Consider the following 272,677-nt stretch of genomic DNA (forward strand, 5'->3'; position numbering starts at 1 on the left):
TCCAGAGGAGTGCCCCAACCTGGTGTCCCCCAGGCTGGGCAGGCCCTGTGTGCCCCATCAGGCTGCACTGCCTCGCCAGCTGCATCTGCAGGTTGGCTCTTCAGATGGCTAGAGACTCCTGTTACTCATCATCTCACTGTGGAAGCTAAAAACAATAACACTGATGCCAAAGTAGGGGAAAATATTTTCATTCTGAATCATTTGCCACAGCAGAAATGCATCTTATAAACCAGCACCTAGATAGCTCTGTGCTGCGTGGTTTTGATGGTTGATCCCATTTTATTCCAAAGAGATGAGCAGACTGAGATGCAAGCATTTTCAGTCAAAAAAAAAAAAAAAGTGACATGTATTAAATGATGTCCAGAAGGCCATATTTTATGTTTGCCTCATCAAAGTTTTGGATGCATTGGGACACGAGTGTGGAAAAAAGGAGAAAATGTATGGTTTTGGTGCTGTTTGAAGCCTTGGCAAATACCAGGCCTGCACGTCCAAAATAAGGTTTAGACAAGGGATATTTCTCTTCTACATCCATGTGCTTTGAAGTAGGAAAAGGAACCACAGAGGGACCATGTGTCTCTGTTCACTGCATCAACGCCCAAGCAGTGCTCCTGCTTTCTTCACTCAGGACAAAGCACACAACTAGGTCACACTACTTGGGGCGTAGTTCCAGTCAGGTAAGAGAGGTATGAGATTCAGTGGGATGTGTTTTAGTTTTCTCTTTGTCTTGATAGAGAGGCAATGGATTGCATTGCACATTGATCTCATACCAACACACACACAAAAGGTATTTTTTTCACATTAACTGAATGAACATTTTTCCATCCGATTTTTTTCAAGATCATTTCTGCTCATTCTGTTTTAACTCAAAGAAGTTGTTTTCCTAGTAGTGGCTGTTGCATAAATTCAGCTGCATTTCTCTGTTAATGCCTGCCCAGCAAGGTCTTACATTTAACAATCTCTCTGCTGCCATTTTACTACTGTGCATAGCCCTGTTACATATGACAGCATCTGCTACAGTAATTTTCACATTTGTTGAATGTTTGCAATTAAAAGACCATTTCAAAGTAATAGCAAAAAATCCTTTTGAGGTTGGAAATATTGCAGAATCAGAGACCTGACTGATGGACTGTATCAAAATAGCAGGCAGAAAAAAGGCTTGTTCATCTAAATAAGTGTGGATTCTCAGGTTAGAAGAATGCCCTCCTTATCTGGAGTGAATTCTTAGTAGTTAAGAGACATATCTTGTGTATATAAAAATAATTTTAAAATTAAATATAGAAAATAAAACCAAAAGCTTTGATTAGCTTCATTTCCCTGCTGGAAATTCATGGGGAGTATTTGACCTTGGCAAATGTGAATCTTTTTAAGGCAAATACTAATTGCACAGCCATGAGAGCTGTGTATGCCAAGTCTTTGTGGAGTACCAGAAGCTGTAAGCACACCTGCTGGCTATTTTTGATGCAGCCTTTATGCTGCTGGAGTGTGACCATGTTACCTGAAAGCCTGCCATCTGAAATCACCAAATGAAGTGTTTCCAGGTTATTTGGGTGGGGAGATAAGGGGGTTTTCATTAGATCTTAATTTGCAAAGGAACATTATATCCGGAGCTGAAGCTAGGGATAAGTATCTTTTATTTATTTTCCAGGTTTCATTATTTACCCTTTGCAACAAAGCTTGTTTCTGTTCATGCAGTAATTTTGTGCACTTCCATATTGGAACACATCATGGTTCTGTCAGACAGCAAAGAGAGGTTTTGTCAGCGGAGATCTGAGTTTGGGAGGGGTTAAGGGGTTGTCTAAATTGTGAGTGAAACCTGTACAAGTCAGGGAAATGCCTGTGCAGTATATTTAGCATCTTCATTTTGTATGAACAATTATATTAATCTGAAGTGGTTTAGTTGTGCGTATGGGTGAATTAAACCAGCTGATTGATGATGCTCTTTTCTATACCTGCAATATTCCTGCGATTTCTTTTCAATAATTGCAGTCAGATTCATTTCACTTTTATTGACAATATACTACTAAACGTGTGGAACTTTAAAAAAAAAAAAAAAATACTGAACATTGAACAGGCAGAGAAACCACTTCCAGGCATTCTTGTTCTTCAGTACTACTTATGATGCATGCAAAGCACCAAAATATACACTTGAAACATCTCCAATTACTATTGTTCAAGATAACACTGTGTATGGGGAAGAACAGTGTGCACATTTGTCATTTAATCAGCAGTGTTGGTGAAAAAAAAATCAGTTTAACTGCAAGGGTTTTATACCTGTGTCTAATGCATACCATTCTTAAATTACTGGGGAAAAACAAACAAACATTGAGTGACCCTTTCAGGAGTTATAAATACTGTGGGCAGTTTGAACTGAATTTCTGTGATCACAGGTTGCATAAATTAGGTTAGGCAACCATCTATATTGCTTCTTTCAGTGTTCACTTACAGCCATTGACGCTTTTGTTATGCCATCACACCCTCTGCAGGGGAGCTGTTAGGTCGGGGCTTGAATACCTGGTGAAGGGCTGTGAATTGCTTAGGGAGCACAGGCAGATTATTTGCAGCTGTGCTCCCCAGGTGGCCAAAAGGGAATCAGTGTACAGCCCCCCTGAGTTCATATAAGGGCCAGCCACTGAAAGGGAGAGCATCTTTTGGACCTAGGCTGCTTCCTGGGAGGTAGAGCTACAGTTCCAGAAGTCCCCTTCATCAGTTGAGTGAGTTAGTTCTTCTTTTTGTATGTGACTGTTGGTTTATCTGTGAATACTTTGTTTGATATCACCGAGAACATATCAGAAAAAGTTTTACTTCCTCATTGATAGGACAGCCTCCCTTTGTGATTTTCACTTCCTATGCTATTTCAGCTGTTGAACTGGAATGTAACAGCAAGAGGACCAGTACAGATAGGATGGTTCTTCAAAGGAAAAATAAAGGTGCTCATCCATCTCTAAAGATCTAGGCTATCTATGATCTATGCAGGAAAGACGTCACAAGGGAGGGATATCCAAGAAGAAATTGTTCCATATTAGCAATCAGTCCTTAAATGGTGGAGCCAGGCTCCACTACTTTCAGTTGCAAGGGTGAATTATCTTCACCTGTGCTCCAAGGGCTGACTGGGTCTTTTCTGCAGGTGCTCAATCAGTGACTCACCCCATGACTTAACGTTTACCATACAGTACTCCTCTGTTCTTTAAACACAGTTGCTAATCACGGTGTTAATCACAGCAGATTGTTTGCACCTGTGCATCCCAGATGACCAGGAGTGGACCTAAGGGTGGAACTCCCCTTATCAAACTGAACTAGCATCCATTACCTCACATGAGTGTTTGCTATAACCTCTGCTGCTAGGGGGATAGTAATTCATTTCACTTTTAAATAGAAGCTCCCAACTACTTTCCAGGATAAATTTTCTTATGGCTACTTTTTCATTTTTTTTTCTCCCATTACTTCTCTGCTTTTGCTTAGGAATCCCTTCCATACTGAAGCTTTCCATTGTTAAAACAGTAAACCAGGATATGCACTTTCTTATTTGTATTTCGGTATTGTATGCTTTAATATTGAGGAAGAAAGATCAATGATAAATCTTTACAGGGTAAAGCTTAATTAAATTTTGTGTTTTAAATATCTTGTGTCCTTTGGCTGTAAGGGAAACTTGTTTCTTCCCAGCATTTTGAAATAAGAATAAAATACTATTTCAATGGCAAGGGGGAATGGTTTTAAGTCGAGGGATGGAAGATTTAGGTTCAATACCAGAGGAAGTTCTTTACCAAAGTTGAAAATATCCAAATAATTTGTCAGGTTGGTATCTCTGATAAAAGCAGGTTTTATTTGCGATTGCAGCAATGAACATCCAGCAAGCAGGAGGACACACAGAATACAGTGTCACATCTTTTATGTCCCCACACTTATCTTTTCCTCCCCTGGTTCCTCACTGGCTGAGTACTTCAGGTTCACAAATCTTCCCGACACTTAATGAAACATATCTAAACATAAATTGTTGCTATTTAAACATATATATTGCTAATAGTTTAACTTCTCCTCCTTAAGTTTTCACTCAGGTCTTTTCTGCCCAGCACCAACAATTAGTAGTCTTTCAACATAATGAGCCTATTGATATCCTTGTCACGCTGTTTATGAGTGGGATGTCTAACGTGTCTTTAACTCAGTGCTCAGAGGTATTCCAGATGGCTGGACAGACCAGAGCTGCAGTCTTTGTACCTATAAACTATTCCATCTACCTAATCTCCATGACTATAACAGCTTTCTACTGAGCTCGCAAAGACTATCAGAGACCCTGATGAATTAAAAAGACCCTCCTGAAAAGAACTATTAGTAAAATATTTATCTTATCAGTTCTAATGCAGAAACATCTCATTCCTATTACCAAGAGAGTGTTGAGGTGCAGGAACAGGCTGCCCAAAGAGACTCAGCATGCCCTGCCCCTGGAGGTGTTCAAGGCTGGGTTGGATAGAGCCCTGGGCAGCCTGGTCTGGTATTATATGAGGAGGTTGGCAGCCCTGCATGAGGCAGGGGGGTTGGAGCTTATGATCCTTGAGGTCCCTTCCAAGCCATTCTATGAATGACTTTTTTTTATGTACTATGAGATAAAGGTGTGAATAAGAAGTTAGCTATGACTCTGGATCCTGGCTTTGTTGAACCAGCAGCTAATTAGAGAGGAGTGACAGAGGAACAGAACAAAACAAGAAGTGATGAAACTATTTTAAAAAAAGTGTGAACATGTCCAGTCTAACTCAGAGGTGCAGAATCATATGCTCCTTGTTAGCCCAGTGAAGTTGTCAAGCTAAGGCCTTGTGATAACCATGGTAACTCCAAGGTGAATGGTTGCTGCTGTTGAATTTAAAAACATTTCTCCTAAGTCCTTGGAAGATTCTACAGCCTTAACCCGTTAAAATAAGTGAATCACAAACCTTCTACCTTATTTTTATGCCTATCTGTAATGCTTACTACAAGAATTCCATGGAATTTCTGTGGGTTTGCAGGGTGTTGATGTGCAATTGCTCTGATTTTAGGTTTGAATTATCAAACTTGAAAGCTTATGTATTTTTTTTCCTTTAGGTTGCATTACATGATCTAGGTAGCATTTTGGTTCTCTTGAAACATTTCAGATTGTCTCCTGCAAGGCTGAATCCTCTGGTAAAAGGTGAAGGGTTCATCTGGAGTATAAGCCTCAGAAGTTGAGTGTGTTTGCTGTGTAAAGGTTTAAGATGACTTGCCAACTGCTGGAAGGAAAGGAGTTAAGTGGAAGGGCTTATTGATATATTTCACTGTGTTTTAAAGCTGAAGCAAGCTTTATCAACCACCTAGACAGTGGGAGTGAGTGCACCCTCAGCAAGTTTGCAATGACAGTGAGCCTAGTGGCATGGATGACACCGTAGAAGAAGGAGACAACACTCAAAGAGACCTGGGTAGGCTTGGGAAGAACACTCATATGGGCATAATGAGGTTCAACAAAACTAAATGCAAGGCTTTCTCTGCTCTTGTGAGGCCCCATCTGGAGTGCTGCATCCAGGTTTGGAGCCCTCTGTATAGGAAGTTCTGGAGCAGCTGGAGTAGGTCCAGAGGATGCTCAGAGCACTAAAACACCTCTCCTATGAAGAAAGACTGAAAGAACTAAGCTGCTGCAGCTGGAGATAGGTCTACAGAGACCTTGTTCCAGCTTTTCAGTATTAGATGAGGCCTTATAGTCAGGAGGATGACGGACTTTTTATGTGGCCTGATATGACAAGGGGGAATGGCTTTAAACTGAAAGAGGAGAGAGATGGCTTAGATGTTAGGGGGGAATTCTTCAGAGATCGGTGTGGCACTGGCCACAGATTCAGGTTGTCCAGAGAAGCTGAAGATGTCCCATCCCTGGAGGCATTCAGTGATAAGTTGGATGGGGCCCTGGACAGCCTGATTGGCTGTGTATCAACCTTGCCCATGGTAGGCGGTTGGAACTGGGTGATTTTTAAGGTCTCTTCCAGTATAAGCCATTCTGTGACATCTATATTACTTTATAGTCAAATGAATGTTACAGTAGCTCTTTGAGGGATATATTATGTGCACTGGTGAAGTGGACTGGGGACAAAGCTGTGCAATCTCTCACTTCTGTCTGAGATCCAGAGCAGCACTTATGGAGAGGCTGCTTCACAACATAAAGTTTGTTACTAACAAACATAACACACTGTTGCTGCTTGGGACCCATGCAGGCTTTTTGCTCTAGTTTGTCCTCAGAAAGAAAATGTTTTCTCCAAGGAATCTGGGGTAAAGTGAATCTTTTTTAGATGTAAGAATTTCTGTACTTGCTGGAGCTGATAACCTGGGGTTATTGGCTGACAGCCTGGTGTTTCTGAAGCTTTTTAATTTTTTTTTTTCTTTCAGCTCTTCTTAAGTGAGCTGTTTTGTATTGAAGAGTGAGAGTTTACAAAGTTTAGAACGCACTAACATTGGATGATAGTGGGGTGTGTTCTGCTCACTGAATAGGTTAATGTTTTGCTTTTTATGCATAGTTTGGGGACGTTGTTTCTGTGTATACTAACAAGTGCAAAATGTTTGTGCAGGCAGAAGAATGCTATGATGACTCTTTTATGAAGGCTTCCACTTTCTCAGCACTTAAGAGTCTTGATTCATCACAGTAATACTTTCTCTTCCCTTTGTAATCAACCTACATACAAATAGTTTCCCAGGAAACCATTTGTTTTTGTCAAAGTTCAAAGTAACCTTTGCAGAGCTTAGCCAACTTCCACTTTTGCAGTTTAAAAAAAAAAAAAAAAAAATCCTCCCAAGAACCACAATTCTTTAATTTATCCTCTGAGTTCTAGAGGATATCTGTTATATCCTTATCCAGTCACCAGGGAAGTGCTGTCTGTGACAGACATTACCCATGGACAACCTTATGTCTTTGTGCCTGCTTTCTCAATTTCATTTGGGCCATAAAGCAAAAAGTTGCTGGGTGCAGCTGCTGAAAATTCTTATTGGTGTTCGACTTAAGATGTACATAACTGTTGTTGATTGCTACCTACGTCATAGAAGAAATGTCAGCCTGGTGCTACATGCACAAGAAAACTGATTTCAGACTTCTTCGTATCTCCAGTTACGATATTAGTTGACATGTTGAGACAGCATTACTTTGTCCTGGTGTTTCACAATCTCTGTGCTTGTTGTCCTGTTGTGTAATGATGTGAAAATAACTAGTTTTTGCTCCAGATTTTGGTGTATTAGTATAAGTACGGAAAAGACTGCAGTTCTTTCATTCACTGATGTTATGGGTTATACGTCACATTGCTATTAGCAGAGGAGTCTTCCTATCTGAATTCTCAATACTGTCACAGATAAAGTGATGCTCTTCTTAGTTTCTCTCCAACTGGCTTTAATTAATGCTTCACAATGGACTGCACATGTTTTACTTTGCCTTTTTACTTGTCCTTTTAACAGGACAGAAGCTACAGCAATACATAATGACCCAACAAATCAAAGCAACTGTGAAGTGCTGTACTGCTTCCAAATGTAAAGATGGTTTAAGGTGGTCAAGGCTTTAATCTCTAGAACTTGGATTGTTTGGAGCTAAATATTATAACTGAGAATTGCATGGGGTTCTTCCTGTCTGTTTACTTAGTATACTAGTTCCAGTTCTGTGTAAGACGTTTTCTTCTACCTTCTGTGTTCAGTTAGGGTAAGAACAACTGCAGTCAACTAATCCACTTTAGGGAATGGAGCTCCTTAAAATACTATGAGATGTACTGATTTTTTTTTTTTAATTTTTTTTTTCATCCTCCATATCAAAGCAATCTAGTTACTATTTTCCAGAAATGTGAGACCTGGTCTCTCCTTATGCAATACAGAAAGAAGCCTGGTAAAGTCTTCAATTTCTTGGTGCCTAGGCTTCATATTGCTTCTAGGGGAAAACAATGCCACTGGGGTTTAGTTCAAGTTCCTGAATACCACCGATGTCCCCGTGGCGTCATCACCACCGACTTCATTTTTTCAATGCCTTCATTTTTACAATGCCATTAGCACATTCTCTTACAGAAATCCTGCTGTCCAGAGAACTGGATAGGCAGTCTGGCAGGAGAATTAGACAGCTGACTTGACTGTCAGGCTCTAAAGAATTACGATCAGTGCTAGATGGTCCAAACAGCAGCTGATTTATAGCAATTGGACCGGTCAGTACAGTGGAAAACACATTACAAAAAAGATGTGATGACAAAAGAACTGGTGCAATAGAAAGGTGCTATAAAGAAGGGAAGAAGACTGCTCGCCCATATCAGAAGATTCTAGGTTCTGAGGGGAAAGCTTCACCAAGAAGAAATCACCAGGGAGATCCTTTCCCAGTGGCAGTCAGCCTTTGAATGAGGTCTAAGAGAGATGGTGGATCCAGGCTCCCCTCCTTTTGGAAAGTGAATTGCTTTTCTCCCCAGAGCTGACTGAATCCTTTCCCCAGGTGCTCAATCAGTGGTTCACGCCATGATTCAGTAATTACCATACATTGGTTATTAATACCATACATTGGTTATTAATGCCATTCTTGTGCCTATCCTCAATACAGCTCAGTGATCATTGCATATAGTGAGCTGAGGGAGACAGATCAGAATGCAACAGACAGGGTTTGCTAGTGAGAGGAATGTTGGCAGGTTGAAGAAATGGCCTGAAATAAGAATGATCAAATTCAATAAAGATACAAATTTGAAATCTTGCATGTGGAGTGATAGAATCCAATGTAACTAAAAGCACTGTACTGTCCAGGTAGAGTTTTCATGTAGAAAAGGAATTAGAAGTCACAGTGAACATGTCACCCACTGGTTAGCAATGGGCCCTTGGATGGAGGAAGGCTGGTCACATACAAAATTACTGCCCAGCTCTTTATCCTAATTTTTCCCCTTCCTTCAGCATTTCTGTAACAGGATCTAGAGTGCTGTATTCAGTTCTGGGCTGCCCACGCTGAAATGCAGGAGTGTAGGGGCACTTACAGGTCATGGCTTGAACTGGTGATTGAGCACCTGGTGAAGGGCTGTGGCTGGCCAGGGAGCACAGGCAGATTGTTTGCACCTGTGAACAGAAGGGGTGAACCAAGGGTGGTGCCCTCCTGGGCTGGTATGAGGACTAGCCACTTAAAGTAGAGCATGTCTTGGGTCTGGTCTGCTTACTGAGAGGAGCGCTGCACAGCCAGAGAGAGAGCTGCTTCATCAGCTGGGTGAGTTTGACTCTTCTTTCTGTTTATGGTTATTGTCCTATCTGTGAGTCCTTTACCTGGTATTGTTAAGAATCTGTCAGAAGCAATTCTGCTTTTCTCTGAGCAGAACACAGGAGCAGGTCCTGTGGAAGGCCATCAAGGCTTTGAGGTGGCTGGGATAAGCTAAATGTCAGGAGGCTCTGAGAAACCTGAGCTTCTGCAGGAAGAGAAGGGTGAAGGAGTGACCTTTAGTGTAACAAAATGAGGAATGAGGAATTCAAATTAGAAAAACAGGCAGTTACTGTCAGATAGAAGATTTACTTTGGTTTTTAGGGTGACAAGGCAATGGAATATGCTGCTGAGAGGTTGAATAGACTCCATCTTAAGATGCAAGGCAACTTTAAGCACTGGAGACAATAACAGTTGCTTTTTTTTTTTTTTTCTCTACTTGAATTACACTATAGTCTACAGCAAGTTGGGGCTGGGTGGAGGAATATCCAAGATCATAAGATCATCTCCAACACCTCTGAAAGTAGGCTTTTTCTTTAAGGAATAAGTTGATTGGAAATCGCTTGTTGCCTCCAGGGATGTGGATATTATTGATACAGTTGTTGCACTGTATGTTAATGGTGAGTTTAAAATGTTAAAAGTAGACATCAGAGGGGGATGATGTTTCTTGAGGGTTGGTTTTCTTTCTTAATTCAATATTCTGCAGTAAAGGAGAAAATCAGTTTTTTTTTTTTTTTTATTGCATTTCAAACTTGATATTTTACTGAGGAGTTCCAGCTACAAAGCAAAGTAAATACCCTTGGATTTTGAAAAGGCTTCTGTGCTGATTCTTTCTTGCATTTTCAAAATTTGGACTCTCACTGGAAGTGGAAGCAATTCATATTTTGTAGTTTTGTTCTGGTTCTGACATGTAGAACATGTTCTCCTTCTTTATCAGTGAGTTGTTGGACTACACATCTGCCTGGCAATTACTGTATTAGGAAGTATGTGTGTTCTAAGTTGTCTTGGGGAAATCCTACTTGTTCTTGTCCAAGTGTGTTGTAGAGCTTTAACTGATAGCTGTCAGCTGATGAGTAGTGGCTGCTGGAAATTGGATTTGGTATTTTAGTGGAAAATTATGATGTTGACTAATGTAGTGCATTGAAGTGGAAAATTAGCCTTCACAATGTGGATATTCTGAGAAGAAAACTTCTGGGGGATGATTTAGTGGATAAGCAGTTGAAAAGACCAAAAGACTATGATTAATTGCACAACTTGCTTTTTGGGTTATTTCTGTTTTTATTGAATAAACTGTAGGTGAATGTTTAACTTGGCTTTTAAATCTAGTCAAACAGCTATTTCTAATCTCAAATTTGTTATGCTTGCTGGCCTGACAAGGTACAATGAGTAGCCACTGGAATTATCAAGTGACCTGGAGACTAAGTATTCTAATGACTCGTCTCAAAGCTTTTAATTTGCTTATTTTGTGATGAAATATTTTTGTTGCTGTTTCCAGGAAACTACTGCTCCTGCTTTTATTGTCCAGACTATAAAAGCTTAAAATGCTCTTAGGTACTTTGTCAAAATGGTCCGCAGCATAAGTAACCCTCACTGCAGACTGCTTTTTACCAGTTTTCCAGTCTCTAGACTTCAGTTAACATAAAACTACTGAAAACTTATATAATACCATTGTATAGGTAATTCATCTGATTATCCCCATGTATTTATACAGACTGGGCAAAGAACCCCTTGAGAGCAGCCCTGCAGCGTGAACTTCTTCAGTTGGTTTTGGTGTTTCATCACTTTAATGTACAAGCCCACACGATTGAACAAAAATATCTTGGTATTACACAGTGTAGTAATTCATTGCTTTGTGCTGCTTACTGGAACTTGTGCTTAAGGAAACAATTTTGCAAGGCACAGCTGAGCAATTGCTTACCTGGTAGGTCCCTTTCACTTTTCTACTTGGCTTCATAAGTCCACAGCAACTGAGAAACTTGTTTCTTTTTATCTGAAAGTATGTTGGTGATTTGACAGGTCTTTAGTAGCATCGTGGCTCTTAATGATCAGTCTGAGGGGAGAATCTATACTGAACTAATCACTTCTTTGAGTAAATGATCTCAGAAAGTAGAAGAATAACAGTGCTTTTACACAGTGTTTATAACAATTCCTAGTACTCTGAATAGCTTTGCAGCTGTATTCCCTTTGTATGTGGGAAGTTCTTGAAGTCACAAATAGTCCAGGAATTAAATTTGAGTGGTAGAAGAAATGGGTGGTGAATGATCAATCTTTAAGAAAGCTGACAAAGAAGGAGAACTCTATTCTTGTTCTGCTTCTGGAAAAAGGTCATACTGAATCAGTACTTCCAGGTGTTCTTCTCTGGCTGTAGGTAGGAAGGACTTCTGCATCCATCTCCCATACTTCCTAGGAATGTCTGTTCCAGTAATAGTTTTGATTGCTAAGCAGTCCTAACCAGTAAAGGTGCAGGAGACGAGATGAATCTGAGTAAAGAAATTTTTCAGAGGAGAATGAATTCTCCCCAGTTTAGGGGCTATGAGCACAGTGAACCAGTTTGCCATCCTCATTCTCTCTAGAACAGGGGAGACAAACTACTCATGTGCTGTTGACCAAGTTGATTTACTAAAGCTTCTGCTTGCCTCAGTACTGACCTTGCTTTTCATAGGCATTGGCATTGTGAATAAAATCCCTTTCTTTATCCTAAGTGTATCATAAATACTGCATGTGCTCAGGACTAGGGATATAAGTCTGAGTAATCTGCCTAATGCTTGACTCACTCTGATAGTGTAGTACTCTTAGAAATTGGGATGGGGGGAGAAGGGGAGAAAAGAATGTTGAAGAAATTAGGAGTGTGAATTACTTTAACCCTCTTAGTTTTAAATGAAGTTCTCAGTTGGCCCTGTTCCTCTAAGTTAATAGGAGTTGTGTCAAGGTGGCTGGGTGTTAATGGCATCTGCTAAATACTGTTCTGCATTTCCTCAGTAGGTGAAGTTCTCCAGAAATTAGACTTAGATCTTATCTAATAGTTTTTTTAAATCTGGGACATGTTCACAAAGCTATGTAAGATGATTGCTGCTGCATTCAAGGCTGGATGATAAAGCCCCATTCAAGGTTCCCCAAAATGGTGGTTTTGGCAAATCAGTCCAAAGTGGCTTTGTCTTTTTTCCAGCAGTGATTTGTAGTGCATTAGTAGGTAATAATCTGACACAAGTGCTTCAAGTGTGTTCTGTGGTTGAAACTGGTACAAAAGGGATGACTGCATGTAAAAAAACAAAGAACAAACAAAAAAAAACTGTGTGCAAGCTCTGAGTACTTAAAACATTTGGAATTCATTTAAGAAATGTTGTGTGACTTCTTGTGAAAGCAACCCTATTTTGAATGAGTAATTGGGAGAGTCTGTGGCTGTTGAAATATTTAAGTTGTCTGTTTTCTCCTGATTCTTGATGGATTGTTGCCCTTCTTCACCAGAGAAGTCCTTCTTGCTAGACAGCAAGTTTCAAGCTTACTCTTTAGACTAACTATATCGGTATGATGATTCTTGTAAGCTAAGCCTCAAGAAGAGGGAGGTGAGTAGTACTGGTGACATGGCTGCAATACCAAATGAAGATGGGTAGAACTTCAGATATCCTGAAAACGGAAGACATGTTCTTACAGGTGAATAAATGACTCTACAGCTTTTTGAAGTGGAAATGTCTACTGCTTATTTTGTGCTGAGAGTAGGTAAAAATGGTATTTAGAAAACAATCTGAAAGCAACTTCAGATTGGAAGTGATGAATACTTTCTTTAAGCTGTAGAACTTTTAATAGCAAAGCTGAAAAGTCCCTTTTTCATAGAGAAATTGCTACAACAGTATATTTCTGCAGACTCAATTTTTTGCAGGAAAACAGTATCTGCTGTTGAGACATAGAAATCAATTATTTTCACTATATGTGAACCTTAATAGCATTGAAAAATAATGCAGGCTATCAAGTTAGCACAGTTTTTGCTGATTAGCATTAGAGTAGCACTAAATGAGGTAAGGTCAAAGTCCTGTTCCCAGTGAGAGAGGAGGAATATAATGAATCTGTATTCGGGATGTGGGTTAAAAGTGTATCCTGCATATTTTCAGTATGGGGGGAGACAACTGTGTGTAGTCTGTGAACTTCATTTGAAGATTTTTTCCAAAATATGTCAAAAATTATCTTCATTTTTGTAGATTTTTTTTTTCAGGCTGTGGCTAAGATGTAGACTTTTGGCTTCATGAATTAAATTTACCCTAGTTACTTTTGTGTTGTCTTATGGCATCAGTATTTGTTGTTAGTCATATTGCTCTTCTGTAGTGTCCTTTCCTTCATAAGATGAAGGAAAAACACAAAACAAGCAATAATGCAATTTTCATCTGTGTTTAAAAATCCCAATCAGATATCCTGTGCTTAGATTAACCCCATCTGACATGAACTGGTTTTTGCTTTTTTTTTTTTTTTTTTTTTTAGTGCCTAGACACCTTAAGGTATCAAGGATAAGTCTGTATATTGCCTAGATGCTTTTCACTTACAGCTCCAAACAGGGATTTTTGAGAAGCTGCTTAAGTGTTATGTTTTGATCCTTTCGATGACTGAAGTTTATGACACTTATGGCAGAACTTGATGTCACTTGACATGTTTGGACTCCACAAGAGTTGGCTTGTTTATATGTATGAACATATACTTAGCTTAAGGTTTAGTAAATACTAGGTTTTCAATGGACTAAGGCTGTTAATACAATATTCCTACCGTTACAAAGACAGTGGACTGTATGTGAGCACTTTGTTTTATTGATGCTCTAGTTTAACATATGCTAAGTCAGAAGCTACGAGCAATTCTTATGTGGTGAGTTTAAAATAGCTATTTTTTTTGATGTAGATCAAATAAGAAAATTGATACCATGTTCTGTGTCAGCTGCGAAAGAAAATTGTCTTTCTAGTACATGGATTGATTTCTGTTTAGTGCTGTCTCCTTAATGCAACTAAAGGCACTCTAAATGGATGCATGACCAGTTTATTAGTAAACAGACTGGTTCAATAGTATTTTATGGTACTTAATGACAAAGATGAGGTAAAATTGAACTACTTCCTAACCAATGAAAAGGTTATTTGCTACCTTCATTTGTAGGAAACCAAGTCACTTCACACTTTGCAGCTATGCCAATTTTAAGTGCTCTAATTCAGATGAAGACACCCTTTAGAAAGGTTTCAAGGAATAGTGAACCACAGTGAAACAGTGCTGTAGAGCAGTATGTTGAATGTGAAATATTTTGCTTATCATTATGTAGGCCTCCATGTTCTGTTGGATTATACTTAATGTTAAGTTAAAAGATCTGGAAAGATTGCAGTTATCTCTTATTTCTCATTGCTTCAGTAGATTTCATCTGGCATACTTTTCCACTGTTGTCATCTTTCCATGACAAAGTTTACCAATTTATCTTTATTTCTGCATTAAGACCCAGAAGTTCTCTAGCTGCATCCTTTAATGTTTAGAGATAAATTCTGGAATAAGTTCAGGGATAAATTTACCATGCAGTACATACCATGTGGTAGAGCATGTATGTGTTAAGGCAAAACAAAATAAACATGCACAGAACCAATCTATATAGAAAGTAAGCATAAGCTTCAAGATGCAAGTTGATCAGACAAACATGCATCTAGGATACACTGAACTTATTTAATGAACTACAGTTTTCTCTCTCATTAGAAATGATTGCTGGAAGGCTGTGTGTCAAGCCAGCATGAGGCAAGTGTAATTATGGGGGATAATACTGTGAGCAAATAAGGTAAATTCTTCTGGAGAAAACAAGGAGGGAATTCAGTGAGCTGTAACTAATGTGCCATAAACAGATACTGGATTTGCTCCTTCCATCAAGTAGTACAAATGGCCAGAGATGTTGCTCTGGGTATGCTTGCTATTATTACCTACTGTTATTGATACAGCTTTGTAGATTATAGGGAGTTGTTTTTTTTTGAATACTAGAGGGGAGATGGGTTTAACTGGTGAGTTAGAACTACAATAGCCACTGATATAAATGAGAAGGGGATTTATTTTCTGTAATGCGTGTTTTTGTGTACTCTTCCAATCTGAACAAAACTAGTAGATGTGTTGATGACAATTTGTCTTAGCTTTTTATTTTGAGGAGTCATAACTGAAGGTATTCCAGCTTGCATGTGCAGCTCGAATCTGTACTTGAAAATCTGCTCATGAATGTAGCCTTATTCAGCTGTTCTTGGAACTCTTTCTTTGATCTGTTTTCCTCTTAAAAATGAAATTAGTCTATTAATCTTTTATGTTGCAGTAAGTAGGGCTCTGAAGAGTTCTGCCTGATAATGACAATAACTGACTTAGCTGATAAACTCATAAAAAAAAAAAAAACTCTGAGTCCTTGCATTTTACAGGTAAAATGTAGTGAATAATTTCGGGTTAGCTCTCACTGATTGGTGCATGCTGTAGTAGCCCATCTGATATTATATTTTGATGCTGTGATGTGAAGCTTTCTCTATGGATTCATCTGGTGACTGTTCAGTCAACGCTATGAATGTCATCTCATCATCTGGTTTTGTTTATTCCTATATCTGGAACAGTATTCTGCGGTTTCTGCCTAGTGAGATGCTGTCTTGCATTTCTCTACTTTGCATGTCTCAGTGTTGATTAACTTAACATGGTATTCATATGTGCTGTAGATTGTGCAGTGAGATGACATACCAGTGACACACAAGAGCAGGTAACAAAGTGGTCTTTGGTGTAAATGCGTCCTTGCATGGGGAAATACATGCTGGGAAGTATAGGTAATGTTTATAGCCAAAATAACAGTCAAACTAAAACACCGTTGGTAAAAACTTCTGTGAATTCTAAAGCTATTTAAGCTTTTATTTTGAAAATATCTCAATTCTTCAGCACTTAAATCTCTCTCCACTGAGACTTGATAGGCGTACACTCTTCTTATGCCTCCACACCATCTTTGATGCAAAAAAAAAAAAAAAAAAAAAAAAAGCAAGAATATTTTCTTTCGGAAAACCAAAATAATAATTTCTGAGCAAACTCAAACTCACTTGTATGGTGTTGTTTGGCTGATGTTACATTCCGGGTGCTCCCATACTGTCTGGTTCTTACTGACAGCTGGTTATCCACCCAGTCCTGAAAAGCCATTTTACTGGTGTGCATGCCAGTAGGATACAGCAAGGCAGAAAGTAGCTTGTGTGATGGTTTAGCCTCAGACTGAGATGATTTTGACTCATGTTAAGAGGCTTAGGAGTTTCAGAACTTTTTTCCTTTAGCAAGAGCACTGAACCTAGGAATTGACAGCCCTCTCAAACCTGAATCTGTGATAATAGGGTTTTATCAGTCCCTTCTTCATTAGGCTTCTACTATACAACTTCCTTCTTGTAATACATAAGGAAATTGGTTTCTGTCTCTGCAGACCTCCACTGTGCTCATTCTGGTTTTATCTTTGCTTTTTATCTAGCTACAAGCATGGATTAATTGCAAAAATAACCCCAGTAACTAAAAATTCATGAGTTGCTACAGAAAGAGTAGCCACTATCTGTTTTTTGTCTTCCAGTGCCAACTAAGCAAGTTGAGGGGGTGAGGAGTGGGACAGCTTATGAGGTATAGTTTAGGTTAAGTGTAAGTGGGTCTTATGAAATCTCTTCTGGTTTACTTTGAGCCCACATACCTACAGGTCAGAAATTTGAAGGACATGGCATCAGTGTCAGCCCCTTTCATGGGCTTCAGGTTAAATTATGAATGAATGCTGATGAAGAGCAGAGTGAGAGTAGGACAAGAAGTAATTCATATAAAATCTAGTAGGAAAATGGTGGAACGAGCAAGAGAACAAGTGCCTGTAAAATAAGGTTTATTGGACATTACAAGTAGGATTATGCAAGCCATACAACATCTCTTCTTGATTGCATCTCTTCTTGCATAATGTATAGGTTCTGAAAATAATGCCTCCTGTTTATTACCATGGGAACCATAATGGCTGCAAGGAGGATAGTAATGCTACCTGATAGAGCATATGTTCAGGTGCAACATAGTCACCACCATTGGCTATGCGTTTCAACCAGCAGATGTGATCCCTCTTTGCCACAGTTGAAACATGCCACCCACCACCTCCCTGTGCTTGCATCCACTGTTTGATCTCTCTATATGTTCAGCAAGTGTTAGTAAATGTCAAGGATTACCTTTTTTTTTTTTTTTTTTTTTTCCAAATAGAGTTCAGTGGCACACTTTTTCATCCACACTTCCGTTTTGGAGTCTGTTTTATCCAATTGCTCTCTCCACTGCTATCTGTTGCACAGCAACAAAATGCAATAGAATATTGGTAGGAAGGTTTTACCCCTACTGCCATCCCACCAACACTCACCTCTGACATAATGGGCCTACGGAATTAAATAGGATGGCTTGCGTTCAGAGCATCCCTTGTACGTTGGGAAGTAAATAATGGAAGCATAGTTCAGAGCTCACCTCAACTACAAGTAGGGTATTTAGTGAAAGCATAGCTCCCTCTCTTGACTTTCATGATACACTGCAGAATGTCTTGTGCTAAAAAAAAAATCCTATAAAAATGCTTCCACACGATTATTTTTGGATGTTGGCAGTGATGCTGAGGGAAGATGCAGACATCTGACTGTAATCCTGGTTTGTCACTGGAGCTTGAAACAAAAGCAGATGGGCTCAATTACATTCCTTTGTGCATAAGAACTGCGAAGAGCAATTGGGTATGCTTCAGGAAAGAGAATTACACTGAGACAATTTCAGGCTATTTCTTATTCTCTCTGTTGTGTTTTTAGACAAATTTCATGCTGCTCTATTTAAAATGTCCTGAGTTGCAGGTTTGAATACAGTAGATCAAATGACATGTATAGCTTCTGAGTGTGCTAGGCAGAGCTACCTTACCTGGTTTTCCCATCTCAAGTAGCATACCTTCTAAGGCAGTTAAACACAAGTGAGAAAGCTATTAAGAAACTCAAAGCACTTATCAGCTACTGATCACTGGGATGGAGGCGTATTTGGAAGGAGGAAAAGCTCAAAACTCATTTATTTGAAATGCTGGTAGAAGTGTGATATTTTTCTATTATTGTATATTTAGATCAATAGGAAAAAACATTTCCTCATCCATTAATGGGCCGTAAGATGTTATTCCTAAATACCTGCCCAGCCCTTAATAAAACAAGACTATGGTTTGTGTTTTGCTACAGAAATTGGAATTCTAAAGGGAGGACTTCTGCTGGCTTCCAATAATACTACTTAAGTGTTTTAGTACCTGAAGTGATTTAGGGCATGGACTGTATTACTGATTCCTAGCTTCTTCAGTGCTTCAAATCAAGGCACAAAGGAAGTGCAGGTTGTTGCAACCAACAAATAACCACATTCAGTTCAAGTCTGTATGCTATCATTAGAGCTGTGTTTGTTGTATGATATTCTATAGAACTCGGCATCCAATAGAAATGCCACTATTGTGATGGAAGCGATTTCATCTCTTAGTGACTTGACTTTCCTTTCCGTACTTTGTGCTTTCTTATTTTAAACAAAATTCCAATCTCTGTCTAATGTTCCTGTATGGAAACACGACAAGGTCATTGTATCTCAAGGTGGTTGTGTGAATTCAGCACTAAAGAAGGGAAGCAATGAAATGGATGTACAGTAAGACTATTTGTGTGTTTGCTTGCCTGTTTTCCTTTAAATATTCCTGGTTTAATCAAACTGAAAAGAACTTGCTACAAAAGCAAAGCCATTATTTCATGTTTGTTTTACTGCTTCTTGACTATTGTGGGGAAGAAAATTTCACAGATTAAAAAACCATCTTCCTTTTATAAAGATACTAAAAAAAGAGATTATTGTCTTAGGAAGAACTATAAGAATGTAGCAAATAAACACACTCATGAGAGTTATGAGTAGTTTCATTAGTTCCATTGTATTTTGTATAAAGCATACTTGAGCACTCCTAAAGCAAATCTGAAAGAAGCCATCTCCTTAAGCCAGGAATCCTTTTTTGCTGCAGTGCAATTCCTTTTTAAGATGAGAGGGAGTGTGGGCAGGATGCTTGCAGTGAATTGTGTGAAATGCCACAGGGTTGAAGTAACATGCAAAGAAAAAATGAATTTCTGTAAGTTCTGTATTCAGTGGCAACATATACAACGCATTTTGCTCTCAGGTCTGTGGCTGCTGTGGTTCATTTTAGCTATTTATGAGGTAATTATGTTCAGCTTCAAGTGCGTAAAGCAACAAATTACTCCCATGGCTCAGATAACTTTGTTTTGCTGCAGTTTAGCTGTCCTGTGCATAGAGTGCTTGCTATCCAGAGTCGTATGTTTTCTTTGTCAGATGGTTTTATGACCACATAGTAAACAGGTTGTACAGATGCTCACAAAACCCCAGCTGAAGAACTCAATTCATGCATAACCGATTCTGCTCTGTGTTTGTGGCCTTGATTGCTGTGGCATGGCTGAAGTGGGAGCACCCAAGGAAAGGAAAACACTTAAGTACAGAGCTTGTGGAATCTATCTCCAGCTGTCTGCATGTGGCTTTGGGCATTCTGCTTGAGGTGATCCTGACTGAACAGGGCACTGGATAAGATGATCCCCAGAGTGCCCTTCAGGTTAAACGTTTCTGATTTACTGAAAGCTCCCCAAGTGCAGGGACACTGTTGAGCTGTTTCACTCCAAGTGCTTCAAGCACTCACATGCTCACTTATTTGAGGTGCTGGTGAAGTCCAAAAAAGGGCAGCAAGGCTTGTGAAAGGCTTGGAGAATATGCCCTATGACTGAAGAAACTGGGGCTGTTCAGTCTGGAGAAAAGGAGGCTGAGGGGAGACCTTATTGCTCGCTTCCAATATCTGAAAGGTGCTTACAGTGAGAGTGGTGTTGGTCTCTTGTTTGCAAAGCACTCTCTAAGCAGAATATGTTTATGTTCTTGTTGAAACTACTAATATTGTCTTGTAAGGACCAAGTGCTTAGTTTGTCTTGAAGTGTACTACTACTTTGTCATGGAACTCTCAAGTCCCACTTCACTAACACAAATATTTTACCATAGGCAATTTGTGTCTAAGAGGATAAGAACAGCAGTAAACTGAAATAAGACTGATTAGCAGTACTTAAATGGGGGGGAAAAAAAAACCCTCGTATATACCCTCGAGGAGTAGCATTTGTGTTATAATGTAGATGACTATGGTAGAAAAAAAACAAGTTGTTTCACTATTCATTCTATGTCAAAATAGTGTGAATGATACCTCTTCCTCTTGGTCCAGTTGTGATGTCTATAGTTGAGGTGTCAAAGTCTAATGTAAAATGCTAATAGGCTCTGTGAAGCAACACTTGTTTGTGTTGTGTGATCTAACAGAACCTCCAGAAATACTTTAAATGTATCAGATGTATTTTCATTGCATGTTTAATAAAGACAGAAAATTATTAGCAGGTATTTTCTACTTGCAATGCAAAGAGAATTCACGAGAAGAGTGATTATGAGGAAAGGGTAAGGGGTGCTTTAAGGTCATAGTGAATGAGAGGTGAAGAGGAGAACTTGGTTAAACCAAACTCTTAAATGCTGTCAGATATGCTGAGTAAATGAGTGCAATGGAGTACATCTGTCACAAGTATAGCAGCATGCCTATTCAAATGAAAATGGAATCATGCTGGGTTGCTTATTGTCACTTTTATGAAAGCAATGGAGGGAGATATCTTGAATATTACTAGAATGGTGCCTGGATCTGCTGATGCAGGGAACGTACTGTGTAAGAAATCATACAGAGTGTGATGTCATGCTGATATCGGTATCATGGAAAAAAGCAGAGCGTGAGTATTGTAAAGTAGTTTATATAGTGAGTGAGGCGTGAAAACCAGGCATGTAAGTGTGATGAATAAGTCTTTTTAGTAAACCTAAAACAGGCACAAATGAAAATAGTATGTGATGTAAATAAGACCTTTCTGCATTTTTCTGTGCTTATATTGCAGCAGGAAATGATGAAGGCAAAATGAAACTGTTGAGATGGGAAAAAAAAAAAATCTACAGAGCAAAAGAAATTAGTAGGAATGGCTTTTAGTTGTGCTTTTTTTTTTTTTTTGAGAAATCTGAGTACAATTTGAGCATCAAACCTTCAACATTCAGTGCTTTTACTTAACTTTCTACAATTTTATAACAATGGCTTTTTCAAGAGAGTGGTTTGAGTGTTTTGAAATGAGTCACCAGTGTAGATTGATGTGGCTGTTATGAGGAGCCAGAAATCAGGCATTCCTCAGCTGTCAATCAATTTCTTAATTTCTTACCTGGCAGCATATTGTTAAGTGTCTTAATTCACTGATTAAAAAATGTACCAGTATTTTTCTACATAAAGGACTTGATAATCAAATATTTGAGAAAATGTAATGTTAAGGGCCTCCTGTAATAGATTTAGTCAACAAAGTTCTGTCTCTCATAGATGTCAATGCAGTAATCGGTAGCATTAAATGTTAATGGCCACATAGCCAGTAACATAGCCTCTCTGTGATACAAGTTGATCACTTTCCTGTAGGGTGAGCCAGGATAATTTGTTGGCACTGATATTAGAAATGCTATTGACAGTTTCAGTGTGAAATTATGACTGTTTTATAGATTCAAAGGAATTGTAAGTGATAAGCTATTCAAATAATTAGTTGATAATCCCAAAACCTTAAGTTCAAGTTTAGAAGGTGGAGTTCTGCCTTTTAATGTTTTCTTTTTGAGAGATCTCAGGCTTGCTGCTAAAAACTGTGTAGTGTTTAAAGGGTTTATTCTGACAGAAAAAAAATATCTGTAAACATAATGATGAAATATGAAGAATTGAAACTTTTAAGAAAGGAGATAAAATAATAAGGATAAATTAAAAAACAAATCTCAAATTTCACATGTACAGGGAAAGGTTGGAGGAGGAAGGGAAGCTGCGCAATAACCTTGGTTTTGATTGCTTAGATATGTAGAAGAAACAACCATTCCAGCCTTGCATTATGACTGACATTTGCAATATTCTATGTGGTTTGTATGCCTCAGCAATGAAGGTCCGTTCTGATTATGGAAAATCTGGTAGATTGATCTCATCTTCTTTTATTTTCAGGAATAAACAGTAAGAAGTTCTTAAGAATTCTGGTTTTTGTATACTTTCAGTGTATCATTGCAATGAAAGTTGATATTCAACATAATGCAGTCTCTAATATGCTGCAAAATCTCTGTTGTTTTTTTTTTTTTTTTTAAAAAAAAAGGGAGGTGTTCAGTAACTTCCAGGAGAGCTGTGGGCTCAGGATGCTCTATGATTTCTTGGGCAGACAACAAATGCCCCTCTTCCTCCTTTTCCTCTGTTTTATTGGTGAGCATGACACTGCACAGTATGGAATGTCCCTTTCAGACAGACTGGGTGAGCTTTTTCCATCACAGCTCCCTGTGCACTGCGCTCTGCTAACTGGCAGGATAGCAGTAGGAAAGCTCTTGGCTCTGTAGGACTGCTGCTCTGCAACAACTGAAACATCAGCATGTTATCACAACTGCTTTGTGATGGCTTTGTGCAAGCTTGTAAGAAGAAAATCAACTTTATCCCAGCCAAAATCAGTGACAGAACACATGCTTTTTCTTGGTTAGAATCACAGAGTACATGAAGTTGCAGGAACTATGCTGATTGCTTCTGAGTACATGAAGTATAACACAAAAAACCACACAATTTATGATGATAACTGAGGATTACTTCACTAATTTTCATTCTTAAGTAATCCAGGAAAAAAAAAAGGTTTATCCCAACTTCTTTGGACACTGAGGAGAAGAGGTGCAAACAGTAGTAGTTAGATTTTGCCCTATTAGGGTCCCTGTTATTGAACAGGAAGCTACCACAGGCTACACCAAAACTTTGAGAGAAATCATCAATTACATGCTCAAAAACTGGATTTTTGGTGCTTGGAATATTTACTAGTGATCTGAAATCCAAGGACAAAACATGCTGGAAACACCTTAGTGATAAGGAGGAAAAAATCATTTCCCATTGTGTGACTAGTCAACGGATAAATGGGAATCGGAATGAAGGTAATCGAAGGATAACTTCCAGCTGCTAATGTGAAAAGTACTGGTGAGACTTCAGAGGGTATCAGGCGAGGCCTTTCTGTCGGTGTCAGCGAAGTGTCAATGCCGTGTGAAGCGGAGTGTTAACAGCTTAAGGCCATTCACTGCCTGGTTTACATACTGTGTTACATCCTGCCTACAGATACCTGAAATAAATGAATGCAAAAAGGTGCTGAATTAAGGGAGTAAAATAAATATGGAATCCAAGAAGCTGACTAATTTAGGTTGATAAAATATATTATTTTGCAAGCCGACTTGCTTGCATACATAGAACATAGCTAGCTTTTCTCTCTCCTTCTATGAAGAAAGACTAGTGCCACAAGATGAAATCTAAAACTCTTCATCATACCATTTAGAAGCCTCTTCTGTACTCTTTTGTATTTTCAAGTAGCTGAACAACCTTCCTTATGGGACTAAAAGCAGAATAGAAATTACATAAAAGAGGAGTAGGTAACTTTATGGCAACGATGGTCCAGGTGAACATCTGGAGAATACTTTATTTGAAAATGCATCTCTAAAATTTTTAGTGAAAGGATCAGGTAGGATCTTGGGAATTATTAAAGTACTGGAGTCACTTCTGAAACAGAAACTCTCATTTCTTAGACGCTGGATATGATTTTGAAGTCTTTCTGTTTCAGGTCTCTGATTGCCTTGGAGACTGAAGTCACTGACTGGGAGTCAGCTAGGTCAGCTAATGCAAAATGCCTTGGGCAGTTTTCAGTAAATAGGAGAAAATTCAAGGAGTTAGACTTGTAATTCTCTCCTGAACTCTTCAGTCCTGCTTTGAAAGCTTTTTCCTTTCTCATGCAAATTAACTTAGGCCATACCATTTTCCCCCCTTCCCAGCTTTATAACTTTTTTTTCTTCCCTTTGGCTGACTTCTCTCAGTCGAGAAGAATGCTCAGTTCCCTGTAGTATCACTGAAGGTAGTTCACTCAGTCTGTTTGTAGGTCTTTCCATTTCCTGAAGTGTTTACCTTTTCATCCTCATTTTCTGAAGACATGATTGTCTTAAGAACGTATCTTGTATTTCCTTTATTAAACAAAAGTCTCAGATCATCAAGTTCCAACTCTATTTCACTGTTGGTTTGTATCCAAGGCATTTCTCCTCTGGTAAATTAGCTAGTTTATCTTGTGACAACAACAACAAAAAAATGATTATAGGGAAAAATAGGAGGGTTGTTTCTTGATTAAAGCCTACCTCCAAACTCTGGCTCAATTTTTTTTCAGTAATCCATTTTTTAGTACTCTCTTCTACAAAATCTGCTGTATGTTAATATTCTGTTCAGTGAATGTGAATGGAGGAATCTGATCTGATCTTGCAGCATGGGAATCTGTGGCTGCAGTCAAAGGGAAGCTTGTCCAAACCAGAGGACATAATGAGAAAATGAAGAGATGTGGTTCAATCTTTACCTTCCACTTCCAGAGAGCTGCCTTATTGTAATTCTCAAAGTTGATATTAAAAAAAAAAACACCTGTGTTTGGGCAGAAGAGAACTGAAAGTAATTGGGTCTCACTATTGCTTTGAAGATTTTGGGTACAAATATCTGTGTCTGTAACTATCCAGCTCTTGCTGCCTATCCTTGCTGCTGGGGTATTTCTTCATGCTGAGAGGGAGAAGGACACCAAACTTAGGGAAACCTGGAGACATTCAGGTCCCTCAATCCTTTTCAGGATAAAATTCTCTGCTGAAGCTGCAGCTCCGCTGTAGGCTCTGGAAGTGCCCAGACCTACTCTCCAAGTTTGTGCATGGTCCAGCAGTGTTCCACAGCTCTGCTTGCATCCTGCTTCTCAGGGGGAATATCTGTCACAAGAGGAGGCTGCAGACAGGGAATGGAATGGCAGTTAGATAAGTGCTGCAACAAAATGAATTCTGGTAATATTTAAAACACTTGCTATAAAATTTCCTACTGTAAGCTTTGGAGTAGGAAGTTCTGCAAAGCAGCTTTTGACTCTTTTATTTTTCTTAAGGTTGATTTAATTGAGAAACAGCATCAGTCCTACATTGTTGAAAACAAATCCACTGCAATTTGCAGTCTCGCCTGTCTTCCAAACTAGGTATGTCTAGCCTTGATAAGCCTTTGACCAAACAGTTTTGATAACTTGCCATTTTTCCTTTTTATGTAGTCTGTGCATGTGCCTCACTGGTCTGCTGCAAGTGAATGTGCAGGAGTTACCTTATCCAAAAGTCTTTACCTTAACTAAAACATTTCACCCCTTGTGACTAAGTCTCATAGAACCATAGCCGAAAGCTATTTGAGCTGTAAGAATTGGCCTTTTATCCTGATAACAAACAGCTAATTTTGTGGTTTTTACAAGAGTAGATGCTTGCCCTTTTCTTTACACAAGGCATGGTATTTGTTAGTAGAATTACAGAATAATGCTATGTTCAGTTAAATAAGCAGTTGTTCAGTCCTTTCTCTGAACAAGACTCTGCTGTTGGGGAAACTGTTCTATTATTTATTTTGTACTTGGATTTCCAGTAAGATTTTGACAGTGAAGGCAGCCAGGAAAATGAACTGAAAGAAAAAAAAGCAAAAATGAAATTGCTGGCATTGCAATAGCTTTTTCAACACAATGTCTACAATGGGTGGGAGGGGAAATATGGAAAGCTGCTCTTCTTCCACCTTGGGACTTGTGAGGAAGTCGTTGAAATGCCAGGCTTGACTCTGGCATTTACTTTTGGCTAGTGGAGAAACTGCAGGCAGTGATAGAAAGAGCTGCATCACGAAATTGCATGGCCTACATGTTCCCCCCAGAATTCAGGTGGGCATATTCTCAGCCTTTCTGTTACTAAAGATCATGCCAACTCTGTGTTCTATATATGCAGTAAAAAAACAAACACAAAAATGAAAGATGTTCTCACTCAGGGTGGATTGCTCTCAGGTGGTTGCAATTTTCTTTCTGTTCAGCAACAAACACGTCCTATTGTGAAGCATGTCAGACACCTAGTGTCTGGTTCATTTATTTATTGGGTAAATGTGTAATTTGCAGGCTAAGCATGCTCAAAGTATCTGTTTGACTCTGAGGAAAAAAAAAAAACTATTTAAGGATGTTACATAATTCTAAAGAAATAAAAGCTAATTCTGGTAATGTTATAGCAAATGCAAATCAGAGCCTTGTAAAAATATACTGATGTACAGTAAAGCATTGCACAGCTGTTAGTGCTTAGAGCAACAGTGTAATTGTAAGGAGACAGTATTGCATTTGACAAAGCGTTATATCTTTTTAAGTAAGCAGTAACTGAAAGTTTGAGGATGTGACTTAATTTCTGATTGCTTAATGAGTATTTAATATCATGATCTTGCATGTCCAGTTTTTTAACAGGTTATTTTTCTAGATTTTTTTTATATCTAGGAAGCTCTATGTTTTCTGATATGAATAAATGCAATTTAAGCATATATTCAACTGCTTTCAAAAATTGGCTGTATGGATCTTCAAAAGTAACAAACAAAACAAATAAGAATTAAAAAGTCCCCTATAATACACTACACTATAGAAAGAGCATTCCTGATTTCTTGCTTTGATTCTAAGGAAATATTACTAGATCTGAAGAAACTTGCTAAATGTAATCTTTTTAGAATACTCAGGTGAAGTTGTTATATATGTGGCTCTGTTACACTTTTAATGGAAGAAAAGAGCCAAGTTTAAAAATCCATTTTATTCTGTTTCATTTGTGTGTGTTTTTTCTTACATTAGCCAAGCTTTTTACTTTTGGAGGTCACAGATCTGCTGACCTTACTTTAAAAGCCCTGATTGACATTTTCACACAGCATATATTCTTTGTTTCATGTGTCAATATTGTGGATCATGTAATTTCAAAATTGTTGGAAACTTGGTGATGACTATATACAGCTGTTAAGAAGAGTGCACACAATGTCTTTGGGGTTGAATCCTTCGCCCAATTCATGACTGAGCTTTGTAAAGAGGTGAATGTTAACTGTATTAATTACAGAAGACGATTTCTTCCGTAGAAATAGAATTTCCATTTTACCATTTCATCTTTTGAATAAGGAAAGATAGACAAAAGATGTGTTGAGACATGCTGGGTAGCTTCACTGAGAAACTGAAAGAAACAGGGAGAGCTAAAAAGGAATTTGGCATACACGTCACTGTGGTGCACTAGATCTGGTCACCATGAACTGGGCAGACATTTGGGTCCTCTGCTTTTTGTTCTTCTGTGCAAAGGGAAGGATATAGAAATTGAGTTTGGCCCTTGGTCTGACAGGGCATTATCTAATGCCTCACTTAGAGTGATAGATATCTGCAACAGAAACGAGGTCTTGCTTTGGGTATGTTTTACTTGTTCAATTTTTTTGTAGGAATTTAGAAACACTTGCCTTTCTCTCCCCTTCTCACACTTTCATGCTGTGTCAACAAACATCTATGAATGAGAGAATTTTCTGCAATTTGTCAGTAAATGCATGCTGTGTTATTTCTCTTACACCTTGTCTCTTCTTTCCTGAAAAAATGGGGCCAGATCCATTCCTTTCCTTGCAGTGTACTGAAGCCTCTGCCATTGCATCCACTGACTTTAAGAAGGTCTCCATCATTACTAGAAAGGCCTTGTGAGTTGGAGTTGGAGTAGATTTGCAAAATATAGTCAGTTATGCTAAGAACAATGAGGAGGTGAGACACTTGTATGTACTTCCTCCCTGGTTAATATGTTTTCTGAGCAGATGCCACACAACAACTTTGTAATATAAGCAAATACGAATGGAATGACAGTAGAAGAGAATGCATTAAACTGCATTACTTGAACGCTGTTCTAGGAAGGTGCTATATCTTGCTTCTCTGTTTGAAACTTCTTGGTTTTTCTGTAGTTCAGATGAGCATGATCAGGTTCAAATCGGCACCTCCATTCCTGGGAGTGGGTGCAGTTCTGTCCAAGCCGTGGAGGTCATTACGTGGATCTGCCATCACATGGATGCCTAAGCACTTAGCATTTGGACAAAGGGAGAATTATCACTGTTTCTGAATCACTGTGTACACACTCGCTTCTCTTGTATTAAAAATAAAAATTCTGAGGAGAGCTTTTACTTACAAATGAAGAAACTCATTTTGACAAGCAGCCTCTTCTATTTTTACTTTCTGAGGAAAGATTATTGGTCATCTGGCTCTGAATGACGTCAGTTTCAGTGTCAGAAAAGCTGAATTATGTTATTAGGAATTTAAATATCCCTAAAATAGGGTTAGTAATAGATATTGTAAAATATATGTGAAAATATAAGTTTTGACACTTCAGTGAGATGAGAAGCTTGAGACATCTTAAATGTCTAATGACTAGATTAATTAGGAAAAAATAATTATGGAGCAATAATTATGGACCAACTTAAGTCAAATTGTTTAGGTAGATGGGAGGAACAAGATCTGGTGCTTTTGAACCTTCATAAGCTTGGTGCTTATGTGAATGTCTTTAAGTACCTTTAGGCTCTGAAAGTGACTTATGTTCCTATGATACTTGCAAAGATGGTTCAGATATCTTGACAAAAGTGATGTTTTGATAGAAGTAGGAAGAAACAGCAAAATCTCCTGACAAGTAAAAGGTATTAAAACAAAATAGTTGAGGTTTCCAGATTTGCTGTCTGTGGTTGGTGTTGAGAGACTATCAAGGATAGAAGAAAATGTAGAGGTTCCAAACCATACAGTGCCTCAGCTGCTTGTGGCTGGCTCAACTCTGCAGGGTCAAAGTGGGTGAGGGGTTGGGCCCTACCCCTTGGTTTTGCTTGAAGCATCATATCTATAGGCATTTAATACTACCTTCCAGGTCTTCCACTGGCAATGGGAAAGAGAGAATATGATTTATCATATTTCACTAGTAGGAAATTTCAATATGTACAAGAGTTAAATAACTTGACTGTGATATATTGTCGTACTTTGTTTTAAAAGATTATCCTTAGCAGTGGAGTTAATTGGTGTTTCAGGTTTTGTACAAGTACTTTATGATGCTTTAATGGAGTAGATCAGGTTGGGGTTTTTTAAATTGCCAAAGAACAGGACTCACTCATATATATGTTAAATACATAAATTAAAAAAAAAAAGCTTGTACGCATTAAAAATAAATAAGTAAAAGGACTGCTCAAATCCAAATAGGCTCTAGGCTGATTAATGTATTCAGCTGCATGGTAGTTCTGTAGGAAACTATGCAGCAATAATAAAAAGATGCTAAGATGCTTCACGTTGATTTTAAGGTCAGTAGAGAAACTTAAAAGCTTCAGGCAAGGATCTGTGCAGGAGGTGAAATTGCTCACACATCCAGGAAAAATCACAAGTACCCTGCCAAGCACAGTATGAAGTTCTAAAGATAAGCAGTTTCAGAAAAGCAGATCTCCCTTTGTGCATTCATGATGTATAGTCATCAGAAGAATAAGGTTTTGTTTCCTTTAAAGTCTTAATGTGCTAGATTGAAGAGTGACAACCACGTGAAGTATCAACTCTTGCGTATTTAGCAATTGGGAAGAGCTATTTAAGACACGGAATTTGGTTGGGTTGTATCAAAAAGTTTCTTAGCTCCTGTAAATATTCAGCTGTGTAACACCCAGCATTTTTGTTTAAGAGAATTTTCTTCTAAAGGCAAAATTATGCAACTTCAGACATCAGTAATGGCAGAAGTATTTTTTTAATGTGAAAGAGGAACTGAAATAGAATACTATTAAAATGATGCAGTGCAACTCTATGTCTTGCTAACTTTGCTTTTGACTTTCTTGGCATGACTTGTGCTGTATTTGCTTTCCAAAGCAACATTTGCTTGCTTGTTCTGCCTGTTACATAACTATTTCATAAGTCTGGGTAACTGTGATTCTCTTACCAAGCTCTCCTCTTCTCACTTCGGATGTGCAATAATTGGAGTAAAAGGAAAAAGCCAACTGCCCCAAATGGCTTTTGTCCTCCCTGTAAGCCTCTGCTGCGACTGATGCATTTTTCAGTCCCACTTCCATGTTAGACTCATGAAATCATTAAGCTTGGGAAAGACCACTAAGGTCATCTCATCCAACCATCAAAGTGCTGCTGTGCTTACTAGTCCTAGCATTTCCCTTGCTTTGATCAACCCACATGTTCAAAACCCTATTTCATATTCCCTAAAAGTGAGGCAATGTCCCATAGGCACTTTGCTTCCCAGCAGGTTGCAGTGAAGGAGGAATGCATTCTAACTGCTCCCAAGCTGTGCAGGGATCAGAGGGCACCTATGAGGGCTCGTCTTAAATGGCACTGTGGTGAGCCAGGGTGGCCCTGGCAATTCTTCTGTACTGAGCTGAGTCTGGAGATATGGGATTTGTTCTCTTGGTATAGGACGATGGACTGCTTATTAATGAGAGCCGGCTTAGAGCTCATCAGGGATGCATAAGTTTTCATGTGTGTACTTCTCTTTCCGACTGTAGGCAGCTAACAGGTGACAAGTCATTGATAGCTGCCCTTTCCTGAGTCAGACTTGGCCATTTTCCCAGCAAGTCTCCCCTGTGGCACGCTTGGACAGATGCTCTGGGCAGGCAGAGGAGGGAGGGAGGGGAGTGGTACATGCTGCTCTCAACTCTGTAGTTACTGCTTTAAAGGGGGGGAGGGAGGGGGGGGAGATGGGAAGGATTTCAAAAGGGGGGGAAAAAAATAAAATAAAATAAAACCAGCAAAAATCAAATGTTTCAAGGATGGGGACCAGTAGTTTCCTTAATATTACTAAAAGTGGTTTCTTTAGGGGAAGAAAAAATAATCAAGGCTCTAAAGTATAGAACAGAGAAACCAAGAGCTATTCCTTCCTGTTTTTGAGGAGCAGTGTAACTGTGTATGTAGCTTACCACACATCCCAGATCGAGACCTGAGCAAGCACCAGGGAAACCCAAGTGTGGCCAGAGGAACTTCCCCAGGCAGCTGCACTTGTTTTCATTGGTATGGCTTAGCCCCTCCCAGCTGGACCAGTGGGGAGCGAGATGGGTGTCAGGCTCCTAAAGTTAGTCCAGAAATTCGTGGAGTTACAGATGTCTCCACTTACCCTTCCTATTTTTGTACGAGTTCTGCAGAAATTCTGTAATATTGCTGTTACTCCAAGAGCAGAAGAACTTTTGAAACTAGTTACCCACCTTAGAGAAGAGCTGCAATGCTTAGCAAATGCTGCAGAGCTGGAAGAGCAGCTTCATGAAAATACGGTTCCTCAGATAATAGTGCAAAATGCTTTTAACTCTCTTATTTTTACTATAGGAAGTTATTTTTTTCCCCAGACTGCAAGCTTGGGAAAACTGAACTTAAGGTGGCTTCTTTAATTGAGCTTTATTTTAATTTTGGGTTAAGCTGAGACTCTTGCAATGTCAGCTGTGATAATTGAACTGGATAAACTTTCTTCGGATGAGAGTGAGAGCAAAAAGGATTCCAAGTCAGATTTAAAGGAAGGCAAATTGAGTGAGTTCTGTGCCGAGTATTGTGGGTTTCAACTTCACTGCTCCTATTCAGCACCAGCTGGTAAGCCTGCATTTATATCAACTGTTTCCTTAGCTCTGTGTCTATTTACTCATATAACATGCTGTGGGTCAAGTGTAAGACTGATGAGAAATGCAGGAGAGGCTTTGCTGTCCTGTGTAGGCAAGCCAAAGTCATTTTCCCTGCCAGTGAAGGGAATAACTTACAATCGATTCTTTAATAATATTTTCAGAGTCTTCTGAGTACTCTAGTGAGAGCTCAAGAGACTGCTACTTTTTCATCATCTGGATGGTGAGCTGTCTGTGTGAGGTACTGTGGCTCTTAAGTCAGGGCAGTCCCAGCAGCTGCATTGGCATGACACATACAAGGTGTAGATAGAAGCTGTGCCTGCTGGTGCTTAACACCATGCCCTCTTCTTTCCTCTGAGATTTTTCATCACATCAGGGTTTGTAAAGAGGGAACTGCATGTGTTGCAACACTTTTATAACCAGTGCAATTCGTTTATAGCTTTTGTTTTGTGGTAGGTGTTAATAGAGGCTGGAGTAATGATAGATTAGAGATAGATTAGATTAGATAGCAAGAGGAGACACTCCAAAATGTCAGCTGAACGAGCACCTTGAACTTCCCTGAGGTATCAGTCATGGAAACATACAGTATGTGGTTGCCTTGAATTTGCTAATGTTACTGTAGCTGACCAGTGCAATCTCACTTATCTCTGTAAAACTTCCTTAAAGTAGCGGATGGTTGCAAATTTAGCTAATGACTTTTAAGAATGGCTACTCTGATTGCTCACGGGACTACATCATATATTGTGTCTTGAATAGTTCCCAAGGGATATTCTTAGTTTTATTGTGTTTTCATTTGTTTATGACCACTGGAGCAAAGGGCAAGCAAGAAAAATGAACAGTATTTTGCACATAAGCAATGCTTTATCCTCTGACAGAACAACTTGCTACTTATGCTAAGCTGAAGAAAATGACTATTTAAATAACTGATGCCTTCAACAAACATTTTGAAATCTGTGACAAGCTTTTGGAACAGCTCTTATTATTCAGTTCTTAAATAAGAAAATGGGTAGATGGTTGGGATGTCATGATATCTATTCTCTTGCTGGAGTCTTATGCTTTTCCTAATAGATTTTTTAATTAATTCTTGTACTGCCTTCAATAAGTGTTATGTTCTTGGTAGAACAACTTCTGGAAGTTTGGCATATCTTTGCAAGCACAGGAATCATGCATCTGTCTGTACCCTGGGGTGCTGTAATATAATTTGAAGGTTACCACTCCTATCCCAAAGAAGCTGTCTAGAGACTTATGCTTGTGCTAAGTGATGTGCTTAGCTACTTCAACTAAATGTCCAAGTAACCCGCTGTAGCCTATCCCGTCAATGAATTGTAAAATGAAATTCCAACCTGAGCAGCATACTGTTTGTGAGCCTACAACATTAGATTCTGCAGGAGAGAGACTGGAAAAAAAAATAAAATCAGATCTCCTTGTGGGAATCTTCCTTTTGGAAATGTTTTCTTTTTTTTGGAAAAAAAAAAAAGAGAAAAACACACACAAAAAAAAAACATTTCTTGCAAATGCTTATGTTGCAACCAGGAACAGGGCTATTGATCATCTTTGAGTTATGGGTAATTTTTTTTTTTTTTGTTTTTGCATAGGAAGAATCAGATAAATGTGGATACTTTTATTTTTATAAATGGTGGTTTTAAGCAAATGCAACCTGACTTCTGTTTTTCTTCCTTTGCCAGTGTTTGAAGTAGGCAAATTGTTTGTAGCTTCCATTCTTGCATTGGCTTAGCTGAAATCTGAATGTAACAGGGTAAACAAGTCCTGTTTGGCTCCCACAGGTCACCTCCTAGAAGGAAATTCTACTTGCTCGATCATAGCCACTGATTAAAAAAAAGAAAAAAAAAAGTTTTTGATTAATCCTCTTTCTTCAAGAATGGGCTGTTTTTCAAGCAGAAAGAGCTATGAAAACATCTGAACTCAGTGTAAATCTAGAAAAAGGATTGGAATGATGCCCTATTCTGCTGCTCATATTTGCTATGAGAAGTTCTTAATTTAATGTGCTTATTTGTACTAAGATTTTTTTGTTTACAAAACAGAATTCAGTATACAGGCATTGTCACTCGAGAAAGCATTTTCCTGTAGTACTGAGGGCTTAATTCTGAACATAATACTCAACAGTGCAAATGCAGAAAAGTGAACACTCTGGCAATATTAAGTGGTATCCTGAAATAGTATGATGTTCTACGAATGGGAAATGGAAATGTCTTCAGAAGACCTGATGTCTATTCAGAGTTACTGGGGCATGAAAACATTAACATCATCTTGTTCCTTTTTTAACTGAAGTTGTAGCAATGGGGTATAAATGCTAAATTACTTTCCTATTTCTTTCTTCTTAGGTAGGAAATGTTCTAAGGAAACTTACTGCATGTAGATCAGTCTTTTGTACTGACATCAGTACTAATCCTAATACCTTTTTATTTGGGGTCTGCAAGTGTGTCAGAATACACTGCAGCAAGTAATACACTAGAATATGAACTACAGCACTGTTAAACTAATTTTGTGTGCCCTGCTTTTTCTGTGCAGGGCACTGTAAAAATATTTGGGGGTTGATCACTTGCAGTGTAATATTAGACAGTTTCAAAAGAGGAAATCTTGAAACATGTGACTGACCTTGTTTTATTCATGGGGCATTTTGTAAATGAATGACCAGTGTTGGTTCCCATGGTACTCAGGACAGCTGGACTCTGGGTGAGCATTGGAGTGGAGCAGTGATATTTGGTGGCACAGAAGATGATGATGTGGGTTGATGGTTTTTAAAAATGCCAAACAGTCTTGGGAAAGAAATGAAGTTTTTTTGTTTTTTTGTTGTTTTTTTTTTTTTTCTCATTTAAACACTGTCTATCACTATTCTAGTGAAGAATTCTACTTCAATACAGGGTAATGTGAGTGTTAGTGTCACAGCTACAGCAGTTCGTCTTCTTCAGTGGCAAATGAGCATTATTGAAGATACAGGAACATGGGGCATGAGCTTTTGCATTTGCCATGACACAACATCTTTCAGGACCTGGTGTATTCACTGTTCAGACTCTTTCACAAGAAGCAAAGCTATTCTGAATATTCTATCTGTAAATATTTGCATAGACTCAGAACTTATCACTGACAGATGATGTCCTGTCTCATCTCTCATTATCCTGGAAATGCCCAAGAACATCCAACCTACCATAACGGTCTTTATCTCCTTTTCTGATCCTAAGGAAAAAACGCATTCAAATGCTTCTCCACAGATGTTCTAGAACATTCCTGAAGGTAGCTTTGTTAGTACCAAAATGGCAGTGGCTGAATCTGAGTATGGCACTTGAACTGTTCTGAAAGGAGATGGGTATTCATCAGGTGACTTTAATACTTCAGGTACAGAGAAATCTTCAAGTGAGATCTGACAGATCTTCAGGAAGAAAGAAAAAAAAGATTAAAGGCTAGGGGAAGACATTTTTCTGCCCTTCTTGTGATCTCTTCTACCAAACCAGCTTTTTTAGGAAGAGATGTGAAAGTCATTTTCCAGAGGAAAATATCTTATTTTTCAAAAGCTATTTTTTACTATTAGTCTGCTTTTTTTGTTACAAATATCCCAGATGCTTTATGCAGATATAAAAGGATCAAAAAGAGTTATTGAACTCAGAGAGTCTTAAAAGGGTTACAGTGAAAAATGAAGAACACATTCGTGCATAATTCTCTGGATAATTCAGATGGCACGAGAAAACCACAGCTGGGCTAACAAGGAGCTTAGGGAAAGGGAAGTGGGAGTTACAGGATAGAGATGCTACAACTGAGTAAATGCTTTCAGGTCTTTAATTCATATTTTTGTGCCCAAGACCACTCATGTACTAGGTGCTTATATGTTGTAACAACAATTTTAGCAAAGTTTAAGGGCCAAATAGCCATTGAGAGCTGGAAAAGCAGTGGGGAATTATTCAACTTCCCTATAGTTATCTGTCTCACTTTTCCAAGATGCTTCTAAGAGGCAGCAACAGGCTGAACTGAATGCTTGCTGCCATCTCTCTTGGTAACCCACCTAGGCAGCCTCTCACTTCTTTCTGATATCAGCTGAAGCTACAATGCAAATTGGTGGATGATTGTCTCTGAATGGAGCATTTCCTTTCATGCAATGGAAATCACTAACAAGAGCTTTACAGGGTGAAAAATCCTAAATCTCTAGATTCTTCTTCATTGCAAAGCCCTGTATGAACTTCCTCTCTATGCCTCTGCACCCCTTGCTTTAACAGATGGCTGTCTTTGCTGAAATTTCAGAGAGATCCTTGGTGAAATTCTGCTAAACCACTGTCTCCTATTCCTGAAGTTTAAAAGGTGGTTTCTGAATGAGGGTTTTTTTCATTCCCTTTATTTATATTTTGGAAAGTGTTTGTTTGCATTGCAGTGTCTGGAGAACTGATAAATAGCGCAGATAAATCAGTGTCTTCTGCATAAATCGCCTCCACCACACCACCTACTTGCCTCGATGACTCACTGTAGGATTACATGGCAAAACCAAGAGAGCAGACACCATAACACAGTGTCTAATAGCTACAGTGCAATCGAAGGTCACTATCTTGAAATGCACTCTGGATGTAGCTGCAATGCAATGCAGAATCAGAGCTCAAAACACTTAACCAACCCAATTTTTGAAACTACTTAAGTGTCCATGCGAAATGAACAAACCTAACGAACTAATGATTGCACAAAGCTTAGGTACTGTTTCTCTATATCTTCTTGTCCTGCTGTCCACCAAAAGATCAGGGAATATGGTTTTCCTTCATTTCAAGAAACAACTGAGATCTTGTCAGACCAACGCTGGAGGGCCAATATTGAGAAATGACCCTTGAACTTGTTCCACAGCCAGCCAGCACTTAGCTGAAAGCCACCAAGAAACAAGGAATTCAGCAGTACAGAGGCTCTATGAGTTATTAGTCTGCTAGTTGTAGTGTAGCAACATGCATTCCATTATTTCTGATGGGCAACAGAATAATTATCCATCCTTCCCACCATGAACTTGATTTCTCACTGTACCTTGGAGGCAGAACTTTTTATGTCCTTGTCGCTAAATAATGTGGTGTTATTTCCCAAGAGAAATGGCTCTCAGTGACTGCAACTGGAGGAAAAATGGGGAAAAAAACTGCCCATGTATTCGCTTGAAGTGAGGTTATAAAGTATATCCTCAGTAGAACTTATAAGTATCAGTCTTTTCTGCCACTCATCCTGAAGATGTACTAGATGTACACCTGGAAGACATTTCTCTTTACCACTGTCCTTTGTGCCAAAAAGTTTGCTTATAACATGCAAAATAAGGCTGTAGCTAATGAGTAATTGGGAGATCACACAGAGGTTGAGTGCACTAAGGCATTCACCTCTGCCCCTGTGAGTCATGATTTTGATCTTCACATAGCTAAAATAAATGTAAACTAAGCTGGATAAACTTAATTTCTCTCAGGGGCATCATTTCTCTTCTGTGCTCTTCCTTCCCCTAATGAGATATTTACTTTCAGTTTGAAGTTGGAGCTCTTGAGTAAAAATACTTATTTTCCAAATTCTCTCAGTAGTAATAGTAGCACATCTACATAAAGAAAGCTGCCCTCATAGCTACTTACTAAAACTTCTCATCATTTGAAAGATGAAGTCAATATTTACAAGACATTATTCCAAAATCAATAACAAAGGTTAAAAAAAAATAATTGGGAACAACAGTCAAGCCTGAGCAATCTTCCTGTAGCAGTCTGTATCTCACAGCTACAAAAGTTGATTATAGCAATGGAGTACTTGTTGGCAGAGGTAAGCTATATGCTTAGTTTTTCCCTTTAAATAACGACCTTGTTGAGAAACAGGTGTCCAGTAGGCTAAAGCATGCAAGATGAAAACACAGATGGGAAGTCACTGAGGTATTTAAGGTCTCTTAAAAACTGAGGTCTGAAAATATGTTTCTATGTGCTATTAGAATGACAAATGCCTTCTTGTGGCCCCAGTTTTTCAAGACTAAGCCTGGAGTTCTTGAGTGTTATATGTAAAGAGAATGTGTCAATAACTTTGGCATGTAAAGAAGGGCACTCCTCTGGCAGTGCAGGATACGCTTGTCCTCAGCATTTGAACACTGTATACTATGAAACGTGACAGCAGTGTCTAGACAGCGTGAAGTGAGATGACAGATGATGTCTGTACGTAGCCAAAATGCTTTTGTTTAGAATTTGTTTCAGTTTCTTCCTTTGTCTCAAAGCAACTTACAGTTGGCTTTCTGTTACACCATCCTGAATGTACAGAAATTCCACTAGATCTTCTTTCTATTACTTCATGTCTTTTACTATACTCACAGCTAATCTGATTAAAAAATATAAGCTTTCCAAAAACACTTGTTTCGTAATATTTAGAAAGGACATCATGGGAGAGAGAGTTGTATGCAGTCATCTGTGTAGGCAACAGAATGTTATAAATAGAGTTTTGAGTGGTGCTGGAAGAGACAAGTGTACTTTTCTGAGAGTACATAGTGGAAAAGAATTTGACTGCCTAAAATCCACTCTTTTGTTGGTAAAATACTAAACAGAGTTGGTAACGCTGAGTTGCATTTGTATGTGGAGAAGTACTAGTAATTATTTAGATTTCTATCATATTTATGCTTCCAATTTTGGGATAGAAATGGAGGAGTGTTGTTTAAGTCTAAGTACATGAATCTCTTGAGCCAGTGCAATTGTGCCAAATCTCTTAAGTTACGTATATGTTATAAAAATAATTAGCTCCAGGTTTGTGTTTTAATGTTTTAAATGAACTTTTAAGGTGACTGTTTTTAAAATAAATGCCTTCTGTTCAACATCAAAATCAAAAGAGAGTGCACTCCAATACAACATCTTAAATTAGATTATGTATCAGAAATTCTTAAAGTTAGGGCCTTCCTTATTTTCCTTCTGTACTTTTATTCTGCTCTATAATGTGGTATAATTTGTGAAAACACATAATTGTAGTCAGCTACTAGCATATATTTCAGGAAGTTATTAACAAGAAAGGCAGCAAAATAGTGTTTTGCTGATGTGATTCTGAAGAACATAAGGATGTGCATTGTCAATGAGCTTGGTAAGTCCTACCTGAGCTCTAGGGTGCAAACTAGTTTCCTCAGTACCTTCTTGCATAACTAGAAATGAATAATTTTCTCATACTTTTTTTAGGAAGAAAATTCTCATCTTTATCAGCAAGCTTTTTGGAGTTTGTTGTCTGTATGCTTTCTAGTAGTTGCTTAAAATCCTCTTTTCCTTGTCTTTTTTTCTCCCAATCTTTTCCTTCAGGGATAAGGAATAACAGCTGAAATCATTATTCAGTCATTCTGGATACAAAGCTTTCTCACAGGTGTCACACTGGGCATGGCACTGGGACTGTGAATAAGAGGTTAAAACACATTTCTGCTTTCCCTGTCTAGGCATGGATAAGTGTCTAAATACCAGAATACGCTTAAAACAACCTGGAGACTATTCTGCAAAGTTTTTCTCAGTTCATCTTTGAAGACCTTTGCTGTTTATGTTCCAGCCATTTTGATGTTGACATTCCAAAGCTGCTCCCGTCTCCCTACATTCAAAAGTTTTAAATTCTGAAAGACTAGATAGTACCCCAGGAATCTGCAGAGGTCATTTGTTTACTGAATCTCTTCTTCACTTCAGCACTGTGCTGCTGAACCTGGGTTCTGATGAGCCATTTAAGTGAACAGCCGTCAGAATCCTGTGTTGCTGTTTCAGATTTATGCTCAAGATTCCAGTTGTCAAATTCTATTTTGCTCAGGAGGGAGATGTATGAGGTCTGCATGGCTTCTCTCCCAGTATTCCCACAAAGGCAAATTCCATTAATGCAGCTTTAGAGACAAACTGAATGAATAGACTCCCTTGGACTGTGAGCCTTGACGAGCAAAAAGGGTCCTTTCTTTTCCCTGGCATTTTGACACAGGATTCATTTTTGGAAATGCAATACCTGATGAACGTTAATCAAGAATATAATTACATACAATCTGTGTTTTGTTTTTTTTTTTAATCCAATTTGAAAAAAATGCACAGAGTCTAGAAGCTGTGTCTGAGAAAATAAACTAAGCATAGAAGCAGAGAGCCTACTTTTGCTGTAACATTTGTGTTTGCTATTGTGGCTTTGTGGTATGAGATGCTGATGGTCCCTGCTCCTTCCTGTTGACTAAACTTAATGTTACATTTCAGGAACAAACAGTAGTAAAAATAGCAAGCGTATTCTGGGTAGAACTGATATTTTCTTTCTTTCTGTCAAAAAGAAAGACAAAAGATAGAGTCATTCAGGATTAGGGAACTTTCTGTGTGTCTGTGTATTTTTTGTGCCTTTTTCATTTGTTTATGAAAGCCTGAGGAGGATGTAAATCTTGAAATGTCAAGGATCCTCAAAACTTAGACAGGGGAAGCTTATTTCAAATGTTGCTATCTTGTTCTTGAGAGGGACTTGGCCTTGTTCTCTGATTTTAACTGAATCGTGTAACAAATGTTCTTTGATATTATTTTCCTTTCTTTCTGGAAGAACACAGTTTTGTCATTAGAACATTCTTTTCACACAGGATGTGTTACTGGAATGTTCAGTCACACTGGGAAAGAAATAGATTGGTGTACAGATAGGTATCCCATTTATAGACCCAGTGTCAGCCTCAAATCGTTAATACAACTTGTTTGCCCTGCTTTCCCTTTGTTGTGTTACAGTGGACCTAAATTGAAAAGCACTACTTCCACTTTAAGGAAACCCTGTTTCTTAATCTTTATTTCCTTTTGGTTTTCTTCCCTTGACAGGGATCTCTGTGGGGAATTGTTAGCTTTTCTGTCCTTGATAGAGTTTATAGGAGTTCCCCTGCTTACGTCAACAGTCCGCACATTTGGTATCCTGTTTCTGTGTTTCCAGTCCCTCCTTGAGGATATCCTACCACTTGATCAGAATTAGCAGTGCTGAAGCCCTGCGGGAGGGATGGCACCAAGCTTAAGAAAATGAGTTGTCAGATTCACAAATAGAGTTTAGTCACTCGAAACAGAATTTCCCAAACCACTGCTTTTAGCCAGATCAACAGTGGGGTAAAATGAGATGAAAGAAGTCTTCAGGCTGGTTTCAGCCTTCAAAAAATCATCTTACGATTGGCACTGGAAAGCCTCACAACTGATTTTGACTCTCTTCTGTGTAGTTCGTGTTGTTTCATTTCCATAGGTCTGTTTCTCTCTTTCTCTCTCATTCTTCTTCATGGTCTGACTATGTTCTCTTCTCCGTTTTGATCTATTCAACATGTAGCACCTGGAACTTCCCCTCTATTCAGATTCCCAACTTTTTCTTGACCTTTGCAAAAGGCTTCCTCATTCGTCTTACTGTCAACGTGTTGCTTGCATCTTGTTTGTGAATTTGCACATTTCACGTTGGGTTTTTTTAGCATTTGTTCTGTCACTTGTTACTTTATACCTCTGTTTTGGAGTCACAACTTTTCCAAATATATCACGTGCTTCAAGCATCCATGTTTAGTTCCTTTCTTGAAATCAGATGTTTAACTGTACCTTATTTTTTTTTTTTCCATGTTTTTATGGTCTCTTCTTCACACTTATTGCCTCATTTTTAAAGCTCTATGAAATTATATTCTTAATATATCTATTCAGCCATAAAGGATGTGCTACCTATGTAACTTTAAATGTCTTTAGTACCAAGGAGTGTTTTCTTAGGCAATTTTTTGAAAACTGAGGATACTCAGTTTACTGGATACTGCCGTTTACCTGTTCCTGATTTTGCATGGAAATGGGACCACTTAGCATTTCTGAAAAAAAGAGGTCCCAACTCATTTGCCCAATACCATGAAGTAGCTGATGAGACTTAAATTCTGTACAGCTGTTCGTGGGTTTTAATTTTAAAGATGTGCACACACATGAATATATTTTCTACTGTTCTAAAACTTTATTATCCATTGGGTACTTTTTATACAGTTTAATGGATGTTCTTCAGCAAGAATAAGGTGTGCAATACTTTCTAATGCTAGACAGCAGAGATATTTCTTATGTGTTGGTGTCTCCTTTGCATAATGGCAAAAAATATACAAGGAATTGGGATATAGTCTGCCAAGTACAAAGAGAAGGCCAGAATTGGAGTTAAAATGCCATTTTGACTTTATTACTAATAAGCATTTCCTCTCTTTATCTTTCATATTCAAATTGGCATGCTAAGGATGGGGAAGTTGTTCTGCCTCATGTAAGGCTCATGGTTCACAGAATTGCACCTGTTTGCTTAAAATGAGGGGATTTATCTTGAAGTTATAATACAAAAGTGCAGAATTTTAATTCCTGTAGAATAATCACAATGAAATTCAACTGTGAGAGTAAAAACTGTCTGAACTGTAAATGGGAATCACTTGTGAGAAGCAATTTAGGGAAATAAGTACAGAGAATTCAGAAGTTCCCCCTTCATAAGGGAAAATCTTTGTGTAATAGTCATTTACTGATATTCCTATCCTTTAAGCACTAATCTTTCTGTTACAAAATAGCAACTTAAGCCATTTGTAAAGTAAGTGATATAGTGAGTTTCAAAGGAAGGTTTTGACTCTTTTTATGGAAATGAAAATTGATTTTCAATCAATTTTAAAATTTTAATTGGGGGGGAAGGAAGAATACTTGCAGATAGGTTTGCAGAAATTAATTTCTAACTAAGAGCCTAGAATGTAAAAATGACTGAGCCTTTCCTCCTAAAAAGATAAGGGGAGAGAAGCAAGAAATCTTTTGGATGTTGCTAGCTTGTGACAGTGTGCTTCTGAGGCATTTTATGTGGTGATTTGAGATGTTGTTGAAACCTGGAACAACTTGTGGTGCATACATCTACGTATTGCCTTCGAGAACAGATTGGGAAGGCAAGCACTTGGCCCTGTCAGCAATCCTTTGTTCCTTGCAATGCACACAGTGAGTGTGTGAAGCACGGGCGAGGGTGCAATTGTGGCTTTGGATTTATAGCAGCAAGCACTATAGCCATATGTACAAAGGATCCCTCTCACCGTTTGAAAAGGTGTTTCAAAGTAAGGCATGTAACAAAAACTGACAAATGTTACGAACATGAAGCTGCCACACACTGCAAGTTGGCTTGTGAGCTTTCTTCAAGCTGCCCTCCACAGAGTATTTCTGATGACAAAGCAACAAGTTTAAAGATGTTGTGAGGCCTCCTCCTTTCTGCCATTTCAGAGCAGAAGTTTTCTTACTCTGCTTTGTTGCTGAAAGCAGGAAGAAGAAGCCTTAAAATGTTGCTTGAACACCTGGGAGAGCACACCAGATTACTAGTTAAATAACAGTTTCTGCTTCTTTTTTATCTCAAAAGAAGACTTTTTTTTATTATTATTCTCCTGAATTGGCAGTTATATACACACCTTCTGGTTAGTACTTTGCTTGTAACACAGTGTTTGGCACTGTCTAAAGCTGCTGTGCTTCTTTTTTGCCCAGCACTGTGTACTGAAATATGAAAAGGTTTATTGAGCAGCCTGGCTGCACCAGCTCTTTGTTTCCGCCTCTGCACTGGCACACACCAGCACTGGCTCTGAGGCTGCTTGTTTGAGAAAGCCTGCTTTCTGCAGTGTTGGCCTTGGGTTGTTGCAGCACAACGTAAGGATATGATGTAAGTTGAAATTGCACCTGTTTTAATTAGAATGTCGGTTAATGCTTGAAAGCTTCCAGCAGCTAATAGTTTTACTTCAGTATTGCACTACAGATGCATTGCATCTTCAAATTTAAATTCCTTTGTTGGCTATTCTGACCTGAAACTTTGAGTCCAACAGCAACAAAAAAGACAAATTTAACAGAGTTGGTCAAGAACTAATTATCAAAACTCAGTCTTTAAGTGAGAAACTAAATAAGCAAGAACATCTGATGGTGAGACTTGACTTGATCGTGCTCTTGTAGCATGTGCTTGTACTGACATCCTATGTCAGCATTCTGATGCGTGTAATAAAAATTAGGTATCACAAAGTGTAGCAGTAAGAGTTGTTAACGTAGTTATCAAAGTTTGACTGCTTCTCATGAAAATTTTTGTTCTATGAAAGCAGGCAGTGAAAATAACATTCTTTAGAGGCAGAGTATTGGTGTTTCCTGCCTAGAACGTTTTCTTCAAAAATGTTTAAAAGCTCTAAGAAAAATAGTTTGTAGGTTTTTAAGGAAGATAACAGGTTAGAAATTGCAGCTATCAAGGAGGACACCAGCAGTGAATGTTAATTGAATCTGTGGTTCGTTACAACCTCTGTTGATTAAAATGTCTTTGCAATTCTAGCCTACGCAAGAAACAAAGATTTGCAAAAATACCTTCTAGGCAATACCAAGTTTTAATGATTTTTTTTTTTTTTTTTTACCAGCCTTTTGCAACACGTCTGGTTTGACAAGCAAAGTAGTCATTTATGTAATTCTTTTTAAAAATGAATCATTTTTAAAAAAGGGTCTTCATTTTGGTGAGGGGGTGGCTCAGCTGGAAAATAGTTGTAAGCTTGCTGACTTAATACTTAGGCAGCCATACTCTGAAATGCCTAAGGCTTTGCATGATGCAACTTTCCTTCTATACTATGCACTGAATTAATGCTGTTCTGACAGTGCTGCTACTCCTTAGTCTTGATTTACTTTTGTGTAAATGTAGAAGTGACTAATATTGAGCTTACAGGGTTTCCAGTGTTTTTTTGACATGACAATAGTGCTTTTATGGTTGCACTGTACATGAAAACTTATAGAGGATATTGCTGTATATTTTTAAACATATCACTCAGATCAGAAGTATCAAACTCTTTCAAATCTACTGAGTAAAAATGCAGAGTTTTCTTCCCGATGAACTTGGTAAGTCAGTGTAAACTGCTTAGAACAAAAGCCAGAAAGTAGTGAGGAAGCTACTGGTGATGGCAGCAAGTATTCAGTACTGAAAACATGAGTGTCAGTAAGAAAATTGGCCTGTTGTTTTCATCTCAGTTGTACAAAATCATGGAATCGTAGGGGTTGAAAGGGAGCTCTGGAGATGGAGACCAACCCCTTGGGTTGTTGATGCTGAAATCGGTCATTAAAAAGAGATGGCATTGTGTCACTTAGTTATTGAAATATATTTATTCTTTTTACTTTTACTAATGCTGGAAGCTCCCTTTGATTCGCTTTACTAGAAATGGCTGTGTAAATATGCTTCTTCTGAGATGTTCATCCTCTGTTCTCATCGTGTGATCCGTACACTTAAAAGTGATCAATGCAGACATAACTTCATGGCTAATTTCTTCTCATCTTGTGTACTCCTACATCAGTAACTTTTGACCTCCATTTTTTCCTTCGTTAACACGATGGAAGATTTGTACCTTGAAATATGGCAATACAGATCAATAAGCTCTGGGTAAAATGTGCACTACTTGTTTTTCTTTGTGTTTGCAGTATCGTTGGTTCAACTTTTATGCAAAATTGTTGTTATGAGGACCAAAAGCTCAGACTTTGCTTCCTTGGAGTTTCTGAATAGGGAGTTGCACGCTCAGCTTATCTGTAGCACAAACACAGCGTTTTTCTGCAGGCTGTGTTTGGATATGCTAGGTACTCAGTGTTGAAAGCCAAGCAGAAATTGGCATTCTCAGTCAGAGAGACTACAGGTTTTTATGATAGGTACTGCTGTAGTGGTGTCTGTACCTTCAGCTTGCTGCAGCCCTTTTGCAGATTACCAGGAAAAAAGTCTGAGATAATTTGTCTATTAGACATGGAATTTCAGTAGGGCGAGATTAGATGCATGGGACTTCCATTGTTCACAGCAACTTCAGAGAGGAAAAAGCTTCCTTTGAGCAGATGCAGCTTGTTATTGCCCTGCTACTGCTATTGGTGCAGCTGCTGGCACTCACTCAAACTGCTGAAAGTCTGGTTAAAATGATGGTGATCTTATGGCAGCATCTTGGTGATTCACCTTTTGGCTGGTCATTCAGTGCAAGTGTCAGTGATCTATGCATTACTTCTGAGGATAAGTCCTGTACCTCCAGCATCCCCTGCCATAAGGGTGTGCCAGGACAGCAGCCCAGGCAGGTTCTGGTCACAGAGTTTGAGAGTTCAAGCTTTTATCTTTTAAACGTAATACACTTCTTGTTGCAGTAAGTGGGCGTTTGCACTGGCAAGTCATTTGCCTTGCTAGCCATAAGCAACAAGGTAGATTTTCCTGTGCCGATGTGCCTGCTCTGTCCCACATTTCCTTTATGTACTCGTCTTCCACAATCTCATTGCTGTCCTGAAACCAAAGGATCTTCTCCACAGCTTACAGAGTTGGAGTTCAGCATGATGCCAAGCATGACACAAAGTGGTGCCAAGAATTAAGATGGGGAATGGGCAGTGGTTCAAGAAGTGCAGATTCAAATTTGATCGTACTTGAAAAACTGACATTAAGGATATGTTCACTGAATTTTAATTGGCCTCTAGTTTTGTAGGTCTCAGAACTGGCTGTGTTGTTTCTTCTTGGCTCCCTCCCGAAACCAGGGAGTAATACCTACCAGTGTAGGATGCGCTGTATTAATCAGTGTATACTATTAGGTCATGGGCATTGATGAAAGCTTGATTTTTCTACAATGTGGTACTGATTTTTTTTTTTTTTAAGTTATTTTTCCCCTCATTTCTGCATTAGAAGTTTCTATGTTCCAGTTGCAGTTTGTTGCCTCCTTGTCTCTTCCTTGGTCAGCGCTGGAAACATTGTAGCCCTATGCACTTTGTACCTGCCCTTTAATTATTTGTAAGCATTGGTAAGAACTCTTCTCAATCATCTCTTCTTCAGGCTGAGCAGTCCAACTTTTCTCAGGCTGTCCTCATAAGGGAGATGCTTCAAGTCCTTAATTATCTTTGTGGTACTGTCTTTCTTGAACTGGACATAGCACTCCAAATGTGGCCTCACCAGGACAGTTCAGAGAGAGGATCATCTGCCTCAGCCACGCTCCTTTTAATGAAGCTCAGGATACTGTTGGCTTTTTTGGTCACAAGGGCACCTTGCTGGCTCATGACCTGTCTGTTATCTACCGGGACAGCCAGGTCCTTCTCTGCAGAGCTCCTTTCCAGCAGGTCAGCCTCTAACCTGCACTGATGTGTGTGGTTATTGTGTCCCCTTTTAGACAGAGAACGGACTTAAAGTTGAAGACTGTTATTTTTGCTGACTATCTCAAGACTGTTCCTGTGATTTTTGCTTTTTCCATTGCTTCAGGAACACCAAAGTGGTCAAAAGAAAAGTAGGCAGGGTTGAGTAGCCCCCGTGGGCATCTTTTCAACCATTGCAGGGTTCACCTAATGATTCCATGTGGACCTGCCCTTATTCCTCACTCCAGGAGAGACCTTGACCAGAGCCTGCAGACCTACAGTGGTTTTCAGGTCCCTAGAGTCAAAGTGAGGGTATGCTGAAGGAACAAAAAGAGGAATTGGCTCCTTCTGAAATTCTTCCTGATCTCAGTGCCAGAAAGGAATAACTGAGGCTTTCTTCCTTGGGCGTAACTGAACTTCACTTGATAGATGTAATATTTTAAATGCTCAAGTCTGTCAACGGTTGATAAAATACCATCTCTGCCCTTAAAATAAACAGTAACTCTTCTGTGTTTAGTTCTTGAAGGACAGAACTGAGTACCATTAACAGTTTATGCATTGTGTAAACCTCGTGTTAACCTTTTAAACTTAAGATTTTCAAACTTTAAACAGTTTAGAAAATTTCTCAATAAAATTATCTGCTTTTCTTCAAGATATACAGAACACAGAGATAATTTTCTGAAGGGATCTCTTCCTTACCCACATGCTTGAAGTCTGAGCTCACTAAACTAGGCTCTGCTGTGGCTGCAAATGCAGGGTGCCTCAACCTCTCGTCCCAGCATCCATCGCCATGCTACTCGTGCTCTCACAGAGGGTTCAGTCATCTGCTGCACTGGAGCATACCTACACACTAACAGCAGTGCTGGGAGGCTGAGGTTGCAAGTACAGACTTCTACAAACTGTGCCCAAGTCAATTCAAGCCATTCAGTGGATTTTTGGATCAGGCCCAATGTACATACATAAAGCAGCCAGAGATGATTGATAATGAGATGGAAAACATTCAAGAAACCCCTGCCAGATGGTCTTGCTGATGGCTTGCTGGCAAAATGTCTTGCAGCATCCAGTTCACGTTGCCTTTGAGAATAGGTGTAAAAATTGATCTTTCGCATTACCACATACGTTTGAGAGGAAAAGTGTAGAAGTGATATGACTAAGGTCTATGTGCAAGAAGGCTCTACTTCAAAGTAACCTGTAGCTATTACCTATCAACAACTATAGATTCAACAGCTAACTGGTGCAGTTATTGGTTCTGTAGTACTTTTTAGTGCTGTTTTTCAGATGAGATTGCATTACTTCACACTGTATTACAGCATTTCCATTAAAGGCTGTCCTGAGTTAAAAATAAAAATCTCTAGTCTTTCTGGCTAATTCAGGCACAGCTGTTTATAGACTTGAGAAATTGAAGGATAAGAGATGGCACTTTGAAGTGCATGTCTTTATTTTGGTTTGGGAAGGTCTTCTTTATGACTTCATTAATAAGTCACAAAAATAAAACAATCTCTCTCTAAATCAGATGGAAAATGTATTTCCAAGCTCTGATTTTGTGAAGATTGATGGCTGCTTCATGCCTAGCTTTCTTTCTCTGTCGATGGATAAATAGCAGAACTTCAAATACAGAATACCATGAGGACTACTGATAAAGTCAGAATTACTTGATAAATTGAGCAGTTTAATTACTTACATCAGGCTTTAAATGCTATAGTACAAAAGTGTGGCTTGAAACAATTAATGTGACCGGTACTGTTTGTACTAAGTGCCCAGATAAATGCCAGTATTCAGTAGAAAACAGCTTTTAAACATTTTGCCACATTGCACGCTTTGAAAATACGGATGGTTTATGCTGCAGAAAGTTTTTTTCTGAATGAAAAACTTTCTAGGAGAGGTCAAACATGCAGTGCAGGTGGACAACACCAGAGCTTCAAATTATGCTTCCACAAATAAATAAATAAACCCCCCAACCTTCAAATAATGTCTTTCTGTAATTCAGAACAAAATTGATTGATCACTCTGGATGCATAGATGGCAGCGGAATGTTTTTAAGAGCATCAGTTCTTTCCTATTACTTAGCCTAACTTTTGTGAAGACTGAGCTACAGGAGTACTAAAGCAGACTGGATATGCTGGTACCCACTGATGTTCCTCAATGCTTGCTGCATGTTTACGGAGACCAAACAGTGGATGTGAGCACAGTGAGATGGTGGGTGGTACATTTCAGCAGTGGTGACGGTAGGTTACCTCTGCTGGAGGAGATTTTGACAAGCTTGTCATGTGCTAGGGGTGATGACTATGTTGAAAAACAGTGTTTTGTTGCTGAGATTTTTTTTTAATCAAATAGCATTACTGTGTTCTATCTACACGTTGTAGTTTCTATGGAATTGAATCAAACTCGTTACTTTCGGAGTGACTTTTGTATTTATTTCTGATTCTGCAAATCTTGATGTTTTTCATTTATCACCAGGGACTTACATTATTTGATTCAAAAAACAGAGTTGCCCAATGAATATTTTAGCTCAATAACAATAGCGTGATTATTTTTCTATTTGCAGAAATATCCAGCTAACATTTTTGTGACTCTCTTAGATTATTTTCTTTAAAGTAGATGTACACAATTTTTCTACCGACTTGATTTATTCATTCTGTGTGGTATTTCTTTTAGTAACTGATGAACTGTAGCACGCTATAAAGATGTGCTCTCAGATTGTATGTTCAGTAGTACTGAAGGAGGTTTGTGCTCTTTGAGAGATTTCATGAAGCCTTGCTGTTAAACTCTGTTTAATTATAAGTATATTGTGTAAGATGACTGGAATGCAGCTGTCAAAATTTCTATTCTCTTAACTGAACTGAATTCAGTTATGGAACAGAGAGATGCATTCACTCATAAAAGAGTGCTTCGTTGCTTTTGTCCTTTAAGGAAAGTAGTTCATGATACGCTCAACTTCTTTATGACCGCTGTGTTCACCCAGGGGTACCATCCATCTCCTTTTACGTGAACTCTGGTGGTCTTGGATGAGAAGTCAAGTGCCTTGAAACTTGAACTCAGAAGATCCAGAGATATGTAGGGAAAATGGAACAACATGTCCTCCCATAGTAATGCACTGCTATTTTGTGATTCAACAGATTTACTGGAAACAAAACAAAGTTTGTGGGAGCTTAAAGACCACTGTTGCAAAGAGCCCTGTAAAAGATCTTTAGTGATTTTAATTGGTCTTGGAAGCAATGAAGTTACTAAACTTGGTATTTCCTCTAAGATTATCATGATCTCAGGATAATGTCACTAGAACTATTTCCATTTCTTTTCAATCCCGTATAAGGAAAACAAAGGAAAACTAAGACCAGTAGTATTATGTAAGATATACAGACTAAAATACATTCCAAATGCTTTGCTGTATTGAAATGCATTCCTTTCATCCACTCAATGACAATTAGAAGTGAAAATGGCATAGTTTATTTGAAAACTGTCCAAGCTGCATTAGAAACCTTGTAAGCAATGATAAAAAGAGATTTTTTTCCTTTCACCAGCCATCCTAGTTCAGCTTCCTTTATGCTACTCTATAATTCAGCAACTCACTTACTTCAAGGAAAGTGAACAGAATTAGAAGCACGGTAAAATCTTGCATGGTAGGATTTTATTTTTGCTTTTTTAGCCTAATTATGAGGTGAAAATTACGTTTTAAGTATTTGTGTTGAAATGAAGACATTGATTAAACAGGAAAAAAATTCTTCAGATAAGTAGTAACTATCTGCCTCCTTCGTTCAAGCATAAAATGCCTGAAGCACAGCAGAAAACATTAGGATCACAGAATTATTTGAGTCGGAAGACACATTGAAGGGCCATCTAGTTTAATTCCCCTGCAGTGGATGGGGGCACCCACAGCTTGATCAGGTGCCCAAATTGAGCTTTTAGCTGTGCCTGGATAATGCTAGTTGACAACAGAGAACCTAGGATTTTGCCTAAAATCACAGACTAAGATGATATGGACAACTCTGCTCTTTTGATTGCTTAATTCATTTGGGTTTAATAGCAGCCATGTTAGCAAAATGTGAAATTAACATAACATAAACTTGGTACTGATCAATAAGGCCAGATGCCAATGCTTTTATATACAAAAAAAAAAAAAAAGTGCTATAATGTGTTAAATATTCTAGGCCTGATTTTCCAGCATGAAGGATTTAGATTGACTGAATAGCCTTTCTGGAAATAAAATATGTAACTCAATTATATTTCCTTCTCTTGGAACTTCATTTAATGCAGTTTCTAGTCCTTCGGGGCTTTTTAGATGGCTGAGTCAAACTGCAGTGCTGCTGCATTTCAAGTGCTTAAATGAAGATACAGGAGAGCTATGCTGTCTGATTCAAAGAATATCTCCAAAACCCTTGAGAACACTTACTGAACACAAACGTGGTAGAAAGCCTTTTCGTTTGTGCTTATTCTGGCTTTAAACATATTTTACCTTGGTTTTTTTACTTGTAATATTTTGGATTTCCTAATCATGGTGTGCTCTGTTGCCATATACTATTGTTTCAGATCACCTAATTTTCTTTTTGCTTAACAAATTTCAATTATTTGGTGTAAGGTGCAATGTGAGTCCAACCTCCATACAGGAACTGCCTCGCATCTCTTGTTCTCTCTTGTATAGACTGTAGGGCTTACCTTTCAGCTGTAGGCTCTACATGGCAATATTTTGTTTTCCCTATTGATCAGTTCCTGGCTCACACTCTTTTGGCACTTGATAGATACAGGTAAGCCATGAAACACAGGCTCACTTTCACGAGGTCAGCACTGCTCCCAGAACGTGGCTATTTGCAAGTTGAATGGAAACAGTAAAATGAGAGATGGCTGCGGGGCCCCTTTCCATGATAAATGTTCGTATTTTCCTTCACTACTTTTTGGTTTATGTTAAGTTCTCCACTATGTTTTAAAGGAAATTTTTTTTTCCCCCTGGGTTATGCCTTGATGTTTAAATGAAGTTTAAAGTCCTCTCTTTGTTCTGCTTTGCTACATCAGTTTTACGTACCACATTAATTTTAATTGCTAAGGAAGTTAGAGGATTTGAAATTAGATTTTATTAATCTGTTTTTTAATAGATGCTTAGTCTTCCCCCTTAGCAATGTTTTTGCCTATTTCAGTATTTTTCTTTTCATGCAGCTGAGATTTCAGATGCAAATATAGCATTGGTCTGTGGCAACAGAGTTATTTTATGAAAATTGGTGCACACTGATGCAAGAAGTAATGTTATGCACGTTTGCTGAGCTATGACGCTTTTTATGGCTTGGAGTTACAAAAGGAAGTTTCGTGGTCTAGTGATTAGACCAGGGCACTGGGGCTTCTTGATTCTCCCTTTAGCATCTCTGTAGATTTGTTTGGATGCCTTTAAGCAAATCAGCTAAGCTCTTTAAAGGTCTGTTTACTCATTCATAATCCTGCAGGACTACCTACTGTGTAAGGTTGCAGTCTATCTCCTGCTATTGAATTTGAATGAGCAGAATTATTGTGTTTTTTTATATTACTATTACTGTTATTTATCAGTGCATTAATTAAAGAAGATAGGAAGCCAAATGATAAAAAAAAAAAAAACTGATTATCAGAAAACAACACAAACTGTCATGGTCACACAGGCATTTAGATCATTAAGTATTGTACTAACTGCCAGTGGTACAAAACTGAAGGTTAAAAGCAACAGAAACTACATGGCTACCAAGAAAAACTGTTGTAGTTACTTATTATACTTTTATTTTCTTTGATTACATCAGTAAAACCAGTGCTGATCTTATAAGCTTTGAAATTTCATGACCATTCTGTGCAAGTGGTGTCAGCCCAAATGAAGGGATATGGCAGAATTCTCTGTGTTAAAAAGTTTAGCTTATGCTATTCATATGAGCCACTGACATTGTTTGGAGCACTCCAGCAAAAGTTTAACTGCACCCAAAAAGCCTAGCAAGCAATTTCTATTGAAATAGCAAATACTTCTGCTTTGCAAATGAACTTCCTTTTCCTGGCATTGATTTGGTGTATTCGTGTTTTCTGATTAAATGCCTGGGTGATGTGGACTTTACAGTGATGTCAAGGTTATAAGATGGCATGTCTGTAGGAGCTGCTGTGCTTGTGGGTGTCACCTAACCAAGCAGTACCTTCTGGCTGCACAGTGGCTCCCTTGCTCTCTTCTTCCTCCTGCTCCCTGTGTTCATTGCCAGCCACAGTACACACCATTCACCTCTTTGCTGAACTGATTCAGCTTGCAAACTGCAGGCAAGCCTTTTCTTTTGGCTAACGTTGTTCTCTATTAAGCTATAATGCTACAGCAGCCCAGAGTGGGGCCTGATGAATGTCAGAGCAGGGACGGGTGCAGGGGGAGTGAGTGTGGTGGGGTGCAGGAGCACGACACTTCTCAGGCCAGCTGGAATGACATACGGCTGCCAGAACTGCAGCATGGCTGGTTCTCTTCCAGTCACCAATTTCTCACGTTCTGACTGCGTTGGCGGATTCTGAAGCCTCTCCCAATGTTCAAAAACGATGTTTCTGTATTAAATTTCATCTTCTTCCTTTACTTATTTATTCTTTTAAAATCAAATTGAAACGTCTTTCTGCTGTCCTCATTAAGAGAAAGGATGATGCAGGTAACGGCTTATTAAGTAACTGCTACTCTATAGACGAAGGCACTCTCCTCCACTTTTCTCATACCATCCATAATCTCCAGAAGGAATCCTGTGGAGCAGCATTACGTGTGGGTGGTCAGTGCATGCATGTTTGAGAGCTCCCAGATTCGCCTTTGGAGATTGCAGTATATGCAGTGTGGACTCTATTGTTCTCTGCACTTCTTAGATACTTGTGGACTGCAGCATTACACAGCATTAAAAATATTCTTGACTATTTAACATTTCTTTTGTTGTTGTTGTTCTTGCACCACAAAATTGAATTTACAGCTTTTGTGTTTTCAGCTCTTAAGAATTTTCTACATAAATGGCAGGGTAGACAGTCATTTGTAACTGGACTGTGCTTTTTCCTTATTGCTGTCCTTTTCTATAAACATGTGGGTTAATCAGCTGTGACTCATATGGAGATGCAGAATCTGAAAGACAAAACAATAGGAATGGGAAGATCTCATAGAAATATGTGAGCTAATATGAAAACATAATTGTTTGTCACAAGAGCTCAGTGTTGCCCCTCTGCTTCTTTCGTGAGGAGCTGTAGGCTGCCATCAGGCCTCTCTAAAGTGAGATTCCATTACATTTTTCTCTCTTTTAGATTTCAGTGGCACTTGAACACAGATTTTATTGCTATCTTTGTATAAAACAAGGGTGAGTCCAGCACTGTGTAAATCCACCTTGTTGTAAACTAAATTCAGTACAAAGTGAAGGTTTCTTGCTCAGTGTTTCTTCATATTTCAGGTCAAAACGATGCTGTCCTAGTCAGTCTGAAGAAGTGGATTGAGACATTGTCTTATAGGTGTTGTATATATTGACCGTTAATGGAATAGTTGCCATCATTGAGAACTTTCATCATTAATATAGCCAAGCACAAACATTGTTATTCTGGTTTATTATGACTTTTTACTGCTTATGGCTCAAGCTAGTGTGTAAGAAAAATCTTGCTGACATCTTTTTGCTCTGCATTTCTCTTCCTTAGGCTTTACTGCACTCGTGCTGTGTAGATGGGAGGGCTGAGAATTTATTCTTTTCCTGTTGATTTAGGAAATGTTGAGTCTTTAAACTAGGATATCATCCACTGTCCTCGCAGAGCTTTGAAGCAGGCAGTGCATCAAGGTACTCACCTCTTCCACCTTCGTTCTGAAAACTTCTCAAATCTTTTGTAATGTAAGAAACCCAATAAAATTCCAGGCTCACTAAGAAGATATTGCCCCCTCGGTCTTAAATGATTTGCCTTTTCTCCATTGTGTATATCTGAAAAGTAATAGCAGTATTCTTGTATTTTGTTTTGCAAGCTGACTGCATTAAATAGAATACCTAGGATTTAACTGAGCACATTAAAGAAAACAGCAGTCAGCATGACTGCTGTTCAGTCTAAAATAACAGTTGATTTAACTAAAAAGTTATTGTGTATAAACCAGATTATTTCATTATGTACATTTAGCCCTTAAATTGCTATACAGGTACTGCTTGACCAGCCCTATGTTTGGATAATGATCAAATAAGAGAGCCTTGGCTTTCAGGACTGGAGGAAGTGCTGCCATTCATGCAATTGGACACGTTTTGGTATAGATCCACTCGTACTGACTGATGTATTGCATTCAGTCATTTACTTGGGTCTTACTGCCAAGAAAACAAAAAAAGAAACCTATGTAACAATCATATACATAAGCAAGTGTTATGCAAGTGAGGAAAAACTGTAAAACAGCTAAATGTGAACAGTGTTTCAAATTGATTCTTTCTGATTAGAAATTGGTGGTCAGCATAAATATAATATCTAACACGTGGTGATAAAATGTCTTTAAATCCCTCAAAAATCACCAATTTGAAATGACATGAGGTTTTATTTCACATGTCTAAATCCTTCAAGAATGGTAATCTTATATACCTTCGATGCTGGGATCTAAAATATGATTGTTCCACAGCTAACATACGCTTCAACTGAATAGAAAATGGAGCAAGAATTTTGGTTGCTGAAACACTTTTTCCCTTCACTTGCATAACTTTCTGGAGCTCTTCTTGTACTTACAAAGCTGATGAATTTTCTGTGGCACAATACTGCTTGCTTTGAACTGTACAAATGGAATGTACAAGTTCAGATGAAATAAGTCTTCCAGAAAACAAATCAATAGAATCCCAAAAGTTACTGGTGCAGCGCATGCGTGGGTTTAAGTGGGGGTTGGGAATAAAAGAATGTGAGATAGATTAGTTTATTTCCATAAATATCACATTTTTGAGCAGCAGCTGTTTATTACCAGCAAATATAGGTTGAATCACTAAAATCTTCTTTACAGGAAGGGTTTTTAAGCACTGCAATGGGCTGCCCAGGGAGGTGATGGAGTCACCATCGCTGAATGTGTTTAAAAACCATTTGGATGTGGTGCTCAGGGACAGCATTTAGTGCAGGGTTGTTAGAGTAATAGGGCACATCTTCAGAAGAGACAGCGATTCCCTGAGCATCAGTTGGAGGGCAACAAAGATTATAAGGGGCCTGGAGTATCTCATGTATGAGGAAAGGCTGAGACCTGGGACTGTTCAGCCCAAGGAAGAGAAGTCTGAGAGGTGATCTGGTCGATGTTTATAAATATCAGAAGTGCAGGAGGCAGTAAGATATGGTCTGACTGTTTCCAGTGGTGTGTAGCGATAGGACAAGGAGCAGTGGTTAAAAACTGAAACAGGAAGTTCCACACATATGCAGAACTTATTTACTTATTTCTTTCTGGTGTAGATTAGAATTCACAGGCTATGAATAACAAAAAGCTGAATTTCTAAACACATGATTCAATATGAAAATAAGCAGTTGTGTACTTAAGATTAGTCACATACATCTCTGATGCTTTAACTCTGGCTCCATATCATGAAATGTCATTTTTAATTCTCTATCCAGGTTTGTCAAAGTGCAATGAAATTTTGAGTGTTATTTAAGTTGCAGACATCTATTACTGCCACCAGAAAGGCTGATAGAAAAAATGAGGACTGAAAGGAAAATAGAGTAGGAAGGAGATATGAGACAAATGATCCTCTGTAAAAGTTTGCGTGGATAGGGACATAGAATCATGTCAGAGACATGATTTAGCAGTGCGTTGTTAGAATAATATGGTTAGACTGAGGCTGGACTTTGATGATCTTGAACGTCTTTTCCAACCTGAGCAAGTCTATGATTCTTATTCTATGTATAGAATGTGAAAATGTCTGAAGCCAATACACTTCTGAAGATGTAGAAAGACAAAACCCAAAAGAAGTGGGTTTTTTAGCTATTTTCTTCTGCAGTTGATGTTGTCAGTAAGAGTTAAGATTATATATATTGAGCCGACATGATTATTACTAGTACAAAAATTAATAGTGAGAACTTTCTGGAGCAGCACCCAGATCAATTTGCTAAGTGTGATTCTACTGGTCTGACTACCTAACGTTTGCCTGTTAACCCCTCACTTAACAGAAAGCAAATTAATGCCGGAGGGGAAAAAAAATACAAGCTAAATACAGTGAGGAAATCTCTTTTCTGAGACTGCCAGAATCTTTGTTTTCTCAAACCAATGTCATGTCCAGAAAATAAAACTAGACTTACTGAGACAAGAATTAGTCCCAAGCAGAATGCAAAACTAAGCCACAGCATGAGGCACTATGTACTCACATCATGAGTGTGTTGGGTACCTCACCTAAATCAGAGTAGGGAAGAACCAGAAGTACAAACAAATGCCCGACCACTGTCCTGGGAAAGAGACAATCCGCAACAAGCAATTGAACTGGGAAAGAGCCTGACAAACTTAGAGTAGATAGAAGACAGAAGGGTGAAGGATTCATTCCAGCTGCATGTGTCCCTGCTCACTGAAGGGAAATTGGACTAGATGAAGTTTTAAAGTGCATTCCAACTCAGACTTACATTTTTTTTTTTTTTAATCCAGACATTGGAAGGTACGCTACAGCAGGACTAGACTGTAGGAGGCAATGCAACACTAGACAAACAGATAAGACAAAACAGGAAAGGACACACTTTGCCTTCCTGTGATGCATTGTAGAATCTGAGAGGTTTAAACAGGATTAGATAAATACAAAGGATATGTCAAGGCCATGTGGAGATCCTGGTCCTGTTATTAGAGCTCCACAAGCTTTGCACCATGGGAAACTAGCAGGACTTGCTAGGAGAAAAATCACCTCAATCTGATCTCCCTGGGTCTATTTCCAATAACCCTCTCAGAAACTAGTCTGGAGAGCGTTTCCTTCAGCTGGTATGCCCCAGATAGCCAGGTGAGGGTCTATACTGTGTTAGAATTGATGCTGTGTTGGGTCAGTATGTTGGCTGTTTCTATAAGTCTCATGTACCCCAATATCTTGCACCCTTCCAGAAAGATTTCAGTGTCACCAGTAGCTATTGGAAGACACTTGACTGTCTCACTGCTTCTGTGACCAATTCCTTATACGTTGATTTATATGCAATGGAGAGCCCGTGCCATTACCTTCCATGAACAACACAGGAAGACTAATGACAGCATTTATTAAGGAAACTCAACCGCTTGATTTGGTGATGCAACTTGCTTGCGTGAGGAATACCTTTTATCTCAAATGGCATGTAAAGTGTTAGCACAGATGTTCATTCAAAATGAAATCTGCTGTGTTTATGGGAGTTTTCCAGTTTGGCTGTGATGTAACCAGAGTGCCGCTCTTCTCTTCTGCAGAGCAGAATATAACATCATTTAATATAATCTGAGATTACAGCTCTAATAAGCCCCTCTGTCCTGTGTTTGACTGAGACATCCCTTGAGCAGTTAAGTTGAAACCACTGACACTTGTGATTGGAAGGACTGAGAATCTGTTATTTTCCTTGGGAATATATTTGGAGAAGCTCAGTGGCCTGGCCTAAGTGAGGATTTCTGACTTGTCTTGTTACTTAAGCAATCTTCTGGTGTTTACGTTTATCTCACAGAACCCGGGGAAGTCCTCCTACATCATTTCTCTTTGTTTTCTGTCCATTAAACACGATGCACAGTAAAAACAGACTATGCACTTACATAGTAGTGTACATTTCTCATCTGGCTAGACTACTTCATAAGGTATTTGTATTAAAGTAACCTAAACGTTAAGCACGGATCTTCAAATAGATAAGAAAAATCTTGATAGATAGTCAACATAACCAATCAGCGATCAAAAGATTTAAATTGCCCATGTCAATTCTCAAGGCATTTTGCACAAAGGTTTACACTGTCTATAACCTCTTTTAGGAAATGAATCTTAACTTACAATCGCAAAAAATAAGGATGAGGTTAAATAACTTGTTTGAGAGCGCAGAACCAGAAGAGCATGGTCCACCCATCTTCCACAATCACTGTAGGATTAGTCCTTGCCTTATAATTCCGATAAACCTTATAAAAACTTCCTCATGAGAAAATAAAATGCAATGTTAAGTGCATTGATCGGTTTAATCTTCTGCTACATGAGTTTTCATGGTTAGAGTGAAGCAACTTCTCTGTTTACTGTAAATCATATTTATGCATTCCTTCCTAGCCCCACAGATGCCATAACTGACCTTTGCAGGAACAGAAAGTCTCCTTATCTGTTAAAGCACGTGCGTGCACATCTGGTTTCGGCTGTGTCAGCTCATGGCAGCTATAACATTAGATATGCTTGCAGGCCTTTTTTCACAATGATGATCTTGTTTAAGGTATCATTTGCACTTTTGATTTCATTTTGTGTTTGTTGAATAAAGGAAGAACTCATCTTTTTGAATGCGTATCACTCTGTACTTTTTCATTAATTACCTGAGGACCTAAGTAGCTATTATTGCTACAGTTCATTATGACAGGATAGATGTTTGGTCTTTCCCACAGACTGAATGCACTGTTTGACTTACAAACCAATATGTAACAAAAAAAAAAACAACAGGTTATTAGGGCAACTGATAGAACTTCCTTGTATTTCTTCTTTGCTTGGAGGGGGGGAAGGGAAGGGAAGTGAAAGAACTCTGATGATCAATTTCTTCATTTTCAGAGGAAAACAGCCAACATACTAAAAATATGACTACAGGTTTGTGAAAATATGACTTCATATTTGTGAAGGATTTACAGAAGGGATGATCTGCTTTTAAATACTAAGAAGATTACATGATTTTCCATAGTGATTTTAATTCTGTCTTTGCTTCATCACTGTACTTTTGTGGTACTTGGGCATATTTTAGACCCAGCCATTGACATCTAGTCTGGATATTTTAATTGTTGATATTATTCTTCATGACTGAAACAAAGATAGAGTATCATGTTAGATATTATTGAGCTTCTGTTGAAATCAGAATAGCTACTAGCTTCATTTTTGGTATCCAATACTATTATCTGTAAGATGTTGGGATAACAGGTTAATGTGAAAATTGTATAACAAAAGCATCATGCAAAAATGCATACCAATAAAAAATCTTTTCTCTTTTATTCACATAAGTGAATTTAAATAGATTTAAATGCGTTAAGTCTGTTTCCAATTATTCTAAGACTGTCCATTTTGCAGCTGTAGGGTGAAAATACTTTCATGAATAACTCTTAATAATTATCTGTTTCCTCTTGTGATAGTAGATTTTACCTTGAAGATTGGCTGGGGAATGATGTACACACTCACTTTCTAAATCTGTAGGTGTTGTGAAGACAAAACCATTCGTTTCAGTGGAGATTGCTTTCCTGAAAGAAATGGCTATGATACCATGATGGCCAATGCAGAGATTCAGTGTTCTTGTAAGTGTTTTAATTATTTTAGAAGTTAGTATTACAATCTCGCAAAATCAAAATATTTGGAATGAAAGAAATTGTGAGTTCAGTAAGCAAAATTAGATTTTCTTCCCTGTGAGATGAACGTTGAATCCAGGGTATTTCTGCCCTACAGGAACAAAAGCGTATATGCTGTGCAACAGAAATCCACATTTTATGAGATATTAAGTGTTGAGCAAAAATAATCAAAAAAGCTCATGCAGGTATCTTCCCAAAATGCATCAAGGATTCAGAAGTTCTGGAACGTCTGTTGCTTCCTGTGATACTTCATTTTAAGACTTTTTTCAGGGTGCCAAAATGTAACTCAGGAACTTGTATTTTTTTTATTATTTATTTTAAACTTGGTCAAGAACCATTCCAGAGGAGAGTTTGTATGGTTCTGTTTTACGTGCATGTGTGTGTCACACTGAAAATTATTTCTCTTCATTTTTTAATTTAAGAAATTCCTAGGAAAACTGTATGCTCTTGGTAGCATTCCATTTTTAAGCTAATGTGTTAAATATACTGGAACAGTTGGAGCTATGCAGTGAAGTAGAATCATGCTATCAGAGCCTAACGCTAAGAAGCTGAAGGAAAGGAAATGATGAGAAATGAGCTATGGGAAAATTCAGCATGTATGCTTTTCGTTTTCTTCCTGTACTTTTATCTTCAGTGGTCCAGAAGGCCATTGAGTTTCCTGCTAGTTCGCTCTAATTTTAAGTAGTCTGACAGTACTGTCACTGAACTTAAAAATATCCAGAGGTATTACGTGGTAGCAAAACCCTAGCAGAAACACAGGCCAAAGTTCAATTTCTAGATTAATCTGCAGGTCTGCTACAGCACAGAAGTGAGAACTGAATGGTAGTAGCACAGAATTGCAAAATGAATGGTAGCACAGCTCGTGGCTGAAAAAAGAAGACATGAAATATTACAACAGAGGCATCTGTTGGGTATTTTGATCTTCTTGATTTATAGTTGTAAAGGGACTTAAAGCTTTTATGCTGTGGTGGCAAGCAGAGCTAGGCTTGGTGCCAGGCCACTGACTCAATGAATGTACCTAAATCAGCCTCGGTCTGTGGTCAAAAGGACAGGGAAGGAGGAACCACATCTTTGTAGATAGGGCTCTTTCTTCTTCTTGTTCAGCAACTATAGTTTGAGTCAGTGTTTCCTGATTATAGTCTTTCGTAATGCAAATGTATACATTAAAATAAATAAAACATATTAAAATAAATATATTAAGCATAAATAAAAGCCATAGAAACGAAAATAATGGAAGCCATGGTCATGAATTTCCATAGTCATGTACTTGACCTTGTGGATTCACCTGCTAAAAAGATACAGCCACGTTTCTCCTGATGCCAAGTAATCTTTTCCCCTCATCTCCTTGCAAATAGAAAAAATGTCTTTGACATAAAGGTAGCACTTCAGAATTAGGTCAGCCAGAAGAAACAGTGTTTGCACTCAGAGAGATTGTTTGAACCTCTCTTAGTTTAGGGAGCTGTAGGGATTCTGAATACCTGCCACCAGGAAAGCCCTTGGGTTGTTCTGAACGTGTCAAGATGACCTTCAAGCTCTTTCTGTCTTTTTTTCCCCTAAATCTTATTTTCTGTATTACTTGCTACCCATACTGTAACTAAAACAGTCTTTGTGTAAAATTAATAGATACACAAGTTTCACTAGAAGTTCTAGTTTCATGCCTCTTCCTGGTACAGTTTGCAGATGATCTTAGAAAATGTGTGCAATAGACAAAACCTGACTTAATTGGAATCCAGATTAAATGATTACTTCAATTTTTGTGAATATGTAAACTAAATGGGGGGCATGGCATAAAAAAATATCTTTCAGGACTGAAATCCTTCAGTCCCAGGCCTGAATTCTGTGAGTCTCTATGAGATCTATGGGCATATTAGGAATACTGTCATACAGTAAAATGGTGTTAGGTTTGCTCTGAAATGCCTTCAGGTTGAGGCACTGTAAAAATGAAGCAAGGCACCTTACCTTTCTTTTTCAGGAGAGAAAGAAAAGTGTATCATTGGAATTAACAACAGCTTTGTAATATTTCACAGCATCTCACAAATACTGGAGTGAATCTGTGGGGCTTCTTTCTCTTATTCCCCATTTGGTTTCTCAGAGAAGCAACAGGATGAAAAGGAAAACAGGTCTTCAAACTGATAAAACTCTACTGCAGCATTTTGGGTGAGATTCCACACACGCCTGCTTTCTAGCTCCCTCTAGTGAGATTTCAAAACACGTCTTTTCTTTGAATTCATAAGTTTTAAAGTGAAATCAAATGTTTCATTAACACATCAGGCCAGAATAACTAAATTAATGTGGATAATGAAAACAGGAACACTTCTGTTTCTGCAAGTTCTGATTTATTGTTGGTTTGTTTTTTTTTTTTTGCTTTTTGTTTTTTGTTTGTTTGTTTGTTTTTTAATAACCTACTGCCATTTGACTGTGATCAGAAAGGGAGGAATTTTGCCAGACCACTTCTCAGTACAATTTGCTTACATGCTAGCACATAGGTCATTTTGGTTTTGATTCCTGAACTACATGCTTCTGTACATTAATTTGGCATGGTGCAAGTATGAAGTAAATTATTTCATACTTTTTGGCCAACCAGCTGGATAACCTTGCTGCTCTCCCCTGCAACTTCCCATTTCTCATCCCAGTGTCTTATAATCTGTTTGCAGGCCCTCTCCGTTTCTTTTCTCTTTGACTTCATAGACTATTTATAAATGAGTTTCATAGTTCAGGTTCAGCATGGGAATCATAAAGAAATTTTCATTTTTCTCAAAAACAGTAACTCAATAACTGGAGCCTGTCACCTTGCCAGATCCGCATTCTCATGGGGTTTCCATTATTTCCTGCTTCCAGTCATTTGCCTGTGAAATGTCTTTCCTGTGATATTTTGGTGCAAAGATGTTGACAGCTGTGAATATGAAGAATTGTCAGAGTCCTTCAATTAGGTTAAATTTGGCTTTGTTTTGAGAAATAGTTGGGGGGGGTGAGGAAGCATCAGGAAGGCACAGATCTGCAGTTGATATTAATAAACTCTATTTTAGGCCAATGTCAGATCTGTCCCAAGTCACTTAGGAAGAACTGTCCGGTCTGCACATACCCAATCATTTTTTTCACTCTGTTAATGCCCAGAGAGCCCAAACAAAATTACACACTGACCTTAATAGGAAAAGCTCATACATTGCTGTATGAGAAATAAGCAATGCTCCAAAGAGCTTGTGAGCTAAATATAATATAGATAAGACCTAAGGGAAGGGGAAGTGGTATTACCATATTTCATAGGAAAAAAGTCGGAAGAGATTTCACAGGGGGCTCAAAGGTGTGTTCTTACTGCTGGGTAAAGGTACGCACAGGCTGGCTCTGTGTGCCCCATCTCACCCGAAACACTAACATCTGTGAGGAGGAAGGGCATCTCCATTTGGGTGCAGTCCTGGCTCAATATGCTTACAAGCATATTGGACCACAGCAGACTCTTGACTTGCTGCCTCAGAGCCAGCTGAATCAAGGTGCTTTTTAACTGCATCCTGCTTTGATGCCTTTGTTTGCTAATAAGGCATTCTTCAGTTTTCACATAGCCAACAATTTTTAGCCCTTGTTGAAGGCCAAATCCAGACAAATTTAATTCTATCTGTTAGTTTGACCATGCTGGCATTCATTAAGCATTCTTCTGTATCTCAAAGATCTCAGTGCAGACTTTGTTATGGATTTTAGAGTTTAACTGCAGCTAGTAAATGTCTTTCAGCACTGAAAGTCCACAAGAAAATGCATTCTAGAGTTCACTTATAAAGTGAAAAACTGTAAAAGTTTGGTTTGATTGAGTGCCTTGGTGCTTAAGGAGGACGGAAAGGCATCAGGTGGTTATGTTTTTTTTTCTATAAGAATATATATTTTCAAATACTTTAGTTTCTTTTCCATGGAATTTTCTCTCTTAAGTTAGCGTCCCCCATTTAGCTTTACAAAGCTAGTCTGCATTGACAGCTTTTAACTGATGCTTTCAAAGGGTTGTTTCAATTCTGATTTCAACAACACACTAATTGAATCACTTGGTTGCAGGATCAGCAGAGCACCCACGCTGATCTCTGCCCCAAGTGACTTTGACAGAGAAAAATAGGATTAATTCTGTTGAAGTTTCTGCTAGATACACTGCTGTTGCAGGTGCTTGCTTTAAGGGAATTTGTATTCAGATACCTGCAGGAAACTTCAATATGAGGAGCTTTAGATCCTTCCCTTTTCTATCTTAATCGGTGTGTACTCTTGGAAGAACATCTGTGGAGTTCATGGTTTAATAGATGTTTTTCTTAGGAAAGCATCTGGGACAAAAATTGACCTTCTTCTTGCTTTATGTGTTTTAAATTAATTTTTAGTATGTTTGGAGTGAAATCTTTTTTTGGAGAGAAATTTCCTAAATGCACTTGGTAACAAACTCTGGTTTGTTACTGGTGCAGACTGGGGAAGTAAACAACTGTATCAGGAATATTTGTCAGAACTTTATCCCACTGATCTAATTCCTAAGTCCCACTGAGAACTCTTTCTATAAGGCCATTGCATTTAAATATTACTGTTTATGATTACTATTTTACTGTCTTATCCAAAATATGTGTAGGAGGTTTGCAGTTTAATTTATTCAGTGAGGAATAATAATATGCTTCTATTATCTAAACAGAAAATGTAGGTAACTCTTAGTAGGTAAGGTCAGAAAAGACCTCGGAGATTGTCCAGTCCAACTGCTCACATACCACCAATATCTCCCACTAAACTTTGTCCCTCTGTGCCACATCTAAATGTTTCTTGAACGCCTCCAAGGATGGTTTTCTTGTGGAAAAGATTCTTCACAGTTCTCTGTGTTGCTACAGTGCTATTTATTGGGTAATAGAACACTTTCTTAGTGAGATAAAAAGATGATAGAAATGACTGTGTGCTTTTGCAAGCTCACTTGATATATGTAAAGCAATAAAATGCCTTCCATTAAACTTCTGCAGACAAAATTGGTGGGTTTTCCAAGCCAGTGGTGTTTGATTACTTTAGGCTAAACTGATCATCTTACCAAACTGTGAAATGAGAATTAGAAAAGTACAAAGTTGGTGTTTCCTTTCGCAAACCCTTAGGCATTGTTTCTTTGAAAAACCTCAAGAACAAAAAGCCCAGCTTTTGACACACTGACATATCAGTACTAGATGGAAAGTGCATTTCTGCAATGATTCTAAAGCAATACCCAAAATTACACGAGATTACACCGTGGAGTGACAAGACTGTTCATCTGCACAGTCTGACTTCAGTCCTGCTCTCTGTGTAAGAGGTGTATTATGTACCATTTCTCTCTTTAATATTGTTGACATATGTACAAAATCAAGGACTTGGTTAATCACAGATGTCTAGCTGATGCATCAAGCAGTTGTAAAAAGCAGAATAGATTAGAAGACACACTTCACAACTGTTTGGTTTCATGCAGTCAGAAGGGAAAATAGAGCTACACCTCCATAAGGTCTTTTATTCTTTCCATTCTTAGATATAAAAATCCTGTTCTATTAGTTTGTGAGTACTCTCCAGGAATCATCTCCCCAGCTAGCACCCATCAGGATGCATTGAATTCCCATCCACAAACAATGCCTTCTCACTATGACTTCTTCACCACATAGGTAGATGTGGCTTTTACCAATTAAACTTAGGAACTATGACTTGTCAACAAGAAGTTCATAAAGACACTTCTCCCTGAGTGCTGAGTAAGATGATAAAGTGGGCCATAGCTACCATTAAAACTGGGCTGATGGATTGCATGGACCCTGGGCTTCATCCAGGGTGGAAAAATCTGGTTTCTTATGCAGCAAAGCATCAGGGATGATGTTTAAGGATCCTCTAAATGGAATGGAAGCAATTCAGTCTTTTAGAAATGTAGAAAATAATCTTTGTTGCGTTAGACTTGGTTAACTCTGTAAATACCACAAGAAGAACAGTTTCTCAGTGTGCATATGAAGACCACCAAATCTTTCCCTGGAGGAAGACAATAGCAGTAGGGCTGCTAGCAGCCTAACAAACAAGGAAGCTGTGACATGATGTGGAATAGGAAATCACAGCATGCAAAATCCCAAGTGATTAATTTGTGTGCAGAGCTTTGAGGGTGTACTCAGGTGATACTGTCAAATGTGATAATGTCAAAAAACAGGAAAGTAAAGGATGTGGTTTACTATCATATCTACCAGTCTTGATCCAGACACTTTGTAATTTATTTTTGATTATATTTTCCCATATGTTCACTTGGATTATTATTATTTTTTGAAGTGTTGAAATGTATAAAGGAAACTGTTATATCCATTATCACAATTACAACTTGAATCTCAACGTACGTACCCCAAAGGACCCCAAAGTTATCCTGCTGTAAGGCCAGGTAGTTTCTACTGCTCTTCTCTTGTCTAGACGGGTAAGTCTGAGACTCTAGCTCCAAGGGGAATGAGAAGTTCTTCAGCATGCTTGTATTTTCTTCCTAGGTTTATTGTGACTTCGGTAGTATCAGCAAGTGGTCCCCTCATGCTGTCAGCTGGAAGTAAAGGCACATTTTCACATGACTTTGTGTAAAGTAAATTCTAAAATTAGAATTCTAAAAGTAGAATTCTACTGAAGGAAAAGTGTATATTCTCTATACTCTGGAAGGTGCTCTGTTTTGAAAGAAAAAGTATTTAACTGCAAAAACAAAGAAACAAATCATCTATTAGAGATTTGTTCTTTGGTCTAACAGTATTCTAGCTGTCATCATCACAGGATGCCCACATTCTTGTAAATCTCAAAGCACTGCTTACATCTCATGCCTGTTTAATGCACTGACCATTATGAGGGAAAGAGTAACTGTAGAAAGAACACTGAGCTTAAGCAATGAGGCTAATTGCATTTGTTCTGTTCAGTTTTTCAATGGGTTTGCATTCACTTTCAAGGAAAAAAAAAAAAAAAAAAAGTTTAATATTTCCTGTAAGTAAAACAGCATCTTGAACCAAATTATGAATAACTATTCAATACCCATTAAAACCAGATATGATTTTTATAGTCTGATAACTAGACAGAATGGCAGGAAAGTCATTGGTTTCTGAGGTGTGCGTGCTAAAATACTTCATAGTTTAGCATCATACTATCACATTTTTCTGGAAAAAGCTTCAGCCAAACCATTCTTTGCCTCCAATGTACAAATACAAAATGATATTAAACTGGGATCATAGATTTTCTATACACAAGTGGCTGACATAAAACTGATTTGCAAGATATCACTTGCGTGTGTAGGAAATTAATTTTGCCTTCTTAATAGTTTTGTTCACAATAGATTGTATAAAATAGTGCTGTGGTGACAGGAGTATGGGTCAGATTGCCCCAGTAAATGTGGTCATTTCACTTGTGTCATAAATTTGGCACAGAGGCTGACATGCCATATATAATTGTCTGACATACCACCTTGGGCAGGAGGACCATTCAGGTGATTTAGGCAGAATGGCACTGGATATGTTCCATTACCAGTTTTTAGACCACTGAGAATTTTCCTTTGTCCTGTTCTTTCATTGCTACTTATCAATTTCTGCTAAAAATAAAATAAAATAAAAGGTAGGCAAATACTTGTTACTGCTCAATCTTAATATACTGCTCAATCTTAATATAGCATATTATTATATTAAAACATATCAAGTAGAAGAACATGGTGCTGCTTCTCAGCTAACAATGACTTCTACTACTTAATTTTTTATAATCCATATTTAGTTGGTCTGACCAGTTTTTATTTATATTCTGGCCACACTGTTGCTCAAGCACTTACATGCAACCTTAGTGTGAACGTTTGCCCTCGGTCAGTCTTTTTCTTATTGTCCTCCTCACGAACTGAGTTTATCAAATTACATTTTATGAAAACACTTTATTTTTATTGCTCTAATCTGTTAGGAGAGTTTAAACTTAAGGCACTCGTCACAAAGGAAGAGACTATTTCTCAATGGCTTTGTTTCAAGAATCAGATAAACTGCATTTCTCTCTGATTAAAAATATCAAGAAGCATACGGAGGGCAATAAGTCCACAAACATACCTTGCTTTTCATTTCTATACAAAATTTTATTTTCGGATTTGTTTTCCAAAGTATTTAGTTTCTTCTTTATAGTTTCTTTTATTTAATCCCCTGTAGTTTTCACATTCTGTCCTTTTTGTCTTCATTCACCTTTGTGGATTGCTCCAGTGACTTATAGTTAGAGAATGTAAGGAATCTACAGACACTGCACGTGTGTATCTGCTCAATCTATTTTTTTCTAATAATTAAAAGTGGTAATCACTAGTCTGCATTTGCTTTGCTCTCCAAATATTGGTTAATTGGTTAAGTCTTTTGGTTAAGCTAGCTGGAAAAAAATGGCATTTGAGAGGTGCCAGAGATTGTCACGAGGATATTACAGGGGAAATGAAGCTCCTTTGAGGCTCTGTCAGTCTCACCAGCACCAGCCAAGGCCTGAATCCAGCTGTTTCTGCTGCAGTTTATATTCCTATGAGCAGCCACCCTCAGAACAACCTGAGTATTTATCACAGTGGAAATTTTCACCCATGTGAAATCCCCGTCAGATGCTTTCTCCTGTCATCACATTCATGTTTGATTAGTAGGAAGTGGGCCTGGGAGTGGGGAGCAGACTTGAGTTCTTCCTCATTAATCACAAAACTCATGCTAGCAAATGTAGTTTCTCTATTAATCATGGTCAAGAAGATGAAAATGCAGGACTGAACACCATGGCATGGGCTAGGGCACAGGTAAAGAAAGCTTTGGAAGGAAAGGTAGCGTTCCTTTGAAAACCTGGTCCTTAAAGTCTTTATCTTCCTCAACTTTTATCTTCCTCAGAGTGTTAAAACAGGAAAAACCTTAGCACTGTTGATTCAGAGGACAAAATCATGGAGAAAATTGGTATGCAATTTCAGGTTATTATTATTTGTAATTACTTGAACTCAGGTTGCTTTCATCACTCTTGGTTATACCTACAGATTTCAGCAGCATCTGTTTCACACGGAAATAAATGCTGACATGTGCATCTCTTTAGAATGGCAAGGTTGCAGCTGGATGAAAGAACTAAGCAGTGAATGGCTTAATATTTTTTAAATAAGGTCAGCTAAGGTGAAAGAAGCAGGGCAGCTTTCTGAGGGCAGGAATTGCTCCCTCTGATACATTTCATTGGCTGTTTCATTACCTGTGCCTTCCCTGTCTTTGAAGAGCAAATCCATCCCACTAGGTGTCGTGTCATGTCACACAGACACGGCTTGAACTAACCCCTGCCAAAGAGACAGGGCTGTCAGCTGTCCTCTGAGCGAGGTGACTTTAGGTTTTATTCCTTGTGCTCGAGTCTGGTTATGCTGAAGGAGGATCTCATGGCAGATATAACTCTCACAGTATCTGAAATACACTGGGAAACTGTAGCACTTTTCCTTTTCCCAATGCTTCCTCCGAAATCTGCATCTCTGACAGAAGCAGCGACATCAAAATAAGTCACTGAGACACAGTTACTGCATCATGCATCAACAAGCTTCCATTCCTCCTGCCAATAATACTTTAGCATTATTTGCTCATTTTATTTCTCCAGTGCTGATAAAAAGGATAAAAATGTAAGTTAATGTTCAGCTTTCCAAGCTCTTTTCTTGCATGCCTCCTGCTCTCACGTCCTGTTCCTTTCTGTGAGCACAGGCTCCTTTTGCAATGTAAACAGTTTCCCCAGTGTGAGCCTTCTCCTACAGAAGGATTTGTCACCACCAGGATTAACTGATTTATGTTTTCTCTGTCTTTGCTTTGGCTCTTCCTGCCTCCTCCACGTGTCACCAGGGTGGTCCTGCTGTTGAAATGTGGGGAAGAGGTCCAGATACACACTGTTTGTAGCAATAGGGATAGACTGTATTTGTGTGCATTCCTGGCAGGATGGACAGTTTACAGAGAGTGCTCTGTGTTTTTTCTCTGGGAGGGGAGGGGGCACCAGAGCCTTAATTTCTAAAAGAACTCCGAAGAACATGAATTCATTTTAACCTTTCTTGACAGTGCCAGCTGCAGAGCTACATGATTTCTTTCAGTCTTACTCAGTTTTTGCAATATTTTGTTGAGAAGATGAATGTATGTATATATTGCTTTTATGCACAGTCATTTTCTTCTTTTTTTTTCCCCCTATTTAGTTCTTTAGTGAGCTGTCAGCAAACCTGAAAGAAGTTTATGTTCTTTCATTAAACCAAGCATCACTTTTACTTATTTTCTCATTTATTTTCCTCTTTTCATGTTAAGGTAAGGTTTGGACGTAAAATGTATGGCACTGCAGTACCATAATCTCTAAAATATTTCATGTTTCTCCGGACAAGGAACAGTCCATTTTATTTACTCCATTCAAAACAAATCTGGTCAGGTATCTAAATCAGTTAATCCTCTTTCTTTTTTTTTTTTTTTTAGTTAGTAAATAACCTGGTGCTATACACACTAGCCAGTGGATGTCACTGTTACAATGCAAATCTACCTACAAATTGCCACTGACAACTATATATAGAGACATTAGTGAGTAATAATTAAAAAATAAAAGTCTCATGTTTCTTAGCCAGCCTGCCATTGCTTGGTGCTTGTTGCTGCCAGGTGCAGCGCCCAGGGCTTCCTGAGTGAGAGGCTGCAAACTAAGGTTTCCCCTGAGAACCTACTCTGTGCTGTGGCCAGGGCTATTCTGTCACCTGCTAACAGGCATCAGATGTAGAATCAGACTCTTCTGAGTTAGAAGGAATTCTTAAGCATCACCCAGTCCAACTCCTCTGCAGTGAACAGGGACACCTACGGCTCCATGAGGAGCTCAGAGCCCTGTTCAGCCCCTGTTCACGTTTCTCCTGTACTGTGGACTCTACATCTGGATGCAGTACTTCAGGTGAGGTCTCACCAGAGCAGAGCAGAAGGGCAGGATCACTTCCCTTGCCTTGCTGGCCATGCTTCTTTTGATGCAGCACAGGATATGGTTGGCCTTCTGGGCTGGCTCATGATCAGCTTGCCATCCACCAGCACCACCAGGTACATAATATATGTACATGATTGAGTTGGTTACCGTGAACGACTTAAAAAGAGTTGCTCTTGGAGATGGAGAGCTTGCAAAGAGTGATTATAGAAAAAAAAAAAAAAAACAAAAACAAAAACAACAAACCATGACTTGCAGGGGCTCTGAAGTTTTTTTTTCTTCTGTCTTCCCATTTCCAACTACCTTCCAGAGGAAACTTAATGGAAACTTGATCGCCACAATCCTCATTATAGAACATAGCACAGTATTTTAAAGAATGCTCCATTCATGTTAATCCTTTTCTGGAAAAAGGTGGTGAGAAACATGCTAAAATATATTTGCAGATCTGTGTGTTTAGGTCCATGTATATGTATAGATACACACACACAGCTCTGCTTTGTGACAATCTCAGCTGCTCCCTGAGCTCTGCTGTCTGTACTACAACGATGGTTTTCAGATCCACTTGTGCTATGCTTAACAGCCTTTCTTTACCATTGGTTTTGAAGCCAGAATTTTTCCCAAGTAGAGTTCTCAGCTGATGTTGAACTGACCTTGACAGTTTACTTAATCTATAAAGTTCTCCATGAAGCTGAAATAAAGTATAATGCAGGCAGTTCATGTTTCTCCAGCAGCAATAATAATTTGCAGCAATCATATTCAGGAACAGCATTCACTTAAAAAGCAATACCACCAGTTGAGCACAGCTAAGCAGGCTGTCAAGAAATAGCAATTTAGAGCCTGGGAAACAAAAATGCTGAATGCAAGAAAGAGATGGGCACATACTGCTTTTTTTTTTTTTTTTTTTTTTTTTTTTTAATTATTCTTTTTGTGATGATCATGGACGTAGAATGGATTCCTCTTGTCTCTTCATGCAGTACCAAGCATGTGTTTCTTAATTAAACACGTGCAAATAAACTGAGAGATCAAAGCTATTACAGGTCAGCATTTCAAAAAAGTTTTTAATTCATGAGCGTACCTTTTCGGAGTAATGATCATGGGCAGTTTACTAATAAAATAAGAAAGTATTGTGAAATTAATCAGTTCTAGTTCTATGATAGCATAATAATCCTTAATGTACATGTAGTTCAATGTAGTTCAATGTAGTTTAAAGATTTTAAATGGCTTGGATCCTACTTAATACCAAAAAAAAGAAGAAAAGGGAAAGGAAAATTAGACTCAGGAAGCTGTGTCTCTGTACACTGTTGTTTGCTTAATTTATGACCATGTTATAAAGTGAAATGAATGCAATCCTATAATGATCCATTTCACCTTGATTGGAAATGATTAGCCTTTTTCTCAGGCGGTTCAGAATCAGATATTGAATAGCTGTTAAATGTATTTCACATGGAAGTGTTTTACAAATGGATTCTGGAAATACAGAATTTATTCCCCTAATCTGTCCTACAAACTGAAAGATACATTATTTGTTACATTTAAATCAAGTATATTGTAGCCAATCAAAGATACTATAGATAGTGCTTCTAGCTTTTTCTTAAATAACACTTGCAGGGTAGCTGGTGGGGTGAAGCAAAGCTGAAAACTTCTCTTGAATTTAAACAGATCTAAAATTCAGTTTCTCAATAGCTCTAATTATGCAAATTGTTCCAATGCTGACATTTGTGTGGCTGGAAATGAAGATCATTACCAGTTCTTAATGAAGTCAAGGCAAAAGCCCCATGGACTTGCATCCACACCATCTCTGGCAGTGATATTTCTCCTCTAGCTCCACCTCCATAGAACAAGAAAACGATACTGTCAAAAATTCCTAGTAGAAATGCAAACTGGAGATGGCAAGTTTGGGAAGAACTTTGTCCTTCTTTCTCTGATGAATTTGGACTGAATTGGAAAGTCCCTCCTCACCAGCATGGGCCCTGGCAGTAAGCTGGTCCCTTTACCAACACACAGGGACCTGCAAGAATGCCATTCCATGGTCTGTAGCCTACACACAGACATGGATAGTCCCTGTATGAAGTCCTTCATCTTCTCACCCCACAGTGAAACCTCAAGTTTGTCTATCTTGCATAGATATCAATTAGTGAAAAAAGAGGAAAGGAGACAGAAAAATATGTTTTCTTACTATTTGCTTTGCCTAAAGTAAGCCATTTTTAAAGTGTCCCATGCCCTTCCATCTACTATTGAAAGCAAAAGAGAGAGATGAAAACATTAATTCTGCTACAATATATAAAGGTATATAAAGCTCACTGCATTTTGCTTCTGTGGCCTCATACAACTTATTTTTTCAAAGTATGACATCTTTTAAATGCATAAGATAGAGAATAAGAAAACAACAAGGCAATAAAAAACCACATTTTATAGTTTTGTAGGTACATCTGGTTGTAGCCCACAAGTATCAGCATTCATCCTAGAGTATATTATTCTTTATCAATATGTGCATGTAATGCCTATTTGACTAGGACACAAATAATGTACCACTATCCTGTCTGCAGTGAGTTTGCTTGGTGTGTATAAGAGACACAGAAATACCTTCAGTTTCTGAGGGCAAGGCATGTAGCTATGGAGAAAAAGACGCTCTGTGTGTACAGAGGAATAAAGCGTAATTTATGTATCTTTCAGAATTGGTCTTTGAGGACGTTTGCAGTTTGAGTCCTTCTAGCCCATGAAGCCTATGACAGCTTCATTAAATCAGATAAAGAAAGTTCTTCTCTCCCATCATCTGCTTCCAGATATCTATTTTTAATTCTGGTGCTGTTCCCTAGTGCATTACTTTGACTTTCTGCGTCACAAAGTCACAAAGCAGTGTTTAAATTCTGAAGCATTTTTTTTCTTCATGACACAGAAGTATACATTTTTTTATTGCTGCTGTTTACGATTTTCATCCATTGGACAACTCATGCTCGTTGAAAGCAATTCAGGGTCATCAATTATATATATTATGTTTGAAAATCCTGCACCGCTTTCTACCAGTTTCATGTATCATGAAAATCTAACTAAAATAGTTACAAAACAAAGCCTACATTACTGTAATTGAATCAGGCATTAAGTACTATAGCTTTAAAGACACTCTGATAATAATTTTATAAACCAGTATGCACGGTATTACCATTGCTTATTTTCTCATTGTGTAATAGCACAGTTCTTCCCAGCTCAGAACAGAGGATCACTAGGCCAGATGGCACCATACCACTTTGTCTATAGCATCTCAGTCTGGGAGGCATGAGTCCTGTGGGAGTTCACTTGGTAGAGCCAAGCAGGCAGCTCTGTGGTGAGGGAAGGCAGAAGTCCGTGGGATGGGATAACCCACCTCAGTAAGTTTCTTCTAAACTGATGGGGAGGTGATTGATGCATGGTAAATATGTGTGTGGGCTCACAGCGTATACGTTTGGCATCAATTCAATCTCAGATGCTGTTGATAGAGAAAATACACAATAGTTCTAGTTGCAGGGCTAGAATGAGGACATACTACCCAGTACAGGGTTAAGCAGCCATAGAAGGGTCTAGTCATGTGATAGGAAAAAGCTGCATGTGAGCACGATACTGAAGAGAGAAATTTATCTGATGCTCTCACCCTGGTATGATTTTGGTGACAATGCTGCAAAGAAGAAATAAGTATCTTCGAAGAAGTTCTCAGTAGTTTCTTTTGCTTTGGAAGATGGCAGGTTGGCTAATGACATACTCTGAGATGAATTTAAAAGTAAAATTACTACATCTGAACCCAACTCTGATCAATTCAGTGTCTTTTATGGTTTGAAAAGTAAAAGTCTGATGTTACTGTGAAGTGACTTTACACTGCTGTGCGAGCTGCTGCCAAGAGCATGTACCAGTGTTCTGGTTGAAATACTTTGTCTATATTATTGTGATGGTGAGGGCTTTCAGACTTGGAGTCTGGTTTTTTTGAGTGTGGTAAAGAATTGCATAGCAAGAGAGACTGCTTTTCCCAAATGAACCTTGCCTACAAACTTAACTTCTCCTCCACATGCAGGTTACATACCAAACTCAGATACTATTGCGGAACTGTTTCCATCTTGCTTTGCATGGGGACAGCGAAATGACCTGCAAGTGGAGTGCACCTCAAATGCCTGGCTATGCTCATTTAAACTGTTAATTCCTCTTCTTTTTTCCACTTTCTTCCTGCTCCTTTTAACATCTTGTAAGTTGCCTTTTCTTGAGTTTTTCTTTTTTTTTTTTCTTTTCTTTTTTTTTTTTTTGTGTGTGTGTGTGTGTAAGGAAGGTAGAAAAAAATGTATTTGGAAGAACAAGCATTTATGAATCAAAAAAAAAATAACAAAGAGGTCCTGAACACAACAAGCTTGGAAGTAATGAAAGGCTATCAGAAATGCATGAAGCAGTAATATCTAAAGCAAATTCTTAAGGTTTTGGTTACTCCTATATCATTCTCCAGGTTGTAAAGAAAAGATGTGAAGCTTTCACACAAGGTCAAAACAGTGGAAGCAGGCAGTAGACAACAGTTAATTTTATTGATAGAGATTTTCATTAATCTCTAATCGCATTCTTTACTGACAGATTAGGCTGCTAATTAGAAACAGAAATTCATCACAACACTTTCTGGGCTTGGTACTGCAGAGCTGGAGCATGACAATCTTTCTTGCTGTCCTTCAGCTAAGATGTGAAATAAGAAAAGAGGTGTAAAACAGAAAACAAAAATATGATTATGCTGAAAGTTGTCTATCTGGAAATTAGGATAGGCTTATATATTAGAAGCTATTATTATATTTGTTTCATCCTCTTCACCTGCTTCTTGACATCAGGGCTTTCTTCATCATTTCATTGTTACAGAAGAGGTTTTGGGAAAATGACTTTTCTCCATCTTTTCACTTCTGATGAGGTCTGTTCCAAGGATTACAGCATATTCTGCGTACAAGGATGCCAAACTCCTAAAACTTCTATTTTGGCCCAAATATTTCAGAACAAAATGGAGCTTCTTTGTTGAAGGAAATTAAATTATGCTAAATATATACGGTAAATTTCCTTCTGTTTCTAGTGTTTAGTGGATAAATCGTGGACAAAACTGGAAAAGTAACTCTGTGTAAGGATATGAACACGAATCTGTAAAGCACAAGCTTAAAAATAAACATGCAATTACAGTGAGCTACAAAGTCTAGGCCTAAATGCTTTATATTAGGCAGAGAACATGGGTCCAACCTCACAGATACAAGAAAATTCTATTTAGCCAGAGAGAAAAGGCCCCTTGAATTACCATAGAAATGAAATCTTAAAATGTGGAAACCTTAAAAATCTCAGTGAGATTCAAAGGCTTTGTGTCTTAGCAACACCAAGTAAAATCTGTACAGAAATGTCCCATTTTTTAATCATCGATTGCACACTTTAGCTCCATAATCTGCTTTCCACAATGTCTGTGTTGTGACTGACAGCTTTATCAGACTTAAGGAGGGACCTCCTCAATATGCTCATCTCTGTGGGAAAATTTCTACTGGTTTCAGTAAGAGCAGAACATTTAAAAATAATTTACTTTTCTACTAAAGAAAACCTGTAAATATCAAACAAGATGAATTGCAGAGCTTTAAAATAGTAGGGAGCTCCTTGCAAGAGCTGGGCTCAACAGTTCTCTATTGTTTTCTTGCGCATTTTACATCCATTTAAGCCCAGTTTCCTCAGCTTCCCACTATTTATTCATTAGAGATCTCTGACCATATCAGAGAAAGTCCAGAGGGCAACAACCCGGTTTTTCAATGCCATTCCTGAATTGAGATGGTGTGGAAAGGCAAAGCTAGACAGAATTTTATGTGCAGCTACAGTGGTGCCAAGTGAAGGAGGTTAATAACCCTTTCATCTGTTGGCCACATTCCTCTGAACATCAGCCTTACTTGGATGCAAGTGCACAGTTGGCTGGTCTTTCCCATAACCTTGAGGGTTTCCCATAACCTTCTCATCAGCCTGAATTGAAATATGGAGTTTTTCCAGGTACAGAATCTTGCGCTTGTTGAACCTTACGAGTTTTTGCTGGAGGAAGCTTAGTTTTCTTTCTGGACAATAGGTAACAGCTGATTATAATTCGTTTTTGAGATGGCTGCATTTCTGTGTGAAATGTATTAATTGGCATATGATGCCTATTGTGGGATAGTTTAATTTAAGGTTTTAATTTCATGTGATTTTCTGAAAAGTGCTATAGAGGTACAAAGTTCAATTTTAAACATCACTCTTTATGTAGTGTTTTCTTAACAAACAAACAAACAAAACACAAAAAAGAAAATACAGAGCAAAACAAAACAAAATTGGAAACTAAAATCCCAAGAAATACCAACATATGTAAGGAGCTACATATAGCATAATGAAGTGCAACTAGGCAGCAACTTATTTTATCACCTATCCTCTCATGAAAAAGGCGTCTGAGTCTTCAAATCTATCTATAAAATAGACTTAATGTCAAAACTGAATACCCCAAAGCTCAACATGTCCAAGTATTTCAACTTTTAGCTTTTGAATCATGATTTTAGTTACGGCAATTACAGAGTTAAAGGGTTTAAGTCTAGTTCTGGTTGATCCCGATCTCTTCATCAAGTCCAAAGTTACGATCTGTTTTAAAAATGGTTTATAAAATGTCACAGTGGAGGATAACATAAGTCTTAGCGTAATACAACTAAGGATTTCAAAAGATAGATTATTCATGAGCGAATGTGAGTGTAGATTTTTGAGTTTAGTTTAGTCTGAAGAATTGAAAATAGAAGAATTTATGCATTTCCTAAATTTCTTAGCCACCAATTCATAGCTGTTCTCTGTTATGTGTACTCTAAAAATATTATCAAAACTGGATAAATTTGATTCTTTTTCCAAATAATTAGTTTTCTAGATTGAAATATCATCATATTTGCTCACTATTGAGCTTACTCAGTTGACATCATCAAGGATTTATTTTAATCCACCTTTGTAGAGGTAATTTTACTTCCCTTTGCAGACATTGCCCCTACCCCCCCCAGCTGTCATACTGGTGGTCTCATACATATGTACCACCTATTATTAGAAATAGAGCTTTATTCCAAAGATACAAGTAGAAAAACAACACTTTTCTGTCTTCAGGCTTAATTCCTCTACTGAGTTTCTGGACATTACCTTAGCCTTTCCTGCTCTCCCTATCATTCTGTACGCTGATAGGGTTGATGAATCTGTTTGAATCTGGGAGCTCAGTAACCCTCTATATCAGTTTGTGGAACTGGATGGATGGCCTTGAGTACCAAGTAGCTGACAACCTCTTTTGTGAGGGCGTAGGAGAGAACAACTCTAGACTGTGATCCTAGTTGCTAGCACCTTTTTTTTTAGCCTCAGCATTTTGTAGGTTATTATCACACAAGAGCAGACAACTGTCATCCTCCTGGTAAGGAAGGGAGCAGGAGGAGTTTTGCTCCTCTTCCTCACCTGTAAGTCAGAGGCATCAGCCAAAGTCTTTTGGAGAAATAAGTCTGGCTTACAACCTTAGAAGGATTACACTATTATGGTGAAGAACCATATCTGTTTGCACACATGATAAGTTTATTTACGACTATGTTTATAGCATGCATTATGTTTATATTTTCTTCATTCCCTGGTGACATTTAGTTGCTGGGTTTTATTTCCTACTTCTTCATCCTAACGTTAGAACTAAATCTTGTAGGTAAAGAATGAGGACTTAAGTCTACATCTTCCTTTGCTCTGTTCCTTATGATCCAGCACTGATCAATCAGTAAGAGCCAGCTTACCTACTTGGCTCCTCTTGCTTCAGTCTGCTGTGCAACACCAACAGTGCTGTCCCTCAGCAGGAAGGAGCTGCTCCCAGCAGCTTTGGAAGATTTCCTGAGGTTGCAGGAGTGCAGAGGAATGCCTCATCTCTTCAGCATGCAGAAAGCAACCAGAGACTGACAAATGAGTGGGATAATTTCTTCAAAGCATTATGGTTTCTTCATCCTTTCTTAAACTGAGCACTACCATGCAGCACAAGCCGGAGTGAGCCTTGCACACAGGGGGAGGCAGAGAAGGGGGTTAAAGTTCATCATGTTGCATCTTTCAGTAGCTGGAATTATTTTCTTGTCATGCACTTTGGAGAAAAAGGAAATTAGAACATCAGTAACACCACGAATGGGCTTTATCAAGACCTGGTGTGCAATTCAGTGTCTTTTTTTAATGACTGTTTCCAGTCTCATCCAGTCTCTGAGTTTTAAGGTATAGATGCAAAAAAGCTCAGGGCAAGTCACGACAAGGAGGGAGAGGCTGAAACTTGTATAGGTGTAAAGGCATCCAAGACTTTGCAGAGGAAGGACAACTCCTGCACTCAGCTTTCAGTAACCTCGTCTGTAACCCCTGATCTCTCCAAAAGAGAACCAAGGAAGCATAGAATTGCTCAGGTTGGAAAAGATCATCGAGTCCAACCACGACCTAAGCATACTACCCTAAGTCTAACAACCCTCTGCTAAATCTCGTCCCTGAGCGCCGCATCCAAACGGTCTTTAAACATATCCAGGGATGGTGAATGTATTATATATGTAGCAAGAGAAGGGGTTACAGAGAGGCCGGAGAAAGCAGAGCTCGGTATCAGAGGACGTCGGACCCGAGCAGCCTCATCCCGCCCGGCCCCGCCGCCATTCCTCCTGCCGCTCCGCCCGTTCCCACAGCAACGGCGGCTGCGGGGCGGACCGAGCCGTGCTGAGGCGGGCCGTGCAGCCGGGTTGCCGCCTCCCGCCACCGCCCCGCATCCAGCGGGCTGGGAGCCGGCGGGCTGCCGAGCGCCAAGATGGTCCATCATTCGGGCTCCATCCAGTCCTTCAGGCAGCAGAAAGGTCGGTGGCAGCCCTCGGGCTCGGGAGCTCCGCTCTGGTGCGGGGGCTGGCGGCGTGGGAGCGGGACTGCGGGCTGGTGCATGTCGTCGGCACGCAGGATTTGCTTCCCGACGCGTACGAAGGTGCAGCTGTGAGGGGAGGTGGCATAGAGGTGTTGTAGAGCCGTTGCTGTATGCCGTCGTGAGGAAAAAAAAAAGATTTCCTCAGCCAACTCGCACTTTTTTAGATAATCTTTGAAGTAACGTTTTTTTGTGTTTTTTTTTTTTTTCCCCCTGTGGTGTTTTATTTCTACTTCTACGCCATCCAACGAGGTGAAATGGAGATTTGCTGCCAGCACATTTCAGCTGTTACCCAGTTCTTTTTCCCCTGATTTTGCAGTCTGTGATAACTTGGTCATATGTAACTCATAAGCTTGCTTATTGGATTTTGCCTCATTCAAGTTCTTTTGTTTGAACAGTCAGTGCAAAATCAATAATTCAAAGTGCTTGTTCCATTCAGGTAATCCCATAATAGATGTAGTTCTTCGCTGCAGACGTTTTGCATTTACCTCCTGTCTCATGTGCAGTAATGAGTGGTGCTGTTACAACTTGTAAGTGGTCTCGTTTGTCAAAAGCAAAGTTAACAGTATAAAAAAAATCTTCCCCCCCCCCTGCGTATCGTGGATGCTTATAGAAGCATCAAGTTACTTCGAGCCATGGCATAAATCCTCTTTGAAAATTATGATTATTCAAAACCATCTTTTTACATACGCAGCAATGATGGGCTGGCTCTAGAGTCCTTGCCACAGCTCTACAAGAGCCATTCTGCTGTTCTGTTAGAATTTGGGGGTAGGGGGAAAGTACCTGAAAACGAACTTCTTAATGTTCAAGTTCAGGTATGCTACTGAATTGCTTCAAACCGAACTGCATGGCAGGGTTTAAGAAATTGTATGCTTGTGGGACTCGTGAAACTCCATAATAATCTCATGTTTTGAACCAGTGACATAATGATGAGGTGTTGGTTGTTCTCCTGCCTGCAGAAATCCTGAGAAAGGTGCCCAACCTGCAATAAGGCCTTGAGAAAAATGCTTTTGGAGCAAGAATGTTCCTAGGGAGCTCTGTAGCCTGCATTAGGCTGACTGGGATGTGCATCTCTTTCCTGATCGTCTTATCTACTGTTCTGAATGTACCTAAGGGAGTTGAGTCTTGGCTTTTTCTCAACTTACTGCTTCTGGGCATGGGGCAGGACAGCTTGAAATTGTGGGCAAAAGGCTGCAGAAAAACCAAGCAACCATGAATAACGGTTAAGAAATCCTGATCTAATCACAGGGAATTGAAGTAGAGAATCCAGCACCCTGTTGTTGGTGGGCACTGATCTCTCAGCAGCAGAGCATCGTGGCGTTATCTTTAGTTTCCTCAAATTTGGTATTTTGTGTCATTCTCCTGATTTCAGTTAGTGTTTTTTTGAACTTACAGTAGCTGAGATGTTGACCGAATGCACGATTTTCTTTTGTAGATGCTCTCAAAGCACTGCCTTACATTCCCTATTTTAGAGACACAGTGGTAATCCTCATGAAATGTCCAGCTGCCCATCACAGCTGTTCCTTGCATGCTTCACTTGTGTTAAGTCTGAGCTTCATTTCTTTTGGGGAATTGAAAGGGAATTATTTTGAGGTAGATTCACAATCCAATAGGAAAGATGTAAAGCAATAAAAGTAATGGTTCATGAAAAAGTAGATATTTTATGCTTTAATTTTTAATACAGAGATTGTGTACCTGCTGCCAGATAAGGTAATATTCAGAGATGTAATGTTTATGATCAAGATGGAATGGATTAGGGAACATTTTGTTTTCCTACTCTGAGCACTTTTCTGCAGCTGAGAAGACAAGTAGCAGTGTTTGTACCAATGCCAGCTTTCCAAGGCTTGGAAAACACTGGAGCAGGTTCTCCAGCCTCTTGGGTCTAGGGATGTCCTCAACAGTGAGAAAAATATGGAAAAAACTGCATTTATACCCCAAGGATTTGTTTCTGGGTAGAGTTTGTTTTCTTTCTTTTTGTTTTCCCCTCTTGATAGAGGGAGGAGGTGTTTGCCGTGGGAGTGACAGCATGGTTTTGCCAGTTGTAATGTGACAGCATGGTTTTGTCTTGCTCCTTCTTCAGGTTGTGTCCTCTTCACGAGGAGTGAAACCCATCGTTTTCGGAAGCAGCACTATAGCACAACGTGCTGTTAGAAAAAGGCATTCAGAGATTTGAAAGAAGTGTCTCATTCTACTTTATCTCCAGTTTGTTGCTCCCTTGTTTTGACCTGAAGGTATCCCTATAAAAAGAGCAATGTCCTGGAGGTAGACTAATCCACATCTGCACAGTAGTGCATTAGATCTGTTGAGCCATCTGTAGAGTATTTGGTTGCTATTTTTAACTTCTGTTGTGGCAGGAGCTGCTTTTTTCTGAAATTACTTTCCTCAGTAATATTCTCAAAGATTTTTTATTACATTTTATTATATATGTTCATACTTAATATATGTTCAACTCATATATAATATATGTTCAACTCATATATGTTCAACTACGTTGCACCTCTATCATCTCTTCAGAAGGCGATTGAAACTATGGTCTCTTAAGAATTGCATCAGAGGGAAAAAGAAAGAAATGTTTCTCATTTCTTTGGAACAGAAAAAAAAATCTCTGTCCTCCAATACCAAGATATGGTCTTGCTTAAAACTAATGATTAATAAACAATTATCCAGAAGGGACAGGTAAGAATGAGACTGTTGCTGAAGACCAAGATGATCTCTGTGAACAATTTGTGTCTGAATAATTCCAGGGCAAAGCACTTGTCTGGGATTTGGTAGTTGATCTCAGTCATGATGGAATGATGCTCTTTTAAATGAAGGGCATAAAAGCCTTGTAGTAGAATTTGTGGTGTTTGGAATGGATACAGGAGTGGTGCAAAGCAGTGGCAGTGCCTGTTTCATTAGGAAGCTTTTCTGGAAGATGATATGCTTCAGTAGGAAAGGCAGCCTGGGGTTTGGAAGAGGCAGGTGCTTTGCAGTGAGTGGGCTGTTTCTGGCCTGACAGAAGCTCAAACCTACGTTTTGGGTGTAGGTCAAGGCAATAATGATGCTTTAAAATTTAATACTTGCATCTTTAGTCCTGATATACAGACTGCAATTTCCTGCACGCTCTGCTGGGTGCTCTTATTGCCTGTTGTTGTTGTTGTTGTTTTTTTAATACCTTTATCAGAGCCTTTTACAGAAAGAGTATAAGGCTGGGAGAAATAGAAGAGAATACATTCGCACTGTAAACAGCTGCTTTTAGCACTGCGTATGAGTTTTAAGAACACAAACTGCAGACTAAAATCCACCGCCTGGCTTGAGGTGCTTCTCATCCACTGTTCATCACTGTTCAAGTTGTGTAACAGCACAGGAAGGCTTTCAGCAACTTCAGAGCGCACTGTGTCTGCTCTTTGTGCTGATTTAGCTCCTCGGGGAATTCATCCTGAAGTCGCCTGCCTTCTGAGCACATCAGGTATTCCTGCAGACGATATGCTCATGGAACCGATCAGTGACAACATTTTGTATCTCTCTTATGTTAGCGTGCTGAAGTTGTAGTGCGGGTAGGATGGTTTGAGGGCTGGGTGGAGTGATGGTTGGACAGCTGGACTCGTGATCTTAGTGGTCTTTCCAATCTTAATGATTCTGTGATCTCTGTTGAGCTGCAGTCCTTCTCCCTACATGGTAGCACTTGTTGCCTCATTTACTGCCCCCTGCAAATGCATTCAAGCTTTGTAGCGGAGTGGAACTTTTCTGCTGTCATTATGTTTTACAGTAATTTTAAGATCTACATGACCCAAATTCTTTATAGAATAACTTGTGAATTTAATTTGCATTCAGTTATGACTTTAAATGAGGGTTTGTAAAGATTACATTTTTTTAAATATAAGTTCCTCTGGAGTGTTCAGTATTCAGAAGCTTGGGCTTCTAAATAAGATTGTCATGTGTAATTCTCCAAGGAAGTTTGACACTTCAGTGGCACTGGTGGACTCACTGCAATTAGTAATCCAAAGAGGTTGCTGAAATTACTAGAAATGCAATTCTGTCCTTGGCAAATTCATAAGAAATGGTGACTTTTATACGTTGTTCCCAGGCACAGGCAGAACAAGTTTTCACATCCGTGTGAGGAAAAGCATTTCTATGGCTCAGCTCTTTCATTTCCATTCCAAGTAGCAAATTAGCTTCTACAAAAAATTTCAAAGCTGTCCTCTTCCTGACTCTGAAAGCTGGGAGCAGCACAGCTATTAACACCCTCCCTTAAAACGATACCGTTTTCAAGCTGTGCCATTTATAATGCTCTAGCGGAGCACTGAAATGCGAGGCCCTATTTTTGTTAACATTTACTCTGGAATGTATTTTCTCTTCTATTTACTGTTTGGTACTGCTACACAGTGTAAGGTGCACTTCATCTTTTTCAGTCAGACATCTTAGAATGGCTCGTAAGATGTATTTTTATACCGGATTGTATTGTTGTGAGATATTTAACCTTCTGTTATGCTGATGTGTGAGTCTTGTAGAAACCTTGTTACTGTATTTTTCTTCTCTGAACAAATACATAGAATGAGATAGATGTCATCTACCTGGACTTCTGCAAGGCCTTTGGCATAGTCCCCCACCACATGTTTCTCTCTAAAGTGGAGAGGTATTGATTTGAAGGATGGTTCAGTGGATTGAGAATTGGCTGGCCGGACGCAGCCAAAGGGTTGTGATCAATGGCTCTGCATCAGGGTGGAGGCTGGTCACAAGCCGTGTCCCTCAGGGGTCGGTCTTGGGACTGGTGCTCTTCAACATCTCCATCAATTACACAGATGATGGCATCGAGTGCACCCTCAGCACGTCTGTGGTTTTGTTTAGAATTCTTATTTTATTATTTGTGTTTCATTGAATATCACCACAAAATTACCACCACCAGTTCTGCCTTCGTATTTAGGTTGGTTCATTCTGCTTTTTTCCTTTTTGAAATCTACTATATCCTCATATTATAGATCATATATATGATATATGAAACAAATGAGAGTATGGATTAAATACAGTGTTTGTAACAATGTTGTAATATACTGGACTTGTTAAATCAACATTTTACAATTAAGTAGACTTTATGATTTCAGACATGAGAAATGGAATGGTTGCCACAGTAGGGAGCACCCAGAGACCCAGGTCCCAAGCTCTGCAGTCTGCAAAGTAGCAACAAAGTAATGACGTCTTTTTCACTGAAAAATAAGGGAAATAACAGAAACCAAGTGAAATCCAAATTGGTTGAGCTACAGGAAGGTCTCCAATTGTCTGTTTGGACCTATCTATGGCAGAGATGGTGGCTGTGTTGTCTTGACTCACTCAATGAGGTTTTCAGAAAGCGTGATACATATACAGCATAACCCCGCGTACAAATCTTATATTTCCTTCATCAAGCACGTTTAATAGTATATTCAGTTCTATACATCGTAAAACATATTGTGATAGATTATTTATTGAAGATGAGTGTAACTTCAAAGCTAAGCTACAGCATGTAGCAATATATTTTAACAACTGTAACAACTCAATGCGTGCAAATTCATCACTGTTCGCTCAGAATGAGATTCTGCGTCTACCTCAGTTTGAGTTATCATCTGTCTTATGAAGACTTGAAGCCAGTGTGGCTGAAGTGAGGAGTCGTTCAGCTGACTGCTGAGGTCACAGCTTCATTCTCGATTCATTTACTATAAATGGGACTTTGAAGAAGCTAATATCTTGGTTATGCTTTTTGGTTACCTCCAATATGCAAACATCAGGGAAAAACAACATTCATGAGTGACTCTTTGGTCTGTTTAAAGGTAGGATCCCTTGAAAAAGCAGAAGCCATGGAAGCGTGCTGATTTAGCTTCCAGTGTAGGCAAGGGAATGTGTCTTGAAGAGTAAACCATATGGAGATTGTCTCCAGAAATCACTTCTCAACAGCAACATGCCCCCGCATGGTGTTTGTTTTTTCATTAGTAACGGCATAGAACAGGAAGGTGGATGGGTTTTCCTGCTTCTGGGCTGCAGTTCTTTCTGGATTTCAGTGTAGCGCTGGTTACTCCAAGAGCATGCGTCACCAGAAGAAAGTGGAGCACTCACAGATCTTCACTGAAAAATTCATCCTTGTATCACAGTTAGTAGTCATTTATGCTCCAGGTAACTGTTGTGATGATGGCAAGCTTGTGAGCTGGAAAATGTTAGAAATGTCAGTGCTTGTGTGAGTTATTAGTGTCACCCTTGCTCAAAAGAAGTTACTTATTCCTTACTACTCTTTTGTTTGCTGAGTAAATTCCTCACTATGTCTTTCTAACCCAGAAGGTGTGATATGTGCCAAGTTTGCCTTTTTTTTTCCTTCTGCTGCTTTATTAAACCAGTGCATGGTTTAAATAGCCAATTTCATGAATCACATTTTGAGGAAAAAAAAAAACCTATTTTCCTTCTTATCTCCTTGCTACTGTGCGGCAGTCCATTACTTTTCTTTTCTGTGAAGTCATTCAAAAAGGAATTTCATGGTATGAAAAAATTGCAACAAAAGAGCAAAGGGAGTTAAGCAATGAAACAGTAGACAAAGCAAGTGATCCTAAGTCCAAAATTCATGAATGTATTGAGTGGCTATGGGGAGAAAGCTTTAAAGCAACTAATAGTAAATAAAAGAGAATGTAGAAAGAGGAGTAACAATGCAGAGAGACAGGAGTGGTAGGTGGATAGACAGACAGATATATAAAATAATGCCAAGTCCTGCATACAGACAGAGCATCTTGAACTGTGTGTATTGTAGTGCTATTGATTTCCAAGTCAGTTGCTAAAAGAAAGGTGACAAAGGAACAGACTGGAGCAGTTAGCCTTCAGCTTTTAAAGATTACTCCGCTAGGATGTGAAAAGCACTGAATGCAACTTCGCATAGAGCCAAGTATAGAATCACAGAATCACAGAGTTGTAGGGGTTGGAAGGGACCTCCAGAGATCATTGAGTCCAACCCCCCTGCAGGTACCACATGAATGTGAAAATGTGTATGTCAGAATGCACTGCAAAAAGCTGGATCTTTCAGCTAAAATTAAAACACAAAACCCATGTACCTCACTTAAAATGCTTGTGTTCTTCTTGAAATCATGCTTTAAAATGAATCATGGTAAAATATATTTCTGGATTCCGAATTATCTGAGGCTTGGAGGGAGTCCTGTGCAGAAAACTTAGATTCTGTTGATATGTTTCAAGACAAGAGATCAATCTTTATATTAAAAATTGACTTTGAGTGTATGTCACGCATTCAGTAAACATTTGCAGGATCTCTGAGGGCTCACTGTTGACTGATCCTTTTGTAGAGGAAGGTTGGCACTTCCAATCTGTCCAGGTGAAATCCCACTCAATACTGCAACACCTGAGGGACTTTGGATTGCTGAATTTTCCAAGATGCAGGCAAGTTTTCTATCAGGATGTTTGATGGCACTTGGATCCCTAATCTGCAGTAATTGGTAGGAGTTATTCTCATAATGCTGTCTAAAAGGTATTGGAATTCAGTGTACTTCAGTACTTAAATCTTTAACAAGCTGACAAAACTATGTCCAGAGCTGCAGGAGATGCACTGAGATGTGGGGGCAGAGCATCTGAGGATGCTACAACACTTGTTGGTTTGTTTGGCAGTTTGCTTATATTGCAGTAATGAGGTGCTGTTGTCTTTTGGGGAATCACCGATGCATTGCTCGTGCTGTTGTGGGCTTTCTTTGCACGTAAGCTTGAGTGAAAAAGGAGGAGAAAATTATCAGATGCACAAATGGGAATAAATGAATAATGTACAGGAGCTTAACTGTGTTGCTATTAATAATTCACGTTTTCAGAAACACAGAACTTTGAAGTTGCTGTTTTAGGAATCCAGTATCTAAATAAAATGAAAAACTGAATAGGAAACCAGGCTGTCGTCAGAAGGCACTTGTCGTGACTGCTGTCCTGAAAGCCATTTGAGGTTGAAAGTGTTTCATGGTGTCTGATTTGGAAACTGTCTTGAGTATTTGAGGGTAAAATTGAAGAATAATTGTGAGATTTTATGGATGCAGTCCACGTGGCAGTCTGACATACCCCACTGATTACAATGGGAATTCAGTGGGTGACTGGGAATTGGATTTGTGGAGGATCTGCTTTTTAGGATATTCTGAAATGAATTTAATGTGCTGTTAGGGATCAGTGCTAGCTTTCTGTTCATTTTTTTTTTTTTTTCCTGCTGTAGGATAGAAGCTTCTCGAACTTTATGTTTTAAATTGAGAAATAAGTATGAGATCGATTGTATACAGCAAACAATGCAGCAGCAAATTACTGTCCATTGCTTAATTAACCAGCAATTATGTTTGTTTCTGGAAGGTTTTCATAGAGCTTTTTGTGACTTTTTCAGTAACTGGAGTATTACAAAGTAGAAAGATGAGGATAGATTTGAAATAAATAGGAGTGGAGCTAAGCAGGTAATAAAAGAAATTCTAATATTTCCTACCAAGTTTTATTTGTTTGTTTTCATGGTTGTTTTTTTTTTTTTGCAAAAGAGGATTAAAAAGGAGAGTGATTGAGCACCAGAGCAGGTTGCCTGGAGAGGTTGTGAAGACTCTAGCCCTGACCAGATGTGGTGGTGGGATGACCCAGATGCTCTGTGTGGCCCTTCCCAAGCAGGGGCTCAGGACCACTGACCTCCATGGGTTCCTTCCAGCCTCTGCCATTCCATGGTCATCCTCAGCTAAGCTTTAACTTTGAATGCACGTGTTATTAGTGAATCTATTTATATTACTGAAATACTTCCTTTTTGTCGATAACCAAGAAGTCTGACTATGAGTTGCACTTTATCGTAAATTACTTTGGAATATTTATTTGTTAATATCTTTTCTTAATTTTGTTTCCTTTTCATTATCTTCGTACATTGGGTTTCTGAAAAAAAAATAAATAAATAAAATCATATGCTTTGGAGATGGGAGAACAAGAGAGATTTTCAGATAACTCACATGACTGGTTAACCAGCAGTGACATTAATGCCAAATGCTTGTCGAAGATCTGTACTGAGAAGGGTGCAAAGGCAAGCTAGGGCAATGCAGAGCACTTGACAGCAGCACTAACTACTTGTTTGGCAATGGATGCTCCACAGACAAATGCCAAGCAGAGGTACCTGAGCTCTCTGATAGAGCCAACTGTTCTAGTGACCAGAGTGAGCTCTGTCTGGCATCTGCCAGGTTGTTTGCCATCTTGGTCCATGCCTGTAGTTGTATGTCCAGTTGTGGTGTGGTGACTCTGGAGTGAGTAATGGGCCACAGCTTTGGCATCTGAGAAAGGCCTTGAGAAGCATTTTTACAAGTACTAATTTCTGTCTGAGGTTAACCAGCTCTACTACAGTCCTACAGTTGTTTAAAATTCTTTCAGAGTAGCCCTGGGTTGCTCTGCCCTGAAAGTCTTGCAATAAAAAGAACAAGCATCTTTGGTGTGGATGGTCAGTCAGAAATATTAGACATATGACTTCTTGACAAAGCACTACGTAAAGTTCCAAGAAAAAGAAAAACTGAGGAACAACTAGAAACAGGAAACTGCTTTGTGCTATCTGCTTACCAGATTTCATTTTTCAAACACATGATGTCTGTGGCTCATTAAAATGGACAGCCTTTTTAATACACTGAGCAGTAGAGAGGATATTTTCCAAACCAAGAGAGTTTTATACAGCTCTTCTGTTCAGCTCTGTTATATTCTAGGCAGGCATGTTGATATGCCACAGAAGATCAGAAGTGCAGGGATGTCTTCAGCTTTTCCTTTTGGAATGTAGAACCATTGATTCAAAGGAGCAAAACTCATAAGGTAAAATTCTTCAAAAAGGCAATAGAAGAAGTAGAACTGTGATATCTGTCCATGAATTAGGACAATAAATAAGTAAATAAATAAATAAAGATGGCTTTTGAAGTTTAGAGTCCATCAATAGGACCAAAACCAAGAAGCCTGTGCTTATGGATTTTTTAAAATTCTACTGTGGAAAAAGTGTTTGAGAAGGAGTAACATTTGCTTTCTCTTCTAAATTTTACCAGCGAATACTGAAGCTGTTCATATTGAGGCTTGCAGAAGACATCAACTGAAAGTGCTGTGCAGAGGTGGAATAATTAGGGTATAATTATTTTAATTTATTATTTTTTTCTGATGTTGATAATTCTTCACTTGTTTCTACTGACAACCACTTGCTTTTTACTGGGGCTTTTAGTAGGCCAGTTTGGAAGGTAGATGAGCGTGAAGGCTCAGAAGAGTTGGTAAAATTTCAAGCAAATTCTGATCCCGTGAACATTTGGATTTCCTGTGGTACAGTCCCCATTTGGAGCATTTCTGACAAGCTTCATTCCTGAGGCTTTCAATTCCTGAACAGGCAACTAGAAGGAATAACATTACTGTAGGATTCCAAGGGTGTTTCTCTCAGCATCTGGGAAATGCTGTGGAAAATGAAGTATTGAACAAAGTTAGGATTTGATGTAGACAAACCCTCTCTCTTTTGCTTTGTACCCTACTTATATATTGTGCTCTCCAATGATGCCTGCAATGGCAGATGTTTGGAATGAAGGAATGAAATGTGCACCCCATCAAGGTCCGTCAAGGAAGAGCAGACTTCATGACTAGATTTCCTTACCATGCAAATATGTATTTTTGTATGGCTCCTGATTGGTTTATTCCTTGTGACCCAGGTACCTATGTAATTTATTGTGGTCTGCTTTCCTTCCTTCCCATCCTTGCTTTCAGGTTGTAGATGACAAAAGCGTTTCTAGTTTGCCTGTCAGCTTTCCAACACTCTCTGTAGAAGACTGTGCCGTTAAGAGGAGCATCAGAGAGGAATTTATCCGTGCTCCTCAGAGCCCTTCAGGTCTTCCAGAGAGGCAGGGAGAGAATGAGCAGCCAGAAAGAAGGGCAGAGCTTTAGTAGCAGTATCTTACTGTTGAATATGAGAAGCTATTTCTTCCCCTGCACTCATCTGGGGTCCTGACACAGCCCATTTCTGTCTGCTTGGGAGATTGGAGTTCATTAGCAGCATGCTCATTAAGCTGCCAAATGTACATTTATATTTTATATGTCCTGTGCGTGCATCCGTACCTCAGAGAGAGGAAGCAACCATCAACAGAAAGATGCTGGCCTCTTAAACCATTGGTCTTACATTAATTATGTGAGCATTAATATGCCATGAGGAAGCAAATCGTGACAGCTGAATTCAAACCACTGGCAGCTTTGTCCAGAATACTTAATAATTTTCGTCAAGAATATCCTCAAAATAAATGCTCTTAGGAGTAATGCGTTTTAGTTTAGAGATTTTTAGCCTTGAATCTCTTCGTTTTAGCTTCATCATGGTATTTTGCCCTTTTTTCCTCTCTTCATTTAAAATTCACTGTTTTGAGGACTCAAAAGGGGGAGGAACAAAACTCCTTTAGCACATTTTGCTTTTGCTCATTTCTCCTGTTCATTTTTAATCGATTTGTTTATGATATAATTTCTTGTAGTTTCCTATAGAAAGATATGTACTGGTATAGTTTTGGTTATAAGCTTTCTTTTCAGTTCTGCATCTCCTTCCATTTCTTCTTGTGATGATCTATCTTCTATAAACATAAGGTCTTCATTATTGATTCTGTTGACATTTCTTGTTCTATTTGATAAATAGTTGAATGCTGAAGTCAAGTTTTAAAAAAGATGGAGCTTAGAATTTGGCTATCACTATTGGATGAAGATATATTTTATGCTACACAGGAATTGTTCAGTTAGCAATTCTGTAATTTTTTTAAATGTTGATGGAAACGAGTCAGGAAGAAGATGTAAATGTGCATTAGTATGGCAGGCTGTCTCTCAAGGCAATCTGAACATTGCTGGGCAAGCAGATATCCAGATATAAGCGAGCACTTCCTTTTACATTGTCATTAGACAGTGCTTTTTTCTTTTTTGGTTTTTTGTTTTCCATTTTATTTTTTTCTGAAAAGCTGGCTCATGGATAATAATAAAGTTATAAATACCTACTGATGTCCCATAGTGCTAAGGAGTGGTGGAAAATACTGCACTGATGGGGACTGCATCAGCATCTATCAGCATCTATTTACTGTAAAGCTCTATGGTACTGAGAGCAGAATGCTTGTTCTTTGTCCAGGTTTTAAAATGACCAAGTTTTAAAACAACCAGCACTGGTTGTCCAACTCTCTTCAGATCTTAAGACATGCTTTTTCATTTTCCTTTTTTTTTTATAGTTAAGAACTTGACCAGAAAATATAAGTCAGTCATAGACTGTGGCCAGAAAACATCTTGATATAGTAAATCTCTCCCCCCCCCCCCCCCCAATAATCCAGTAATGTGAATATCCAGTTGGTAAATATTTTATTACACTGTGTTATGGAAGCAGACAGAAATATTAATGGTTCTTATCCAAGAGCTTACATAGAAAAGGAGAAGATCCTCAGCCTGATAGCAATATCTGTGGGAAAAAAATTTCTCAGTGCTGGAAAAAATTGCTACTTGTCAGAAGAGGAAAATGATGCTTTTATAATAAATGCCTCATGAGGTTTTATTCTCATAAAGGAAATTATTGATTTGCGACCAACTTCCTATTTTTCTGTGATGAAATTCTCTCAGCTTAATACCAGTCTGCCTTGTAAACCCTTGAATAAATAATGCCCAGGAATTAGGCTTTGCATAGGTTTTAGTTTGTAGAAAAAAAGGAGATGTGGAGGCCACATCAGGATATGTGACAACTGCTTAAGGAACAGAGCTGTTGCACAGTCTCACCATTGTAGATAATGAAGAACAAAGGGTGCAAAGTCCATTTTCCATACGTGGTAATTTTTTGCACTTCTCAGTAGATCACTCAGCAATTCCAAGTCTCAATTTGCCTATTTTCATCAGTCTTACAAATCTTTACATTTTTGGCAGAACTCTAAAATAGGAAACTACACTTAACACTAACACAAGGTAAAAATTGCGTACCTATCTTTAAAATAAAAGTGCATAAATGCTACAGAACTCTAGACTAAGCTGTCTGACCAGTAGAATATCCCTAACAAACGTTGTGAACATAAAAAGAAATAAAGTTTAGTGGGAGCAGCTCTCCTGTCACCTTGCTGTGTTAACCTTATAGGTAGAGAAGCTGGAGCTTTCTATTTTAATAGGCATAACTCATTGGAAGTCTGGCTAGCAAAGAAGGTTCCTTCTAGGAACCTCTGTGTGTCTGGGTGACAATGATTTCCTTTGCATCCTCTTACTCAAGCAGTAGAAGTTGACTGAAACTCTCATGTCATCACATATCTGCATCTCTTCACCGTTCAAAAGCAGACTCAAATCTTTACCATGTTCAAAAAATTGTATTCTGTTTGTGCTTAGCAAATCATTTCTATGATTTCAAACACAAGAAGATTGTTTTTCCGCTACCTTATAGTGTGGTTTTGTTTTGTCTTCCTCCTCCAGAAAGAGCTTTCCCTGTGTGCCATAAGAAGACTAAAGTCTTCTGTGCTGACCTGGCTGGGATGGTCTCACTGGTCAAAATGGGATGTTAAGGCCAGTGAAAAACAGCGTGCTGCCTCGTGGTTGTCTTGAGAATGATCATCGTTAAGCTTTTTGTTGAAGCTTTCTTGGGTTGAGTCTTTGTACGTTTGCATTCTTTTTCACTGTGTAGGGATTTGCCTCTTTCAAATAGATTATCAGTGCTGGCAATTTATTTAGTTCTATTCCTGATCCACCTGTTTTCTTTATTTTACACTAAACTGTTATTTGTGACTGGCAACAAGATTGCACAGAAAGAGAAGGCATTGGGACACACTCTCTCCTATTAATTGCTGTTCTTTAAAATCTAATTTAAAACTATGCTGTAGCATGTCTGGGAAGATTTTTATTTTTTTTAAGTGATCCTCATATGCCAAATATATTTGTTTATGTATATGCAAGTTAAGAATAAGATTGTCTGATACTTGCAGTTCTGAGCATACTGTTGATATATTTTGAAGGCTAGAGATTCATTCAATACCTCACACAAGATTTTGAGGCAATATTTCTGACAATATGCCCAGTGTCAACTAAGCCCCATTATCTTCAAGCAAGGCAACTAACTTTTTATGACTAATGTCAACAACAACTATCACTTTTTCACCTAGCTGGAGACCTAGGAAACATAACGGCGTATAGAAGGGTGCTAATAATGTTTGCTGTATCATTAGATAAACTTTTGGATCCATTTTTGTTGTCTAAGCAAGTTGTGGTCAAACAGCTAATTTTGGCAGCCAGCTGGACATAATGATTTGTCTGCATTACTGGATCAAAAAAAAAGAAGTGAGACTAGTTTGAAGTCTTGTTAGGAAATGCTCTCTTTGTGTCTTTTTTAGCATAGATCCTTATTAGGGATAGCTCTCAGGAGGAGAGAGTGCCTGCTGACATGGGGTTATTACATGCCTGGAATTGTATAGACATGAGCTTTTGCTGAGTATTATGGCTAAGACCAGTGTGCAGGGATTTAAAAAAAAAAAAAAAAAAAAAGCAGATTTTGGACCAGGAATCCTCAAGGATATTGAAGCATCCTTATTTTTGAGATCCCTTTATGGTTGGTCTCTGAATAATATGTGTATTAATTTATGTATACATTTATTCAGTAGGTGCTAGTCTGGTGTTTAAGGTTTTCCTGAGTCAACATGATGGTCACAACTCTTCACAGTTTGGTGTTGGTCCCTAGGTCCACACACTGCAGTGAGTTGTTAGGATGTTTTTTTCCAGCCAAGTATCGCTCTTTTGAAAACTGTATAGTGGTAATTCTTTTTGACTTACGGTACAACTGTGAAGCTTAGAAAATCTTGAAGGTAGTGTGAATTTTACTGACCATTCTTCCCTTTTATTGCAAGATTCCAAACCTTGTGACACGACTCATCCATGCATGCATAAGCCAGTGATGTTTTAGACTGTTTGCTGCGAGTGTATTGTGTGTCTATCTGAGTAGGCTCGGAATGATTGATTCTTGTTGCTCTGAGCTACAAGGTGGCTGTTAGGTTAAAGTGTTCTCACTGCTTATGACATCACTGCATCACTTACTTTGAAGTCTATCTTAATAAAAATATTAGGAATTGAAAAAAGTGAGTATGCATATGAGCCTTCAAGTGGAATGAAGTAGGTTAATTTCCAAATGTCAATTCTGCCATCTAACTGGTGCCAGCTATGTTTATAGTTTCATATCCACCTGTTTTTTCTGCTTCCCTAAAAGTTAAAACCTTTTTTTCCCCCCCACTTTTATTGAACTAGTTCCGAATTCTAAAATAGAAGTACTAATTATTGAAAGATCAGTAATTACCTGCAGATTATCTGTCATTAGAGGTACACTCTAATTTTGCGTTGGATGTAACTCCCATACTTTTAATTACACAGAGTACGTAATGATATTAGTAATTCTAACAGCAAGATCTAAGGGCAAAGTGAGGCAAGTTTTGCAGCGATAGAGATAATATCTTTTGTTAGCTAGTGTAATTAGAAAGGTTAGACAAGCTTCTAAGCAAGTCAGCACTTTGCAAGTCTTAAGTAAAAATTGCAAACTTCAAGTGTAAATGTAAAAAGTTGAGGTTAAATTAATAATGTACGTTAAATTGCATCCCCTGCCTTTTCTTTCACAAGATCTACTTGATGTAACTGAATTTTAAGGTTATCATAAGCTTTTTACTATTTGATAACTCAAATGCTTTGATGTTACAAAGCTGTGCGCACACTTGTTCTATTATAGGAAAGTTGGACATTAATGAACATCACTTACAAAGTCTTGGATGTCTGTCTGTTAACCTCGAGTACATCAATAGAGCTCTCAACTAATGGATGAGATTCCATATTATTGAATGGAGGCTACATATATAGATAGCACTGTAACTCTTAGGTAAAAGCGAGGTTGAAACTTTTCAGTTTGCCTGTCTTTGTTTCTGGATGTGAAAGCACATAGTTGAGGGTTAATAAAAGTGTTGAGTTATGGATTTGTCAATGGTTTACAGCTGGTTTGGCTCAGTTCCATGATTAGTGGAGCAGGGGAACTCAGTTTCAGAACATGTTCCACTGAATTTTATGCATCTCCAACTGCAGTGGCTGCTGAGAGCTGTTCTTTACACTCTTTTTTTGATACATGTTTGAATTTAACATCAGTGAATTTTTTCTGCTTATCATATACTCCAGGATGTTCCCCAGAGACAGCTTCTCTTTTTTGTCTTAAGCATAACTTTTTTCTCCTCCTGCACACTATCAGCCTTCTACTTTCCATAAATCAATGCTTCCACTGTAACTAAATATTTTAACTAGCAGATAAAAAATGCAGTCGAATCAACTGTGATCTATTTTTTCTGTTAGCACTAGATAACTCCCTGGCAAAAGGAAAACAAAAAAAAACATTTGATATAGAGTATAATTCCATCAGTTTTTCCATTTTCTTATCTTGTAAATTAATTTCACTTGATTTGACAGCAATATTTTGTATGAAAAGTTGTTGGATTCAGAAATCGCTAAGGAGAAAGACTTGAACTTTTATTTTTAGACTCGACTCTGAATTATTTCTGGAGTCAAATGTATGGCTTCTTATTTTCTCTGTCTGGGTTTCAGACCATGAAGCAGTCGTCATCCTACACTGTTAAATTACTTCTTGCAGGGTGCAAGAAATATGTAATCTTGAACATATTTTGAGACAAAATATTGAGTGCTCCTTAGTTTTGTGGTATCAACTGCAACACTCAGTGTCATCAGCAAACTTGCTGAGTGTATCCTTGTTCCTTCTGTCCTAGGACACTGATAAAGGTGTTGAAGAGCTCCGGTCCCAAAATGGACTCCTGGAGAATTTAAATCTTAAAAGACAGAGTAATGTGCTTGATAGGTTTAGCAGGGTGCTTGGTTTGTCATCGCAGTCAAGTACAAAGGCAAGCTCAGACTTTTGTAGCTGGATCCTGTTGTGGGGCATTACCAGGAAAGACCTAAGTCACTTAATTTCTCATGTGTGTGTGTGATGTTCCATCTTTCTATGAGAACAGATGCAGTGGATAGTGTGAGAAGTGATAGTGAGAGTGATTAAAACATATTTGTGCATGGGTTTGATATAGAGAAATAAGAACTGTGTTCCAGTTGAGCAAGTTTGCCATTTTTATAAGGTTAAAAAACATTAATAAAGTACATTAGTTTTGATCTCGTAAAAGAAATTTTTTGTGAAGGGAAAAAAATCTTACAGTAATGCAGAAATTAAATCAGATACAAAGATGAATATAGAATACTTGCATCGTTCTGTACAGTTTGCTTAATTGTGCTTGTTGAAAGGATATCATTTTCTTTTTAAATTCTGGGCTTTGAAAGAACACAGATTATTTTTTTTTTCAGATATTTAACCTTTAGAGTTCTTAAGTGCTTCACTAATGATCTCAACTTTTCCCCTGTAATTTCAGAAAATGATAAAATTGCCGTTTTTTAAAATAGCTCTGTACACCTCCACAACATGTCTTATGACACATTGAGCTGTCTTACGTGGGCCTGATGTACAAGCAGGTGACTCGAGATCTGCACAAAGGTTGCTGAAGGAGGCTAAAGAAAGCCTTCTAATTAATGAGCAGGATTTTTGTCAGATCTTGCTCTAGGAAGCCTTTGTCACATGCAAAATGTCTAAGTCATTGAAAGCTAGCAGGGAACGACACCACAGCTGGTAAAGAAAAAGTTCTTTCGTTCTGCAGCATTTAGCAGCTGAGGTGCTCTGCAGCCAAAATTCTCAGGCAGTCCATGGTTGCATGCCGATGAAATCTGTATTTGTCATCTGCTGGCAGTTCATATCCATCCTATAAGCAACAAAACCACATCTCAGTTTGTTTCAGTGTGTGCAAACAATCGTGTCAGAACCAAAACTGCAGTTCACTTCCACAAGGAACTGTCAGTTGGGGTTTAGGAAAATTTTCTCTTCCTCTAGATGTCACAACTGGCCAGTTCTTCTGGGCCTTGCATCAGCTTCTCAGCCACCTTTTGTGTGTTTCTCTTCCTGTAGCCTCAAACATGAAGTCATCCATTCCTGTACCTCATCTACAGGCTTTTAGGAGAGAAATTAGTATAGCTCTGGTTCTAAAGAGTTGTGTGCTACTTGAGTTTTACTGTTTTTATCACTTCATGCAACAAATATGTCAGTGATGACATTTCCATCGTTAAGAGTTCTGGAGTTGTACTAGATTTTCGCACTGAAAAGTAGAACTATTGAAGAAGCAAATTCAAAAATCATTGTCCTAGAAGTGCTTCTGAGCCAACCCCACCATCCAAAGGTGATTCAGAAGAATCAAAATCCTTATCTTGGTCTAGAAACATGGAAGTCTTGTCTGGGTGAGGGTCCTATGCAAAACCTGGCTGCGCAGTAAGTGTTTCAGGCATATTCCTCGTGTGCCACGTTTTCCAGTAATGAGGCTTAAACCTTGTAAAAAGGTGTGTTTTTAGTTGCAGCTGTTATTAATTAGGCTAAATACCAATTGTTTTCATGAGATAGTTAATTGGTACAGTCATTAGTCATGCCAGATGTTGAGATCTCCCAGTGTTTCAGATCCTTTGTTTTAATCTTACAAGGAGCTTTTTTAAAGTAGTACTGAAATACACGCAGTTCTCCTGCAAAAATCTTTTGAATTTAACAGTATATCCAAAGTGTTTCAGATAACCATGTGTCAGACAAAAAGCAGCTGAAGAACAAGCTGTCAATGTAAGAAATAATAATGATGATGATAATAAAAATAACGAAACGTTGAATTCCCTCAAGACTGAACTTGGTTATTTGTCGATAGCAAAGTTATTTCATGCATATTGGTGGCTTTGGTTGCCTGAATGTAATCTGGTTACTGATTATTATGTTGCAAAATAAATCATTAAAAAGAGTTTTGTTTTTATTGCACCTGCTATATGCAGATAGATATTATATATATATGTATATACTTGCTAGATGCAAGTAGGAAACATGCCAGTTAAGAAAGGACAAGCAGCTGGAATGCATTCACCTTGCCTGCCTTTTCCTTCTCCCATCTTATGTTAGAAATAAGACTTAAAAATAATTTTATTTCCTAACCAGTAATATTTTTAAATATTTTGGGGCCCACTCTTGAGGGTTAAAATTAAGTAAAGTCCACAAAATTATCATTCAATTAAGTGCCAAGAGTGAGTACCAGCCAGCCACTGCAAGCTTCTAAAATGAGCCATTGGAACACTGAAGTATTTGCTGGTGTAATCGACTCAGAATATGAAATCTATATAGGGCAATATTAATTAAAACTGAAGTTGTTTCAGGACATCTTCCTGGCTGCTGCACAGTCACGATTCCATTAGTGCAGAGCAAAGGACTGTGGTGAAAAACCATGGGGACACAAGGGAGCTGTGGCAGCAGCACTTCCAGCACACAGACTGCATTAAAGAATGAGGCAAAGAAAACCCCAAACGTCCAAGTGATGCTGTTCAGCTACAAAGTTTAACTCGTGTGACAAAGGATAGTGTTAGAAAGATGTTCCCATAGTTATAAATCAGCCATATAAATACATTTCAGTATGTTTTAACCTGCTTTGCATAATTAAAATATGCACAGGTAATATTTACCATTGCACCGTACTGCATTGCATCAGTCTGAACTCTGCAACCAGAATATTTTGGATTTAATCTTCACTGTACCTTAGTACCTCTGATTTAGTAGGTACTTGTCAGAACACAAAGCATATGTTCAGAAGCCTGGGAAGACCTGAAGGGCTTTGGCAGTATTGTGCTATACACACTCTGTCATTGATTCACCAAAATACTATGAGAAACAAAGTGTGCTTTGTTTCTTTGGGATGAATTTTCAGTTTTCACTGAAAAGTTTTCCAAGTATATAGCTGACATTAATAAAGAACACTGTAAATGCTTCAGTAAATAAAACTGCTTAGTAACTAGCCAGCTAGAATGTAGAGATTATTCTTCAGACTGTAGGAATCAAGAAGGGCATTGACTGCACTTGGAGCCAGAAACCCCTTTCTCTTCCCGAAGTACCAAGGCTTCTAATTTCCTCCATTATTTGTAAAGCTACTTATGAACTTGAGCATTCTGGAATGTTCATGCTACCTAAATCTCAGTAATCCAGTGCCCAGATACAGATTTTGTATTAAAGAATCCAATCGGTAGCTGTCTTATACCACTAATGCTTGCAAAAGTGAACAGTGCTGATCCTGCTGTGCAGAAGGGTTGTATTGTGACTTTAGCTGCTAGCTCAGAGAAGGGTACTTGCTCTATTCACTTGTTACATGGTGTGGATGATTGTCACAGCTCCCTGAATGCAAAGACTGAATTTCAGCATGAATGATGTTCGTGCTGAAGGGATTGTGGCTATTTTCTGTATGCTGGATGTGAGAATGCATGGCCGTTCCTCTCAGACTGGTGAAAAAGCTTCCATCCTTCTCCACTGCCTCATATTGTGAAGCCATGCTGCAGTTGTGCAGCCATTCTTCCCTACAGCAATCTTCAGATGGAGCTCAGTTCTCAGAGTGCTATCCCACATGGTGCATTTACATAAGAAAAAAGACAACACAAACATCAAAACTCTGAGTAGCAGCATTCAGCTTTTGCTTGCAGTTGGTCTCTTGTGAGCATGGAGACTTTGTCAGGAGCTGGAAGCTGTCTGCCTGTTCACTTTCCCACAGCAGGCACAAGCTCACCTCGAAGCCGAATGCAGGGATCCAAGTGTCCAGCTGCGTTACCTGGTCAGGGACAGAAAGAGAGCGTTGGTAGTTTTTGCACTGATTTCTTCTTTTTTTTCTCCCCAAGATTATACCAGGGCCTGCTAACTAATTTGATATGTCTTTTACAAATAAGTTTGAAAGATGGCTGAGACCTCGCCTAGATTCCCAGCGGTGGGAGTGTAGTTTGTGTGTGTTGTGTCAGGCACCAAATAACAGTTGCAATCATTCAAATGCATTTAGTTCTAAAATTTTCATTCTATCTAAAGGACTATAACAAAATATAGAAATACCGTATCTACTGACCAGATAATATTACTAATAATCATTTATAATACCTCATTTGTATCTTGTACGTGACTTTATTTCATCCAGTCGCTCACAAAAGCAACGTACCAGTGAAGTGGGAATTGTCAGCAGTGTAGTTCTGGGCACCGTCTCAGATTTATCTCACTTTACTCAGAAGGGTGCCTTGCATACAAAGTGACCTTTACCAGCCATTGGGCAGCAGTCACGGCTTTAAATCTAGGCACGTAAATGGGTTGTACAGAAAGCCAGGGGTAAGCATTTGTACAGGTATGTATGAATCTGAACAGCCTTGCTTCACTCCGTGCTGCAGAAGGATACCAAAGGAGAACAACTTATATAATAGTGACTATAACTCAGCGTAAAAGCAAAGTCTCCTCAGGGATGATATTAAGGTTTAAGAGAATAAGAACAGGCTTTAAATATATTATGGCAGAGTGCCGAACAGCAGCTCCAGTTGTCTTTCTGAAAAGCTTGTGCCCACTTAGCTATATGTACTGACCTGTCTTTCAAAGAAAAGAACTTGAAAAATACATAAATAATTGATTTTAAAAGCTACCCGCAATGTGTTTCCTTTCTATGTGGAAAGAGATTTCAGAAAGTAAATGGGATAAAAGGATATAGCCAGCTTTCCAAATTTAACCCAGGCAGTTCTCCTTTTCTTTCCTTCTTTTCTTCTGAGCATACTCTTCAGCAATAATAAGCCAAAATAATAGTGCTGGAAGTCATTGAACTTGGAAATTCATGAAGAAGTGATTGCTTAAATGACTCTGTGTTGGCTTCACTTGACATTGTGTTTTCTCCCAGTGGGAGAAATGCCCGTAATAATGCAGTCTGTGTTAATATCTGAAGGGAGCAGCACGCTCAGACTGCCTCAGATTTTGAGTTCTTTTTTGCAGTCCTTTTCTGCTTTCACTCTGATGTATTGATGTTGTGCCTTCAGCATGCATTTGGCTGAGCGCACAGTGGTGCTGGCCGCAAGCATAACCAAGATCTGGCTCTTAACTTTTGATTGGCAGAAATTCTCATAAAATGATCAGCAAATCATAAAAGGTCATCGAATTTTGAAGCATCTAAACATTTTCTTTTGCAGATAAGTATTAGGAATCTCTCTCAATGGTCTCCCCAGTGTTGATATAGGAGTCCATGCATTCCAGAAAAAAATGCAGCCAATCTCCGGCAAAAGGTTTTGGTATGCCTCCATATGAACTTTAAGGGAAAATCCCGTCCTTGTTTGGCGCCATCTTTAGTGCAGTAGGCCTCAACATTTCTTTCCTTCCACCACAGTGAAAGCTCTGATAGTAGTGAAGTCGTGGCTAAGTGGAGTCATGAATTCTGCTCACTCCTAAGTATTTTGCAGAAGACAAATTATTTATTTATTATTTATTATCACAGTCTGTGCTTCTGATTTACAGTCAAAGAGAACAGAGATATATCTCACTGTGATGGCTTGTGGACATTCTTGCTTTGGAAGTGTGAAAATGTCTGCTGGAAGTTTAAACCCTGGGAGAATAAAAAGCAGGAAGACCATTGTATTTCTCAGCTGCATCATTACCCAGCCAGGAAGCTTTGCTGGGGCAGGTGATAAAGGTGGCCAGGCAGTAGGCACGAGGCTTAGCGCTCAATAGCTTTGGTGTTGGAATGCCTCAGCACATTGCAGATTGCCTTCCTCCTGAAGGCACTTTCTACGTTACCTTGTGACAAATTGCTTGTGTATCTAGGCTTGAAAATCACTAATTCCAATCAGAATTAAATTCAAGCGTCTTGGATGTGTAAGATAAAAATCATGGTTTCTGAAGACAAAATTGATAGCTTTAAGGATGTATGCTTTAAACAAGAAAAAAGATAATATACGGATGTGGGAGTTGGATTGTAGTATTTCATTAGAGCTGTGTATTCTGTGGGATTCTGGCTGGTTTTCAAACACTGAGCTAAGCCCTCCTGTGCACAGAGAAGAATATAGATGATTTTGGTGAGCACAATTAGATTCATAATGACCTTTGTTTTTCTGCAGTGAATCCTTCTCAGTGTATATAGACTTTGAATCAGTTTTTCGTAAAGAGCTCTAATGTTTCTCCTTTCATCAGGGATTTTTTATCAAGCCGATGACAGGCATGCAAGAAACACTGTTTTTCTGATCCTGAACCCTTATCTTCACCCATCTCTACATCAGCCATGGGTAATATGATTTCATCTTAAATGTTCGTTTACAATATTAGGAGTGATTACAGCTTCATTCAGTGCTTTAGTTCTCCTTTAACAGATTTGAAATGATTTTCTTTAATTGAGTTTACTCTTCATACATGAGAAGTATCACTTCACCAAATATACTGTGATTCTGTTTCTCAGCACTATACATGTAGTGGTTTTTTTTTATGAAGCATTTGTTACCATGACAGTATTTAGAGGCATTTTGAAATGCATATAAGCTTATAAATACATATTACAGGTCTGCACAAAGAGATTTGAAGCCATTAGTGTCACTTTTGTAGATAAGTGTTTAGGGATTCTTAAAGCCTGGAATTATTTGACTGCTTTACGTGAAGAGCTATTAAATCCTCACATAAAATTCAGGACACATTTTTTTATGATGAAGGATTTGCTTGTCACAGAGCTCAGCAGCAAACTCAGTTGTGTTTTCTGAAGGTAGAAGAGAACTGGCAAGTTAAGCAGGAAGATTGGCTGGCCCTCAGCTGTGGAAGCGTACAAGAAAATCAAATTAAACATACCCCACTCCTTAAATTTCTTCTGGAAGGTTGCTGTACAGCTGAAAGAGTTAAAGCCTGTAGAACATTTCTGGTTGCATGCAAGGTGATGAACCCTAATGGACATATTATATAAGAACCAGGCCATCGGAAGGAACGACTTGGCTTCTTGTATCAAGTCTTTAAAAGCACCTCGTGAGCACATCTGGGGGATGGGCTCCTTTGGTTTCCTCAGGCTTTTCTATCTCTCCAGGTCATGGCAATTTCTCCTACTCATAGCTTTGGGTATCAGAGGTTGGAAAAGAACTTTCTTGAATCATTCATTGAAGGCGACTTAAAAATAATATATTGATTTTAGATTAATGTCAGGTCAAATGAAACTAGAAGAGGCAATCTCAGTGTATTGAGCGAAAACTAAGGCGTCCATGGCATTACCTCGGGTGCAGTAAAGATTATAAAAGTTGATAAAGGAATTACTAGGACCATAAACTGTAAATAGCTGATGCTTTTCACATTGTATTAACATAATGCTACGTTAGCTCTTCTTACTCAGTTATTACTGGAATTCCTTTCCTATATCATTACATTATTTTTGCTAATCAGTTAAGAAATGCCAGAATATTAGGTGCTTTCTGAAGCCTTAATTGCAGATACCGTATAGTACATCCTGCTGCATTTGATCAGCTCACTGGCAGTTGGCTGTAAAATAACCTGCAGACTCAGGGGACTCATCCAAACACTCTTGGGTGATGCTGAAGTCTGGGCTGCTGCCAACACACCTAGGCAGGCAAGCTTGAAGGGGACCTGTTAACAGCTATCCCTGCGTGAGACTAGCAGGGTTTTCTAGAGAACTCTAGGATGTTCCTCATCCTTAAGTTATGTGTTATTTCTGTTGCATATTTTTCAATCCATTCTAAATGAGAAAAACAAAAAAAACCAAAAAAAAAACAAAAAAAACCCAAAAAAAACCCAAAAAAACCCCAAAGAGAGGTAGTTGTTTAAAATGTCATTAAACACTGTCTTAGGGCAAGTAATTTTGCCTGTCAAGAAGTCTCTCCTAGTATGGGACTTAGCTAGTTTTCTTATAGCTCACTCTTATGCTTCCTGACCTCTGTGGAGAAGGAAAACCACTGATTGCTCTCTTAAGTACATAAGCTTATGCGTCTGACATTTGTTATCATGTCTTCCATCATTCTTTGCTTGAGTGAACAATCCCAGTTTGTTCAATGCTTTTTTGTTTATCATGTGCTCGCTTTAATTCAATCCCATATCCTCCTCTATAGTCTAAGTGATCATTTTTCCATTCTTAAAATAAATGCTAAGTATTTTAATACATTTGTAGCATCATATATTTTTAATGATAAAGTCTCTCTCTCTAATCTTCATTCAGATTAGTGGCCAGCTGCTTTTGAATCCAAGCAATGACAGTTTTAAAAATCTGAAATCAGAATTCTTGTAGAGAATCATGGAATCCTTTGAGTTAGAAGGGGCAATTAAAGGTCATCTAGTAGAACTCCCCTGCAGTGCATAGGGACACCTACAGCTCCATCAGGGTGCTCAGGTTGGCCTTCTGGGCTGTGCGGGCACATTGCAGGCTCGTGTCCATCCACCAGTACCTGCTGTGCTCTATCCTTTCGTGTCTCAGCTTTACTGATGGTGAGACTGCCAGGACCCAGGTGCAAGACCTTGCACATGGCTTTGTGGAACCTCCTGAGGTTCTCCTGGGCCCACTGCTCTAGCCTGCCTAGGCTAATGCGGATAGCATCCCATTCCTCAGGGGTGTCAGCAACACCACATCCACAACTTGCTGTCGGTGCACTCAATCCCATGGATTAAAGAATCATAAGATAGAGTCACTGAATTGTTTAATCTGGGAAAGACCTGGAAATCGTCAAGTCCAACCATCCCCTAACTTTACCATTTAAAGTATCATCAAAAGCTGCACTAACTCAAGATGGAGGTTGTAAAGCATATTTGTCCTCCATCACCAAAGTCTCTTCTGTTTTAGAGAGAAATTCAGGTTGCGTGATCTGGTTTGGCCCTCAGAAATACGTGCTGGTGTCCACTCGTCCTTCTGCATTCCTTCTAGTCACTGGTAACAACCAACCGTCTTCAGATCCCTGTGATCTGAAGAGGTTATGAAAAATAATTCAAGCAAACTCTCTCAGGGAATTATATTCTTGTAGTAACCAATGTTTGCATTCTTATCTCCAGGGTTTTTTAAGCAGAATTCCCTTTCCAGTCTGTTTCACTGCAGACATGTGTATCCAGAAAATCGTCAGTCCATGGAATGGGATTGTTAACTCTTTAATTATTAACTCTTTAATTCCCCTTCACATGATGTTATGATATGGAATACAAATGACAAATAAGGCACAAGGTTAAAATGTGGAGTATGGAATGGATGAAGCCATGCTTTTGGAACAAATTATTTAACATTTACCACAGATTTTGAGGAGTTTATGCTTTCACCGAGTGTGGGTGTATTTTTCCGCACATTTTAAAAGCAAAGATTTTGCGAATTCATATACCCCATTCTAAAACACGTGGGCAAGATATCTATTCAGTGAAAATGTCAGAAGAATTCTTTTTAACATTAGCAAATATGTTTTTCCCAATATTTTTGAAAAAAAAAAAATTGTTTGCAACCAACGAAAAAAAAAATGGAAAAAAATGTATATGTCCGTGTCACGTGTGGTGTGCACAGATTGAATGCCCTAGCTTGGGCTCATCACTGGGTTGTGTTCTGTGAGCAATGCTCCTGCCTGCATGGCCAAGGCCCCTGAGCAATTGAGGACAGATGGGCAAGGTGCGACAGCATCTGCTGAGGGACAAGCCCTACAGAAAGTTCATGTGCCTTTCATTTGCATGGGGAGTATACATAAATCATTGCAAAGATGCTAGAGGAGTTCCTTAGCTTATTCCTCTTATGAGACAGATGACCAGACAAATGAAGGTTCAGAAAGAAATAAGACGGCTGCTCAGAGAGTATTGCCTCCAATTTATTATGTTGGTCCCCAACATCAGAAGCAAATGTTGGTGGTATGACAGACAGTAGGGGTTGAACCTTCCTGACAATATTCCTTGACATTAATTGCACTTATTACAGTTTAGTGCTATCTTATACCAAATCTCATTTTTACTTCAGGAAATTTGCATATTTTGCTATTTAAAACCATTTCATTTGTATTTTGGTGCTTTTTCTCATGTCTTGGCCATTTTGTGACCAACCTGGCCATTAGAAACTACACTCAGAATTTAAAGTGCTTCTTACAGGACTCCCACTTTCTGCACAAGACCCATCCGTTCTGCTCAAAGCATGAAAACCTAACCCCAGCAGTACACAATGCTTTTAGCTTCCGCTATGTTGTCTGTTTATGCAGAACTGCCTGTTACTGCCTGCACTGATCTCTTTTCATCTTAGTGCTATCAAAATGTGAGAAGGTGTAGAGAGTGCTTCTTATTACTCTGTGGCAAAATGTTAAGCTTGATTTTTAAAAATTTTTTGCCTTTAACATTCACAGCACTTGCATTTTTCCACAATATCTTCTTTTGTACCAATCCATCTGCCAAGCATATACTAATCCTCATCAAAACTATTGGGATATTTACCTTAGAACACTAGTTTTATGAACACTTTCCAAAATACTCAGTATAATCCATAGCAGAATAATATACCAAAGCACATCTCTTCAGTCTGTTGGCATGAAATCAGATTGTCATTCAGTTTCACTGCACCAATTTCCCATGGAAATGCTGCAAGGCTCAGTCAAGTTGTTCTTCAGGCCCCCTTCCACCTAACTGCAATTCTCAACCAGAATTTGGCAGGCATCAGATTTTCACCAGAACACGATAACTTACTTGTTGGTTCCCTCTGAAGTGGAATAGAACGTGGTGCGTACTCAACTGTGCATGTTCCAGCTTTGGGGTCAATTTCTGGAATTAAAATGCGAATTCAAGTAATCTGCAAGATGATTTAAGAGAGATGTAAAGCTGTTAGAGAGCACCTGAAGGAGGGCAACAAAGATGATGAAGGGTCTAGAGGACAAGATGCGTGAGGAGCAGCTGAGGTTCCATTGCTCTGTTGGTCCCAGAGCAGAGGAGCTCATAAGGAGTGGAGCACAGCGCTGAGCTCTGCTCTCTGTGACAGCATCAGGACCCGAGGCAACAGCATGGAGCTGTCAGGGGAAGGTCTAAATTAGGTTGTGAGACACTGCTTCAGACTTTCTGGCTTCTCGCTGACCGGTGGACAAAATGAAGGTGGTGAGCAATGGTGTTTCGTAATTCACCTCTCTGTGAAGGAGCTGCTTGCTGGAGAGCTTTCTTCTCCAAAAAATGGAAAAGGAAATAGAGCCCCTTGGTTGCAAAAGTGAGGCTCTGACATCCTGACTCCTGTTCCTTCTTGGGCTGCTCTCTCCTGATGTTTATTCTCCTTTGTTTGGCTAACAAAGATGATAACTGGGCTCAAAACCCTGGGCACCTATTTATTTTATGATTGGTGCATTTAAGCACTGTCTTGCTCTATTAAAAGACAATAATGCACTTTCTTTCTTTTCCTTAACCTCATTATATTCTTGCCAAATCAACTCAGTTGTACTTTTTCTGGTCTCCTGAGGATGCTCTCAGAAAGCATTTTCAGAATCTCAAGAACAGAGGCTGTGGAATAGCCTACTTTGAGGCAAAAATATAGCTTTCTAGAGATGTACTCTGTTTCTAGGTTTGGGGAGAACACATATTTTATTAGATTTCTGACATTTTCTGGCAGAAATATTTGTTAAATCTCTGGAGATAATCCAGACTTCTGAAGCTTTTTAATTCCCACATTCAATTAAGCCCAAAAATATTTTGCTTTATTTTCTTGGGAAGTATTACTGGTGAGTCAGGCACAAATTTCATTCTGTTAAAGTTATGTAAGACCAGATATTCCTGAAGGCAGGCTTTGTAAAAGGTGCTGATTAAGGCTTTAGAATGCAGCCCTTATTTAGAGCTATTTACTTAACTGTGCTTTTGATGGCAAGTAGACCACCATGGCAATTTTACTTTAAAACTAAGTTTCTCCTCACCTATGCCAGGAAAGATCAAATGTTTCAAAATGCTTAAGGTGCATCTCACAGACACGGGCAGTGTGAGGGAAGCACATAACGGTGCTTGCAGTAACGATCATGGGGTGGTCTCAATGTTTTCTACAAAAGGAACAGTACTTGGCAGTGTGTCTGCATTGCTTTGCAGCTTGCCTTGCTGGTGTGGTACTCAAAGCAACATTCAAATTTGTGTTCAGCTGAATGCAGTTTTTGTAGACCAAGAATCCCTTTATTCCTGGCATTTTAACACTCTTCAAAAATTAAATAACCCAACTTTTTTATTTTTATTTTTATTTTTTCATTACAAATAATATATTCATGGAGTAGATGCAAAAACAAGGTCTAAAGCAGATCTCAGTCTGATATACAGAGAGAATACATTGGGGCCTGCTATGGATAATCTAGGAAATAGGGGTAAAGTAAGGGGTGAAGATGTGAAAGAAGAGCAAACTTTCTTCTGAACTGTTAATTCCAAAGGAGGTAATGCAGTTATTCTTGCATGGTAATACTACCAGATTTGTGTGTGTACATGACCATCTGTACCATGCAGGGGTATAGAAGACTTCTGATTGTAGTCTACTTATGGTAATCTGTAATGGAGTCCTTCTTCTTTCCTAATTCTGTGAGCATAAGATGCAATAGCACGTTTAGAGAAATTGCACTAGATAATACACTTATTAAAAAAAAAAAACAACAATTGAAAACTGTAATCAGTTTCTATAGAGTGAGCCTTAAGTATTGGCATTTTATTGGCTGCTTATATCAATCTTTCAATTTGGGACAAATGCTTCAAAATCCTAGATGAAAACCTGGCGTTATTTACCTATTTATTTATTCTTTTAACCTCTGAGTTATTTATGTAATTTTTACCAAGGAAAAGTTGTTTAAAGTAACAGACCTCGTTTAAAGTTGATCATTACAGGAATTACTCTGAGAGGCACCGTCTGGGATGAAGGACAGACTTAGGCTGAATTTTGGAAGAGAGGTTTGTGCAGGTGCTGATAATTTGCTAATTCTGCTGCTGAACTTCCTGCTGCTTCCACAAGGAAATAGGTCTTTTCTTCACTGGCCTCAGTTCATTACAGTACCCTACACTGCTCTTTCATTACACTTCTTCATGAAAACATTGTGGTAGGTCTTTGATTTCCTTGTGGCTTTTTTTTCTTGTTTTACTCTGCATTTGTTATAGTTAACGACAAAAATAAAGATGTGCCTATTTAACTGAAATTTACAATCAGAGAAGAGAAAGCTTGTTCCCAAAAACAACTTCAATGGGAGAAATATCATAAACACTCTGTAAGACCTTTGGTTTTGTTGCATTGTTGGTTTGCTTCTCTAGGTGAAGGTGGTGTCCTTTGGGACTGCAAAAGAGCTCCATACTGATGGGAATATCAAATGCAAACCCAAACATAAAACTTACGAATAGTAAAACAGTAACTGCTAGAACTTCTTTCAGAACAGAACTTCTTTCGTGGTATCAATTTTAACTCCAGCTGCTACATTTAGTAATGACCTGGAAGCATATATAAAATCCTTGAGGCAGCAGTATGTGGAGCCCTAAATGGAGCACAAGCCAACTAGAAGCATTTCAGTGGAGAAGCTGGAGACTTTTCTGAAGAAGCAGTTTCTCAAGGATGCTGCCGGGTCTGTTTTCAGTGCAGCAGAAATTGGGAGCTATCAACCTGTTAGTGGGCAGATTAGTGGGGCTGTAACCAAGTGATCTTTGAGTGGTTCCTTCAAAACCAAGCTATTCTTTTTCCATCATTGTCACTGAGAAGAGAAAGGATGTCATGAGTTGATGAGATCATTGCTTTAACAGCAGCCATTTATGTCAGAGTGTTCTCTGAAGGTAAACACAATGATCACTTCTGAAGTTAAAAGCATAATTCAGCCTGGCTCTTCCCTTAACCCTTTTCTGACTGAGGTGGTTTGGTTCAACTGATCTGTTTAAATGGTGAAGCATGCAACTGCCTATTTCTTTAAGAATGCCTTTTGTTTCTGTTACAGCTTGATCTAAGATTCATTTTTTGATTCAATATTGAATGCAAAGGAAACCAAAATCAAAAAAGCAAAATCTGTATCAGGCTGGCTGGGAATGTACAGGAAGAAAAAGCTATGAAAACATTATTCTTTCTGTTGCATTTGAATAATGCAAAGGTGCCAAAAAGTTGTTTTGCAAGTGACAGAGAAATAATGGCTCATCAAGAAGAAGAAAAATCACGGCAGCCAGTTTTGATGTTGGAAATAGTGCTGCTTTATATGTGGAATGCTTTATACGTGTCTTGCTAAGGAATGGTCAGGCTGAGACTTTTCACATTAAAGCACCCATTAATACCTGTTTTCTTATTACATTCTTATTAGGATTCTTATTAGGAGCTGGTTATACATGAATTTTGAGATAAATGAATGATTGGAAAGTGTTACTATCAGCAAACTCAAGAACAAAGTGGATAAGATCCAGGTGTCTGCTTGATAGAAGCACTGGAATACATTTTTCTTGTTGGGGAAAAGGATTCTTCAATGAAAACTGTTATGCAAGGATTTAGGGTTTTTTATGTAATTGTAAATTAAACTAATTTTTTAACTATTTGTGTGTGTCTTATTGAAGAACATGCAGCTGATCCTTCCAATTCCTTTCCCTTTCATTAGCTGTGCATCAAGACTGAAGCTTATTTCTTGCCTTGTCTACCTTAGGAAACAAAAATCTGATGACCTTACGATAGATGCAGTGTACTTAAATATTTGTATTCCTCTGTCACAGTGCCTGTAAATTCAAAACAAAAAAGGGTAAAACAATAGCATTAAATGGAAACAGTCTTCTAAAGCATGACTGACAATATCATTAAATCTCATTATATAATGAACACCTTCATAAGTCAATTTAATATGTGGGATGACAATGAAAAATGCCATCACAGTCCGTTATGCTTGTTCAGGAGGCATTTACTGGCTAGTCTAGGAGTTTTACTCATTTACTCATGGCTGCATTTGGACATTTGAAAGAAACAATGTTGACCTGCTCATTTCATAATGGAAAAGGCAATCTGAAAACATAGCTTAGAAAATTGGAGTTCATAAGCTTGCTCAGTTGTAAATCACCTGGGTGAAACTGGATATCCTCAGTATTTGCTGAGGTACTTCAAACAGATGACAGCTAGTATTTGCTGCTACTAATGTAAATTATTCTTTCTTCGTTATTATATCTTTTGGTTATGATTTCCCAGAGTTTAATAGAGAAGTGATCATGTATTACGTTTGCTTTTGGAGGTTGCAGCTGCCAATCAGAGTAAATGTGTTCATTAGCAGTAAGTACCTATGACACCTAAATGTTATTGTGCTCTTCCAAATGGAGCTGATTTATTCTTCCGCTGTAGAAATATGAAGAATCATAAACGTCATGAAAACTATTGCAGTTCTTTCTTTGTATTGTACTTTACTAGACAGTCTAATAATGATGACATTGACATTCGGAATTCCAGCTTCTCATTGTGCTTCTTGAACGACGCTTCATTTGAATTAGTTAGGTGTTGCATTTGAAGTTGTTTTTGTTTTTTACAACTCAGAAAGTCCTTTTATCGAGAAATGCTTTTGATTATGCGAGCTGTTGGTGAGATCTGTGTGTTGTTGACATTGATTGTGGACATCATTATATATTCTGTAAAGCTATAGATTTGACTTTTATAGTAATTACTCCTGCTTCGAGCTAAGATTTGTGCGGAATTTAATGGGCAATAGTTCTTAGGTTATTCTTTTTTACATTAGCACCGATCAAGTCTTCCTGAGTGTGCTTCCAGTATTAGGTTAACAGTGCATATGTTTCCTTCCTATAAAACTCTCAGATACAATTCAGAGTTCCTTAAATGTAAAATGACTTTTTCCCTGCTCTTAATAGAAGTTATTAACTGCATTTCACAGAATGCGACATAGGAGAATCTTCCACTTCTTTGTTTCTGCTGGCCAAAACCTGGAGGCATCTGACAGCTGGTTTTGTTTGAAATTTTTCTAGATTGGCAGAAAGTTGAGTGTGCATTAAATTGTGCATGCTGATTTAATCATCAGGAAAGCTCCTCGCGCTGAAGCTCCATCCTTCCTGCCTGCCCTGCCAGGGAGCCGTGAGATGTAGTACAGCTGCCTATCCTGGCTTTGAGCCACGGAGGGATTTGCTTACATAGCAGGAATCCCCTGTTTTCCCTCAGAAAAGTGGGCAAAAGTGCTAAAATAAAAGGCAGGATTTGATCAAGTCGTAAACTTTGAGCTCCCTTTTCTCCTAGGTGAGAGATTTCTTCAGTCATCCTGTGCTCGAATCCATGCTCATGCTAACTGCCAGAGAAATATTCTGCAGGGAAGGATGAATTAGATGCGTTTTAAACAGAAAAAACGTACTGTTTTTCAAGTCATGATCTTGCCTGTCTGATAGCAATCTTAATCCTTTGTTTCATCAATCTTGCTGCTGTGCTAATATTGCTACAGTACGCACAACAGACATTTTCACCACGTTCCAAAACTTTTGTGCTGGTCATTAGGATTTCCTTCATTGAAATCCCACGTCTCCCATAAATTTGACAAGCAGTTTCTTGTCCTTTATAGCAGCTCCAAATATCCCTGACACATCAATTGTTGTTGTAATGTCGCAGTGGGAAAGGTCCAGGTTTGAGAAAACACCCCAGATAGAAGGAGAGGAAGGAAGAGGAGTAATTGCAGTAAATCAGTTCAGTGACCTTCTTTACGATGTCAACCACAAGCTGTTGGAATGTCAGAGATGAGCAAGCATTGGTTTGCAACAGCAAATGCCACCAAAGCTCACCAGTTGTGGAACTGGACTGGGACACTCCAGCAGAGAATGGATTAACATATTAAATTTGCATTGTGAAGGCAGATCATGCAACTGTGTGTAAATGTGCCACGAGATTATTCTGTTGTGACTCCTGCACAAGCAGAAGCTCCTTTATGTTAAGGAATCTGTATTAAAAGGCACAGAGTAAAAGATCTGTATTAAAAGGCACACATACAGTAAGAGGTGCTTACTGTAGTAATTTCCATTTAAATTGAGGCAGTCTTATAAAATAGTTGTACTTTTTAAAATATACAGATTACTTAAACTGTTAAAATTGAATGACAGTGTGTATTATTTGCATTACGTTATATTATTTTTGCAGTAAAATGGTTCATCTTTTTACATACAGTGATTTCAGTAAGGATGGAAACATTTTTATTTTTTTTTTGCCAGCAGTTCTAATGATGCAGTAGGATCTATAATTACTGATCATATATGACTGCTCAAGAAACTGAGCGTTAAAGCTATCCAGCATAATTACCAAATCCATCTCTTCCTATATTATTCTGGAGCACCCATTCCTCTAGTTGGCATAGCTTTGGTCTCATAAACCTGTCTGGGCAGCATGGCAGACGCTGCCTGGTCAGCTGTGTTTGAGCAGAACAAAGTTGGGGCCATAGCCCAGTGCCCCTCCATGTGCTGCTGGCACAGAGCCTTCATTTCAGAAGCATTAAGAAGCAGAGTCCTGTCTACTCATAATTACTGAATGACCTGTGGTACCTTTGGAGGCAGCAGGAGTTTACCTCTGTCTGCTTTAACCTCAAATTAGCACTGAATTGAGCAAAGCATGGTGTGTGAGCTTGGGAAAGTCATGAAATGAAAGACCTTTTCAACCCTTAGCCATTGTAGGTAAATATCAGAATCAAAGGCCTTTCATCATGGAGTCCTGAGTTTCAGAGAAGAGATGTACAACTTTCTTCAAGCTGCACGGATTTTTTTGAGGAAGATGCCTCAGAAATTCATGGCACTCCAAGCAGCAGAGATATTTCTATTTCCCATTTCTTTCCAGCGCAATTGGAGAGGGTAAAGTACAACATCAGGAGATAAAGATTTAGAAGAATTTGCTGCAGTGTAAATTACGCTGCAATTACAGCAGAGAAATAGTGTAGTAAAATGGGCTCTCCCCACTAATCTTTTGAGAATTCCTGGCGTTTACAGCAATCACAGATCTGTTGGCCCCACGCAGACAGAAGGCCTCAGAGCTCTTAGTAGGCAAGCCATAAGGAAATCCATCGCAGAGGTAAAATGTACATTTAAACTCAGCATTTGAGAAAGTGCTTGACTTTTGTCGTGCCCTCTGAAAATACATAGGGCAGTTTTTTGAAAACACTGAGAATCAGTTTCACAACATCCAAACGTTAATGCTGAATTAAACAAAGTCTGACATCTATTCAAAACGAGTGTTTTAAGAGGACCCAATGCCTTGGCCCACGTGTTACTTGTGACATGCATTGTAAGATTTAATATCCAGACAAAAAATATGTGCCACTAATAAGTGGTGGGATATTATTTTCCTATTCCAATCATTTCCTGGCTGTTTTTCAAAGCTTTGCCACGTTGCTTTTAATAGTTAAGTGAAGCACAGCGAGATGTCATTTTGAGACAAGCTAATTCATTTTGGACACAGAAAACTCAATTCTGAGCGTTCATTGAGGCGTTCTCTTCCAGTGTCCATATTTCCATGGGAAGAGCAAGTTCTCCAAGAAGCTCCTTCCCTGTAGCAAGCAGTTTCTTTCAGAGCTTCCAAAAAGAGAAACAAGATATTGAACTTTCAGTAGCAAGAAAAAAAATAAGGGCAATGCAGATAGTAAAGCAAGTTACTGTCTTTAATGACTCTTGCTTTCATGTGAAATATCTACTGTGCAGTGAGTACGTGTATTTTAATTGCCATTAAAAGTTTCATGTTTACATTTCCATAGTTTTGTGTAATTAAAGTAATATGAGACATTTCCATAATGCTTGAGATAATAAAAAATAACGTTCCTGTAGTGTATTAAAGTCTAAATCTTACCTTGTAAGAGTGATAATGTCAACAAAGATGATAATGCGTCTTATCAGTGTGTGTCGATGAACGATTCTGTAGTGGGTTGATGACAGGGGAAGTTCTGAGCACTGTGAGTTGGGCAGGGGCAGACTGAGCACCTGGGAAAGAGTCTTTCAAGTAGAGTGACCATAAATCATATCTTTTATTCCCCTTATTTCTTGTCAGTAAAGCATCATCGGTTCTACTTGCCCAGACAAGTGTACTTGGATTATTTACTGTCCCCCTGTGAATCCATAGAAAAAGTAGAAATTTAAGAAATTATTGTGTTATTGCAATTTAGTCTTAATGAGCATTACAATTAACATAAAGGGAAACTTTTAACATAAAGGTAAGCAACAGAAAGGGATTTAGTGAGTGAACATGCCCAGATGTTTGAATGACTGGTAACAATCTTAATGCCCAATACTGCAAGCATCTAGGATCTAGGAAGAATCTAGGACAATTTCTTGTTTCCAGGCACACAGTACAAGCAGCTATTGTGTTGTTTGTTCTGTCACCAACAAGGACATACAGCAGAGAACTTGCTAACCATTACAACATGGAGTTGTAATGTTAACATGGGGCAAACTCAGAAAAAGAGAGTGAGATTTCCATTCTCTTCCACTAGTTTGTTACCTGTTCCGTTGTTCTTTTGTTATGCTTTTTCTTTGAGGATTTTCATTTTCTGCATTCTGTTCGGTAAATGATTGTAATGAAGTTGACACTACAGTACTGCATTAATATGTACCACAGAGTTACATCATTAAGCATATTGTGAATTTGATTGTTTTTATTAATAGAAGGGTGGGTAAGGAATTGCTAGATTCTGTACACAGCCTGGAGTTCTTCAGAATTAAATACTTAAGGCATTTTGATTTAGTTGGAGAGTTGCTTATTAATTGGATGAAACCTTGAATTTTCATAGTGAATTAGCAGTCTTTCTTTGTTATGGTGTAATACAACAGAGCTTTGTGCTTTTTCTTTTCACTTCTTCAGGTATGAATACAAGCAAGAGTGAGACGGTGAAGGAGCACCCATTGAAACCCTCTAGAAGATCTATGCCATGCTTAGCACAGAGCCAAACGCATCCTCAGAGTCTCAGCAAGCATTCTTCGTTTCTGCAGCCAAATCGTGTACAGCCTCAGCCTCTGAGTGCGGGGACATCTACAGCTACCGTTGATGTAGTGTCAGAACGAGGTAACAGGCTGTTGTCTCTCAGCATCTTGTTCCATACTGGCAATGGAAGGGATCATTGTTCAGTGTCCTGTGGTATCTTGGGCTGATCTGCTGGAAAGGAGCCAGGAGAGTGCCCTTCTGGTGGTGTCCAGGGGTACATTACAAAGAGTGTGGTCAGCAGGTTAAGGGAGATGATCCTTGCCCTGAAGTCTGGCTTGATGAGGCTGCGTCTGGAGCGCTGTGTCCAATTCTGGGCTCCCCAGTTCAAGAAAAACAAAGAACTGCTGGAGAGACTAGCCAAGAGCCAAAGAGATGATTATGGGCCTGGAGCATCTCCCTTATGAGGGCAGGTTGAGAGACATGGGACTGTTCAGCCTGAAAAAGAGAAGTCTGAGAGAAGATCATATCAATGCTTGTAAATATCTAATGGAGAGGAATCAAATGTTTGGGTAGCAGGCACTCAGGACACCTATGGTGCCCAGCAAAGGACAAGGAGAAGTGGGCACAAACTGAAACATGGGAAGTTTTGTATGAATATGAGGAAAAGCTTCTTGACTTTGAGGGTGACAGAGCACTGGAACAGGTTACCCAGAGAGACAGTGGAATGTCCTTCTCTGGAGATACTCAAAACCTGCCTGGATGCTTTCCTGTTTAGCCAGAGTAGGGAGCCTGCGCTAGCTGGCTCGGTGGGCTCAATGATCTCTAAAAGTCCCTTCCAACCCCTGTGATTTTGTGATTTTAGATATACTTTTTAAGTATCTTCCATTAAATTACAAGGGCATGTGATAATCTTCACTTTGTTTAGATATCTTACAGCTTGTTAAAGAGATAGTGATAGAGTTGCCCACAATCTCCAGAAGAACCTTGCTGCTGAATTCTTGAGCGCAATCTCTGTAGTGCTTAAAGTGAGTCTTAAATGTGTTTTTGTTTTATTTTTCTGAATTACAAGCTTATATTTGCTCACTGAAAACAAGACAAGGAAGTTCTGACATATGCTGCAAAACAGCATGAGAGTTTCATTAATCTCTCCTAGGGGAGAGAGTTAAAAATAAATACTGGGCTTTCTGTACTAGATGTCAGTATGTACATGTGGGAGCAAACTGGTTCATTGACTGTCACACATCGAGGGAGAGTGGTATGAGGAAAATGAAAGAAAAGGCAGAAAATCCCTATGAATTTTGCTTCATGTTGAACGCAGGAATTGCTTTTATTTTAGGATTTATGTTCAAATAAACATGAATTAACAGATTGACTACTCCAGCTGGAGATCCCTGCCACTGTATGCATACCCTATTGCTAACTATTGCCAGACACTATTGACAGCTCTGTGTGAAGCTGCATTGAGTAAATTAACACAATTTTTTTCTGCTGCTAAATATTGAGAAATTCTTCCTTAATTATAGGCAGCAAATGTTGCTGTGATGTTACTCTACCAAGGGAAACTTCTCTTAGGAAGAAAGTCTTTTTTTTCTGCCAGTGGAAAATACTCATTAAAATTGCAGCATGGATTTTTTTGTTTGAGTCACTGACAGCTTTGAAAGAGTGTGTTACGTGTGTATGCTGATATGACTGTTGTATTTCTTCCAGCTAAAGTGATGGAGACTTTGGAAAACAACTTGCTCAAGCTGTCTAGTACAGAATACAGTGATCCATTTTTAGGTAAGTTTATGTCTGAACTGAAATAATAGCAAATAGCTGATGTTTCAGTTACACTTGTGGCATTTAAGTGTGGAAAGGCTGTACTTATCCTGAAGTGCCAGGTGGGTTGTTTGGGTTTTTTTTTTGAAATAGGAGACAAAATATGACTAAAGAAATATGTGCTGTCTTATGTACTTTAAGGGAGACATTTCAGAAAGTTTCCTAATGCTTTATCACTTTGTGAGCTAATAATACATAAGGACAGTAGAGAAGTATTTGTTTCTGCAGAGTTGATGTAACCCTTTTCTGTAACAGTAGTTCATAATACAATTGCTTTGAAGTGCTTTTCTGAACCCTTCTTGAAATTGTTATATATATAAAAATTTATATTTTGTTCAGTATTGCCATGTGTGCGTTTCTGTTGCTTTTGCTTTATCCACAAAGTATTCCAGTGGGATTCAAAAAATAATAATAACAGAAAAAACTGTAATTAGGGTATATTTGTACATGAATTTATGCTATTTTGATACTTAATGCCAATGAAAGTAGAAAAGAAGTCTCAGAATAAACCCTTCCTTACAAGTGCAGAGTGAGTCTGTATACACACACAAAAGGAATAATTTGCAGGTTCCAAAATTAATTTTGAAATTCTTTTGTTGATTCTTGTGACCCATTTGAAATACATAAAGGTTTCTCTGTACCACGCATAACTACTGTGAAAGCTCATTTTGCTTACAGTCAGCACCACACTAAAAATGCTTGCTTCACGCTGAAGGAAAGAGATTTGCTTTTTTTTTCCCTTCTATTTTTTTCCTTCTCTCACGTTTTTCTATTGATTTTACTTGCTCCCTGAGATATATGATAGAGAAAAAGCTCTTCAGGGTCTCCTGAGGAGGTGGCTGTTGGAAATGTGAGGAAAATTGATACTTCCTCTGAACCAAAATAAAAATGTTCCAAAATCATAATGGAGTGTAAAAACTTGGCATAAAGATGGTATAAAAATACCATGCATCTCAGTGAGGGTCCAGCTGAAACACTACTGTCTCCCAGTGCCATTGGTTTTATTGATCGGGCAGGCAGTTTCTTTTTCCTGTTCTTTTTTTCCCAATTTATTTAAGCTAGTTTATTTCAAGTGATATTATTGCATCCCTATGTGTGGCAACAGTAATTGTTTCTCTGGGTAAATGATGGACTATTTTTCATTCATCTAACTTAGTTTTCTCCTGGAATGAAACACAGAGGACTCAGAGATTGAGGAAAAGATGGATTGAGTCTCATCTGTTCAAAATTATATTAAGTTTTTAGTGGATGTTCTCCTTTTCTGACTACAACTATAGACTTTGAAGGGACAGAAAACATTATTTAAATAGTAGCCTTTTCTAACTTAGTTTATTTATTTGCTTGTGTCAATTGAGATGTCGCCAGTCAGGGCTGGAACGGGCTGCACAGAGAGGAGGTGGAGTCACCGTCCCTGGAAGTGTTCAACATTTAGATGTTGTACTGAGGGACGCTGTTCAGTGGGAATATTGGTGATAGGTGGATGGCTGATGGTCTTGGAGGTCTTTTCCAACTTTGGAGGTTCTATGATAATATCAGCATTATTAGTGAAGCTCAGCAAGATAAATCTGAGACAAAACCCACCAACCAAACAAAAACGAAGACGGAAAAAGGAGGAGTATTGCTGCTTGAACTTTGATTGTGAATATTGTGAAAATGAGAATGCCACAGCTCTGCCCTGTGATTTAGCTGGTGCTTTGGCATTTTGATGGAGTCTGCAAAGTAGGCTGATTAATGGGTATCATTGTCTTAGGAAATCTTTTCAAACTACTCTCCTGAGGACATGAAAGAATGCTGAATTAAGTGAATGTGGTGAATTTCTAATTAGGCTCTATCTGGAAACAGACCAAATGGCCTTCCCTTCTTTCGGAATCATAACTCTCCGTAATTTCTTTCTTCTTCTTCTAAGGAGAGGATAAGTAGACAGCAGATAAAAGATTTGAGTTCACCAAAACCATTCTCCTTTATTTCAGCCGACTGTAAATAAGCCGTAAACATGCTGGGTTTCTTTAGTCAATAATGATGGATTTGCAAAGGAGGCAAGTTACAACACCTTTGTTACAGCTAACAGACAAAAGCAGTCAAGGACATGATGAATTTTCACTTTGTCCTCTGTCAGTTTTAGGCCATCAGTTTGAGTTTGACGGGTCAGTAAATACAAGAAAAGAAGGCACTGAGCTCCTGTAACATATAGTGTGAATTTCTATGCTTACCACAGCTATTGATAATAAAACATTTATTTGCCTTCAAAGACCATCATGTGGAAAAAGAAACTGAACTTTCTCACTTAACAACTTTGGCTGTCAGTCTTCTCTAGCAGGAATTTATAGGTAAACAGTTTTGATGAATATGCAGTGTTTATTTGTACTAGAATTTTACCTTTATGAATAGTTATGAAAAATCCTCTTCAGTAACCTCTTAAAATTGTAGGAGGTGGTTATTACATACCTTTTTGGAGTTGTGAGCATGCTTTGTCAATCAGTTGACTGAGTTTAAGAGAAGTTAGAAGTTCATAGTTGAACTGAAAATGAACTGCTCTTGAGTTGAGCTGAAAGGAATTGGTATGGTTTGCAGGAGAATTTGTTACACTTCATTCAGTAAAAAAACCCTTTTTTTTTTCTTTTAGAGCAGCCCTTGTTTCTTGCCATACATGAGATATAATCTCTCCTGCAATTCATGGCAAAGATGGAAAAAAATAACTGTAAGATGCAAATAGTCACAAAAATTTGAAATAATCGTCCACTGAGGTCTTTTGTCAAATCAACCTTTGGGTTTAGTATCAGGAATAGGAGGGCAGCAGAAATATTTGGATAGATACGCAGCCTGTTTTTCCATCCACTCCGTCCTTTCAAAATTTCTGTCATTAGTGTTGCCAGGTTTGAGTTCCTTTATGCCAGACATTGTAAGCCACATCCACAAAGGGATTTTTTATAACAGAATAGATTAATGCCTTTAAAAATCACATATAGCTAAAGTATCAAGATTTTCAGAAGTCAGGCCATATCAGAAGACCAGGTGAAAAACCTGCAAGCTGCTCAGTCAGCTTGTTAACTGGAAAATTCAATTTGCTCATTCTAACAGAAATATGTACATGTAAATAGCTTTCTAAACAGTGCTGGTGGATACAGAACAGTAGCAAGCTGAAATGTCTCATTTCAAATAAGATGTCAAAAATGGATAATGGATAATAAAATCAATAGAAATTGGCTTTTGGGGTTTAGATATAAAAAATGTTTAGTTTTTCTCTTATTTGGAAATTTGTCAGCTGCCTCATTAGCAAATAAAATAACACTTTGTAATTCATTTATTCTTTTCTCATCCTTTGAGTTTTTTTTATCTCTGAATTAGGTCAATTTTGAATGCTTTATACATAATAATGCAGAGATTGCAAAGAGTCTGACTCACAAAAGCTAAACTTAATTTCTGCTTCAACAGAAATGAGAGGTTTCCACTGTGCTGTTTAGAATACATTTTTCAGAAATTTGTTTGATTTTCAGCCAGTGTTTGTGTGAGAAAGGGTGATCACATCTATTCTGACTGTGTTGAGACATGAGGACAATTTATAATATACTCTGTGTACTCCGATGTGCCCCTGGACTCCATCAGAAGAGGGGCAGACAGCAAGGGCAGGGAGGTGATTGTCCTTCTCTACTCTGCCCTCTTGAGGCCCCATCTGGAGTACCTGTGTCCAGGTCTGGAGCCCCCAATACAGGAAAGATGTTCAAGGAGGAAAGGTTTGGACTGGATGTCAGGAAGAAGTTCTTTACAGAGGGTGGTGAGGCGCTGGCCGAGAGGTGGTGTGTGATCGGTCCCTGAAAGTATTCAAGACCAGGTTGCCCAGAGCTCCATCAGACCTTTTCTTGAATTCAAGTTTCTTTCGGTATTCAAGACCAGGTTGGATGGAGCCTTGTGCCAGATCTGGAGGTTGGAGGCCCGCTCTGTGAGAGGGAAGTTAGAACTCGGTGGTTCTTGGCGTCCCTCCCGACCCCAGCCATTCTGTGATTCTATGTCTGAGAGCACTGTCCATTTCTCAGCCTAGATCCAGTTCATGCCTGGGGAGACAGCAGCATGAATGATGCAGTTCTGTGATCTGTAAGAACCATAGGGTTTTCCTGAGTTGGGAGTAACCCTTAGAGGTCATCTGGCCCAACTCCCCTGCAGTGAAGAGGGACACGTACAGCTCCATCAGGTGCTCAGAGCCCCGTCCAGCCTGACCTTGAACATATCCAAGGATGGAGCATCCACTACCTCCCTGGGCAATACATTTCAGTACCTCCCCAGCTCTTCCTTATGTCCCATTTGTATCTCCCCACTTTTGGTTTGAAGCCGTCTCTCCTTGTCCTATCACCACAGACTCTGCTAAGGAGTCTGTCCCCTCATTTTTTGTAAACCCCCTTTGAATAATGAAAGGCTGCTTTCAGCACTCTCTGGAGTCTTCTCTGCTCTCAGCACTCACTGAGAATGTATTTCGGAATGTGGTGCTCACTGAACTAAGTGAAAGAGTTCATCTTCTGAAAAAATAATAATGAGATTCAAAATCTAAGTATTTTTGGCATTTAATCTGCCTGTATAAATTCTGCATACCATTTTACCTCCTCCAGAGACCATAAAAACCTGCTGACTGCCTTTGTGAAAATGATGTATATTCTGTTTAATGGTTACACCTGTGTGAGAAACTGTACACTAAGAAAAGCCTGCACTTACCAGCTGTGCTCCTTTTGGTTTGTAAGTATAGGTATACAGGTGAAAAATTTTCTACAGCATGTACACCATATAGTATTCCAGTTACCAGGACTTCAGTGCACCATCATGACTTTTCAAACATCATTGAGAGTGGCTTGGTGACTGTTAGCTAATTCCCTCAAAAGTTAAAAAAAAACAACAACCAAACAAAAGAAAAACACCTGAAGTTCTACAGCAGTATGAACTGGACTTGCTTTTTTTTTTCTCTAGTGGCTCCTTGCCTGCACTCTCCTCCTCCCCACAGAAGGTAAGTTAGCTTGTGATGGGCGCCAGAGTCCATCCAAGAGCTACAAGAGCAGCTTTAGCTGACATTTGTTCTTGGCAGTAACCATCCAGTTGGTTGTCATAGGCCAGGGAAGGTATGATGGGAAATAGAAAAATAAAATAAAATTTAGTAAACAGTAGCATTCCCACAGCACAGAGTGAAGAGCTTGAGGTGGACAAGGTTTTCTCATCATGTTTTGTGAAGCTGCAGCTAAATAAGGGCTCTTATTTAAGGGCCAAATAGAGTCTTAGTCCATTTCACTGCTTTCTGGGGGATGTTGCATTAAAAACACCTCTGGGCAATACATCTCCAGTTACAGCATTGGGGTTATTATCTTGATTTGGCTTGTGGCAATTCCAGATGGCAGTTGAAATGAAAACAAACAAACAAAGGTTGTGGAAGAATAGATGGCAGAAAATAGTGTTCATAGAAAAGAGTTATATAAAAATTGTGGAAGTTTTAAAGCTGCAGTTCTTCAAAGGCTGAAGAAGTTAAATGACTGCATTTGTACAAAATGTGGCTAGAAGCCATCATATTTCAAGTAATTTAGGTTGTATAATTTCATCCTTAGGGGAATGTCATTTTGATTTAAAGGGAAAATTCTAGAAGAGAAACTTCATCTTTCTTTTTCTCAATGCAAGTGGTGGATACCTTATCACAAAAAAGAGCCTGTTCATAGGGGAATGCCATTGACAGCACTGACGATTCTTTTTTAACCTAAAGTTTCATCTCATTTTAATTGAGGTCATTTTCTAAAATTTTCCATCTGACATCTGCTGTCTCTGATGTTTTTTCATACAGATATAACAAACTGCTATGATAGAATGCTAGGTGTTAATCATCATTCTTCCCATTTTTGCTATATTTGATACTGTTGTCTTGTGAGATAGTGGTTTTGGTGCATAAAATGTCATGTTTAAATGTACAGTAATAAGTATTATTATGTAAGTTTTATATTATTTTTAACTGTAGGTTTCCTTATTTGTTGTTGAGGGGTGTGGAAAGGTTGTGGCTAAAACCTTTTTGGCATATATTTCATATAAGATAGCATATATCTAAATGGAAGGTAATTCTTTTTTTCCAGAAAATGGGTAGTACACTTTACAAGCTGTGTTCTTGACAACACATGAACAACAATTAGGAGAAACTCATGTCATAACTGAATTATTTAAATAAAACTTTTGCCCAATTTTGGGGGAATGTGAGATGTACTCAAAGTGTTTAATCCTGTCAGAAGTTAGCTCACAAACGCAGACTGTTTTGTATGAGCGAAGCATTTCTTTCAACGCTGATAGCCTATCTGACTATAAGAGGCTGAGTTTCATTTTCCTTCCCTTTATTTTACTGGATTCTCTTCTAAGCTCTTGATCTTTAGAAATATAAGAGCTGGTGACATCTGGGAGTAAGTCAGGTCAGCTCATTTACTTCAGAATCCTGTTTCCTACCTTGTGTACCTCCTACTTTAAAGCATTCTGCAGTCTTTGTGTTAATGTGCTTTTGTTGTCCAGACAGTAATACTTTCTAAGAGTCAAGATTAGTGCTTTCACAGTCCAAATAGGCTATGTATATATAATTTATTAGATACATTAAAATGTCCCTTCACAGATTTACTGAGGTCAATATCAGCATCAGAAATTACTGAGGGCTCATTTGGTGTGATTACTATGTAAGTAGCTAAACAGTAGGAAAAGCAGTTCTCTGTAAATGTTCCAGTTCAATATCCCTGCTCAGAATTGTTTAGGCTACATGAGATAATTGTGGTTATTTTTTTCCGTAATATTTACTGTTGAGAATTTGGCTGAGCAACTGAATGAAGAATACTTTGTTGTTGCAGATGAGCTTTTCTGAATATAAAATTCAGGAAATTCAAGATTGCAGTTCCCACAGCAACCATGGTTTTTTTCTTGGCTTCTATTTAGGGTTTAGAATTACTGGGATAAATACTGTTCCCAGTTCCTCTGACTTTTCCCATGTTGATGTGAGATGAGAACTTGGCTCATGATTTGAGAGTAACTTTTCTGCCTGAATAGTTTCAATTTGTATTTTTTTTCTAGACATAGATGTGTGGGAATAATTATTTCCTCTTTTTAATCTTTAAGATTTTTTTTTTCAAATCTAAACATTTTTCCAGTGTTCAATATAAATTGCATGGTCCCACAGTGTGCACACATTATCCCTCACTTTATTGCTACTGAGAAAGTCTTGTCATGATATTTTAGATGGAGAATGTGCGAGGAAATTCAGTATCTGAAAAAAAACCCTCCCTTTTGGCAGAATCATATAGACTGACTCAGAAACTTAATTCAGAGGGTGTGGACACATCTAACCTATAATAATTGGTCCTAATAAGCTTTGAGGGTTCTCAGTTACTTACAGTTAGGATACTCATAGAATCATCATAGAATCACCAAGGTTGGAAAGGACCTCCATCATCTAGTCTAACAGTCCACCTGCTACCAATATTTCCCCACTAAATTGTGTTCCTAAACGTTTCTTGAGCACCTCAGGGAGCCACCTCCCTGAGCAGCCCATTCCAGCGTCTGGCCGCTCTTTCAGAGAAGAGATTTTTCCAAATATCCAACCTGAAATATTCAAATATGCTTACAGATATTTTTGTTGAATAGTTAAAAATAAAAGCAGCAAAGAGCAAAGCACTTTTTCGCTGTGTCAGCTGTCTTCTGTGATCATCAGGTACACCTCAGACTGTGTTCTGAAGTGGTCACTGTGGTACCTTAATGTGCAGGTTTTAAGTAATGTGTAATGCCTCAATTAAGAGTCAAGCACCAAAGCATCTGAATGTTTACTTCATCTACTTTTATCACTGTGTAGAGTTTTGTTTTTGTTTTTTTTTGTTGTTGTTGTCTGTAACTAAAATGAAGAACTTTGTGGGCTTTTTTAATTTGAATTATGATAGCAAAACATTTTTAGTAGGCTCTGTACTAAAATAGAAGTCGTATCTAGTTTAAGACAGCCATTTCAAATATAAAGCTTTTGCAGGAAAGGAAGTTATTTAAAAATGAATACTTCAAAGGAATATTCAACTGTGGCTGTAGCTTTTCTGTTTCTTTCCACAATAACCTAAAATGAGCTCCCTGTTTTATTTCATTTTTTCTTCAGAGATAGGAAAGGACAAAGACACGTACACAGATGATTCAGAACATGGGAATTACGATGTTCGTACAGATCAGTCATTGCTCATTCAAAACAAGCTCACCAGGCAGAAAGCAGAACCTCGAACTAAAACATCTTTAAAGGTAACGAACACGAAACTTCATTAAATTGAATCAATTGCAACTGTATGCTTAAACATTTTCCAAATATAAGTTCTATGGGGTTAGTTAAGCCAAAGTTCAAATAAAGAGGCATTTCATGGAAGGAATTGCAGGAGGTTCCTTACAGAATTAGTGCAGGGAATTCTCTGTAGGAGAAGTCACCCAAAATTATGGCAAATGTTGTAATGGTTTATAATGTCCCATTTGAGAGACTGTGGCCTTCTTGTGAAAAATTGACCATGTGCAGGATTGAGAGCATAAGTCTCCAAGCATGGATTGAAAAAAAAGACATCTCACCAGACCAAACTGACAAGTAATCTCAGCTAGTAATCAGTTAATCACAGTACTTATCTCAGTGCATTTCCTTCTACAGTTCATCTACCATAATGCCAAAGAATTATGATTGATTTTAAGCTTAAAATAGGTTTGTTTTTGTTTTCCCTCTAGATTGGGAGATCTGTGGTTTTCCTCTGAACCATGCATAGTTTATTGTAAGCATAAGACACTTGACTTATTCTCACGAAGTTCTGAGTGATTTATCTCTTCAAGCACTAGAAGATTGTGCATTCTTCAGTACAGTTTTAAATAACGATTCTCAGTTTTTGATATATAAAACTGTCAATAATACTTTGCTGCAAATCTAGAACTGCCTAAATTTCTTTAACATCATTTGTTCTTCATAAAGTGCACTTTTCAGTAGGCCATTATACAGTTCTGACATACATCATGCCCTTTATATTTTGTCATTTTAGCACCGAATGCATGTTTCAATATGAGTCTTCTATCTGATAGCTTGTTTTCTCAGTCCTCCTGTACTGTATTCACTATAGGATTCTCTAAGACATACAGCAGGTCAACATGATCTCAGGGACTGACCATTGGATACTTTCATGAAAAGCTTTTTTTTTTCATCATGATAGCTATCTGATAACTTTGAAATAAGTTTATAGATAATGATGTGTATAGACTTGGAAACCTGTAATGGGGAAATGATGCTTCAGCAATGACAGAGGAGGGTTACAGGTTTTTTATTGGAGTTCTGTTTTAACAGAACATTATTTGTTTTTATTATGTACTTGGACAAAGCCTTTTGTGTTAAATGTGAGGTAACAAAAAAATGCAGAACATGGAATTTGCAGGATTTAAGGAATATTATGGGTAATTGATTATTTTTCACAACAATAAGGCAGCTAAAAAAGTTCAGTCACAGATAATGTCTGTCTAGTAACAGGCTTCTCACAGTAACTTCTCATTCTGCCAAAGCAAGACATTCTTCTGTTTTCATGTAAAATACAAAATGACTCTATTTTCCTGCACACAGGACTAAAATGAAGTTTATAGGCAGCCGGCAAGTTAACTTTCTTTCAAAGTTCAAGAGGCCCCTAATATTTGTATTAAGTTTAAACAAAAATACCATTTTTGTGTCTCAACCTTTGTACATCCTGACCCACTGAAAAAGCCTTTTTTGAGTCTTCTTTAGCCACATCTGACTTCCAGCCGTGACAAGTTTCATTATAGCAATCACTTTGGAAGCTTCCTTTGGCTTTTATACCGTTTTTTGTAAATGAGACATTCTCCTTCTGTTTAGTGTTTGTCTGCCTCCACAGGAAAAAGGCAGAGGAGATTTATATAAGCCTTACAGTGGAAGAGAAGGTTACTGTCTTGCCTATGGAACAGCATACGGATCCTTCTGGCAGTTAGTGGAAGTTGTCTAGGGAACATTTAGCTTAGATTGCTAGAACACTAGCAAAAAGGAACTTCAGTTTCTTTTTGGGACTGTTGAAAGTTGCAGTGAAAAGGAGAGAAGACAGCTTTGCAGGAGGTAAGTGCTCTCATATACAAATAAACAGCTGGCATTATTAATAACAAGTCTTCTTAATCAACCAGATCAGAAATACTGCCCTAATGCAGCCTAAAAAGTTAAAAGTGTATTATTCTTCTCCGCAATGATTCTGATTTAGGCTTGGTTTGGAAGTATTTTTTAGCACCTGAGAGACTCAGGGACAAATGGTGTTTTGCAGCTAATGCTTGATGTCTCGGCGATGAGCAGTAACAAAAGTTCTGGCAGGATGAAAGCCAGTGTACATTTTTGGGGGGAACTGTCTAGTGATCCACACTGCATATATGATGTGTGCTCACCATGAATCTGTCTTGCATGATGGCAGTTTTTAAAACCTTAACAAACATCAGATAATATAGGCAAGAGCACCTTGATTCCAATATTTATCTTGGTAATCATCTACTTTACTCATTTCCTTCATTGTGATGTATAAGTCTTAATTCTCTGCAGTGTAGCCTCATATTTTAAAATCCACATGAATTTCATATTGACAACCTAAGAGTTGTTCAGACGTATTAAAAAAGTTGTCTTTGTTGTCCATGTTTGCTTTGTTTTCAGCATGAACTGCTACAGAGATTCTTTAGAAAGCATGACTTCCCTCTGCCAAGGGATCTCATGCAGAGGAATGCCAGCAAGTGATAGCTGAACAGAATATGACATAAGTGGTTAGTTGTTAATTGTGAGTGAAACGTAGGAAATGAGAAGGTCCCTGAGTGGACTGTTGATATTTGAAATGTTCTAGTTCCTCTAAGAAAGGAAAGTGAGCTAAACAGATTTTGTCATTTGAACGGGAAGCTAAAGATGCCCAATGAAGTAGTGAAGCAGTGAATTATTTTGGTACCAGTGTCTATAACACGCATAGTGGCAAGATGGGAATATTTGAGAAATTACACTTATATTTCTTTCTATTTACTGCATTAGTGTTACTGGCCTTAATCAGATGAATTTTTTCCCTAAGTAATGTTTTTTGCAGTCTGAAAAGATAAAGGAAGGGGTTCTAGGAAAACTTGCCCATGTTATCACGATGGGCTCATCAGAAGTACAAAGAAGGGCTAGTACAGTGGCCTAGATTACTGCCTATTGTGTTATCCACCTCTAGCCACTATAATACTGCATGTAAAAATAGCTTTGTGTTGGATAGGATCTGAGACAGGTTCTCTTTCAGACTTTGGAAATGTATAACTTGTAAAAATTTGAAATAAATCTTAAATAAATGAATGTTTAAAATGTGGAGAATTGTTTCCAATTAGCTGCTGAAAATTCAATGTGACATGAGTAAAACTCATTGTGTTCAGTGTAAATTACTACTGTGATTACTGAAAGAGCTACCAGTGAAAACCTGAAACACATTGCTTAGGCTTTTAATTGGATTCTGTTGAATTTCGAGCATGTTTCTTCTGCAAAGCAAATAATTCATTTTAAAAAATTTCACTTAAGTTGTTTGGAAAAATTGAATAAATCAATTGTATTCCCAGAATTAATATATTTTTCAATCTTTTTTTTTTTTTTTTATTTTCCATGCTTCTGCAGGATTTTTCTCGTTCTGTTGCTGTCGTGTTTAAGTGCATGATGTTGAGTTACAGTTTCTTAAACTTTATTTGTGCCATCTGTTCTAATCCTGTCAATTTATCTCTAATTTCAGGTACATTATTTCACTCAATCTATCTTGCTCATGTATTCCATGGAAGTCAGGAATGCATGCTCAAAGAGGAGGGTTGGTGATTAAAATTGTTGTAGTGTATAAATCAGAACAAGAAATGGTCATCTGTCAACAATGTACAAGAAAGGAGAACAGCAAAAGGAGCCTCGTAGATTATGATTAGTCTGGTAATGCAATCTAATAACATAAAAGTAAATAAAGTTAAAAAGGAATGATAACAGATAAAACCATTACCTCAGAATAGAGTGACACGGTCAAGTGCAGCACAAGCTAACGCTGTTTATGCTTTCAGTGCGTGGTTCTCATCTGCTGTGAGGTCTCATTAAAAAAAAAAAAGGAAAAGAAGAAAAAGGAATCTTTGAAATTAGTTTGGGAATAGCAGGGAAAGTAGTAAGAAATCTTACCACAGCAAAAGATGTGAGTTTAAAAAAGAAAATAAGAAAGAAAATGTCAGCAATCATGGTCAATATGGTTCCTACTTAGTCTTCCTGTTAAATCTAAAGATCAAATAGAGGTGGTTAAGTACTAACAGTGAAAAGTTTTGTTGGAGTCACAGGCTTGATCTGAAACAGAGCAAGCATTAATATGGAATCTCAGCTCTGGAAATAAGCCTGTTGCAGTTAGCATTAGTAACATCTATTTCCAAAGAAAACTTAAAGCTGAGAGTTGAGTCATGAGCTCTGAATGTAGACACAAACCACTGAAAAAATGTTATCTTTCAGTGTGAATATTACCACAGATATTTACACAAAGTTCATGGTAATGATACTAAGGAGAATGAGTAACGAAAATAAGCAGGAGGGTTTTCATGAGTCAGCCAGTAGTCTCCTTGCCTAATAACATCTTATGAATGCTAGTGAATTGTATTGATAGAAAAGTTTCTTTTTTGTGAAATAACCATTCTACTTACTGTGACAACGGGGCAGCTGTTTGTTTATAGGTAATTACATTACCTTAGAAATTCACATATGAGTTCTTGTTCCTCAGATTGTTTCCATGGCTACTTCAGTCTCATACATGATTTGGTAGCCCTGAATTCATCTATTAATATCTCTAAAGCATCTCTTAAAAATTGAAGACATGAAGAAATACAGAAAACTGTTTTCCTTGCCTTGCATCAAACTAGCAGCGTGTTTTTTATTGTATGCTACATTCTTCTTCTCTCACTCCTCTATCCCCAGCAGATACTCACTGCAAGAGTACGAAGTCATTTTATATGTTGCAGAATGTTTTGCACTGTCCTAATTAGCCTGGAAGACTCCATGCCAATAAACTTTATGGTGATGGTTGTAAAAGTTTCACATGTCAGCAGTAGGTCAGTGAACATGTTCACTGGTTAGCTTCCATAAGAAAGCAAATAGCATTCATTTCAAAGTCTATTTCCTTGTCTTTTGTTCTTCTTCAAATGTTTCCTTGTTCTAAGACATTTTCCTAGATCTCTGTATCTCTAAAAATTCTACTGGCAAATTGGTGCCACCATAGAGGTGATGCTGGGGCGAAGTATTGACTTAATGCATGCCTGCTGTTTGTTATATGCAGAAGGCACTGGTGTGTAGTACTAACAAAATCATGGAGTACATTATTCTCAACTAAGTTGTTACAGGGATGTCTAATTTTTGAAGATACGTTTGCAAAATCTATTAACAGTGAGAACAACCATTCATTAGCGAATTTGTTTACTTAGATCTAATGTCTTCAAACTTTGCAAGGGTGCTAGACAGAGGCATAAATATTTTGCTGCAGAAATCGGGAGAAGTCTGTCTTTAAACTTGATGACTAAGACATACGAAATAGTTTACCAGAGCTGTCTTCCATTCCTACCGTGACTCAACATATTACCAGTGAATAATGCTGGACAAATTCATCGTGGGCTCTTTAGCTTTGTTACTTCCAGTGGAGATTTTGTCAGTTGCTTTGGCACTCATGGCGCTCTTGTGCACAGCACTTCTGTTTCTGCTCTGTTTGCTGAGACTGTGCATTATCAAGGCATTGTTTAAGTGATCTTGACAGCTGGCATTCTATCTTCATGTAAGTGTTAATATTAAAGAAGGTGGAGTTGTGAACGTGGAAGTAGAATCATGTAAGTTACATCTACCAAAGGCCAGAAGACTCTCACATCTTCTTTAAAGTTACTTCTATTCTTCATGTCTTTATTGAATGCCATACATTGGGTTACCAGAGACATTGAGATTCACTGCTTTCATTTCCAGTAACAGAATCACTTTTTTCTTATTACGTTGTTTCTTTCTCTCACAAATTCCCTCGTGGGAAAAAAAAAAAAAAAAAAAAAAAAGAACAGAGAAAAAGAAAAAAGAGGCAACTCAACAAGCCTTCTTTTCATGTTACTTTATTACTGCTAAGTTGCACTAGACAATCTCCAGAGGTCCCTTCCAACTCCTGTGATTCTGTTGCACATTTAGTTGTCAGAATTCACATCCAATTCCGTTTTAGGGTGGAAATAAATTTTGTTCCAAACATCATCGCCTTGCAATAAAGAGATCTTGAGGAGAAAGTGTAGTAATTATCAAATGTAAAAGAAGAATTTTGAGACTCAACCTTGTGTGTCCACCTATAGTTTCCATCACAGATAGTGTTCTGTTGGTATCTTTAATTTCTTTTAAATAATCTTACAAATTTTGAATCCAAATTCCACAACCTGCACAGAGATCAGTTGAACTTCATCATCTCTTGTAGGGGAAAAATAAACACATTTTGCTGTGGTGTCTCAATTCTTGTGTGATATATCAGTAAGCATTGAAGTAACTGAATCCTACCTTTGTTGGCTATGGCTGGGAAATGGTGTTCTTGGATGTTCTTATAAATGCGAAACTACTTTAGATTCTTTTCAGAAAGTGAATGATGGTCCTTGAACTCAGAAATTGAAACACAGTCTGTTCACGGAGCTACACGTCAAAGTAAAAGTTGTCTCTCCTTGTATATATCTACTTGTGTCAGAATGTCCTGATCTGGGCTGAGTCCAAGCCTCTTTGTGCACGCTGCCAGGTTAGCACTCTCATTGTGTTTTGTTTGGCCGTTACTTCAAATTTCAGGAAAATGTGAAGCAGATCTTAAAATGTTATTAGTAAAGGTCTGCTTTCCAACTATCTGCTTTGCCCATGAATGTTAATGAAAATCTTATGCATAAAACTAACAAGTTAAGCAATTTTGTCCATGTCAGACTCTATTTACTGAGTGTTGATAGTAAGAATAAATTAAACTATCAGAGAAACACATGTGGAATCTAGTAAATGTGACTTTTCATAGGTTAGACTCACGGTTAAGTACTTGGTTTTGCCTTGATAAAAGTTCTCTTATCACTCTTTGAACTAGAGTTATTAAAGGCATGTTTAGACATACATCAATTTGATGATTCCACTATGTTAAAGCTTCAGTCTTGAATTTCTTCGTGAACGGTCAGTTGTTGTCTGTACTATATCACTGTATACATGAATGCCAGGATAATTTACGATGGCTATTTATTAACCCCTTCGAATCACTAACACAAAAATAGAAAATGCAATAAACTATTTCTAAAAATTAGCCAGATGAGTAGTGATTGAAATTGCAAGCTTAAGAAAGCTCTGCATTGAGGAAAACAATACTTCAATGCACAGCTTCATTTTTATGTCAAAGGTGAACATTAAAAGGTTCCAATTTAGCTTCAAAATGTTTAATATTAAATATTCTCTCATATTACCGTTATATATGAGGGCTGCTCCGAAAGTAATGCCTCCTGTTTTATTTTGTCGTCTCATGACATCAGAGGTGGATGTTGATGATATGGCAGTAGAAGTTGAACATTCCTACCAGTGTTCCATTGCACGTTCTTGCCATGCGACAGATGGCAGCAGAGGGGCACTCTGACAGAATGGCAACATTTAACTTTTAAATTATTAGGCCTGGCAATATTACCTCTCTGAAACGGAGGAATTTTGGCAATCACCTCAGGCAACCTAAGCAGCTGAGAAAGTTTCAGCTGTTGTTGGTACTCTTGGTGAGGCTCTTTTCTCCACAGATTGATTGCATACGAAGTCAGTGTTGTCAATGGAATTTCGAAGTATTTTTAGTTATTTCTTACATAACTTTAAAACCAGGAACTCAGCACAAGGATTGTAATTAAAATTTGTTTCCTTCTGACTTATCTGTGAGTTGGTGATGGAAATACCATTATGGTTACAGAAAGCTGGGATGTGTGCTACATGGATTCAGGATGTTGTTATTAAAAGCACATAAAATTGTTATATTTTGCTTCTGTCGTGTACTAACAGGATTTCCAGCAATCTGCTGCCAATCACCAGTGAATTCAATTTGGCATATTTTGCACTTCACTGGAGATACCTTGGGAATCTGTTGGTGTGTGTAGAGCACAACGAGTTTACCACAACTGGGAAGCTGAAAACCTAATAACATGCATTTTTCCAAGAGTTTATTGTGTCAAGGCACAGTTTTCTGAATTAAGCTGTTCAGATGTTGCAAGATGATGCTTTATGAAAGGAGTGTATAAGTTTCTATTCTGCCTTATTTTCTGTTTTTTTCTTCGAATGAGCTGAATCTCCTAAGAAATGCTGTTTCTTTCATTTAGTCTGTTATTGCCCAAAGGTTGTGCTGGTTTCTTTACCCTACATGGCTTATTAGGATAGTCCTTCTTAGTTCCTGTACCTTTCCAGCAGCAAATCTTCAAAGAGAATTTCTCAAACAAAACATAAATAGGTTTCCATACCAGACTCCAAGTGTAGGAAAGGTGATCAGGTGGCTGCTGCTGATATAAACATTGATCAGGCTGATTTTGCACCTGTTTTCCAAGTCAAACAGGAAATATTAATTCTTTGATTGCAATTAATGTTCTCTTTTCTCCGTACACATTATGGAGCCCCTTCAGATCAGCTGAAATCACTGTTAAATTATGTATAATAAATGTGTATAAATATCACCAGTTAAATTATTTCACTGACGTGAAACCAGCAAAGCAAATGTAGCAGTGGCTTCACTATTACACATTTCAGTCTGTGCATTTGTAAGAATCAGATCCTCTGAAAATGTTCTGAGATGAACAGATGGGAAATTTCTTTCTACTGACAGTGCAGATCATTATTTATTGAACGCTGCCCCTGGAGATCTCTGTTCAGTGCAGGTGAACCTGAGGGCATATTTGCACCACTGTTAATCTGCTCTTGCAGTAAAGTTTTTTTCCAGGAGAGAAGAGCAAGGTGAACAATGTCTAGAAAGTCTAGTCCAGAGGAAAGGTAGAGGTGTCCTACTGAAAGGGAAATTTAATTTGCAGAATGTCTGTTCAGAAACTGCATGAGCAGAAACTATAAGATATACATCATCTCTCCCCATGGGGGAATTTTGGGCAGGCTTCTCCTGTTGTTTTGCCAACTTCATGGAACATAAAAAGAAGCCAATTCAAGTCAGCTTTTGTGAAAAGCTTATGCTGGAATACTACATTGCTACCCCAAAGCATCATTCTTATCTGCAAGTCATTACAAGAATTACAGAAATTGAGTGGGTTCTGGGAAAGAAGAGTGGTAGAAGTAGATAGAGAAGGTAAGGGGTAGAAGAGGAAATAAGAGATTACTTGTGAGCAGTGAGGGAAACGTGTAAACAGGCACTTTTGGGACTAATGCTGCTACCTGCTGAAGAATGTAGGAGCAATTTGAAGGTGACAGAAAAAGGATGCCCGCTTGGTCTTCCTCATTAAAATGAGGTGTAAGACAGTGGGTAGTTAGGCCTGCCAGTGATGCCAGTAAAGAGTATGCCAGAGGATGAGCAACATCCAAACTGTAAAAACACAGGAAGCTATGCAAAAGTAGGAAAATCCATAAACCCTGCTTTACTGTTGAATTTTGTCTTTCAAGGGCAGAATGGTATAGAAACAGGGTTCCTGTGTCATAGATGTCATTTTTTAAAAATTCTTTTTTTACAAATGGGTCTTTGTATAAGGACTGCACTATTCTAGTCATGATATGAAATGTGATTTGGGTTTCTAGTACACTTTTAAAAACACCTTTCAGTTCCCAGAACAAATGCAAGCTTACACTGCTGCGAGTAAGATTTGAATGTATTATTTTTGGTCAGATATCTAGAAGTAAAAAGCAAACATGAATAAAAGCCTTGTTTTGTTGTGGGTTTGTATTTGTTTGTTTGTCAGTGATAAGATTTAGTGATCCTGTAAACCTATTGAAGCACAACGTGAAAGTCACAGCTCCAGGCAAGTAGGACTATGTTTAGATCTCAAATACCCATTTTCTATTTACATATTCATTATTGAAATACATAGGCAAGTATGTACCTTGGAGCATATAGTAGGTGCTTTCGTGGGTTGCCTTGAAAAGTTGCATCCAGAAAATAAAGGCAACTGAGGCCATCACAAGCTGCTGGGGAGAAAAAAAACCTAATTGTATTTAAATGGAAGCTTACATTTACATAATATTTCCAAAGATGAGTTGATGCAATTTTGTAGCAATGAATGGTCTGAGAATTGCTCGTTGGTTGTTGTTCTGGAAGGAAGAAAACAGAGAAGGAAGAATAATCTTAGAAAACATTTTTTGCAGACTTGAGAAGACCTCAGAAACACTGGATGTGTAGAAAGTTAGCTGTGAGGTGTATGGGAGTATTAAAAAATAAAACACCTTGCACAAACAAACGAGCTGGTATCCAGTGTCTCTGCTGCTGGCATCGCACACCAACACATGGTTCCACTTATGAAAGGAGAGAGTAATAGTTGGGCATGACTGAATTTTATTAATGACTGAGCTTTATCTCAAACAGTGCAAATAAGATACAATTCCATGAGAAACAATCTAGCTGATAAAAAGTAATGCATCATCAACAGACTTCTGATGGTGCGAGTGATGCATTTTCCTTAAAACTCCCATGCATGTTCTGGACAGACTGCTGTGCTGAAACGGTGCTGCAGCCTCCAGAAGACGGCAGCTGTTTCTCAGTTTGCCTTTTCAAATTTCAGACTCTTCACAGGCTGACACCAGTTGATATAGTCGCCGTCTATTCTGAATCATGCAAAACACAGACTGTAAAAATAGCTTGCAGCAGCACTGCGTAAAGCGGGCTTTTCCATATTGAATCAGAGGATCCATTGCGTTTACAAGGGTGGGGGGAAGGAACTAGACGAGACTTAAGCACTTTGCAAAAGGACTTCGGCTGGGGTATCTGAGGAAACGTCCTCATCAGTAGTGTTTCCTTTTTATTTTTTTGAAATTATTTTTCTTCAGGAAAAAAAAAATAGGATTGTTTTATAAAATTTTCCAGGTACTAAACTTGGTTTAATTTCCTTGTCTTTCAGCTTCATTAATTCTGATAGGAAAGTAAGTATTAGAAGCGTTCATATCTATACACACTAGATAAAAATTGTAGGATTTTTTGCACTGCTGACAGAAATGGCTAGATTGTGATTGTTGTAAAGTTATTTTAGTTTGTTCTGTTCTAATTGATTTGAACTCCTGAACAACCAGTGCGGAAGAACTGCCTGTTCTTGTGACTTGCTCTTTATATATTCATCCCGTGGATATGTGGACATCTCTGTGCTTCAGGAAGTGCTGTGCTACAGGGAACTTGTGATGGATCCGTTCATCTTTATAAATGCTGTATTTAACAGATTTTAATTTTATCTTCTCCAGACTGATGCCATGGCATCATCAGGCCTCTTCTTCAAAGATGGCAAGAAACGCATTGATTACATCCTGGTCTACAAAAAGTCGAGTCTACAGGTAGAAAAAAGAAGCACATTTGAGAAGAATTTGAGAGCAGAAGGGCTGATGTTAGAACGAGAGGTGAGTTCTTAGTTGATGTGGTATAAAGCAAACTTTGCAATGCTGTCTTCCTGGACTAAACTTATAACAGATTCCTGATGATTCGTAAGTGTTTCTGGTCAGACTTGTCCCTTTGTTCACTGCTAATATATTAATCATAGAATCATAGAATGGCTTGGGTTGGAACGGATCCCATCAAGCTCCAAGTTCCTGCAGCAGGCAGGGCTGCCAACCTCCCCATTTAATACCAGCCCAGACTGCCCAGGGCCCCATCCAACCTGGGCTTGAATACCTCCAGGGATGGGGCATCCACAGCCTCTCTGCACAGCCTGCTCCAGCACCTCACCACTCATAGTAAAGAACTTTCCCTGATATTCAACCTAATAATAACACTAATTTGACAGTGTGTAATGTGTCTTGCTTATGCACAATTATATGTGTACATACACTCACACGCATCCCCCCGTGTAACATCACTTCTAAACAGATGCAGTGCAGTACACAGGGGATCATCCAATTCCTTACACTTTCAAAACAAAAGAAATTTCTGTAACCCATGTTGTCACAGAATCACAGAATCACAGAATGGCCAGGGCTGGAAGGGACCTCAAGGATCATGAATCTCCAACCCCCTGCCACCTTGCAAGGCTGCCAACCTTCCCATTTAATAGCAGCCCAGGCTGCCCAGGGCCCCATCCAACCTGGCCTTGAACACCTCCAGGGATGGACGGGACATCCACAGCCTCTCTGGGCAGCTGTTCCAGCACCTCACCACTCTCATAGCAAAGAACTTCCACCTGACATCCAACCTCAATCTCCCCTCTGTTGTCACCTTAATGTATAACCTGTATGTCTTACAGAATGCCTATTTAATCTCCCTATATTTTTAAAGGGGTAATGATGACAAGTTAATCCATCCCTAGCTTACATGTCTGTATTGAGTTCTTTGAGCTAGAATAGTTTACAATTTATATGCTACTTGGCAGGCTTCCAAATTTTCTGGAATGCAATTAGAAAAACAAGCAAACAAACAAAAAAACCAGCCTTTTATTCTAGTCATACTTAGTAAAATATCAGAAGTCATGCCAAGTCTCACTGTTAACCCCCTTTTTCTTTGCATGCTGAAACCTTTAAACACTAAGAACTTTGAATATTAAGGATTTCTTTCTTTACATTACAAAATGATTTTGTTAGCTTTGCTCTGATCTGTAATTGCTTGTTTTCCCAAGAGTCCAAATTAATATCCCTCTAGGTTCCTAATTAGGTTCCTAATAAAGTTGCTAATACTATAGGGATTAATTAATATTTTTATCTAGATGCTCACCATCAGCCTTTCATATCAATATTTATTTTTAAATTGTTCTCTGCATTGTCAGAAAAAAAAAAGTATTTATGTCCTTGTTTGTCTTTTCCATTCCTTTCTGTGTCTTAGTTTTAATGCTGCTCTTTATTGCACTTTGATGGATATTTTTGCCATGAAATTTGAAAAACTACTTCAAAAGGATGTGAAGCTGTTGTGATGAGGATAACAGTACAGAGAATGTTAACATAAAAATAAACAAATTCAGGAAAACAGCCTTGCAATTTTAATGTTCTGTGAATTACTGCTAAAAAAGACATGTATTTAGTCTTAAAGTAAGTTCCTGTAGTTCATGTGTCTTTTACCTTGATTATTTTCTTTAGCTCAACTTGGTGGAACTGCTTTATGTGTTCTGTGTGAAAGCAGTAATGTTTTAGCTGCTTGCAAGTCCTTGCAATAGCAATAAAGCACGCTGAAGATTTGTAAATAAATGGCCTGGAAGTTTTGTTAAACTTATTTTTAAGTTTTTAAACATTATTTAGAATCTAATAGGAAAATAAAAACCTGATTTTCAGATATCTATTGAAATAGGAACGATCTTCAGCTGGAGTCAATTTAGAAGCACTGACATTTCAGACAAAATGTGTTTGTATAAGATAGTGATTCTAAATATCAAGGTGTTGAAATTGCTTTCCAGTATTATTTTTTCCTTGTCTTTGGAGAACAATGAAATCCTAGAAGCAATATCAAATAACTTTGACATGACCTTATGGCACTGATGGGCAGAATTTTTGAGCACTTAAAATTCATTTTACTCTCTGACTGAATTTTCCTCTATCTTTGCTTACCAAGTCTTGTATAAGTCAAGTCTTGGGAGACTTTTATCAGACTCCACTCTACCAAAATGTTTGATTACGAAAAACTCAAGCAAATACATCTGAGACAGAAATTTAACACTGAAATACTGATTAAAAAAAATAAATACAGGAACATTTGGTGTTGAAACTCTTGTTTGTGTTCATATAAATATGTGATAAAAAACATTTCTGTAAAATATTCCTCATAATTTTATGGGGAAAAAAAATCATACAGGGATCACATTTGAAGTTGATAACTGTCATCATGCTTAATTTTTTCTGGATTTTCTGTTTTGGCAAATTGGGATCTGCAGGTTTGTCTTATGGCTCCAACAGCTGAACACCACTGCACTATTCTCCTTAAATGTGAGACGGATTGAGGGGTCTCAAAAGGACTCATCTGAAATTATTTTGATGCTTTAAGCCTTTCTTTACTTCAGCTAGGTTTATAAGAACTGTCCTACAGGTTCTTTTTGGCAGTTTCTTGTTCACTCCTATGACAGGATTTGAGGTGGGATGGAAGCTGTTCATTTCCTATTGTCTGTCTCAACACTTGTGACATTTTCAGGCTTTCATGACGAAATTTAACCTTGAATTTAACCTATTTAGAAGTGTCAGTGCCCCATGGGATTGAATTATTAAATTTGTGTATTTTTTACCACTTTTTGCAGCCAGCTGTAACAAACAGTGATATCATGTTTGTTAAAATTCACTGTCCGTGGGAGACGCTGTGCAAATATGCAGAAAGAATGAACATCAGGATGCCTTTCAGGTAAGGTGGAAACTATTTTAATGAACTTGTAATTTATTGCTTAAAATATATTTAAAAAAACCTATAATATCAGTTACTTTAATACTCAATTTCTTGCCTGTGCTAAACAAATTCCTTGTGCCTTTTTTGCAGTAAATATTATTGGAATAGTGAATATCTCCTGTAATAACACTGAAATGTTAAAAGGTTTAAATGTTTATTTTCAACTCAATTCATGTTCTTCTCGAGAGAGGAAAGCTTTGTTGTGTGCTGTAAACCTGTGCGACTCATGGAAAATTCCCTTGCAGAACTCCTTTTTCACTTAAATTGCCAAATTCTCCATCTTTCGTATCCCATAATGTGGCTCTCTTGCATTGGTCCTAAGCCAGAAACTTAGTCATTGTGAAGCATCTTTAGCTCAAATCTGGTTTCAAATACCCAGTTATATTCTGAGTTTCTACATCATCCCATTAAGTGTTCAAAGTCCTTTCCATTAAAAAATATTTTCTGTGACAGTCATCTACTGAGTGCTTAAGAATATTATTATAGTGCCATTTGAGCTCCCCTAATTTGAATGATTCTTGTCTGCATTTTAAATATACCACTGAATGTTTGCGTATGTGTACACAAATACATGTTTATCTAAATTCCCATTCCAGAAGTACTTCTTTCTTGCTTTCAATACTTGACATCACAGAAGCTGGGTTTTAACAGTGATTTGAATTCTTTGTCATTTTAGCAACTTCATAGATCTGTAGGGATCTTCAGGAAAAAAAAACAAAACAGTCAACTTTCAGAAGACTGCTTTATTTGTAAGCTGCTCATAGTTGTGTTTGTATTCAGTGCTTCACCTTCCTAGTTTGCTTTTGAGTTAAATGCTACTGGTCAGAAAGAAGCCAACAGCTTCTCCAGCTCTGTGAGTAGTATGCACTTGGTCACCATTCCTTTTTCTCTTCTAGAGGATTTAAAAAAGAATTAAAGTGAGATCACAAGCTAGACCTTGTGCGAATATTTCAAATAAGCTAGTCCTTTAATTGCACTTTTTAAATTAAAATTGAACACAATACTGAATGCAAAGTAGATTCAGATTAGAGTAGAGGTCCATCTTGCTTTGCAAGCAGCCAGTCTGTTCTGTTCAGTACTGGAGCAGAGCAGCATTCCATGATACCTTCTGTATTTCCAGAAGTCTGTGGTTTACTGACATGCCAAGACAGAATTTGTGTTCACCTTTGTTTTTATTAACCTCTGCTAGCCTTTACATGGATGAAAAAGTAGCCACGTGCACTTCCATAACAACAGCCTGCAGTCACACGCTGTAGAATTTAGCTTCATGTTCTGCCAAAAGCACTGTCCTTATTTTGTTTTAAGTCTTGAGCTCGCTTATTTAAGTTCAACTTTTCTAAACTCAATGGCACCTATTGTTTCCTGAGCTATTATCATCATTCAGTGGGCAAGGGAAGCTCAAATCATACCATAATTGCATTGAACTAGTCCTAAGAACAGGTTATTTGACTTTATCAGAATAATCAGCAGCTTCTGTCTGTTTTGGATACATAACTGAAGAAAAGAACTTAACCTTCCTGGCAGTGTTTCAATGCAGGGAATGCATCATCCTGTGCAGCACTGCAAAACTTTGGCTTTCGGTTATGGTCCTTACAACGCCAAGTATCAGTATCATAAATGAATAATACATGAAGAATAAGTCTCCTGAATTGGACTCAGACTTCTTGGGTTTATTCTGCTGAATGCAGGAATGTAAACACAATCTACAGAGTTATTATATATGTTAATAAAAATTTCTTTGCCTTAGAAGTAACAATTTTTTGCACAACCAAAGGACTAACCAGCATCCTAGAACCCAATTTTAGCATGGCATGATGCCTAAATATGTTGGCAGATTCATAATATGCATAATGTAAGCAATATGAGATGGAATTTTTTTCTAGCATTTCAAAACGCTGCGGGAATCAGTTACCTTCAAATATAATAAATGTAAATACTTTCAAAACTAATTTCTGTTGGGACAATATTTAAATCATGACTTAATTATTATTGTTATTATTATTTTTAAAGGTATTCTTGTGAACTATGAGTCAGGAGAAACAAAACTGAGATGGTTCTAAACGCACAAAAAAAGCTCGTTTTATCAGTGTTCACAAGTATTTCTTGTGAAACATAAGTTATCCTTGTGTATCGTGAAGTTGTTCCTGGTTCTAGCTGGGCTCCATTTGTGCAGAACAGCTAAGAGTGATTTAAGTGGAACGTTGGAAGCTTTGAAAAATGAATCAATAAATCTAATGTCTACAGATGCTGTAATAATTCTTTTTGGTTTCACTTACAACTCTACCTAGCTGTACCAAGTGTCAGGCTGCCAACAGCCTACAGATTGCTGGACAGATGAATTTGTTATTTTGGTGTATCTTAATGAATCTCAAATACTGTACAGATGGGCAGTTGCAAATCTTGTTACCTCTGTTGGTTCTGGTTGAATTTATCATCTGATGGAGATTTACATACATCTCCAGAGTGGGAATGCCATTTTTATGTGGGTTAGAATGAAGGATGAGGGAGAATATCAACTGAAAATAATGTTAAGCCTTCATGTTAACGTGTCTACATAAACTTGTTTTCATTCCTCCTAAATAAATGAACCATGTACAAGATGAAAGGATTTAGGCAAGTTTTAAGTACTACATATGTAAGATGGTGTGAAATGAATACAAACACAACAGCATTTGAACACTGTCTAATGGTGTCTTATGAATGAATCCCTGATCAGATATTATTAGCTACAATACATAGCTGAAATGTAAGTTTTTCTGAGGAGCAAATTTCAGTCTTGAAAATACTCTGTTTCAGCTTAATTTTAAACTGTTTTTCACCTTTCTGTCTATGAAAATGCATGTTTTGTATTGTCTGGTGTTCTTTTCCTAATGTATGTGTCCTTTTCAACTGTCTTTTGCTTGATTATTTTCAGCTGATTTTTGCTGTTCTTTCAGGAAAAAATGTTATTACACTGACTGGAGGAGCAAAACCATGGGCAGGTTGGTGGGTGATGTGTAGCTTCTAATATTCCAAATAGTCACCCAGCTAAATAAAATCCATTTGCAGTTGTAAATTTATCCAGGAAACTTGGATACATCAGATTATTTCACTGAAAACTCAAAATACGTTAGCTCCAAGTGTTAAAATATTCTGTAACAAGATGCAGTACTTTCAAGTCTTGCCAGTTCTCATTTTAGAAATGCAGATGCGCTTATGCCAGGAAAAAAAGTGACCCTTTTCCTGGCAGCAAAGATTTTATACTGAATCCAGCTCTACAGTTACGTCTTCTCCTACAGAGAGATGTTTCTTTAGCATGTAAGCTACTTTTGAGTGCACGTCTTCAGTCTGAATTCTCTCGTCAGCTATTTTTTGGAGGTGCAGATGTATCATCTCTCATATGCATTCTGTTGATCAGGACTAAATCAATGACAAGCTTTGAAGGCTGGATTGAATTTTTATTTGATAGCTGACAGTAATGTTTTTGCTGCAGTAGAAGACCTTTCACTCTCTGAGCTCTCACAGTATCACCAGGATTGGAAAAGTCCTCCCAGATCATCTGGTCTAACAGTCCAACCTTTCAGCCTTTGACTCTGCCATTACTGTAAATGGATCTCTTCCCTGAAAGCCATCCAGCCGTAGCATTGGATGCCAACCTCACCTCCAGTTGCTCCTGGCAGTTAGGAGGGAAGTGAGTGAAGCAGGAGGAGCCTGGGCGAGCCAGGGAACCGTAACTGCTCCCTCCTGCTTTAGTCAGGTGTCATGAAGTCTTGTAAATCCTAATTGCCTGTGGAAAATGTATGAAAATGTTTACAAGAGAAATCTCCTGGAAGAGTTTTATGTTCTGGGTTTTCTTGAGATGAATCTTTAAATTACATTCGATTTTGGTTCTCCTGCTGTTACTTTAGATGATGAAGAGTTCTCATTATTTTCCACGAACAATTTGCAGAGTCTCATGGTAACAGTTTGCAAAGTAATCAGTTAGCAAAAATAGGCAATGTACTGCTGAACATCAAAGTAAGACAAAATACATAAACAAGTTAAAATGAAACAACCTATAACATAAATTTACAACTGCATTTTTCCTCTTTCCAATCATCCACATGCTTGCTCCATTTTAGTGTGCATTATGAAAAAGTGATGTGCTTCGTAATGCAAAGGCAAAATTAACTGAGCTTACTGCAAAGTTATTTTTTTAAAATCCATCTGGTGAGTCCTAGGTATTAAACAAATTTGTCTTCCTTGTTTAGAAGGACAGATGTCTGAAACGTTGTTGAAGTCATACAGTACCTGTGAACCAAGTAGTAAACAATTTTAATGACAGCTTGAATTTACATTTGAGACAAGTGTTTTTTACCTGTGATTTAACTGGATTTTGGTGCTCTTTTTTAAAAAATATATTTTCTCTGACATTTTGTACAGTCAGGTGCAGAAAGGAATAATTTTGGGGAAAAAAGCTAACTTCAAAATTGCTGACACACATCTCATCATTCTCATTGTTGCTGCTGTCATTGTCTTTTACATCTTAAATCTTCTCAGGTTTAACTTCTCTGTAATTTATCAAGCATTTCTGAACATTTCTAAGCTAAGTGGGGCTTACAGGAGGTAGGATGGGGAATGTAGATTTAAATCTTTGTACATCAAAGGTAAAATTTTAAAGCCACTGAGTTTCCATGGTTAAGAATACGGGTAATGCTGTTACATCAGGCCTTACTGTGATATATGCGTTTCTCTGAATCCATCAGTGCAGTGTGGTAGATGTGTATGTCTGCACGTCTCTAAGTCTGTAAAAGATTATTTGGAGCATGCTTAAAGCAGTGAAGGTGAATGTAACACTTACTGATAGAATGTGTTTCTTCTACATGATATCTCTCTCCCTATTTACTTATTTGCATAAATTTATGGTCATATATGTTAAATTGACCTTGTATCTGCCCTATGAGACATCCCAAAGCCAGCTAAGGTACTCAGCAAGACTTGTAGAACCTCTTGGTTTTTTTTGTCAGAATATGAGAGGCAAACACAGAAGAAATGGCTGGGTACTGACTGATGTCAAAGCATCCTACATGAGCAGTTGCTCAGTTTTGGTGTCTCATTCCATTATAACCGTGGATTCTGGTCAGAAAATCAAAGTAGTGGTTTCATAAGAAGAAATAATTGCTCCTTTAAGTCAGTGTGGTTAAAGAGTGAATAAGTGACAGAAGATCACTTCTATACCCATAACATGTCAATATGGAGGTGCTGTATATCAAGCTGCCTTAACTCCTTGAAACCCCAGGCCTCATCATGTTAGATTAGTTCTCAGGGCACCGAATTCACTTACATAGTGCTTCTTTCCACTGGCATCAGCTGAGCAGACATAATCTGCAGGGATTTTTGGACTTAGTTTATTCCAATTCTGTTCAGATCAGACAGGATGTTAAAACCATATCCTCTTGTCCTATCACAACAGTGATAGGGGCAATATGAGCATGTTGGCAGAGCTGATTTCTTTAAAATAATCATCAAATACATTATTTTTTTTTTTCAGATTTTGGAGAGTAAAAACAATCAAGGCTTTTTACATCATTTTACATTACTTTTTACTAGTCTAAAATAATTTCACAGTATAGAATCTGCTATCAGATGCATTGTTCTTCTTCCTGATGTATCTGCATATCTGCCTGTTTTTAAATATATATAATAAAAATCAGCATGTTGAGAACAGGAAAGTAAAAGACAATCACATGAAAACTTTTTAGATATACTGTGTGTAACTTTGTGCTGGAGAGCTTCCATTGAAACTATTAAGATAATCATCTTGCACGGTAAGATATTGTTTGAGAAGGGATGCATCTCTGTGGGAATTGTTTTCTGTTTCAGGTTTATGAACTCAGTTCATGTGAGTTCTGTTTCTCATAATGCTTAGTATCAAGTGTTTCCCTCAGGTGCAGAATGATTAAATACCTACCATGCACCAACACCTTAGTAAACATGTAGCAAGAAGATATTGAGAATTTTAAATGCAAATTTAAAATGATGATCCCACACTTGGTTTAGTTTTCTCTCTGACATGGTGTTAGATAAGGGTAGAGCTTTCACTGCTTTTGTGGATAATAAGGGTCACTTTTCCACAAAAGCATCTTCTCTGCCTGAGCACAACTTCCTGTGTGCTCACTTTAATTAGGAAATGGAGAACTCTGTTTCTGCTTAACACAGGGATTCTGTATTTATCTCTAGCAAAAATGATGCACTTAGCATTACACTTCTTGTGGCTCCCTATATGTCAGGCACACGTTGGCACTGAGTGAAGCCCACATCCCACTGAAAAATATTATCGGGGAAATATTTACCAAAATTCCCCCTTTTTTTTTTTTTTTTTTTTTTTTCTTTTTTCCAGTATCTCTCATTTGATTCTGCTGTCATAAGACATCATTCTGTAGTGAGATCTACTCTTTAAATACACACAGTTATTGCAGTCCAATATAAGAAAAATGCAGGCCAACAAGCTGTGTAAAATTAGAGGAATAAGAAGATAAATTTCAGCATTTGCTTGGAAATAAACTATGCTGCAGTGTGTTATTCCATCTATGGACACTGTCCTGAGATACTGTTTAGTCAAAATGCCAGTGGAAGAAAGCCTTTTATTTACCTGTATGTGATCTAAACAGAAATAAAAAAATGTTCTGTTTGTGTTACAATGCTGATTTTTAGAGAACTGCAGGTAGTATAGCTTTTGCTTCATTTGTTGTATCGCTATACTGTTTCCTGAGGTAAAGTCAGGAAATTACCTGTTTTCATTGCATTTCTATTACGATGTCACTGAATATTCAATGATGGATATAGAATTAGCCAGTGGATAAGAGCGTGCAAATTTACATTTGTTATGTTCTCAGTTTGCAGAGGAATATGAGAGAGCTGAAAAGTTGGTTGCCTAGAAATCCAATGAAGCTTGATAAGGAGGCCCTACCAGATCTTGAGGAAACAGATTGCTACACAGCACCCTTTAGCCGTGCTCGCATACACCAGTAAGTGTTGGAACTGGAAACACAGCTCCTCAGACCAGAAGGGTTTTCTATTTTCTCTCTCCTCAGCAAGTCCCATAGAGGCAGCCATTAACAGATGGTCACTGGCAAATACCCAGTATCATGTCTGATATTTTCTATGAAATTTAATCTTAAAGCAAAAGATCTGCTCTCTGTTACTTGTTATTGGGTGTTGCTATTTGTTATTTGGTTACAGCTAGTACTGCAGGCAAAAGGTTGACTAAAAAATGACCGCCACTTTTTTTTTGGTTTACAAGTTTGTTTTATTTTCCATTACATTACAAAATGCAAATACTTGCTCAAATTTGCTTACCTTGATTAAATGTTTTACTTAGGCAAAACCTGAGAAAGCTGTTGAAACTGGCAACACCTGGAAATGGGCTAAGTATATTGTCAGGGTTTTTGCTGTCAGCTGTGCATTTTAGAAATGCTGTTGTCTGTGAGAGAATAAATATATATACTCCGAGGAAAAACTGTTTGTGATCACCATCAACGTGCTCATTTGATCTAGTTTAACTGTGTTACAAATTTTTTAAGCAACAAAAGAGTAGAAGTGTTGAAATTGTAGCTGTTTATTTTAAAATTATTTTGTGATACTTATTTAGGAGAGGGAAGTTCATATGAAGTAAAAATGTAAGTTAGTGTGAATAGGTTTTTTTCTTCTCAGTAAAGAAGCTATGTGCAGGCAGACTGACTTCACCCTAGAAAGGGAGAATAATTGCGTTATTATCTCAGGTTTTTTTTACTAATTAATTATATTGCATCGGGTCAGTTGCTCGTTCATGGTGCAGTTTTTCAACATGCTCAGCTGACGTGATGAACTGCAATAGTGTCACCTTTGGCACAGCAGAGAAGGGAAAAGCTCCCACATGTCACATTTCTGGCATTCAGAATCCTCAGCCATCTGGGAATGGCTATTTGTGATATTTGGCTCTATCTTAGGATTCTCTGAGGGGAGGAAGTTGTGGAGCTGCTCCTCAAGCATCCAGTGCTCGCAGACGATCGTTATTTCTCCCTGAATGGCAGTAGCAGTAGTTTTGTACTCAGATCTCTCAGTTATGTCATGAATTTCAGAACGATCACTACTTCTGAAGAGTATTTTTTGTCATTGTTAGGACAGTTTGGAAAAAACGATATTTTCTGTTTTCTCAACAATCTGTGCTAATGACAATTTTTTGGAGCCTGAGAAGGTGCTTTAAGAATGTCAAATTCTGTAACCAACAACTGTAAAGCTACAATAAATCGCTGTAAGAAAAAACACATTGAGCAGCTATGATTCAGCACCTATGTATTGCTTTGAGTGTTAAAAGACATCCATTATTTCAATAGCTTTACCATAAACAACAAAGACAGCTTCTTCAGCAACTCCACAAGAAGTAGAATTGTGCATCACATGCTACAGAGAACCAAGTATGAGGATGGAAAATCCAAAATGGGTGAGAATGCTATATTTTTTTCCTAGCCTGAAGATATGAAAATCTTATATTTCTGCTTGCTTGAGAAACTATTTAGCAAAGTAAAATTTAATTTTGCCATCCCTTGAAGTCTTTGTTCAACCAGTAATACACTTGAATGTATGTTGCGTGCAATTGTTCCATGAAATAACTCAGTGAATATTAGGAATTGCTTCCACCTTAATACTCATTTCTTAAATTGGAGAGGTTATAATAGCTTCATGTGATCAAGAGCCACAAGAGAGATAACTTAGACCTCAGAGAACTGACATGAGTCTTCTAGGACTGGCCATACAACTGCTATGACCCAGCAGTCCCAGACCAGCAGAATTGATCAGAACTACTCTTCAATTATCTGATGTCTCCATGCAGTTCAGAGACAATTGACTTAAAGACTAAATCCAGTTTTTGCCAACACTCTTATTACTCTTATTATCATATACATTCTGTATTTCAGAAAGTCCAGTTATTCATTTTCTATTAAGAGCAATATATATATATATGACCTTCTGTTTGTCTGTAGGAAGTAAGAATTTAACATAGATGCATACTTACAAAGATGATAGCAATTACAAAATGTTGTTGCTTGAGTTTCTGGGAGAAAAGCAGTGGTAAGAAAATCATAGAAACTGAGGGATGGAGTCAAATGCTATTGAAGGTGATGGTGACAAGTTTCATCTTGTAATTAGTGTAATTTCTATAAATGGATAGATCAGAAATCTGTCATGAGAATTTACTTCTTAGATCAAGTTGGCTACACAAGTATGTCCTCACAGGCTACTGAGTCTTTTAACAGTTATTATTAAGGTTCTTTATTCCTTATTTTTTATAATGAACTTTGATGGTAGAATAAATATGGTTTTAGAAGGACTCTAGGAAAGGATCCAGATCCATTCATCCAGTCATTCAGATCCATCCAGATCTGATCTGACACAAACTCCTTCAGCTGGTTCATATTTAAAAGTAACAGGATATTCTCTCCATGCCTCTCACTGTGTGATCATCTGTGTGTTCATGCCAGATCATCTGATCACCCATAAAATCTGTATCCTGTGCTCTGATTAATACAAGAGTGTGACCACCTTCTCACACTTGATCTGGCACAGGCACCCAACTGTGAGAGAAAAGTTGCAGCCGCTGACCTTCAGAATGCTGTAGTTTAACACAACCAGAGAGCTTGAGGGATCAAAAGACCCTGGTGGGTCTGCTGATGATTTTCATATTCAGCAGCATCCTGAATACCTAATAGGAATTTGGATTCTCCTTTTGTGACATGAAGATTCTCAGTGTTTAAAGCTAACTCTGTATTGAAAAAATGTCATTGAAACTACTGCATTTCTTTCTTTTTAGGTATTAATAGATTACTAAACAATGGAACATATGAGGCAGCATTTCCACCACATGAGGTAACCTCATTAATTTTGCATTTGGATTTACATTCTGATTAAAACTTGCACTATTTTGAGATACTTCATGGTTTATAATTTTGTCTTGCAAGTTTTTCTATTTCACTACGTAATGCTGAGTTATTAACAGCTCTTAAATTAACATTGGCTTCATGAGGTTTTTTTCTTTAGCTGCCACCATTTAAAAACACTCTTTTTTTTTTCCTAATGGGTTGTGCAGTAAATCAAACTTAGGGAAACTGGTTATTTATTTTCTTTTTAGACCTTTTTTGCATAGTCCTGGATAATTTGTGCTTGACAGTATCTTCTTCAGTAGATTAGAGTCTACTGAAGTCTGCAGAGGTGTGTAATGAATGAAAAACTTTATGTTTTGCAAGGAAAGAAGCAACCCACACATCTTTGGTCATCATAAATGCCTACCAGTAGCATGGTAATTGCAGCTGTGAGCACTGTGGTTAATTGGTCTGAATGCTGTGACTTTATCTTGTGTTTCAAAGGACCAGTTTATGGTTTAGAAATTGCTGAGGGTGATTTTTTATGTTGCATTAATAATACAGGAAATACAGTGAAGGAGTATTTTAGGGAAATAATTGAGTTAACACTTCAGTTGGGCATTACTGTAGGGAAAGGTCAGTCATACTGCCAGAAAAAGCTGTGTAGCTTTCTGTTGCTAACAAATCCATGCTCTCATATCCATTTTGTGACATAACACAGAAATGTATTCACAAGCAATGATTTCAGAATCACAGAATTGCAGAATGGCCAGGGTTGGAAGGCACCTCAAGGATCATGAATCTCCAGCACCCCTGCCACGTGCAGGGCCACCAGCCTCCCCATTTAATTCTAAACCAGGCTGCCCAGGGCCCCATCCAACCTGGCCTTGAACACCTCCAGGGACAGCACATTTCAGCTTAAGGAAGTCAGATTTTTAAGCCACTCTGACCTTAATTGCAGTTTTACTGGTCCTAGGGATAGCAGTTAAACACTTCACTTTTTTCTTTTTTCTTTTTTTAATCACAGAAATAAACAAGAGTGAAAATTCATTCCCTATGGGAACACTATGGGACTTGCTATGGATAAACAGTGCAAAAGAAGCAGAAAAAAATACTTGAAATGTAGAGGAGTGGACAATGCTTTATGCATTGCACTCATTCTTTCAGATGACTGTGAAAATAAGCTGATGTTCTGTCCTTAGGGATTTCTAGATGTTGCTAAAACCATTCTGTGCTGGCATTTTTCTATGCTTTGCTGATTTTATTGCAAAACACTGTTTTTAAGTCATTCTTAAACCAGATAGCAGATTCCAACAAATAGTGCTATTTCAATTCTGAGCAATTCTCAAGTTATCAAATAAATTATAAAAAACTCAAAATGGCTAAAAGTACTTGAGTCAATCAGGTTCAAGAGTGTCTCTGCTTTCTTCCCACAATGTGATTTTACCTGTGAGTTGTTTGATGAAACATTTATTTTCCATAAGTCTGTACTGCTCAATGAAAGTAAATTCTGGGGGAGGTTCAAAATAATGCCAGTACTATTGTTTCTACCTTCTCAGCCTTTCCTACAGTTTCCTATACTTTTTAATAGGAGTTAAATAATATCACTGGAAATATCTAGGACAGAAGGATCTAGCTGACCTACCAAAATTTTTTAGGGAGGGATAAAACAGATGCCATAATGTATTTCATGAGAGTTTTTGAAAAGTTGAAATGAGTAAAAGCATACGAATAAGCATAGAATAATGAAATTGAGATACTGTTCTTGGAGTAGCATAGAGCTGAGTAGTTCTTGATAGCCTTATAGTAGTGATGTTGTCATTACTTCTTGGAGAAGCTGGCTGTTCGAGAAGGGTATGTAACTGTCTCTCTTGCGAGTTTACATACTAGCAGGTGACATTTCCAGGAGTTGTCCCTAACAAATTGACATCTATTCATTAAAAGTAGTAAAATCTTCATTTAAAATTAGATTCCGATATAGAAGGAATGAATTCATTTCCCGTAATGTCCAGTAACACGTTTTCATTTCTTTGTGGGTTGTTTTTTTTCTTTACAGGGAAGCCACAAAAGCAGGCATCCCATCAAAACACATGGAGCTCAGAATCACAGACACCTCTTATATGAGCGTTGGGCACGGTGGGGAATGTGGTACAAGTACCAACCTCTTGATTTAATCAGGTATTAGTACTTTTAAAAACAGCTTGTTGATACAGAGAGCCTGGAAACGATGCATAATCTATTCTGCTGAACTGTTAATTCTTCTTACACCATCTGTAAAATTTATTACTGTCAGGTAAGAATTGGACTCTCTGCACTGCTTCCTTTGAGTGGTCACAAATGTGCAAGGCCATTAATTTCAGACAAGACTGAATAGAAGTATATATATCCAGATGCAGGGTGAAAATTAATTACAACAAGCGATTAGTATTTTAATGTCATAAATTCCCAACTGTAAAGCAGAGAAATATATTTAATTAGAGTGATGTAACAGTGTTGTCTGGATTTCATCTTTTCCTCAACAAGACGTTGGATTCCAATTAAATCACTTTTCCTTTCTGATAGTTTTCACTCCTGATCCAACAGTCATAAATAGTCATTACACAGAGAATTGCTGCACCGAAGGCTGTGGAACTAAGCATGTGCTGACTTCTCATTTTCTGTTCACTGCTACTTCATCTCTTACAGCAATTGATATCCAAGCTTTTAAGATTTAAAGCTGAATCTTCAGCTTGTCTTTTCAGTCTCTGTTAATAATTTGAAATATGACATATTATGTGACTGCTCTTCATAAGTGATTTTTATAATAGAATACTTAAGTAATGCAAACCTGTACTGTTGCATCTGGAAGCTGTGTGTCTGTAAGTCTGTATGCTGTGTGTGAATAAACTCTCCTCCATTTAACAGTGTTGAAATGGGTGCCTCTATTTAGTCATTGGGAGGATCTGAAAATTGTAGAATACTTCAAATACATCCTTATAAAATACATGTTCTAATAAGTCTACAATTAGTGTGACCAGAATTTTGTGCTAGCCTAAAGTAAAACATTTTTGTAAACTGACAGCAGTATTTACTATAAGCTTGTAATGGTGATTGCTTGTCAGTGTTGCTGTACTAATTGTGAAGACAGTGGTTACTGCAAGTTTTGATTTGAGAAAATATATACATTTCCTTTTCATGTAGGCGATATTTTGGTGAAAAAATTGGACTGTATTTTGCCTGGTTGGGATGGTATACTGGAATGCTGATTCCTGCTGCCCTGGTTGGACTCTTTGTTTTCCTTTATGGACTGTTTACGATGGATTCCAGCCAAGTAAGGTAAAATCCCATTTGAGAACATAAAATAGCCTGTTGAAAATAAATAACAACCTGGCACAAGTTAGATCATTTTACTTGTAAATGCTTTTCAGATATTGTAATCATAATAACAACCAAATAGAACGCTGGGTTATTCAATCAAGTGTATCCACTTTGTATATCTGTTTTGCATCAAGGTGAATGCAGAGTGTTTACAGCAAGCACTCTTACCATTGCATCTGCAATGATTTCCATTCCTGCAAGAAGTGAAAGAAATGCTGATTCTAATGTCACATGTACTGCTATGGTTATCATTCCAGTCAAAGCTAATGGGTGAAAAATAGTGACACATTCTTTAGTTTTACTTCCATTTTGCCTTTGGCTGTAGGTTAGTACAGTTGTAAAGTTCAACTTATGTGTATTTTTTTTTCCCTTCCAACTCTTAGTGGTGTCAAATTTGTGGATGTAAGCTGCAGCCATCTGAGGGCGTTACAACCATGTGAAAGGCTCCTCATTTCCATGTTCCCCACGGTTGTGATTTTGCTCTGAGAGTGGCTTAGTTTAGAAATAATGACAAGGCTGTTACACTGGAGTGCTAACTGTATTTTTAGGAACTGTTTCAAGAGGAAGTGACCTTATTACAGGTTATTTTCCGTAATAAAGTTATTAATGATCGTGCAATTATAGCTGCGGCTCCAACCAGTTTGGATGCTCAGGCAGCGTGCACAGTGGAATCTGATTTCATAGGTGATGTTTCCTGGATTTGGAGGAGTATTTGACAGCTCTATGTGGAATTGTTTTTGTTTTCTCTTACACAGTGAGTTATTATGTTCCTCAGTGCTGTAATTAAGGCTTTTCTATTTTACACCAAACTCCAGAGAGGCTTTACAACTTCAGATTGTATAATAAATATACATTTATTATAAATGTAATAAAATGCAATAAGCATACTGGGCAGGAAATGATGCTATCTTTCTCTGCATTAGGGTTGTTTTGAACAATGAATGTGTGTGAAATGCACCAGATGTGAAAAGCAAATAGAGGATCATCCTGTTCTTGAGCACAAGTATTGGAAGTAGTGAACTGGGAGACTTACATTCTTCACCTTTTCAATGGCACATTTAAAGCAAGCGGGAACTTGTTGTTATCTGTTCTCAGGATGTGATACTCCAGGCACTAGAAGAGAAGTTGTAACATTGATACTCCCCAAGAGAAAAACAAAAACAAAAACACAACAGAATTTGTCAGAATTTAAACAAATTAATTGTATACCAAACTTAGAGCTGTGATATGCTTGTGCGGGTGTTGTGTGCTGCTTCTCCCTTGAATACGTGTCTCCAGTTTAGCATATTAATAGGAGAAACAGTTGTTTTGCATACAGGACTTTTAGGGTATGATTCTCAGATAGGCAGAGGTAGGCCAGCCTTCATATTTTCCAGTGCAGTTTTTTTCCCTTGGCTGATGTTGAGCAGCTGCACATGAAACATGCAGGTTCGTGGAGGTTGGTTGTTTCAGGTTCCACGCTGGGGTGCTTCAGTGTAATGTTGGGCTACACAGAAAGCTAAGACCCACCGGGGGCTCTGGACTCTTTTCTAAAAGCAAAAGTCTGAAATTTAGGTCATGTGTTGTATAGGTTTAAGGGGAGGGTGCAGTTATATATTGATATAGCTAACACTAACTAGTATCAAGTTCAGAATACCAATAGAGTTAATACAGAAGCCTGGTGTTCTGTGCAGTCCCAAAACATTTGTAATCTGGATGTGTTCATTCTAGGCAAGTCATCGCTGGTTTGTGGAGTGTGAATTTGTGCATTCACTTTGACTTATCGTGGCACGGTAGTGCCATCTCTGTGCATTGCTGCAAACAGATTAGTAAGACCAAATCTAGGTATAGGAAACCCAGTTGCAATTAGGAATTTAGGCTCAGTGCCAAGGTATCATGGCAGTGTCCTCACAGCCACATTACCCCTGATCCAGGATTATTTTTTCACGTGGAACTGAGCATTCATCCTATCAATGTCTGTAATTATCAATCAGTAGATATTAGGAAGTGCTGATTTACAGTATTATGAATTATATGGGGAAAAATAATGGTTTTCATCTGTCTGCAAAACTTGAGCTTGCAAGTGATGCAATTATTTTTGAAGAAGCATGCTTTTCTCAGTAATGCCCATTCACCTCTCAGGATTATGAAGCTGGCTTGAAGGTAGCTATCGTTAACCTCCCTCTAGTGGCTGCAGGCAGAAGAAGAATCACAGAATCACAGAATGGCCAGGGTTGAAAGGGACCTCAAAGATCATGAATCTCCAACCCCCTGCCACATGCAGGGCCACCAGCCTCCACATTTAATGCTAAACCAGGCTGCCCAGGGCCCCATCCAACCTGGCCTTGAGCATCTCCAGGGACGGGGCATCCACAGCCTCTCTGGGCAGTCTGCTCCAGTATCTTCCTCTGCTGAAAGAAGTACATTAGCTTTCAAATTGGATTGAATCACACGGTGATTGAGCATGAAGAAAGGTGAAACAATAAAATGAGAAGACAAATCCCCCAATACACTGCAGTATCAGGAACTGTGCTATACTGTTGTAAGCAAGTGTGCATGTTTGCCCCGTGTTTTGAAACATATTTTTCTCCACGGCGATGCAGTTTTATTGAAAATGATGTGGAATGGAAGATGTTCTTTTTCTTGTATGAGATTGCAGTCAGGCTTGGTAAAATGTTGCTGCCAGGATTTGGCAGTGTGGTCTCCCAGGGTGCTTTGGCTGCTGTGTCGATCAATACTTCCAGAGCTCAGCTGTTAAATGAATGCAACCAAGTGAGAAATTCTGAGTTTAAAAACAAAAAACTCCACAGTTGTTTCCAGAATATTTGGAGTGTTTGGATTACATTTTAAAGGCTCAGATATGAAGGAAGAAAAAAGCAGAAAGTGAGTGTGTATGTCTGGTTTCATACACTTTTAAATACATTTTGATCCCTTTACACTTCCTGAGCTGAACTGGGAAAAGTGTAGTTGTTGTGTGAAGGGTTTAATTTGTTTGACAACAAACTGCATCACTGTCAAGCCATTGTATCCTACTGTTGAAAAATTATTTCCTTTGCTTGCATATATGTAAATGGAAATGCAATCAAGAAAATCCTGTTATGTGGCACACTAAAAGTTATGTACTGCTCTGCTGCTCTGAAATGATAGCTGTGCTCATTCTAGCTTTCGGGGCTGCTTGCAACAATTTCTGAAGTCCACGTTATGGTGTAAGGCTTTCGTGAATTAGTGGTTATGAAGCACAACCTAAGATCTCAAAATGTCACATCCCGGCAGCTGTGGTCTTTTCTTCACCATTATGTCGGATGGGATTTAATAGATGTACTCATTTGGAAATAAACATAATCCTCCATATACTATTAGAAGTGTAAATTCAGGTTTTATGAGAAGTAATGAAAGCACAATGTTAATTAAATCAGTAATTTCCTGCTATTTGCTTTATACCATTACTTTCTTAGTATGACATAGGATCATTTCAGGCTTGTCAGCGTTGCTGATGGTGATTGTTAAGGTTCTCTGTTTACTCACCACAGATAAAATTCGCCCTAAAATTCATTTTTGTACTTTTCTTCATTTTGCTTTGCCTTTGTCAAGGCACTTAATTACATAATACTTCTGAATATGAATATATGAGTAGTCCTAATGAAGCCAATGACTTAATATCCCCAAGTCTTAGAACCTCTAAGCAGTAGAATGCAGTTTTTAGATATTTTACCCCCAAATTAGGATACTGTTTTGTTGGTATCCCTAAACATAGGTTCTCCCATACACAGTAAAAATGCAAAGATTTGAATTGCTAATGCCAGATTTCCCTCTTAGTGGGTTTTTATGCTGTGACCCAGTGATTGAAGTGTGTGCACAGCCATACTACGGGACTGACCTGAAGTTGATGTCAGCTTGGATAAGTTGATTGAAATCAGTGATGTCCATCTGCTCATGTTTTGTGTCTTCTATTTCATATCATACATGCAGTAATTTGATTGACAGGTAGGAAACAATGTTTTGTTCTTCAGTTTGTTGTAGTTCTCTGGGAGAGAACGGGATGTTTACAAGAGCAAGTAGTTGAGCATGATGCCCAAAGATATTATGTCAATGATAGGGCCCACAGTTCTAACGTTTCTGGCCTGAGATAAAGGCCAGAATGCCTTTTTATTTACTTTGAGTCAGCTTTGTGGTTAGGCTGTGTTAACTAATAGAGACCACAAATGATGTAGCTTCAGAAAATCTCGAGGATGCTGAAAGCCTTTTAATAACCTTTATTTTCCTATTTTACACTAAAGCAAAGAGATCTGCGAGGCAAATGAAACCATCATGTGCCCTATGTGTGAACGCAATTGCACACTACAGAAGCTCAATGAAAGCTGCATATATGCCAAGGTAATTATTAGTTTACTGCTATCATGAATGTTTTTGTCTAAAGGCCCACATTCATTCTGCAATGGCAGCCCTTATTGCAGCACAGATTTCAGATTGTGTCGTTTATGAGTTTTCAGCCTCTGTATTCTGTGCTTCTAAGAATGGAATAATCTGGGAGGTGCGGAGGTGATTCTAAAATTTGCTTTACTTTCTGAGAATATTTTCTTCCTACATCATTATTTCTGTTGATTGATAAATTCCCCTGAATTAAAAAAAAATGATAATCTCGGGAGTTTATTCCTACTTTTCTCTATGTTTTGTTGTTCTCTGCTTGCTTGGTAACTAAATTTCTGCTCTTCAAAAGGATTTCTCGAGCATTTCACAGGATTATCTTGTCTATGATGTACTATACTTTGTCAAACTAATGCAAAGAATTAACACAACTAAATATTTTGCTAGTAGAAGCCATCCTTCAAACTTAGCTGATCACAAGTACTTCTGTATACGTGCAGTGCTTTCAGGTGAGCAATATGCTTTGATGTTTGCTATGTTCATGGCTGGAAGAGCAGCCTTGGCATTTTTCTCCAATTTCTTTAGCCCATAAGACAAGCTTTGCTCAGAAGTCAGGGTTTAATTTAGTTATAGAGCTGTGATTGTCTCTGGATCCATGACATCACGAGAACACTAAGCAGTGTAAAAGAGAATCAACTCTTCATTGGATTTAGAAACCTGATTTCAACAGGACTTGAAGTAGAACTCTGAACTTAGAAACTTCATGTGAAGGAGCATTTGATAAACGTTTGACATGAATGAAATGATCAGTATTTGTAAAAATTTGGCTTTTTATTTTTGTGATGCCACTTTGAAAAATGAAAAAGTTGTATTTGAACAACAGCAATAAATACTGCTATAAATGTTACATTTAAGGCTAAACTGTGCTTGGTTTTTACATACTGCTGTAACTTTATGGCAAAATAGAACTTTTTTCCTAACTTGAACTACTTTCATAAGTTTTTAAAATGTGCACTGAAGATAAAAGCTTTCTTAATTGAAATGATATTATGCAAAACTTACAACCCATCCCAGAAATATCTTATTAGATGACAAGCAACTTGTGCAGCAAGTTACTGCAGTTTGACAGGAAATTAATACACATTGCTATTGGGGCATATTTTATTTTAACGACCTCAGTTAATAAAAAGCAGATTTTGTCTTTCAATTATGTTTATATTGCATCTGGCCCGTGAGTCATGCTTTTTAATGTCACATTTTGGTGTCTGCAAAACTTGTGGAAAGTAATATAGGCTCCCAGCTTTTTCTGCCAATGCTTTAGCTCCACTAACTAGCCAACCTCAGATGGAAACACAGAAAACAAATAAGTTTTTCCTATTGGGATCTGTCTGTTCTGCATCTCCCCTGTCTGGGGCTGATCAGTGTTCTGCATACATGGATAACGTGTGCTTCATGTGCAAAGATTGATCTTCAAAGGACAGACAGAAGCTTTTCTTTGGGAAAAAATATGATAACCATCTGGCTACTAGAATGGCAAAAGAAGTTCATGAGGTTTTATATTACTGTGTAATGCCTTCATTCTCTGTGTTGTCTCCAAAGAAAAGTTCTTTACATCTTCAGTCATCTCTCTCTTGCTAGGAAAGAGAGGGCTCATATCCTGCTGATTGTCCTGTGCTGCTTGAGTTGAGCAGCAAAAACCCAAGCACTGCATCTGCATGGCAATGAGTGAATGAAAGTGATCTGTAATGCTAGAAAGTACAATCTTACTTCAAATGCAATATTGCTTTGTACTTTCTGAAGCACCATTAATAACAGAAATAGAAATATTTTATTTAAAAATAAGGCATCAGATCTGAACTCTGGGTAAAGAAAATGGCATTTCCTATTTGCTTTCTATACCTGAAACGGAGCCTGTCCGTGTTTCCCTCTGGTTTTGTTGTTTAGAGAATTTGACTTATTTCTACACCTTCCTCACACACAACCAAATAGCTGTATACAAGGGAGGTTCTTCTTGTTACATTTCAGGGAAACACACTCTTGTTCTGGAATAAGACTTTTGTTACTTATTCTGTTCTTTGAAGCAACTCATTGTATGTAAGTATGCTCGCATTAAGTTTATCAAGAAAAGTGAATTTTACTTCCTCAAGCCTGCTTATGTCCTGGGACCTGCCTCACTTATGTGAAAGACTTGGGCTCATATTTCTTTTTATTAAAATTGCTGTCAGGGTTTCTTTCATTAAACATTCCTTTCTTACATTTCCCAAGTTTCCCTTCAGAGGAGTACTTCAGAGAAAGCAAAGTAATGCAGGAAAATCATGTACTTCAAATGCTTTTTCTGTAGTTTCTTGCCAGGCTGGCAGACAAAATACAAAAGCTACGTTTTTCCTTCTTGCTCCTGCACATTTCTTTCATCCCTTCCCTCTTTTTTTTTCCATGTCTGTATAAAAATAATCCATTACTGTAAAGAAAGTCATGTAATATCTCACTTGTAATCTGAATTGCTGAACGCCCAAGCTGTCATCCTTACCCACTTGATCTCTTTGATTAGCAGAGGTGATCAGCGTGATGCATGGTTGGCTCTTGGGCTGGTTCTGTTCCCAGCACACCTTGCACTGGAGCTCACTGGTAGGGTGTTGATTCGGAGTGGATTTGAAGTGTGTAAAGTCATAGTGATGGTGTGCTGACTGACCAGCATCCTGACTGAGTGTGGTGCTTCTTCCTCTTCAGTTTCTCATCCTAGCATATGCCTTATTACAAGTTAGTCTGCATTATCTTGTAACATTCTGTGCTTTTTTTCTTATTTTTCCCTTTCTCCAAATTGTGAATTTGAAGGCTGTAGTTTCCTTCCTAATGCTCAACAGCATCTTAACCACCTTTCATAAGAAGAAACGTAGGTCCGCTATTCCTGGATAATTTACAGTGCTGTCAATTGGCAACATGACCTCGATTTAAAGAGCATCATATCATTCATTTCAGCTTCCTGAATACAACTTCTTTTTATGGTTGGCCTATAAAAAGCTCTGGATTTCTGTTGTAAAAATTTTAATGTATGCACAAGAAAGATTCCTAGGGTGATCCACAGGCTTGCAAAAACTAATTATGCCTTACTTTCTATTGGTAATCTTTGAACCTTACAGCAGGATACATATTCTGCCCCAGAGAGCTTACAAGAAAGAGTGAGATAAGGGATAAATCATGGAATTGTAGGATCAGTAGTAGAGCATTTATGAAGGGAAATTAAATACATGACTTATATTTACATTTCAGAGTTGATTACTTAGAATTTATTGCGTGTTTCTTGGAGTTGAGGGGTACTGGCCTTTCAACAAGGAGAATTTGCTGAGATGTCTGTATGTAAAGTAATTTTATTTCTCTGCCTGCAGAGAAATTGTGGAATAGCTTGGGAGAAGTAGAGAATGAAATTGAGACATTAACTAATATTCATAGGAAGAACAGTGAAACATCTGAAGTAAATTGGGATCGTGAAAGCCTTAAAATAGAAAATGACCTAGAATCCAAAGGCAATTCTGGAGGAATTTTTAGCCTGTCTGGTCACAGAGCATCTCCTACTTGTTGTCAGTGATGTAAGCAGTCTGGCGATGCTTGAAGTGATAGGCTAGAAAAACAGCTCAAATTATAGACAAAAATAGGATGGAACAAACGTTGATAATAGAAGCATGCAAGCAGGACTCCCTCTTGGAATGCTTGGCTTTTAATTTCTGCCATCACATATGTACTCTGGGTTTCTTTGGTGCTGAAGTGAAAGTGGCAATGTTGTTTGTTACTGATGTATTTATTTTCTGTTCAGGTTACACATTTGTTTGATAACGGAGGGACTGTCTTCTTTGCTATTTTCATGGCAATCTGGGGTAAGTAAATTTTAATATTTTGTTTTTTAATTGACCTGCCCCTTTTTGAGGATTACTGGATTAAAAGGTTGTAGTTAATAATAAAAATTAAAGAAGGATTAAGTTTCTATTGCATAAACACTTATTTTTTCCTGTTTTCATCCACTTCAAAGCAGTGGTTGAAAATAATACCTTGTATTGCTAATATAATGACTATCTTTAGTGTCTTAAGTGCCCTTAAGCCTGAGTTTTATATCATGCAGGCAAACATGTGGGGGTAATTTCATAGAGTCACAGAACTCTTACAGTTGGAAAAGACCTTTAAAGGTCATTTAGTCCAACTGCCCTGTAATGAACAGAGCTACAGCAAGATCAGGTGCTCAGAGCCTGTGTAGAGAATTCTTACAGAGTGAATGAGAATGCTTTGCAGAGCTAATTAGAGGATAATAAAGATTTGATGATAGATGTTTACAGCAATTTAACTATTTATATTCAAATTCACAGTTGAAATAACACATTCATTCCAACATCACGTGCTGTGTCATGGGGAGTGGAGCAGGGTGCTAACCAAGGGGCTATGTTGAACAGGAATTACCAGTAACACTTTTCTCTTTGAGAAGGTCAATATAATACTGCCACACAAAACAGATGTGATGGTTCCAGCATGAAACATTTAATGGAATTAGTTGTCACTGAAGCTTATAGTATTTTGCTGCTGGAAAGTAAAAAAGACTGGTATTAGGAACAGGAGATAATTAATTTCACCAATGTAAACATGTGTCTGTGTAAACCCTGAGATAATAGCATCAGGTCACATACATACACATGTCAGAAATGGAGCCAGCTATTACAATTCTAAATATTCAAATGACATAACATATCTATATTTACATAAAATATAAGATAATTTCATAAGACAATAATGTAATAATATTATATATAATATATAATGTAATAATATATATAGCATAATGTAATAATAATAATAATGTAAGATAATATCATAAGATAATGATCATTCTGTTTACAGTCAAGGGTGAACATGTTACAGATTTCAGAAGCTGGCCTGGTAAAAGCTGAAAAACAATATACAAACCTGAAAGATGTACCAGAATAGCACAAACCTTATGCACATGCACGCAGAAGTCATGACTAGATTAAAAATTAGCACAATTGATGGGTATCCTTGGGTTCCCTTCCAACCCAAGCCATACTTGATACTTCTTCATTGGCTCCTACTCTTCCTGTTATAGCCTTGCAACTACTAATAATTAATTGCATAAACTGCTAAAATACACAGTTGCTGCGATGGTTCTGTACTGATGGAGAGAGTAGTGGTTCAGACGAGGCCAGGAGAAAGGGACACATAAGATGTGCTGGTAAAGCTAAAAGCTGAGCATTGCGTTTTTTTGTATTCTCAAGCAAGTGAATGTGTCTTCATTTTTTCAGTCTGAAAACACTCTGGAAACACTGTCAGGTTCTATCTGAAATGGGAGTCATGCAGATTTCATTACTGATCCCTACAGGAATGGCATCAATGCTCGTTAGCCATTCAATTCTATACTCTTTCAACTACTTTGAAATAGATACGTGCCCTGTTCTTCTTCTGTGTGACATCCACTGTTTCTCTTTGTCGTGTGTGCATGCTTATGATTTATTCACACATTGCAACATTTACAGTGAGTTAGTGAGATTGTTCCACCGGAGTGATTGCAGTCTCCACAATAAATTAGGCATTCTAACATTGTAGTATCAAGCATGTATTCGTGTGAGTAGCTATTTTCTGCGCACTCCATTCTATTTGTTTTGTCTTTTGTTACGTTTCCACCTCCACAGCTCTGCCTTTTTCATTTTCTTTCTTTCTAAATATGCCATATTTTTACTCATTAGCTGGACACAGCACATGCTTTTTGAGATATCTATACGTATGGCAGTGCTAATTCTTTCACATTGAGACAATTATTTCCTCTGTCTAACCTTTACAAAACGTGTTGCATAATTTCTACGGATCTCTCCTGTAATGCAAGTAACTAATCAGTTTGACAGATGCATAAAGGCTTGTCCTTTGTTTTTCCCTTTAATTGTCATCACAGTCAAAGGATGAATTTAGTTCACGTTACTCAGTAGTACCATTCTCTCCAGCAAACTTCAACCTCTGGGTAATCCATGTGAAACTAATTCTTTTTGTGTTTCTCTGTGAAAGATAGGGTAGGAAAAATAACGTCCTGAGTCATTAATCAGATAGAAATAATATTTGGATGGAATAGTTTCACCTCAAGGCCATGAAAGTGCAGGGGAAGAAGGTTGTACTGATGCTAACATAATATTGCAATCCTCATCAGAGATTGTGCTGTTACAATGTCTGCATTCTTGCCCAAAGTTACACAAGGAGGAATTTTACCTGTGTGTTATTTCTCTATATTATTCCTCCGAAAGCAAATCTAAAACTCTCCCATGACAACTATAAATTGATCATCTCATTTCAAAGCAGAAGCATGCCGTTCTGGTCCTGGGCCCTGCTCCTTGTGTGTCAGTGCATCTTGTGACAACAGTGGGAACGTAATCCAAAGCAAGCTTTACAGTCCAGGGAGGGATGATGTCATGCCATTCATACAGATGCACGCATGTGGGTACCCTGCTTTGTCTGCCGTGCTACATATGCCATCAGGAGCAGTCCCAAAACTTGTTTCATATGGTCCAAGCGAGTTACCTAAGTGAAGAACTGTAACGGTCATTATGATTGTAGTTAATGTATTGCTTGAAAATTTTTATCTCTGTAACAATTAAGTTCAACAGTGTGTCACAGCTAAATATTTTTATACGTGGGGACCACGGGGAGTAAAAGGCAAAAGCCACAATTCAACATAGGAGGATCACACGTCCTCCCAGGAGCATCCATTCAGCACATTTATGGATGGTCCATTTCCAAAGCTACTTCCTCATTTGGCTTTCTGGCAGCTTTCAACTGCCACATTTTTAAGCCAGAAAGGACATATTGCTAGAGTTTTGTTTTGATTTGATTGTGTGTGAGAAAAAACTGTGTCTAGATTCTTGGTGTTTAAACATTTGAAAATAGGTCTGGGAACATAGCAGGAATGTTTGGAGGCTTCCCGGTCACACTTGAGTACAATTTATACATACTGATAGAAAAGATGCCAGATATGATATTCCTTGATATTTTGATATTTAAAAAACAAGTTTGTGAGTAATGATGGGAAAGGAGGACAGAGGTGTGGCGTTGAGGGGAGAATTGGTGAAGCTATAATGAAAAATAAGGGAGAGCACAGTCAGAGAAAAATTAGTTTGACTGGACTGGATGTTGTAATTCCTAATAATTCAGTAAGCCCAGATGATTTAAATGACTCCGTACAGAAATAAAAGATGACCTTAGGCAAAGCACTTGTGCTGTTTCTTACCTGGACCACTTGTTGTATTGCACAGAAAACGTCCCATCAGACAAAATAATATAAATCCCAAAACTACTACACTGATACCAATTATTACTCCTCTTTCGTTGGTTTTGACTAGGAGAGAAAAAAAAAAAAAAAAAAAAAAAAAGGAAGAAAGAGATTTAAATGGCAATAATCTGTATAATGAGGTACTTTGCCTTCTCTTTATAGCAGTCGAGGTTCTTGTGGAGTAAGATCACTAAGCATTTGAAACACTTTTCAGACCATGACAAAACCTTGATTTTCAAGGCAGTGAAAAGGTGAAGGAAAAAAGAAAAGGCCAAGTGAGTTTCAAAGTAAATTTAAAAAAATAATAATTTAATTGCAGAATCGAATACTGTCCTTTAGTTTAAAGAAATAAGCGAGCAACAGTCACTCTCTGAGTGCATTTATTTGTGAGTATTTTAAACCAGCAGTTAAAATTGCAGCCTCTTAATTTCAAGTGGCTAGGTTCTAAAATACTAGTTTGAAAAGCTAAAAGTCCAGAAATGATTTTTGCACCTGTATGGTTAGCAGAAAAACTGCATTTCTCCTCAGATTTCATGAAAATTTTCTTCAACGTGTTTTCTTTCTGTTGGAATTGAACTGACTCTCCCACCTCTTTACTTTTCAGTCACATTATTTAAAAATAGCGTATGTTGTAATTATTAGAACTGTGATGGGAAATGTGAATTCTTGATGCTCCATCAGCTCTTAGTACAGACTGTACTGCGCTGGATATGATGGAGTAGCCTTTCAGTCCTCTGTGAAGAGCTTGAAAGCTAATTGATGGCAAAAATTAGTGTAACTAGTCATCTTTTCTTTGCCTAAAGGCCCGATTTGGAACCGTAGGATAGAGAAGTGCCATGAATGCTCCATTGTTTTCCCAAGCATACTCAACTCGATAATAAACACAAAATGAGTAATTCCTTTGGAAGCATTTAAAAGAAACCACCTTTACTCATAAGTTTCTGAACTTAGATAAGCTGACTTGCCACACGTTTAAAATGTTATTTCTGTACTTAGGCTTTGTTGATCCTCGCTACCACCCTTTGTATTGTATTATTATTTGTTTTTCCATCTTTCACTAGTTCTCCGCACTGAGGAGTGCTAGAAATGAGGAAACTGGATGCTGCTGGATTGTATGTGATTATTGAAATAGTAGAAGTGCAATAAGAGTCAGCTAGTCTATAGATGAAGCGTGAGATAACTGATAAGACTTTTGCCAGCGTTTTGCTTTAGGTGAGTTTTGGTCTATTCTAGGCCACCTATTAATTCCTCCATCATTATGTAGCATCCTGCTCAGTGTTTGTTTTCTAGAAAAAGGTTTGATTTCAGCATTAGAAGTTTATTGTAGAATCACAGAATGACTTGGGTTGGAAGGGACCTCGAAGATCATCTATTTCCAACCCCGCTAATTAATCCACTTTAGTTAGACTTCAGCTAAGTACTTACCTTTATTGGTATCTTCTTCCTTACACAGTACAGGAGAAGTGTTGGTAGAACTATGCTTCAGGTCTTCTGTCTGCTGAATGATGTTGAGGTTTGATGTAGGACCATCCTGCGTCGTCGTGGGGGACGTCAGAGCAATGCATGCAGGGAGCGAGGAGGGCATGGTGGAAGGGCCATCACTGGGGAGTGCTGCTGTCACATGGGTGCTCCCTGTCACTGCAGAGCTTCTCGGTGTCGCTGTGAATGGCACGCCAGCAGAAACTGAAGCAGCATCTTTGGTTGCTGTAGAGAAGTCACCCAGTGTTTTAAGTGTTGCTGAGGATATCAAGATTCTTTTCAGCTTTGGGGCAGAGCTGTTTTTTCCATCTTTTGATGCCATAATGAATGTTGAAGGTAATGTGCCATCAGTGGATCTCACAGGTGTGCTGACTGACTGTCTGCTCATCTCTCTTCTGTCTGTTACATTCTTATTGGCACTGGCAGTTGTTGCAGCTTGACTTACAGCAGAGGGAATTAAGGCAAGTAGAAAAAGGAACATGATTCTGCTGGATGGTTGACTGGTATTGCGTTCAAAAAATGTTTTGCTATATGGAGAATGTGCAAGAAATGATTTTATTTTGCAAAACAAAACTAATCAGTTAAGATCCAAATAAGCTTCTTTAGAAAAAGTGTTGGACTGTAGAACACTCAGTAGTTGGCATGTTGATGCTGAAAACTTTACAGCAAGTGTTAATGACTTTAACAGTGAGTCAATAACTGCAAAAAAAAAAAAAAAGGTTTCATGTTTCTATAAACAAGCTTCATACTAAGAGTGGAATAATCCCAAACCACTTTATATAAAGCTTTTATGATGCATAGTTGGATTGTGCATTTGAGGCCATGTTTACAGGCAAGGATGGCTGTACTAAGAGTGTTCTAAAGAGTTATGCTCCATTGTGAAGACTTGTTATTGTTGCAGGTAGCCCTAAAAATGGGCCCATAAGGTTTTATGACTCTGAGCATGGCCAGTCGTATGAATGCTGCCCGCAGCAAATTGAAATCTCATTCAGCCCAGGGATGATGGATGGTGCTGAGTAGGTGAAACGGAAACTTCTAATACAGAACTAGAAACTTCATATTAAGCATTAATTTTTCAAACACTGTATTGAAAACAGTGAAGAACAGTCATCTTGAAATACCTTGGTCATAGCAGATCCACAGTTCAGTATATCAGAGCAATGGGAGAGTTGCTGGTTTTGGGGCAGTAGTGTTTTTTTTTTTTTCCCCAGGTTATATTCACTGGTATTTCAAGTATTTAAAACATGTATTTTTACATAATTGGAAAGAAATGTGATTGTGATATGCATTTTGTGAATACAGCTGAGCCTGTGGTAGGTGTAGTGTCTGCAAAACTTGTGCATCTATTCAGAAAAACATTTGCATTTCATATGGAAACATAAAATCTTCAGGACTATAAATTTAAAGGATCTTTCTTTGCAAGTCATTCAACTGAACCTTGCACTTTTTACTTCCCTTATTATTGTGGCTAGAAAATGCTTTAATTTGTCTAATAAATTACATAGCTTACACAATTGACACAATAAATTTCTTAATTATTTGTTTCTAGATGTCTGGAGTAACATGTTCAGATTTGCAGAGGTTTCATATGTGCACTCGGCTTTTTAAGCTTTATCAAACCCTTCTATTTAAAAATCGATGGAACAAGCATAAAGCAAAGCCTAGAGTTTATCATCTCCTGATATTCAGAAAGAAGCAGTAGCAAATGGTGGTTCCAGAAATGTACTGGATGTTTTGTACAAGTGGCTGTTTGCTCTGAAGTTCAGATTGCCTTCCAAGGATTAGACGCTCCTGATTTTAATGAGCAGTGAATATTGCATTTTCAAGCTTAATTTAGCTATTAAACTGAGAAAATAGTTTATAAGCTTTTAGTAAATTTGAAAAACAGTATGAACGTTGCATAGTATAAATGCACTAGCATTGCTTTCTAAGTGTGTGTTGTCCTTACAGCTAAACAGCACAGACTGTAACAGGGCAGCAGTACCTGTCGTCTCAGAAATTTGGTTTAAGTTGGCATACACAGAGTTTTTCACACCCAGCATTTAAAAGGGACTCTGAACTGACTCAGAGGTATGCTCCATATAGAATTTGGCTGCAGTAATACCTCGTAGCTTCCCAAATGCTATAGAATAGAGCAGTTACTAATTAGATTCACTATTAACAAGCTTTAAAAATACCCCTCAGACTTACCTTGGAGCTCTACAAACCATTCAAGTGTTGGAATGGTGCTGTGACACAGAGTGCAGTCAGCCAGAGTGCAGTCACCAAAGTGCATGAGCCATGTATGTGACAGTATCACACTTGCAAGGAATGCACAGTACAGGTGAACTGAGGTGGGGCATTGCTGAGCAACTCCCCTGTTGTTGTGATTGAGTTCTGTAATTACAGGGTTCCAGAAATTGCAGTGTTTATGGTAGGCAGTCCTTATTGCTTCATCCTTTGAAAGTCTTTGAACCCTTTGTGAAGGGAGGCTGGTTCTATAAGCTGCAGAAACTATTGTTCCGTGTGCAGTACAGCTGTTGATTTAACAAAAGCTGGCTTTGTTAGCACAGGGTTTCCAGTTCTATGCTTTGTGAGGTGAAACCTGGAAAAAAAAACACCACTCCTTACAATATAAAACAAAAAAAAAAAAGGTTATGCTAAGAAAAGCATGCTGTTGAATATTATATAAAACAAGGACTAATGTGATGATCTAGCCAACCCGTGATTTTTTTATTGTTTTGTTCTCTGTGTGTATTTGTTCTAGACTGGTATGGTATGTGGGGAGGAGTGACTCAGAAGTGTTTGAGTGGGAATGCCGTGGCTCTGTTATCTGCATCCACTTCAGATATTTCAAGAATCAAATGCAAATGCTGTTTCATAACTTGTCATCAAGAGAAATGTTGAGTATATGGTATATAAAGAAGATATTCTTATGGGACAACTAGAGGCGTTGCCATGATATGCTGCAGGGAACAAGCAGAAGGATTCCTGTGAATGGTTCTATCCTTTTTATTGCTCCTTTTGGTGTTTGAGGCAGTGGTCCATAAAAGGAAGGAGGACAGAGCCTGATATTGTGGGTTTGGTTTTCTTTGAATCCTGGCATTCTCGTAAAGGAGATTTTCTGCAGTGTGTATCAGCAGACATCCATCTCACATTTATTGCTGTGTCTGGGTGGGCACACATCTAACAGATTGCTCAGGAGATCTGAAAACAAACACCACTAATTTGTGTCCAAATTTGTATCAGATGCAGCATTAACTAAGTGACAAGGAGTTACTATACTAACTTTAACACTGTGCTTTTCACTAACACGTGTTATGGTTCTGATACTGAAGTGTATATATATAAATAGTTCCATGCTATGTGAAAATAGCAAGACCTTAAAAAGGCTGCAGTTCTGTTCCAGAGTAATTGTGTGAAAGTCAGCGCTGCCCTCAACTTCAGCACTGGTCTTGTTAGGGGTCACTCATTTGTTAACAGTTCAGTTCACCTGCTATTGAAAGCAAAATCTGTTTGCCTAGGTGATGTAAAGCCTAATGAGAAGGTGCTGTGTGTCTCAGTTCTTGGCTCAGTGTCATACACTTGCATTGCAGTGCCAGGATGCTGGCCCTCTGTTCCTGGAAGGCAAAGTCTCCAGCAGTGAGCACAAGTGTTAGCAGATGCAGAGCTGTGGCCATATGGAGACAAGGTGTCTGAGTACTCCAGGCAAGGAAGAAAAACATGTTGTTCACCTGTAACCTGTGTGCATTAAGCAGCAGTTTCAATTCTGAAGAGTGTGTTGTAGTAGTCAGTGCTGTAACGAGGTTGTAGGACTGCTTTTATTGCATAGCTTTGCTGCAAGGGAGTCCTAATGAATAAAAAAGTAATGGAGTTTTCAGAAGGTTCTAGCTGTTGCCCAAGCTCTTCAGAGAGGCAGTGGAGAAGGTCCCCTAACTCCTGACAGAAATACCTTTTGCAGTGACCTTTTAGGGAAATGAGCACACCACTCATGTTGATGCAGTGCCTGTTTCACAGCATTTGGAAGTGCTGTGTTCACAGAGCACTCTTGGGTTTTCTGGGCGTTGTTCTATTTCTCCACTGTCTGATTTCCATTCATAGTGTTCAACAGCAGCCATTTTTCTTTTGCTCTTTTTGGCAACGAAAAGCTTTTTCTGTCCCTCTTTCCTGTCCCTCTTAAGCATCAAACATTGTCCTCTGTGGAGAGCAAGTACCTCAGGGCTCCAGTTCAGTACGAGCAGCATCCATCAGCGTAAGGAAAGTAAACATAGGGTAATCTGTGAGAGAGAATCTCATGAACAGAAGGGTTAGGCAGAAAGTCTGCCCTATCAAAGCCATGTTAGATCATGAACGTTCCTGAAAAGTGTTGTAACGTTTCTAAGTCTCATACTGCATTGGCTTTAACAGCTCTTCCACTGATAATGAGAAAAAAAAGGTTATTTTTCCTTTAGGTTATTCAAGTACAAATACTTCTATTTAAATAGGAGAGTTGTGTACTTTTGTTGTTACAAGCACCCAAAACTTAAATGAAATTGGTGGAAAAGACAAGAACCATGCTTGGAGGGATGCAAGAGCACACTATCACAAGTAATATTCAGGAACAAGTTTCTTTTATTCAGATATCCCTCACTGCCAGGTAGTTGTGTGGGGTAAACTTCTAACTGCTAGTCATTCAGTTTAAAATCATATCTGCAGCTATATGTACATATATGTCACTACATTTAGAGGAGTAGTAAAAAAGAAGGAATGTAGAACTATAGGTAGTAGGCTGCCTAAAAGGAAGCAAATTTTCTCATTCCGTGTTTAAGATCACTGTTTTCTGGGGAAAAGTTGGGCAAAGCCTCATTCTGTAAGGCTCTCATCCAAACCAGGTGTTTGCCCTTTATAGCTCTTGTTCTGTGGAGTAGAATGGGCAACCTCCATGGCAAACTGCAGTGTTTGGAAAACTTAGTTATTCATTGGTTGTAATTATTTTGGTAGGACCTAACACAAACATAAAATTAGGTGAAGGCTATGATTATGATCTTGCACACAGATAAAAAAAATTATTTAAAGAAATATCTTAGTAGTGAAGATAATCCAGTAGGAACTGGTGTAACTGAGTGAAGCATTGCTGGTCTTGTTCAAATGGGATTAGAATCTTGTTCTGCCTTTACGGATACCATTGTGTATATATGCTTTTTTCTTCAGAGAAAAAAACATATAATATATTTGAACCATATAATATATTAAACCATATAATATATATATATATATAATTTATTTGAACAAAAATTCAAAGCAAATTAATTTAGGAGGGGTGATGGTGTTTGGTATTAACAGGTACCTGTTTGTACAGATATGGCAGAAAGCACAATAAAAAGTTTTAGATGAATGTCATAAAAAAAAATAACAGAGCTCCCGTTTTGACTGTATTTATCATGAATTTATTTACAGTTTTCACATTCCGTGGACTGTCGGGCAGAAAATGTCTAAGGAAAGTTATCATGTTTCAAATATGTTGATTCTCCTGAGTTCTGCATGGTGTTCTTTCTTTCTTTTGCCATAACTAAATGTAGTTGATGATTTCCACAGCTACAGTCTTTCTAGAATTTTGGAAGAGGCGGAGAGCTGTATTAACCTATGACTGGGACCTCATAGATTGGGAAGATGAAGAGGTAAGATGAAGCAGAAGTAAATCTTTAAAAGCTGCAGTCAGCCCTATTCAAGTGTAGATGGGAAAACATAATGCCAGCCATCTGAATTTGCCATTCACATTGTGTTTGCGGTTCTTACACTAGTTGTGGAACAAATCCCAATGTCTTCCTACATTTGTTGAAAGCACCCTTTGAAAAATTTAGTGGATTTTTTTTTTTTTTTCCAGTTTACAAAGGGTTCTTTAATAGAAATAACGCGCACAAGCTGTAATAGCCGTAGTAAAGTGATGGATCTTTTCAAAGAGAGTGCAAGTTTAAGAGTTGGTCCACTCTTGGCAAGCCAAGCCAGTTCAGGGCTTCAAGTTTTGGGGAGTGATTGCTGCCTATAATTGACAGTAAAATATATCATATAATATATTCAATATATACTGGGAAAGAGTGGAAGTATATTGATGTTTTTCCTTTCTACAAGACGTGTTTGTAAAGAGTGTCATAATGGGGCTCTGGATGAGCAGACAGCTCCATTTAGCCACCCAGCTAGGCAAAGATGCCATTGCTAGCAGTGAACAAAAACTAAAACTCCAGAGTGAAATAATATACATACAGAGGAGCAAGAGCTACCACCAGTGCCAGCACAAATCCCTACAAGATTTTAATTCTACGGTCCTGTAAAGTTCTAATCCTTGAAAGTTCTTAATCCTGTCTAGAAACAGAAGGAATGCAAGCAAAGGGTCAGAGAGTGGATTTTAAATCCTTCTGAGAGCAATAATTCACTCTCTGACATTCTGCTATCAGCTTCAGCAATGATCAAGTGATTTTATTACTTTACTCCATAAATCATAGTGACTATAGCTCTAATGTAACCTAACTATACTGTTTATTCACACACAGTGTAATTCAGTAGAGACTTTATCATAATGTGCTTTATAGCTTTCCATAGACTTGTAGATACATCTAGTAGCTTTTAATAAGTGCTTTCATATCAGAAAAAGCACCATCATGACTGGCATTAATTTATAGCGTTCTTATCAATTTCTGTAGAGAAACTGGTGTTTAAACAGCATTGTGTCCTTTCCATACCCTCACAGACTGGGGAAGGCTCAAAACTTCTCTCTTCTTCATCGATCTCTGGCACCTTTTCCAAGGATTTTCAAAAGAGAAAAAATTGCTTGAAGTGGAACATTATTAAAAAAAAAAAAAAGTTTTATGTCAGGAATTTTTTTTATATCACATTCTGCCTGATTTTTTTGATAGTTCAATGAAATAGTACACCAAATGAGATCTCTCCTCTTATTCCAGGAAGAACTGCGTCCCCAGTTTGAAGCTAAATATTCTCAAGTTGAAAGAGTAAATCCCATCACAGGAAAACCTGAACCTTTTCAGCCTTTTCCTGACAAGCTCAGTCGACTGATGGTGTCTGTCTCAGGAATATTCTTCATGGTGAGGTTTAATAATAGTGCAATTAGAGCCTTTAGTCTTTTCCAGATGTAGATACTGAACTAAGTCATTAATGAGTTTGTTATCTATGACATAATGTAGACTATGCTACATACACAATGACTTACACAATGTAGGTAAAACAATCAGTTCGATATTATTGCTTGTTTAGGGATCTCTTTGTTTTAAAAGATGTGATACTGTTGCCTTGTAGAAGTACAAGAAGGAAATGTTTTAATTCAGCCATTTAATATTTTGATTCTCTCAAAATTTGCTCCCAAGACAGATGGGCCTCTTTAAAACTCCTGCTAATTTATTGATGCAGTGGAAAATATTCCCAGTATGGTTTTCCTTGTTCTAATTTCTCTCCTCATAAACCTGCAGATTTCACTCGTCCTCACTGCAGTTTTTGCGGTCGTGGTGTATCGTCTGGTAGCCATGGAACAGTTTGCTTCCTTCAAGTGGTATTTCATCAAGAAGTATTGGCAGTTTGCAACATCTGGCACTGGAGTCTGCATCAATTTTATGATCATCATGTCGCTCAATGTTGTAAGTCTTCACCTAATGGGGAGATTTATTTAAAAGAGCAATTTATACAAGGTTACTCAGTTTACTGGGTATCAGATATGTATGCTAGTATTTCAGGGATTTTTTTCCTCTTTTAATATTGTGTTTATCAGTGTTTTCCTCTACTGCCTATTTTATTTGTCACTAGACATCTTAGATTGTGCCACCAGTCACTGTAGTACAGAGCACTGCTTTTGACATTTGCCTTTTAATTTTTCATGTACCTTTTACAAAAAGCCAGTTCAGTTCTCCAAATACAACTACATTGTTTTCTTGAAACAAAATTTCATTTTCCTTTTCTGTTTTGTGGTTGTTGCTTTATTTTATTTTACTGTTTTAATTGATGACTTCAATCAATGAATTGATTCTTAATTAAAATGCAACTTTGATACCATTGTTGCTCAGACCCGGAAGGACTGTGATTTACAGCTCATGTCTGAGTTTTCCCTTTCAAATAATAGCACAGGTTTCATCATTTGCTGTGGTAGCGTGATGTATGTTGGCATAAACTCTATAGATGCAATAGCATGCATCATTTTTCTTTTCCTCTTCAGACGTGAATAGGTAAGAAGGAGCAATAAGTCAGCAAACAGTGTCTTTTATTTCTTTTAAGGACGCTGTGGACTTATTGCAATAAGAATGCAGTCTTTAACATGAGCTGTTGTGTATTTATTTCTGTTACTACATATTATGAATGAGTCAGTTCAAGTTAAAAAGCACACCAAAATTATGGACAAAGCTATGGATATTGTCCTGTGTTCTCTGCCCTCATCACTTGGTGCTGCAGGGCAACAAAACACCGATGCCTTCGATGTTTTCTTGATTCTGCATTAGACATCATAACAGACAAGGTATACTATACCTACATCATCTGTTCTTTCTGTTTTAGGTGTATGAAAAGGTTGCCTATCTCCTGACAGACTTAGGTATGTACGTCTTTACTGATGTGGTCCTTGCTACTGATGACATGTACGTTCCTATTTCCATAAAACAGGTGCATACACAGGAAGATGCTGGCATTTCCCTAAGTGAATTAGCATTATCAGCAAAAGAAATGTTATATGATTTCATTAAAGAAATAACACAAAAGAAAGAACCTTATTATGGAATCACAGAATGGCTTGGGTTGGAGAGGACCCCAAGAATCACCAAGTTCCAACACCGCTGCCACCAACCTTCAGATTATAGTTCTACTTTTCCATGTTCCTGTAGTATAGAAGGAAAACGTTAGAACAAAAGTCAAAACATATTCTTTCTTAAAATGCAAAAGCATATATTTTTTCAATTCTTCCCAAATGCTGTTGTTTGCATGTTTGATTTATTTATTATTAATTTTTATTTAATTGGAACTTTGTTGTGGAAAAATTGGTTAAGATCACATTTTCTAAGATAAAAACGTTATGTCAAATTTTAAAGCAGCTCTAATTCCTGTGCATTACAAAGTTATGCTAAAGCTCCTCTTTGTTATGCAGTCAAGCAGGTGAAGCTTTTTAATTCTTACAAAGCGAATTCTAACAGCAGTTAGGACCTTCTATGTGAACGTGTTATCGTTCAGTATTTCTTGTTACATGCTGTCTTTTCAGCCCCTGTGAAAATACGCATTTGATCTTGACAGCAAACTCACTGCTTAAATTTAACAGCTCCCCCCTGTGGTTAAAATATTGAAGAGCATCAATTATATAACAAGCTCATAATTTCATCAGATTGTATGTAACAATCTGATTGTATGTAGGCAAGTTAGAAAGAATCAAAATGCATAATCAACTTATTCAAGTTAACAAAACACCTGAAAGTATTGTTTTGGGTTTTTTTTCAGACCTTGCTTTTTTATCTGCTTACCTGAACTTTTAAAATGTATTAAATTATTAAAGACAAAGGGAATGGGAAAGAAAATCATAATTTTGTTTTTATATATGACCTGATTTTTTTTTTTTTCACAGTACATTAAAAAATTACTTTAATTCCATTTCAAGAAAGCTTTCTTGAATTAAGTATGATGGAACATCAGGTGCATGAGAGAAGTAGCTCTTCCTAAAATTTTCTGTTTCTAAGAGCAAGAAGTCATCCTAACTTTTGAGAACCAACAGCATCCACTCAAAGCTAGTGCACCCTAAATTTATATACTGATTTACTTCAAAGTAGACTATATCTTTATAGGTCAGCCACAGAGTACAGATTACAACTTAAAAAACAATGCTGTTTAGATTTCTGAATCTTCATGTACTTTGAAATGTTAGTGAACACTATGTTACAAATTTGGTACATTGATCAAAGAAACAAAATTTTTGTAAAGAAAGGTAATTTTCATCATTTTCACCTATTTCTAATTCAAAAGTCAGTCATTCTGCAGATGATAAGAAAAAAAATCCGAATCGATGTAGACCCACATAGAATACTTGTAATCCTAATATACATTTCTGCATTTCCTTCCAAAGAAAACACAGAAGGAACTCCCTTGTTTTCTCATTGCGTTAGGAATTGTCTGACTCTTCAGAAGTGTTATGACGGAGGAAATGGGAAGGATGGAATAGTGGTCTTACAGGAGAGTTTAGAGAGTGAGGTGTTTGAGTGAGAAACCAACTGACTGTTGGTTGTCTCTTCTCCCCTGCTTTCCTTGGGAGCACTGTGGCTTGAAACCATCTCTAGTTTTTCAGTTGATCTCTGGGGGGTTGACATAACTTCGTTTTTGTTTATATAATGTGCACTGTGTCTTTCATAGAGCATCCAAGGACAGAGTCTGAATGGGAAAACAGCTTTGCCTTGAAAATGTTCCTCTTCCAGTTCGTCAACCTTAACAGTTCTATTTTTTACATTGCCTTTTTTCTTGGCAGGTAAGTTATCTTTCCTAACTCACAGAGAACCCATAATCTTTGGTAACTGTACAGCTTCCAGGAAAATACACTGACAGTTTGAACCGTAAGTGCAACAGTTTGTGGATAACTAATAGCACAGAATGTGTGTTTGTAACTGTGTGCAAGGGTTGGACTCCTGAAATCTCAGAAACTAGACAGGCTACTTTTTAAGTGGGTCTATGTACTTACCAAAACAAGAATTCACAACTTTTGAAAATACAGACACGTTCTCTATGTACATCTGTATTCAGCCTTGCACTGATACACTTTATTTTTTTTTCCTCACTTATTCCCCTTGGGTTGTATTTCCCAGGGCACATTTCTATAAATTTATAATGCAATTTAATTTCAAGATTGTTTGAAAGAAAAAAAAAGTGAAATTGTTGGTAATGCCTGAATGGCATGTCCAGCAATGCATTTCTCATACAGTTTCTAAAGCTCTTTGTGTCTTGCTATGTCTTGTGTCTGGTGGAATCAGGAATGGTTTGTTTTTTTCCTTTCTCATCTGTAATTTTCATTGAGGTCACCAAGAATTTTGATTTATTTCATTACACAAGAATCTGTTAGATCTCTTTGGAGAGTTTTGTTGTAATGGGCCTGAAAGCTCTTTCATGCTTCTTTGTCTGTGGGTGCCATCCAGTGCACGTTTCACTCAGGCAAGCAAATCTCTGTGCTACGGTAAACTCCTACATATTGCAACAGCTTATCTTCTTAAACACAGATTAGAGAGTTTGAGTATCTAACATCTAAAATCTCTATAGCTAGGATTTTTGTCCTGGTCATAATAGAAGCTTAGGATTTCTTGCAAAATGACGGTCTCTTTCCTTGTTTGCATTCTGAAACCCCCATATCCTACAGATACCAGATTTAAGCCTGTGTGATTTAGTGTTTATGTTTCATGAGTTTGCTCAGTGGATGTTGTGAAATAATTACTGCTACAGCACGGTCTTGGAATGTCCACTAAGCAGAAATCTTGTTTTCCAGATTTGCAGGCCGCCCGGGAAAGTACAACAAGCTTTTCAACAGATGGAGATTGGAAGAAGTAAGCAATCCTGTTTTACATTCCTGAGAAATTCCCATGAGTAAAAGGGAAACAACTGTAGGACATGAATTACATCCAGTTTGAAAGATCTACTATTCCATCTAAGTGCAGTGAAGAACAAACTCTTACTTATAACGAGGATAGTGTTATTTACCTTATGTATTTCAGTATTTTCCATTGACCTTGTGAACAAACAATTCTCTGACTTCAGCTACTGATCTTCTGTTTCATTTCAGTGTCATCCAAGTGGCTGCTTGATAGACCTGTGTTTGCAGATGGGTGTTATTATGGTTTTGAAACAAATGTGGAACAACTTTATGGAGCTAGGCTATCCGTAAGTACTGCTGTTAGTATTTGTTTTACAGATAGCCACTGCAAATTAGTGTTAATGGAGAAACAGGGGAAAATATTTTTCATACAAGTGGAGAGTAATATACCACCTTTAGCTGATATTTTTTCTATGATCATCACTAATTGATGAAACTTGTGGGCAGCTGCATTGCTGATCTCTAAAAGTCTATTTTCAGAAGGTAAAGTGAGATTCTTCAGCAAGTTCACATTGGCATGTTTTGCATTATCCCTCAAAATAGCATTAGTATTAATTTTTAGCCCTCCCTGAAGAGTGACAGGGAATTATTACTACTGTTTACATAGTTTTGTGATCATATTTTGCAAAAATATCTATTTCAAGAACATGACATGCTTGGAGAATGTTTGCTTTTTCCATCTCACTACTGCAAATTCACACCAAAGGGAAGCAGTAACCATGCCCTGAAGTTTCCCAAGGTCCATTAACCAGCCAAATTGTTTATTTTGAGTTTATTTTCCATAGTACAAACAGAGCTGTTCAAGTACTGAAGAGTGTGATGGGTCCAAGAGTTTACAGTTCTTCTGAAGCTGAACGAATTTGTTTTCAGTAAGGTTGCTCATCAGAGATTAATTTAATCAGTCTTAACCTTGATAATGTCAGAAAAGTTTACACTCACAGCATGCAGTCAGTCTGCAATTCAGCCACTGCATTGCTGGGAGAAGCAAATGTCTGAAAAGCAGCAGCCTTGAGGTATCAGGCTTCCTGCCTTCACAAGGCAGCACTGCTTTAACTCTGCCTGGAATTTCTTTTAGAACGTGCGTGCTCCTTTATGAAAAGCAGTGTTTTGTTTTGACAAAGCTGTGGTTTGTAATTGTGGCCTTCCAGTAGGAAGAGCTAAGCACTAAGTTAGTTGGAGAGAAAAAATAGCAGCCTGTTGATAAAAACACTTAGAGAAGTTATTTCCCATCTTTGGTTCTTTCTTTCAGTAATATCTAGAAATAAATGATAGACTTTAATTGCCACTTCTGTCTGTATTAGGTAATATTTTTTCCTTTTATAGCACTTTTATGGTGAAGGTATTACTTCAGATGTATAGCTACTTTGTGAAAGGACCTTTGCAAACCTTCATAGAAAATAATCTTAAATATTTACAGCTCAAGGAGCATTTTTTAGACGTGACTTGCTTAAAGAGGAAAATATTCCATAGGGCATCTGATTCTTTAAGTTTGTTCAAAAAAATAGTGGGCGTTTTCTGCTATTCAGTATATCCTAACGCTCCTAGTAAGCTCTACTTATTTGACTTGTCTCTTGGAGGATTAAAAATACAGCATTCTTTGCTTAATGCTTTCAGTGTGCATGATTTTTTTTCCTGTGATTTTTGAGTTAGTGATGCAGGTAAATCTTTAAAATAAAAAACTAAAAAGTCAATGCAAGCCCATTCCATTTTCTGTAAGGTTTATTACAATACCTGACGTGCCGTGTTGAATACGTAATTAAAACTATAATGTTAAGTTTAAAACTTCTTAAATTTCTTGGAAATCTCTTTAACAATATTGTAAATATTTCCATGTAACACCTCAGAAAACACTCCGATGCCATTCAAAACAACAGCTAGAATTGCAAACTACAGCAAGGGACAGACAAGAACACTTCATTTGTCTAATACAGGTTATTACAGAACTGGTGGTCACGACGCAAAATGAAAAGAAGAGGACAGTCAATGGAGCATAAAATTTCTCTGCCTCAGTGGGAGAAAGATTGGAATCTGCAGCCGATGAACCTCCATGGTTTAATGGATGAATACTTGGAGATGGGTAAGCAGATTTATAGAGATGTCAGCTTATTTTTAAAAAATAAATTGCTTTAAAATATGCTTTTGCATGTCTAATTTCTAATCACAGAAATGCTTATCTAGTGTTACAGTTTGGCTTTACCACCATCTTTGTTGCTGCCTTTCCACTGGCACCTCTCCTGGCACTGCTGAACAATATCATAGAAATAAGGCTAGATGCATATAAGTTTGTGACTCAGTGGCGAAGACCGATGCCTGCAAGAGCAACAGATATAGGTGAGAGAACCTGATATCTATCGTTGTAAGGTGTGATCCCTCTGTGTCATCTTCTTTGATGGAACTTGCCCTTTGCAATATTTCAGTATGTCAAAAGTGAAATTGATGGGTAGCCTGCAGATATCAGGGATGTCTTCTCAGCAGTGTGGGCTGTACTGTAATAATTTTTTCAGGTGGAGCCTGTAGTGTTGGGAGTGTGAGGACGTGACTTTACCTTGGCTAGCTTTTCTGAGTCAGTAAATCTTTCTCAAGAGGCAAGAAAAAGATTGTGACTAGTAATGACTTTAATATCATTAGTATGACTTTTTGTGATAGTTAAAAACCACTGACTTCATCGTTTCTTTTGTTTCTAGGTATCTGGTATGGGATTCTTGAAGGAATTGGAGTACTGGCTGTCATCACCAATGCCTTTGTTATTGCCATCACTTCTGATTACATTCCACGTTTTGTCTATGCGTATAAATATGGTCCCTGTACAGATCAAGGATACAGACAAGAAAAGTAATGAAGATTTTTTAAAATTTATTTATACATGCTTATTTCAGGGGAAGTAAACTCTTCCTACTGTCTGTCTGTGTCAACGTATTTGAGCGGTAACATTTTGTCTTTTACATCTGTGCAAACCTTGTCAGGTGTTTCACACAAAACAGCCATTCCATCATTACTTCCCTTCTAAACGCATACGAGAAATGCAAAAAAATGTGGAAGTTGTAGGCTCTTCCTAGTTGAGTTGTTCCTGTTTTCTGTGAAGATTTTGGTCTTTGTTGTCCCATTAGGAGAGGGAACTAAGCCATTTTCCTGCTTATCTCTTTGCTATTACTGCAGCTGTGATGGTGCAAGCTAAACTTAACTTCTTCATTTCCCAAGATGAAGGAGCACAGAGAAAGCATCAAGACAAAAAAAAAAAGCCAACAATAAAACAGCAAGGCAGTTCAGAGATGTTCACAAACTGGTCACGCAGTGAATTGCCTTCACTTGTGCTCCCAGGGCTGACTCAGTGCTTGTCTCAGGTGATCAATCAGAGGTTCAGGCTATGATTCAACAGTTCCCATACAACAAGGAATCCTTTTTGTCTCTCTAGCCATCTTTCTTAGTGCAGTGGGTGTGAAAGGCAACAGTGAAGTAGGAAATTAGTTTGCTTTGCAACTGCTGATAGATGATCCAGGAGGAAAAAAAATAGAAATCAAAAGAGCAATTTGCTCAAAATAGATTTATAAATCATGTTTATTATCTTAGAAGCATAAGTTACTGCATTCTTTCCAATAACACTTTGCTTCTCTGCTTAGTATTTTACAATTGCTTTTGTCCTAATAAACAAACAAAACATTATCCTCACAACATGTGATAGCACACAGCGTTATACTTTATATCCACTTTAGGAAGAGTTCTGACCCCACGTCTTTGCTTTCCAGATGTCTAAAAGGATATGTCAATAGCAGCTTATCAGTGTTTGATCTGAGTGAACTTGGAATGGGATATTCAGGATACTGCCGGTACGTTTTGATGTTCCCTCTGCTTGTGATATATGGACATCAAACAGGCACTAAAAGGAAAGTCAGCGATTAAGTTAATGGCAGAGTAGTTTCACTTTTGAAAAGTAAAAGTATCTGAGTTCAACTTTGTTCAACGTGGAAATCTCAGATGTGAAAAGTGTGTTGTGGGATGCAATACTAAGCCAATGGAAACACATGTTATATTCTTAGTTTCTTTGGGATTACTGTAAGCCACGTGTTACTGGCCTCTGTGAATTATTTCTTGAGGGTGGTTCTCCAGCTGTAAATATGGCAGAAAATTCTCATTTCATTTTTGCTCAGCATTCTGAGGTCTATTATTTAAAATATGCAATTAAATGTTTGTTGTGGCTTTAATCCAGCCCAGATTTCCAAATGTTATGCAAGATAAATAGGAGAAATTGAGCACAAAACTTAAACCTGACTTTGCATTAAGTGCACCGTTTCTTGTTTTGGCTTTAGTTTTATAGTGAAAATTACCTTAGACCAAGTTATACAATCCTGTTACCTTTATGCAGGCCTTGTCATCAGAATCTCAACTTCTTATAAGCAAGGATGAGAACCAATTTAGAACCAACACACTTGAATGTAATACTCCAAGATGCTAGCTGTGTAACAACAAAAGAAAATGTTTGTTCTGTCTTTTTGAAAGCAAAACATTACCATCTTAAAAGCATCTCTATTTAATATTTATATTGTGGGCTATGATTTTTCATTGAATTCCTCTTGAAATATGCTTTCAGGTCAAATTCTCTCCTTTTAACCAGCTCTGGGATAAGTTTGAGAGCTTTTCACCATGTCCAGTTTTTTGAGCATGGACTAATTTACAGTTTATTTTTGCTTTACAGCTACAGAGATTACAGAGCCCCTCCCTGGAGTTCAACTCCCTATGAATTCACTTTGCAGTTCTGGCACGTTCTGGCAGCACGACTGGCCTTCATTATTGTTTTTGAGGTTAGTTATGGAATGCAACAATTCTCTTCTACCTTTTTAGAGTTGAAGTGATTTTTTTTTTATAACAGTCTCTTAAAGAGAGTGTCATTGTCATTAGATGTTTATTCAATATAGCACTCGAGAGAAAAAAAAAACACTCCCCTCACAATGTTTTCAATCAGCTACTTCCAACAGAATTGATACGACAAGCACAGCTTCTGGAGTCCCCCCCGAAACCATATTTTTTTAGCAATCATCTTATAAATCTTGATGGTTCGCAACTAAACATTATTAGAAGTTGTCAGTAGTGTGTGTCAGGAAAAATACGCATGATGGCATCCTGATACAACACTGGAAATGAGTACTAACTTTGACTGAGGTACTGTCTGGGGAACTGGTTGCTTACTTTGCTCTTAACAAAGACTAATGGCAGATGCTGCAGTTGTGTATGAATTCTGGTCACTAGCTGTATCTTTAGTTTCATTTTTCGTAAGACTTCAGCATTTCTGATAGATGGTTCATTTATACCCATATATATGTACACATATGTAGATCACTTCAGAAGCAATGCCTTCTATTTATTTCCATGGAAATGTCAGCAGGTGCAGTGAGCACAATAACACTAATTGATAGAGCAAATCCATAGCTACGAAATACTCTTTTTCAATATGGTCACCACCATTAGAGATGCATTTTCACCAGCGATGAACAAGAGCTTTTATGCCATGCTCATCAAATGTGCACCAGTGGAGGTGACCACTATTGCTGTCATCACTGCTGAAACACACCGCACACCACCTCACTGTGCTCACCACCGCTGTTTGGTCTCCATAAACATTCAGCAAGCATCTCATGGATGTCAGTGGTTGCTATTTTTTCCACATAGAGGAACTCAGTTGCACACTTTTGCTTCATACTTACTTCCACGTCAGACACCAGTTCTGTCAGACAGCCCCTCTGCTGCTATCTACCATACGGCAGCAAAATGTAACCAGGTATTGATGGGAAAGTTCAACCTCCACTGCCATGCCAATGACATCCACCTCTGATTCTGTGGGCCAGTGTAACTACATAGAAGGCATTATTATCAGAGCAGGCCTTGTATATCTAAATAGAGATTAAAAAAGAAGGATCATTTTTCAGTCACAAGTCACATTGCAGTTCCAAATTTGCCATTCGCTTTGAGGCCCCAGCGTTTGATCCTAGGAATGAGTATTTATGCATGTGTGAAGCCATTGTTTTTGTTCTTCTTTTCAGCACCTTGTTTTCGGAATAAAGTCTTTCATTGCTTACCTGATTCCAGACATGCCCAAAGACTTGTGTGACAGAATGAGGAGAGAGAAGTACTTAGTCCAGGAAATGATGTACGAGGCTGAACTAGAGCATTTGCAGAGAGAAAGAAAGAAGAATGGGAAACAGTATCACCATGAATGGCCTTAGTCAATACCATGCTGCAACAAAAACGCTGTTTGGAAACTGAAGAGTGCGATTTCGAAACGAAGTCAGTCTTGCATCAGTGTGTGCGATTCAAAGTGTATATATATGTTCTTATTGGGCTGTGCAGTTGCAGGCTTTGGCAGGAAGAGGAAAACAGGTGCTTCCGATGAAGAACATGAAGAGCCTTATCTGTGACTGGTCTGTGAGGTGAGCGTCCAGAACTGGCACTCAGGAATGGGCAGCAGATTAAAAATTTGGACGCTGATTTTAAAATGGCAATGAGCTTTTATGCTGTTCGTGAAGATGCTAGCAGCATAACGAAAATAAAAAGTTACCTATAAACTTGTACGGTGAGGGCATGACTAAAAAGAAATTACATGATATCCACTACAGCTTCTGATTGCTCAGCCGCATCTGTAATGCCTCTGAAGAAAAAAAACGATTGTTGCCTTTGTGGCCATAACTTGATATAAACGATCTTTCAGGCTTATTGTTTTGTCAGGTTTGTCCTCGTCTCTTGTTGAGATTGTGGATGTGGTCCTACCCTAAAAAGTGGGTATATGGCTGCTTATTATATACTATGCAGTTTAAGATTTGCACATCATTGTCATTAATCTATCCTTCCAGTCAAAAACCAAAAATTCTAAATTCAAAGAGAAAACAGCAGCACTAAAACACACTGCATTGCCCACATTGCAGCTGTAGTTGAAAATGACATGGCTATGAGTTGTCTTTCCACTTTTTTTGTGCAGAAAGGCCACCTTCACATGGATGAAAGAATTGTCATTTCCATGCTCTGCTGCATGCAGATGTCTAACTGTGTTACTGTTCTCTTTGACCTGTCTGAGCAATTATTCCGTGACTTCACAGAATGCTAACTTGAAATATTCTAATACAGTGCAAATTACTTCATTCTGAATATACAGTTAACTATTTATAATATGCAAGCTTATGCAGATATGTATCAGACATCCAGTATAGCATTTTGACTTGCTTGTTCAGGGAAGGAGAATCTGAGCACCTTATAACAATGCTCTTCTTATTGTAACAGTAAATGTTCCAGTAATGTGCACTTCTTTTATGGGGCTAAATAAGTCAGAGTATGGGAATTAGATACAGCCTGATGTGTATACAGATTGTCTATAAAAGCACACACACACAGTGGTTACTTTTAGATTTTCTATTATCAATTGTACGCCTTCTTACAGTCTGGGGAGCTCATTGTATAAAAAATAGACACTCATGTAAAGAACCAAATTTCAGGTTTTTTTGTGAATACAGTGTAAGGTAGTGCTGCTTATGGTTGTAGTCACATTTTGTCGATGGAGTTGCTATTAACATTTCATAATGTGTGAGAAGATAAGCACTTCATTTGAAAAATCTAAACAAGCGAGCAGAGTTCACTTGCAGTGTAGAGAGTGGGGAAACAAGAGTCGCAGTCATCCCGTTCGTCTTGTACCATTTTAAGCAATGCTTAAATATTGAATGAGAAGAAAAAAAAAAAAAGGGAAAAAAAAACAACAACAGAACCACCAAATTATACTGACATTATGCGTTTGTGTTATTTTAGAGATAAAGCTGCAGCGAAATCACTGCTGTCAGATACAAAAAGACCTGAAATTTTACTTGATAAATGCCATGTTGAATCAGTAAGTGTCATTCCAGTATTTACTTACATATGTTAGAACAATCATTTTATTGTTATTATTATTATTATTATTACACTGTATAAAATGAATTTTAAGAGCCCATCAAATAGATGAGTAGAATCCATTGTATCCAGTGAACTTTAGCATCAACGTTTAATTTCTGTACTCATTTCATTATATTCGTCTTGGTTAATTCCAGCTTAATGTGACCTGGCAAGGCAACTATAGAAGTATCTACAGTATTGCACAAAGGGGGAAGGAAATTGAAAGGTGTGGCTTAATCAGATGTAGTTAGCAGTTAGTTCTTTGATAATGGGCTGTCGGAACTCAGCTTTCCGTATTTTGGAAAGGCTGGTAATTATATTTTGGATAGTTCCTCAGGAGTCCTTATCAGAAATATCAGCACTCTCCTGAGTACTTACAGCTTCACACTATTTAATTTAATTTATTCTCTCTCTGTTTCATACTGTGGAATATCAAGCACCACTTGACAGCATTAACCATGCGTCACAGGTTCTGTTTCTGTGCCACGTAGCGATGATACTTCAGTTCTTCAGAAGGTCACAGTTCAGCTCTCTTTTTCAAGTTTTCCCTAACAGCAAAATGCCTTGGCTGGCCCAAGGTGAGAAGATTTCGAAGAGAAATCAGCAACAGTCAGAACTGGTGATTATTTTGTGCTTTCTCGTTTCTGCTGTGGATATTGGCACAAGTCAAAACAGGCAAATTCCAACTGAACTTAAAAGTGCATTTGAAAGAAAACCTCTTTTGTATTTGAGTATGATTTGGGATTTAAATATTTATAGTCTTAATATTTCAGCGCTGGTGTATAAAAGTAGACTGAAGGAAAGTATGTAGATCTGACTTTGCAGTTTATGCACTGGAAAAAGCACAAGAAATTTTGGAGAAACACTGTGTGTTCCTTTATGTCTGAAGGACATGAACAAAGCGTAAGGGTTTTGCCACTAATAGCCATTTGCTTAAGCTGAGAACTTTTTGCTAGACTTTGTTTAGTATGCTGTTTGCATTGACTGCACGTTCTTTTACAGAAGTACAAGGCACACACTGTCCTCAGGAATACTGTATTTTATGAATGCTGAATGATCTTTTCATATTCTAGGTATTGTCTTTCCAAACGAATGACCAGTACGAATAGACCGTGCATGCAAGCTGCGTTTGTGAAACCTGACAAAGCTTTAGAACTTAAATTTGTGCAAAAACGCTTTAGGTCATTGCTGATCTAATCTATGACAATTTTGCTCTATGCATGCGCCCTTACAGAGACTGCACGAGCAACTAGATATTCTTAAATACAAACGATTAGTCCAAAATGTCTTAATTATTGCTAACCAAATTCAGCGTCTTGATGCAGACGAAAGCAATTTCCATTTCAGAAATTGAAAAGTTGACACACATTATACATATTTCTAGTTACTTTTAACTCCAAATTTGTGCCCACTGTGTGAGATCTGAATTCTGGTGAGTGAAAAAAGGGGGGGAGGGGGTGGAGAAGGGGGGGAAGCATGGAAATGAAATGGATCCGAAGAATTCTGTTTCATTAGCCTTCCTAATGAGAAGTTCCCTCGTGGAGCTCAGCACCTCTGTCTATAGAAGGAGATGCATTGAGTGCTCAGTATTTACAGCTGAGTGCCATCAGGGTTGCCTGCAGATTGAGCAAAAGCTCTCTATTTGTTATGCTGTAATTTAATTTCTTACAATGGTGATTGGGCATCGTGATGGAGTCTTTTGAGACAAGGCAGGTCATGTGATTTTCTTCCCAACCTCCTTTTTATTGAAACATTTATAGAGAAAATTTAGATGAATACTTAAGTTAATATTGATGATGATGATGAGGCTTAAATTTCCATCGTAATGTTGGATGACGAATGGTTTGAGTTTTTTTTCACATATTTCTTCAGAAGTATACATCTTCATTCCTACAGTGCAGAAATATGCCTCTTACTGTGCCCTTTTCTGATAGCAGTTTGACTTATATCATGTTTTCAGGATTGCTTAGGCTCTATTTTATTCCAAAGAACACTCAAAAAAAAATGTTTGGAGGATCTAGTGAAGTTAGGTGAATAAATACATACCTTAATGCGTAAATTCATTAATTTCCTGAGGTCTTCTTCATGAAGGAAAGTGTCTTGGGGAACAAAGCTTTAGAGTGATGTTAATACAGGGAAAGGCATAAACTCGTGATATTCTTTTCTTACTGAATCATTAGGATGATCTGTGTGCATCTGTGGTTTCCTCATTTTGGCCTCTTCTGCAAACTCCAAATGCGAGTGCTTCCAGAGAGAATGACTGGAGCCATGCAGCTCAGTGAATTCCCTGCATGGTATCATGTGGGATTTATTCATCTTGGAGCTGTGTCACCAATTTTCAGGGGCAAATTCGTATGCCTGTGTTCAGAAGCATGAAATCACTTCAATTAACTGAAAATGATCCTTGTCTATAAAAAGAAAAAAAAAATAGCTCTCCTTAGATAGCTTACATGTAAGACCAATTCTCATTAGTACTGTCATAAACTGGATTTTTGTAAGTACACCGAGTAATGTATTCTTGTAAACAGTTGTATACGAAGTTGCATATAGTTGTATACGAAGGCAGTGAAGTTAATGGAAATCAATCACATTTTCCATTTGGCATTACGTAGGAGAAAAGAGACAGATCCAAAAGCAATTATCAGTGTATGTGTGATCACTTAAAATTGCATAGTATTTCCAGGTGCATTTTATTTTTCACAATCCTCGTAAGCTACTGATGTTGATTTTGGGGGGTTAAAGCTTGAAGCAAATCTATAACCAGCCATTCGTAACAATGTGTATTTTATGTTACAGCTGACACTAGAATTCAGAGATCCACATTTAGGCAGATTTCGGAGAGAGATGAAGTAAGTTATTTTGTCAGTTCTAATGCATAGTTTGACTGAAGCGTAACCAGTAACCGTTTTTCCAAGCATTTAAGTGAGTTGCAAACGTGAATTCCTGTGGCAGGAAAGGCAGTGGCTTTCAAAGACCTCTTTGCCTTTCTGTGTTCAAGCTCATGCTCGTTAAAGCCCACCTCCTGCTGCAGTAAAATGGAATAAACCAGCATTTCGAGGCTGGAGATGAGCAGAGAAGGCAAAGCTCATGTGTTCCTTTTAGCAAGTTTAGCTGCAGAGTCCCTTATCGAGTCTCCAAAATGAAGGGTTGAAACTGGAGCACGGTGAGAAGCCCTGCGATCCTTTTCCTTTTCTCCTCTGGTTCATTCTTTACTTATCCATAGTGTTTTATTAAGTGATGCCTTTTTGCTGATGGTCCAACTTCAAGAGCAGTTGCCTGACCTAAAGTACTTAAAGCACTAAAAGAAGCCAAACAGAAGTGTTCCCAAACCAGTCTGTCCAGTGCTTGTTGCCAGCTGGTATGCTTGCGACAGGGTGGTGTGAGGAAGCACACCGTGTGTCTGGTCTGCAGTGACATCTGTCCCTGTCCCAAGGACTACCTTTTGCGCTCCTGTCCCTCCCTACACACACACACACGTCCTGAAGGTCCTACCGACTCTTGGCATTTTGAAATTTGTATGAATAGGGTCACATCGACAGTTTTTCTCCAATGCTGACATTACAGCTGCGTTCACTGTACATTGACACTGACATCGTCTTGACATGGTCGTGATAGCACAACGTTACCACAACAGCACAAATTTATAGCACAACAAAGAACCATAGAGAAATCCCTTTGCTCTTCCATGTTATGCAGGAACTTCCTTAGTTCAGGACTGGGATTTTGACTTGAAAAGTTAATGGAATATCCCCTCCTCACTCGCACTGGAAATTACCTTTTGTTAGTTCCTTTGGCTCATTCTAACTTCTTGCCATAAGCTCTGTAACACTAGATGTTCCCTGCAGTGTGCTCCTTACTTGCCATGAACTAGTTGTTGGGATGCTGCTAGATGAGAAATGAGGATTAAACCCAATGCAGCCTAAAGCTAGTGAGATTTTAAGCACTGAGAAGTTGAGAATTTTTCAGTTAAAATTTTCGAAAAATTCAAATCACCTTTTTATTTAATGTCCTAATGTTTAGAAGGCTCGGAATTTTGTATTGAAAAAAAATCTACAAAACTGTTGATTCTAATTTTTACCTAGAGTAGTAGCGCTGAAATTTCAGTTGCTTGAAATAATCTCATGTAAAATCTACATAATGTTGTTCAGCCATTTTTACTTCAATAGTCCTGGCTAACTTGCAATATCATGATCATTAGAGATTTCTTATAATGTGTATATACTTGAAATTTATGTAATATTTAAATACAACTTGGTTTCTAATTAAGAAATGAGAGTACAGTTTCAACTATTTTTTCTATTCATAATTCCAAACTTTGTAAGTAACATTTAAAATAGGGTTACCACCAAGTGTTTCAGAGAAATTAACTTTTATGCACTGCAAGCTAGAAGTTCCTCTGGCCTGTCAGCTTTCACTTTCTTTTGGGTTTAAGGTTACTCTTACAAGCCGGTCTTTACCCCAGAACTAAAAGAATTCACTGAGGAGAAGTTGTTGATATGATTAACTATTGTAAGACACTTTTGGCATAAATTTGTCTTTGAGATGCTGTTTACTTTATCAAGGTTTACATGTACAAATGCGATGACTTACTGTATCATACACATTTGAATATTGCATTTTTCAATAATAAACTTGGATATCTTTGAAGGAATCTCTCGGTGTCGTAATTCCAGATACCCAAAGTTATGAAAAATACACTGGTGAGTGTTCATGTGCCTGCAAACCATAGTATGTAAGGAAGTAAAGGATGGGTTAAACTTGTCTCAGGCAGTTGAACATTTAATACTTACTGTGATCTCAGTGCATATATAGATTCATTCACTCATGATCCAGTGCCCTCACTAATTATTAATTTCTTACATTTAAGCTCCTGTTTTAAATTGACAGCTTTCTAGTTTCTTAATCTCACTTTTTTTTTTTCCACTCTCATGCACAGGCTAGCTCTTCTCCAGAAAGATGAGTGGCTTGGGACTTAAAGCAAACAAGAAGATTAGACAGCTTTAATCAACACTGAATATTTAACCAGAATGGTAATTTTTTTCTGATTTCCAATTTAGCCTTAAGTCTTGGTAGAATACTCATTAATGAACTGATTAACAGTTTTAACCATCTTACATAAGGCCGTGTGTTGGGCTTGGGTAGAACCCTTTGGAACGTCTGACACCAAATACACATGGGCTCAGTGGACAGCTGTAGTTGAAACAAACCCTGTGCAGAAATATACTTCAGAAGATAGTAAGTCAGTAGCAAATATAATGGTAAACTGTTCTTAAGGGTGTGAAGAGAACCACAAACTGGACAGCCTCTGGCATGTAGAATGTAAGAATACTGCAGTGAGTGGATACTTCAAGAAATATTGAATAGTTTTCACAGTCAGATGTCTCTTTTTAAGATATCATCCCATTACTGGTAGAGAAGTTTTGGGGTTTTCTCATTCACCATCTATCTATGTAGTTTGATGCTGGTGTTTTGGTCCAATTTCACTCCTGAATTGTTGACTGGTTATGTTGAGAGCCAAAATGAAATACAAATGCCTGTGTTTTCTAAGTTTCCATTCCTGCCTTGCTAACCGTATCAAGGTTGGATGCACAAACAAGAAAGCTGTCACATGAGACGATAGGCTGCCAGCTAGATTTAGCTGTAAGCTTTTACGAGATTATAAAAGTGGTGTAAAAGGGATTAACGCAAATATTGACTTAACTCTCAGTCTGTTGACAAAGTGTCTCCCACAGGCAAGACCATGTCACTTACAGACTTATTTTGTCTTCTAATTGAGTAATCAGGGACTGTTCCCAGAGGCTGGGCATGAACACAGATGGGGGAAGTAACTTGGAGGTCCACTTTGACCTAAATCTACATCATAAAGACAGGGTCACTGATTAGCAGAAGCAAGATCTGGGACAAAGTGCTGGCTGGATCCATAATATTTTCAATCAGTCTGTTTCATTTAATTCAAAAACTACATCCAAGAGTTTATCGTGGGAAGAGGTGATCTGTTGAGTCTGACTAACAGGCAGGATATAGAGGGAAATGCATTTCACTGTTACAGAGCCCTTAGCACATTTGGGTAAATTCTTCCAAAACATTCTAGCACGGAAATTATTTCACCTCATGATGTGCTTTATTCAAAATTCTCATGGATTTTCAATTAGGAGGCATTATAAAATGACACTTTATTTATTGCTTACAGCTAGTAAATGGATTTTGCAGCTTAAAAACAAAAACAAACAAAAAGATATACAAACATTCAACCAAACAAAAAGGCTGAAGATAATCTTTTCAAGCTAAAAGGATGTCTTTCAAAGACTAATTATGGATAAAGAACTATCCTGAATTTTTGTAAAATTTGTTACCCTCTCCTATTGCTTGGAATAAGACATTACAAAGACTTCTTATTTCCACAGAGGAAGCAAGCACAACAAACTCAGTCAATAGAAGACCAGTCTGGTCTATACAGTGTTTCTGTGCAGAGGCTTTCTGTGATGCCTAAGAATGGGCACAGACCTCCTCCTCTCCCTTGGCCTCCCTCTGTCTGCAGTGGAGAGAGCATGACCTCCATCAGAGGGCAGTTCACAGTCTCACCTTAGTGAGAGACCCCGGAAGCTTATCTGAAGTCTTGTTTTATCTCAAGTTCACCTTTGCACTTTACCATTCAATGACTAGTTACTGAACAGAGAATGATGTATAGACGTATTGCAGCTACTTCCTAGTAGTTTCCATGACAAGATTCATGAAACATTTCTTCTGGAATAGCAGAGCTTCCACAAAGAACATTGTGTTACAATTTCCCAGTTCTGTCATGAAATTCACAAATAAAAATCCTGCCTTTATTGCTATAGAGAGCAGTTCTTTCTTGGTCATCTAGAAGGTGGTAAATGTGATACAAAGAGCTCTTCATTTCTGAAGATGGAGTAAAGTTTGATTAAACATCCCATTCCTCAGCTTCTAGAGACGAGATTCTCTGCTCATATTTGTATAGGATTTTTCCTCAGGATTGTACCCAGGCAACTGGCTTGTGTTTTCTTTGCTGACATTGTTCTTGAGGGTGTCTTCTGTTCCAGCTGTATCTGCGATAACTTCGGGCAGATTTTTTTCAAAATCTTCCTGAAAAATAGAAAGAAAACACCCCAGTAGTTTCAAAGGGCACACACTGCTTTTGTAATTGCTTAAAGAGGGAAATTTTGACACACTGTCCTACAAATCTGAGGAATTGCTTCGCTACAGCAACGACTGCTAGACTTTCAAAAATGCTCTGTTTAGTGTGTCACCGCTACACAGACAGTCATTGATTTTCTCATTCCTGCATGGAAAGTCTTTAATAAAAGCAGCAGCAACAACTTCTCACAACTCCTCTGTTGATGCACAAGTCTTTAATTATGTTCTTTGTAGATAATTAGTCTCTAATTACTAAAATTCGGTGTTTCACAAGCATATTCTTTTTACGTTTTAGTGGATTTTCTTTTTTGTCCAGCCTACTCTTGCCTCAGTGGTTTCATGCTGCAACTACTTCATTAATCTCACTGTTCTGTATTTTTAGCACATGCAAGGGACAGTTGTTTCTTTTCACTGCCTTTATTAATGTGGGCATCATTTTTCTTCAGAAAGTCCCTGCTAAACACCTAAAGCCAAGTCAGACAGCTGAAGTAAATCTAGAGCCACAGGTGCTGCCCGAATTGAACCATCAGGGGGGAGTGGCTTTAAACTGAGACTCGGGAGGTTTAGGTCAGATATTAGGAAGAAGTTTTTCACACAGAGGGTGGTGATACAGTGGAGCAGGTTGTCTAAGGAGGCTGTGGGTGCCCCATTGCTGGAGACATTCAAGGTAAGGCTGGATGTGGCTCTGGGCAGCCTGGTCTGCTGGTTGGAGACCCTGCACATAGCAGGAGGGTTGAAACTGGATGAGCACTGTGGTCCTTTTCAACCCAGGCCATTCTATGATCGCATGAAGAGTGAAACCTCTGTGGCAAGTCAGGTGGGGAGGGATAGCTTCTGCCTTATCGCTGAGATCCTTGCAGGCTAAAGTTTATTTTAACGATGTAAAGGTGCTTGCCGACGACTCTAAAGCAGCTGAAAACATGCAATTAGCTTTATCTCGCCCCTCTCAATCCTGCAGACTTTGCTAAGAAGGAGCAATGCCTCTGCAAGCCATTAAGAAAATGGGATCTCATGTTTAACAAAAGGCGAGGCCTCGGGGCACCTGTGGAGGGGTCTTTTGTTCTGCTGCAGCTGTGAGTAATCGCCGCTCAGCGCAGACCCGCCATCTTTGGAGTCTGGGAGGGGAACAGAAGGGCTCCACAGACACCAGTGCCTGGCAGCAGACGAGCAAACTGCACGCTGGCTGCCTAGAGGGAGGTCTGAGACAGGCTGCAGGGGGAAATGAGTAACCTATTGCTGGTTAGGACACCCTGGCATGACCGTGTTAGCAGGTTGTGGCTGGATCCTACTCACGTGCTGGCTGTCGTGCCGCACACCGCACCACATCAATGTCTTGAGCCTGTCCGACCAGAAGCAAAAGAAGTTGCAGACTGGCTTAATTAGCACTGGGCGGATGTCCTCTCCTTTGGTAGGCCCTGGAAGGAGGGGAGAGCGGTCAGTAGTAGGTATGGCTGTGGAAAGATGGCTGTGAGATGTGAGACCCCAACCCACTCTCCCCTCAGCCGGGGCCTTGTGAGCAGCTCTTCAGCAGCTGAGCTGCTCGTGCATAAAAGTGCTTTGTTCTTACTGAACACCAACCTGTTACAAAGCTGATGAGCAGCCCTGAGATGATGCAGCCCAGGCAGCCGATGGTACTGAAGTAGAGGTAGGACAGGGAGTACCAGGTATCTGCCAGCAGAGGCCTGAGGAGATGTGACACGAGAGAGAGAAAGCAGCTCATGATGGCTGCTGCCAACGGGGATGCCTGAGCGAGACTGAAGTCACAGCGGTAGGGAAATACCTGTTGGCAGCTGTGGTGGGAGCTGCTGTGGTCGGCAGGGCAGTGCTGTTTGCCAGCGTGCAGTTGAGAGTCGACAGCTCCAAGGGAATGGTCTTTACGGGCTGTGCAGGATAGATGAAGGAGCCAATGCCAACCCAGGCAGCCAAGGTGATTCCAGTGAGGAAGCCGCCGATTCCACCCTGGTCAGGGAGAGCAAGATACGCTCAGAGGTGGTGTGGGGGAAGCGCCTTTCTGCTAACGTTATGGTCAGCTGGGTTCTTTCTTGGCTGAGGTGAAGCACTGTTCTCTAACAAGAGCTGCAGCCAGTTTGAAACTGAAATCACAGAATTGAAAGTTATACTGCCGAACAAAGGCGATGGGGCAGAGTGAGGTAAGTTTGGGTTACGCTTTACCCAAGTCAGCAAAGATGGAGCAATTGAGCTTGTTCTGTGCTCCCTAGAGTGGGTATGAATTGAGGAGATGGCAAGGGAAGCATGTTGAAGCATGTTATGTTAATGTTTTATCCTTTTTTGAAAGACAAGAAATTGAAATCTAATAGAGAAACAAATTGAAAACTTCCAATGTTGATCTAATCACTAATTACCCCACAGTTGGGTAGAGATAAATTCAGACCGAAAAAAAGGCTTTCTGAACAGTTCTTGGGCTCCGCCACCTCTGACAGCCAGTTTGGACCCTAAAACAATTTGAAGGTGGGGTTTTAACTGAACAACTCCAAGAGGTTGTCTCTTTTATAATAAGGATCTTTTGTTTCTTACCTTCCAGTTAACACAAGGAAAGATTATTCCCAGAGTAAATAATCCCAGCATGGGCCCTCCAAATATTCCATGAATGGAGAGGGCAGCCTGTGGATGCAGAGAAGAGATGTGAGCCAACACAGCGACTAAGGGAGCCTGAGCAATTCTGATTCCGGTCTGATTTTCAGCAGTGGAGAAAGGACAAACAGTAATTTCAGTGCACAGTGAAAGGACTGCAATCAGTGTCACTTCCCAGCAGTAAGTAGTGAAAGCGATTTCTTTTTTATGATTGGTGTTTTGTTGGTTTTTTTTCCTGACTGAGTTCTCTTAGCACATGAGGAATTAATATGAGATGGTCCTTAGGAGTTGTTCAGATTGGCTAACAGTCCCCCAGTGGTATCGGTTCAGTTCATTGCATTTCAGTCTATTCGTGTTTGGATCATTGCCTTTTTGAAGTGCTAGATACCTGCACAACTCCTCCCATCAGTGATGCTGCTCCAGCCATGGATGTGCACAAAACACCGTATAATATACCTGGAAAAAATCAGATTGTCAGTGCCAGCTAATAAATAAGACAAACAGTTTCTAGCTAGTGTCAGAAAGGACCAGCTTGAAGGAATTTGCAGTTTGGGTTTTGATGCGTGAAGCACTCAGTGCTTTTTTGTGTGAAGTCTTTGGGGTTTTTTGTTCTTATGAAGTTGAATTTAGCACTGATATTAATTTAAAAGTCTCAAGTGCTTCAGTTCCTGTTGTCTTTGAATAATGTTTTTTAAGTGATCTCATGAATGAAATGAACAATGATGCAAACAAAGGCTTTCTTCATTTAATGCTGGTTTTAACCTTGTGGTGGGCAACTCTGTCATAGCATTCATCAACAGAACTTATCTAATGAGCTAGCACACCTTGGTTATTGGATGTAAAACATGGTCTGTCTTGGGGGTGAGTAGAAAGGCTGGGTAGTAAGTGGCAAAGCTGGAACTGAAAATGTTGGAGGTGATGACAGAGACAGAGGGAAGGGCTGGTTTTGATCTTAATAAATGTCAATGAAGGGTTATGATAATATTAAAATACTTGTAGAAGAGTTAAGGCAATACTGCGGTACTTGTAAAGCGTATCATACAAATGCAAACTGCTTTGGACTTGGTTTTGACAAGTTGTCCTGGTTTTGTTTGCTACATCTTTATTGTCTGCTGAAAAACTGAACAAGCTTTTTTTTTATGATTCTCTAAGTTTAAACAGAAATGTCATAGTGTGCTGCTGTAAAGCAACAATATTTAGTAATATTACTGTAAACCAATGTAGCAATAACTACATTGATACATTTCAGTTTCCAAAGCAGTTTCCAAAGTATTACCAGTACCTTCAAAACAGAAGAATGCATGCACCTTCTCAAAAAGCTTTTGGGCGGTTGTTTTTGCTGCCGGCGTTGATTTGTTTCTGTACCATATATCAAGTGCACTTAATTGTACTGAAGATGGTCATCCTTTAAAAGCAGTTATGCTGCTGGGGGGGTTTTGGAAGCAGAAGTGCATATTTGAAGCAGTGCCTGAAGCAGCTGTTGCCCTTCACACACACAACTGCTCTCAGACTGAATTTGGAATACAGTTTCATTGTGTCCTACTTGAAATAATATGCAGATTTCTGCAAGTATTATAGCAATTGTACTTGGAGGACAAGAGCACAATTCTATAGATACTGTATGTGCTTAATGGTGAAATTCCTGAGTTCACATTGCCAAGGCAATACCACAGCTCAATGATCTGATTGTTTGAATGTTAGTAGACCACACCGGCACAGTTAAAATGGTTAGCAGAAGTGAGCTAATTCAGCTTAATTCTAGTTACTTAGCTGAGGCGCTAAGTTAAAAGCTTCGTCTCTGTTGGCTTATTCTGAGGTGAAGAGAGGAGTCAGGAGGAGGTCATCTTTTGTGGGGATGCAGCAGCTCTGTAGAGTAGTAGTTCTGTAGAGAACTGCCTCTGAAGTCTACCTTTCTCTATAGAGCAAGTATCGCCTAAGGCAGTGAAGTTCCTTTCCAGAGTGTATAAAATCCTGCCCTATTCTTTTTTGTACTAATAGTGGTTGAGAGGGGCAGACAACTTTGCCTCTAAACAAATGGATTCTACTTTGGCTACTTACACAAGCCTTTGCTGATCCACGTGCTCGTTTTCTCAGACAGGCCTGGGAAACATTTCCTGACCAAGTCTTCAAAGGTAACAGTTGCTAAAGCATTGATGCTAGCTGCCACCGTGCTGTAGAAGAGGAAAAAAAGAATACTAAGTAAATACAAAGCAAACTAAGCTGAAAGTAAGCTGTTTTTATAGAGAAATGCTGCCTATTGTTCATCGTTAAATACTGTTCAAGAACTGTGAATTTCATAATACGTTACAAATGCAAAGAGTGTCACTGTGGATATGGGAATTTAAGTAGCAAGGGGGATAATTTTCTTACGATAGCAAGGGTTAAATAATAACATTTTAGGTTTGGCCTAGGTTTCTGCAGAGACGAATTCACTCCTAAACTGTGAGCAGTTCTCTTGAATCTGACTATGTATACTGCAGATGCTGGTGAGGGTTCTGTCCTTCCTGTGATTGCTTGGGATCCTGCTTCATGCAGTGAGATGGAAACTCATCCCAACTGACTATTCTGTGTACTCAACTACAGAGATCTTAAAATTTAGTGATTATGTTATATTCTAAATAATAGTTATTCTCATCTAGTGGAGGGGAAAATCCATAGATTTACAGTCTAATGTTATGTGTTCCCTCATAAGTGAAAAGCATGAAATGGAAATGGTTTTTGATTCTTGTAACTAGATGAGTTTGTCTCTGTGGCCTTGTTGTGACAGCACGCAGGAAATGCAGCTTCAATTGCATTATTTGCATTAGTTGGCATTCAGTGCCCTTTGTTGTGTAACTATCTGGCTAGGAGCAGGCAGTTGGTTATATGCATTTTTTTTTTCCTGTTTTGGTAACTCTATTCCTGTAACATTTTCAACACATGAAGCATTTTGAAGCAGAATATCAGAGTTTGACTCTATGGCATTCATGCATGTCGCTGTGAATTTGAATCTTCTCTCTAATGTCCCATGAAGTATTGATGCTTGGTCTGTGGAAAGTACAAACTGTAGTCGCATGCAAATCCCTGAGTGACTCAAACTTCTCCAGGTAGACATCTCTCTTCCTATGCTAACTGTAAAGACAGGCTTGGTAGAAAACTCTCCGTTCCTACCTATGGTATGATATGGCAGTCAGGTAAAATAAACGCGCCTTCAATGTGAAGAGCTATGAAGTTATTTCAGCTAGCTGATCACTCGTGTTTCTACAAAGATAAGGATGTAATCTTACCAATACATTATTTTTATTCTATAACTTATTGAAGATGAAAAGATATTGGAGACATGGAACTAGATTTTAGTTCCAACAACTTGGCAAAGTACTATTGCTTTTTCCAGAATGTGCTAAGGATAAAAAGCTGTGTATTCATTAGGATTTCTTGTTTTTAGCCTTGTTCTGGGCCCTCAAGAAATCAGTGGCATGCAGTTACAATGTTATTTCAGATTCACAGACCTTAATGTTCCGCTGAACGCACAGGCAACAAATAGTCCTGGGACTCCTGGCATCGAAGAAAAAATGTCCATAACAAAATATGGCATGAGCTGGGGTAGAAGACAAAGGAGGAAAAACACAAGAAATGAGTTAGGATTTTCCTGAGTTAAGAGAGAAGTACCTGCTTTTGGTCACACTGCTGAGCTTTTATTTTCCAGCCAACAAGGTGTATTAGATTTTGAGAAAAGCAGATTTCGTTTAGCAAAACAACAATCAGGTTTGTACTGCAGGAGTGTAAAAATAGGTGTGTGCCAGCCTGATTCAGCAGTCACCTCACTGCCTGCAGAGCTGCAAGGATAAAGCATCCCACAGGACTTAAATGGACTTTATTCATGCAATGTCTCGGCCCAATGCACCTCCAAGCTGTAATAATCTGCATCTGTACCTGATCAGGAGCTGAAATGAAGTCAGCAGTCCAGGGATCACAATTCTTGTAATGAGCGTACATCACCAAACCAGAGAATACTGCACACACCAGGATTATCCAAAGTCCCAGTAAATTCAGGTAAAGTGCCCTGTAGCAAAAGGGGGAATTCTGATTAACACAAGATAATTTGTAATAGTTTTTCTATATTTAATTATTCTTTGAGAGAGAGAGATTCTTTGACCAAACCTAGCTGCACAATCTCTTAAACATCTCCCCTCCTCAGAATATGTCACACGTATTCAAAAATAATAACAGTGAAAAATACAGCCTTCTTATGCTATAGGGCAAGGATAAAGGTTACACTTTGTACAGCTGAAGGGAATGATGTAAAACCAGTAACTGCTATGTGCAGAATAGACTGCAAGAAGAGCTGGTGGGGTCCTTCCTCTTGCCTACAAGGGCAGGGTTTTGTTCGTCAGGAGTTACTGCTGTTCCCCACTCAAGGAGATGTAATGCTTTGCCTAAGTATTAGTTTGCAACCACGACAGAATCCATGCATTGCTGCCATGCAAAGTTGTGGTTTCATGTCAGTAAAATAGACGTGGGTGGCAGCACCCACTGGGAAGGTTGTGGGTGATTCAGTAATCCTTCAGTCCCAGTGAGCTGCCAGATTATATACAGCCTACATCACCTCCCACAAGTTCTCTGGCTAAGGCAGAGCTATGCTGCTGGCACTCAGAGGTCTTTCTAGACATTTTACTAGTGATATTCTTGTTGTCATGACTTCCAAATGAAGTTTGGAAACTAAAATTTGAAACTAAATTTGAATAAAGGAAATTCCTATAATCTATCATAGCCTTAAGAAAAATGAGTGTGATTGCAGCCAGCAAAAAAAAAAAAGCTTTTTTTCTTTCTTTTGCTAACTGTGCAAGCAGCTAGTATTAGAAGAAGTTGGGTTGTTCACTAGAATGTGTGTCTAACTATGCACACACTCACGCTGAACTTAGGGAAGTTAGCAGTCTGGAGACCTGTGTCTATATTGTAAAGTTTCATAATTGATTCTACAATTGTCCTATTTTTTTTAATGTTTTATAATTTTAATAAATATTTGTGATCACATATCATTTAGATGATGCCCTGCACTATAGTGTACTCCATTAATGGAATAACAACTTTCAGTGAATTATATACCAAATTCCAGAAATAATGTTTTTTTGTAGAAAGCTGGAGATGGTACTCCTTCTGTGCAGGCATCTTATCCAGACTGCTTTTGAAGATTGATTTGGCAACCTGACTGCAGATTAACAAGCTGTGCAAGAGTTAGCTAGCCAAGGGGAAATGGTTTTAAGTTGAGGGAGGGAAGATTTAGATTGGATGTCAGGAGGAAATTCTTTACAGAGAGAGTGGTGAGGTGCTGGAACAGCTGCCCAGAGAGGTTGTTGATGCCCCATCCTTGGCGGTGTTCAAGGCCAGGTTGGAAGAGGCCCTGGGCAGCCTGGTCTGGTATTAAATGTGGAGGTTGGTGGCCCTGCATGTGGCAGGGGGTTGGAGATTCGTGATCCTTGAGGTCCATTCCAACCCGGGCCATTCTGTGATTCTGTGTGTTTTTCTTTCTTCAAATATTTAGGTCCCTTAGGGCCAGAGGGAATAAGACTGTCAGGACAAAATTGGTTAGCAGCCACCCAATAACATCCCAATATTTATTTAATGCAACTGACAAACTGTTGGCATAATTCCATGTCAGTATACTGCATTGCTAGAATAGGCTAAGGACAGGTAACTTACATCTTTGCATGCTTCTCTGTTTTGCAAGAAATGCATCTCTGTATTGTGGACTGATTAACTCCATAGAGTCCTAGCCACGTAAATGTTCCCCCAATAACAATTGTCCAAAAGGTGTGTCGTCTTAAAGGATCCACATCAAAGCTACGAAAGAGAAAGATAAGCAGTTCAGTTCCCTTTTTTAAAAACACAGTTTCATTTAAGAGTAGGTTGGTGAATTTTCAAGAATATATTCAGTTCTATCCTCTGAATCAAAATGCCTCATTGACGTAGGTTTGGGGTTATTTGTTTTTAACTTTACATGGGAACGCTTCTGTCAAGTCAGGATAAACATAAGTCATGTAGAAAAATAAGTGGAAGTAAATCACGTGGTTTGTGCTCAAATTTCAGATCTGTCACGTTATACCAACTGACTCAAAGCCATCTTGCTTGAAACCCAATTCTTAGCAAGGAACAAACCCACACAGTAAATATTAAAAATTCTCAAAGCTCTTACATCATTTTGATGTATTATTTCTTTTGCAAGGTATTGCTTCAGCTGCACTGCTAGTTTTTTTTTTTTCTTTTTTTTGTAACAGTGAAATGTCATAAGTCAGCAACTCTAACTGCTGCAAGTATGCCTTTCCATCTTACATCTGGCTCTTATGCAGTTCTGCTAATCTTAATATGGATGACAGATAATATTTGACCTTGCTGCTAGATACTGCCAGTGACTTGGCTTGATCATTGAATTCTACTCAATGCCACAAATAACTAAAGATCATCAGTTTGCTATCCTGGTGCTTCGTTTCCTCATTGCTAACTGCTGTGGTGAGTGTACTTAAAATGAAGTGCTTGTTCTATGAACTGAAAATGAAAGATATGTGCAATTTGAAGGAAAATTGAGTACATTTGCAGTTAAACAAAGAAAAAATGGCAAAGAGTATTAGGACTTGGGTTTCTTCAAAGCAGGAAATGGAAGGCAGAGTACTTCTCTCCTTGGAGGTTGACTGCAAAGAAACCAAAGAAATGAAGACCAGGCTTCTCTAAGGTAGTTCACTGGCAGTATCTCATTGTACTATGGTAGTGGGGCTTAGACTGAGGATGGTTTCTAAATGCTAAGTGTACAAGAAGAAAAGGTTTGTGCCATTAATTTCTTACTCAAATATGTTCAGTCGTGATCCTTCATAGGCATCTTCCCAGATCCTGGTTGACCCACCATTCAGAATAGTTCCTCGAATCAAAACAGTCATGAAGCCAAGCACCATGATCACCATTTGAAATGCATCTGCCCAGACAACAGCTTTTAATCCTCCCTAAAACAAATTGAATGACAAGAAAGACAATGAAAGCTCACAAAGACAACAGGAGGTGGAAGTAGCACTTATTTTAAGATCATATTTTATGGCTGTATGTATAGCATCCAGCAGATCGGGTCTTTTCTCGAATCTCCTTTATATCCACACTTTCTAAGATTGTGATCTTGCAGACAAGCTCAATGGCTCATCCACAGCCATATGAGAAGATCTGATGTCAAGTTACATGGGTTTTTTTTTCCTACTTTCTTAATATTCATCTAAAGAATATCTCTATGTTGATCAATTTTAGAGATTACAACATGGCCTACGTTTGTACTTCCCATAGCACACTGTGTATTTCTCAAAGTGATCCCCAATTATACTGACATTGCTAACAATGCACAATGGCCCTCGGAAAGTTTGCAATTGAGCTTTCTTCCATAGCTACTTTCATATTTCATCAAATCCATGCCAGAGCAGCATAAGTAGTGTTTCCAGCAGTGGCTGAAACACTGAAAAAACAAGTGATAATTAGGTAACGATAATGAATGCTAGATGTGTTCTAAGCTGAAGTGCTCTCTGCTTCCACTGCAGTGTTGATCTTTGTTATTGTCTGAAGGCTCACGTTGCTTCCACCCAGAAGCAAAGCACTCTCTATGATCTGTGAGCCAACCTTCCTGGATTTTCTCGCTCAGCATTGATCTGCAGTTATGTCAGAGGTGTGCTTTTCATTACAGTGTTTTTCTGTCTATAAGAAGATAAGGGGAATCTTCTCAAATGATTTAGTATGGCAATGAAAGGTTATAGTCCCCTTATCTGATCTCTGCTTCAGGCTGACTTAAACCTTCAAATAGAGTATTTGAGAATTGAGAATTTTTTCCCTCCGAATTGACTAAAGGCTCTGAAAGAAATTTATCTCTTATGTTCTACTACTTTAAACACTCGGGCTGTGTTTAGATATTTCACTTCTGGTACAGCTTGTGTAAAAAGGGTGAGTGAATTAAAAAAAAAAAAAAATGAAAAATCTGCGTTTAAGCTGTTCAGTCAATGCCTGTTACGTACCATAGTGCAATAGAAAGTGCAGACAATTCCTGTAGCAACTACAGAGCCCCAGAGATCAAACCCAGTGACTGTGGAAACAAAGAAAACCAGATAGTTAGCGAAGTGGGGGTAGGTTTTCCGGATGGTAAGAGAAAAGCTGTGATCCTTTAGCCCTGGAAAGAAGGACATAGTTACTGATTTTAACATTTTCTGTTTGCTAGAAGCTTTGCCAGATTGTTCAGGTTACTTAATACTACTTCACTGTTTTTTCCAGTTTGGGTTTCACTGTTTTCAGGTACAGAAGTAATAGTTAAAAATAATTACACGTAAGAAACACTTTATTTTATAAGCAATGCTTCCTTCTCTTCTCAGTCTATAACTTTCTCTTTATTTTAAAATCTCTCTCAGCATGCACTGTTTGCAAGGGCAAATCAATTTGTAAAGGTTTTCATAGTAGCAAGGTTAATATGGCCTGTTAATGAACACTGACTTCTGCTCATAGCTCTCTATTTACAGAGCTGAGCTCCAGAGGAAGGAAGGAAGTTCAGAGTGTGAAAAGTGGTTTTTCCACTTTTCCAAACCAGATTTGGCTTGACTGATGAACAGTGCAAGGAACATCCCAAACTCTGCCTTAATTAAGTCAGATCTGCCAAGGATTAGGACCTAGTGTTTCTCTCTGCTCTGCAATAGTACATTTACTAATCCCATTCATCATGATGGATGTTGTTTGTCTGTTAAAATCAGTTAAGGCAGTGTGTGAAAAGTAGCACTGCATCCAGCTACAAGGAATGGGCTTATCTCTGTTGGAACCTGCATGGGCGTTCAGGTTTTGACATGGTGTTAAAAATTAAGTAGGATCATGAAAATGAACCCTTAACATGAGGAGCTTGACTTTCATCTTGCCTGAAAAATGGCACACTTGCCAGAAAAAAAAATCCCTCAGCACCTACACAGACTTACCTTGGTGTCATCCCTAAATAAATCTGGTTTTAGTTGCTTTGATGGTTGGAAAGATGCATTACTATTCTGCATTTCATTGGACAGCTGTGCCACTGCAAACACTTTGGGAAAGAAGAATATGAGCTTTGTGCTTACGATAGTAACAGTGATAGTGGTGCTCAGGAGGCAGGGAGGGAAGGAACCAAAGTACGGAATACAGTCTTGGATCATCAACTTGTACTGTGGACTTTGTCAGGATGTTGAGAAATTGCTCATCACTAACTTCTTTGGGTTTTTACTGAGTGCAAAACAACAGAACAGCAAACCCTAAACTGCTGATTTACTGGTGTGAGAGGGACCTGGGAAAGGAGAAATAGAAAGCCTTCTAGGTGCACACAAAAACCTTGCTGTAGAACTTGTAAGAATTTGCTTTTCAGAGGACTTGTTTAGCTGTTTGCCTTGCTTGAATTATTCTTGTCTTGTGGTGTGGTTATTTGGAGTAGCCGTAAGGGCAGGGAAACTCACCTTGGTTGAGAGCCAGTGATGGAGCATAAACCACTATTCCTGTGTAAAGAATCTGGAAGAGAAAACGTTCATGGGGAAAAAAAAAGACATGTACATGACTTCTCAGTAATAATGCTTCCTTTCAGAATGGAGCTTATGGCAGAATATCAGAACTAGAAGTTTCTTTAGATGAACTTGTATTGCCTTCTGCTTCAGTCTGCAAAATGGAAAGTGTTTTTTTTTTTTTTTTTTTTTTTTTATGGTCCTTTCATCAGGAAGGAATTATCTCTCTAGATATTTTGTACTTTCTTTCATTGTTAAGATAACTGGATGTCAAAAATACCCTCATCAAGTAGAAAGAGGAGGTGCAAGTAAAACACAGTGATGCAGAAATGACTTGTATCAGATCTTGGAAATTACACTTCCCTTTGTCCTTTCAATTGCTTTTCAAGCTAACATGATGCCCTTCATGAGGGTGTTCTGACAGTGAGGAACAAACAAAGCCTGAAAGCAAATGAACATTGCTGTCTACTGTTGTAGGCTCTAGAATTAATAAAAATGGGTTTCAAGTAGAAATAAATGTCTTGCAATATCCCAAAAGCTTTCATCAAATACCTAACCAGTGTTCTGAGAAAGTTGGTGCCCTCTTAAATCAAAGAGCAAAAAAGCTATGTGATGTCTACCTAGAACAGTGCTTTGGGAAGCTTCTAAAATGTAAGTAAGGCCAGTAAAGCTCAGTGTCTCTGTTCAAGATCCAGGAACGCTGTTTTGTTTATCTATACATGCAGGGCTGTGGACTGACTAGGCTGTGTGTTGTAGTAATGCAGAGCAGAATATAGTTGTGGAGTCTCTCAACTCTAAGCAGTGATTTCTGCCCTGTTGTTGCAAGCACCTCTTCTGGGGCTGGAGCTTGCTGGCCTTGCTGCTACTGCTGCCTGAGAGGGCCAACTGGGCAAGCATTGCTAAAGAGAAACTGGGAAGAAACTTCACTTCAGGTCATCCCCACTGATGCCATCATGAGGCTAGAACAATCTGGGCATCTCCCAGGATGTGCTGTATGCAGTAGCTTAACAGTGGGATAGCCTTACCCAAGTGTCAGAAGTGGGTAAATAAATAAGCAACAAATGCTCCAAGCACTACTCATCTAGTTTCTCAAGAAAGATGTAATTTCTTCTCTTTCAAAGAATCATAGAATCATTAAGGTAGGAAAAGACCAGTAAGACTGTGTAGTCCAACCACCTACATCTCCATATCGTGCTCACTAAACCAAGCATCTCGGTACCACATCTCCACAGTTCTTGAACACCTCCAGGGATAGTGATTCCACCACCTCCTGGGCAACCTGTTCCAATTCTCGCCACTCTTTCTGAGAAGTCTCTCCTAATATCCGACCTGAACCTCCCCTGATGAAACTTGACGCCATTCCCTCTTGTCTTATTGCTATTACCTGGGAGAAGAGGCTGACACCCACCTCAATACAACCTCCCTTCAAGTATTTGTAGAGAGTGATGGAGTCACCCCTGAGCCTCCTCCTGAGCAGTCCCAGTTCCCTCAGGCCCTGACTTAACTAACTGACGTAAGACTTTCATTCCATACCCTTCACAAATCCATTACTGGATTCCCTGGACATAATCCAGGGCCTCAATGGCTTTCTTACAGTTAGGGACCCAAGACTGAACATGGTATTCAAGGTACAAATTTAACGCAACATCCAAGTGTCAAAGGCAACGTGAATGCATTTTTTCATCATAGGAAGAAACTAGAAAGTAGGAATGCAACTGTTCTATCTTTTTAACATTGGCATTCCAACCTAATTAAAGAATTTTGTTGTAAGGAGAAAAAAAAGTTCAGTCTGACACTTTATTCAAAATAAATACATAGACTGAGATGATCACAAAGAAAGAGGCAGTATCTTCTTACCGTCTGCAGGATGTAGATCAGTGTTGCAGCAAGACGGACATTCTTGTTAAATCTTAACTCCAAATACTAGGAAAGAGGAATTTCAGTAAATTGCACGCGTAGCATCTGTGACACAGCTATTAACCTTTTGTTCTCCCCAAGTAACAGCTTGCTGTGCATGTAAAACAACTGGCAACTGACACTAATGTTGTGAGTAATGAGCAGGAGAGCATAATTACTGCTACACGTAGAGATAATTGTATTTAAGAAATCTTCTCAGCAGAACGTAGTTGAAATTATATGTTGGGTCACAGCATGCAATATTTGTTTTGTGTTGGGAATACAATCAGAGGGGCCCACAGGCTATGAGGAAAAGAAACAAGGTCATCTCCTGTTATAACAGGACAAAAGCAGTGGAGGAGCAGATAGACAAGCAGCAATCTAAAGGCTTTCACAGCCCCTCAGCTAAGCTGGCTTTCTCATTTGCCTTGTTCGAAGCTGGATCTGCACATGGTCAGTGGGTAGAGGCAAGTCAGGTTGGAATCGTAGAATTGGTGGAGTTGGAAGGAACTCTTAAAGGCCACCTAGTGCAACTCCTCTGCCATGAACAGGAACACCTCCAGCTCCATCAGGATTGCGCAGAGCCCTCTCCAGCCTGACCTTGGATGTCTCCAGGGATGTGGCATCTACCACCTCCCTGGGCAACCTGTTCCCTCAAGTTACTAACAGCTCCTTGATTCAACCAATACTACTACCCAGACTCCACGAATTATGACAGATCTCCTACCCAAGTTCTTACAGATTTCCCCAAAAACACAGGTCTTAAGCCCAAGTCACTACCTAAAATCTCCCTTCATTGCTAATCCCAGAGTAGCTGGGGGAGGGCTGGATCTCCCTGGGGCCACTGGCTGTGTGTTCACCCCAGCAGACATCAGGCTCCATACAGGTCCGTTGTCTTTGCCAGTCTCTAGGCAGTTTTTCAGAAGCAAACTCTTACTAATTTTGTTAACATTAACTTCTTGCCTCTTGCATAATAGGCCCCACAGATTGCTGTGCAAATAAGTAGCTAATTTATGTTATTTAACTTGTTTCTAAAAATAATTCATGAACTCAGCAGAGTCATCTTTCCAGCACGCTTGGAAGGGCTGTGTCTACGATGACACCTCCAGTGGTTCAGATAAGAAACTCCTTCTCTGATCTTGCATTAAAACCAGCTAGAAAATGTAGTTAGTCCCGGTGGTGGGAATAGATGGCCACTGTTATTTTTTTCTTGCTTTTGACTGAAACTTTTCCAAACAGCCCGGCAAAGCTCTCTGACTGAAGCCTCTCCTTGGGTTTCAGCGTAGACAACATGAGCAGCCTTTCCATTATCAGAAAGCTCCTTGGGAAGTAGCTCGGCTTTGCTCACCCAATCTTTGCTCAACCAAAACTTTCCACAAGTTGGTGCAACAAAATCTGCAGCGGTTGATTAAATACTAGATGGCTATCCCAAATGTTGGAAAGCTCACCAGAATGAAACAGTTCAAAAGTATTTGGGATACTTTTCAAATACTTTCTAGCCGTGATGGTTTTGTGCTGGTGTGTAAACTCCTTATGCTGTCTGTGCTATTTATCCTTAATAAGACCTCTGGCTTTTAATATGTGCCTCTACTTTATGCAGTATACATAAGTGACTACTTTGTGTAACAGAACCCTATTTTAAAAATAATTCCTGCATAAATACATTTGTTCTGTAAAATATTACAGAAAGTCTTCAGTATGCAGGCATTTCTCCAGAAATATCCATATACATCATGCAGTCTTGTAATGAAATAACGCACTGTTTAAAAAAAATTTTACTTACCTCGTAAGTGCTTGTAATGTCAGATCTGTAAAATACAGGTAGAAAAATCTCAGAAGTTAAAATGATGACAAATGTGTATGAAAGGAAGAACAGAACAAAGGATGCTCCGTAGCGATAAACTTCGGAAGGTGTCCCCAGAACTGTCACTGCTGACATGAAGCTGGACGTGAGGGAGAAGGCTATTGGTCCACATGACATCTGCTTACCACCCACCAAAAACTCCTGCGAAGTTTTCTTTTTTCTCTCCTTAATTGCAAAAAAGACTCCAATGCTAGCACATACCAAAAATAATCCTGCAAAAACAACGTAGTCCCAAATGACAAATTTTTTAATTTCTGGAGCTACGAAGTTTGACATAGCACCAGCTGGGTTATTCTCTGCTAGAGAATCCTGATTTACTACACTTGTTGCTCTGAACAGATCAGAGCAGCAAAGGTGTAAATTGTCTATAGCTTATCAATGAGAAATTAACAGGAAGACCGTTTGGTTGAGATGGCTCTTTTTATCAAGGCCACCTCTGAGGAGGAAAAAAAGCCAAACAGAACAACCAACTAGTTCACGATAAGGAAGGAGGGTGTTGCATGCTCTTAGACCCTAGTGATAATGATGTTTCTGCCAGGCAGACTGGACGGGGGCCGTAGCTGTGAAGCCTGCCCTACACTCCCTTTTTATCTGGGAGGTTTTAATTTGAGGTTAAATATTAGCCGGACAGATTGACTTGATCTGACTCTTTTCTAACCTATCAGCATTTTTAAATAATAAAATGAGAGCAATAAAAAAAATAAATAAAGGAGAGAGAAATGAAGGAAAGCATGATGTGTGAACCTATGACCTACCAGTGCATTTGTTTTCAAAGCAACCATTTCTTCGTATGGTTAAAATCTAAACTTTAATATCAATGATAGGGTTCACAATTGTCCTTTGACATTTTAAGTGTGCTCCTTGATAGACGCTGTGCCGCAAAGAGTTGAAAGCTTTAATGATTAAAAGTAACTGTAATGCTTTACCCTGAACTCATAGCCTGCTCTTACTGGGTACCCTCACGTTGGAAAAGAAATAGTGTTATGTGATGTTTTAGGATGAATTTCAGATGGCACTGATGTTTGCTGTCAGTTAACTGCAGTTTTAATTATAGCTTCTATGAGTTTCTGTGAAAGGTGGCTTAGTGGGCACAGCAGTAATGGGCTGACAGTGGAATACCTAATACCAGTAATCTTTTCCAACTTTAATGGTTCTATGGTTTATTGCATTTTTCAATGCACAACTTGGTCAGACATGCAAGGCCAAAGAAAAGGAAATAAAACAACAGCTTCAGTTTCTAAACTACATTGATGGAATAGTTTATGGAATTCACTTAATTACGTTTTCCTTGCAGTTTTCTGCTGGTTGGTTTTAAACAAGTAGATATTAATTCAACCTCAGTCTATGTATGTCATAAGTATGACAATATCTTTTGTAAAGCAAAACAAGGACTTATCATACCAAAGAATAAACTTGTATGCAGAGGTGGTGTGCATGAAGTGCAGAGAGTTCCTTTTGGAGCTCATCACAAGAGATGCAATAATGGGAGGTAGGTTATAATGACAAAAGTCCTTCTCTTAAGCCTTGCCTTGGGTGGAGGTGGATGCACTTCAACTATAGCTGCAAGACAATTAGTCCCCATAAAGGGCATATTTGTGAGGTCTCATCCAGCTGGGTTATCAATTAATGCCCCGTTTGTTGCCACCACAATCATTTTTTGCACTGGAAGCTGCACTTAGTGCAGTGGAGGGACTGGATGGGAGAGCAATAAACAGGTAACAGCGAGTCGGTGGAGGTACTGCTCTGCAAACTCAACCCACCACCTTACAGTGATTTCTTTATCTAAGTGTACCCTCATCATTAGTTAATATTTCCCTTTTGTACCGAACATGTCTTAAGGTGTGTCCACTTTCAAAAAAGCAGTAACTTTCACTTGCCAGACATTCCTTTGGCTTTTTTTTTTTTTCTTTTCTTTTTCTTTCCTCTGCTTATGACTGTAACAACACGAACAGTTTCTGCAGATTTGAGGCTTTGATTCATACCTAAAGTCTGTCTCTGGCTGTGCCATGGCAATAGCAAGGTTCTGGGATCAAACATCAACCGGGCCTGGCAGGAGCTTGATGAAATGGGCGCAGGCATGCAGGGCTACGTGGGCAGAGTACATGCGAGCCTCCTCCTGTAACCTCAGCTCAGCGCTGGTCAGTGGTGACAATACAATGAGTTCACAAAAAGTTGCAAAGAAGTGAATTTGTGGGCAGTCCCTCTCACACTTGTGCCACTAAATTGCATCCCATGTAGTAAGACTGCAGGGGTCTGATGGTGCTGAGACAGAGAGTAATTGTTGAGGAGCTTGGGATTGAAATAAACAATGAGATTTAGAAAAGTTCTCGTGGTCAGATTTGCGTGCAAGTCACTTAGAGTAAATGTAAGTGGAAGATCACTGTTACATTCATTCTAGGAAAACAATACTATTACTGGTTTGAACATGTTATTAAGATGGTCTGTTTGCCATCAACAAATGCTGCTAATGAGTGAACTGGGTCTGTTCAGCCTAGAGAAAAGAAGACTGAGAGGGGACCTGATCCAGGTCTATAAATATCTAAGGTGTGGGGGGCAGAATGGCGAGGCCAGACTGTTTTCAGTGGTGAGTGGAGACAGGACAAGGGAAAAGGAAACTGCAGCATAGGAAGTTCTGCACCAATGTGCGAAGGAACTGCTGTACAGTGAGGTGAGGAGCACTGGAACAGGCTGCCAGGGGGGTGGTGGAGTCTCCTTCTCTGGAGATGTTCAAGCCCTGCCTGGATGCCGACCTGTGCGACCTGCTGTAGGGAACCTGCTTTGGCAGGGGGTTGGACTCAATGAGCTCTGGAGGTCCCTTGCAACCCCTATAATTCTGCGATTCTGTGATTAATTAGCAGTTGGGTCAGCTGTGCTGTAACCCACTGGCAAATAAAGATGCCAGGATGGTCTCAGTGCACAGTAATGTTAGTTTCATTGCAGGAAGCTTTTTCAAATAGCAATATTCCTATTGATGTAAGTACATAAGTGTAAGCCCAGAGATCTTTTTTGTTTGGTAATTTTTAACGATCTTTCTTGAAGAAAAGTATTTTGGAGTGATAGAGTTTTACGTGAAGCAGAAAAAAGTCAGTGGACAATAAACTGGAATTCAAGTCAGAAATTTGCATGTCGATATTTATGGTTCTGTAGCCCTCCTATACATTGTCATTGTACCTTTAGGATATCGTACAGAATAACTATCTTAGCTAAATCCCACATTAAATACTGAGAGCTTAGAAATGCTGCTTCTAAAGGAGAGGTCATTTGAAAGTAATACAAAAATGCCCATTATTCTTCTGATTATATTCTTTACATCAGAATAATTGAAAGTATTTCCTGGAAAAAGAATAATATGTAAAATAAATAAATAAATAACTCCAGTTTTGTATTCTGGCAGTGGAAATTCTTGTTAAATCAAAGGTTTATTTAATTAGGACAACCCAAGGAAGAAATTTGGTGTCTTGAATCTTCAGTAGGCTTCCCATTTTCTGACTATGAATCAAGGACTGAACGCGAAATCCAACTCAAGTGTTTGGATTTTGCTCTCAAGGCTGTTCGCGGCTGAAGAATCACCTGGGGCTGAATTACAGGTGTTGTGAGAGGGAAGATGGTTGTTTAGCAGTGCAGCTCTCACAGGTGCCAAAGCCTGCTACTGTTCAGGTTAATGGAATGAGGCCATAAGGGCATGAAATGCTTGTGTGATTGAGGCAGTGACTGTCTTTGTAGCCAACGCTACCTCGGCACCCTTTCTGTGAGTAAAGGTATGAGGAGAATTAGACTGATATCATCTAAGTATCTGCTTGATTCTATTGTCTGGATTGGTAATATTTCATTACTATTATTTTTAATTTATTATATTCTAGTATTGCATTTGAACTGAGCCTGAATTATTTATTCCCAATTATTTTGATTAAAAGCTTTGCTTTTGAGACCCTACAGCTTGATTAAAGTTCTGTTATCAATTCAGTGACTGTAGTGTCTCATGATAGCTCATATTTGGGTAATCATAATAATTTGATTTCCTTATTTTCCAGTAAATTAAGTTTCAGAGCTGTAATTTACTAAGTCTTTTACTTTCAATCCATATTAGCCTATCATGCCAGTTAGATATTTCTATATCTGAGACCTCTGCCAAGTTTTAGCACCCACATGCCGTCCACGTGGGGTGACATCCCAGTGCATAACCACTGTGAATGTTTGGTGAATGTAAATCACTCACTTAGGGCCATATTTGGCCACACCCAATGGATAAATAGTGTTTCATACATGGTTAGCACTTAAACTTTCTCACTGTGGATTCTTTGGAACAGACTCTCAGATAGCAGATGGAGATTACTTGCAATAACTGCTTTTTTATGGTCTTCAATATTGCTTGCTAATTAAGTTTGCTGGTGACAGGACTTCAAAGCTTCAGAGAAAGGATGTCCAAAGGAGAAAATATATGATACATGAAATCACTGGGAGTGCATAAAGTGAGCAGTTATCAAAGAATACTATTTCACAATTATATTTTAAGTTGGTAGCATCCTTTCCCCTAGGTTGTGATGTTTCGCAGGCAATAGCGTATGAGAACATTTTCTATCAATTATTTGTTTGGAATTGAACCCTATCTCAAGATGCTTACCTTACCTGCTTATGCTTATTTCAGTGGGATCCTTTATGTATTTTAGATGCATATTTTGACATCTATTTTGTAGTGGAATAAATAGGTTTTATCTGTCTTCTTTATTCAGTAAATGTTATATAGGACTGTGATTCATGAGTGTTTTTGTAGTGGACTTTCTGTTTCCTAAATTCTAGTTCTATTCCTTTTCAGTCTGAAACAGGGAGAAAATGACTTAATTGTAAATAGATTTAATTTGAGAAATTCTCACATTATTGCTTACATACATTCTTCAAATAACTGTTAAGTCCTATTTCTGGACTTGCAGGAGATTTTTCTAGTAAATAGTTCCACTTTGTGGAATGAATTGCAGGGGACGAGGAAGCTTTGCTTAGTGGAATTGCATATATGCAACCGTCTATAGTTGAAGTGAAATAAAGTCCTAAATCTAAAGCTGGTGTAATATTCTTATGCATCAACCTTCAATTTCCCTCTAGATCACATTTCCTAAACGAGTTTAACTCATTTATAACTAGTATATCAGATATTGTCTTTATGTACACTCAAGAACTGAGGGTTTGACTTATAAGGAGGGTTCTTTTCACAAAAGGCAGCTCACAGTATTTCTTTTAAGATGAACCTTACTCTCAGGTGAAGTAAAATCTCCTTTTCAACATGGAAGAATGGAAGAAAAGTAACAACTATAATTAAAAGAAAAAAAAAAAAACAACACAGAAGCATACTAAATAATAATTTTAAAAAAATGGAATAGCCTTTCTGCAAAGCAGTATCTACGTAAATGGATGCAAGTATGAATGGAGGAATTTACCAGCCCATTGCAAAATCTCTAGCATATAATACCATTTAATCCCAAAATTTTCTTTCGTTTTGCCCAAAGGCTTTTCTAACAAAATATCCATTTTTGTTCTATGGAAACGTACTTGCTGAAGGCATCAGTTGGATAGCCTTTACAAGTGCAAAGAGAGGTTCTGTACAAAGTGTTTCCATGAGAACCAGGGAGGCCCAGGGAGGTTGTGGATGCCCCGTCCTTGGACGTGTTCAAGGCCAGGTTGGACGGGGTCCTGGGCAACCTGATCTGAATGTGGATGTTTGGTGGCCCTGCTAGGCAGGGGGGTTGGAACTACATGATCCTTGAGGTCCCTTCCAACCTGGGTGATTCTGTGATTCTGTGACGCAGAATCACACAACGGCCTGGGTTGGAAGGGACCTCAAGGGTCACGAGTCTCTAACCCTCCCGCAACAGGCAGGACCACCAACCTCTCCATTTCGTACCAGCCCAGGCTGCCCAGGGCCCCATACAACCTGGCCTTGAACACCTCCAGGGACGGGGCATCCACAACCTCTCTGGGCAGCTGTTCCAGCACCTCACCACTCTCGATACAGAATTTCCCCCTGATATCCCACCTAAATCTTCCCTCCCTCAACTTAAACCATTTCCTCTTGTCCTGTTATTAACTACCCTTTCAAAGAGTTGATTCCCCTCCTGTTTGTAGGCTCCCTTTAGGTACTGAAAGGCTGCAATGAGGTCACCCCGCAGCCTTCTTTTCTCCAGGCTGAACAAGCCCACCTCCCTCAGCCTGTCTTCATAGGGGAGGTGCTCCAGTCCCCTGATCATCTTTGTGGCTCCTCTGGACCCCCTCCAACAGCTCCCTGTCTTTATTGTACTGAGGACTCCACACCTGGACACAGTACTCCAGATGAGGCCTCCCAAGAGCAGAGAGAGGGGGACAATCACCTCCCTTTCCCTGATGGCCACCCCTCTTCTGATGGAGCCCAGGATACCATTTGCTTTCCGAGCTGCAAGAGCAGCCTGCAGGTTCATACCTGGTGGTATTCCAGTTACGGGAATCATCCCACCATGTTCCATGATAGCAACAAGGTCATAACTTTCCAAGCGCATCATGGTTTCCAATTCATCCTGCTTATTTCCCAGGCTGCGGGCATCGGTATAAAAGCACTTCAGCTGGGCTTTCTGTCTCACCGCCTTTATAGAGGATCTAGGATCCCCTAGAACAGCAGCATGCCCCTGCCCTAGTCCATCCCTTTGTGCTCCACCCTTTTCACCTGTTTGGTATGAGCCCTTGAAGTACCTGCTCAATCCCAGTGGCACTTAATTTGTCCCATTCCTTCTCATACCTAGTTTAAAGACCCAACTGGTTCAGTTGGTGTATTGAAGTGACTTTCCCTTTGTAATCGAGAATTTGCTTATATCCCAAAGATCAAAGATAGTAAAAATTGAGAAACTGAACTATAAGCTGAAAAATTCAGCCAAATATCTGAACAGGGTACAGTAAGGTTTTTGAGATGTCTCTTTCTCAAGTGAAAATACGTTAAATACTGAATACGACAAACTGTTTTGTATCTTTTTAGCCTGAATGAAATGCACAATGCACTTCATAATCAAGCCAAATAGTATCTAGAAGATGTCACCCACCATGCACACAAGCAGGTGCGTGCGCACAGGGTACTGCACCAGAATTTACAGTATACTTCTGTTCTTAGGAATCTTCTGGTATGATTTTTCTGTCAATGGCAGCTCCAAGTTTCTGCTTTTAGACAAAAAAAAAAAATACTGGCAGCTTTACTTGCATATCACACTGTTCTGAAAGTAACAACTGTTGCTTTTAAAGAAGTACCTTTTTCTTGATATGAGAACTTACCTGTTGGAGTAGATACCAGTTTCAGATGACAGTCAGCCCTTTCTGAGTCCAGACTAGCACTGTATCATCTGACGCTTGCTCATCAGACCATGAATATCCTTAGAGCCTTCAGCTGAGTTACTCAGCTGTAACAGGTCCAAATGCTGACCCCTGATCAGTGACAGATCATTGGTACTGACAAGAGGTGAAAGTGAGGTTTACAGTTCCTAAATGACTTAAGAAATTTGCGGTTTCTGCACTTAATCTGGGTCTTGAGTCTGGGATTTGTTAATTATTGCAAATGAGTGATTCTGGAAGATAATACAAACTCACACTTAACAGTGGACATTGACTTGCTGATGCTACTCTGAATGTCTAGCTCCATAGCACATCTAATTTAAATTCCAAAACAAACATATTCTCATGGATGTAGAACCAACAGCCTCTCTTGATTATTATTGCAAAAATTAATATTGCATCTTTTTTCCCTCAGCACTCTTTTTCCAACACTTAGTTCAGAAATTTCTCCTGTTTTTGTCTATTCTGTTTTCACTAAAAAGCCTTTAAAGTATGTCTGCCCTGTAAACAACTGTGCATTCCTGAAGTATTTGAAAATATTTCTACCTCCTGATAGTTTAGATAATGAAATAAAGTGTGTGAATAAACCGATTGTTTTGCTATACAGTAGGCAAGTGTTTTACTGAACCCTGACCCAATTATTTTTTTGCTTTCTTAACATGTTTCAATATAGAGGTGTGGAAAAATCACAAGTAGTCACTGGAAAATTTAAATCAGACATTGAAGAAGATGGCTGAAAAAGGATGAGTATATAGTTTGCTAAGGGAACACAAATTCCTGGAGCACAAAATGTGTTCAAAATCAAAGATGAATCACTCAGAAGTCACTGTTAAACTTGCAGATTGCTGTCTTTCCTTCATGGTGAACTTTGTCTTTTCTTAAGAGGCTCCTCTTTAAGAATTACTTTTCCTCTGAAAGCCAAGCTTATTTATCTATACAAAGATCATTATAACCCAGCAGTGTGGGGAACTGGGGGCACTGCATATCATTTCAAAATAGGTTATTCCTTGGGGACATGGCATCCTCCCCTTGGGATCACTCTTCCCCAATATTGCTGGGTTGTATGACTCTTTGAAGAGTGGGCCACCCTGCAGCACAGCCACATCTTGGCACTGCCTTCTCTGTCATCTGCTGTGACCCCAGCTGTTCCTTTGGCATGTAAGGTTGACTTTAAGTCTACGATATATTCTGATCTGTGGTATTTGTGTAGGCAGTGCTGAGCTGTGATTAGAACAACAGGTGTTTTCATCATGTAGAAGTAGGTTCATGATGCAAGCTGGGTTGTGTGATAGATGAAATTCTAGTCGTGCTTTTCATCTCTTTCCCTGCCCCCAAATCTACTAGTTTCTTTTTTTATAGAGGGAGAAATAGTGTATAGGAAATTTTGCTGCAGTGATACGTTTTCCAGGAATCATAGGATCATTATGATTGGAAAAGGTCTCTAAAATCCCCAAGTCCAACTCCAGTCCTTCCCCACCTTGACCACTAACTGTGTCCTTCAGCGCTGTATCTACTTCTTTCTTGAACACTTCGGGGATGAGGACTCCACCTCTGTCAGAGAATGACAGATGCAGTGTAGAAGATTGTTTTTATCTAAGTGTCTGTTCAAATTAAATTACCAGGTATTGCAGCCACTATAGGCTGCAGTAGCTCCAGCAGCAGGTCCAAGCTGCATGTAGCTGCTGAGTGGGTCAGTGCTGTCCTGATTGCAAACCCAACATGTCAGGAAGACCACGGGGCTCCTGGTGGCTGGCAGGCACTGACATTGAGGAGTGAACACTGTCCTTCAAATCATTTCTGTGCTGTAACTGGATGCTGTGGTAAATAGCCCTCATAGGTGGACCTGGGAGATGTCCCTTCATGGTTTAGAGCACTCCCCAGTTACCACATTGGGATGTTTTACCTGTGACATATTCTGTTCTTGCTCTGTTTTGGTGTTCAGCCACTGCTGCAAGCCCTAACATTTCAGAAGAAGTTTCTAATCAGGTTTAGAGGTGGTTTGTTCCCAATTTTGCCAACAGAAGTGTACATGTGAGAGAGAGGGGAAACAGGGACATGGGGGTGAGCACGGTAGGGAGAAGGAAGGGGAGGAGATGGACCAAGGGAAGGCACAGCAAAAGAGAGCTGGGGAAATTCACACTGCATTGACTATTTCTGATTCTTGCAGTGCTTGTCAGCAAAGATCAGAATATTAACAAAATGAGGGATGATATTTCTGTTTGGCTTGCAAATAGAACTGACTTGTACAATGAAGCCTGGAAACTGCTTTTCTGTTACATTCACTGTTCAAGTTTTACTGCCTAGTAGCAGCAGGATGAGCCAGCTTGAACCCAGCATATCTCTTCAAACAGGCTGAAATAAATAGCAGTGTTATATTGTAGCTTATTTTTAAAATGAAGATAACGTGCAGCAAAAGTAAAACAATCTGTGTACTGAATTACCTACCTCATCAAAAAGCACCTAGGAAGTATGCAGCCATTGGGAAGGAAGGAGGGAGCAGAGGTCCTGCTGCTGGTGGTTTGAGGATAAGGAGGCACAGAATGCACTATAAAGGTATAAAAAAATTAAGTGTGCTTCGCTGTCTTGGAGCTGTTAAAAGCCTCAGAAACTCAAGTAATCTACTTTGCTCTTCAACTGTTAGTAAGCAGTAAGAATACTGCTTAAGCTCTTCAAGAAGCATTTAGAAAAAGTTTCATAGCAAAAAGTCATACAAAGATAGTGTGTATTTGAGGGCCAGCGTTAATGGAAGCCTCCACTCTGAAGGGCTCTACTTAGCATGCAGATCACAATCCTTCACTTACCCCAGGTTATCATACTAAAGGAGAAAGGGAAAATCAGTCCTCGGGGAGTGAAATGGCTTAGCTCTAAAAGGGCCCAGCATCTTTCTTTGGATTAGAGGTTTCGTGCGCTCCAAAGAAATCATGCTGTGAAAAATCTTTTCCCCTGAATCTCTCATGAAAACTGAAACCAAAGTGAGAGCTTTTCAGCAAGACTAGATCAATCACTCATCTTTTATGCATTTTCTCTTATTTACTTCCTCTACTTGCGTTCACTTTTCTTTCTAAATATACTTCTAAAGAATCTCTTCATCATGTGTTGCCTGCATAATTTCACTCATTATGTACTCACATCCTTATCTGGACATAGATTACTTGCAGACTAACATTACCACTTTTGTTGTTGCTTTTTTTTTTTTTTTTGGCAAAGAGAATAGCTGCCATTGATATGCAGGATTGCTTGGATATTGTGTATCATTTTCCATTCTTTCATTTTTAGAGTTACAGTTAAAATAGTCCAGCAAAAATGGTTAAATGAAAATAGGCCTGCCTGCAACTGAGAAGTTGATTTCTCTTCAAAGGAGTGGGTAGAAGAGCTGGACTGACCTGGTGTGTCCTGTAACACACATGGGCCTGGGACACATTTCTGCAGGTCACAGACCAATGGACATTCTCTTCTGTCCTTCATCTGAAGCCCTAATGTCCTAATAACTTTTCTAAAACTTCTGTAGTAATTTCAGTTGAACTATATGAGCTCTCGTATGCCCCTTTATTTGGGCTATCCTGAAGGCTCTAGGAAACTTCTTCCATTCTCCCCTGAAAGGCCAAAAGGCAAAGAGAGAGAAAAATACTTCTGGAAAGTATGAAAACTAATATGACATGAAGTGAGCACTAGGAATCAAAGAAAATATGGCTTAATGGAAAGCAGACTCGTCCCCTGGCAGCAGCAGGTAGTGCCTGGGTTCATGTCTTGCCCTGTTTGCCTGCCTTTGAGCGAGCTGAGCATGTTCTCAGTTCCTCAAGCCAGGCTGCATGTGTGCTGCGCTGTCGCGGTCATCGCTTTGAAATCAGGAAGAGGGACGTCGTAACAGCATGAAGAGCTGTAAAAGGGACTCTGGAATTTGCTTATGTGAACAATTACTCCTACAGCTGTTTGTTCTTCTCAATAGATTGCTTGGCTTTTTATGTGCTATCGACTGCAGGACAGCAGAAGCGCTTTAACTTGTTTTGGGGAACAGAAAATGTGACTTAGGAATAACTTTGGAGAGGCCAAGACATTCAAGGTCAGGCTGAATGGGGCTGTGAACAACGTGATGGAGCTGTAGGTATCTGCATTCATTGCAGGGGAGTTGGACTAGGTGACCTCTAAGGATCCCTTCCAATTCCAACAATTCCATGATTCTAAGAAGGTTCAGTGTGAGCTTTTTCAATTGATTTTATTTCTTTGGGATTCTTTTTTTTTTCTCCTTATATATCAAAATGCTTTGAGACAGTTCTCAGTGTAAGCTGCAAGGATTGAACACAATTCTCATTCTGCCTGGGTTTTTTCAGCTGAAAATTTGATACTGAGTGCACATGTTGAATGATTTTGGAAATCTAACCCTTGAAGCTACCTTGAGAACGGAAAAAAATTACAGTGGTAGCATGTGGCCCAGTAACAGTACTGGGTCAGGCACCCAGGTTAAGACCACTGGAAACAAACTTAGGTTCAGGGCTGAATTCTGGAGCTGCAGAATTAGAAGTCAAATAAATCTTGCTTGTCTTCTGCAGGCTTGAGAAGTGCTAAATTGCCTTGTTCCTATTTTATATTTCTTTCGTACTTGCAGCAAACTAACCAAAAAAATTCAGTAAGACATTTACTGTCAGCAGTCTGCAGACATCACTGCAGAAGAATTTTAGACGTGAGGTTGACAGGAATGGGTTTCCAGGCTTCTGTTTGTTTTTTTAAACTTGCAGCTGGTCTCGCTGTTCCTCCCTTCTGTATGTACTGCTCCCAGCAGTATGCAGAACTTCTGGATAATCCATTTACTACTATTGTTTGGGTTTTTCCCTGCTCACTTCGAAGTCTGTTGGTCTCAGTGTGGTGTTTTTGTTTTACTTGTTGTTTTATTTTGGATGTTGCACAGTAACATCTGTGAAACAGCCACTCTGTATTGCTTCCCATTTGGAGGAATGTAGGAAAAAAAGCAAAACAGAGATTGCTCTCTCACTGGTTTTATTTTTCAAATTGTGTTTGTCTGTGGGTGAAGACTTGGAAACAGGATTTGCGATCTAATGCTCGCTCCCACTGGCAGGCTGCACAGCTCTGGGTTAGGAATTCAGTCTTTTATGCCCCTTTTCCACACGGTGGGGGAGGGAGACCGGATGCTTAACTTCAGATGTCTGATTGGAGCTGCAGGAGAAGTCAGCCTACTGTATGGAAGCTGCTTAACGCGGGGTCCCTTCCAACTCTGATGATTCCGTGACTCTGTGAATTGGCCTTCTGACAGCCAAAGTTTGTTTTCCATCCATTGGTTCTGCATAGGGAAACACTTTTCCGAACGAACGCAGATCACAGTCATAATGCAGAAGTGTCTACATTGCTCTACCCTTGCTCTTTTCCTCAGCTCTATCTGTAGATTTTGACGGGTATTTGGGACTAGGACCTAAGTACTCTTTCAGGCTATTTATCTTTGATTTATAACTGCGGAACAAGGTGTAGAACACTTTGTTCTCAAAACACTATCTAATCAGGTAATTGAATTATACTAATACAGATGAGCACTCAGAGTGGTGCAGTTCCACCGCTGCGTGCGGTAAACGTTTCTGAAGTCTTTTGCGGTGACTGGTTCATTATCACTTTTTTCCAGGCTTGGTGACAAGGCACAGTTCCATAACACAGAAAGAGCTGATAAGTGATGTCTCCAGAGGAGAAACCAGATAGGAATAATCAGGGAAAGAAACTATAGAAATTGGGATATAGCTATGTAGAAAGCTTGGGTTAATATAACATAGGTTTAAAACAAGTGGCAATGAGTTGTTCTTTTCCCATTGGGACTATGAGTGAATTTTGCACAACTGGCTTTACTCTGCTTTGTTCATCCAAAAGAGGTATAGGCATCTTGCTTACACTGAGTTGCAAGAGTCACAGGAAGATTTGGACTTTTATGTTTGCATCATCGGCTTGTGTAATTTAGAACAAAGGACATTAGGACTGTACATAATATCAAGTACAACTGAAGTAAAAACATATTTATCAAAACCATTTAACTGTTAGTATTCCACTTACAATTGCTTCTGAGCTGTTGTGGGTAAGGCTCAGAAATAACATGTGAAAAGACACTGTGCTGCTAAGCAGCATCTTTGAAAGGCACACTGTACTTTGTGTGTCGATCCGTATTTTTGACATATGAGCATGGTCTGATTTTGAAGGTGAACATCCTATGTTAGCAGTGATTTGCTGGCATGAGAAAAGCCAGTTTTAATGTCTCGATGTGATGAATGAGTCTTGACATGCACAAGCATGGTTAGGCTTCCTTCCTCATTTGTGCTTAATTTACATCAATGTTGACAGAATTTAGACGTTTAACTATTGGAAAATGAATTCCAAATGCTTAACCTTTTGCAACGTGCTATTTTTTTTCCCAGTGTCACATTTCTCCTGAGCACTGTTTGATTTTTGTTTTGTTTTACCCAAGGATTGTATCAACTTTCAACTGCAGTTAAACCCTAGGGAAAAATACGCATTATCTGTCTGTCATCTTTGTGCCTATGGGCTATTGACTGTTGTCCATCAGTATGAGATCAAGTTCAAAAGGAATATCAGAGACACTTGAAAGCTCCTGCATGTGTATGTGTGGATGCTAAGTGAGCAGTTGGTACACGAGGGCTGTTCCAAAAGTAATGCCTTCTATTTTGTTAAGTTGACCCACAACATCAGAGATGGGTGTTGGTGGTATGGCAGTAGGGGATGAGCCTTCCCACCAGTATTTCATTACCTTTTGTTATCGTGTGACAGATGGCAGCCGAGGGACAAAGTGGCATCTGACATGGAGGTGTGTGTGAACCAAATGTCTGTCATTCAATCCCTCCGTGTGGAAAAAATTGCACCCATTGTCATCCATCAATGCTTGCTCTATGGAGAGCAAACAGTGGATCTGAATGCAGTGAGGTGGTGTGTGGTGCATTTCAGCAGTGGTGACAGTGAGTCACCTCTGCTGGTGCAGATTTTTACAAGCATGGCGTGCAGCCTCTTGTTTATCTGTGGCAAAAATGCATAGCTAATGGTGTTGACTACGTTGAGAAACAGTGTTTTGTAGCTGAGAATTTGCTCTATCAAACAGTGTTGTTGAGCTCTTTGTATCACTTGTCTCCGTAGAAGCAAATAGGAAGCTTTATTTTCATAGTGATTTATGTATGTAGCTGGTCCATGTTGGTGTAACTGTACCATGTCAATGTACCAAAGATGACCAGGCTGAACACCAGAAGCCTTTGTTTGGTGTTCTTTTATACTATAAAGGGAAGTTCCAACGGTATTTCCAGTTGTTGATAGTAGAGAGAATCTCTTCAGCTCGTAATTTACTGTTTAATACCTACTGACTCTTTATTTCTCTTCTGTGTATCACTTCAGAGATGCTCTCCTTCTAAATCAGTCTTGGGATGGACAGAACTTCTCTTTTCAAAACTGGAGATGTCTGTTACTTTTTATCAGGAGGCGAGGGTGACTCTTGCCCTGATCCTCAAACTGAGCACATACAGTCCCTGTCATTTTCAAATACTTCAAGCTTTAGACAGCCTTGAAAAATGTACAACCAGCTGCAAAAAGTGTTATGTGATAGGACTTTCAGAGTCATAGGGTGGGTGTTATACATAAGGAAGTGGAGACGAAGGATCATTTTATCTCAGTGAAATGCAAACCCTTGTGGAAGATGATAAGAATTGTGAAATGGCGGGGTAAAAATCATTGCCTTAAATTAATGGGGCTTCGCTCCCACTTCTTCTGTTGGTGAAACACAAAGTTAATACCCATAGCTGCTTGGCACACTCTATTTTAAGTAAAATTACTTTCAAGGTATAGTATTTTATCAGCAATATTTTGACAGGGATGCAACCCCAAAATATCAATTTCTTATCTTATCTGACTACCACACAAGTGAGGAGAAAAGGAGAAAAATGGCCTCTGTTAGGGAGGAGTTTTCATTTAACAAGAGACTGAATGTAGCTAGCTGAGCTGCTGAGAGGACTGATCTGGACAGAGCATCCATTCTGCTGCAGGAGCCCTAAATCAAGGTCAGCTCTCAGCTGCAAGGATAATAATGCACTTATTTTTATAAAAATATAAACTTTACATACACTTATTAACAGTGATTTAGTGACTAAAATGATTGGCCATGTTCATGTTTCATTCTCTGAAAGAATAGAGTCTGGGGTTGAACTCTGAGAGCAGGACATAATTTAATCCAACAGTAATAACCAAAACCAAATGGCTCTGAGGTCACAAATGACATAACGAGTATATATCAGTACCTGTGATATTAGGAACATTATGTCCTAAGCCCTGATCTATCAGGGATATTCTTGTTGCACTGAGATAAGAGATAGTGTACCAAGCTTCTGATAACATAAAAAGGGCAGAGGTCAGTGTAGCTGTACAGGTAGATGCCAGTTGGCTGTCTGCCTCTCTATCAATATCAAATGAGTTCCCTGATAGGTCAGGGGCTGAGTTTGTCCACGTTTTGTTCAGATGGTCTCTGAAATAATAATGAAATAGAATATGCTAAACTCCAAACTATGTCAAGCTGTGGTATCTGTTTCTCTGTTCTTTGAAATAGTTCAAAGTATGGACACATCTCATAAAAACTTCTCAGCAGCTTCCTACATGTTACGCAGAATCAATCAGTATTAAGAAAAAAACCCTTTCTTTTTTTTTTTTTTGAGATTCACAAGCTACTCAACACTAACTATAATTTTATGTCTGTCTGGCCCAACAGTCAAACGCAATGTTTGCTGTCTGGCTTCTCATCTCCCTAACCCAGTTTTCACATGGTGAATACTGTGGTAGGAACAATGCTGTGCGAAGGAAATGGTAGAAGGTTTATCAAGTCGTTGCCTGGAGTTGTTTGAGTGTTAACATTTAGTACATAAAAGCAGAAAATAATTTAGATTTTGGTAAGCATTAATTAGAATTTTGTCTAAGAACCAATTGTGGGAACCTGTTCTAAATATTCATAGAATCATTAAGGTTGGAAATACCAGTAAGATCCTGCAATCCGACCATCAGCCCATGCCTGTGACCACTCTGGACCACGATCCTCAGTGCAACATCTACTCTTTTCTTGAACACCCCCAGAAACAGTGACTCCACCACTGCCTTGGGGATCGGTGAGGATTCCTGTACCCTGGGGATTGGTGAGGATTCCTATAGCTCACCATTCCTTTCTATGAAATATTAATCCAACCTGAACCTCTCCTGGTGCAACTTGAGGCCATTCCCTCTCACTCTATTGCTGTCACCTGGGAGAAGAGGCCAGCTCCTACCTTGTCCCAGCCTCCTTTCAGGTAATTGTAGAGAGTGATAAGATCTCCTTTGAGTCTTCTCTTTTCAAGACTTAACAACCCCAGTTCTCTGATCCTCCCCATAATATTATGAAATATTCTGAAAACAATTGCTCTTTCATTCAGCATGCTGATGTGCAGAGTGCCTTATTCAATGCCACAATAAATGTTAGGATCCATCATTTCGATACATAGACAATGGTCATTTAATTAATTGCATAAGTTTCTATGCCTAAGAAAGTAGAAATGGAAGATTCAGTTTCATTTTTACCAAAAAATTTCCAAAAAAAAACCATTGGCAATCCCAACAGAAGCAAATTGACACTGGTGTCTACCACACTTTGAAGATGGTTTGTGTGTGATACAAATTTGTAATAATGCTTGTTTCTCATTCTCGAACATATCACACCAGCTATTTGTTAATTCTTTGAATTTTTTGTAAGCTACGTCAATGTGTTTTACTTCCATGGTGTATGAAACTTGTGGTTTCAAATCTCTATGTATTAATTCATGCATCCAAATAGCATGGAAGTATTTGTGACATTGCTTCTATCCTGTTACTCCTTCATTGTGTATTCTGTTTCTCCTACCTGTCTCCATTCCCTTTTAATTTTTGGCTCATTATTTCTCATAAAGTCAAAGCTTCCTACCTGATTATAGTTGTGCAGGAGCTGAGAGGATAAATGCCAAAAGGGCCACAGAACTAAGGGTAATTCATGTTTTTAAGACTGCAAAGTAGAGTTGATGAGTTCAAAATTGCTTATCAAGATAACGTTGCTGGAGAAGTTCTGTCAGTCAGTGCTTTGGGTTCGTTAGAGCCGTTTTCTTCCCACTAGCTCTAGCATCTGCCACAGCCATCTTATTATTTGCTTCTGTTCATTCAGCATATTCTAAGAAAACTTGTAAATCCCACTGAGATCGGTTGGGATGTAGGGTTTAGATGTTTTTTCATCTGGAAAGTTAGTAACTCTTAGGGCAACACTGCTATAAAGGTAACAGTTATGACCTACACTCTATGGAACAACTGTGCAGGGATCATTTTTAATTGCTGTTATTTCTTTAGAATAATAAAGATAGGATTGTCTGGGTCATCATAAATAATCAGAGCTGGAGGGGCTGTGTTAGGACACCATGAGCTGCCCTGTTACGTGGATAGAGGTTGATGGTTTGCGATAGAAACATGAAGGCAAGATGTGTGAGATGGAGGAGCAAAATGGAAGTGCTTCATTATGCACAGTGTAAATACAGAGCATTTAGTTGTGGGAATGCACCGTGTTGTTGCTGTTGTTGAAGGTGGTTGATATGCTCTGCAATCTCATTGCCTTTTCAGAGCAAGGCGTAGGAAGCAGTCTGAGAGAGATTTTGTTGTGTTGATGGATTGCTTGAGTAAACAGGCAGGCTGTTGATGTGCCGGGTAGATATACAAAAAGACATGGATAGCAGTTATCAGCCAAAAAGCAGTAATAGACAGATATGGTCAGCTAATCAGGACTGTGGGGTTTGCTCCTGTCAGAGTGGAGAATGGTGTTAATTTGTTCTTGTTAATCCCTTGCTGGTGCTTTCAGATCTCTTTCAAAGAGATTTCTGTTGCATCTTCAGAATGCTTTTGAAGTGGAAAACAGTGAATTCTGAAAATTCAAGTTGAACACAATGTCAGAATTTTAGGTATATTTGTCCCACTCTCAGCTACATGGGAAAGAGCCCTCAGTTCATCATGTTATTTACCAATTAAAAAAAAAAAAACAAAAAACAAAACACTTTTTTTTCCAATACACTGCTATGTTTACCTGGAGGAGTCTGGGAAGACCGCTCTATTTACCATTCGCAATAGCAAAAGTAATTCCTCACATGATGTTCTTACCTTTGATGTGTACAAGGGAAAATTCCAAATATCATCTTTTCCTCAGAATATCTTTTATCCTGTAGGACATCTATGACTCTGTGGTCGTAGTGTTTCGAGGTTCTGACAAAAATGAATGCTGAAGTTTGCTATTCGTCATGTCTGTCACGGGTTCATCGTTCAGATGTCTAACTTGGAGACTGCTTATTGAGATGGCTTCATCATCTTTGTCATTGGGTTGTTAGAGTTAGTGTAGTACAGTTCAGTTGTCATTGGACTTGAAGGTCTTTTCCAACCTGAGCAATTCTATGATTCTATAGTTATTATCAACATGTTACTAAAAGAAATAGAAATTCTCTCTTCTTTAGATATACAGTATAGAAAATGTCTTCCTAGTCTAATTGCTTGATAATAGTTGTCTTTCTCAAATGTCAATCCTAGTTATAAAAGTTCTGGTTTGGGGACTGCTTGCCTTGTCCAAATTTAATCTTTGTTTTACTATTATTTAATGTGCAACATAAAGTACTGCAAATGTTAGCTTCCAAATTGTAACAAAGAGTGCATTGTTCTGCAGCTTCCAAACTGCACACAGAAATTGCTCTATTTTGCAAAACTTTATATCAAGAATTGCTGTTGCCTGATCCAACTCAAACAAAATGTATTCACTCACAGGAAATTTGACTGGGTCATAGCTGTTCAGGATGGCCTTGTTGTTTGCATGTATTTTGTTAATTATAATATTTGAAGTGTGTCACTTACAGCTGTACCAAGAAATGCACAAATCCTGATGAATGTTGTGTGTAGCTGTTCCTCAGCAATTCAAGTTTCTGCATCAGAAGCAAAGAATCTCACAAACACATGGGAAATCTTACGAAACCCAGCAGTGGGCTGATACCTTGCCTTATGCTCCCAGAAATTGTGCCACAGAAAATTGGGAAGAAAATGCTCAGCCCCTTGTAGCATCATGCTATAAAATGCAGAAGTTATTTCTTGTGCCCTGGAAGCGTTTGTATTCTTCAAGTGTGGTGACATACAGACCATTTTCACTCCTATGTTCTAAGAACTCCCTGGGCAGACAAACTAAGGAAGCAGGAAAAGACACGATGCTGAAAAATTGTCTGCGTTTTACAGTTCTCTGTCTGGAAAATAAATAAGGTTCAAAGACAACTGTAAATCAAAAACACTTTGGACTTTTAAAAATAACACTGATGTTAATTTAGTTAAGAAAGGAGATTACATAAGTGATCTTTGTTCTGTTATTTTTCACTGCAGTCTACTAAGTGAAATTTTTCAACTCCCATTCCACTGCTCCCAGCCTGGGAAATAGAAATCAAAAGAAATGAGAAATGAAAAATGACCACAGAGATGGGAGATCTGAGTTTAGGGATAGTGTAACCTGTTTCTCCAATTTCCTGAAGCCCTTGTGGATGTGTGCTGATGCAGGTACGCCTGTGAGCCTGAATTTTTGAAGCAGATCTTTTTTTCACTTCTCTAGCCACTTGTGTTATTGTTCTCAATCTGTCAGAGTCCTGTGGCTAAGAACTAGAAATATCATTTGTTTCTGCACACCAGAATCTCCTGCTGCAGTCGGCAAGTAAATCCTATTAAAGTTGATGGAGATTTATTGTTGTCTCACTGGGGGGAAATTTGGGCTCCTACTTGCTACGTGTGTCTGAACACTGAAAGGTGGACTGCAGGGATTCTTGTAGTTTCCTTTAGTAAAAATGGTAAACTTCATTTTAGTAGTCCAGTAGTCCAAATTCTTATTTGTTCAGCACATCCCCTCATACACTGGCAGTCACATGAAGGCAGCTGAGGCAAAGTCTTCCTTTTCTTTTAAAGGAGATGGTGGAACAAATTGCATTGTGTCCTCAAGAGGGATTGAAAAACATGCAGACTGCATATTTTGCAATGCAGATTCATTAAATAATTCTTTTAGATTGGAAGTAGTGCTCTCCAGAGAGAAAAAAAGAAGAAAGAAAGAAAAAAAAGCAATATATTGTTTATATTGTTGACTGTTGGACTGGATGATCTTAGAGGTCTTTTCCATTCTTGGTGATTCTATGATTCTATACAGAAGGTTCATAACAGTAATAAAACTGATGTGGTCAGAAAAGAGATAACTCATACTATAGATCATTCTTATAGTTGTATCTCTTGGGTCATTTATCTTGTCCAAGATTTACTAAATCTAAAATAATAAATTGAAATATTTTTTTTGCCACTGTAAAGTAATAATTACTGATCTTATGAGACGGAATAAGAGTTTGTGCTTTTAAGAACACCGGTGTCCCAATGGCCACATGCTTTTTGGAAGCTCAGTGGGGGCCAGCAGAATCTGACATTAATAATTTCCACTGTTTAAGCTGGTCTGAAGTATCCACGAATGCAAGTGTCTAAATACACAGCATGTTAAACGACTCAGCAAATAGTTATGCAATGGTGGTTTTAATTAAAACTGGAGGCTTTGCACTCTCTGCAAAAACGGAGCACTGTGGACATGCTGCTGTTCAGTAGTAGCAGCTCCTTTGAGTGTCTGGAGAACAGACAACCTCAGGAAAAATAAGGAAATGAATGAATCTTGGATAATCAGCAAATTTATAAGCATGTTCATCGTGTATTTTTCAAAGGAGAAGGAAAATTTTGGATGTAATTAGAGCCAACAAGCTTTCCTAGTTCTTACAAGGTTTAGAGACATTGAGATAACTACAAATGTGGTACCAATATTCCAATAATTGCTGGGGAGTGGAGGGCACTTTGAAACACCAGTTTAACATCTGTGTCTTGTTTAAAAAAAAAAAAAAGAGAGAGAGAGGAAAAAAAAAAAAGCATGAAAATAGTAGGGCAAATCAAAAGAGTGCGTATGCTGTAGCAATCCTGCAGGAGAAGACAAATGTTTCTCAGGAAAGAAAATTTCAGTGCTATTTTGTGTGATTTGATACATGCACTGATAGGAAGGTGCTGCAATTAGCACTGTTTTTCAAAGAGTCTAGTAAGATTTCAGCATGAGAGACTGCTTCAAAAGTGTGAATACAAACAGCGGTACAGAATCCTTATTCTGTTGGGAATTCAGCCTTTAGACATTAGTGGCAAAGTTTCTGAAGATATTTAGATTAGAATGCTTGTTTTAATTACATTAACTAAATGGGAAACATTTCAACTGTTCTACTTTCTTCACGGATAGTAGAGGTTGTGAGCTGCTCTCAGTATTACTGAGCCATCGGCTTGCATAGAATCATAGAATTATAGAATGGCTTGGGTTGGAAGGGACCTCAAGGATCATCAAGCTCCAACCCGCCTGCTGCATGCAGGGCCACCATGTCTAATACTAGACCAGGCTGCTCAGCTTTCTCTTAATTCAGCTTTATCTGAACTCTTGACCAAATCACTTCAATAGAATTGCCAGTGTCATGCAGCTTAGAAAATAGAGACAGTATCGAGATCCACAAACAGCTCCCGAATAAATCCACCACTTGTATCTGAGATTGACTGTGAACCACTACATTCATCAGTCCTTTGGGAGGATTACAGTGTGCTGCAGGGAGAGTTGGACCAACACCATGGGGTTGGCCAAGTGAGTGTCACTAGCACTGACCTGGTGAATACAGCTGAATGGGTGGCTTCCCAGTCCACCTTGTCCCTCTCATATCCATTTCAGTGAATATGTGGAGGTCTATCTTCGAGGACTCCACTGGAGAGGCCCTTCATCACCTCAAGTGTCTTTCAGAGTTACTGTCAAACAAAATTTTAATAAATGACTTTTCTTGCCTTAGCACACTTGGAAGAAAGAGCCTCCATGGAACAGCACTCTAGACATGTGTTGTGTTTCTATGAGCTTGTTCACAGCCAGTCCCAATTTGGGCTCTATGGATAGTGCCTTGGAATTGAAGCAAGGGAATAGTGTCAGGGCTCAGCCAACATTTGGTCCTAATTTTAAAATAATTCAAGCTGTGTTTTAATACTTACTTGGAATATCTCGCTGCTTGGAGATTTTATGCTGGCAATCTCGTGAGTTACCTAAATTGTAGTATCATGGAAAAAAAGGTATTTTTATTGAAAACTGTCTCATTTTATTGTAAGCTGGCTAAAACCCAGAAGGCACTGGCTAGAAGATGAGCTTGTTCAAAATGGAAAAATATTTCCAGTTAACTTTTTATGGGGGTTCATTTTTAATTTCCAAGATTTCTTTTGTATTTCTGAATTGGTTCTGTCCTTGAACTTTTATCTTCCTCTGCCTGCATCTTGCAGACCAAAGCTGTTCATGAATATGCCTTCTGCTATCATTTCTTTGCTGATGATTACTAGACCAACCTCTCTGGTTTTGGTCCGACTACTTCTTATCAGGCTGATTCAGTTTGTCTTAGATACGTCCCCAAGCCTACAAGTTAACTTAAATTCACTGTGATAAAATTGGGCTGTCTTCGCTTCCCAAAATAATCTTCACTGCTGGGTGCTTCTCTCTTTCCTTGTCAATACAAGAACTTTAGAAATTCAGTCTGGTCCTCTTTGAAACTTCTACCAAAATATTACTGGCAGGATGGTTTTCCTGACTCGTGCTATACATCACTGATAAGATTAAGAGGACATCACCAGATGTTTATACCAAATGCCTTTCTATGCACTGCGTCATGTTTTTGTCTTATCTGTTGTTGACTTTGCTGTTGTTTTGCCAAAACGATGAAAAGGCATTATTTCCTACATGGAGCTGAAATGTCCTACAGAAACAAGCAAGGCAACCTTTGGCTTTTGGTCTCCGTGTCTAACAATTTATTTCTGTTGAGACAACTAAAATGGTGTGGGAGGAGGGGGGAAGAATCAACTGTGGACAAACAGGTGGTATGTTGTAATCGCCCATTGCCTCTTGCCATGTTTTGAATGTTCTGACTGTTGCCTTGTGTTCACCTATCTGCTTCTTGCATTAATCTTTTCTCTTATTCTTAAATGGTAGGAAATGGGGCATTAAAAAGTCTCAAGCCCATAGGACTTGTTAGAATAATGAACCAAAGCTAATATATCCATACAGGTAAAACATCTATATAGACAGAACAAGATTGATGAGTTGATAGTGAAGATAGATGTGTTGTTCAGCCACTTCTCAGCATTGGGAAGAACGATGGGAGGGAGACAGGACTTTATATATAATGTCAAAGAATATAATGAGATGTATGATGGAATGACATCCAGAAAGAGCTCTAAAATGACCATATTGTATATATACACAAAGGGAGATATACATGTAATATTCTGCTCTGTGCATATAAGATTATACCCTCGGCACCATAACCAGTGCTCAAATAATGGCACACAAAATGAATTAGCCATTGAAGTTAAGTGAAACTGAGCACAGCGCAGGGCAGCAGGGATATCCTGGCTAAGTGTTTATTGTAGATGTTACAGTTGGTCTTCTCTTCTTGAATGCAAACTCGTAAAGCCTTTGACAGTGCTAATTGGAAAACATCTTTCTTGAGGGTTGTGAGATGGAACTCTTTCCCACAAGTCTGAGCACTGATTTCCCCAAGGTAAAGCAAAGGAGCCTAATTTGGGGATCTGAAGCATTTTAGATTGATAGCAGTGTTTGCAAATGATGTGGTGGTGGGTAGGGGATGTCCCCTGTGCCCTTCCACTTTCTGCAGCAGTGACAGCTTCTTTGGCAAGGACAAATCTTGGGATCTTGTTCCCAGGCAAACGAGATGTTGATTACTAAAGTAGTCTGGAAGTGTATGGAGAGTTCACAACAAGGAATATGGTGAGGAATATGTTCATAACCTTTGAAGAATACATTCTGAATGGTAGCAAATCCACTTCAGTTGGACAGATTTCTGGCTCTTTGCTTGAGTTTCCCAAGTAATTGTAAGAGCACTCTTAAAATGTGTTTGGAAATACGATTACAGCTAGCGTGAGCTGGTGACTTTATGTCTGGAGGAGTCCCGTTCAGTGGGGGTGGTTGGCTCAGTAGCTCTGTGCTGATGATCTACTGGGGAGCTGACTGAAAGGCTGCTGGCTCTGAATTTCAGACACTGTCTGAAATTCCTGCCATCATCTCAAGTTAAATCAGAGTAATAGAGAGCCATCAGCAACAAAGCCACGCATGCTGCATGTAATGTGCCAGAGCATGGCACATCTCTCTATGGATTCCAGATTGTGCTGCCAGAGACACATCCCATCCAGGAGAAACACCCCAGGGCAGCTGTGTGGGATGAGAAGCAGGGTGCTTGATGGGAGTGGAGGAGCAAGAAATGTCTGCACAGGCTCCTCTCCTAGCACTGTAATAGGGAGCAACTTTTTGTTTAATTGCTGTCTCTAGGTTAGTCTTCTGCTCACCTGTTCTGGCAAGTCAAGCCAGTGCGTATGTTTAAGACAGAATCACAGACTGTCTCACATTACCATAATATGTTCCACTTTCTTGGAAGAAGCTATAATAATAAGTAAGTGGAAAGAAAAAAATTAAAAGCAAGGAGCCAAACTTAGCTGCTGTAAGTACATAATAGTACACAATTCAGGTCTGGCATCTTTTGCACGTATGGTTGTTTGCATCAAAAGCAACAGGTAATGAGAATATTGAATCCAGAGAGAGGTGCTGGGCAAATGCTCGCAGCATCTCTCTCTCGATGTTCAGCTCACATCAGATATTTCACATGCTCGCTTGTACCAGGCCGTGGGGATTTTTTGTTTTCTTTAATCTCATAAAATTTCAGTCTCATGTCCCTGGCCCACAGCACCTTGCTCACATACTCCCCTTGCAGCCTAGCCCTGCTATTTGTCATCTATGCAATAGAATAAATGGTTACATCTGCAGAAATTTTCCTTTCTAGTTTCAAAGCCACACACTTTTTCCCAGCGTGGAAAGAAGCTTGTGGGTTCAGTCCATCATTAGGGGTTTGTCAAATGCATCTTCAGGCTCAAAAACTGGCTACAGTATGACAGAGGGAAGCAAAAATAGCCTATTCTGTATCTTTCCATTTGCTGCACAGGGAATTTTCTCGAATATGTGATTGTGTTTCAGCTCCTGCATATAACTCAGTATTGGCAGCCAACGACTTGATGGTTGTGTTCAAGACTTAGCCTTCTGGCTGTTTTCCTCTGGAGGAGAGAATAGCATTCCTCATGCTTCATTGGAGCTGATCTCAAAGCAGGATTTATTTCTAATGAAGTCAAAATATTAAAAAGATTTATGTCATAAGTTCTAATATATTTTTCAGGCTGATTTTTGTGGCCACTGTTTGTTTTGGTGTTTGTTCATTTTTGCATAATCTCCTGTCTACCAAAATAGTTTTGATTTTTTTCTGGCCTTTCAGGAGTAGCCTCAATTGAGCAAATTGTTCTAGGTAGGTTTCAGGAGGGCTCCTTGGCCTCACAGGGCTTCTGAGCAGTCATATATTAACAAACAGATGGGTTTGTTAATAAATATTTTAAAAAAACAAAAATCAAGAAGGCAGTCCTACATTGAAAAAGAAAAAAAAAATGAAAGAGATCACATGGTTTCAAATAATAAAGAATAAAATAGCTAACTACAAGGGATTGGCATTACATTTGTTGCTTTCTAAAGGCAGGTCCCTGTGTGTTACTCCATCAGACTGATGACAGTCAGTAACATCTGCTTGTGTCATGTCTGCATTAATCACTATGTCACCCTAAGCCACAGCCTTAATTCCCCATAATTAGGCTGAAGATGAGAGAATATCACATACTGCCAAGTGTACACTTGCTAGTAGATCATAATCCACCCTTATGAACTCAGTACGAAGGTAAAGTCCATCTTCAGTTTTTGTCCAGGTGGTATTAATGTGGTGAACTCGGTGCTTGCTGCGGCATGGCATGGTTCTTGTAGAAGTGCATACCTTGCAGAACTGGATCTTGAGTCAAAGCCAAGTCCTGCATATGCACACATGTACAGTTTCCATGGAGCGCAAGGCAAGTTAAAAATTTTCCAATGTACTTTTGTAAATGATGAGGTGAGTTTCTGTTTTCAGATTGATCGGGCCACATATTAATGATGTTTGGCTAGAAATGAGTGGAATATAAGGTCCTTAGCAGCTGAGTCATTTGAATGAAATGCTGGCAATTGCAGGAACACCTTAAGGTTTAGATGTGAAAGGCCCATAAACAGCTCCCAGTAAATGACAGCAGGTTTTTCTCTCGTAGGCATTAGACTTCTGAGATGTAACAGCATGCATGTAACCACTCAAATGTACTGTATGTAAACGTGCACTCTGAAGTTTCCTGGAACATTAGAAGTGCTTTGATCTTGGTAGTAGGTTTTGTTTCTAATTTCGTGAACAATTTCTTTTTCTCCTGATCCATCAAAGAGGTTCTGTTAATCTGCCTTTTTTTATTGCCTTACCCAACACGACATGCACATCATCTCACCAACAGGGCTACTTGGACACTGGCTCAAAGCAGCTAAGAAACAGCTGGAGGGGCAAGTGCAAGCATGTGATTTTCTCATGTTTATCTTGGCACTTCAGTGCAGTCTGAGCTTTTCCAGACTTGAGTATTCATTAATACCAAAGAGAGGAAATAAGTCATTCAAGTAAAATAGAGAATTAATGCAGAAATACTTTTGGCTTGCTGAAAATTTGGCGTAACTGGAAGACGTGTATGGGTTGAACATGAACATTAACAGAAAATAGATAACATTTTTAGCTTAGGGATAACATGGATTTTAGCATAAAGGAAATCTCAGCACATCTTACTATCTTTGAAAGGAAAGCGCAGCTGGAATAGAACAGATGAGCGTAGGCTTCTAAATTCTTGGCCTTTCAGTCTGTTGCTATGCTCTTAGTAGAAAAGGTCTCAAAAAATAAGTCTGGATCTGAAAATATTTCTACTTCCTTCCACCACTGGAAAAGCCATTCTCTCTTTCTCATTCGTAATCAATCAGCACGAATGAGCTGTAGGAGTGTGTTCAGAAGGCATACAGCACTGAGTATCCCGTGGAAAATTGTCTTCTGTCATCATGTCAGCAGGGAGGTGGTTTCAACTAAATGCTGTTACTAAATGAACCCTTCTCCCTTTTCTCCTCTTTTCCCCTTGGGAAGGTTGGGGGCAGTGAGGAACCTCAGCCGGCAGTGGGGAGGCAGCAGACTTTCTGCACTTTGGATTTCTCTATGGGAAGGCCTGTAATCACTGGTCTTCAGGTGGAAAATTCAACTCACACGCAAACCACCATGCATGCCTGGTTCAGATCTGGGCCCACGTGTAGAACAGGGTGTCCTTCTGGGGACCATCTGCTGCAGCTGCTGTGTCCAATAGCTTTGGTCCAACCTATTGCTCCATGCAAGCTGCAGCAGCTTCTTTGTTCTTAGTTAATTATTAGCAAATATATATTTTTTTAGTTTACACTTTGATTCTAGTTTTGTCAATAAATAAAATCAGGGGTCTATATTCAAGCGAATGCACATTGATGGTTGTGAAAGATGTCTCTCAAAAAGTCAGCCTAAACAAAGACCAAGGAGCAGTTTCTAAGTGCTGTGATTAGTGTTACTGTCCTTGCTTCTGAATTCCCTGTTATTGCAACAGTTTGATGATTCCAGGAGATTTCAAGTTCACAAGATAGCTTAAAAGTCATAAATAGTCTTTTATTAGAACATGCTTAAACAATAACTCCTAATTTTATGTTTGAAAGTCTTGCAATTTCAGCAGTCCAAAAATATTTAATTTACTATAATTTAAAAGCAGCTTCAAGTTACTAGTAACTACATCCATATGTTTTTGCATGCTATGATGGTGAATGTATGGGCTGGCAATAATATCTCAATTGCTGATTACACATATCCCCAAAAGTTCATCTGGAGATATTTTTTTTAATGCATAATCACCCCTATTGTTTCTCCTTCTATGATTCAGGTTACTACCATTTTGAACACGAGGGCTGCTGCTCTAAATAAGAAGCATTTATTTTGAAAATAGATAAAATGAAAACAAGTATGTTAATGTTTTAAATGTCAAAAAAAAAAAGAAAAAAAAAAAATCACCTCTCTGTTACCATCGCTGCAATGAAGCGGGGGGCACTCAGGTTTTTGTGTGCTGAGGTGCCCTAGGGCTGGTATTATAAGAAGTAGAACATACCTAGTTGGAGGTACAGAATGAATTATTTAATTTTTATTACACCAATTTCTTCAAGGTTTATCTCTAATACAGAAATGTTTTCTGCTCTGAACGGTGATACAATACCAGGGTGCTACCATAAAACCTAATTCAGACAGATAGGTTATAGCGTGGAGTTTTATTATTGTATGAGACTGAAATTACAGCTCAATTGCCAAAATAAAGAAAAGCAGAGTACAATAAGCTTGATAAAAATCAAACCTTTCAGTAATCTCTGAGTACACTGTGTCTTTATTGTAGCAGAAAGATGTCAGTTCGCTTCTTATCATTTCAGGAAACACCAATAGCCCCATTGCTCAACCCATAGTGCTAAATATCATAATGTGTGTGTCAAAGTTCACTTAAATACAGTGCTTAATGAAATCAATATACCATAAAATTCTGGATTGCTCCTCTGGTAAGTGCAGGAGACAATATGAGTAAACCTTTTGTATTTTTCTAATTCAAGCTTTTGTCAGTCTACTTCATCCAAAAGAGAGAGAAATCCCTGATCTTGTAGCTAGAATGTTCAGTCTTTTTTTTTCTAGCTTACACAAGCATTCTAGAGCCTCCACTGATGGAAAAGAATCCAGCTGTTGGTTTTAGATACTCCAAGCCATTGAGTTTTAACTTATTAATCTTTACAGCAGGACAGCCTAACCCAGAGACTGCACTATTTCTGATGTTACAGTCTATCCCACCACATGACACTGTAGTCATAGGCTCCTTGCTTGGGTTTCTCCATGTGGTAATAATTTGTTGTACTGATTTTTCTAATTCTTCCAAAGAGTTTAAGAATCGTTTTTATTTTTTTGTTCCTCCAGAAGAAAGTCAAAATTAACAAATTGATGTTTAATTCCATACCTCTTTCTCCACTTTCCCAGTAATTGTTCCGAGCCCAAATGGTTGTCCTCTTGTCATTTGATTCCAATACTGGCAGAATCCTGATGGCAGTTTATATAAACTCTGAGGAACAAAGATGAATGTTTGGCATATGCTATTATGCTTTTAAAAATACATTATAGGCATAAATGAAAATGGAAATCATCAATCTTTTTTCTTTCAAAAGGAGGTAACAGCCATTGAAAGTGGGAATTTAAGCTTGCCAGACTGTTCAGTCTTGAAAAAAATTACAGGTTTTTCTTCTCAATTTATGTAACACCTTTATTTTTCTACTTATTCAGCACGAACTTTGAATTACTAAGTCTTGAAAGGGCCCCCCAAACAAGTGATCCCTACTCATACAATGATCTGACAGCAACATCAACAGCTAAGTTGGCCAATTAAATGTTTACCAGATGTTCATTGCATTGACACTTGCCAAAATATATCCTGTAAGCGAAGCTTTATACTCAGCTTACAGTTTTCCTGCTGTTTCCAGACTGCTTCCAACACATCACAGTCAAAAGGGGGAATGCTACATAAAAGCCAACAGGACCATTATGTAAGCTCAAAAGAAGGATATCAGTGTAGGTTTACTAGCAGGAATGCAAATACAAATAAGATAAGTACATTTTAGCTATTATTGAGGAGTGGGGAAAGGAAGAACAACCTCCGTTTTTTTTCTGTTTCACTTGTGATCTAATTTTTATGTGATTGGTCTTGTGCTTTCAGGATAGCTGAGAGTCTTCTAGGGTTTGGAAAGTGAAACAAGTTTGTTGGCTGGAACGTAGTTATTTCTTTTAACAACAACAAAAAAAGTGAAAACACAGAAGCTCACAATAAGGTATGTGGAATAAAAAGGAAAGGAAAGCAAATGAACCAGAGAAATCAGAATGTAGTCAGAATTTGAACAAAATTGCTTTGGTAGCACAACAAGACAAAAAACATGGCAGAAGTAAAAGAGAGATATTGACAAACTTCTTGAAAAACTAGGGAAGCAACAGCATGAGCGAGCCCTGTGTTTCATTATAAAATCATGTAACTGATCAAATGTGTGTTTAGAAACTGGGACTGGTTCTTAATTACTCCTATGAAGGGGAATTGGCCTATGGAGCAGTGCAGATTTGATTTGAAAGAACAGTGCAGAGCATGTTGAATGATCTCTGGAAAAGACAAGGTTTTTCCCCCCTAAAATAGTGTAGAGATTGTTCTGTTATAGATTTGTTTTTGTGTCTCTCTAAATATAAAAAAATATTTGGCTGAAGAAAGTTCCTTCTACTTGTTTGGGAAGGTCATGGGTTTTTTGAGGAGTACAATATGTCTTGTTCTCCACCTTATTGCAAGGAGAGGAGGAAAATTCCTACTTTTACAGCTGTACGGAGACCAGAATCCATCCCCAACCTTCTTCAAAATGTGGGATCAGAAATTGCTCAAGCACAGATAAGTTGAAAAGGAATAAATTAAAGCTAAACTGCTCCACAAGGACTAATAAATAAAATAAATGGCCATCATCCCAGATGAAATACTCAAATAAGTATTTTCAAAAAGCACATCTACTTGGCATTTGCTTCTGTGCTGCATCTCCAAAGGAGATTCATTAGGTTGGAATTAATGCCTGGTATCTGTTTAACTTTTATTCTTATGATTGCAATTAATCACCTTCAAAATGCAGACTTTCTCTTTCCTGACAAGTACTGGTGTTGTCTGTAGGCAGGAAGACAAGTTGAAATATAGCAGTATTTTGCATTGTGGAGTATGAATATTTTGGTTTTCCAGTAGTCCAAGAGCTTCACAGTGTTCTGACAGAGTTGTAAGTTACCCATAATTTTCATATCCACCTCTACACTGACGTGTAAGACTTTCTAAGCCAACTACATTTAGTATTGCTCTTGTATGTGATGAACACTACAGAAAATTCATTAGTTCCTTTATGAAGAATATGTTTTCATTAAAATTAGCTGCCAAGAGTAAATCTCTGCAGAAACAGCAATTTGAGTAAAAGCAAGTAAACAAATGGGAAAATGACTGTTTATCTCAGCCATCTGCGCAGACCGGTACAAATAACTCAACCATCAATGTGCTACACGTAGGCTGTGTACACAGCCATGCAGGAATGTTTTTTGTTAGGTAAATAAGCAATCTTCTTGTTGTGCTAAAGTTACTCAGATACAAATTTTTGTCTGGGAATCTCAAAGTATTCTTAGCTATGCTTTGCTTCAAATGTTCCAAAATGAAAGGAAAACCCCACAAGATTTTTCCCACTGTAGGTGGCACTTTTTTTGCTTGTTGCCATGTAAAGGAGCTGGTATTTCCACATAGCCACAGATGTTTTTCAACTGGATTTCAGTTCTAGGATGTCTTTCCATCTTTAAACAACTAGCTGCTCACCTAGGAGGTACTTTAGCTTGTGTTAAAGAGCCCTAATCTGTGCCTTTTATCAGTGATTTCAGTAACTCTCCACATAAACATAGGATTCATCTGTTCTACTGGTGCCTCTGCCTTCTCCTTCTCACAAGTTTGAGTTGTTTATGTGGCAGCAATGAGTAAAAGGTGTATTTTCAAATGTCCTCGAAGAATATAAAAAACAGCCCACCATTTCAAGGAAGTAGAATGTCTGAAACCCAGCTGGAATCTATTCAGTCCACTACCATGTGGCTGTTAATTACGCTGCCTGCACAGTCACTGTTTCTGAAAGTTTTGCAGTCCACACTGCTGGGAAGGGTGAGGTGAATATGTGGGCTACGAGTTACAATGGGAATTCAGCTTCAGGTTGAATATTGGGAAAAATTTCTTCTCTGAAAGTGGTCGGGCATTGGCACAGTGTGGTGGTGGAGTCACCATCCCTGGAGCGGCTCAGGATCTGTGGAGATGTGGCACTGAGGGACATGATTAGAGAACATGGAGAGGATAGGTTGGGCTTGGACTTGGTGATCTTACACCTCTTTTCCAACCTTAACGATGCTATGATTTTGTGATTCCTCTGCTTTTGTAGCCAGGGCCTTGCTCCATTTTTGCCTTCACTTTGCAGGATGAGTAAGTTTGGAGATGTCTGTTTAAATCAGTGGGGAAATGAATTGTAGCCTTGTGAAGTTCTCAGAGGGAACTGCATGTGATGCAGAGGGTACTTGAAAGCAGATGAACTGAAAGGAGTGGAAATTAAACACTATTGTTTGTAGGTTTAATTTAATACAGTGACTGCTTTCAATATTTGCCAGTGAGCAGTGGGAAAGATGAATGGAGGGTATAGTCTTACAGAGTCAGAATGAAAGTAGCCAAGTGAAGATGCATTTTTCTATTATTATTATTTTGATAGAAACTGAATTAAGAACTGCTATTTTATTTGTAAACTTTATTTTTGTAGGAAACCAAGTAATTTGCCAGAGCTAACTGTTTTCACTGCTCAGATGTAACTATCTGATCAGATAAGCTATGAAAACCTAAATAAACAAGAAAGAATTTGTTCTCTCAGCTGTAAGTAAGAGATTGAGATCATTTGTTTCTTAAGCGGTTCAAGTAAATACTACTTCTATTCTAGGCTATTGTCATCTTCTGTTTGTTTGGCTGACCAATACTAAATGTACCCTAACGTTGTAAACTCTGTTTGGCTACGTGAATTCACTGGGATGTGGCCAAGACATGTAGGTGTCTCTTATCTAGGGACGTACATCTGCTAGCTGAAACATTTTCTAAGCAAACTCGGTTTCAGAGTAAACGGATTATGAAGTGCTGATAGAACTATGTATTACCTTAAATCCACGCTAAAGAAATAGAAAATAAAATCAATAAAATGACTCAACATGAATGCACTGCAGAAAGAAACTCATCCCTTCAAACACCATGATTAAGCTAAACACGCTCCATTTTTCCCTTAAATGAAATCATGCTTCAAGGACGATTAAGTGAATGATGTAAACTCGCTGAACTTTATGCACAGCATGTTCTCCATGCTGCTGAGACTTTTCTTCATGGATGTCAAGCTGTTTTTTCCCTCCAAATTGCTGTGCAGTATGTTGTTCTGACCTTGCAACATCAGGTCTCAGTTGAAGACAACATTCTACTGCCTAACATTTTGCCTGGTACAGTTGGGTCAAACTTTCAAGACAGCTTGTCTTGAAACCTCTTGCGCTGTGGAGTTGCATCAGGCCTGAACAGACAATAGTTCATTCTTCTAAAAGAAGTAATACCTGACCTTATCAGAGAAAGAAAAAAGACACGAGTGAATTTTTTTCCACCCTTTCCAGCTCCTCTGGTGCTGTATCATAGCCAGTAACTGACAGTTCTAATTTCTGTTCAGTAACTGCTTGATTGCATTGCATCACATCCTTGAAGAAGAAAATAAGTATCTTGGTAAATGCCTACCTTTGAAGCTGTTTCAAGTATTCCATTCTGGCTATTTTAGTTATGTGAGCTCTTCCTATGATCCCTCAGGCGACATGATGATCAAAGACAAGCCAGAATATCCCAATAATTAATTTTGACTATCTTTAATACTGAAGAATGGGGAAATTAAAAGCATGACAGAACAAAATCAATAAACCATGATTATTCCAGACACATTCTCTTGGGAATGCATATGAAAGATCAGACTTGCCTGTGATATGTTAACAAAGCCATTCCCCAAGTGATCTGCCCGTCCTGTTTTAATACAAGCCTACTGTGAAGCCTGGCAAGCGAAGTTTTATTTTCTTTAGTAATTAGCCTTTTGTGATAAGAATAACTTTTCAAGAGTAGTACAAATGCAAAAAATACATATATAAAGGAAGTCTTCCATAAAGCAGTATTGACCACTTAGAAAGCTCCATCCAGAGATGCAGCCCTTGAACAGATGCTGTGCGCCTCTCTCTGCTTAATGAATGTTAACTCAAGCTTTGCCTTCTGCAGTGCGCTCTGAGTGTTCTAATATTTCACTGGGGGAACCATTAATGTTTCCCCGTGCACTGGAATATCTGTGCCATGAAAATCATAGCTAGGAGATGCTGAATCTCATTTCTCCATCTGTGCTTCCCAGTCGTGTCACCGACACATGCTGGAAGGAGGTTTGGCGAGGCCATCAGGAAAGCAATGGGATGCAGAGGTTTGTGAGCTGCCGCATCTTTTGTTCTGTTGATTTTCTTGGCTGAGGGCTGCAGGCTGCAGGACAGGATGTTCACTGCAAAACAGCCAGAGCAGAAGGACACAGCTTCCTCAAGCAGGAGGTTTCTGCACCCAAACAGAGGGGAAACATTTTTCTTGCCTGAGTGGCCTCTAACTTTGTTCTGGATAATAGTTCATCGGTGCGGTTTAATAGAGGATGATCTTGGAAGTAGCTTGAGAGTAGTTCAGTGCACATTCAGCCTATTTGCAGTCATCTTATTGAGAAAATGACAGTACTTACCTGTTTATGTTTTAACATCTTCAGCATTTTCCTTTTCTCATAAGCAATTTCCTGAGTATAACTTCCTAAGTTAAAACTATTTTTAATCCTAACGTGCAAATATACATCTCTAAGTTAAACCGACCAAAAACATGAAACAGTGTTTTCCTGTAGTTAATTTTTTTCTTCAAGTTTGACCTACTGTGTATGTTATTTCCTTTCAGAGGTGTTCATCCCCTCTCCACATAGATGATATTTCAGGTCTCCTTCAACCCAAGCCGTTCTATACTATATGATTTTATACTCTGAAGATAGGGTTTCAGTATCAACCAGAACATGATTTTCCACCCCTGTGAACAGCATTTGCTGCTTGGACAAAAAGTGAAATAAAAAAAAAAATGCAACTTTGTGTAAGTCAAGCATTTCCCTTCCACAAATCAAACAAAAGGGCACACCAAAGAAAAACAAAGTGAAACAGATACAGTAAAATCCTGTTTTTCAGAGACATCACAAACACAAGAGGGGATTATTGACAACAGCATGTTGTCAATGTTTTTTTCTTTCTGTTGGATGCTTCAGACTTGGTTAAAAGGGAAAATATGATGCCCAGACCTGAGGCAGGGATGCTTCCTATGCCAATACACAGGATTCTGTAACAGTGGCTGAAAACAAGCCAGAGTAATGACATTGATTTTCTGCCACCTTTTCATACCTGTACAGATGTAAAGCAGCTAGCAGTTCAAAGATTTTTTATTTTTTTTGTGGGTAAATACTTTTATGTGATCAACAATATCGCTTTCACGTCATTCAAAGACAACTCTTCCCAGTGGTTCTTTCAGACCCACTAGGTGATCTTCCACATCTGAGTACATATGGATGGATGTATTATATACATGTTGCACCTGTGCTCTGTTAGTACAGACCTGCGTGTGTATTCTGCACAACTTCAGTACTTCTTTTTGTCCATTAACAATGGTATTAGGGCTTGTTTATAATCAGATGTGGATTTGAAAACTCCGGTGAATTAGGAACTTAGAAAAGTAGATTTTGCATTGCTTCAGACACTGAACTGTTTTACGCTTTCAAGAGTCACGTATAAGCTGGGGAAGAACTTGGCTCGTGGAAAAGGATGTCAGGAAATAAGTGTTCTTTGTTGAAAATAAATGATACTAATTATATGAATATTACCCACATCTACATCTGTCCTTCTGTGTTTTATCTGGTTTGTGCTCATTAAGGAATCAAAGCTTGCGAGAAAAGTTGTATCAATTGGAAGCAAAGACATTTGGTTTTTAGCTTTGCTCTATGGCGTGTGTGCTAGGATTGCTCTGTGTAAAACAAAGTGTCTTCTGAATTGAGGCTGTCAGACACTGGGAATGCCAGTTCAGGGGTGGTGAGATGCATGCTGCTTTTGGATTTGGCTTAGTTTTGGGAAAACCGAAGTACATCAGGCATGAGAAGCCTTCATCTTTGCCACGCAGCTCTGCATTTGCAGTTGCTATTGCCTTCTTCTCAAAAACCTTGCATCCTGCTCTTCAAATCGGAATGACCTAGGTTAGAATATTGCCCCTGAGCTCGTATGTAAAGATGATGCTGTATAAAAGTTGTACAAAATACACTCTATGTAAAGAGTTCTGCTAGTTAATGGAGAATAATAGCCATTTCTAAGGGGCTGTACATCCCAACAGAGTACATGGAAGAGATCAGAAATGGAAATACAAGAGTACCACTCCAGGCACAAAACATAACTTCAGTTATGTGTACCTTGTCACCCAGTTTCAGGTAAAATAGTCTTAACCTACATGTCTCTACAGTGCTACTTTAATGATAGCTTACGATCAACTCAAAAAAGCTGTGTAATAGATGGTTGTTGTGGTTTTTTTCCTTTTCTCTCTTTTTCTGCACCTTGTTTTTGTAACTGTTCTGTGCTGCTCGCTCCAGGCTTCTGAAACAGCTTTTCCATCAGTTTTACTGCAATCTGATAAAGCCCTAAAAAAGTGTTCTAGAAACCGCTCAGGATATATTCTGTTAAGACCATTTGAATGAAAGAAAAGACACAGATTTCATGGAAAGCCTGCCTGAAGAGTAAAGTATCTAATGTCCGCATAATATTTTATTGCATTTGGTTCATGATTAGGAGATATAATGTGAAATTGAGAGCTTCTGGGGACTTGCTGAAGTTATACTACACTCGTCTGCTATCTTGAGTTTATGTAGTATTCGTTTCAGTGTGAATGTTTAATCACCTCTCCCATAGGGAGGCATGCTTGGATCTCCAGTGGCTCACACTGGATTTTGAAAGCTGGAAAATTCATTTTCCAGGTAACTGTATGCTTTATCAGTCTACTGTGACAATGAAAATAAAGATATTGTGCATATGAAGGGAGATGTGAAGTCAGCTTTCGGAGCATGGCTCTGTTTGATAGACTTGCTTGGTTTAGATTGCACCTCATCAAACACAAAATCAGTACACCGTACAAACTACTCATCATGTAAGAAGGCTATTTTCTCAAGAAGATAAGTTATTTATCTTCTTTATATTTATGCAAGGATTATGGCAATGGAAACACTGATAAAATACCTAACCCTGTGCATCTGGGCATTTATTTGGTAGTGTTGATCTAACTGTTGTTAACGTAATTTAAGAAAACCCAGCAGGAATGATCCTAAGCATTCTGGTATATCATTTACTGCAGAGATATTTTCTTTGCAGTGTTACTTGGTAACAAGATGATGGACCTATCATTCACACCAGAGGGTATATGAGACATTTAAGGTGGTGGGATAATGTGGAAGAAAACTGAATGCCAGGAAAAATTAACTCTTCTTGAAATCCTATACATTATAGAGCTGTAGTCCAGTGTTTAAACCTGCATTTTCACTTAGCACACTGGATCTAACCAGTCTGAATAAGTGGTTTGTCTTTGGCTTCTGAGCAACCCAAGCATTCCAGCAGCACTTCTTGTTAACACCAAGTTAAACATTTTCTGCCTTTGACTGTGGCAAGCACTGTTTGCACCCACTGACATCAGGGACAGTGGTACACAATCTGCCACTGTAACAGTGACCCCAGAAAGCTTGGGCTGATGTGGGTTCTGATGAAGTAAGCAATAGTGAAATCCCTTTTTGCTGAAGTGCTGCTTGCTTGCCAGCTTGTGCCTAAAAATGCTCGCAGGGTCAGTAGCCATGCCCAATGGACTCTTAACTACTCATACAAATGTCTTCACAAGGGCTTAAGTAACAAATGAAGTGGCCAAATATGTAGGGAATTGCAGAATCATTAAAGCTGGAAAAGATCTCTAGGATCATCTAATCCAATTCCAATCCATCCTCATTATGCCCACTAACCATGTCCCTCAGTGCCACATCTCCATGGTTCTTGAACTCCTCCAGGGACAGTGACTCCACCACCTGCCTATCAATGCCTTGCCACTCTTTCTGAGAAGAAATTGTTCCTATTATCCAACTTGAATTTCCAATTTATATATATAGACAAATGTGCACATATGTATTTATAAAGCTTATATATTTTCATTTTGAGTATTGAGAGAGGGAAATGCACACGTCCTTTGTGCACTCTGTGCCCAGGGATCAGCGAGTTTCTGGGCACCAAAAATGTAAATGCAGCCATCACAGACCAGTGCACACCAAGCATGGGAGGATTCATTCTTTCCAAGGAGTACAAATGCATAAATTTTTGTGTAGATTCAAATCTTGATGGCATGCAAGCAAGCACACACAAACAGTGCAATTCTTCAAAAATGACTGACATCAAAAGTGCATGCTGGAGTTTGCCATACTTTGAATTCACTCATCTACATTATTTACCCAGGCAATTTCCTTGTTGTTTTTTTTTTTTTAAAAAAAAAAAAGCGTGTACAACCCTCATCAAAGAAACAGCGTGGAGCAAACATGAAATGCAAGTATTTTTCTGACTCTTTTTTTCAGTTTGCAAGGGATACGATCAGGTGTTTTTCTGAAAATCTCTTACCTTTACAGCAAGTGTAAAGGGGAGTTTGAACTAGATGATTTTTGTGGTCCCTTCCAACACAAGCCATTCCGTGATGATTCTGTGTAAAGCTGCATGAAAACCCAAATTACTCTCAAATAATTATTTCACACTTTTCAGAAATATTAGACATCATAACCTTGTGTTCTCACAGGCATCCTAAAGGAACCTGATCATTATGTCAGTCTGTTTTGCCACACCATCACTAGCTATCAGATCCCACAAGCTAAACTTTAAATTGGTATCTCTTTCTCTGTGCTTTAAAAGAAATTTCCAAGAAAGCAAAAGCTTTCAATGAAATTCTGGATAGAGATGATGTGTTTGTTTGGTGATAAAGTAGGAGACCTGGCAAGTTACTGAGCTGAAATCACATTGTGATGCCAAGGTGCTCATGTGCCCTTGGGCCGCTTGGGACCATTCCAACTGGAGCTTTATAAAGCATACTAAAATCTTTTTCACTCTGTGACATGCATGGATGGAATTATAGCTAGGGCTTTGCAGCCCTCTGCAATGAGGGTTCAAATCCTACATAAGTGAGTTAAAACATGCAAATTTAATAATATATAGTATTATTAAATAATATACAGCAAGTTTCTGCAGATGTGTGCTTTTCAAGAGCATTGGGCATCTCTACAGATGTCTTGTGCACTTCACACTGTATCCCTCAGAGAGTTTTTGTGAATGGTGTCCCCAACATTGCAAAGATGTATTCAACATCACAGAGTGCTGGAAGGAATGGGGTGTTTGGCAGAAGAGAGGGCTGAAGGGCATCAAGCAGCAGGGTCCAGTTTGATCAGTATTAAGTTTGCATCCCTTTGGGGACTCTGAGATCAAAATAAGTTGCTAGACGTGCATCATCCTGTGCACACATCGCCTACAACCAAGATTCTTCTGGCTGTTCCCAAGCCCCCCAAAATAGACATGCAGCTACTTGAACTGCTGCATGGGAGAAAGCTGCACAGCCTCCTAAAAGATTATAGCCTTTTAAATTTTCCTACCCATAATAGCTGGTTTCATCTTGTCAGTGCTATCCCGATAATGAATGACCTACACTGTTCTTGCCTCCTACTGCATTACATGCACACCCACACTTACACTGAAGCCAAGAGCACAGTTTCCACTTGAGTTTCCCACCAACCAAAAATCCTTGCAGCCACTTTTGCTCAGGAGCAATGACCTCTTGGATGGAAGTCAAGTCATCCTAACAGATTATGCTCATTAATGAGTATATTTTTTATTCAGAAGGAAAAAAAAAAAAAAAAGAACACTATTTATATTAAATGTTTAATTTAAGAGGACAAGCCAAGTGTTACCACCTGTCGTAAAGTCTAATTGTGCACATTCAGCAGTTTTTCCATGCCTGTGTGGGAATGTCTTCACCCACAGCAAATTGTTTCCCTATACGCCAACGTCGTTTTCACATTCATTCAGCCAGGGAAGCTTAGGTGATAAATTCTGCAATATGTCGGTGAAAGGTAATGCCTAAAATATCCAGACTAAGTTCTTTTTTTAAGAGCCATGCATGTGAATCTGGAATCTTCTCAATATCTTCAACAACCACCTGTTAGTAAATACTACAACTAGTTTTATTTATTAATAGCTGAAATCTACTTTAGTTCTTCCTATTCTTTTGCTTTAAACAGCCGTGTTCATAAATAGATATGGTTAAAATTCCAAGGGTTTGATCCCCCCTGTCCCCTGCCAAAAGCATGGATTTCCCTTCTTTGTTTTATGAAGAGTTTAGAACCAGATATTTTTCCTTTCAGCTTACCAAGGGATTAATAACACGAAACTTGGCAAGGAAATTGCTGTCTGCAAACTGGAGCTAATATTACTTGATGTAATCCAGATATAACAGTTCCTTGTGCAATCTGCATCTTTTGCAGCATAAGGAACATAGGAATGTTTTAGTGGCCTCTGCATATAAAGAGGAAGTAACTTTATCTATAAGCATGAAGAAGGTTTTTTTTTGGTTGTTTTTTTTTCCCCTACAATAAGGCGAAGTATATTTAGCACTTAGAAAATAGGATTTAAAAATAGCTTCAGCTCTGGACAACAGATCCACTTGAAAGATTATGAAATTTGGTTTGGGGTTGGTTTGTTGCTTTTTTTTTTTTTTTTTTTTTTTTGCTTACACCTTCCAAATTGATGTTTATTCTGGACTGAGATGACGTAAATCTTGGTGGTTGCCACGCTTTTTGGAAAGAAAATGAAGTTAGTGGTTCTGAACTATGGGAGAAGCAAACACACAGCTGTAGCAGCCAAAATCCCAAGGCAGAAGAGCTGGGAAGGCTCTGCCACGTCCCTCGGTTATCAGCATGATTGAGAGGGGACAGGGGTCATGCTGCTGACCTGCAGACTGTCCTTAACCTGCTATCATCTTCATCTTATCTTTGAAGTTATTTTTCATACGCAGCCTGAATCTCTCTTCTGAGAGCATTTTGTGTGTGTGTATGTTATCTCAAACACTGAAATGTCTGTACTTCCCTGCCTATATGATGATGTGCACAATCATTTGAATTTGATCCAAGGAGTTCAAGCTCTGGTTTTTCCATCTTTCATTTGTACAAGTCTGCAGAATATCTTTCTCCACCCTCAGGGGAGGCAATAGATCAACTGCTCAGCTCTGGATAAAATCTTGCTCTTACCTTTTCTGGTGTTTAGGATTCATGAATACCAGCATATAAATTCATCTCATAATAGCAACCTGCTTATCTTAATGTTTGCTATTGGGGTCAAATCTCTGAGATCTCACGTAAAAACCGAGAGCACAACTGTGTACAAGAGCTTGGCTTGTTTCCACATTACACTAGTCCCTTTGAACAAAATGTGCTGGCTGTGTGTTTTACCAATGGAAAGCAATTTGCTGAAATTTTTTTTGCTTGCTTTCTCACCCCCCATGCTGAACTGATAGTCTCCCTCATTCATACCCCAATCCAGAGAGAGCAGCAGCAGACAGAACATCAGCCAGACACAAAAAATGGCGGGGAGACAAGGGGCCACAAGAGCTGGGGATGAATGTTCCAGTTCTGTCACTTAATAAGGCTCAGAAATCCAAAAATGAAGAAAAGGGGTGCACAAGTTTTTACAGGCTTTGGGGAGTTTTGCTATAATTTGCCAACAGATTTTGTAGGCATTCTGTTTACAGGTGCTTCTCTGCCCACTGAAACACATGTATGTACTTTGGCGATGTGCAGATCTTGCAGCACAAACACCTTCCAGCAAGGTTTTTGGGTGCTGTCTTTAATAACTATGGTGCTGCCTAAAAATTAGAGAGGCTGCAGTATGCTGTTTTGTGCTTTTTTTCTTCTTTCCACAATAGAAAAGTCAACTATAGGCCTAATGTTGTAATTAAGCAAAATATAGCTGTTAATTGCAAGCTTAGGGAGTTAAATGGGAACATATTATTTAAGATTAAGCCCATAGATATTAGGATTCTACAGGAATGTCATCCTTTCCTAAATACCAGAAGTCGTTTTGAAATGTCTTTTTGCATAATGTCTTGATGTCCCTTCCATTAATGCTACAGTTAAAAACATATTCTGTAAATTACATCTTCCAGGGATCTGGTAAAATGCTGACATGTTTACCAGGATGACACATAAAATCAATTTATAAATATTATATAAAAATCCATTCCTATTCCAAAAACCTGGGGTTTTAAGAGAGAAGGGGATCTTTTCTGCAGGTATTTTTAAGCATTTATAGAGAAAACTTCATGATCTGGTGATCTCCTGAAGGCATCAAAAGGAGATATTTTATGTTGAATTCTATAGGATTTTTTCTGGAAATTGTTTGAACTATTAGGATTTATTTTAGTTTAGTTTAGGCGGGTAACCTTCCTCTGAATATTATGGATAGTCCCGTGTTCAGCACAGCGTTTGGGTATCTGTCCACGTCTATTTCCAGTACCATTTCATCCATTGTCTACCTGTCCCATTAGGACCCATATGGTCCATACACAATTGATATACTCCAGCATCACAAAGCTGCACGTCTTCTTGCACCCATTTTACCCAAGAGGGAATGCTTCGCAATTTAAGAAGCACAGAAATAAATACCTGGAAAAAAAAGAAATACCAAAAAACAGCCCTAAGTAGCATATGGCCTGGCTTTCCGTCCCAGTGTCAGAGAGAGTGCTCTCCTATGTAAAGGTAAACACATGTCGTTGTAACGTGCTTGAAATGTAGTTTTGTTACTTGTTTTTCTCAGAGGGATAGACCTGAGAAGTTAGGCAGAAAGCCTCTGTTTGTCTGAACATATTCTGCAGCCTTTACACCTCACAATTCATTCAGGCAGCTGCCTTTCCTCCTAAACCATTTGCGTCTATTAAATATTACTGTTCTCTCTTTCTGGCACTTACGCTTAGCAGTAGATGCACTCATTATTATTTACAAAAGTAACCTCTTAAATCATCATTGTGAGCAAAGCAGATCATCTACATTTCCAGAACTTGAAGCCCACAGTGCTTCATGCTCATTTTTCACTCCTTGTTTGTTTAGAGTTTAGTTGACATTTTGCGTGTTCAGGCCTTTTTTGGCAAGGAGAATGATAAATGTCCTGCATGCTCGGGACAGTGGCTGGCTGAAAGCAATTTGGCAACAACCACATAGCTCTGACTCCAGCTTAAAACCCTACAAGAATTATTTTTGTTACCTATCAGTTAGATTTCTTTAAACTGTACCGTTGGCATTAGCACAAAGACTTGAAGTTAGATCTTGTGCAGTGTGCAATTGCCGTGGCGCTTCTCGTGCTGGCACTACTGGAGGCACATCAGCTACCACGGCTTATCACATGAACCTGAAAGGTCTTCCACACAAATTGGAATGGATGCTATGTTATGTTATGTTATGTTATGTTATGTTATGTTATGTTATGTTATGTTATGTTATGTTATGTTATGTTACGTTATTTTGAGTGTCTGCTTTCATTTAGATGTTTTGCTGTACGGAGCTGAGATAGGAATACTTTTCAGGACCAGATACGTTGAAATTTAAAGTAATGTCTTAAACTATTCACGCAAAGCTCAGGATCACATTTTGCCAACACTTTGAAGCTGAAGTACCTGAGCACCAAAGGAAGATAATTGCACGTATCATTTACTTATATAGATGAGAAGCTATTTGTATTCGTAGCTGTTGGAGCTCTGTTGAACCAAAATCTGCCTTTTGTCTCTTCTCGTGATGTCAGAATTTAGCTGCTGGCAGAGAGGGAAAGTGTTGCTCACTGGATCCCAGAACCCCATCATCACCAGACTGTGGGTTTTTACTCCAGGCTACACCTCACATGTTTGGCTCCTGGCATCCCAAAAGGTGCTGAGCTGCCCTGGGTGTCCCCAGTGAGCAAATCCCTGCAGGATCCACACCCTGACTGTGCTACTGCTCCCAACCCCAGTGCTGGGAGATAAACAGCCAGCACAGAATTTTAATTGGATCCCCTTTGGAAACGAATGAAAAGTATTTTCTTTCTGAAGTACTTCCGTCTTCCTTTTGATTTGAAAGAAAGCTCTTCACAAACGCAAGGAGCCAATTAGAATTAATTGCATATTATTTATAAAGAAACTGAGCATCTTGAGGCTGGAACTGTGAATTTCTTGGAGTCTGGAAAAGCTTAGTACATCACGTATCCAGCAGGAAACAAATAACAAAAAGTATTAATTATGAGATGCCCCCAGAGCAGCTGCTGTGTTAGAGCAGATCAGTGTCAAAGGGCCAGGAGTGGGAATCATTATTTCTCTCACAGTAGCTTGTGCAGAATGGTACTTCAGTTTCTGGACATGAAATTTGTTCTAGGCTTACTATTTTTAATTTGCAGTCCTTAACATCTTTATGGGAGAATAAGGGTTCCCCCTTTGTCTTCTTACGAAGTCTTTGCTTTAAAGCATTTATTTTCTGAGTGAAGCCTCAGGCAGGCCACAGGAACGTGCTCAGTGAAGCCCAGCAGCTGCCCAAGGAGCTGCCATCAATGAGACCTCCAGTTCAGGAGCTCAGCAGCCAGTGCTCCCAGTTGCAGAGTGTTGCAGTTCCAGCACTTGGCTGGCAGCCTGTTCATGGGCAGTTTTCATTTGAGCTCGATGTCAAAAGAATATCAGAATGTTTATTCTTTCTTTGTGTGTGTGTGTGTACATGTATCCTGCCCCTGGGGCTTCATACTGGTAAATGACTATACTCAGTGGAGAAGGGATCTACTTTTATCTTCCAACTTCTTGCCTGCAGAATGGCAGCTGAGCCCCTGCCTCTCACTCTGGTTCTTCTTAGACCAGACTGGCTGGGAGTACAACCTCTAGGGCTGGGGAATATCTCTGCCAGAGCCAGCTACAGGTCTGTATTTGGGTTGACCTGACTACAGACAAAAGGGTTAGTACAATATGTAAAACAGAGGACAGTAATCACCTCATTTTCTTGCTGTAAAAGTCTCTACAGAACACAGATTTCTCTGAAACTGTTTATTATGCTATGTGATGAGGCACTGGAACAGAATTTCCAGAGAAACCATGGGTGCCCCATCCCTGGAGGTGCCCAAGGCCCGGCTGGATGGAGCCCTGAGTGGCTGATCTGATGGGAGGCAACCAGCCCACAGCAGGTGTGGGGGCTGAATGGGCTTTAAGCTCCATTCTCACCCAAGGAATAATACAATTCTACAATTACATGATTCTGTGCATATTATCTGTGGTATGCAGAAGAACTGTAATTGTACTGGTAAAGTGTAGTGTAGCTAGGTGCCATATTGTAGCTAAAACAAGCGCTTTTCATGTTTGTGTGTTGCTCTGGAATCTGGAAACAAAGCCAAACATTCTCCTCTGCTCTTGAATTGGCACCATTTGTAAAAGCCTAAGATGTTGGTGACTGCTTTCTGAATCTATTCCAGAAATTACATCAATCAACAGTACATACTTATGCATATGAATTTGATTACAGCTGATGAACTGGTATGATGTTGATAGCAGAGCTTATAAATTAGTTGAAAATCATACTTTTGTATGAGTACCAGGGTGTCTTTTTTTTTTTCTCTTTTTTTTTTCTGTAAAGCGTTCACAGCTCAGTATCTTCAATTAATACATGTTTAGTGCCGTGTGAGAGAGGATTTGGGGCATCACCTGTGTGAAACAACACAGAACAGCCGTCAATAACCAAGACTGATGGACAAAAGCTTTTGTAGAGATTCGATATTAATATTTGTAATGGTTTGGATTTCTTTTTGCATGTTGCAGATCTTAGAGGCTATATTAGGCAACTAAAAAGAATTACTATCACCATCTTCACTATGTAGTATGTATTCATAATAAACAAGCTCATCTAAATCATAAAGAGCAGAGATGTGATGTAGTAGGCATTTACTTGTATGCAAGTTTCTGTGGCAATCTGTGCAAAAAGTAATGGGAAGATGCTGATATCAGGTGAAGGTTTTATTTGCTCCATAAACACCCTGCTGTTGAGGGCTGGCTACACAATGCTCTGTCAGGAGCAATGTGTCCCATCATGCCATCAGTCAAGGAGACCTTACTCAGGGATGGTTGAGTCCAGCCAGGTAACACCAGCAGATCTCCGCCATGCCCTTGTGATCTGTGAAAAGTCATTGGGAATCGCTGTCCTCTGCTTTTCATGAAATTCATTTCCGTACAATTAATCGATGTCTGTACAACTAATTAGATCTCAAAATTGCAAATATAAGTGAATTTTTACCCTGTGAAGTTTTCCTACTGGCTTTGGAGGAATGGTTTCATTGGGAAAGATGATAGCAGTGCGCATGGTTATGTTGTTAAGACCTTTACCCTTTGTATGGCAGCCCTACAGTGATATTTAATTTCATGTCATTACTTGCTCGGTGTGTGTCAGATAACACATAATTGCAGTGTTGAGAGGAAACAGTGGCCTGCTATTTACTTCAGCCCTTTGAATTCTGACTTGGAACCCTAAAAAAGTGAGGTTTGTATCTATGTGGGAGAATAAAACAGCAGGCTAAAGACTCCTTTTCTTCCATGCTATTTGTTTCACTTCAAGCTACTTGTATCACTTCAAAGTGATAAAAAATAGCAACTCTGTGCAAGAAAACTATAATAAATCCTCCTTATATACTACAGGACGTCAGTCAAAAGCATCTATCATCTAGGAGGACAAGGCAGCTGTGGGAACTCTACTCACTAGATGTGAAACAACTTAAGAACTGGCAGCGTAAGGTCTGTGTGCAGTCATCAGCTTAGCTGCTGCTGGGGATTCGTCCTCTACGCTCTGGCATCTGGCCCCAGGGTTGCTGGCCAAGCGTAAGACAGTCTTGGCCAGAGGGATAAGCCCCTCCAAATTGAGCTCAGACTTTCTGACGTCTCCCACTTGTGTCTGTGCTTAGCTCAGAACTATGACTGGGATCTTGCTGACGGATTGCATAGTGGGAGGATGAATGCTGTGTGTAACTGGCACCCTGGAGCAGCATGCAGTGTGTGAGTGTTCACCCAACCTGGCTCTTGTGCAGAACGCGATGAGTCCCGGCGCTGTGTACATGCAGCACCTCCAACACTGTCTGTGCACCTGTGAACTTAAAAGTTTTGCCTGCTAATCTGCAGAGGTATTGTAGCTGCAAGATATTCTCTGTAATATTGGGAATAGTAAATTATTGTAATGGAGCATTAAAACGACATCATAAGTACACATGTACGTGTATGTTTATGATGTATACATACACACACACACATATATATATAAATAAACCTGTACACATAAATACAAATAAATAAATAGAAATGTATACCTGTTGAGATTTCCACTTGTTAGGATTGTTCTGCAGAACAAGGACAGAAGGGAAAATACAAGCTTCCTCCTTTTTAAAGAAAGTACTTTGGGGTCAAGCAGATAACCATGCAATTTGCTTTTTGTGTCCTATCTCGATTGAAAAAAAAGAGCACAAAACCAACTCCTTAAAACTGATTATTTTCTTTCTGGAAGAGTGAGATGACACTCCTGTGATTTCAGTCTGTGGTAAAGCAGTTTTTGTAACCCTGAGGCTTAAATCGGAAAGCCACTAACATGCTTTGCTCTGCTATGCACCTTCAGTGTCCAAGTAGGTGGCTATCAGTTTGTAACTCAGCGTTAGCATGGTGTGGCTTCTCCTCTTGTTGCTATTGTCTGTGTATGGCTTAACTTGTTATTCGTGCCATTTTTCAAAAGCAGCAGATATTGCTTTCCATATCACAAGCTAGGACTTTGATCTGGGCATGCATTTTAATGCTGAGAACTCCTACAGGCTTGCAAAGCATGTAGCATGCTTTTGTAAGCACGTGTTCATTTTGTAGTGTAGCTACAATGGTACCTCTCCTACCTTGATGCATATTGCAGACTTGCAGAAGAAACGTGCCAGTGGTTCTTGCTTCAAGTCCTCCTCCACCATTGTGAGGAATAAATTATCTTACAGGCTAAAAGCAAATCCAGGGCTCTGTTGGAATATTTCTTCTAATATTTAAAACAGAGTAGTGCTAGAGATGATTTTTAATTTGTACCCATCCTTGGTTGTAATGGAAAGCAAATGGCCTCCAACTCGATACCAAAAGATGTAGAAATATGGGCAGTTGTCAGAGCATTACAAACAAAGTACTCAATATGTAACTGCATGAGAAAGGAAGAAGTAAATCTGCACTTGTGTTTTCAGGATAAAAAACCTAGTGTGTTGGAACTATATCCTGATATACCTATATATTATTATTTCGGAAGGAATTGAGGAACCAGTTCTGAGTAAAATTTGACCATCTGTATTAAATTGGTTTGTATCCTCCAATTAGATATTTTAAAAAGGCAACAGACATCTCAACAGGCATCTGATCCCCTACAAATACTGCAGAATTGCACTAGAGAAGGAAATGGTCTCTCACGATTGAAGCCTGGTGGAGAGGAGCAAAACAAAAAGTTAAAGCTATTCCATCTGACTTCCTTAAAACAAACTTTCCAATATCATTGCTCTCACTGCCAGTCAGTCTTCTTCTGAAGCACTTATAGGTCAAGAGAAGTTATTTTAAGCATTTACATTTGGCAGATAATACTGAACTACAGTTGCATAGAAAAGGCCTCCAAACATGCTGACGTTTCACGCCAGCTTCTGCAACTTCAACTGGCACTACTTAGAGATGTCAAGATGTTTAGCTTCCATCTTCTGAGGTAAAGCTTAATAACTGTAATATATAAACCAAGATACTGTTGGGTTTTGTTTTTGTTTTCACAAACTTACAACACTGACATATAACCATACTCAGGGGAACAGCAGATAAGAAGTACTGGACCAAATTCTCACATTCTATCTTACATCAGGAGCACAGTAAGCATCACAATTGAACGGGATCTCAGAACAATTTCAGCCTTCCTGTCAGCCACAATAAAAATGTCTTGAAGGGTGCTGAACTATATTAACACTCGATAACTTCAGCTGTGGAGCCAGAAGGTTGTAACTCGTTACTGTTGCTGCAAAGGATTTACTGTACAGCTACCATAGACCCATCACATTTGTGCTAACTGAAGCATTACCCAAGATATCCAATGGCAGACAAAACCATCCAGAGGCCAGAGCACATCATAGCGTGGTAGCAGTGCTGGAATTCTCAGCAATGACGTGAGAGCAGAGTATATGGGGAGATTTTGCATTGCCTTTGAAGCAATGCAACTCCTGCTGCAAAGGAGTGGAGAGAATACAAAAAGTGAGAAATCAGAAATTTGGGGCCTCATAAATATGTAATATGTGGAGCTTTCTATCAAAAGCAATTGATGAAAGCAGAGCACAGCCAGAGAGAGCTGGTGTTCCTCAAGCATCCCTGCCCTCCCTCTGTTCCATTCCTGAACGTTGGCTTTACTTCATAGCACATCATCTCCACGGGCATCCTTTGGCATCCCAGAGCAGGTGAACCTTAAATGCTCAGTATTTCCAAGAGACTCGTTATGCCGTGCGTACTTTAGGACAGTGAGTCTATCATCCATGATTGCTAGAGAAATGAGCAACATTTTAAAATCATTAGCTTGTGTTTCCTTAGCTGCCACTTAGGCAGCTGTATCTTACAAGCCAGTGGGGTAAACAGAAATTGTTTTATTCCTGGAAAGTGTGTTCAGATTTGAAGGCAGCCCAATCAAGGAAGGAACTCCAAGTTCTGTGACAGTTTAAAGTGTATCAACCTATGTTTATGTGCATATCTGTTTAACTTTCTCTACATATATGTATTTTTTACCATAAAGCTGATAACGCCAGGAAGGTCCTGGGCGAGGACTTAAAAATAGGTAAGAAAGGAACTGTGGAAAAGAGGAATTTGCTAATAGTGTAACTTTTTTTTTTTTTTTTTTCTGGAGCTCCAGGGAGATGGGAGAAATCTCCCTTGGTTGCTGTGTGCAGACAGTTGGACGAGCTATGTGCTGGGGGGCCACAAGGGAACTGGCTTAACCTTGTGCTAAAGGAATATGTTATCGCTGAAACCAGGGAAAATAAAGGGCTCTTTTGTTTGGAGCTGCCTGCGCTGGCCCAGTGGAGGAAGGTTTTATGGCTAGCCTGGAGGGATAAGCTTTCATCTTACTAGGGAAATGGCCATGAATCTCTGTAGTGAGGGAGATGACAACGGAGGGTGGGTGGCTGCAGCAGGGCAGGAGTCACATATTCCTGCACACCATGCACTGGTAGTGTGATTTTGATCGTTTGAAACAGTCTGCATTATTAAATTTCTGAGATTTCGAAATGCATTTGCACCAATGCAATCACAGTGAACTAATCTGAGCTACGTTTTCTTAAGCTGTGCTTCCAAGGTGCAGAAATCATTAAGCACCCAAGAGTTTCTGTGAATTATATTTCAAGCTGAAAATACTGCTTCTACATAATGACTTACGTGGCTCCTTTTGCAGACATATGGTTCATTCTCCATGTGTCATATAATGAAATATGTGGTTTGTAACAGTGTTGGGAAGCAAGATGTTAGTGATTACAAACACAAATTACTTAATTACATCAGTATTTTTTTTTCTTTTTTTTTCTTTCTTTTTAAATAAAGTGGGAGCCATTAACGACATTCTGGTTTGGGACAATAACTGGGTTATGTTTTATATCTGCAATTATAAATGCATATGTGTGTATGCATGTAGCATTCTCAGACAGCAGGATGCAGGTGGCTCTTTCTGAGTCCCAAGAGCTGGATGTACATCCTGAAGGCAAGCAGTTCTGAGATGATTGGTACACACAGTTTGTCAGACTGGAAAAGTGCACCAGCACTGCAAGCAGTTAGTAAAAACTATTCAGAACAAGTTGTCAACAGCTCTGCAGCTTTCGTAGTGGCAAGTATGATTTCATGGCTTTTCCACATGTCACTCTGAAACCCAGATGAATCCATGGAGTACTGCTAATGAAACTGATCCCATTCTGCTGGAAAAGATTGTTCCAGAAGCATTGGCACTCCCAACATTGGTGTCAGGAGGATTGTGAAGTAAGAAGCATTTATACGTAAGCATAACTAAGTCCTGCTTGCTTTAAGGGTTGGAAGAATGGTAGGACAATTCTTTCTCAGGTCGTAGGCTTTGTTGTGGGATTACACAATGAGCGAAGTGCATTATGTACAGCTAACTCTTGGGGACTCAGTGCTTGGGACCACCAAGGTCATTCCCATTGCAAAAGCTGCAGGGTGAGGCAAGAGGGGCTGAGGGACCCAGGCCTCCTGAGTCTGCAAAAAGGCACCAGAAATCTCACAGGAAAGACATCTGCTCTATCTCATCATCTTGAGTGCTCACAGAAACCCCAGAGGAGCTTCAGAAATTTGGCAGAAAATGTAGATAAGATGCAGCCAGACACATAAGGACCAGAACTCACTGCTGGCCCTGGAGATAGAGAATCAGAAAGAAGATACATCATTTCTTCAGATGTGCTTCACCTCTCTTTCTTTGTGTAATTCCCCAGTGAGCATTCACTATGCTGGAAATTGTCAGTATCTCGAGGGTTAGTTGCCTCTCTCCTTTTTTTGCAGGTGAAATGTGCAGCCATGAGTAAAAAGGCTGATTACTAACAACATGCATTTTAACCCCTAGAAAGGAACTTCGATGTTAACAGTTGTTTTTTCAAAAGAGTCTTGCTGCATCGTGAGCAGAGGATATTCAATACAGACTTATGTCCTTTTAGCAAGGTTTGCAACCCAGCCGGTTAAACTCAAGATGCTCATCCTAAAGAGCTTCATAGAAACCTGTTGAGACACAGCCCTAAACTGAAGTCATTTGGTGGCCGTTACAGACATATTTTTGTCAAAGCAAATGTTTTGGTCATAAGGTATTGTGCTTGCACTATTTCAGTGGGCCCAGAAGACTGAAGTTAGGGAAGTGAAAACAAAGCACGCCTAAGCGTGGACTAAATTGAATCCAATGCAGCAGCTCTGATCCTTTCCACAAAACACATCAGTTTAATACTGAAAAAAAATATATTTTCTTTATGTTATTTTTATCGGCAAATGAGGTCCAAACCAACAAGCAAAATGACACTAAAGGTCGGATTTGCATTGTGGGTTATTTTTAGTAGAACACTTAGGAGTATCCTTAGAAACACCTGAACAAAAACTCATATTCTATATACCTAGGTGTAACTGCTTTATATCATGTCAGGAATCTCTGAAAGAAATCTAAAGGAAACAGAACCACTAAGCAATTAAGCAGATTTGTCTTGTTAGCACGAAGAAATATCTTGGTAATTAAATTACTGCTAAGTGCAAATTCTGAAAACAAACAAACAAACAAACAAAGATTTCCTCTGCAGAAACAATATAAAAAAGATGAGATGATTTTATGTTATGCCTTACATGGATTAAGTGGACAAAACATTATCTGGCAAATTTGTGCTTGGTTCCCATTATTTGGTAGAAATAAGGGATTCAGTGTTAGAATCGTGGCTTGACTGATCAAATAAGAACTGGAAAAGTTCCTTGGCAGAGATTACTCCAGGAACTTGGCCTGTGTACAGCGAAAATACACTACAGATGTATAAATTATGCAGGTTGGGATTGTGCTGGAGAAAGCCTTCCATGTTGGAGTCATGTGGGAAAGAAAGTCTAGACATCATAGATTAACTTACTTCATTGAAAATCACGCAATCTAGAAATTGCCTAAACCCACATCTGCACAACTACACACACCATTGTATATTTTGTATTTTGTAACCAATGGCGCTTAATAGATTTTCAAACCAGGAGCAACCAAAGGATTTTAGCCAATTTGCTCTATTGGTCAAGCTTACAGATAATTTTAGTTATAATATGTAGAGCATTTTAGGCAACTAACAAATGAAGCTAACCAGACAGATGGAAAAAAATCTGTATTTTATAGCAAAAGGGAGTCTGCAATCAAGTATAAATTGTTACGGTTTCTCCATTTTTACAGTTTCAAATCAACTTACTCAAACCAAGAATCCAAATCCCTAATTATTATCACACAAAGCCAGATCAAAATAATTTGATTTTTCTAATAACTGTAGTCCATGATATAGATTTTTCTGCTGAAGAAGCAAAGTCTCAGTGGGAAAAGAATAATGTAAGAGTGTGCAGTCATTCTTCAGAAATGAAAGGAACTATGTATGGAGAAATAGTCATTTGTGGGAGGAAGGAAAAATTGGAGAGCTGATAGTGAGATATTACCTGTATGTTTCTGAGAGTTTTGGAGTTGAATCTTCTTGGCTGTGCCCCTTTTGATAGTTGTGGATAATGGATTTCTGAAGTTATGCGGTGCCCATGCCCATGACCCAAGTGCCATTTCTGGACCTATGTGCTCAGTTCCATACAGAGGGTCCAAAAATACTGCTGAGGAACTAAGCTGTTCAAGCAACACAGCAGATTATAGAGAGAAGAGAGTGAAAGCTGTCAAATCCGCTCAGAAATCCTGTGAGCCTACCTGTGCTGTGTCTGCTGAGACCTACCTGGACAGCCACATACTGTCTTAGGTTTGGACATAAAGAACCGCATATGGACAGCAGGGCTGAAATGTTTCTGGTCAGCAGCCAGCATGAAAGCACTGCGAATGGAGCTGTGCCAGCACCAGAGGTACTACAAGGTAGCTGTTTAGGAAGATTGAAAAGTTTTCTAGGTACCATCTCTTTGCTTCCTTCTGTCTGACTCCCTGCACTCGGGATGCAAATTCTCTGTTCCAGCAAGCTCAGTGTGCGTATTGAAGGTGTTAAACCTAACCCTTCCTTTGCTATCTCAGCTCCTGCAGCCAATGGTGACATTAGCCACTGCTGTATCCCTTTTTTTTTTAGCTTGCCTGGTGGCTGTTTTTACTGACACGGACACTTTTAAATGTTTTTGTTTCTGAGTGCTATTGTGCTTTAGGTATTCTAATATAGAATAGCTATGTTTCACTGCAAACACAGAATCTCTCAGGTGTGCATTAAACTATGAAAAACCCTCCCTGCTACCTGAAGAAAAACCCTCTTTCCGATCAAGCTATGGTGTCTACTAGTCTTCTTTTGACCAGCTTCCAGCTAATCTGGTGTAGTGGTTTTGTGATTTTTGTTGTCAGTATTCCACGTAAGAACAACATTTAAAACAGTGGGGTTAAAGAGTTAATGTTCTGGTGCCGTGGACTGCCTTTTTTGGGCATTTTGGGTTCTCAGCAGTGAAAGGTGGAGTCGTTTTTTTTCCCTTTTCCTCTTTTGTCTCCTCCTGGGCTTGTGCCCCTGTCACGGACTCAGATCTAGAGATAATTCCATGATATCTGGCCTCCATAAATACAAACATGAAGTATTTATGTGTCTACTCTGAAGTTGTAATATTAATTGAGAGACTTTACCATCCATCACGATAGATGAAACATTTGTGAGAAGGTGTGTCATAGAATGTACTGAATATTTTCATTATTTGAATCCAACTGAAGTAGGGAGAAGCTAATTTACAAAATATCACAAAGTATCCCATGTGAGTCAAGAAAGAGCTGATTTTTGAAGTTCATTTGCTTTTCTTGGTCAAGGTAAAGTCAAGCAGTTGGAAAATAAGAAATAAGCGCCTGAAAAACATCCTTCCCAGCTGATAGTCTGGCCACCTGCAACTCAGTTCCCCTTCAGACTCCTCTTCTTCCTTGTGCAAGTGCCCTGTCTGTGTGGCACAATCTCCCCCACTGACAATATGTCACTGTATTAACCACTGCCATTCGCCCCATTTGCCACTTTGGTTTCTCCATGTGTCCTGGTGATGAGCGCCCACAGTCAGCCTGCCAGAGCCATGCTGGGCTCGTCTTCCTCTGCTCATCACAAGGAATTGGATGAGCTCAGGAGGAACCTGGACCCCCTTTGTCTGCCAGCCCTCTGGCTCATAGGAATGAGCTCCATACCACAGGGGATAACCATGATATATAATTCTTTTCATAAGCTGCTCAGCTTTTATTTCTGAATTGTTTCAGTCCTTGGCCTGTGGTGTTTTACTGGAAGGGTTCACAAACTTTTCTTCTTCAATGGCTCATTTCCATCAAGTTTATGTCTACATGTTATATTGATGTGTGTATATATGGTAGTTCAGCTTAAACGATTCTCATATGTTCCTAATATTTAGCTCATAGTATATTTATGGAAAGAAGCTATATTGCTTCTCAGGCTTTATTTTGCTAAGCTTAATGCATTGAGTGTCTTCCAATATCCCCTATAAGACAGACTTCCTGTTCTTCTGCTTTTTTGTTGTTTTTTTTTTTTGTTTGTTTGTTTGAAATAAACTTGCTTTAGTAAGAAATTACTGTTAACTCACTTCAAGATGAAGTCCAAGTAATATTTTAATAATCACACTTCTTTGTTTCTGTTCAAAATGTCTTGGTTAAAATACACTAGGCCTCACTCTCATCCTCCCACAGCTACATGAGAATGGTTTAGTTATTCTGTGATCAACTAATACTCAAAGCATTTTCTCTCCTTCTGCCATTTAATTTGCTGAGTTCCAAGCTCAAGGCAGAAATTCCTGCTCTCAGTTCCAGAACACCTATTTTTTTTTCCATCCTTTTTCTATTATAGTGTGCAAGTAATAAATTCTTCTTGATCCAATTTGTATTGATTATGTCTTCCTGTCTTAGAGCACTGTCACACTTTGTTAACACCCTGCAGGTTTATGGGCCAGAATCACTAGGAAAAATGTTAATTCCAAGAACGGTTCTTGAAGAACTCAGTAAGTCCTTCCTTATCTTGGACAAGCAACCTTGTCCAAGTTGGGTATTCTTTGTTACAACACAAGCAATTGTAGACCTGTTACTGCCCCTTAGCAATACCTAAATATTTCCAAAAAGAGGGACTTGTTTTCACTTATATAACATTTGTGGATGATTTCAACATAACTAAGATTTTACCACTAAAAGCATATCCTTAAAATAACAAATAATAAAATGTGAGCAATGCAGTGCATTTTTTTAAGCAGTTGAGATAGTACAAATATGCTGAAACCACGAAGAACGACATCAGTCACCAACCAAGAAGTTATTTGTAGTCAAAATCTCATCCTGCTATGAGTGTTTAGATCCTACAATTCTTTTCATCATGAATCTTTCCTGTTTTTTTCCACTGCTCTTACGCTATGCAAGATGTGTGTCAAGGATCTTGAAAAATGACAATATTCTGATAGTTTTAGTTGGGTTTGGATTTTAGTTTTCAGGTCAATTGAAACTTTTAACTCAGCTTACAATTCAAGGAGATGAGTTCATGAGACTTTCAGCTTCTTGTCTGATCCCTTTGCAATGTGGAAAGAGGTTTTGGCTTAAGTCTTCATTCTTCAAGTACGGTAGTGGTCATGTTACCTCCTGCTGAAATGAAAGGGTGATAGCAATGAACTTTGCAAAAATTGATCTGAATTATCCTAGGAGAGAAGGAGTGGACAAAGCACATGCTTCTATCTTCTACCTGTATAAACAATAATTTTATGGAAGAATCAATAAATCATGAAAAAAAAAAAAAAGTGGCTATTTAGTTTTTATCAGAAAATCATTAATGTACTTCACAGTATTAAAGATACATGCTGAACTAGCTAAATGGGCCTGTGCTTACAAACTTAGATCAATTCTGAAATGTTATCTCCACTTTTAAAAATGCAATAATAATGAGCTAAGATACAGCGTAGCAATCTTATCTTAGAAATGTAAGAATACTTGATAGTGTTGGTTATAACCTAATATGCAAGAATTGATTTATTTGTGTGAGTATTGGATTCTTAGTATGAGGTTTGCCCTATGTAGAAGAGAAACAGAAGCATCAGGCAACACTTAAGTGCCATTCTGGCCTTGGAAATAGAAGCCTAATTGGTGCCCAGTCCTTGGGCAAGGTGTGGGCAGTGGGAGCAGAGCCAGCACATGGGTGTGCTTTAAGCAGCAGCTCTGGGAACTGGCCAAAAACAAGCTGCCTTTGAAAAATTGACCTAGATATTTAAATGAGTGATAATTTAACAAAACCTGATGTCCCATAAAACTGCTCATGTTTTGAGGTGCTGGTATTTGTTAGCTGTATCTTGCAAAAGAAGTCGTGCAGCCAGCTTGAGGAAAGGATTACATGTCCCTCTCCCTCTAGCACCAGAGGGCGAGCCTCGAAGACCATAAATTCCCTTCTGAAGCTTCCTGAGAAGCCAGGTTTCAAGTCTGTGGAAAAGTTTCCATCGTGGTTAGCTTGACTTAAACTAAGTCCAATTCTATTTTTTAGCAAGTAGCTCTTCAAGCTGCTCAGTGGAGTACCTGATCTTGTCCGTTTTGTTACAATAGTTGAAACAGTTTGAGCAATAGTTGTCTGTAGTGTCAATACCTCAGTTGGCAGTTCACCATCCTAGCACTGAGGAAGAGCTCTTCCTGGGATCCTCAAGCACCTCCCTTGGTTTCAGTGAAAGCTTGATGGAACTGAAGCATTCCAGCGAAGCACTTCAGACTCAGCAAAGCAGTCTTTTATTAGATATTTTTGTCTGATTCTTTTCTTGTGTTCACGCTCATGTCTGAATTCTCTATGGCTGGTCTAGCTCAATGCTGTTTTAATTGTTCTTTGTTTGAACTGTAGCTGCAACCAGAAGACTCAACTATGTCTGTGAGCTCAGACAGCACTACAGATGGTCTCTGTTCCAGGAACTGGACTCCTTATTATGTAATCAAGATATTAATCATCCCATATGGTTTTCTGATACCTTGCTGCTGGTAATCTAAATTTTTATGTCAGATCATGAATTCCAAGTGCATGAGAGAAACTGTATTCCTACAGTGACTTGTTTGATAACGTGTCGAGATGTACCCAAGAGCAAAATGATGTTACATGGCCACAGGTAGAGAGTAAATCAGTGGCAGAGCCAGGAAAATGTCAGGTTAGGAAAAAGTGAGGGATTCCTTAACTCATTCATTGTCCACCACTTGCCATGATCAAGCAGAACAGGCAAACTTTTCCACTTGAAAATTCCTGCAAGGTCGTGTGAGGGAGACATGGTAAATTATGAGTTCATAGAAGTATCAAGGAAGATAATCAACTGATTGTCCTACACAGTACATTTTAGTGGAGTCTGGGGAAAAGAAGAGTCATCACCAGAACTGGTATGTGTAGGTGACAGTGCATGGACACACGGAAGCACAGGAATGAAAGATCCTTGAAATAAGGAAGAAAGCAAGCCAGCTGCTTTTAGGTAAGAAGAAAAACTTAGGCACATGGCTGTTATCTGGAGAAATATTTCACTGTAATGTAATTTAGGGCTACTTCAGAAATATTTAGATAGATAAGTCTGTGACTGCTCAGGGTTGTAACAGATGTTTTGGCCCCCAAGCCAGAGGAGAGGGAGGCTCAGCACTTGGCATTCATGCATGCGATGCTCAGTGAGCACAGCAGGGAAGGTGGTACTGGTAGAAGAGATAATGCCATGATTTTTGAAGTTGCTAATTTGTAGGACAAGTGCCCTCAAAAGAATAAGGTGTCCAGGGAGATCTAAAGTTAAGCTAAGCACATGCATAAAGGCCAGGAATTAGGCTGCATAGTTTTTTCAGTACCAATATATCTTGATTTCATCACAGGACCTCTGTTTTGTTTCTCCTGCACTATTAGTTTGCTACAGCAGTGAATGCAAATATGAAAATGAGAGGTTTCACTGCAATTTCAGTGATGAATAACATATAGTGATTAGTATAATCATTCTACAAAATGCATTCAGCTGCTCGTGGGACTTTTTGTGATGTGGAAACTGGACTCAGATCAGATCTAACTAAAGCTAGTGCCACACTGGCAATGCTTTCTCAACCTGAAAGGCTGTCATTAAATCACTGACCTACATTGAAAGCTATTGACATCTTCAAGATAATGTTTCCTTTCTGCCTGATATTTCATACAATAGAAAACTTAGCCGTGGCATGTTAGAAATATAATGGTTGCAATTTAGTTTAGACTTTGTGATCAAAGTTAATTTGATTCTGAAGAAGCTGTTTATATCAGTTAATTACCCCAGTCCATAACAGGAAACATTATGTTCTGACCAAGGCAAACCATCACAAATCTCATTGTCTGTCTGCAAAAATAAAAGTTGTAACTTAACCACACCTCAGATGTGATTGCACAAGCAATTACAAAAAACTCTCATAGTACGTTTTTTAATATATTGTTGTAAAAAAATCTTGTAATTAAAAAGGAATCGGCTCCTGTTCTTTGAAATAAATTGATACATACTCGAAAAGACAAGAGCAATTAATAGCACCCTGGTTGCTCTTCCTTGTGCCATACAAAGAGGTTTGTGCTTAGCTTATAGCACTTTCTTGGAGCAGAGCCTTTCGGTAATTGACTTACTGAAGGATGCGACAGATCAGCAAAGAAAAGGATCATTTACAGAGTCCTGAAACTTTACCATTAGCAACAGAAAATAAACATAAACACGAAAATAAATATTTCTGCAAGTACATTCAACGCTGCCTTTTTAACTAAGCAGCTAAAAGAGCTGCTTCACATGTCAGACTTCCTAGAGGAAAGAGCTGTGCTAGATCAGCAAGTCGCCAAGACAGGGGCGACTGCATATGGCTGTAGAAAGAAACTTGAGCCACAAGAGGCTCAAACACTAATATTGTGCAGCAATGAATTAGCAGGAGTTAACTGAACTTCTTTCTATGAATTAGTGTAACCGGAGAATCGAGTCTGATTTGAGAAGAAACTGAGCTGCAGCTCTGTGCAGAGCTAAAGCCAAACCTGAGTGGGGATTGTGACCAGAGGGCTGAAATACATTTGAAAAGTAAGAGCTCGGAAAGAGATTGCTTGGTTTCTGCATAAGCCATGGGCTGTTTAGACACATAATTAATGTAGGCTTGCACTTATGGAAACTTGGCCTTTCTGCTTGGATTGTTTTGGCTGAGGGTGTGTTCTTCTTCTTTTTTTTTTTTAAGGAAGGAATGGCTTGTTATTTATTACTGAGTGAAACAGCAAGCACTATTAATATTGCAGTGCTGACAGAGAAGGCATTTTCCCAGTCTGCTGTTCTTTTTCTCTTTCCCTTGAAATACTTGTTCTCTTTCCATGCAGATGCAAACAGGCCGAATGTTTCCTGCAAAATAAGGCAGCAATTGCGAAGTGCCCATAGCAGGGCTACCTGGCTGGTAAAAAGACACATCTCATTGTATGTCTTGGCACATTAAAGCAAAAAAAAAAAAAAAAAAAAAAAAAAAAAAAAAAAAAAAAAAAATTGCCAAGAAAAGAATTTTCTATGCAAAGAGGTTTGCCTTGCCTGCGCACAGTTGTAAGTAATGTTATACCCTATAGAGATGGCACGAATTCAGAGGTGAAGGGATGAATTGGAAAGGTTTTTGACTCCTGTGTCCCCAGCTGTACTGTGTAATGCTGGTTTGGTGCTCTGAGTCTCAGAGCCACACAGCTGTTTTGTGACCATCAGCCCCAGCGGTGCTGTGCTGCCCCAGGAGTGGAACATGGGGCTGTTGTTTGGGGGCCTGAAGAGGGCAGAGTCTGCACAAACCAAAATTGCTATAATTTTTCAGGCTTTAAAATAAATTTAAAAAAAAAAAAAAAAAAAAAAGGAGTTTAGAGACATATATCTCTGAAGTGTCTTTTAGCCAAAAGTCTGAAATTTGGGAGGCCAGCTCTGCTCCAAGCACACCAAACAATGCATACCACATTTCAGGGCAAACTGAGTTCAAACCCCTTAAAAGCAAAAATGCTTTGTAATCCCAGACTGGCAAAGCTGCCACAGCTGGGAAAACTGAACACGAGCATTTCTCACTGCTGTGAGGAGAACGATATTATCTCAACCTGGTATTTTTCATTGATTTTTGTGCTGGATGTCTCCTGAAGCTCTGCCCTGCCTCACTGATGCTTTTGACATAGGATTTTGTTGGCCAGGTTGTTTTTTTTTTTTTTTTCCCGATAAGAAGAAGATGACAAATATTCTTTATCCCTTCAGTTTATCCCTTCTTGTTATGCCAGGAACGCTGTGAAGCTGTTGGAAGCTACCTAGAATTGGACAAGTACAAGTATGATAGTAGCTGCAGGAAAAATAGGGAGACAGCTGCAGAAAAACCCTGCCATTACTGTAAGCCTGAGAATCTATAATGAATTATATTATGCAACCAGAGCTCTACAGCTCTATTTCCTGGTTTCATGGGTGTGAAGCCACAGTATAGTCATTCAAAGCATTGGTCGGAGGCAAGAGATGTAAGAAAGAATTGTTTAAGGAAATGTAATATTTTAGGCTATTAGTGCTAAGCCACTGCAGATAAAGAAAGATGAAGAAAGTAGGAGTTTCTTAAATAATAAAAATTAAAAATTTTAAAAAAAGAAAAAAGATAGAAGAAGTCTTTATGTTTCTTAGGGTTGAAAAGAAGTAAAGATTTCCAAAGACTATTTATAAAGGAGTTCTGTTAGATCTAGTGATTTACTGTATGTGTTCCTCTGGGCAGAGACTGCAATTTTCTGTTTGTCCAGAACTTACTGCTGCAGGGAGTTATTCACAAGAGAGTTTGCTGTGAAAAGTAAATAAGGAATGGCATCTGGAGATAGTAAGAATTTTAACCAACAGCCTAATGGAATGTCTGCCTGTTGCTTGCATTTCACATGCCCGGCACTTCAGCGTACTTCAGTGCACCTCTTATGTTATTATATTTATAATGGTTGGTGAATCTCATTTTTCCTCCACACAAGCGGAAAGTACTGGGGAAATAGCAGTGCCCAGCCTCCTCTGCAGTGTGTTGGAAAAGGCACATGTGCCTTTTTTTAGAAGCAGTCCCAGCCCTTTCCCAGAGCCAGTCTGAAGCGCCACGAGAGACAGTTTTTGCAATTCCAACTGCTGGAGCTGTTGTTAACAATTGCTTTGTTCCTCTCAGGTGTTTGGTTTTAAAGAGCTTACAAGTCAAAAGCTCTGGGGTTTGGGCTGAAAACGGTTTGGGGGTTCCAGGTTTTCAGTGGCATGATGCTGGCTCAGTGAGTTATGTGGCAATTTAATTTTCCACTGGGTTCCGTGGAAGCCTTATGTAAATGCTATAAATGTACTAGACTGATTTCCCTAGTCTGCCTTCAGCAGTCTGCCCATACAGGCAGCCTGAGCTTTTATCACCTCATCACTGCTCCTAGTTCCCTGCTAAAGGAAATCTCCATCTAGGCTAAAGTTCCCATGCTCCATCACTGCTGTTTTTTCCTCCCGTAGCGGCTGTGATTAAAACAATGAACAGATGGAAGACAAAGTGCGTAACCTTGCCCTTGCTATCATCCCCGCAGGGTGTTTCCAGAGGATGCTTTAAGCAATTCCAGGCTAGGTTGTGCTTTATGTTGCTCCATATTGGGACATAACCTTGCTGTAAGTTTGCAAAGGCATTTCTGGTTGTATTTGTGTAAGCATGGCTGGGGGCTGGTGCAGCTGCAGGAGCTAGCTGTAAGGCAGCTGGCTCACTGTTTGCTTGCAGCAGTACAGAACTTGTCTGCAATCTGCAGCGTCATGGGTGAAGTTAGGCAAACACTTGGATGTTTATCTTGACTTGCAATATGGCTACAAACAGCTGTTATCAGCGCACTGATAAAGCGTGGCTGGAAGCTATGCCTCTATATTGCAGCCCGGGACATTTTGACGGCTCGTGGTAATCCCAAAGATTTCCCCAGTGCAGAGCTTCAATCTCTCACTTATCAGCTAATGGCACTCAGCCTCCAAGGTTATCGTTCTGATAACACAAGGACTGGGATTTCTGCCTTCAGTGTGCAATTAGGCAGAAGGGC

The 272,677-nt window shown here is 38.7% G+C and overlaps 3 protein-coding genes across 7 annotated transcripts; 1 reads left to right on the plus strand and 2 right to left on the minus strand.

Moving 5' to 3' along the window:
* Nucleotides 1-31,172: 31,172 nt before the first annotated feature.
* ANO3 (anoctamin 3) lies at nucleotides 31,173-191,348 on the plus strand. 5 transcript variants are annotated; one of them, XM_052694404.1, is made up of 27 exons: nucleotides 31,173-31,677; nucleotides 116,499-116,699; nucleotides 118,266-118,337; nucleotides 126,499-126,635; nucleotides 137,791-137,943; nucleotides 140,751-140,851; nucleotides 143,830-143,874; nucleotides 147,748-147,879; nucleotides 149,227-149,333; nucleotides 150,702-150,757; nucleotides 152,807-152,928; nucleotides 153,931-154,065; nucleotides 158,364-158,460; nucleotides 162,260-162,320; nucleotides 172,790-172,872; nucleotides 174,151-174,291; nucleotides 174,673-174,837; nucleotides 175,745-175,781; nucleotides 177,575-177,686; nucleotides 178,692-178,749; nucleotides 178,986-179,083; nucleotides 180,728-180,873; nucleotides 180,975-181,127; nucleotides 181,481-181,628; nucleotides 182,540-182,620; nucleotides 183,487-183,592; nucleotides 184,829-191,348. In XM_052694404.1, the coding sequence occupies exons 1-27, from the start codon at nucleotides 31,524-31,526 to the stop codon at nucleotides 185,009-185,011; spliced, it is 3,084 nt and encodes a 1,027-aa protein (XP_052550364.1). In that variant the 5' UTR covers nucleotides 31,173-31,523; the 3' UTR covers nucleotides 185,012-191,348. The 5 variants fall into 5 exon arrangements, with proteins under 5 accessions (XP_052550364.1, XP_052550365.1, XP_052550367.1 ...); XM_052694407.1 differs by lacking the exon at nucleotides 31,173-31,677 and adding an exon at nucleotides 37,391-37,469; XM_052694406.1 differs by lacking the exon at nucleotides 31,173-31,677 and adding an exon at nucleotides 79,742-79,858.
* LOC128086138 (mucin-5AC-like) lies at nucleotides 162,932-170,606 on the minus strand. Its single transcript, XM_052694409.1, has 4 exons — nucleotides 169,427-170,606; nucleotides 167,183-167,935; nucleotides 165,716-165,823; nucleotides 162,932-165,009 (listed from the first exon to the last, which is right to left on the minus strand). The coding sequence occupies exons 2-4, from the start codon at nucleotides 167,715-167,717 to the stop codon at nucleotides 164,876-164,878; spliced, it is 777 nt and encodes a 258-aa protein (XP_052550369.1). The 5' UTR covers nucleotides 167,718-167,935; nucleotides 169,427-170,606; the 3' UTR covers nucleotides 162,932-164,875.
* Nucleotides 191,349-192,684: 1,336 nt separating the features above from the next.
* Nucleotides 192,685-210,261, minus strand: SLC5A12 (solute carrier family 5 member 12). Its single transcript, XM_052695217.1, has 15 exons — nucleotides 209,628-210,261; nucleotides 207,806-207,871; nucleotides 205,907-205,958; nucleotides 204,464-204,531; nucleotides 203,265-203,419; nucleotides 202,128-202,268; nucleotides 200,361-200,490; nucleotides 199,937-200,025; nucleotides 198,507-198,619; nucleotides 196,837-196,904; nucleotides 196,392-196,478; nucleotides 195,637-195,815; nucleotides 195,435-195,538; nucleotides 195,150-195,271; nucleotides 192,685-193,805 (listed from the first exon to the last, which is right to left on the minus strand). Exons 1-15 carry the CDS (start codon nucleotides 209,982-209,984, stop codon nucleotides 193,647-193,649), a joined length of 1,890 nt encoding a protein of 629 aa, XP_052551177.1. The 5' UTR covers nucleotides 209,985-210,261; the 3' UTR covers nucleotides 192,685-193,646.
* Between the last annotated feature and the right edge of the window lie 62,416 nt (nucleotides 210,262-272,677).

Source organism: Tympanuchus pallidicinctus, unplaced genomic scaffold (assembly GCF_026119805.1).
Source record: "Tympanuchus pallidicinctus isolate F22 unplaced genomic scaffold, pur_lepc_1.0 scaffold3, whole genome shotgun sequence".
Classification (NCBI taxonomy): domain Eukaryota; kingdom Metazoa; phylum Chordata; class Aves; order Galliformes; family Phasianidae; genus Tympanuchus; species Tympanuchus pallidicinctus.

Excerpts from the sequence above, each read along its gene's own strand:
- ANO3 (XM_052694404.1), top strand. The coding sequence starts at position 31,524 with ATGTCAGCTGTGATAATTGAACTGGATAAACTTTCTTCGGATGAGAGT. Across the intron at positions 126,636-137,790 it reads GAACTAAAACATCTTTAAAG|ACTGATGCCATGGCATCATC; the intron begins GTAACGAACACG and ends TATCTTCTCCAG. Across the intron at positions 175,782-177,574 it reads CTATCTCCTGACAGACTTAG|AGCATCCAAGGACAGAGTCT; the intron begins GTATGTACGTCT and ends TGTCTTTCATAG.
- LOC128086138 (XM_052694409.1), bottom strand. The coding sequence starts at position 167,717 with ATGTTCCTTTTTCTACTTGCCTTAATTCCCTCTGCTGTAAGTCAAGCT. Across the intron at positions 165,824-167,182 it reads GGAAGAAGATACCAATAAAG|TCAAAACCAACGAAAGAGGA; the intron begins GTAAGTACTTAG and ends TTTCTCTCCTAG. Across the intron at positions 165,010-165,715 it reads CAATACAACAAGTGGTCCAG|GTAACTCGCTTGGACCATAT; the intron begins GTAAGAAACAGC and ends TTCTTCACTTAG.
- SLC5A12 (XM_052695217.1), bottom strand. The coding sequence starts at position 209,984 with ATGTCAAACTTCGTAGCTCCAGAAATTAAAAAATTTGTCATTTGGGAC. Across the intron at positions 196,479-196,836 it reads TGATGGGAGGAGTTGTGCAG|GCTGCCCTCTCCATTCATGG; the intron begins GTATCTAGCACT and ends CTGCATCCACAG. Across the intron at positions 193,806-195,149 it reads TGCGGCACGACAGCCAGCAC|GAAGATTTTGAAAAAAATCT; the intron begins GTGAGTAGGATC and ends TCTATTTTTCAG.